We start from the raw sequence: 228,870 nt of genomic DNA on the forward strand, positions 1-228,870 counted from the left end.
AGCCAAGGCTTTGCCTGTTGGCTTTGCACAATCAGGAGCAAAACAAAAAATCCCAGAGCCCAGGAGTTACTGCAGCCACGGAGAAATGTTGCTTGCTTCCTTACGCTTTACCTGCAAATGCCAACGTCCTGGTGCAGGAGGGAAGTCATCACCTGGGCAAAGCAGCACAGCCACACGAGGAGCAAACCCCTCAGCAGCACCACAGCTTCATGACCTCCAGTTTTGGCTGCAGCATCCTGAGCAAGCAGGAACGAGACTTTTTGCCAGCACTGCTCCCTGTCCCACTGACCCTCAGGCACTTCTGCTGGGACCATCCACATTCTGCTTTCCACTGCAAAACCTAAAACCACAGATCCCTGCACAGGCAAGGCTGGGGCTCAGCAGCTCGGTGCCAGCTGGGGCTGGGTGCCAGCGATCCCTGGGACAGCAGCACAGCCCTGCAGTGCTCTCCCCCTCCATCAGCCCCCAAGACCAGAGCACAGAGCAGTGCACAGGAGCAGCACGGCTCCTTGCAAGCTGCTCGCCAGCTCTTGGCAGCACGCTCCTGCCTCGGGGTCCCCTCCGGGGCACGGAGGAGAGCAGCAGGGTCTCGGGGCCCTGTCCCCTTGTGCCATGCAGGCACTTGTCAGAGCTAGGCAATGGCGACACTGTTATTATACATGGCCTCACAGCCCATTCAAGGCACTGGAAGATGAATTATGTTTCATTTATATCAAAGAAGCAATCTCAGAGCCCATTTGTGATCAAATTTGCTGTCAGAGAAACTTTGCTTTATCTCATTACATCTGATATCTCTTGGCTTCTTGTCCTTGAGACTATTAAAGTTTAATGTCAAATTCGAGATGAAATGGAATCTTTGCTGTATCATCTCATCAGGGCCTGGTGCGCCCCGTCCATCCTCACGTTCCTGACAAGTCATTACAGCGGGGCAGCCGGGGGGGGGAAGCCTTCCTCCCCTGCCAGCACCACACTTCGGAAGCAGTCAGCATCGAGGGAGCAGCACCCAGATGGGCTCCGCCAGCCCCCCGTGGGGCACAGCCACCCCAAAGCATCCCTGAGCACCCTCACCCATGCAATGCCTTCTCCAGGGCGTGGGGTTCAGGGGCAGGAAGGGGAATTGTCAGGCACAAGTGGTTTTCTCTTCTGCTGGAAGGCAGCACGCTGCCGTGCCCAGTGCCAGGGACGCGGCACGCTGGGGACATCGGAGCTACGTGCCCAGGTAAGCCCGGTCCTGAAAACCATCAGCGAGCAGCTTGCACTTTGGTCCTTTAGGGACCGAGCTGGGCCACAGCACACGGAGGAATTTGAAATTCAGAGCAGGGCTGGCAAGCAGACCCCTTTGAGGTGAGACGCCCTTTCTGGATCATTTAGTCTTCGCACAATGTTTCCTGCAAAGACTAAGCATCTTTGATGATAGGCTTTAGTGGGCTCCCAGGAGGCTTTCCTGGAGCTAACTTGTGCAACCTCCTAAATATGTTGTGCAGAAGGGTCTGCTGGGTCTAGATTAAAGCGAGCCCTCCTTGACTGATCCATGAAAGCTTTCTAAGATGAACACGCAGTCATTTCCAGCTCTCCAGGAAAATAACTCGCATATGCTGCTGCTCCCACCTCCCCAAAGACAGACAATATTTTCTTCTACCACCACCAAGGGGGAGGAAAATAGCAGAGCACAAGGTTTGCAAACACAGCACTCACCCTGCCTGCAGAGGCCAAGCAGCAAAGGAGAAGTGAGCAGAAAGCAGCAGTTCCCCATCTCCCCCAGGCACAGGGGGGCAGGCACACGGGCACAGGGCAGAGTGCAGCCAGGGGGGAACACTCAAAAGAGCCGGTGCTTCCCTGGGAAAGCCATTTCTGAGGAGTTACCATCCATCACAGGAGAAAAAAGGAGAGAAAATGAACAGAAGCTTTCCAACCGTCACTAGCACAAGCCCTCTCATCTCAAAGCCCGGTGCCAAAAGGGGGAGAGGAGCACAAAGACGTAATGGGGTGAGTTCTCTAAATACCCTCTCGTTTTCAGGTGCCCAACCTTAGACTCTCTGGCTGGGATTTTCAAAGCAGCCGAGGGACGCGGAGGCACAATTCCTGCCTTATTGCAAAAGTCTCAAGGAGTTCAGTCTTTCCAGATTAACAAAGAGGAGGTGATGAGGTGACTTGATCAAAGCCTTTAAATACCTACACAGAGAACAAAAAAATTGATAGTAGAGGGCTCTTCAGTCTAACAACAAAGGTGTAAAAAACTCAGTTGCTGGAAGTGAAAGCCAGACAAATGCAGACCAGGCATCAGGTGCACGCTTTTACAGCAAGGGTAATTAAGCAGAGGAATTTAGTAAAAAGGGTTCTCAGCACCTGGAAACTGCAACTCCAATGGGGTGTTTTGGTGAGGAATCTCCCCTGCTAAACAAAAAGCCCCTGGGGAACTCCCCCATTCCCAGTATCACGGGATGCACAACTCCAGCAGCTGTGATTTACTGGAGAAGCGACCCCTTTTATATTAAGGGAAGCTGGCTATCTAGGTCCCACGTGTATATAAATCTGGATACCTCTGTCCACAGAGCTTCGAACTGTGATGGAGGCTTTGGTAAAAGCCGAGCTCCCTGGGGCAGACGGAGGGGCCACGTGGCTGGGGAGGTGACCCTGGTCTCAGGGCAATGAATTAGCCCAGGCAGCTGCCACGTGCCCCTCGCTTCCTCAGCCCGTGTGCAGTTCCTGCAAAGAGCAGTCTGTGTGACTTGCTGTCCTGGTGTCAAACCACTCTCTGCATATTCCCCCCGGTCAACCTCAGGCATTGCCTGCCTTAGAGAGGTCTGAGAGGGGAAGCCACTGCCGCCCTGCTTCAGCTTGCATCGTGCCAAGGCTGCATTTATCCAGAGCACTGCACGACGGTGGCGTTTGTCAATGTGTATTTAACCACAGAAACAGAAGTGAACGTACACCGAACTGCGCTCCTAAGCGAGGCTTCACCATTTAAAAAGCAGCTTGCAGGAAGAGCAAGCATAAGCCTATTTGCATCAGTAATTTAACACGGAGACAATAAGCGATCCAATCGATGGGAGGTAATTCCCTGAGGGGACTGTCACAGACACTGCTATGTACTATCCAGCTCCATATTTTCAGAGCCTGATCCTGTGAGATGTGACTCTGTGAGCTCCAGCCCTGCCCTGCCTGGACCCCGTCCCCGTGCCCCCTGCCAGCCAAGCCCAGCTCCCCTGGGATTTGGGGCAGGACCAGCACCCAGGGCCAAGGCTGCCAGGGATAAACACCAGGGATAAACACCAACGCCTTCCTTCTACACATCCAGCAGCTTTTCCAGCCTCGGCTAAACCTCCAGCATCAATAGCTGCTAAACACATCATCATCCACGCTTAAAAGAATAAACAGCAGCCTTCATTAGGGGACCCAGGCAGGGGCCAGGGCTTTTCTTTTCTGCTTTTCTGTTTTTAATGGGTTAGTTATGGCACTTTCAAAATGAATGAACTCCCAGCCCAAAACCCACAGTTCAATTGTCAGTTATTGCTGGCAGTTTATCAGCATTAGCTGATTAGACTCAGAATGATGGATTCCCCTGCCTAAGACTGGTGCAAGGCAGAGGAAAAACCTCCTTTCCCTCGGTTTTCTCTGTCACCCAGCAGTAATTGCTGCCTCTAATTCTCCCCAACTGCTTCCCCACCAGCCCCGCCACAGCAACCTCTACCAGAAGCAGCTTTTGTTTTCATCCTCCTGCAATCACAGAGAAATAATAATAATAAAATAAAATTCAAATGAGAAGGAAGCTCAGCCCCAGCAGAATTTAATTGATGATCATTACACTTCAGAATCTAAACTCTTTCAATTTCATTGTGTTTCACCGAGATGAATTATGAAATTACAGCTGGCCAATTATAGATCGTGCCTTTTGCTTTGTGTGCCTTTCAATTCCTTTCTCCCTTCCAAACGTCTGGCTCTTTCCTTTGAGTCAAGGATTGATATCAAAGGGGAAACGCTGCCCTTTATTATCCATGGAGCATCTTCCACCCATTGGAGGGTGGAAACAGAGGAGAAAAGCAGTGCTGGGGAGTTTAGCCTGTTTGTTCCCATGGTAATTGGGAATTGTGCTTCCCTACAGCATGGGCTGGGGCTCACCCTGCTCCCCAGCACCACCCCAGGCAAGGAGCAGTGCAAGGATACCTATGGCTGGAGACAAATTGGGGATGCTGCCCTGGGCTCTGCACCCAGAGCTTGTTTCAGAGCTGGACCAGCGGGTGCCTGGGTGCAGTCCCACGGGACACCTCGCTAACAGCCCTTGCAGAATCGAGGGCACCATCCAAGTGCAGCAACGTGGAGCTGCTGCTCCGTGCAGCCGGGTAAGGGAGAGCCTGTCCTCGGGGCAGGGAGCACAGCCTGCACAGACAGCAGGGCCCCTGCCCTCCTGGGGAGCTGGGGACACTCACTGGGGTCTGGGTGTCCCCGCTCACCTTACCCATGGTGGCTCTGCAGAAGTCACAGCTGGCTGGCACCAAGCAGGCTTGAAACCCATTTGGCACAGCGTAACAGACGTAAAGAGCATCACACCTGTAATCTCATTAAAGGAAGCTTTAAGGGAGCCTGTCCCTCAGGGCTCTAATAACAGTTTCACGCATTAAATTCCTTCTTGTTTTGTTTCATTTGCAGGGACAATTTTTACTATAAGTGGAGCTGTGCCTGCAAGGAAGGGGAGAGATTTAAAGACTCACATACTGCTAGGCACAGCCTTGCAAGCCTCTCCCAAACCCCATCCTTGTTCCAACTACTTCACTCCTTGACCCCACGCTGCTCCCAGCACACATTGACCAGCAGCAGGGTGCAGAGAAGTCCCAGCTTAGTGCTACCACTGCCCAGAAAGCCCGGTAGCACTCAGCACCCAATTTAAAAAATAAATTGTGGTGGACAACTGCTCCGCCACCTGAGCGGTCCAGCAGCCAGTGCACCACTGCAACTGAGCACCAAGGTACCTCCTTTACCTCCATGGGGATTTTATTACAGAGCTGGCTTGCTCCTTCATTTTTTTTTCCCTAGGGCTGAATGGGAAAATAAAGCCTTTTGCAAAATGTCACTTGAAGAAAAATACATGCCACCGCCACAGCCTTGCAAAATAAATAAATAAGTAAAAAGTGATAAATTTTGGCTGTCTTAAAAAGACAGGCCAGCATTGCTTATCAACCACGATTTGACCAGATAGCTGCTTCAGAAAACAGACACTGGTCTGCGTGTAATAAATGGAAGCAATAAAGCCAAAGTGCCTCCTCAGAGCTATAATTAAGAACCGCAGCGCCTCGGAGCGAGCGGAGCCAGCAGCCGCTCCCCAGGCAGAGGGGCTGCAGAGGGGGAGCCTCCTGGGCACCCCGCGGGTCTGTGGGTGCCTTTGGGGCCCTGCCCCACCTCACCACACACAAACCGACCCTCGAAGCCATTCCTGCCTGCCAGGGCTGCTGGTTCTGCCTCTTGGCAAGCTGCAGGAGCGAGCCCAAGGCTGATCGCCTCCCCGATCAACATCCCCGGAGCTGCTTTTTTCTTAAAGAGGTGTCTACTTAACACCATTTCCATCACAAGCGGCTGCTTTGCATTTCTTCTGGCTTTATTAAAACTGATTTTCTATTTGCACTATACAAGCTGATCTGATTACATTTCCATTTTTTCCCCCGAAAGAGAAGGGGCTCGCTCTCCAAAGACAAAATGGATACATCAGGGCTGGCTCCCCCCTCCTGCTGGAGGGCTCTTCTGCGAGGGGCCGGGGACGAGGGCCGACGCGCAGAGTTCGAGCTGCGAGATCTGCTCTGCAGCATCCCACATCTGTTTCCATGGGGACAGGCAGGCTGCGATTCGGCAGGCCTGATCCTGCTTTTGCTTGTATAAATATCAGTCAGAAGCCATCTCACCAGAGACGGCGGATTTGCCTTGCAGAGCAACAGGAACCAGAGAGCCCGGGAAATAAATGCCTGCAGCCAGCAGCCTGCTGGGGCCCTGCAAGACGCCACGGGATGCTGCCCAGTGTTTTTCCTCTTCCTCCTCAGGCCCAGAGGCCAGGGCTGGGTGATGCTGCTCCATGAGCTGCATGCCCACCCACCCGTCAGGCTGTCAGGGATGGCAGCAGGCACTCGGGTCTGGCATCAGAGGGCAAAAACGTCCCTAAATTAGGTGGTAATAGATGGGTCAGCATCTTGCCACTCAGCACAGCTCCCCGAGGTTTGGAAAGGCTGTCGAGCAGCACCATAAATCGCACAAAAGATAGGGACAAATGCATGGGTCCTTCCAGGCTGTTGGCGAGAGGACAAGCCAGGCTGCCCACACACAAGACCTCGCCCCTGTGATCTCCAAACCACCTGTACAGGGATTCCTCCATTAAGCAGCAATGAGAAGTTTTCATTTTGGTTAAAGACTTCTTAAGATTAGGAAACATCCATGAGTGTCCCTGCGTTCTACAAGGCTTCATAATTTGTCCCCATCTTCCTCTATCACCAACCTTCTGGGAAACCATCGCCAGGAAGACGCTTTAAAGTACCAACTTTATTAAGATTGATTCTGCCTGCCTCTGGTTTTGACAAGTCCAAAGCAAGCACATGGGGCCATGGGGAGATTTGGTAATAATTACCATCTTTAATTACTACTAAAACATCAATTGCTCTTGTTCAATTAGTACCACAGATTCAGGCATGGCAAATTTTGTAGCACAAAATAAGCTGAAAATTGATTTCTGAACACTTAATGCAGATTCGAAATTGCTAACCTGATAAGGGGGCAATAGCAGAACAAGCGCACCGTCAGAGAGGAATTTCGTGCTGATGTAATTGCTTTGGTGGAAGATTAATAACTTGTATACTTACATCTTGTACATCAAGTAGGAGTTACTCATTAGGGGGAACACAAAGAAGGGGAGAACATGTTAACAAGGACAGAGGCAATTAGACATGAAGCCACAGCAGAAACACTCGCAGCAGCCCATTGACTAGCGAGCAGGGCGGTGGTTTGGGGGAGGCAGGCAGGGGCTGCTGCCCAGCAGCCCAGCACCAGCATCCCCTCAGAGCAGCAGCACAAATTACGGGTGTCCCACCCCGTTCCCAGCCCCACTGAAGCAAGGACAGGGTGAGCTGAGACACCCCAACCACACCACTTATTTTCACCAAAACCAAGCAAATATTTACAGCAGAACCAAGCAAACATTTACAGCAGAACATTTAAGAACTTCACCCAAACACCAGCTTCCACAAGCAGCCAATATTTTCATCCAACTACAGCAATGAGGCACCTCCTCATACCCCAGCAACGCTCCAATCCAGCAGCTCATTTGCAGTCCCCAGGGAGGAGGAGGAGGAAAAGGGGAAGGGGTGCACAGACGAGGGGCCGGGTCTCTCGTCCTGCCACCCCCGAGCCACCGAGCACCTTGAGGGAGGCAGCTAATTGCCGCAGCAAGGGGCAGGAGCATTTGCATAATGCAGCGCAGAAGGGATGTTTAGCTCATGTATTTTTTAGAAGGTTTATCTTTAATTTTATTTAGCTTAAGAAGGGCATGTCACTCAAACTCTGCTGGTCATTTATAAAAACATTTCAATTGTGTCTGTGCGAGGCTGTCTTTAGGCCTAAGTGGCTCTCGCACCAGCGCCGAATACTAATAGGAACGCATCGAGAGGCGGGCGAGGGAGCCCGCTATTACACTGCTGGCCGGGAAGTTTTCTCCCTGCTATTCTCATGCGTGATTTTGTGCAGAGAAATCTCTACCTTTCTACGTTGCGAGTAGCAGCTTTCTTTTTTTAGCCTTCTGAGAAGCATTTTTGTTAGTGAAATATCAAGATTAAAGTATCGACTGCCTGTAGAAGTCCACGGGCAGCCGGTTTCTGAAGAAAGCTCTAAATGAAGGCTGCTTGCAGACTCTTTATGTAATTTGAAGATAGACTGCCTTTGTTTTTGTACAATGAGAAAGGGAATTAAATTAGCTTAACCCTCTGCTAGCCTGTCCTCAGCACGCCAAAAGCCCTGGCCTAGAGGTGGGGAAGAAGCTGCCCTTCCACAACCACCTTGCCCCCAGGGCCACCAGGGCCCCCTCACCAGGGTGCAACATCTCTGCCCCCTCATTCTTCCTTTAGCTACACACCCCCCCAGCAGCCCATTTTGGTGTGAGGACCTGGAGGATTGGCCAACATCTTCCCAAAGGCCGCCTGTGACTCAGCACCCAGCATCCCGCCCAACACCCCAAAGACAAGGCTTCCTCCGAACCTTTGTGACAAATGAAGGGCAAAGGACTGAAAAGACACAAAGGGGGGGGGTGCAGTTGCCTATTTGCGTGTCATGTTTTATCCTCTTTTTCATCTGCTCTTCCTTCCATCTTCCCTCCCACACTGCTTCACCTCCCACACCTACCAGGAACTTAAAAGGAGAAACTTTGCTAAAATGTTGAAAGCCAGAAATTCAATGCGTGCCTTTATCTGTGTCACAGGTGGCTACAGAGACCTTTTTTACATTGTCTTTGGTCCCACACAACACAACCCTTCTTTTTCCTTCCAGCACTCCCTGGAAACCTCTCGCGGAGCCCATCTGCCTGTTTTGCTGTGGGCTGGGGAGGTTTCTCAGCACCACGTTGCTCGCCCTCGTCCCAGCGACCAGCCAGGGCGCAGGGGTTGATGTGTGCCACTGAAGGGCTGCAGAGGATTCACAGGGAAAAGCTCTGCCAGGGGACAGGAGCACATCCCTCCAGGCAGCAGAGACACCAGCACAGCTCCCCACAGCTCAAACCACCAAGGCAGGCAGCAGCTGACTCACTGCCCTGGCACCTGAAGCCATTTAGAAGTGAGGATACAGCACAGAGTGCTTCACAACTTGGGACTCACAGACCCTTTGCAGCACGGAGAAAGGGAGCCCTCACATTTGGGCCCCTCGCTACAAGAAGGACATCGAGGTGCTTGAGCGGGTGCAGAGAAGGGCGACGAAGCTGGTGAGGGGCCTGGAGAACAAGTCCTACGAGGAGCGGCTGAGGGAGCTGGGCTTGTTCAGCCTGGAGAAGAGGAGGCTCAGGGGTGACCTTATCGCTCTCTATAGGTACCTCAAGGGAGGCTGTAGCGAGGTGGGGGTTGGCCTGTTCTCCCACGTGCCTGGTGACAGGACGAGGGGGAATGGGCTTAAGTTGAGCCAGGGGAGTTTTAGGTTAGATGTTAGGAAGAACTTCTTTACTGAAAGGGTTGTGAGGCACTGGAACAGGCTGCCCAGGGAAGTGGTGGAGTCACCATCCCTGGAAGTCTTCAAAAGACGTTTAGATGTAGAGCTTAGGGATATGGTTTAGTGGGGACTGTTAGTGTTAGGTCAGAGGTTGGACTCGATCTTGAGGTCTCTTCCAACCTAGAAATTCTGTGATTCTGTAAGAGCAGCTCTTCCTCGTGCCAGCAGCACGAGAAGGCCCCACCTGGCCTGAATCCTGCAGCCCAAGGGCTGGGGGAGGCAGCCTACCTCTATTTCAAGGCTCTCAATCTGCCCAATTATCCTTGCAGCTCCTGCTGAAGCCCTTGGTCGTTAATGAGCAGAACTCAGCTCAGGTGGGCAGCAGAGCCCAAGCTCACCTGAGAGCTTCTCGCCGCCGCTCGGCTCGCGACGAGCTGATTAAACTGGCACGCGGACCGCGATGAAGTTGGAGCGAGGGCTCCAAACTAATTAGCACATGCACAGCCACTCATTACTACCATTACTACGACATTATTAATTTCCCCACCTCTCATCTGCAGCTTTTCAGTCGCTTCATTTCAATCTGCTTTAGCATCGGGAGATGGGAATTAAACCCGAGCTAAATCCCTTCCCGTGCCCAGCTGCCTCGTCCCTGTGCCCTGCTGGCTCTGCCCTTCTCCATCCCGGGCTGGCTCAGATCTGACAGCCATTTCACCCCTAAAAGTCAGGGTTTTGTTAACAGCAGCAGCATCAGGCGCTCCTATCATCTGCACAGGAGCCAGCGAACGCAGGAGCGTGCGGAGGGCAGCAGCCACGCAGGGGAAGGAGATATCGTGGCTGAGATGTGTTTGTTGGGAGTCATTAGCTACTCCCTGCCATCAGTCCATTACCATAAACTTAAGCTTCCATATTCTTTCATTTTAAATGAATTTTCATATCGGATTTCCAAATGAGCTCTGCCTCCAGTCAGCTCCCATTTATCTAATAATGCTATGCAAATATTTTGTTATATTTCAATGAAATATGTCGAAAACTATTACCCAGTGCATTATCTTAGCATCAGCACGAGGGCTGCGGTCCCTGCTGCTGGCGGGCTGTCACTCTTCGTGTCCCAAGTGACAGGAGGACACTGACTGCCCCGTGGCTGGAAGGTGACCGAGGCAGGCACCAGCCCTGCCAGCGGTGCCAGGGATTTCTCAGAGGGGCCAACACTCCCTGCCTAAAATGCCTCTAAGTACATGCCAAGCCTGTTGATCCCTGGATCAGCACAAGGCAGAGCAGCAGCCCCGTGGCCACGTTAGAAGCAGGGAGAAACATCCTTGGGCAGGGAGGAGGCGGCACGGGAGCAGCTGGGAAGGGGAGATAGCTGATTTTACACGCTCGGAGCCTTCACACGGAGAGGCACCGTTTTCATCTCCAGCCCCTGCAGCTCTCCTTCCTCCCTCTCCACGTCTCATCCACCCTGTATTTTGGGGAAATGGTGCAGAACTGCAGGGACCGTGCCCCTCCGGCTGCCTGCCCCCAGGGGAGCTCTCCCTGCACCCCCGGGGCCACGCAGCGCCCATGCTCCTGTTGTCTCCCAGTCCCTTCAGGCTTGGTGCTTTGCCCTTTTCCCTTGCTCCCCACAAGAGCAGAGCCCTTGGTGGGCTCAGTGCCCGCAGGCAGCCTGCGAGGGCCGTGCTGGTTCATCGACCAGCCCTCCGCAGAGGCTGGGAGCACGTTTTACACATTAACCACCACGGCGAGCTGTAATTGCGTGGTGCTCCCTTTCTCTCCTCCCCAAGTAATGATTTCTGTCAGAGGGGCAGCTCCCCTGCACTCCCTGCTCTGCAGTCCGGGAGAGATGTGCCACTCTGCTGCAAGCCCGAGGCTGAGGCACCCGGATAAACAACCCGCCTTTGATTTCCAGCACACGCTGCTCTGGTACCCGTGCTACATCGCTCCGCTGCCCCTCCTCCCTCTCCTCAACTTGTTTTTGCCAAATGACACAAAGTGCCATCGCCCCCCCCCCACCCACCCACTCACACCCCCTCCTCCTGATCTGAGGGCTTGGCTTTATAGATTTTTTGTAAAAGTACTTTTATATTTTTAATTGGTATTCTGCAAGCTCGGAGCCTTCCCCAAGGAACCGGGATGTTTGTCTTCAAAAAGCCTTTTTAAAACATTTTTTTTTTTAAAGTACAAATTTTCCTGGCATGGATGAATGAGCTGCCATGTGCCCCATGCGACCTGCCCGCAGACGAGGCTGCTTCTCCAAGTTTAAAGAGAGAGTTTGAGCTGGGGAGGAGAGGCAGCGCAGCAACGCGCCACCTCCCAGCAGCAATTCCTCGGGCTCGTGCCCTCGCCTTCCTCGGGGAGGAAGAAGTGGCTGCACGCCAGCAGGGCTCGCCCGGGGTGGAAGAAGACAAGGTCCGGACCCGAGCCCCGCAGGAGGCAGGAAAGCAGCTGCAGCCTCCTCTGCCTGCGCTCTCCTGCACTCGTACCAAATTAAATAACCGAAACTCCCTTTTTATTTTCCATTTGACAGTAACGTATTGCAAATGCAGCCAGTTTTGACATCCTAATATTCAGACTTGTATCCCTTGGGATAAACACGTCATCTGTTATCTGAGCAAATGATTTGTACCGGGACAGTACAGAGCAGGAAAATGGAGCAGACGGGCAGGGAGGGGAGCAGCGCGTGCGCCGAGCCCAGCACCCACCTGCACCCACCAGCCCAGGAGGGCAGAGCAGCTCGCAGGGCTCTGCCTGCAGGCTGGGGAGAAAAGTGTCCTCACCCCAGCCAGGGATGGACGTCCCCCTGCCTGAAGCACGGGGTTAATCTGCTGTCATCTCCGGCACCGCAGGTCACATCATTGCCAGGGTGAATAGGGAAAATGCTGAGAGCGCGGTGAATAGGGCAAGAGCTGAGAGCTCGGCGGGGGACAGGAGCGGTGATTAGCAGGGCGATGGCATTGCTCTGGCTTTTGTCTTTTCTCCAGCTCCGCCTGGCTGCCTTTTCTTTGCCAGGGGACGTGCCCAGACCATTTCTGGGGCCCGTGCAGAGAGCCCGGAGAAGACGACTGCCTGCTGAGCACCAGCTTCGCCCGGCTTTTCAATGGGCAGCCCTTGCATTTCACCAAGCTCTTTTGTCCCTGCTACAGGACGAGGTACACAAGCAAAAAAAAATCACAAAAAGCCTGATCACTCCTTGTCAGCCCCGTGAACCGCTGAATAGCTCAATCACGGCCCCTCCATCGTCTCCCTTCCCGGGGAAGAGTGCGAGCCCTGCTCTGTGCCGCCTCGCAGCCACGTTGTGAGCCCGACCAGCCTGCGTGAGGCAATGGGGACAGGATGGGACGGCTCCTGCTCGCAGCTGGGGAGCTGGCTGCCTTGGCAGAGCAGCCACAAAGGCAGCTAATTAGCTTTGTACCATGCCCAGCAGCACCAGGCTTGCAAAGCCGCCCACGGACCCCCTTATGGAGCCCCAAACAACTTTGTTCCCGGTGCATTAGGCACTCATCCGCCCACTGCCGGGGCATCCCAAGGGCAGGAGAGGCAGCAGCCGCAGCAGGAGACGTGCCTGGCTGCCCCGTGGAGTCTCTCCCAAAAGCTCAGCACCAGGGCTGCCTTTGGATGCCAGCAGCGTGGTGACCCGATCAAGACGGCAACAAAGCATCTGTCGCCCGGCTAATTTTATTAGGAGAGATCGCAAACGGCTAATTTCCTTTTACTAATGAGTAAATTAGTTGAATCTCTGATCTGTTTTTAAGGCACTTATACTAATAAAACATGGAGCGACAGCTAAATTTGTTATGAAATGTTGTGACACGTGGTGGTGGAGGCGTGAGAAAAGCACCGGCAGGGGATGCGCAGCAGATGCGCAGGGCGCACATGGGCCACTTGTGGCCCCCCCCAAGGGCAGCCCAGGCTCACAGCCCCTGCTGGCCCCGGGCAGCAGTGCCAGAGCTTGGCCATGGACCCAGGCACATGGCGAGGAAGTGGCAAAGGAGGGATTTGTGTCCTTGAGAGCTTTGTGGTTGAAATGGCAGAAACAGAGAGCAGTGCAGCGCCCCAGCCTTGCTCTCCCGCATGGGCACCAGCCTCCCGGGCAGCCACACCGTGCTCTCATCCATTATTCAGCCCCTCCAGCTTCATAAAGACGTTCAGGCCAAAATGCCCTGGTTCTGTTTCCTTTCTTTCATCTTTAAGGACATGGAAGGAAGAGAGAAACCTCCTCACAGCCCAGCCAGGGCCGCCGGGGAGGGAGCTGCCCCCCGGCAGCAGCCGTCAAGCTTTGCTGGTGTAAACGGGATAATTATTCAGGGTGCTGGGAGGCCGTGTGCGACTTCCACGCTGCACCTATCTCCGTGAGTGTCAGGCAGAAGAGACAGAGCCGCCGTGCCCAGAAACCCTCCTGCGGAGGCATCAGGATGCAGCCGAGGTGCGGGGCGGCAGTGCAGGCAGCCCGCCCCTCCCGGCTCGCCCCCAGGCTTAGGCTGTATCAGAAAATCAATTGATTATGTTGCTATATCTGTCAGGAATAAAAGCGGGGCTTTGAAAAAAAAATCCTTTGAGCACGCAAGACAAAAACGCTGCTCATGGCTGAGTGCAGAGCAAATGTAGGCTTTATTTTTTATCTTCCCGAGCGCTGTTCTCCTGCACTTGCTCCGCAGAGGAAATTGATTGTTGGGTGTCACTTAATCAAAGGCAGAAGCTGATTCCTGACTATCCAGCCTTCCCGCTGAGCCCTAAGCCAGGTACCTGTGCAGTGCCCCCTGCCCAGCCGCCCTCGTGGCACTGCCCCCCTGCTCCTGCTCCACGTGCCGCAGCCAGCTGAACCTGCTTCTGCTGCAGGGGATTTCTGGGATTTTATCCTAGCCAGATCAAACAGCCTCTGTGGTCCCCATCTGAGGTTTCTCTGCTGCGTAGCACCCTCCTGTTGGACCTCGGCTGTGTCCCAGCCTGGCTGGTGGGTGGCAGAGGGGACTGCAGGCAGCAGAGACTCACCCTTTCCCTCTTGTCTGAACACGCCAGCAGAGCATCTCGCTGCTGTGCTCTCTTAATCTTCGTTTTGCTCCTCCTTTTTTTGACTGGGAGGGAGGAGATGGCTCTTCTCAGATGCTGTTAAGCCACCTCTCCCTGCCCAGCGAGGCTGTGGCGCTTGGAGCAGGGCTCTGCGCAGCCCCACAACATCCTCACATCCCATCCAGCGCCTTGTGGGTGCCCTTTGACCGGGACCAGCACACCAGGTGTGGGTTGGGGGCAGGCAAATTGTGCTCTGCTGGCTACTCATCTGGAGCCCAGCCCCAGGAACACAAGTTGGGGCGTCCCAGAGCCCCTCCAAGCCTCTGCCTGGCAGGGTCATGCAGCTCCCCTCATCCGTCTCAGTGCACGGTGGCCAGGAGAGGCAGAGCAAGAGAGATTTCTCTGCACATCCACAGCCAAGGCTGCTTTGGGGGACTGCCAGGCTGAACCCACAACCGTGGAGTTAATCCAAGCTGCAGCCTCGCCAGCCCCGCTCTGCTGCCCCTCACACCTCTCCCTCCCCAGGTCTGAGGATTTTAGAGGGGGGACATTCGCAGGCTGCTTGGAGGTTTTGTATTAAAATCTGTGAGGTAGGAAGAAAAGGGACCGGTGCCCATGAATATTCCGTAGGAGGAGATGGATTAGTGTCGGAGACGTATCTGAAGGGATTTGCAAGGGAATTATTTATGGTGGTAACAAGTAAGCACTCATTTAGCTTATATTATACATTATACAAACAAGGCGTCGAGCTCTGGAAGTTAAGGCAGTAATGCCACTCTAAATTAAATTCATCAGTGCCTTAATTAAGATCTATATTTAGTTCTTAATTAAGGGGAGTGGAGGTGGGGGTTAGATGTCTGTGGGGAGGGATGCTGCGTGGCAGCGAGGACGCAGAGCCCGCGCTTACTGCCCACACCAGGGACGTGTTGGGGATGTGCCAGCAGTGCCGTGGGCTCTCATTCGCCCCAGGAGCAGCCCCAGCCCTCCAAAAATAAACAGCACCACCGCACCAAAGCCATCAGATGGAAGGTGTGACCACTTGCTCCCTTCCTTTTGCAGGGATTAATGTTTGGGACAATTGAGCTGCCTTTCTGCGCGCTTCCACTCGGCCACAGGGACCACCAGTGGAAACTGCCCTGGTTCCTGCAGGCTGGGAGGGGAAAGAGAAGTTTGAGAGGAGAAAGTTAACTCGGCAACAATTGGGATATCAAAGCAGAGGCGCATGTGGCTTTCTTCTCCTGCCTCCCCTGTACCCGATTCATCAGCGGCTACTGCGAGCAGCTTTGATCCCAGAAATCAAACCCCAGTCTGATGGGTGACTTGAAGTTATGCTAATCCAAGTTGATCGAGCTGAGATAATTACACTTCATCCAGGTTTCCTGGGAGTTTTGAATAAATATTGATGCACAGCTGTCCCCCCACGCAGGTACGGCACCGAGCGCTTCGCCGGCTCTCCGTGCCCGCTCTGGCCAGGCCAGGCTTGGAGCTCTTGGCACCGAGCTGCTGGTTTGTGCCGGGCGTGTAGGGGGCTGGGGACCACCACTGAGGGGGCCTTCCCCACAAGGGGACCTCTAGGAAAGCAAGATTTCCTAGGAGGTTTCTCTAGCCAACACTTCACAGCCAATGACCAGCCCCAAAGGGAGTGCAGGATCGATCCCAAGCTCCATCTCCATCAGCAGGCCAGGGGCTGCCTGCACACACGCCCTCTCTTGCTCATCTGCCCTTCTTTTTCTCCAAAGCGGGACAGCACAGCGTCCTCTTGGAGGCCACCCACCTCCCTTCCCCACCATCGCCCTCTTCCTATGCAGGAGTCAGGAGCAACCACCCCAAAAACGCACCGACACCACCGGCTCTGCATTCCTCAGCTCATTGGGACCAGGCACCCCCACACCCCCAACCCCTGAAGCCCTGGGATGGGGCATCCCTTCTCAGAGCAGGAGCACTCAGCAGGGGCATGGGGAGCAGCCGGGGAGGCTCCAGCTGCCTGGGAGCTGCCTGCGAGCACAGCTCCGTGTCCTCCAGCAACAGCGCCAACGAGAGAGGCTTGTGACGGCTTTGCTCAAGCCCGTGGCTGTCACAGCACAAACCAGCCAAGCTCTGATGCCTCTTCCCTCCCCGAGTGACATTTAAATAAAATAAATAAGCACGAAGTTGTGTAAATAAATTCTGCAGAAGCAAAACACCGCATTTCCCACCCGGCTGACAACAGGCAGGCTCTGCTCCCACGCCTCCACGTACGCAGGCGCCGCCGAGCAGCTTGGCCGGGCCAGCCTTCCCCTTGCACTCCAGGACTGCAAAGCAGAGATGCTCGGGGAAGATTTGGTGTAGTGTGCTGGTCCCTCTGCGCCTGTCCTCCCTGGCTGCTGCAGGACATCTCCAGGAGGTTTTGCAGAGCCAGCCTGACCCAGGCTCCGTGGCAGGGGAGGACGGGTGGGGACGGGGCTCTCCGGTGTCACCTCCGGAGGCGGAGAGCCCAGCGCTGCGGGGAGCTGGAGTACAACGGGGGAGCCCCCAGGACGGGGCCATCTCCACCAACTTGGGGATGAAAGAGATGCAAGAAAACAAGCTAATCAAATTATACATTCCTGAGAACCATTTATAAGCTGTGTGCATTCTTTAATCTTAATTAGAAATCTTAGCAGCTCCTGCCGACTCTGTAATCAACGTTTAAACACGGCTGACCCCCATCGCGCTAACCTTGAGAGTCTTGAGCAGGTATTTGATGAGGGAGCTGGGGAGAGAGCCGGCTTCGCCGCGCTCATTGTAGCTGGGGAAGCCTGGGGGTACGGAGCCTGAGATCAGAGCAGAGCTACGGGGTAATGATGAGTGTTATGTCTGAGCTCTAATTAAACAGCATTTGCTGACAACTCCACGAGCCCCTAATAATCTCTCTCATTTGGCTCAATAACATCCGTATTTGCAAATAAACACCATTTCCTTGCGCTCCCTGCAAGGGCAGGTGGCGGGGATGTGGGGAGGTGACCCCCAGCACCGGAGCTCTGGGGCAGCGGGTGCAGAGCCGCCAGGCAGCAGCAGGTCTGCCTGCCTCACACACATCCCCTCCAGTTCTCACTTCCAGAAGCTGCTGGAACTGCAATTCCCCCTAAAAACCCCATCAGCTCTGAGCTGCGGGGCAGCCCCTGGCTCCCCATCACGTGCAGGGTCACCGGTAGGCACCGGCACGTCCTGGGGCTGCGCCAGCCTCCAGCAGCTGCTGCGCGCTGCCCTCCCGAGCACAGGCAATTCCCCGTTGGAAGCAAACAAATGCAGATGCAACCGAAAGGCCTGTGCTTATTGGGAAATCAATAGCTGGTCGGGCGCTCCCCGGTAAGTATGACATGTTGTATACAGGCCCTCTGCAAACACCATCATCTTCTACGTTATTAATGGGCAGCGCTCGCTGCCTCTTCATTAGTGCTGAATATAAACAGCAAATCGTTTACTTACTGCAGATTCCAGCTTGAGCTAAGCAAATTTAGACAGGGATAGTCAAACACCGGGTTTGTTGTCTGGCTAATTGTGCTCAGGGTGTAAAGTTTAGATGCAGCAAACCTGACAGCTGCTGAGGGTGCTGGGGCCGGCCGGGGCAGCGGCGCTGGGAGCCCAGCAGCAGCGTGGGACAGGCGAGGCAGGCTGCTGTGACTTGGCCGTGGGTTTTCCCCCTCCACCAGTCTCTCCTTATGCAGATCCTCAGCCTGAGCCCTGCTAACTCGGTGCTAGAGGGGAGCTTTGTTTTCTCCACCAAGCGCATTGATGAGAACACGAGCGCTTGTTTGGCAGCAGGAGAAGCGCCGGAGCCCAGCAGAGCCCCTGGGACATTGCCTGCGGTGTCAGGACTGCGGCTGCTATTAGGCTTGCGTCACTAGAGCAGGAATTAAAACAGCCCTGCCTCGTGCAATCAGATGAGCTTGGTGTTTTTATTATTGTTATTGCATTCTGGAACCTTTCCAGGGTTTGGTGCCCGGCCAGCCCCTCCCTACTGGGAGCTGTGCACCTCCCAGCCCGCAGCACATACCTGCAAGAGGCGTGTAAATGGAATTGTAAATAAACACAACGCTGCTGGGCTCATCCACACACCTACAGGGCTTTCTGCCTGTGCTTTTCCCCGAGGGGAAGGGGGCACGGGGGCTCGGCCAGGCTCTGTGCCCGGCGCACCGCACGCTCCCTGCCCCACGAGCGCAGGGCCCTGGCTGCTCTCCGCATTTTCAAATTTTCTTTGAAGCCTGGGAGTAAACAAAGCAGTGGTAATAAATAAGAGAACCACCATCCCAGGCGTTACTCATGTAATTTGCAGTTATTTAATAACCTCTTTGTGACTTTAAGCAATGCAGCCACAAATCCTTCCCTCCGAGGGAAAAACTACGGGGCATTGCATCCTGGGTACCGCCATGCATAACTGCTAATAAGCAATAAAGACAGAGTTTTAGCAATAATTAAAGCTACCAACGGAGGACTCCCACGTTCTCAGAGTTAATGACTGCAGCCGCTCGGCACAGAGCGTCGGAAGGGGAAGGAGCATCACAGTGCCCCCGCCGCCCGAAGCATCACCCAGCCCCTCCCAGCCGCCCACCTCCCGAACCGCCCCGTCCCCACCGAGGGGCTCTGCTTTTCTTTTATTAAGGGCCTTGAAAATAACCAGACATCACAGTTTTAATCTATTCTGTTGATTAAACCAGTTGCAGACTCATGGATTGATTAAGCCACGTCCCTTCCCTCCCAGCTGGCAGGGAGCGGGTGGCACCATCCCCGACCCCGCAGCGCGTCCCCAAACGCGGGTGCCCACAGGCAGCCCCCGCCACGCCATCCCTGCCACTCCTCCACATCAAGAAGGGAGGACTGGTTAGCATCCTTGCTTCTGGTCACAGCGAAAATAAATAAATAAGGGGGAGAAAAATCCCTGTGAACATGAGTAATGGGCCAGGAATGAGCAACCCGAGATAAAACTGAATAATAACATGTCAAAAACTACACGATGTGGGTTTTTATTCCCCAGCGGAGTTTCCTTCCTGCTAATCCATCACCGCAGAAGATGCAAGATTACTGCTTTCAGAAAAAAACTCCAGGAGATAAATGTGAGTAAATTAGGGTTTATTATATTATTTAGGATGATATAATTTCAAACATCCCATTATTAAATTATTTATACCCCTTGTGGTGGCTGTGCTGGGCAGCGACCCGCCCCACTAGCATCCCGCATGCCATGTGGCGGTGGCTGGGCTGGGGACCACGGTGGTGGCAGCTCCCCATGGGGCAAAGACATCACATCCCACTGCTGGGACACCCACGGGGTGGCTGCAAGGGGACGGGGGCTGCACCCTGGATGTCAGCATGGGCGGCAGCACCCCATGACGATCCACACACAGAGCGCATGAGCCCCGTCTCGTTCCCCTCCCCGCCACCACTGAACCAAGGTGTCGGGCACTTTTCTGTAAATTGCAGCAAAATTACAGTCACATCAATAATGAAAGGCTTGTCCTCCTGAGGGGACGCTGGCAGGAACCAGCCGTCCTGCTGAAAGACAAATGTACCCTGTATTTAAATCAAGCGGCACAGATGCTCACTGGTGTATGGCCTTTCTATTAGCGAGGAAGCAGAGCCTCGTGGATAGGTCAGGACTGTCAAAAAAACTGAAAAGAGACCACGAGTCCGAGACAAGCAAAGCAGGTAGGGAAAGGTGAACTTTGTCACGGCAGGGAAAAGAGGCTTCTGACAGAAATTTAGCGTGCTTAATGAGCAGCCGGGCTCCTCCGTGTCAGGCCTGACGTCTCTGTTTGCCAAACCAAGCGGCACCTGCCCGTCAGCAGCACGGTGCCGCCCGTCCCCTGCCCGACCCCGTGCCATGATCCTTGATCATCCTGCAGAACCGGGAGCCCTCGCAGCCAGCAGCCACGTGCAGAGCCCAGCCTGATGCTCCGGGCAGGGCTGAGCAGAGCCAGCAGAAGAAACCACCCTGGTGGGAGCCTTCGGGTTGATGCTCTCGGCACGGATGAGAGCTGCACGACTCTCTCTGCACCCTCAGCCTCGTCCCACCCCTTGCCCTCCGTGCCCCCCACCAGCACCGTGACCGCAGCCGGGGTCCCGGGGGGCAGCAGCGCCCGTCCCTCTCGTTAGCAATCCCGAGCGCCTCCGCGGGCGGCTAACTAGAACGGAGCTGACAGGGGAGGATTACCCGCTCCCAGGAAGCCGGCGTGATTGTGTTTACTCCGAAACCTGGGCCTATTTAGTTGTCGGTGTGCATCATTAATCTTCTTCTACAATCCCTTCCCCATCTGCTCCCACTTTTTAATGAACTGCCACTTGCCACACTCAATAAAATCAGCGCTTTGCAAGGATCGCGGCAAGAAGGGGGAAGCAAAAAGGGATGGAGGGAGGGAGGGGACGACGATAAAGATATGCACTTTGGTTTGGGAGGCTGCTGTCTTACCTACATGGGCAAATGAATCACAACATCGCTCCACGAGACACTTTTGGCTGTCTTGCCCCCAAGCAAGTTACTAATAACCACATCAGACCGAGCTGAACGCAAATCTTACAATGCAAAATGTCAGCCCAAGTTTGAGCCCAGCTACACTGTTTTACACAATTATTTTCAGTGCATGAATACTGCAGGCGGCACCAAGATTGTAGTTTTCCAGCTTGCTGGCAGCTCTGGGGATTCATCCGATATCAGGCTATTACCTTCTGATTACTTTACTTGGCAGTCAACCCATTCAGAGCTGGCAAATAAACAATAGGGAAGAGTGTGATGGGGAGCTTAGCTTTCAAATTACACTTTTCAATCATTTGTCACACCAAAGGTATAATGAGTGTTTAATACAAAACTCAAAAGACTGAAGGGCTGGGGTGGGGGATTGCTTTATTTCTGTGCAGAGAGCTTGGTTCAGGCGGAGCTCTGAAACTTCGGGAGCCTCCGTTTCTCCACGTCTCTCCTGCGAAGGACTTCGCTCCTGCTCGACCCTCAGCTGTGCCCTCCCTGCCACTGCCCACAGCGCTCGGGGATGGAGAGCAAGGGGCCAGGTGAGCACTCGAGGCTGAGCCCTCTTGGCTTAAAGACCCTGCAGAACAGGAGACCCTCATCTTGCCCACAAGCAGGGTGAGATTCCCTTATTTCTGCCCACTTTCATTAGCAGTCGGTGGTCACCAGCCCAGTGTCTCCAAACCTCGCTGCTCTCCCGGTGCTGCTTGCAGCCCCTCACTCTGTGCAAACACACCCTGCAGAAAAGCTTCTGTCCTGCGTGGTGGGGGCACAGCAGGGCCCCCCGTCAGGCCATGACCCCGTGCAGCACCGCCTGGCACAACGAGCCCCGCTTCACCCCCCGCCTCCCCACCTCCCTGCCCACACACCGCCTGCAGCTCCCTCCTCCACGCAGTTTAAGTTTTCACATGCTTCAGTTTGTTTTGTCTGCGAACCGTGCTGCTTTCTAGGCAGGAAGAGAGATGCAGAGCTTTCTTTTATTGTTTTCCTGCCTTCTCACCCTGAGACCTATCGCATTCCCTCGCTGCCATCTCTCTGAGGGCTGCCTGCAGCAAGCGCAGCGCTGCTGAGCGCTCGCTGGTGGTGCTGAGCTGCTCCTGGTGCTGTTCCATCGCTGCGTGGGCAGCCAGGTACCTGCATGCCACCCACCCAGGCTGCCCTGCCAGCCCACATCTGCCTGCAGGGCACCACAGGCTTAGGCAGAAAGTGCAACCACGCATCCTTCCTGGGGACTCGGTGCTGGAAACGCATCTACGGTGTTGTACATCACCTACAGCTGTCAAAAACTGCATCAGACCCAGAGAGAGGTGAGCATGGGCCATGCACAGACACGGTGATGTGGGTGCCAGGATGCTGTCTCCAACATGCCCCATGCATGGCACCTCCCAGCTCCCATCCCCATATATCACACGAGGGACACAGGCAGAGCCACGCACCCGCCGCAGCCCGTGCTCACTGCTGCATTCGCTGCCGGGATGCTGTGCAATCAGAATACCTCACGTTAATGGGGATCTAATGTATAAATCCATATGAGCTCCAGAGTCATTCAGTATTAATTAAACGCCGCCATTATATTACTTGGATTGCTGTGTGTTTATTGCTCCCTGCAATTAGCAGATGAAACCTGCGCTGCAGCTGCGCTTGCCTCCCCGCACCGAGCGCCCCGCGGAGGAGCCCACTGCTCTCGCCCAGGACAAAAGTTCCTGCTGCAGGACGGGGAAGTAAAGGCAGCTTTCAGAGGCAGGAGGAGGTGTCTCGGCCTCGGCTCGCTCCCCCGAGGTGTTTAAGTCCTGTCTCGTTACTCCGGTTCGCAGTCCCTCTGCCCACATGTCAGACGAGAGAGAAGAATAGAAATCGCTCCTTAAAGTTCACAACCCATCACTCCAGCTTTCAGAAATACAAGCAAAAATGGCAAAGCAGTAGGGGGAAAATCCATTTCTTTCGCGATGATCTTTCCCTTGAACATGTCCTGTTGATTTGCAGTCGGGGAGAGGAGAGCGTGTTTGTCTGAGATAGGGGAATCAGATCTGTCTAAACTCTTCCTTACTCCAAACTATCCCCTTCAAAAGAGCTTTAAAAAAATAGAAAAACCACGAGAGAAAAATCTCTCTTGTTTGAAGACCTCTATATTGTGAGCATGCCCCTTGGGAACCAGGGGATTTGGGGTTCTGCCCTTCTCCCATAGAGGCTGGGCACCACGAGCAGCCCCCGGAGCCAGCCGCGCTGCTGGGCCCCCCAGGGGTGCCACTGTCGGGCTCCCAAGGGTGCTCACACCGTGCTGGGGGCGGTGGGGATCTGGCACAGGGGATGATGCCCTGAGACCTGATCTCCAAAGGGACAAAAGGTGTCAGCAGGGCTGGCTGAGGGCGCACAGCCCCAAAACATACCGGGGGTCCCCGGGAAGGAACAGGGAGCGGGGCTGGGGGCGCAGGATGGTGCTGGCAGCGGGGCCGGGCAGTGCTGTGAGGTGCTGTGAGGTGCTGTATGGGGCTGTGAGATGCTGTTCAGGGCTGTATGGGGCTGTACAGGGCTGTGAGATGCCGTACGGGGCTGTATGGGGCTGTGCGGTGCGGTGCCGGTGCAGCAGTGCCACCTCCCGGCCGCGCCGTGGGGACAGCCCCGGGCTCGGCCACCGCCACCCGCACCCAGCGGGGGTCAGAGGGCGGCGGGTGAAATAAACAGGGGAAAAAAAAAGTTTAAAAAAAAATAAATTAAAAATAAAATTTAAAAAAATAAAATTAAAAAAATACAAGATAAAAATAAAATTAAAAAATAAAATTAAAAAAAAAAAAAGATAAAAAAGATTAAAAAATAAAAGATAAAAAATATTAAAACCAACAGCCACTCCGTGGCACAAAGGGGAAGGAACGGCAGCCTGTGAAGGTGTGCCGGGGTACCCCAGAAGTGGCTGCAGAGAGAGAAGCCGCAGAGCTGCAGGCTGCTCATATTTTCATACACCTGGGAAGCCCTCAGAGGTTTGCTCTGCTGTTCTGTCCTCCCCAGTCACCTTACAGGCTCTAACAAAAGGCCCCCATGGAAAAGATCAAAGTGTTAAATTTCCCTGCCATTATTTTGAGGTAACGTCCCTAAATCCTTGCTTTTAAGGGTTATGGCAGGGGCAGCTCAGGCAGGGCTCAGGAGCCTGTTCCTAGCAGGGACCTGGGAGCCCCACATCCATGACAGCCAGCGCGTAATAAACATTTTATATGTCATTTCCCTATGGGGACATTTGTCCCAGGGTGCTACTGATTGAAAATTTTGCCTGCCCTCTGGCTGCACACAACGGGCCATCCCCAAGAGACGAGGCCACAGGTTTTATCAGACAGCCCACAGCCAAGAGGGCCCTGAGAAAGGAAGCAAAAAGCAAAATGCAGAGATGGACAGGGCACATCAGGGGAGAACAAGCTCAGGAGAGGATGGGGAAGTGGTTCGGGTAATCTTGGACACTGTGAGCAAACAAGTGGCACGGGGAGCACAGCACCAGGATGGGCACGGGCACAGCACCGCCAGCGAGCCCCTTCCCCAAAAGTGCCCGTGCACAGGGTGCAGGAGAGCTGGGCAAAGGGCCCCAGAGCGGAGCCGAGAGCGTGTGGTTCTGCAGAGAACCAATTTAGTGAAGAGAGAACAGGAGGGTTAGGGAGATGAGATAAGGGAAGAAAAAAGAAGCAGTGCAGGAAAATAAAGAGAGGGAACCAGAGAGGAGACGTTGATGCAGGAGAGAAGAAAAAAGATCAGATATGAAATACGAGAGAGCAAGGATAAAAGCTGTAAAGAGGCTGCACCAGCACTCCAGCTACCACGACACAGGGAGAATTGTCTGTCTTGTTAAGCACTATATCTGTATTGATAAATCTTAACCATCATCACACTCTATTTCTCTAGAACAAGCAATTTCTGCAGTTCCTTCAAAACTTGGGCTTACTTTTTCCTCTTTTTATTTTTGTTTTGTTACTTTTCATCCGTCCCATCTTGCTCACTTTTTATTCTTCCCACTGTGTGCAAATCCCCTTGCATCCCACCCCGGCTGTCCCTACCTGCCGGTCGCCTCCAGATTCCCCACGGTGCCTGGGCTCGGTGCTGCTGTGCCATCCAGGGAGGCAAAACCTGTGCCCAAAGCCCTGAAAATGTGCTTGATGGGAGCTGGTTGCAGGTGGACCAGCCAGGAGAGGCAGAGCAGAACTCGCTACCACCCCCTGTCTTTTTGGAGGAGTTGAGATGGAGCTGGGGAGTGAGCCAGGCAGCGTTGGGAAAAGTAAGGGCAACCAGGGAGGATGTTAAATCTGCTGTGCCACACAGTGTTTATGTTAAATAAGTAAAATTAACAACAAATCCAGATTATTGCCTCTTGGGGCACAAGCAATGTGCTCTTTTACAGGGAAGCTCAGGTGGGGCCGCAGCTGCTGATCAGCCACTGGGGTGAGGCTGGGGAGGTACGGCTCCAGAAAATGGCAGAAATCGATTTGAACACAAAGCCTAAGTTTCTGTTACTTTGGAGAGAGGTTCATTTTCCTCCTTACTCACTGGAGCAGAGATATTTTAGAATTAGGTTTAAAAATAATTGGTGAGACACAGAAAATCTTGGAGTGCAGAGGGTGGCCTCGCCCATATACACTAAATCAGCCTGTGCAGAGAGGCAGCACTATTTCTTCCTTCATAACAAGTGATGGTGAGGCAGAACAAGAAGAAGACCACACCACAACCAGGTGACAATGCTGGGAAGGGGGTCCCGGTGCTCTGCCACCTCCAACCCTTCGCCCACGGCCTCTGCTGCAGCTTTGGGGACAGCTGCAGGTCCCCTGCAGGGCTCTGGAAGGAGCCCAGCCCAGGGAGCCCAGCTGCTTTCCAACCAACCCAACCACGCCACGCTTTGCAAGGGACAACTCGGTTAATGTAGGGCAGCAAACAGCCCACAATTAGCTCCCGATCTTAATTACACACATTACTGATGAGCTCATCAACTTAATCTAATTAGTCTGCAGAGCTCAATTGCCTGTCCCTTTTTCTTAAATAATGTGCTATGTAAGCCTATTATCCCTTTTGACAAAACCTGCTCACTTACACGATCTGTCAGCCGGGCTAACAGCCTGGCACGGCCAGCCCCACCTCGCACACCTGTGGCACGCCACCCACTGTCACCTCCGTGTCCCCACGGGCTGCTGTGCAGCAGCAAGAGCGTGCACAAGTTCAGGCACCCCTTAGCAAAGCCCCAGGGTGCTGGGGCTGACCCACACCCCCTGGGGGTCCCGCTCCCTGCAGAGGAGCCCTGCAGCACCGGAGCAGAAGGCAGAGAGGAGGCTGAAGGCTGAACATCCTCCCTAAAAGCCTTTCTAGATGAGTGCCAAGGAGCCAGCTAGGCGCCCAGCCCGGCCATGAGCACCCACGTGCCCATCATTCGGACCAAAACAAGGAACAAAGCCTCTCATCACCCACCCAACGCTGCTCAGCTGCTGGCTGACCCTGCACCTCCCTGCTCCTCCTCTCGGCTCCCGGAGGGGCACCTGGGCTGGTGACCGACCGTGGCCAGAGCTGGCACTGCTGCCCCAGGGGAGCGGGGCTGGCCGAGGGGCAGTGCTTGGGGGATGTACGGCTCTGGTCCTGCTTTGGGGCATGACAAGCATGTCTCTGACAAAAGCATTATGTTCATTGCTGATTTACTGCCTTTGCTTTCAGCTTGGCTGCGTTGTGTTCCTTCTCCTCCGGTGAAAGCAATAATCCCAGTGCTCACGACTGTTTAAACAGGAAACCTCTGATAGCGGCCGCAGCTTTGTCACCTTTGTTCTGGTCCATCAGTCAGGGCCTGCATGGTCCGGCAAGAAAAATATCAGGCTGAAACAATTTGTTTTTCTTCCCTTAACCCAAAACTGCCCTCTCCCGAAGCGGGGTGCGTGGATGGAGAACCTCAGGAGATGCCCGCAGGATGCAGCCCCCACCAGCACGTGCTGCCCTCGTCTTCCCCTGCCCTCTGCCTCTCTGCGCAAGAATCAATGAAATCCCCTAAAAGCTCATAACTCGGAGGTAATTATAAGAAGCATCAATTACCCAGCTATGTGGATTTCATGAATTCAATTAATTTGCATAGTGATCGATTCAGGCGGGTCTTCTCCAGGTCCCTGGAGAAAGTTAGGACATTGTTCTGCACGCTATTGATTTTACAATGTAAAACCAAAGCTCTCTCTCCTCTTATTCAGAGCTGCTCATTCAGCCATATTAACTTTCAGATCATTTATTTTTGTATGTCTTTCAACTCTGTTTGTTGCTATCACACAAATGCAGAGTATTACATTGTAGAGAATAATTGAATCAATACAGTCATGGTACTCTGGGTCTCCCAGACTCTCAGGAACGCGAGCTGGCAGGAGCCCGCGCGGAGGCTGAGAGGGTTTTTTTTTTAACCTTTCCCGTTATTAAAACGCTCGTCTGTCTACATATTAACTTTCTGCACTGTGTATTTGTTATTGTTTCGCCTGCATTGGAGAGGCTGGCGCTTTGCTGAATACATGGAGAGGTTCGGTGGCTCTGAGCATCCCGCAGCCTCGGCTGAGAGGCTGTTGTGCAGCAGCCTGCACATGCCTGAGGGAGTGGGGCCAAGGAGGGCAGCTGTCCTGCTGTCCTGCTGTCCTGCTGTCCCACTGTCCTTCCATCCCAGTGCCCAGCACCCATGGGGACATGCAGGAGCCAGTGGCACAGGCAGCACGACCGCCCCTTGCCTGGCCAGCCCTCCTTCCCCTCTCCATTCTTCTCTGCTGCGAACGGCCACACACACAAATAAGGGAATCAGAGAGAAAAAAACCCTTCAAGTGAAAAGCCACCAAATAAAAAAGGAATCCTCCTTCAGATTCAAATGGCTCTGAAAAGAGAGACAGTTTTTAATTTTGCTTCCCCTCCCATTGGGATATTAGACAGCTAAATAGCAGCATGCCTGTTTCCTTCAGATAACCGGTTCCCAATGAGCACCCTAATTGTCCCCGGACCCTCTCTGCCACTGTACAGAGCAGGTCATTTACTGCACAGCACATGCAGCTAAATACAAATCCATTTTCCAAGGGAAAATTCTATTCTTATCTGAGTTCTGCAAGAGGGTTGCAAGCGGCCCGTGTTAATTGAAGCTTTGATGTTTGTTGGAGGAGGCCTCTAATCAGCTCCACAAAGGGGCTGCCGCGCCTCGCCGCGGTGCACCTAGCCGCACGGGGAGCGCGGGGCTGCGCCGGGCTCGCCTCGCCCAGAAGGGCTTCGAGGAGAAGAAATACAGGCACAGATAAATCCTGCCTGGGCAGCGAGGGGTGAGGAGCTGAGACCCCCGAGCTCCCTGCAGGGACACAGGGCTGAGGGCCGGGGCCCCCTGCAGCGCCCAGCGCCCAGCCACGCACCCAGGGCACGCGGGCGCTTCGGAAGGGAGAAGCGTCTTTTCAGTGCTTTGGCAGGTCTTCTGCAATATCCTCCAGCAAATCAAGCATCCCCTTCTTGGGATGTTTTCAATCTGCTTTATGTTGATTTTAATTAAAGAATTTGAAACTGAACAAACAGTTCGTAGCAGGTGGCCATACAAGTGTGAAATAAGCAAACTGTTTTATCTGCCACAAACTCCACTAGTAAATTCCTTTAAATTAATCCCAGCCTTCGAAAGGCTGTTGATTCCGACTGAAATGCTGAGCAATTTGGACTCTGCCATTCTCTAAATATTTGCCTTCATTACAGCGTCAGGAGCAGGTGTGTCTGGCAGTCTGTGTGTGTGTGCCGACGCTGTTGCACCAACAGGTCTGCCTTCCCGTTTCCACGTGCCCAAGCCCTCTCCTGAGAGCAGGACGTCGGGCTTGCTGCTGGAAAACTTGCATGCGGGTGGGTGAGCAGCCCCTGGAGCCCCGCAGCACCCTGCCATGCCCACCACTGCTGGCAGAAAGCCACGAGTGCTTGGTGGCACACGGTGGCACCTCCTGCATGGTGTCGGAGCAGCCGGTGCCATGGTGAGGCTGGGACGCTCTGCAGAGCGCGGCGCTGCGGTAACCTTGACGGTACAAAGGCAGCACAGGCCCTTTATCGAGGTAACGGGCCCTGCATATTGATAGAGCCCTGGGGAAGGGAGAAGTGGAGCACAGATGCCCACAAGCTTTTCTTCTTGCAAGGCTGCGCCGGAGATAGGCTAGGAAAAGAATAAGAAGGGAAAAGAAACGCGTACGCACGCTCTTCATCTTGCAGTCCTGCCCTCTCTCAGAAATCTTATCGGCATCTCTAAGAGCTCGCGTTTTGCCACCTGGCAGTGCCACTCTTCCCTCTGCTGGAGGGGCAGAGGCACCCCTGGCTCGGGCAGCGCTTTGGGTGCTGTGCCCCTGTGTGATCACCAGTGCCCATGCAGTCCCCAGGCAGGTGGCAAATGGCCACGTTTCCTGGGGCTGCAGGTGCTGGTTCTGCCTGTGCTGCTGGCTCCCATCCCCACAGCAGAGCCCAGCACCACCCGTTGCTGCCAGCCATGCAGGAATGTGCTCGTTCCGTGGGGCAGCCACACGTGGGCACCTTGGTGCCCCTCAGATGGCAGCTATCGGCTGCCTGCCCGCTCCTTCCAGGAGGAGAGACAATTGTCCGTCGGCTCCTTTTATCCCACTAATGTTCAGAGCATGTTCAACATCAGATCCATCCTGTTTGCCCTCCCTAATGACCCAGATCTGGGAAATTAGAGCAGCACTCGTGGTCAGCATCCACTCGCGGGAGCCTGTGTTTGCCTGTGCTAGCCAAGCTTCTGAGATAATTACAAGATGTTCTGCTTTCCTGGGATTACAGTCAGTTTTTCTTCTCTTCCCCTCAATAAATATGGATGCACAGCTGCTGTTAAAAAGAATCAACAAAAATAAAAAGGGGCAGGCTCCAAACCCTGTGTGCTTCCCTTCAGTTATGCAGTCCCAGTGCTGCCTCTGCCCTAAATTCACACGGGTTGGGCTGGGGGAGGGCAGGTTGTTTGGTGCTTTTTTCCCCCAAATATCAGGCTTAGGTGGCTGCAAAACCAAAACAATGAGAGCAAATGTGTTGGGAAGGATACGGTATGCAATGGAAAATGATGCAGAGCTCCCCCTCCTGCCCCCTCATCCCAAAATGCGGCGTCAGACCCGCAGCAGGGCAGAGCCTGCGCAGCTGGGACCCTGCACCCCCAGCCTCTCAAGGACGTGTTTTGGAAGGATGCGTTCAGATCCCCAGGGCTAGCACCTTTCTGGTAGGAATCGCTGGAGTTTCCCACCCTAAGAGTTGCTTCTGGCCTTTAAAAGCCAGGATATGCTCTACTCCATATATATTAATCTCCTAATCACTAAATTAATTTCCATCTCAGTTACAGCACATTCAGTCTATTAGTAAATCATGTCAGAGCTGCTTAGCAACTTTTGTTATAAGACTCCTATTAGGCCGTGTCTCAAACCAGTGGAGATGGAGGAGCTGTAATCCTCACGGGATGAGCTTTGAAGCCACCACAGCATGGCCAGGCCCTGGGCACCAGCTGCCCCCAGGGGTACCCATCCTGTGCCCCGAGCATCGTGATGCTGCAGTGAGTATCCACACCCCAGGAGAACAAAGGAAAAAAAGGTTTTTGGCAAAGGGACAGACCCTGACCCTCAACACAGGGATGCAGGATCCTTGAGCTCCTTCAGCAGGCGTTTTATTCCCTGGGGCAGGGGAAGGCTCTGTGGTGCTGCTGAAGGAAGGAGCAGCTGGCTGTGGGTCCCCAAACTCCTGCCATCGCAGCACAGGGGGAAGGATCCCCGCTTACTGCAGCTGCCTGAGCCTGCTCGGGATGCTGGGCACAGGAGGAGCCTTCGCTCGCTGTCTCCTGGGGACCAGCCTTTGGCGAGAGCCACTTTGAGGCACACATCAGAGCACGGAGCACATTGCAGGGATGCTGCCGCTCCCTGTGCAGGGATGGTTGCCAGCTTGTGCTCGCAGGCACCCCTGAGCCTGGGCTGACCCCTGAGGATGGGGTGAGCAGGGCTAAACTGGGGCAAGGTGTGCGGTGTCGGTGCTGCCATCCCCATGGCGTCAGTGCGGCACGGCAGCGCGATGTTGCATCGCTCCCTCCCTCTGGTCCGGGCAGAGCTGTCCCCCGCTGGGCTTCATTTCAGAGTCCGGGGCTGTCATTACGGGGAGAAAAAAAAAAAAAATCATAACAGTTTGCTCACTCGCCTGTGCACCAATTTCCATCAGACCTCGCCGCTCCTCTCCCGGGGACGCTGCTCTGGAGCCGAGGAGCCCCTACAGACCTCTGTTTCCTGGCACAGGCAGACCCAGCACAGCATCGGGGCAGCCTCTGGCCGTGTGGCCACGCTCCCCCCATGCTCCCCAGCTGTGGCAGCGCTGTGCAAGCTCAATCAGCCCTGCAGAGTTCAGCCAGCACAGGCTGGGGGCTGCACAACGAGGAACCCCGGGCAAGGCCCAGCTGGCTGCAGCCCCGTTGGGCACAGCTGGGTACCCTACGTGCGCACCGAGGCTCTTCTGGCAAGGGCTCGCTGCAGGCAGCCTCGCCACCCAGCCCTCTTCCCCCCTCACCACGCCGCACGCTAGCTCCTCCGGCTCATTGCCGTGAAATTTAATTTGCAGCAATCAGCTGGAGGTGAGGCAGGCGCGGAATTAACTCGACGTGCTAATGTCGCATCCTGCCTGAGCCCCGCGGTTCGCAGCCAGCTGCGCCACAGCCCCCTGCCCGGCCCCCCAGCCCCCAGCACCCCTAAACTGTGCGAGTCTGAGCAGAGCGAGGGGAAGCACGAGAGCAAGGGCTCTCCCCCGCTGCCAAGCACACGTGCCCCGCAGTTAATTCAGCACTTGCCAGGGCCGTGCCGAGGAACGCAGGAGATTTCAGGACTCCGCCTGTCTCGTTCCACAAGCGCCGCAAAGGGTGAGTTATAGCGTTGCTGGATGCACACATATTCTGATAAGGAAGAATAATAACTTGTCAAAGATATATATGATATGTGTTTTCTTTCCAGACAGAATATATATTGGGATAATTCATCAACTTGCCTGGCACTGGCCAGAAGAGAGAGAGAAAAGAAGAATCCTAACAAAAAGAAGCCAGCGCGGAGAAACCCCTTTGCATCAGGCGCCTCCTCCCTGCTCATCCCTGCTCCCAGGCAGCCTGGCAAGGCCCCATGGCTGGATTTGGGGCTTGCTGTGTCCCCGTGCTGGGCTGGGGCAGGATGAAGCCGGGGACACCCACGTGCTGCCAGGCAGAGCCGTTTGCTGCAGGCAGGGTGGCCGAGCGGGCAGAGGTTTTAGCACCAAGCCACCGTGTTATCCAAATGGGCCTTCTGAGATAACAGCAGCTTTACCGCACCGAGCCCTAAATCCAGCTCAAATGCTAGCACTGAGCAAAGCAGCATTCCCTCCGGGTGGGGAATAAAGCAGGCTGCAGCTGAACCATCCCCTGCAGCGCCCACCCCACCGCCCGCCGGCACCCACCGCCAGGGCCAGCCCTCGCCCAGCCTCCCTTTCTGCCTCATTTCCTCACTGCAAACACTGCTGCCCCTCCGCCGTCCGCCCAGACAGGCTGTGACTTCCACGAACATATGCAGAAATATCTAGATCTGTCCGTCGGCAATTACCTGCTCCCCAAACTGGACACCTGCTAATTATTTCCAGTCAGCCAGATGGTGCAGTCATAAAGCGCTCGCCACAGCCGTACATGTGTGCGCCCACAAAAATGGCCGGATTTCCCTCCTGTGAGCCGAGGGATTACAAATAAAGCTCTTTGCCAATTAATTAGCAATTACTTTGTTTGAAAAATAAACATTCTGGTAAATAAAAGTCACAGCGAGGCAGGGCGGTGCTGAGAAGCAACAGCAGCATCCCCGGCGTGCGGCCGGCAGGACGGCCCCTGGGCAGGTTTCATGGCAAGGAGGAGCAACACACGAGCGATGGAGAGAATGGTTTGAGAAAAAGAGAACATATAAACGTGCCCTGACACTCTGCTTCATAACCAAGCAAGTAGAAGTGGTACCAGTGGGAAAACCGTGCTCCTCCCGTGTGTCCCCCCGCGGCTGCGCACGGGAGCTGCTGGCACAGCTCTCCCTGGTACGGGGACCTCAGGAAGCTGCAGAGCGGATTTACAGAATGATTTGTCAACTGACAAGCAAAAATATATTACCAATTTAGGGCCGTGATTTGCCTGCAACTTTTTAATCCTTGAGTTGTTGTTGAATAGATTAAAGTGTCTGCTTTGATCCAGGCTTTTAGACGGAAACATAAATATCACATCGCTCACGCTCCCCGCAGCCCGGCCAGCACTGTGGGCGTACCGAGGGGCAATGCGTGGCCCCAGCCCCCCAGGTCCCACCACCATGCAGCGAGGGCTTCTCCCACCTCCTGGTTTTAGCAGGCTGCTCATCACCCGCCTCTCTGGACAGCCACTTGCAGGACTACATTGGTGAGCAACTCGCATCCTGCAGCCCCAGCACGGCCTCTCCTGGTCCCTGCCTCTCTCCCCCGTGCTCAGCGGGAGGGCTGTGTCCTTCCTGCCCCACCATCAGAGCAAATCCCTCTGGTGCTGAGCCACCAAACAGCTCCAGGGGTGCCCACGGTGGTGGTTCCCCCCTCTGCTGCCCAGAGCTGCGCTGGGGACGCTGCACGGCTCCACCAGGGCTGGAGCAAAGGAGGAGGATTTTCCACTTTCAGGCTCTCCTCCACATCTCTGCCCTTTTGCTGGGAAAACAGCTTGCTCTGGATGCAGACGTCATGCTAGAAAGCCTCTTCCGAGGCTCACAGCAAGCGCCAGGCCCTGTTTTTATTTCTGTTGTGAGCCCCCAGGCCCGGGCAGAGGCGAACAGTGGGATAAAGGTCCTGAGCAGCACCAAAGTAACAGCAAAGCCCAATAAGATCGGGGGAAAGCAGCTCCCAGCAGCATGCAATTAGCTCTCAGACAATGCCCACAGAAATGTCACGGTAGCAGGGCGAGGCACGGAATTACCCTGACATTTTATTTAGTGGAAATTCGTGTGGACCTGCCAATGTTTTAATTACGGTATAAAAGCTGCTGGCTCCGGCGATGCCTCGGCAGGAGGTGCCACCTGCCAGGGGCCACTTTGGTTTGTGCCATACAGAGGGGAACGTGGCCGCACGTGGATGTCCCCGGCCTGGTGCTCAGGCACGGGACACGTCCTGGTGTGGGATTTGGGGACCGTGGCCACCACCACGCATGGCACGGCCAGCAGCCAGGCAGCATCCCCGCCACGGGACGTCCCCCACACACTTTTTGCAAACCCAGCAGTGATTGTGCTGCGGAGGCACAACCCGAGCATCTCTTCCTGAAACAATAAGCAGAGATCAATGTTCTGGGTAATTTTATGATGCAGAAATGCGGAGCATAATTCAATTTTCAGCAACAGAAACAAATGAATCTCTGTTTGCTCCCCTCTCATTTTTTTCCCCTCCTTCCAGCCCTCATTTGATACCGCTCCATGTGGCAACATCAAACAATCTTTGAATATTTTAGCTCCTGTAAAATATTTATATTATAATGCAAGGAAGGAAATTGGTTGCTTCCAAGCCATGTAAACATATGCCTTCGAACAGCTGGATTCCTGGCAGCGCTCGCGAGGCGAGGAAGCGGTTGTACGACTGTCACACTCGCAGGTACTTAAAAACAAAACCACGATGCCTCTGCCAGCTGAAAAGCCCTTCGAGCAGGCGAGCGGCACGATGGCAGCGAGCACGTGGCAGCCACTGGCGTTGGCACAGGGCGCACGAACCCAGAGGTTCCAGGGGTGAGACCACCTCCTTGGGAGCTGCGAACCTGCTCCCTGCAGGGCTGCTTGCTGCGGGTAAAGGGGGCAGCCCGTTCCCACCCATGGGGCATGGGGGTGCTGAATCTGGCCCCATGGCAGTGAGCTCCAGCTTCGTCTGCATGCAACGTGGTGGCAATGGTGCCGTGCATCTCCCCGCCGCAAGAAAACCTTCTGCAGCCTCACCACCTTCTGAGGTTACCAGCTGCAAGGTAACCTCCCCAAAACAACCCGGCTCTGTTCATCCCGCTCTCCTTAATCCTTTAATCAGCATTGCTAATTAATTATTAGTCTGCTCCAGCGCTAAGATCCTACTCAAAGCCCAGCGTCCCTGCCTGGCCAAGCGATCAGCCCGCTTCCTCCTCGTGCTCCCCCGGCAGTGCTGGGAATTGCAGCGGCACTCGAGGCCCCGTGTGGCCCCAATGAGCCCAGCCCCAGCTGCAGGAGAGGCCGTGCCATGTCGTGACATGTCGTGCCATGTCATGCCAGGGAGCACGAGGGCCTGCCCTGCGCCCATGGCAGGGGCCCTGCCTCCAGCCAACAGGAGATTAATTGAGGACTGCCATTAAAATGTCACCGAGAAAATTATTAAGTTAAGGTAAACCACTTCCACGCGTCAAAAGCAAAGGCAATCAGTCCCAGGCATGTCCCCCTAGGAAATTATGTGGAGTAATTAATCAAAAAGCTAATGAGAAATGTGTTTTCTTTCCCAGCCTAACACCACATCATATTCTTATTAGCCAAGGTTATTACAATAGTAATCATGCATGCTCTGAGTTCAAATTGGGTTTTTTTGCTCCACTGCCGCCAATTTAGAAAGCCATTAATGGAAAAGATAAACCCCGATACACAAACCAGCCCTTTGTGTTTATTCACCTGTCAGGTGATAATCGCCGCCCGCGACCCGCACCCCCCAGCACGTGTTTGCTGTCCCACAACCAGGGGCTGACCCCTGCCCGCTGCGCCGGCGCCGTCCGTGTGTAACCCAGGTGCTGTGCATGCATCACCCGGCCCAAACGGGGCGAGCACCTTCTGCACCACAAGCAGGGGGTGCAGTGGGGCCGGGTGGTGATGCACCCAGCTGCAGGGATGCTGCATCTGCAGTGCTAGCACCTGGCCAGCGCCGTGGGTTATGGCACAGCAGGGTTACGGCACGGCATGGTTACGGCACAGCCAGCTTGTGCCTCGGCACCGTCCCAGCCAGGCTCTCCCCAGGCATCTTGCAGCAGCCAGAAATGCAAAAAGGAGTTGTTTTCATGGTGCTGGTTCCGGCGCCGCCGCCAGCTCCCCCCTCCCCACGTCTCCCCGGCTCTGCTCCCCCAGCCGTTCTCCAGGGATGGAAATAAATGCTCCAACTTCAGCAGATTTTCGTGGCGCGCACAAAGAAACGGAAACGCTCTGCCTTTGTGGGGAGTTTGTGAGTGTTTAGTGCTGGGTGTATCTCGTCGGAGCCACTGGGTGCTCAGCACTTCAGCAAATCTGGCCTATTTATTTAGACGCCTTTAAGTGGGATCTTAGTTATTCTGTAAATCTGGCTGTAAGTGGGTAATTTGCTCTGTATTATGGGTTCCCCCTCCGCCCACCTCGGAGAACAACCATCTGCCAATCTTTCCAGACCTAAAGTGCACAGTCAGCAGCCCAGCAAAGGGAAAACATCTCTGCTTAATATTCAGCATTAAATAATTCAGCCCCCCTGCAGAGAGACCGGGGAGAAGAATGAGTCTGACAAAAAACATAAAGATTTCCTATGCCATGTTAAAAATGCATTGACCTGATTAGCTCGCTAAGAGATGCTGAGCCAGGGTGGATCAGAGCAGGGAAGCTCGCTCTCGGTGACAGGAGAAGCAGCAAGGACCTTTGCGGGGCAAATAAAACTCTGGTGTGATAGCCTCGTGTGCATTTTATAGAGAGCTTTTCCTTCTTTCTGTGCTGGTTTTGCTGCAAACAGGAGTTCCCTCGTCCAGGAGCCATCTCCCACCTTCCTCTCGCAGCTCCATTGCTGTCTTCCCTGGGCTTTGCCTTCCTCGTGGAGAAGAGACCTCCTTGCTTGGGCCATGCAGGCCAAAGGCAAGATGCCCTCTGGGTGCCCAGTGCTGTCCCAGGGCTGCTCCCCCAGCTCCAAGCTCCCTGCTTGGTGCCCATGGCCTTGGGGTGCTCCTGCCCCGCTCACCGCCCTGGCAGCCGGCACCATCCCTCCACGCTCCTTGGCAGCTGGGGCTCTGATGTGCAGCTTAACGAGAACTGACGAGCCGGAGACAAGTCTTCAGAAGCCCAAAGACAGGGCCCGGAGCAAGCCTGGAAGGGAGGAGCCGTCTCGACGTGCTGCCTTTGATTGCGCCGTGCTCGGCTTTGCCTCCGGCAGCGGGGCGAGGTGGCCTCAGCGGGGTTGGCACCCGCCTGGCTTGGCGAGGGCACCAGGGGGCTGCGAGGCAGGGCAGTGCTCTGCGGGGTGAGGCTGGCCCCAATGTGCCCAGAAACGCTGATACCAGCATCAAGGTGTGCTCATAAACCCCTGACCTACCAAGGGGGTGACCCCCGGGCACAGCGCCTGCTGGCAGCACGGCGAGCGCACGAGGAGCAAGGCAGAGGCAGGGGCACTGCTTGGCTGTGCCCAGCACAACGCAGCTGCAGCTCCAGAGGCAGCCAAGTGCCATGAATCCCCTCCCCATGGGGGGCTTCCCTCCCGCTGGAGCCCACCCCCCAACCTCCCCGCAGCACCCTGCTGGCCACCCCCCTCGGGACAGCCCCTGCTGGGCACCACCGAGCGCCCACCTCACCCCCAGTGCCCCCGTTCTGCCATGAGCCCTTCGACGAGAAATCTATTAGCTGGTAATTACGTGCAGCCTCGAACATTGTGGGTTTATTACAGCCATAAAGCACTCCACAATTAAGTCCTGGTGCAGGGCGTTTCCCACCAGAGGCACAGTGGGGTCGCAGCGCCACACCAGCTCGGACCCGAGGGCTGTGGATACGCTCACACGCACCGAGGATGCTGCTCGGGGCCAGATCCATCCAAAAAGCCCCTGGCAGGAGGAGAGGGACCAGCAGTGGCCCCCACGGGCCAGCCTCCTGCTCCTGCTGCCCCGTGGTGCTGGGCAGGATGAGCCCCGCTGGCGGCCGGAGGGCTGCGCGGCCGGGCTGCTTTGGCTGAGCAAGTTGCAATTTCTGAAGTTCCTCCCACATGAATATGGATGCACATCTGCCTCCGCTTAGGTGTAACAAATTGTCCGAGATTGTAGTAAATTGTCCCAAAATCGCGTCCACCGCTGACATCCCGGCTACCACGGGCGCGTACCGCTAGCAGCCCGGATCTGCCGGGAGCCGTTCCGCAGCCTGGAAAGAAGCAGCACTGCGGGCTTTGAATGTCTCATCAGCATCAGGCACCAACACCCTCCCGGGCCTCCTTCTCCAGGCTTTCCCCGGGCAGGCAGCCCTCCCTGCAGCCCCTCACCTCGCAGGGAGGCAGCGGGGCTTGGTGTCCCTGGGGAAACTGAGGCAACCCAAGCGGACCCGACCCCGAGCCCCGTTACTCGGTGCTTTGCTCTAACCGCCAGATAACGTGCCTTAAATGTGTTTATTTCCATCCAGGCTGCTTTTTAATTTGATTATTTATCTCCCGTTTAGCCTTTGACAGATCAAAGGCTCGGCAGAGGGGAAGCGGAGCCGGGCTGCGCATGAGAATGAGCCTCGATACATAATTAATTAACATAAAACAGTTTCATTAGGAGCCGGTGTTGCACGGCTGTTTGTCTTAAAAATTTAAACTGTGTAAAGAGAACGAGGGAAAACCCATCTCCGTGCCGGGCGTGTCCGTGTCCCAGCCCTGCCCAGTGACACCAGTGACACCAGTAAACACCAGCCCAGCTCCCCTGGGCAGCGCGACTGAGTTTGGGAACACGCGCCCCATCCTTGCTCCCCACCCCTCTGCCTTAATTGCGTGCGGTGTCGCCTCCCGTTGATTATTAATCTGTTTTTAATTCTATTAAGAGATGGCCAGGAGAAAGAGTATCAATTTTAGATTAACAAGGTTATTAGCACTTAATTATGTGAGGTGTCTTTGTAATTGAAAAGGAAAAGAGGAAGCGCCATAAATATCCCCAGCCTCTAAGCTCCTCGGGGTTTGCGGGTGGCTCCTTTTATTCACGAGGATATGGAACCATAAATATTAAATATCGTGTGAAAAAAATTAGGAGGAAGAGAGAGGATGCCCTCTGGATATTCCCGCGCTGAACGCTCTTGCATTTACAAATATTCATTAACTGGGATCTGCAAAGTTATTTCCACCAAGACTCGGAGAACGAGCAGGAGAGAGAGGTTATTTAAAAAAAGTAAGAGTCTAGAGTAAATATTATTAGTAATTTTTATCTCGGCATGTCCCTAATTATTCCATAATTAGGAAAAGCGCACATATGCATATACAATCACCTGTCAGGCTGGGTGGTTTTTCGCTCCCGGCCCCGCTGCCTGCCTGGGGAAGGGGGCACTGTGCAGCCCAAAGTGGGGGGCTTGGGGTGAACCCCCCCACGGTGCCCTCCCCTGCCCTTCCCCTGCACCCCAGGCACTGGAGGAGGCTGTGGAGCCACTTTTTTTTTTTTTTTTTTAATGGAAAAAAATTTCAATGACAAATCTTGGGCTCTTTTTAATTAAAAAATAATAGGAGATCTCAGCAGGAAGCGGTTACAATAACGTGTCATTTGCCTGAACCTGCTTTATTGAAGCTATTTAAAACCAAAAAAAAAAAAAAAAAAGAGAGCCTGGTGGCCAGGAGAAGCCCCATTTCCCTCCGTCAGACTCTCTGATGGATGCCTGCCCTGGGGCACGCACGGAGGCAGCAGTGGGGGTGCCCCGGCCTGGAGAGCTGCAGCAGGGCACCCAGGGCTCGTTAGCTGCGGAGGAGCTCGTTAGCTGCTCCCAGATGGCCCCAGCACCCTCCTCCCCCAGTCACCCACCCAAAACCCTGGTGGGGAGCAGGAGGAGAGCTCAGTGCCCCCATCCCACCTCCTGCTGGAGGCTGGAACCTGCTCAGCGGAGCCAGGCGAGGAATTTGGAGGCGAGGACGGGACACCAGGGCGGGCAGGGACTGGGAGCAGGAGCCCAGGGGGGGCACACGGCCTCTGGGAGCCCCACCAGCCTCTGGGTCCCCAGCAGGGTTTTTCCCTAAGCAATCCCCAGCAGCAGCAGCCGTGGAGGTGCAGGAGGACAGAGGCAGGGCTGTCCCAGGCTGTCCCACGCCACCCATCCCCTGCAACTGGGCAGGGGTCGTGGGGGGCAGCTGGTGTCACCCACCAGGAATTAAGCTCTTAATCTGAACTAAACGCATTACTGATGAGCTCATCAACAAAAATCTAATTATTATGTGTGAGGCCAAGCTTAATTGCTTGTCCTTGACATGAATAATGCACCACGTAAGCCTATTAGCCAGTGTAAGCCTATTATTATTATTATCGTGCTCACTGTCAAAAGTATAAAAGTAAAACAGTCGAACAGGGGGAAAAAATAATGTTATGCAATTAGCAGCAAAACGCCAGACAAATAAGCTCATTAATTCTTCGAGGGAGCAAGCTCCACCAGTAATTAGCAACTGCCCGTTTGGGGGCTGCTCAGGGGTGAAGCCTGCTCCTGCCACGGGACAGAGGGACGGGGAGGGCAGAGAAAGGAGCTGATGGGCAGGGGCTGGGGACACCCCCAGCAGCAGCACCCAGGGCCAGCAGGAGCAGGGGCACCCCAAAGGAGTGCAGATCCCTGGGGAAGTGGCAGAGAAGGGGCTTGAAGCCAGGAGCTGGGAGTTCAGTCCCTGTCCCAGCCACGCTCCCCCCTCACCTGAGCGCAGGCACCGGCCCTCGACCTCCCCCCAAACCCCGCTCGGCTCCTCAGCAGAGTTTGCTAATTAAATCCCGCTAATGAGAAAATCAGGATGCAGGAGCCGGCTGAACAACGCTGCCTCCTGCGCACACGCTCCTCGCAGACTTATCACTCGTCACAGGATGTTTACAATAATTTTTAATTTGTGCAATTATTAATCATTTTTCTATCTGCCTAATTTGCATAATAATTACTCTGCTTGGTGTTTGCCACGACTGTGAATGACAGTGTTTTAAATTAAATTAAGATTTTAATATTCATTTTTTTTTTGGTCAAAGCTAATCAAAGTTGCTGGTAGGTGCCAAGCCGGGCTGCTGCCCTTCCAGGAACGGGAACGAAGGCTCCTTCCATCTCCACCGCCCCTCTCATCCCCGAGGAGCCCGGAGCAATTTCCAATTTCTCTGCTGCCAAAAGCACTCAGGCAGAGCCAGGTCGGGGACAGGAGAGCTGTGTGAAAGCAGGACACGGCCCAGCAAGGCACAAAGCCTCTTGCAAAGGCAGAGCCCAGCCTAAGGAGCCAGGGGACCAGGGTCCGGCCCCACTCCATGCTCCAGGGAGCAGCTCCCCGTGCCCCAGGCTCCCTTCCCCGGGCTGGCAGCACCCTCTGCCGGCTAGCACGGCCTGGCCAGCCCCGGGAGGGGAGGCACAGCCCATCCTCACCCCTCTCCTGCCATCTCTCAGGGCGTGAAGACCTTCAGCTTTCCTCCTCTTGCTGCCGAAGCAAAAGGTGTGCACCACATCATCCTGCCAGCGCCACCGCTGCCTCTGGTCCTTCACATCCCGGTCTTCACCGAGCACTAAGCCAAGGGTTGATGTGACAGAAGCCTCCCAGGCCAGGTCCCTGCAGCTTTTCAGCAGCACAACTCGAGGCTTTTTCAGTCCGGTGGTGCTCCCAGGCTGCTCAGCAGCTGGGCAGAGGCGGCTCTCCTGTCCCTTCCCCAGCTGCAGGACCAGTTCAGGTCCCAGTTGTTATTAGTCCAGCTGCATCCACATCAGCCACCACAGCATTTGCCAATTTGCATCCAGGCAACGATAGAAAAGGATTCATTTTAATGGTTAAATTGCATCATCTGAGCTCTCCTATACCCTGTTACTTCACAGAGATCTATCTCAGCAAGAAAGTGCCTGGTAATAAAATTGTAATAGATGTATTACATAAATTCAGTACCGTAATGAGCTCTGCTCTAAGGTCCCCGTGGTAGTAATAAACACGTACTTCCATTTAAAATTTTAAAACTGAAGCCTTCGAAATAAGTTGCAGAAGTTTATGCTGTTTACAGGTGCAAAAAAAGCACTGTATTAGTACCAGCACTAAGCTGGCTCTGCCTTCCTGAACAGCAACTTATATTCCCTACTTTGGTGCTAGCTAGCCAGCTGCATGTGGGCTGCTGCTCCTCTGGAAGGAAGCAGCACGCTGCCACCCAGGCAGGGCGGACAAGAAAGTACAAGCATCTAAACACAGCAACAATTCTAAGGTGAATTCAGTAATACAATGTAAAGAAAAAAAAAAAAAAAAAAAGAAAGAACACAAGAAAAGACATCTCCAGAAGCACTGTTACGTGAGAGCAAAAATGAGTGTGTTAAAATTAACTCTGTTCTTCAAGGCCGCAGCTCCTCCTGGTTACAGGAATAAACCAGGACCTTGGTGGTGAAGGGAGAAGTACAAGCAGAACCTGTGCGTGACTGAAGAGCAGGTTTTCAATATGCTGCAGCAAGCAGCTCTGCAGCACTGAGCCATTACTGCTGCCTCACACTAGTGCCTCGCACTCCCAAACTACTTTCCTGCCTGACAGGGTACAGCGGGGCCTGCACAAGCCGAGCGTGCTTTTACATCGCCTTTGTGTCCACAAAAAATGAGCCCTGCTCGGGGCTGTTTCCCTCGGTTTAGCTATTACGGTAGAAACCACAACTCACTCCCACAGGATGGTGCCTCATTCTCCATTCCTCTCCCGACCCCAGTCGCTGGCTGTGAATAGAAGGCTGTGGTTTATGTGCTTGGAAGCAGGGATGGAGGGTACCTGTGCCCAACGAACGCAGCGAGGCTTTCCGACTGCCCCATAAATACCAGCAGGACTGTCAGCACAGCTACGGCCCAGTAAGTTCCCACTTTCAGCTGGATAGTTACCAACAGACTCAGAAAAAGGTGTTAGCAAAGTACAATTTGTTTGGCCGAGCAAGCCACGGGCTGTGATGGCAGCAGAGGAAATTACATGCAATCCTTTTACCAGAAGGCTGACAATTATTTACCCGCCTCGCCCTTGCCTCGGAAAAAAAACAGCACACAAAAATCGAGTAAAAAAAAAAAACAGAAAGCTGTTATTTACAAGTGTACATACAGATTTCAGGATGGCTAGAAACATAACTGGGAATGAAAAACAGGGAAGACAGTCTCAAGGCTCACACACTCCAGAGAAAACTTTGTCATTATCTTCTCACCCACAGCCCTCCTACTGCTCGCGAATCGCTGCAAAGAGCAATGCTGATGACTGGCCCCTGATCACTATTGAAGACAAGGCATCTCCATGGAAACTGCTGGCTGCAGTTAATACATGCTCTCTGGGATGTAAACAAGAACAACTGTATTTATTTCCAGAAGTGCTTTCTCGCAAGCAGGGATTGAGTGAAACACTCTGCCTGGCCTCCAGCTCCGAGCCCGACAACTCTGGTCACCAGAGAGGGGTTACGTTCCGCGCCGGAGTGAGCCCCCAGGCAGCAGCGTTAAGGAAGTGCCAAGCAGCACTGTCCAGAGAGACATCTGGGGGGGCTAATCCATGACCATTAGCTACTCCGAAGAAAATAATGGTCAGGGGAAAGAGTTTAAGCAGCCTCTGCATGTTTATTTCCACAAGAAATCGACCCCCGAGGAGCTGCTGGAGCTCCTGAAGATTTTGCCTTCAAGTATAACATTGCGTGTTGTTCCTTCTGCCTCTTCCAGGGTAGAGCCAGAGCAACAGACACACAGCAAGCAGCTTCCTGCCGCAGACCGACCCGCCTGGCACAACTCCAGCAGGACAAGGAGCAGCTCTGCTTTACTAATTTCACTGCAAGCCCATTGACTCCGTGAGCTAGAGGGCACAAGAGCTGCACAGAACTGAACACAAGCCCTCTGGGCTCGCTAGCCAGGACATGGGGGCAGATCTGACACGAGCCCAGAGGCAAATCAGCTCACAGTACTGGGTTTTAGGGCACAGATGCTCTCTGGAAGAACTCTGGAACAGACTGACCTACTGGATGAGGTTAACTCTCCAGCGACCAGGTTCTCAGCATAGTTTCACCATGAAAAACCCTGAGATTTAAGACACCTGAAGATCTGTAAACCACCTTCAGAGGGCAAAGCATTTGGCATAAAACAATTTAGCATAGTTTCTACAGCTTGTTAGACGAGAAATACACGGGCCAGGAGTCTGTGCCTGCAGCACCTCACGAGGGAGCGCCAGAGAGCAGCAGCAGGCAGCAGCCACTGCACCTCTCCAGCACACTCAGCCGCTGCAGCTCCCCGCACCAGTCCGCTCTGGCTGGCTGGAAATCCTCTCAGCAGCTCCTCTAAACGCAGCCTTGCCTCTTGGCGGACGGCCCGCTGGGACACGCTGAGGGCAGCGCTTGGTCCAGGCAGAAGGAGCCACTACTCACGGCCCCGGCAGCAGCAGGAGGTGGACCTCTAGTCCAGAGGTGCTGTTCTGCGTGGTTGTTTCTTCTGCCTACATGTCCTCAACGCTCCACTTGTACGCAAGCTCCTGAACCGCCTTCTTGTTGGCTATCCTGGCAAAACGCTGCTGCTCAAATCCGTTGGACCTACAAAGCGATACCAAGAGTGTGGGCTGCAGTACAGGAGATTTTGCTAAAGCAACAACGTTTTTTTTAAGAGACATCACAAGTTTTTCACTACTTCTGCTTTGCCGTCTCCAGCTGAGTTCCCACCTTGATCTGCGGTTAACAGCAGCTAGTGCCTTTGATGAGAGTTCAGCGACTACATCCTGAGGCTGAGGGGGGCTCTCTCTGCCTGCTGCCCCGTGTTCACGTTCCAGAAGCTATCTGAAACGTTGCTGTCAGCCAACAGATGCAGCACGGTGCCAACACACAGCACAGGATGTTCCCTGGTGCCTCATCAGAGCCACTACAGGCCTTGAAGGACCTGATCCGATCAGAGCCTTGCTCCTTTCTGTCCCAGGCAAGGATGTACTTAGCACCCATTCATAACTGTTGGCAATGTAAAGGTTGCATGTGCTAAATCTCATCCCCTGTAAGCTCTTTGAAGTAAAAGCTCTTTTAGTTTTACTGCTAATCTACGACATCAGTGTCTCAGGAACACATATATACCTGTCCACACCATCCCAGCGATGCCCCGGCCATATGTTGAATCTGTTGAGTGGAGGTGCTGGTCCGTTGTACCGAGGTTTTTCTGGAGACAGAAAGAACAATACAACCATTTACTACCACAGTGCAATCCTGTGATCACATCAACCTCAAAGCTACACAGACCTAACGCACAGACTGCCTCTCCTGCCTTCTGTGGAGCTCACAGTGGAAACTCGCAGCACTCCCTTAATCAAACTGAAGTATGCTGACTGCATAAGTCACTGGATACACTCTCTAAACTAACAAATAGCAGTAACAGTTACTAGTAACAAGCCACTAATAGCAAATATTGCTGTGTCACTAACTCCAGACAAGGACTAAGCTGCCATGAAGCAATGTTATGCTATTAATTAAACAGCAGCTGCATTTCTATGCTCCTTGGGCCTTAAAACCCACACCAGCGTAGCTTAATACCCATACCTTTCTTTTCTTTGTTCTCCTTGGCCTTCCTTTTTTTGATGAAGTCAGCCATGGGGTCTCCTTCTCTCTCTTGTTCTCGCAGCATTCGATCCAGATCCTGATCATCAATGTAACGGGCCAGTGGCTTCTGCATCTCCTTTATTGCATCTTCCACATTCTGCTGCTGTTGCCTCCCCTGTGCTAGCCTGAAAACAAACAGAAACAAAGCTTTATCCTGAAACCACAGAGTCCTTTACTGTGAGTTGCAGCACTGACCACAGTCCTGAACTTCCACTGTGTGCAGCATTCCCAAAGCACGTGCAGCAATGGACGGGATAATTCAAGGGGTTTCTAAGACATATTGGAGTACGTATGTATGTCCCAGGCTCAAACTCAAAACATTACTAACCTTCAGCCCCTGACCCTGTGAGAGGTAGCACTATAAGCGGTACCTTTGGTGGTACCAAAACCAGACAAAAAAGCAGGGAGTGGAGCTGTGATGCAAGACCCAACGACCACAGAAAGCCCCTTACCCTTTGCCCCATCTGGCGTATTGTTCATCTCTCTCGGCCTTGGCTTCATCTTTCTGCTTCTGCTCAAGTCGTTCCTGGGCAAGGTCCCTCTTGCGGCCTGACTTGTCTCGGAAGACGGTTTCAGTGTGCCGAGATTCCTCTGAAGGTGACAGATGCCCCAAGTCACTCATTTTGGAATACTTCACAGTCTCTAGACAATTCAGTGACTAACCGGAACTCATCTCTGCATATTTTCCTTTTACATGTTCTAGCCTCTGAAAGAGCTTACCTACGGGTAACAGGCAAATTAGCTGCTGCCCCACATAGCCACACTCACCCCACGAGCTCTTTGAACACTGGTTCACTTCTTCCAATTAGGACGTGAAGCTGGGGCAGACAGAGTAAAAGCCTCTCACCTCCCCGACTATTTCACTAGCATTGCTTTGAAATCACCATTTGAAGTGTTTTGTTTTGTTTTTTTCAGAGGCCCACTGGCCCTACCCACAGGAATCCATCAGCATGTCTAGATTCTGCTCCACAGGGTTGCTCTCCAACAACCAGCACTCAAGACAGGGCCTGACACAGCATTAAGAACCAGCAGAAAGCGGAGAAAAATAAAGCAAGCTGCTGCTCACCAGTGGCTTTAGACCCCTACCTTCCAGGCGCCTGTTACTTCTCTCACGCTTCTTGAGCTCTTGCTGCTCCCTCCGCAGCACATCAGCTGACACCAAGCCAGCTTTGACGCCCGACATCATCGTGTTTGCCTGGGAATCAAACAAGAATCACACTTGCTGCTGGCTGAGAGCTGCCCAGTAACCCAGAGGCATAATGAGGGGATGGCCCAAAATCAAGAGAAATACCAGAAAAGAATGCCAGGTTACAAAGCCACTCTGGGAGCAGCTGCCACAGCCCTCCAAAAAAAAAAACAGTGCACTGAGATAGAGTCCCCTTATGTCTCTCACACCTCATCTCATTGAGAGTTGACAGTCCAGCACAGCTGCACAGATGAGGTGCAGTCTGTAAGCCATTGGACTTCAAGTTTTCTATCAGAAGGAAGTGATCTAGAGCTCAGATGGAAAGACAAAACCCTCACCTTCTTGGGAGATCCCTTAGAGTCACGGTGGTGATGCGGCGAGAGGTCAGTGGGACTCCTCGAGCTCTGCTGATCCTTCCCAGTGGGCAGAGTCCTTCACAGAAGAGAGAAATCAGAGTCAGAAAACGTGCTTTGATTCTGTTGCAGAGGACTGTGCTTAGGGGAATCACTAGGCCTGACCTGCGATCCTTCCGCGGTGGGGAAAGGTCTGCATCAGAGGCGTTCCGGGCGGCCCTCCGGGGAGGTGGGGACTCAGAGTCATGCCTCGAGCACCTCTGAGGCGAGGGCACGTGCCTAGGCTTCCTCGTGTCTGGGGAAGCACCTGTAACACAGACACGTATGAGAACCACAGAACATTTGAAGGTGGTGATGCACGAGGTAACTCACTGAAAAAATCAATACCTTGAGAAGCGACAAGCTGCAGGGAAAGACAAACACATGGCATCAGCCTTTAAATTCTATTCCTTCTGAACGTGCATTGCTCAGAAACAAGGTTTAAGCTTTCCTTTCAGACAAGTTAAGCCTCACCCAGCTAACCTGTAGGTTAACTCTGCTCAAGCTAATAACTAGTAGGATTACAGGAACTAGTTTAACCAGAGGCAGCAAACTGCCCGCTACCATTCCTTGCTGACAGACTGCTAATCCCACACTGCTCACCCCCAGAACCATGCAAACACCCCCACAGACCAGGCAGCCAGCAACGACAGAACAACAACTCTTCCAGGCTCACCTTTTGTTCTACTCGGCTTTTTCTGACCAGGTGACCCAGACCTCTTTTGCCGACGTGGTGATGAATCTGGGTCAGAATCATCTCTCCTCCTCCGTGGAGGGGACAGATCTGGAGTAGCCTGCCGCTTCTGACGCGGCATCCCCCCCGACTGTGACTTCTCCGTTGTTTTGCAGCCCTTTTTTCCCATTGCTGAACTGACTCTCTTTGGAGAGACATCTGGGGAGTCATGGCGCTTCCGTCTCGGCGGGGAGAGATCTGGGGAGTCGTGGCGCTGTCGCCTGGGAGGAGAGAGATCTGGGGAGTCGTGGCGTTTCCGCCTTGGTGGAGAGAGATCTGGAGAGTCGTGGCGTTTCCGTCTCGGAGGTGATGAATCTGGAGAGTCGTGGCGCTTCCGTCTTGGTGGAGAAAGATCTGGGGAGTCGTGGCGCTGTCGCCTGGGAGGAGAGAGATCTGGGGAGTCGTGGCGCTGTCGCTTGGGAGCTGATGGGTCTGGAGAGTCGTGGCGCTTCCACCTCGGAGGAGAGAGATCCGGAGAGTCGTGGCGTTTCTGTCGTGGTGGGGAGAGATCTGGGGAGTCGTGGCGTTTCCGTCTCGGCGGAGAGAGATCCGGGGAGTCGTGGCGCTGCTGCCGGGGAGGTAAGAGGCTGGGGGAATTGTTTCTCTCTCGCCTGGGAGGGGACAGATCCGGGGAGTCGTGCCGCAGTTGCCTTGGTGGTGAGTTGTCTGGGGAGTCGTGGCGCTGCCGCCTAGGAGGAGGAGGGAAGTTTCAAATGAGAATTAGTTTGTTTTGCTTTGCTGTCTCCAGACTGGAAACAGAAACAAAAATGGAGCCTGTAAAGCTACCAGGAGGATAGAATAACAGCAACCAACATAACTCAGCCACAGGCTTATGAAAACAGATCCAAGAAACCTTCCAAGACGACTTAGATCACAGCAAACCTCTGTTAGCATCACTTTACGGTCTACAGGAACCCTCGGAACACTCAAACTACAAAACCCATTTGCCCATTTTGTGCCCTCCTACAATCACCTCCCCACGACAAAATGCCCCACTGGGTTGTCCCTGAGCCTGGGCTCTGATCACAGAACATCCCCCAGCTGCGTTCAGAAGAGGGGCACATTGCAACGCCGCCACCCTCACTGTGCTCCAGGTCTGCAGCCAGTCACCACCCAGATTTATCTGTTAACAAGGGATTGCAGGGTGGCTGCTTGCACATCTTGCAGGAACCTGAACAAGGCGCCAGCTGACAGCTTTTCTCCCCCATCCAGAGGGGATTCAGCAGTGGAAAAAGTATCCCCATGTGTGCTACTTTTTACGCTGCAGCAGACTTTGAAACTGCAGAATGAGACAGAGAATGACCAAAACAAATAAAAAAAAGGATTAACTAAGAAGAATTTGTGGCTGGAAATACAGACCTTGCAGTAGGTTTGGCAGGTACTGAGATATCTGAACTCTGCGAGTCTTCGTTCTGGTCTAAAGAAAAAACATCAGTAAGTTACTAGAGTAAGGCTCTCCACACTGTGATCTCTTTAGCACTGCAAGATTTTTTGTGAGATAGCACTATTTTTACCTCACTGTTTTATTGTTTAAGAACAGCAAAGCATTCAGGGAGCAGTGCCAGGAAGGCCTAGCCTCACCTCCTAAAAGCTTCCATTTCGCATTTGTTCGGAACTCCTCCATGAGCTTTACTTCACTGGGACGCTCATCGATGAACTCTGCCACCTAAGGATGAAACGCTAGAGTCAACAATGCAAGTTGTAAGAGGAAAAAGAAAAAAAGAACCAGAAATGGGCTTAAACTCTGCAAAAGAAGCAATTAGGTGTGACTGTGGGTAAGAAGCAGCGCATCAGCTGCCTTCCTGCAGGGCTGCTGAGAGGGTCGCAAGGCACTGGGATGGGCTGCCCAGGGGAGAGGTCGCCACCATCCCTGGGGCTCTTTAAAAGACGTTTAGGGGTAGAGCTCGGTGATATGGCCTAGGGGAGGGCTTGCTGTGTCCGCTCAGAGGCTGGACCAGGCACTCCTGGAGCTCTCTCCCAGTGCAGGCAATTCTGTTCCCTACAGAATTCGGAATTAAAGCCCTAGTTATGGAATTAAAGCCCTAATCCTGCTGTGCTCCCACCCCTGACGGCTCCGTGCCCCCCCGGGGCGCTCACCACGGGCAGGTCGCCCTCCTCCTCCTCCTCCTCGTCCTGCTGCTGCTGCTCCCCGCCGGCCAGGCTGCTCCAGCTCACGTCGTCATCCACGATCCGCATCCTGCGGGCGGGCCCGGGGCCTCCGTCAGCGGCTGCGGACCGGGCCCGGTCCCGGCTGTGAGGGATGGGGGGGGGGGAAGGGGAAGCACCGAGCCCGGTTCTGAGGCGTTGGGGGGGGGAGGAGGCCTCGGCCCCGCACTCACCCGGTCCTGGCGGCGCCCGGCGGCTTCTTCCTGCGGCGGCGGCGGGGCTGGGCGGCGGGGGGGCCGCTGAGGTAGCGCTGCAGGTACTGGGCCTTCGGCAGGCCCCGCGCCGCCATGGCCGGGCCGCAACCGGGGGGAAGGAGGAAGGACGGCGGCCGCCGAGGGACACGGCGCGGCGGAGGGGGCGTGGTTAACGAGCGAGGGGGCGTGGCTAGTGAATATGTGGGCGTGGCCACTGCGTGTGTTAAGTGCCGGTGAGTGGGCGTGGTTATTAGGAAGGAGGCGTGGTCTATGCGGAGTGGGCGTGATCACTGTTGTGTGTCTGTGGGTGGGCGTGGTCACTCTGGAAAGGGGGCGTGGTCACTCTGGAAAGGGGGCGTGGCCTCCCACCCCGCCACGAGGAGCCGAGCGCAGGGTGCTACCCGCAGGTGCTTTATTGGAACAAACCCCAAAAACAGCCGAATCTACCCCAAAATCACCCCCCCACCCACCCCAGCGTGGCACTGCCGGCACAGCCCCGGTGAGCAGCGAGTCCTGGTGCTGCGGGAGGGGGGCTGGGCCCCGCCGCTATCGGTCGGCGGCCGCCTCGTAGCCCTCGGTGCGCATGTCGTTGATGCCCAGCTCCTCGTTCTGCTCGAAGGTGCGCTCGTAGCGCTCCACCTGCAGCTCCGGATCCTCTTCCGGGGCGTACACGTTCTGCGGGGCAGAGAGAAGGCTCCTGAGCCTCCGTCCCCTCCTGCCAGGGGCTGAGGAGCTCCCCACCAGACAAACCCAGCCCCTGCGCCAAGCACCAGTTGCCCATCAGGCCCCAGACAAACCCAAATTCCAGAATTCCAAAATCCCCAGCCCCTAATCCCAAACACAGACACCACTGCCACCATCCCTCCCCCCAATTTACCAGCAGTCTTCCTTCCTTCGGAAGTGCCTTCCTTCCTTGGGTACTCCCCCTTGTTACACAAGCCCCCCCAAAAACCATAACAGCCAAAAAACAAGGGAAAAAAAAAATAATACTCCCAAGCCATTCAGAACACGTCAGGATGGTTGAGTGCACACCGCTGTACCTGAAGGTAGCTGTTGCCTGCTGGATCATCCATTATGAAGTGGGCCTTGGTCTTTCCCTCTATTATCTGCAGGAAGAGAGAACACCAATACGTTAAGGCACTTGTGGTGCCAACAGACCCACAGCACACATCTTTTCACTGAACATCTGCCTTAGTTAGCAGCAGCTGCTTGACAAACACGTGAGGGCACAGCAGCACAAGTGTGGGACAGCTCAAGGAGGTTCTGTGGCACTCACCCTGGAGTTCAGTTAAACACACCCCATTCACTGCAGTGACAAAGCCAAAACCACACCGCAGTTTGGGAGTTCAGGACACTTACCTCCTGCAGTCTGCCAACAAACTCCTGCAGCTTTTCTTTTTTGCTTGGAGTAGAGCTGTCACCAAGGGTGAAGGGGTTTCTCTCCACCTGGAAGAGCAGACCCAGCACTTATGCAGGGCAGGAGAAGCCCAGTCCCACAGTGCCCTCACCACACAAGAGGCCAAAAATTAATTCAGAGGGGTCTGAGCTCTGCTGGGTGGCGAGAAGGACCCTTCAGCACAAGCACAACCAACACGCCGTGCTGGGAAGGGAGGAAGAAGCACAAGAGGAGCAGTGCACTGCTCTGCAGAGGAATACAAACACTTCTGGCAGAGCTCCGCTAGACAGCAGCCCAGGCCCACTTACCAGGTCTTTGATGTCCTTCAGCAGCCCTTCCAACGTGGTGAATTTCCCTCCCAGTGCTCCCATTCCCAGCTCAAACTCCAGCTCTGGAATCTCCACGCTGCACGTCTCCGACTGTAACAGGGACCCCACGTGAGTCCTGACAGCCCAGCAGGCACCCTCTGCGGGAGGGGGCAGGTAGCCGAAGGCTCCTTACCTTTAGGATGTCTCTTGTCATGTCCGAAGGATCTGTAATCCGAAGGGTGATCCTGGTGCCCTGGGGTTCTATTGCTCCTCCAGACTTCACCTACAACACCCAGCAGTCAGCGGCCCCAACTTTTATACTGGTCAGGCCATAATTTATAAGGAAACCAGGCCATGATGCCCTCGGAGGGCCTGCTCTGGTATTTCCGAGCTCGCAGTGCAAAGGCAGACGCAGGGACAGCCCCATACACTTTGGGAACCCGGGCAGGTTTGGAGCTGGATGACCCCCTCCCTAAATGCAGCTCTTCAAGAAAGAACTCTCTCACACATAACCAAGGCAGTTCTACGCCCAGTGCAATGCACCTCATGCAACAGACTGAGAGCCCAGCCTCCCTGCCTGGCTTGCCCAAACTGCTGTGTTTTGAGCAGTGTGAAGCACAGGCAGGGAGTCTGAGAAGCATCCAGCCATGAAAGAATACAAGAACTCCCCCCAGCACACAAAAAGAAGAAAGAACAGGTCAGAGGTTTACCAGCTCACCTCATTTGTCCTGTGCCCACAGGAGTCACAGTTTGTGGCCATGATAATCACCTCCTTGAAGTGGGGGATTTCTGGAGCAGGCAGTCAAGGAAAATTCAACAATTCCATCTCAGAGTGGCCTGTGCCCTCTGCTAGCTATCATTTATTCATGCCTTATGGATGCAGCAGAACAGGCCCAGGGCAGCACACAAAGCCACCCTCACCCTGGCCTTTGCACAGCCCCCGGCAGACGCCACCAGCCTGACCCCAGGCTGTCACCCACAGGATACGCACCAGCTTCATGTTTGTGTTAGCTGGGGCATTGCACTCGGGGCAGTTGGTGTTGAACTGCAGTACCTAGATCAAAGGAAGGAAAAGGGCAGTCGGGGAGCATCAGCCAGCCCCACGCACCACAGTCACCTCGACACAGCCACCATCAGATTGCAAAGTCACCCACCTCGTTCCTCAGATCCTCTACAGAATCAGCTGGCTTCTCATCCAACTCCTCTCCCTGCAACAGGAGAGGCCAGAAACAGCATTAACTGCTACCTGCTCTTTAATTTGAGGTCTCACAGGCAGCAAGGGACAGATCAGTCCCGAGTGCGTGCCCAGGCCACGTGGCACATGCAGAAAGCTGCCACCAGACCACCAGCAGTGGGGAAGGCACTGCTGGGCAGGAAGGGAGCACAACGCCTCCACGTTACCTCAATCCCCAGCATGGCAGCCTGCTGGGGAGTCCTCTTGTAATGAGTGACCACGAGAGCTTCATCCTTCTGTGGCGCGTAGGGGTTCTCCACAAAGCTGTTCCCTGAAGGGTCGTCTATGATCTACAGCAGAAGAGCCAAAGGAAGCCTTAGGAAGCCAGCCCACGCTTCCACCAGAACAGGTCTGCCCTTCTGCACATACTTACAAACGTGAAAGGGGAATGTACTTCTTTCAGCTGCTTTAATTTACCAATGAACTCATCGATTTTACTTGCCACCTCTTTGTCTGTTGCCTGCGAAAAGGGAGACAAGTTTGAGACCGATGCTGGGGGCAACCCAGAGCTGAAGATAACGCTGTCAGCAGAACAAACCAGAGCCCGTAACACTGCAGATTAGACGGGCAGAGAGCCAGGAGGTAGGGGAGCAAAGTAAGTGTGTACCAAGTCTCTGAAGAGATTCCTCTGGCACAGCACCTTACCCTGCGGACAGGCTGGTCCTGCTCCAGGCCCATGACGGCTCTGTCGATGATGCCTTCGATGGTGGTCAGAACTTGAAGGGGAGAGAACAGAGGCGCAGGGGCAGCGCTCAGCGCACCCTGGTGCTGCTGCTGGCCCTGAGGGGGGCAGCGCGGGGGGGGGCAGGCCCCGTACCCACCTCCTTTCTGCGAGAAGGCAGGGATCTCGAAGTCCAGCTCGGGGATGCGCGCGGAGGCACAGTCAGTCTTCACCACCTCCCTGTTCATATCCTGCAGGGCACATCCCCATCACCACAACACCCCCCAAAAACACCTCCCTCACCCCCACCCTCACCCCGGGGGGGGGGTTTGGGACCCCTCCGCTCACCTGCCGGGACCCCACCGCCAGCGTGTAGCGCACCCCCCGCTCCTGGATGCTGCCCGCGGGCTGGATCTCGGCGTCGGCCCATCCGCAGGCGGTGCAGCTGAAGGAGCTGACGATCAGCTCCCTGAAGAACGGCACCCGCGTCAGCAGCAGCCGCGTCACGCCCTGCGGCGGGGCACGGTGAGGCGCGGGGCTGGCTCCGGGACCCGCCGCCCCCACCCCACACCACCACCACCACCGCCGCCGCCCCCCGCCGTGCTCTCACGTTGCGGTGGCACTTCATGCACAGAGACTCGATCTCCGCCGGCCGCTGCTCGCCGTCCTCGGCGCCCAGCGGGCGGAACAGGGCGGCCCCGCCGCTCCCGCTCCCGGTCTCGCTCCCGGTCCCGGCCTCCACCGCGCCCAGCGCCGACATCTTGTGGAGCGCCGCGGCCCCGCCGCACCGCGCAGGCGCGGCCCGCCGCCACGTGACGGCGGGGGCACGTGGGGAAGGGGTGGGAGGAACGGGGAGGTGGGCGGGGCGGCGCGCTGGGGGGTGAATGGGCGCGGCCGCGTGGCCACGCCCACCAGGTGTAGCCACGCCCCCCGTCGTGGCCCCATCAATGGCACCCCGGGCTCTCTGCCCCTCTTCTGCCCACTTTTCTGGCCCCCCCTTTTTTTTTTTTTTAATTTTTTTTTTATTATTATTATTATTTTATTTTTTTTGTGTCTCCCAGAGGCGTCCAGGGCCATAAATGAAGGCACGGCCGCTGGGCTCAGCTCCCTCCTGGCCCCGCAGAGCAGCCTGGAGGAGGAGGAGGAGGAGGAGGAAAGCACTGGAGGAAGGCTGTGGAGGAGGAAGAGGAAGGCAGAGGAGAAGGAGGAGGAGGAGGAAGGCAGTGGAGAAAGGCAGTGGAAGAGGAGGAGGACGAGGAGGAGGAAGGCAGAAGAGTAGGAAGAGGAAGGTAGTGGAGGAGGAGGAGGGGGAGGAGGAGGAAGGCAGAGGAGGAGGAGCAGGAAGGCAATGGAAAAAGAGGAGGAGAGGAGGAAGGCAGTGGAGGAGGACGAGGATGAGGAGGAGGAAGGCAGCGGTTAGCGGAGCAGCCCACAGGCCAGCTGCTCACAGCAGGACGTTGGGACTGGCTGCAGATCACCCAGCCATGGGTCCCCCTGGCGGTGCTGCCTGTGGGAGCTGCTGGTGGCTCACTGGGCCACGGGACACCCCACTGGGCTCACTGGGACAGGGGAATGGGAGAAGGGCACTGGCTGCAGCCACACCTGGGGACCACGACACCCCAGCCCCGGCAGGGTTCGCCCATTTCTTGTCCAGATTTTCACCCCGTGAAAAACACCTCCCTGTCCTCAGCCCGGGTCTTGTCCCCGTGGAGAGCGGCTGCTCCCAGAGGGGCAGGAGAGCCCCGCTGCCAGCCAGGCACGGGCTGCTCCGTGCAGCTCCCCCCGGCCGCTCAGCCGAGCTGCTGACTCCGGGCTTTGAGTGTTTGCTCTGGAGCAACCCAGCAAACAGGGGCAGGAGCAGACCTGCTGCAAGAGGCACCTCCGGGGCTGCCCCGCACCCGTCGGCGTCTCCATGCACCTCGGGCAAAGTCCAGCACGCGGGGTGAGGCCCTGGGGGACTCCTCTGCTGCCCACATCCCCCCTGCAACAAGAGGTCGCCCCCAGCACCCTGAGGTGCTCTGCTGGTGGAGCTGGGGGTGCTGATGAGACCCCACTGTGAGCCCCAGGGTGCCCCGGTCCTGCTGCAGCGGGGATGCTCGGCATCACACCTCCCTGTCCAAAGCCCCGGGGGGGCCCAGGTGCCACTGAGCCACCGTGGCACTGCGGCGCGGTGACACCCCAGGCTCAGCCCCATTGTGGGGGCAGCCAGCCCCATGTGGTGTGCTCACCTGGCTAAAAGGCTCCTGGCCCCCACGCAGCACCCACAGCCTGCCCTGGCCCCCTCCCAGCCACACCTCTGTCCCCAAACCCAGAGGGGAGGCCGAGCAGCACCCGGGGGTTTCGGGACAGCAGGGGAAGGACGGACACAGACATCGAGTGCATCACAAGGCGCCAGTTTATTTCCACCCCGTGGAGAAGCCCCAAATGCTACTGGAGGGGCGAGGGGGGGCTCACTCCTCTGCCTGCTCTGTGGTGCTGAGGAAGGTGGCCACCTTCTCCCGCACCTCCTTCTCCAGCAGGTCCAGGTGGTCCTCCACGCCCGCCGTGCCCGACTCCAGCTTCTGCCGCATCTCCTCCAGCCGCTGCACCAGCTGCTGCCCGAAGGCCTCTCCGACGGGGGCCGCCTGCCTCTGGAAAGCCTCCACCGTCTGCCCCACGCGCTCCTCCAGCTGCTGGGCCAGCGGGGCCAGCCGCTGCTGCAGCCCCTCGGCGTCGCTCTGCAGCGCCTGCTGCAGCTCCAGCGCCAGGGGGCTGAGCTGGGAGCGCAGCTCCTCCAGGTTGGTGGCCAGGCGGGCGCGCAGCTCCTCGGCCGCCCGCTCCATCTGCAGCGAGAGGCTCTCCAGCTGCCGGTTGAGGCCGTCCTGCACCTCCTGGGCGTAGGGGCTCAGCCCCTTGCGCAGCCCCTCCACGCTCTGCGCCACCTGCCCCTTCAGGTCGTCGGCCAGCGGCGTCAGCTGCCCCCGCAGGGTCTCCACGCTGCTGTCGATCTGCTGCTGCAGCCGCTGGGCGTAGGGGCTGAGGGAGGCCTGGATGCTGCCCGCGTTGTCCTGCAGCCGCTCCCGCAGCTCGGCGGCGTAGGGCTCCAGCGCCCGCCGCAGCTCCCCGGTGCCCCGGTCCACCTGCGAGCGCAGCTCCTCGGCGTAGGGGCTCAGCTTGGCCTGCAGCTCGCGGATGTTGGTGCCGATCTGCTGGTGCACCTCGTCGGCGTAGGGCGCCAGCTTGGCCTGCAGCTCGGCCAGCTCCCTGCGGATCTGCTCCTTCAGACGCTGCGAGTCCTGCGCCAGCCGCGCCTGCAGCTCCGTGGCGAAGGGCACCAGGCGCCGCTGCAGCTCCTCCGTGTACGAGTTCATGCTCTTCAGGTTGCCCTGCAGCAGGGTGCTGCGGAGAGCGGGTGGTCAGTGCCCAGCGCCCAGCACCCAGCACCCAGCACCCAGCGCCCTCCCCTGCCCCACAGCCCCCTGTGCTGCAGCAGCCCCTGCACTCACTTGATCTGCTTGGTGATCTCGGCTTGCTGCAGCTGGTCCACGGTCTCCTTGGCATTGCTGCCCAGCTCACTGAAGTACTTCCAGAGCACGGTGGCCACCTGGTCCGCGCTGACATCAGCCTGCGTCCCTGCAGGGACACGGACACGGGGTCAGCGCTGGCACCGCCGCGCTCAGAGACCCCCCGGCCATCACGCCAGGTCCCCTCCCCAAGGCACAGCCCCGTGCTCAGCCCCACAACCCCTCCATGGACCCTGCGATGCCTCACCCGCGATGGCGAGGAGCGCCAAGAAGAGGGCGGCCACCTTCGGAGACATCCTGAGCGGTGCAGGAGAGGCTCCCCTGTGCTGCTGCTTCCTGCAGGACCTGCCGAGCCGGGCAGTGCCGGCGGCTATTTATGCTCCCTGAGCAGCCTCATCGCTTCCACGCAGGCCTGCGCCACGGGCCCCGGGCTTGGACTTTAGCAAGGTCGCGACGTGGAAGGGCCTGACGTGTGCTGATAGCACCCGCGGCTCTGCCAGCCCTCTGCTTGGGTGCCAAAGGCCAGTGCTGCCAGGGCGTGCGGGCAAACCCAGCGAGGGGCTGGGGGCAGCACGGGGACACGGGGCTGAGACCCTCCTGGGACGGGGAGGCTGTGGGAGAGGGGGACAGCACGCCGGAGTGGAGGCTGGTGGAGATGTGTGGTGCTGGGGCACAGCACAGGGGTGGCAGGGGCAGGGAGCAGCCAGGCACTGGTGATGCTTGGGTCCAGAGAACCACGGCCAAGGCCCTGCGCTGCTCCCAGCCTCAGCACCTCAGGGTGCCCGGGGTTGGGGACGCAGCCTGGGCACTGCCAGCAGCCCCCCGGGGTCAGGGCCCCCTGAGCAGAGGCAGCCCTGCGTTGTCCCAGGCCGGGAGCGGGTGCCACTGGATGTCACCCTTGTGCCGTGCGAGCCCACGGCAGCCCCGGGCCTGTCCCCACGGCCACCCTCAGCCCGGCGTGGCTGCGCGCACACGTGTGTGCACACGCACATGCACAGCCCCCAGCCAGCCCCTGCAGCCTTGGCCCCCGGTGCTGGGGGATTTCTCAACTCCAAACGGGGGGGAGAAAAACCCATCCAGAGCAAACCTGGGAACGCGCCCCCTCCCCGCGGCCACTCCGCCGCTGACCTTTGCGCAAGCACCCTCGGAGGCGGCTGTTGGGGAGGGTATAAAGTGGGAGGCTGGGGCTGCCCCCACGGAGCAGAGCCCCGGCACAGCGCGCCCAGGTGAGTGGGGAAGCCCCCGACAAGCGTCAGGGCTGGGCCAGGAGCCAGGCACTGGGCAAAAGGGGTTGGGGATGGAGCCCCCGCCCGCCACCCCATGCCACGTGCTCTGCTCTCTCCCCAGCCATGAAGGTCTCAGTCCTGCTCCTGCTCGTCTGCGTGGCCGTCCTGGCGGTGGGAGCACGTAAGGGCGACGGGAGGAAGGGGTTGGAGGGAGCTCGGGGGACGCGGGGCGCAGGGGTGCGCACGCAGCGCTCCCACCGGGCTTGTGCTCGCAGGGGCCGACACTCCCGATGACACGGACACGGTGGTGAGGAAAGTGCAGGAGTACGTCAAGCAAGCCACCGACGTGGTCAAGTCGGTCTTCACCACGGTGCAGGAGTCAGAGGCAGCTCAGCAAGCCAGGTGGCCCCCACACCCCAAAACCAGCCGGGCACCCTGCCCCCTGCCCCCTGCCCACCGGTGCGCACCCGGTGCCGTGCTCTGCCCCTGGTGCCGTGCTCTGACCACGGTTCCCTTGCAGGAAATGGCTGTCGGACAACGCCGACGTGGTGAAGCAGCAGCTGGCCCGGCTGAAGGAGCAGCTCTCGGAGTTCTGGAAGCTGACGCCGGGCGTGTAGCCCCGCCGCGGGCTGGCGGGGGGCGGCCGGGTGCGGGTCCCCCACGGAGCGACGCGTGCCCTCCGTGGCGGTTCTTGTAATAAAGTGGAGCTGAAGCGAGGTGGATGGCTGTGCCGGGGGTCACTGGGGGCACGGGGTGGCGAGGAGGAGTGCGCAGTATGGGAGAGGAAGGGCATGGGCTGGGGGTGTGCATCTCTGCCACGGGCGAGCACCGCGCTGCACCAACACACACACACATGTCTGGGGTGCCGAGGAGATGCGGAGGCTGCAAGCTGGGGGGGGGTTCAGCCAACACCAGAGCAGCCCCCACCGTGCCTGCCCACCCTGGCAGATGCTTCTCTATGTGTTCGGTGTGACAGAGCCTGTGCTGGCCCAGCTCAGAGCCCTCGGAGCAGGGAGAGCCGTGGGGCTGCGGCAGGCACAGAGCTGGGGCTGTGCCCTGGGCAGAGTTGAGAGCAGCACCCAAGGGGCTCAGAGGTGTGCGGTGGCAGCAGGGAGAGCCCCGGGCACCCACCCTGCCACCTTCCTTCCCTGCTTTCCCCAGGCCCCCCCAGACCTCAGACCCTCTCCCTTTGCCAGAGGGATGCGGCTGAGCCCGGTGCCACTCGCTGCACCCACACATCCCCCCCCCGCAGGTTGCCCCCCTCCAGCATCCACTGCAAAGACTGAGTGAGCTCCAATAACTTAAGTCGTGTTTATTTGATAAAAGAGAGGCGAAGCTGAGACAGACTCCGGTTCGGGGAGGGAAGGGGGTGTGCGAGGAGTTGGTCTCCGGGGGGGGGCTCCCCAGGGCTGGCCTGGCCCGGGGCCCCCGGAGCCGGTCCCCTCGGCCACCCCGGGTGCCGGGCAGAGCGGGGGCACTGCGGGAGCGGGACGGGGGGACGGGGTCAGTCCCTGGTCACGCCAGCTCAGGCCACGGTCTTCTGGAGTTCGTCCAGGAGGGAGATGAAGCGGGTCTTGAGGTTCTCGGCGTAGGGGGTGAGGCGCTCCTTGAAGTCCTGCACCAGGGGGGTCATCTTCTCGCGCAAGTTGCTGAGCTGCTCCACCACCTTGGCCTGGTACTCGGCGGCCTGGGGGATGCCCTTCTCCCGGATCTCCTCCAGCTTCTGGCTCAGCTTCTGCCTCAGCTCGTCGCTGTAGGGGGCCAGGTTCTTGCGCAGCTCCTCCACGTGCCCACGCAGGCGGTCCCGCGCCTCCTCAGCCACCGGGGTCAGCTTCTGCTGCATCAGCTCCACCTTCTGCTTGGTGAGCTCCTTCAGCTCCTGGGCCACGGGTGCCAGGCGCTGGCGGTACTGCTCCAGCTCCTCCGTCCACTTGGCGGAGAACTGGTCCAGGAAGGGCCGGATCTTCTCCTTCACCTCCTCCAGGTCCTTGGTCAGCTCGGCGCGCAGGCTCTCGGTGTCCTTCAGCCACATCTCCCGCACCTCCTTGTAGTAGGGGGCCATGTCCTCCCGCAGCTTGGCGGCGGCGGCGCCCAGCGTGTCCAGGTTGTCGGCCAGCTTCAGGCTGGGGAGAGCACGGCGAGGTCAGGCACGGCGCCGGGCGCGGGGACACGGCCGCCAGGACCCCCCCACCGTCCCCTCTCCCCACTTACTCGAGCTGTTTGCCCACGGCAGAGGCCTCGAACTGGGCGATGGCATCCTTGCCGCTGGCCTTCACGGTCTCCAGGTAGACGTCCACCAGGTCCCTGAGGCGGTCCAGGGGCGCCTGGGGCTCATCGTGCTGCCAGAAGTAGCGGGCCTGGGTGCCTGCGGGGACGGGCAGCGTGCTCAGGACAGGCGGCCAGGAGATCTGGGCAGACCCAGCCCCGCTGCTGTGCCTGGGACCCGCTGAGCCCTCACCGCCCCAGGGGTGCTCCTGGGGCCACCAGCAGCTCGTGGCTGAGTTTTGGCTCAGAGCTGGGAAGCCGGGTGCTCCCCGCAGCACTTGCAGCAGGCTCGGCTGCCCCGTCCCCGTCCCCGTCCCCGCTGCCCCCCTTTGGACCTACCCGTCAGGAAGAGCAGGGCGAGGGTCACCACCACGACTTTCATCTTCGGGCAGAACCTGGGGGCAGAGCAAGGCGGCTGGGTGAGGGGAGCCCTCGGCAGAGCCAGCCCAGCACCCGAGCCCCCCGACCCAGCAGCAGACACCCTGAGGGTGCCCCCGCTGGGTATGGGACAGTCCCTTCGTGGCCCCCTCCTGCTGCGGGGCAGGACGCCGGCCCCATTCCCCAGCCGGGGGTCCTGGAGCAGCCCCGGAGCTGGGGGCAGCCCGTGTGAGCATCCCGTGCCGGGGCAGCGCGGGCTCTTACCGGCGCTCTCCTGGCTCCGCTCTGCTGCTGCTCGTCCCGTGTGAGCCCGCTGCTTCCCCGCGGCTGCTATTTATGCAGGAGGGGCTGCTCCCGCCGGAGATAAGCCAGCGCTGCAGCCCAAGAAATCACTCCCCGGCGCGGGCGATGTGGCGCGTGGAGTTCAAGGATCGTGCGCACAGCCCGGGCGCGGGCCAGCACGCCAAGGAGCGCCGGCTTGGCAGGGCCCCGAGCAAACAGGAGCTCCCCGCGGGACGCGGCTCGCCGGCCAAGGAGCCTGTTTACGCTCCGGGTGACCCAGATTCCTGCCCGCTGCTCCGGCCCCACCAGGGCCCCTCGGCAGCCCCCAGGGATTGGCCGGGAGCCCGGGGACGAGGTTTATACCCGCAGGGATCTGGCCTGCTGAACCCCAACCCCTCGCCCCGCTTCCTCCGCTGTTGTGGGCCCCTTCCCCTTCCTTCCCCGAGCCCCCCGCTGCTCACATCCCCCCGGTTCCCAGCATGGCCCCGTGCAGAGGGCCTGGAGCCGTGCCCAGGGGCTGCTGCGTGCCCGTGCCAGCATCACCGGGGCAAAGTGAGGCAAAGGCTGAGCCCCGAGCAAGCAGCCAGCCCGGGCACAGCACCCCGGCACAGCCACCCCAAAATTCCTCCTTGGTGCCCAGCTGCTCAGCAGCCAGAGCAACAGCTCCAAGGGAAGGAGCCCGGTGGGGCCTGGGCACGGAGCAGGGCACAGCCCCCAGACAGTGCTGAGGAGGAGCACCGGGCACCAGGAGGGGCTGCTCGATGCCACGGGGGAGCTGCCCACGGGGGAGCGATGCTCCCTGCTCTGGGGCAGCCCCAAACCCAGCCCAGTGGTTGGGCACCGCATCCCTGTCCCCATCCCCATCCCCTGTGGCGCCCTGGCAGCCCCACTGCCCCCTGCTCCCCTCCCCTGCCCACAGCTTCCCCTTGCCCCAGGGGAAGCCTGGTTTGGGAAGGAGGCTCCTGGCACCGTCTTTGACCCCCAGGGGGATGCAGCGGGGTGCAGCACGCGCAGGGGGCCAACGCCGCATCCTGGTGGAGCGCTCCCACCCTGTAGGGTCTGGGGGCAGCCTGGGGATCAGGACGGGCACCTCGGGGCACAACTGGGGGGCAAAGAAAGCAGCAGTGATGGCAGCACCACAACAAGCTGCTGGCCAGGAGCTGGCGAAGCCGAGGTGAACGGCACCCGAGGGAGGGAAGCGCTGCAGAGGGGGCCTGGCTGCCCGCGGGCGCTGGGGAAGCGCAGCCGGGGGGCTCTGGGCTCGGTGTGGGTTGGTGCTGCCGGCTCCAGCTCTGCTCCTGGAGCCCCCTCCCCGGGCAGGGCCCCGCAGCGAAGCCCCCGTGGCCGTCAGCGCGCAGGAATCATCCGCAGGATGAGTCAGCCGGGGCGCAGCGCCGCTCGGCGCCTTCGCAGGAGGCCCTATCGCTGCAGTGGGGGCAGGGAGATAAGCCAAGGATTTCAGGAAAACAGCTCCAACACCGGCTGCGGCTGCGCCTCCGCCATGCCCCGGCACCCCTACGGCCCCCGCGACCCCCACCAGGAGGGCGCAGGCGAGGCTGGGAGCGAGGCAGCCCCGAAATCCCGGGGGCACCGCACGGGGCCACGTGCGCCCCACGCCTGCCCCGAGCGTGGCCGCAGGAGGGGACAGCGGTGCCACCCCGCCAGCCTTCGCCCCCGGCGCCCCCAGAGCCCCCGGCCGTCCCCCGCCTCCACCCCCCGGCGTTGAGCAACAAGGCAAACAAGAGAGCGGGGGAAGATCATCATCATGGTTTTATTTGTCATGATCCCACTGTCCAACTAATCGACTAGTTGCAAGTGACCCACAAAAAAAATGGACTGAAGGTTTACCGAAACTTGGGTTGTTTTTTTTTTTTGTTGTTGGTTTTTTTTTTTTTTTTTAGTCCAACATAAATGAGGAAGAAAAATACTTCTGACATTTCCAAAAAACAGAAATAATAGCAAAGTATATTAATATACATTCAACATATACTGCGCGTATTGATTACTACAATACAAAGCAATGATAAAAAAAAAAAGTGTGATACTGCGAAATGGCACGGTTAAGCGAGTCCCTGCTTTTTTTTTTTGGATGCTTACTGTAGGGTGGCTGTCAACTCTCCCAGAAATACAGTGTCATGTAAACAAAAGGAAAACAAACCAAAGGTACAGAGCGAAAGGCTTTCAGTGTTTCCTGGCGTCTTCCCGCTGAAGCCCGGCGAGCCCTGCCCGGCTCCCTGCGCCCCCGGCCCGCTCAGGGCCCCCTTCACCAGCTGGGGAAATAAATGCAGCAGGGCAGCCACGGCCCCGAGCAGCTCGAGGGTGCCAGCAGCAACGCTGGCCGGGGAGATGCTGCTTGGCAGCAGCTGAGATTTTTCCTCCTTTCTGGTTTTCTGGGCCGCAGCTCCGTTTACAGCATTATTTTCCTGGGGACAGGGTGGGGAGGGGGTGGGAAGAGGCCTTGGTAGCAATAGCAAATTAACCTCTGCCACGCTGGTTTCACACTTCCTTCTGTGCAAATTCAGGAGGGCTGGGTCGATTTTTCCTTTTTTTTTTTTTTTTTTCTTTAAAAAAAAAAAAAGATTCCCAAAGTGTCAATAAGAGGAATTTCAGCTGTAGCTCGTGAAGTCCCGAAGGCAATGATGACACCAGGCGCTCCCCGAGCCCCGGGTTTGCTTCCTCTCAGTCAAGGAAAGGATGGAAAGGACAAAGAAGAGACCTACGCATGTCTGAACTGTATAAAGGAGAATACCACTTTCGCCACTGGCACGAGAGAGAAAACCAGTCACAATTACAAAGTCATTAAAAGAAATAAAATACTTTGAACAAAAGGTGCAAGTCACAATTCATATAGAACAGAATCTAGTTAAAAATTTCTCTCAAACAGAAATTCCTTTTGCCTTTTATTAATAACAATAATAATAAAACAACATTTACCAAAAAACAATTCCTACATGATCAGGAGGAAAAGCTAAGAAAACAAAGAAAAAAAAAAATCTGTCTTCCCTACATTAAGCCAGGAGGAAAAAAAACAAAACAAACAAAACAACAACAACAAAGTTGTATGCGGATTTGAAAAGAAAAGGTTAAAAAGGGGGAGGGTGGGGGAAGAAGCGATCCTTTCAGCACGATGACAAAATGAAGTAAGAACAAAAGCAGACGAAGATGAGACGAGAAGCGTATTGCACCAGGGGTAGGTGCGGGGCCCCCTCCTTCTGCCCCCGCTCCCAGGCTGGGGGCCCGCCGGGTCCCTCCCCAGTGCAAAGGATTCGGGAGGGAAGGGCAGCTCGGCCTCCTGGGGACGGCTCCGGGGCTGCGATGGCTCAAGCACAGCGCTGAGCTCAGCTTCCATCCCCGCCTGCTCCTGCCCCGTGCGCCGGGGGGCACCGGGAGGCACCGGGGGGCACCGGGGGGCACCGGGGGGCACTGGGGGGCAGCGGTCCCTCTGCTCCTGGACCCGAGCAGCCCCGCGGCCCTGCCCGGGCAGTAAAAGCCCTCCAAAACCAGACTCAGTGCTCAGGCTCCGTGAATCCTCCGCTGACGTGTAGGACTCGGGTTCTCCGGTTATTTCGGTGATAGCTGGAGTTACAGGCAAACATGGCAAAAAATTAAAGAAACCAAAGGAACAACACACTGGATGAACTGATTATGAGGAAAGGGGCCATGGTATTCCAGTTAGTCAGAAATACTACGGCAATTTGGCGCAATGCTGCTAGATACTGTTGGTTTAAAATGGACCTTTTTCATTTCAAAGCTGTACAGAAAACCTGCAACAGAGAGAGAAAGCAGAGAGGCGTTAGGGGATAGCACAGGATGGCAATCCTGCTCCCACAGCCCCTCGCCATGTTCACAGTGCAGCCCCACAGGCCATGCCCAGACAGAGCCGCTGCCAGGAAAACGTGGCACAAACGTGTGACAGCAAGGGCCTGCAGGAGGGCACCTTCCCTGACAGGCAGAGGGGACAGCAGACAGCCACAGAGCGCAGAAGCTCAGCGTTGTCTCTTCTCCAGCCTTGCACCAACAGCGGAGCAAAGGCACGGGGAAGGAGACACACGTGGCAGCCTGGCCAGCACGACTTTGGGGCTGCCACACAGGCGAGCCTGGGCATGAAGCTGGAGGGCGCAGATACTCACTCCCTCCTCGTTACACCCCTGCCTGCTCCATCCCGAAGGGCACCTCGGGGTGCTTGTAACTCAGTAGGACGTCCGTAATACATGTCGACGGGTAACAGGAGGTGTTTAGATGCTGGTTGCCATCACCTAGGTTGGGATGCTCTTGACCTTCCAAACCCTCTCCGCATTCTGTAAGACCAAAGACCAACATCAGGGCTTGCACTACGGCGTTACAGCCTCTGCAGGAAGCCCACCCAGATCGCTGCCCCCACGTCCTTACCCTCGCTCTCCCTGTCCCGCAGCTGCTGGCTGGCCATGAGCGACGACTGGCTGAGGACGGCATCAGACATCCGAGCAGAGCTGAGTGCTTTTCCTGCCATTAAGCTCATTCCAGGCAAGTTGTCTAACTGCACCTGCGGAGACACCAGTGCACGGGTCAAAGGGGGAGCAGACCCAGCCACCTGCTGCGCCCCCGGCTATCCCCTACGGGCTGCCCAGGGAGCTCCTGCAAGCTTTCAGTGATGGCTGCTGGGAAGAAGGAAAAGCAGACATCGGGGACAGCAGAGGTGTGGCTGATGCCACCTCAACACCTGGGAGCGGACGGGGTGATGGGGCTGAGCTCCTGCATGTGAGTAATGAGGGGAGAGCCCTTCTGCCTCGTAGCAGGAGGAAACCGTGGCAAGGAACACGCCAAGATGTGAATATGACTGTTCTCAGAGATTCAAAACATGGGAAGCTGAGCAGCTGCTCTTTGTTCCTGGTCAAGGTCTGGGCTGTAACAGCCAGGTCATTTAGCAGCTCTGCAGAACTGAAAGCTGGGCTTGGGGCTTCTGCAATCCTCTGCAGCCAGAGCCAAGCCTGGGGCAGCCCAAATGGCTTCACCAGGAACAGCTCGGAGGAAAAAGAAGAGGTGCCATACTAGAGCAGCCAGCTCTGGGCAAATCAGACGAGCACAGCAGTACTTCCCATGCTGGTCTCTGCTAAAACACTTTCAGTAGTAGCACACGGATGTGCTGACTGAGGCCTCTCAACAGCAATTCACTCTTAGCAGCCCCGCGGAGCAGGGGGCTGTCCTTCCTCTGTGAAGCTATCATGCCCACAATCCGCACAAATTGAGGGACCTCTGCGCTGCCTCTGGCTCTGCTGGGCTCAGGCCTCTTCGGACTTACGTAGGCGTCGTCGCTGTTCTGGATGGTGTGATGTCTCTGCAGGGTCCTGGGCCGCGGGTGCTCGCCGGCCGCGGGTCGCGCCGGGTAGCCCAGCCCGTTGTGGTCAGGCACCTGCATCGCTTGGCCGGGGGAGCTCCTGTCCATGCAGTTCCCTACGATAGACTCTTGAAAACCAGACAAGACAGAAAAAGGAGAGGTTACTGCAAGGAACTGGCAGCTCCCGGTGACACGTGACGCTGTGAGGCCGCGGGTCTGTGCCCTGACGGCACGAACAAACAGTGCTGCAGAGCAGTGTGCTGCCCGCCAGGTGGAAGGGATCGCTGGCTGCTCTCACACGTGGGGCAGCATCTCCCCGAGGTGGCAGGCAGGCAGGCAGGCCTCTCCCTCCGCCGCACAGCGTGCCCCAGCTGCCTCCCCCTTGGACCCGAGCACATCCTGCACCCTGCTCCGTGCGCTGCTCGTATTACACAAGAGAAGAGGGAGAAGGGTCTCCAACACAGGATGTTCTAGCAGGGCCCCTTGGCAATTGTATGCAACAGATCTGGCTGGAAGAGTTGCCAGGATACTAGCTTTTATCAGATGACTTCTCCCTGCCCTCCTACAATCTGGCTGTAGGAGTACAAGAGTGTTCTGCCTGGCAAAGTCCATCTGCACCGCAAGCTCTTATGACCGAGGGTAAAGGCTACATTCCTATCAAGCAAAACCTATCGTCATCAAGTACATGATGTTTTGAATAAAGTCCTGAGGTATGGAGGAGCCTATCGTTGGCTCTGATGCATGTAAACAGCTCCCTCTTGGTGAGGAGCCCTGCCGAGCACAAACATGCGGACGTGGCCGCGAGCACTGGGGAGCTGCCCTGAAGTGACACCCCGCAGGTAGGTTCCCAGAGAGTCACTGGGTTTTACGGGCCTTGCTCAGCAGGAAGCCATCCCTGCACGACAATTCCTGGCTGGGAGATGCGAGAAGTGCTCTCTCCACAGAGACTCGTCCCTAAAATTACCAAAATCCCAACCAGACTTGGTCACAGCCGTACTCTGCCACCCGGGCTCTCCGCGCTGCTCCCAGGCACTCGGCCACGCCAGCTCGCCCTCTCCAGCATCCTTCCCTTCCTGTCCCTTCCCTTCCCTGCACGCAGACACTCGGGGCTGCCAGCACCACGTCCGGCAGCCAGGGAGGGACGCAGCTGGCCTCCTCTCCTTTGCACAACCAGGGGGTTAAGCCTGGTTAACGCTCAGCCTTCCCGGAAAACACAAGAAGGAAAACATGAGGTAACACCGAGCTGGCAGAGCCGTGCCACCCACGCACCGCTCGGGCCGCTCTTCCAACTGTGGGAACGGCCGTGCAGGCAGGCAGGCGCCAGCAGCCCGCTGCTGCTCCTGCATCAACCACGCTGGGCCCGGCAGCGAGCCCTGGGGGGGCACTGGGGAAGGCCCCTCGGCCAGGCTCCGTGCCCAAACGGGGCCCCGACCCACGACAGCCCCACACCGGCGGTCCCCAGCGCAGCGGCACCTCTGGGGACACGGCCGCTCAGGCAGCAGAGGTGGGGAGCCCTAAATTCGGGCTCCTTTTCTCACCCCGCTGCCATTCCAGCAGCCTGAGCCCGCAGCCAGAAAGCCTTTTCTCCTCGCCCCCCAGCCAGGCGGGCTTTGTGTCCCCGCAGCATGTGACGCTGGCACCATGCAGGGCCACCGCCGCCAGCTGGGGGGAAGGCAGGGTTCCCACGGCAGGAGGCTCAGCAGGCCTGGCAGAGCTGCTCAGCCACAGTCGGGTCACATCCTGGGTGCAGATCGGGTTGAAGCTGCCCTCAGGATGTGACCAGGCACGATCCCAGCCACCACCTACAGCCGACGCGGGGGGCGAGCATCTCCCACCCGTCAGCACCCGTGCGCGGCACTCGGTAACCCCCGGCTGCAGCACACACCAGTGGGTGACACCGTTATGGGTGCTTACAGGGAGATTTATAGGATTTCGGTGTAGGTAAGTGTGCCCAGGCCGCTCGGATGCCCGCTCCGTTGGGAGCCGAAGCAGCACAGGCCGGATTCCAAGTGGGTTATGGGAGCCCGGAGGAAGGCGCTCCGCAAAGCTGCGTCTCCGAGCATGGTTTACTACACGAGCCCTCCAAACAGCCCCTGTCAGAAGTGCTTACACAACACTATTTGTAAACATTTACTTGCTTTTACTCATTTACAAAGTCTTGTAGTCTAAAGTCCTTTTCCCTTGTGTAACCCGTTTTAGCACCATCAGTACCGGGGCAGAGATTTAGCCCTGACTTCCCCAGCCCCTCTCGTTTCACACGTTGCAGTCCCACAACATCATGATGTAAACTCAAGACTGGGTCCAAAACACACCGCCGAGCTTCCACCCTCCGCTTAACCTGGGGCGATTCCTCCCTTCTGTGCTTCAAGCACCGCAGGGAAAGCGAGGTCTGAGAGAAAACACCCCGGTAACACGATGTGGGAAGGCTTCAGAAGAGCCGTGCGCCCCCCCAGGCTGAGGGCTTGGCATGCCCGCGCTGCCCTCGGCGCCGCTCTGTTCCAACCCAGTACTTTCCCAACAAACCCATGCTGTGTCCCCAAACAAAACGCTGCCTCCTGTGCCCAGGACACAGCTCCTCTGCAATAGGGCTCCCTGTGCCAAGGGCGAGCTGATGGCTTCAGACCAGCACAACTCAGTCCTGCAGTGAATGCCGATGCACCCCGCTCGGCCTGGAAAGCCTCCCTTCAAAGCCCTTTGAGCTAAGGGGCAGGATTTTGTTTTTCCTACAGAGAAGGCCTGCGATTGCAGCCCAGGTTTTCTCTTACAGCGCATCGCTGCCAATGCAGCCACCAAGGAGCAAGGGCACAGCTGCTTCCAACTAGGAGGAAAGGTCTCCACGCACAAACAGCAAGTTTAAGCTCCCTTTCCTCGGCACCATCCCCTCGAGCTCCAGCCTTGCTGCTTCCTGACGGCCCGGAGCAGTTGGTGCAAGGCACATCTAGCAGCAAGCCATTCATCACAGCTCTTGGGGAGCTTGTTTATGGAAGCTTGAGCAGTGCCTGGGCTCAGGGGTCTGCTCAGAAGGACTGCACCCCACTGCAGCTCCAGCTGTACCAGTAACCAGAAGGAACTGAACTTCTGGGCACTTGTTTACGCAGGGTGGGGAACATCACCACGAACACAGCAGTCAGCAGATCACAGCATCTCTTCGGAGACCTATCTCTTTGGTATCCTGAGACCTGGCCTTTATCTGCCTGCCAAAGTAGGTCAAATTCCAACGAGAAGAATCTGGTCGAGTTCCCTTCTTATTTAATGCTGTTTATTAGAGAGACTATGCCTGCAATCTACCGATGGCCACAGAAGCCAGAAAGAATCTAGGTAATTCTGTGCTATGCAAAATATGTCACGAAAGCCTTGCTGCACTGGGTAGGGATGGTGTTCTCTGGCAGAAACACCAGCAATACGCGGCCAACACGGAAAAGCATTTCATCCACACGAGCAGCACTCAGCCTTACCTCTGCTGGGCACCTTATTCCTACTGAATCCAGCAGCGGGCTGATGTCTGTATTGATGTGTCCCCAGCTCCTGCGCGTGATTAGCAGTTCCTAGCAAAGATTCTGGGTCCCCGTGCCCTCCTGCATTTACAAGCAGAGGGGTCTCGTGGCAACCTTTGGTCAATGTGTTTGAATTCTTACTGTCTGGAAAGCTGTCCCTGGCGCCCTCGCACGCGCAGTCCTCCTCCATGCTCTCGGAGTGGAACAGGGCTGGCTGGTGTACGTATCCGTGTGGCGGCACGGACGCAGGGACCTGCTGGATACATTCTTGCGCCCTGATTTTTAGGAGGTGCTGGGGGCTGTTCTGCGCGTGGTACGTGTCAGCACTCTGGTAAGGCAAAGACAAGGACTGACGCTCCGACAGGCTCTGTCCCATGCTGGTGCCCATGTTGCCAGCATCCCCTTGACTCATGTGCCTGAACAACTCTTGAAATTCTTGCTGCTGCTGCTGCTGCTGCTGCTGCTGCCGCCGCTTGATGAGCTGTGCAAATTCTGCCTGGGGCAGCCGCATGTCCGTGTGCCCCGTGAGCGAGTGCCGGGGAGAAAGCAGTCCCTGGAGGATGTGCGGTACCTGCTGGTGTCGGCTGTAGTCGGGAGGTGTCGGGGACAACAGTGCTTGCTGTAGTGCCGATGCGGTGTAGTGCTGCTGTTGCTGATGTGCATTTTGAGGGAAATTGGGATACTGGTCGAGCTGCGGGACTTTCAGAGCTTGCTGAGCCGGAGGAAACCCAACTCCTCCCGATGGGCTGTAGTTACTGGGGGAAACACGAGGCTGCTCCGGGAACAGGTGGGGGTGTAAGTGCACCTGGTCGTAGTTGGCAGGGGAATACCTGTTCACGTTCAGACTGCAAGGAAGACAACAGAACAAGTGACTGTACTGCGGCAGCTCCGGCTGAACGAGGCACACGGGGCTGTTTTCTGTGGTCCTGCCACGCACAGGGCCCCCTTGATCTGCTGCGCCCACGTGCTGCTCCCTGAGCCCCCACCCTGAAAAAGGAGCTGCTGCTGGTGGCAGGGAGCCAGCCTCATCCCCAGAACAAGCGCAGCACAGCCCGGAGCTGCTGCAGAACCCCCATCTCCACGTGATGCACGGCAGCTCTGCCTGGCACCCATCCCCACCACAGCTCCCCAAAGCTCGGGGAGCGGTGCCGGGCGCGCAGGGTGCCCGGTGGTGGCCTCACCTGTGCGACTCGGCGCTGTCGGCGCTGAGCTGCTTGGAGAGCTGCCTGTGGCCATAGGTGAGGGAGGCCATCAGGTTGGCACGGTGCTGCATCTGCATCTGGTTGGCGCTGGGGCTGATGGCCATGCCCCGCGCGTGGGAGGACATGCCCTGGCCGGCCACCGAGGCGCCTTGCAGGAGGTTGTTGCTGACCATGTCACCGGGCTCCTGCACTTGGATGGTGACCTGCTGAGGCTGCGACTGCTGCTGCAGGCCCAGGCACGTCAGCCCCATGGTTGGGGGGGGGGAACAGTTACCAGACTGCGGGAAGATTGTGTTGTGGGACGGCATCCCTTGGAACTGGGACTGGGAGGCTGCACCTGCGAGGAACAAAGACTCAGCACCTGCGGTGAGGCTCGGGAGAGAGGAGCTGCTGCTCTCTGGGGAATGCCGAGAGCCCCAGCATGGCTGCAGGTGGCGAGGGGAGAGCTGCTCCTCGCTCCTGTATCGCTGCACCAGGGGGCAAAAGTCAGGGCTAGAGGCCCTCGCACAGAAAGGGAAACAAAGCGGAGCTGACAGCGATTTGCATAAAGCCAGGAATATCAGCCCTGCCTCCCCACCCCCAGGAGCGATAAGTAAGGATCTCATGACAAGAAACGTATCAACACATTCCAGCTGGCAGATCCTTGCGAGCTCTCGATAACACCAGCCCCTTGCTGCCAGATGGAGAATCTTTTACATCATCAGCAAACCGCAAGGGCTGGAGCGCAGAGGGCCCGCAGCCCCCAGCACCCACACGCGCTGTTTTCCCCGGCGCTGCGCGAGGACCATACGCTTCTGCCAAGTGGCCCGCCCCGAGGCGTGCAGATGGCTCAGGAAACTGTCGGTGCTTACCGTGGGGCTGGAGCACGCTGCTGCTCACAGGAGGTGGGCTACTGTTTGGTTGCCTGAAGAGATGGTTATTAGGGTGGTTCGGGGGCGGGCTGGATGGCTGAATCCGTAACCTACGCAGGGAAACAAGTGCCTTTTCAGCATGCCTGCTCCTCATTAAGATGCCTTTTCAACTGGGAGAACTGACGCCAAATGCTACATCTCTGTTGTTTTAAATAAACACCATAAAGCCTGTGTTCGGGATCCCGAGCTCTCTGCAGCCTGCCTTCTATTTTGAAAGCCACCTAACTTGCCTAAGTCACAGAGGTAGCGAGCATAACCCAGTGGCTAGAACAAAAACCCCAGGGACAAGGACACTGCAAGCTCTCTTCCTGAGTCACTGCGGCCTGTGAGAAAGCTTTCCTTTCTCCTTCCCCAGAATCCTGCCTGCCTCATCCACAAGCCGGGTGATGCAGACAAGGACTGTTACCTAACTGATAGCCTGAAGAGGACTGAGAAGCGCAGAAGCAGCTCCGAGTAGAAAGCACGATAGAAATTGGCTCACTGAAGGGAATGTTTTCAAGCTGGTCAAAAGGCAGAGCTGTCAATCATTTGTTCAAAGCAGATCTGTGCCTTTGAATCACATTGCTCTACTTCCAGAGGTCCTTCAGACAGAATGCAGCAAGAAGGACCTAGCACATTCACCTGGGAACTGGCTCTGCCATGCTAATTTTACACGCTTCCAGCCTGGTCCTGGCCTCTAAGTGTGCTAGCTCACCCCTGGGCATGAGGTGGAGTAAATCCTATCCCCTGGAGCTTTACCAAAGCCATTTCTTTACCTCTGAAGCTGGTGAGTGAGCAGAGCCGGCTGGTTTTCACATTGAGCTTGCAAGGGTGGAGACGGCTGAGGTGGCCGGATACAGTCCTGAACCAGGCACCAGAAAACGAGAAGTGTTTGTGATCAATAACGGAGCAAGCAATACATTTAGGAAACGTAGACTGGTGGAGTAGGACACACCCATGTTCTCCAAACACTCCATCCCTGACTGCAGCTTTGGCTACCACAGCAGCTGAGTAAACATCGCTGCTGAACTCCTTCAGGCTTGCTTCTTACTCCAGCAAGCTGAGCCACCTACCCTCAATCCCACAGGGACCCGCTCCGTATTTATCTGCAGCCGTGCAGGAAGCCCAGCTAGGACATCAGAAGGGCTGCTCCAGGCTCTAGTACCTGAATCTGCTGATGAAGAATCTGATGGTGCTGCTCCTGCTGGTACAACATGTGCTGCTGCTGCGTCTTCTCCAGTGTCCTCTCATCCATGTGCCCCCCATACATCTTCTGAAGCTGCTCACACTCCTGCAACAAATGCAACAGAGCCTCCAAGTGACTTTTTGTGCATGGCAACAAGGCAGCGTGTTGTCTACCTATCTGAAAAATCCAGTAAAAACCTGATCCATTTGACAGAATCGGGTGTGTAATAACATGGCTAGCTCAAGCCTCAGATAACAGAGAAACTGCACACGAGATCAAACTGGCACCCTCAAAATGCAAGCACGTTCCCTCCAAAATGCAAGCATAAAGCTTTTATAATGATAACTTAAAGGTGAAAAGAGCATCTCATATTTCCACTGGGTTGCAAGGTGAAAGTCCTGTCCCAGTGCCAAATCCCACTGAAGCCATTGATAAGACACACACTGGCTGCAGAGGGAATACAATACAACGTACTCCAAGCTCAAGCAGTAGGAACTGCCCTTTGCCCAGACGTCCTGGAACAGCCCCAAAACTTTGCAGCCATAGGAAACGTGGGAGAGCAGCAGACACAATCTGGCAGTGCTGATGGGACCCCAAGGGCTGGCAGAACAGCCCACGTACGGGCACAGCACCTGCATTGCTTCCCCCCAGAAAGAATGGGGTGGAAGCCCCCAGGGCTCACAGGTTGCAGCAGACATTTGGGAGGAGAAAGCTCCTCAGCTGGAAGGCTGCTGCATGTCCACAGCCACCAGCTGTAAAGACTTCACCTTGAGCTTCCTGAAGTCTGAGACAACAAGAAACCCTCAGAGATGCTCTTTGGAGGTCCTCCACGCCCCTCTTTTACCTGCTGAAGCTGTTTGATGCTGCTGTTATTGCCCATCTTCTCCAGGTGGGCTTTGAAAGCCTGGATGCTGGCAGCACCGTCAGAGAAGCGCCGAACCGGGGAGAAGCGTTCAGTGGGGAGGTGCAGAGTATTGGAGTCCTTGTAAATAGAACTGAACACATGGGGAAGTGGGTTAGTGATGCCAGATTTAAAAAAAAAAAAACAAGCTCCGGTAGAGACATTTAATTTACACCAGCCACGCCAAGTTCTACCTGCCCACTCATCCAGAATAAATCATGTTTTAGATTAAGAAATAATGTGCTATCACCACCGTGAACGGGAAGCGGGATCACCGAGTGTCCTCAGAGCCTGGGCAGGTAAATGTGTCTTAAGGGTTGGACATGGTTCAACCACCAGCCAGATCGGAGCTGGGCAGCATCTCGTCTACCCAAATACATCCATCCCTCAGACAGATAAAGTTTAGAGAAGCTATTCAGCATCCTAAACGCATAAATTCACCTCTTCAGTAGTCACTTCTGGAGCTTCCCAGCTCATGAGGGCCCTGACTACCTCTCAGGGACTGCTGATGCTAGTGGACAACAGAAGAGGCCCGTGGAGAAGGGTTTCTCCTGCTCCCAGCCTGACGTGTCCCACAGCCTCCAAGGAGGAAGGGGGCTGGCATCCACGCTCAGAGGTGCACTGGATTCAGAAAGAGGGCAAGACCATAAAGCTCTGCACAGCGGGTGAAGTCTTCCTAAGGCATCAGCCCGGCTGTCCCTTCACTCGCAGAGTCTCCTGGTTGCTTGGCCCTGTGCAGTCAGCACGGGCACCTTGAAGGGCAGGCACAGCCAGCATCAAGGCAGCGGTGCCAAGAATCGACACACGCCTTCTCTTCACCGTGAGATTTCTTCTTCGCCATAAGAGGGAGCCAGAATAGGATTTTTTTCGGGAGCTCATTTATTCCACAGCTGGGGCTCCCCCTTATCAGAGTCGAGCACTAAGCTCCTGCCCTATCAAGGTGAAACTCGTATTATCATTAACAAGGCTAACTTCCCACACGTGTAAAAATGTGCCCTCTGACAAACAGAGGCGAGTTCCTCCGCCTGCCCTAATGGCTCCTGTGCAAATTCAACCTACAAAACTCATCCGTGTTCAGAGGCACGGGCTCTGACTGAAGCCCCTGGGTGAGGCCAGGGAGACGTGGCCCTTGCAGCACTCACACGTCCTGGCCCTAGACCCATCTGCCTGCAGGCTGCTGCGATCCGGGGGGTGCAACCGCAGCCGGGGCAGTGCTGTAGCTGCTGTGAGTGAGTCCTGGCTCTGGGCTGAAGCCTGTTCCAAGAGGAAGGAGGATTTCTCCTGGAGAGGCTTCCCTCGTCAGAAGGTGACCGATGCTGGAGCAGGGCCAGCACGCTGGGCTCAGCTCCTGTCACTTGGCCTGGCTGAGCAGGACGTGCTTCGCTTTCTATAGATGACACACGACTTTGTTCCAAGGACAGAGCTGTGCCACCGCCTTTTGATGCTATCCCATCCATTATCCTAATCCGTTTGATCTTTTGTTGTAGCAGGGGAAAGCAGAAGCTACAGATAAAAGTGACACCGGGGTTCCCAAACACGCACGGCCAAGGCAGATCAACGCTGCCCACTGTACTTCAACTCTGCTTCCAGATCCTAAGTCGTCATGACCAAAACTGGTGCTGTGTATAAAGAAGATGGCTTAAAATATGTTAAGGGCTAAAATAAGCCCCAGCAGCTGTTCAATAGCCAAGGTCTATTTCTGTGAGGACAGGACTGCTAATGGTTTCTGGGCTGGGTGTCTCAGCCACGGCTGGGGGAGTCGCTTTGGGCCGTGGTCGGATGAAGTTTCCGTGTTTCTCAGGTGAAACGGGAGGCAGGCCGAGGGCACGTTACGACACCGAGGGTGGAATGAACAGATGCCACCCTGTTCGTGATGCAACCAGCCTCAGGCCTCCGAAGCCAGGAGGCAGAGGTGATACCAACGTATTGACTGGGTAAGCGCGTTTCAGCAGTTTGTTAAAGCAAAACAAAAACCAGTTCCTGCAACGCGTGAGTGACCCAGCTTACCTTCACGGTTTGAAGCAATCCTTAAAGTAGGACACAGCATATTCTGCTTGTTTTGCAAGCTGCACTTCTCTTCCTATCAAGCTTTTCTGTGACCCTAGAAACCTTTCCCCCCACCTCCCGCTTTTTCCATCCCCCAGGCAGCTCTGGGGGAGTAACTCCAGTGCACGGAGGTGCTTATCTGGGTTGTCTGGAGTTCCAGCGTGGCACTGACACTGCCTCAGTCTGCTCAGAGTTCACCTGTCCCTGCTGATTACATCAGTGCTCAGCTCAGCAGGTATCTGGCTACAATAAAAAGCGCTTTGTCAAGCTTCCAGTGTGAGCTGGCTGAAGGATTTAGCGTGAGCACAAATCCAGCCTGGTAGGCAACTTGCTTTTTCGACAGGGAGACTAACGGGCAGCAAACTGCAGCTGGCACCGAGAGCTTCAGATGCGTGTTTTAAGCTCCCTCTGTGGCATTAGTGTCTCTGGTTTGCTGCTGTGCCAAGTATTCTGTGTCAAATTAACACCTCTCCACCAGGAACGACCCACCCAAACATTTTGAGTGCGTTAGGATACAATCTGCAGCAGCTCCCTCCCTTCCATTGTGATTTTTCTTCCCTCCCAAGCTTCTTTTCCCCCCATCATTCCCATCAGGGGTTACAGATCAGAAATAAAATGGCTCTCCAGGAGCTTTGCAAAGAGACTTTGCAGTCTAAACACACAACTCTGGTGCAGAACAGTGAGGTTTTTAAGCCCTGGCATGGATGATTTTTGGTGCAGTCCTACCCCTGCATCTGACTCCAAAATATTCCATGGAACATCTGCTACCTACGGCTAACTTGACACCTACCAATACGACAGAGAAAAGCTCTCCTCTACCATGAATAGTTCACTCCCATCCCCTTCAGCGATGGCAGCCCTCCTGGCAAGTCATCTCCAGCCACAAACACGGGGCTGGAGGGGCAGAGCCAGCTGATTCCTGCCCCGGCACTGCCCGCATCCAGGGCACGGAGCCCGTGCCAGTGCAGAACTGCAACGTCCCCAGGGTGCTCAGACACCTGCCCTGGGGCCTGCTCCTTGTGCTTCTTCCTCCTCCTCGCCCCTCCCTGCCAAGCAGGACGTCCTCAGAGCTCCGTTCCCGGTGCCATCTGAGCAGGTTTCCTGGCGCAAAGCTGCCCGAACGGCCGGTGCCATTACTCACCGGTGCTGATCGGGTACCAGGTGTGGAGCCCAAGCCCGGGGTCGGAAGGACTGCTGTCCTAGCTGCCTCTGCAAGTCTGGAGGGATTTCAGCTGTAGGGTTGGTCATTGCCAGAGTGTGCCTTTTTGACCTATTTGCCAAGTATCTGCAACAAGCAGGAGCACATTTTATAAGAGACTGATGTGATGATACTCCAAAAACAGGGAGTGTTAGATAATCCGGAGTAAACGTGAAGGAAGAGCGCTTGCTGCAGTGCTCGGGACCGGCTGGGGGCTGCGTGATGCCCGGGGAGAAGCACGTTGTGGACACGCTGCCCGTGCCTGTGGGATCACCAGGCCTGCAGGGCTCGGGGGACACCTGCAGCTTCAGCTGCTCGTGTGCTAACGCCAGCCTCGGAGGGAGAGAGCAGCCGCTCGCCCTTCCCAGCAGGAAAAGGGGAATGCTCGAGGGGAACGCTGGTTATTCCTTTGGGAATACCAAAATGACCAGCTGCTGCCAGCGTGGATTCACTCCGCTCCAGCAGGCCTGCCTACTGAGCCTCAGGGAAGTCTGTTCATGGAGCCAAGAGACTAAACCAGGAGAAACCTCGCAAGACACGGCCGGAGAAGGGGCGCAGAGCAGAGCAGCCGCTCAGCACCCCCTTGCAGGCCGCCCTTTGCACTTCAGCCCTGACCCGTCACACCCTGCGCCCGGCGCTCCAGCCGAGGCCAGCTCAGCACAGCTCGGGAAGGGCACGTAAGGGACACCCCAGCGGGGATTAAGGGTGAGCAGAGGCTGCCTCAGGAGCATGACAAAGTGCAGGGCTGAGCGGGGCCTGGTGCCCAGCCCGGTCGCAGGGCGCCATCTAGGCCCTGCTCCGCTCCCCGTGGAGCAGGAATCGCCCGGCGATGAGCAGGGGAAGAGCAGCGAGGGAAGCTGAGCAGCGACAGTTCCTTCTCCAGGCCACAGCCCGCGGTGAAAACCCTGGGCTTGCCTCTTGGCACCAGAGCCTGGAATCAGCAGGGTAAGCTGAGGTGCCCCCTGCTCTGGAAGGATCACCCTGCAGCTCCTCTCCAGCCCCTCTAGGAGCGGGGAGCACGCAGAGCAAATCCCACAGCCCCCGCTTCGGTGAGGGTGTGAGGAACGCTGCGCAGCCCTGACAGCCTGCCTGAGCTCGTGGGGACCGGTGGCAACGATGCTCGGAGAGCTGGGGGCACGGGGCCAGGAAAGATAAGGGGTGAAGCACCCACGCAGGGTGCCCTGGCTTCTGCCGAGCGCCTGGGCAGCACGCTGCCCGCTCAAGGCCAGGCGGGACGGGATCAACGCCCGCTTCTGAACCCAGCTACTCCTGCTGCTGAGCCAGGAGCAACGCGGCAGCTGCGCTAACTGTGGCAAAGATCGCTGGGCCGGTGACACGCGGGATACCAAGAGGGGATCCTCGCCGGTTTGCAACCCTGCTGAGCTTCCTTGCAGCCGCACCTTCACCTTGCAAAGCAGAGAAGAACAGAAAGCATAGAGGTTGACTCCTCCAAAAGCAGCCTCTGCCAGCTACTGCCGCCACGGAAGCAGAAGGCAGCAAGTTAACAGGAGGAGGAGCGCTTAGCGTCGTGGTAACTTGCCAAAGTCTGTGCCATTAGCTGTTTAAGAATCATTTGATGCAGGCAGGGAAAGTTTCCCAAAGAGCTTTACAGTTGTGGTTTGCTAAGATCATTTTATTTCAGACCTCCAGGGAACAATCCAATCATGAGCTCTAACAGTGTTTCGGGTGGAAGAAAGTTTCCCAAAGCTCAAAGGAGATGTGGCTGTTCCCTGGAGCAGAGAAAAGAATACACGCTGCTTTCAAGGTCAGATTAAGAAGGGCAAAAATTGTTCGCTGGTGGCTGCACACAGAGTGTTCAGAGCGCTGTTCTGAGAAGCTAAATATTTGCATCCCTCCCCGATGTTATTGCTATTTACCCTTCTCCCCTGATGACTAGTTACGGGTTGCAACATAAGGGGGTGGAGAGCGAGTTAACACACAACCTGGATGGGGCTTTTGCTGGGCCATCTGGTGGAAGAACGTGTGGTCTGAGAGGACTACGGACAGCACTGCTGAGAACAGCAGAGTGACCTGTGGGTCTCAGGAGACTGCCCTTCCGTGGGATCTGAACACCTCAGCGCCTCGCACCCTATAAAATGTGGGTTCTGATAGTTTTCCAACTGAGCTAAGTTCTGAAACAAGACTGAAACCTGAGGTCTTAGAATAGGAGATGAGAAAATCTGGCCAGGTAAGATGTCCAGGTGCCACCCTGCCAAGAATCAGGCTCATTTATCTGATCTGAACATTCAAGACTGAACAGAACTGTCTACTGTGTGAGATGTTGTCAGTGGAGATAAAAGTTGCAATTTTTAGGTGGCACATCTGTGTACAGCTGCCAGCACAGAGAATCTTTGTTCCCGAGCCCTGCTGGGGAGGACAGTGCCCAGTTAGGGTGCAGAGCTGAAGGGTAACCGACCCCAGGCTGCACTATCCAGAGGTGCGTGCCCTTCACCTGCTCAGCTCTACGACTTGGCCTTATTTCTGTCCTCATGTTGCCGGGGGCAAGTCGATGAACAGCAGCTCATGAGGCTGGAAAACACTGAGAGTGAGCACAGAGATGAGGATGGCAAGGAACTAGAGTATAAGGCTATGCAGAAAATACAAGATGTGCTCTGCTGCAGGGCTGCGGCAATTCCAAGGCGGGCTGGGAAGCACGTTCTCTCCCATGGACCAGCCTTGACTTCCTTCTGAGCTCTGGCAGGCAAAAGGAGTATCAGCACACATTCTGCACAATCCGTCACTGCACACACCCACTGTTCAAATCCCCGTGCTCTGAAGCACTGAAATGACAAGAGCTGGTAAAGGCTCTGGGATATGAGCTCTACCCACCCCAGAGCTTCTCTGCCTGCAACCAACCCCTCATCTGAATCCTTCTCCCAGGCATAGCCCCTGAAAAAATGTTGTCTTACTTGAGGTGACGGCCTGTACAAACTTGGGGAAATCCAGAAAACTTGTCAAGGTTGAGGTAAGAAACAGCAGCACTCCACAACCAAACCCAACACATAGTGCACCAGCTGGTTAGGACAGAAGGAACTACACAAAAGCTACTGAGAAAATGTTAGCAAGGACATGGTTAGTGTTTTCATGGATGGAGAGAGTACAAGCACATTCTACCCACTTCCCAGTATGTGTCTGGAGCAGACAAGGAATAGAAGTTTCCAGCCTGATGTCTAATAATCCTTCTCTTATTGGAGCAGACTGTTTTAAGGCCTACAGCTAAAATTAGAAGCCCAGAGGTACCTACATTTCCAGCAAGCTCACTTTGTTTAAGGCATCAGAGTTGGATGTTTACTGCACGTCTTGATACAAAAGCTGCATTTACACCCAAGGCCACAGATGAGCCCTTCCTACCTCCATCACTCAGCAGGGAGGGGTGAATCACTTAGCACTCATTTTGCAGGTTAGTGTGGATTGCATGCTGGTGCACACTAAGCAGAGGAATTTAGCAGTTTCAGAGTTTCTAGAGAACATACTGCTTAAATAGCTCACAGAATTTCAGGGGAAATCCAGTTTTGTAAGCACCTAGTAGCATCAGAGGAGTAATTGCCTACAGTAATCAACACCCACAAGAACAAGAGAAGTGTTAAGCCTTTGCTGTAATCAACGCTGTTGCCTGTAATGAGGTTGCTCGTGTTTTAATTCAGCAGCACAACACCACAGGGCGAGCCTCTCCGAGGGTAATAAGGGCAAATGTTAGCAGACTGGGGGTTACCTCTGCACAGCTTCCTGATCTGGCTCCCCGTCGGAGCTCTCCTCGTCCACAGGAGTGACAGCTGGGACAGCCTGCGGAGAGAAGAGAAGCCACGGGCTCCAGAAGGCAGCCAGCGTGCTGCCATCCGCACAGCAGCCACCCGACCTTCCCCAACTGGCTTTTGGAGAACGATGTGCCAGCTCCTCGGCAGCACCAAGGGCACTCGGCCAGCAGCCCCTTCCCACCTTCCTTTCCCCACACATCACTGCCTGAGCAAGGCTGCTGCTTCTGGTGCTACCCGGAAAATTCATTGATCTGCACGCAACAAGGAAGACAGATTGTGCACTAACACCCAAGACTGACATTTTCATTTTCTATCAGCAAAAGAGCAGAAAAACAACTGGAGAAAGAAGTTCGCAAATCCTCCATCAATTCCAACGAGCAAAATCACCCCAGCTCCTGGCTGCAGGACACCACAGAAACTCTCCTATGCGGGGACAGAGCACCCCACTGATTTCCAAGGGAGCCAAAGGGAGCACTGCCACGGCTGTGCTTCCATAGAGTGCCACAGCCCGAGCTACTGCTTGCTCTGCTGTGACCCGGAGGCTGTTATCTCTGCCTCCAGGAGAAGGCATTTTTAAACACGCCACCAGTTCTGCTCTTTCCTGTGGCTACTTACTGGCGTCATAGTGACAAGTGGAGATGGCCCTCGAGGCCGTTTCAGCAGTTGCTGTGCGTGCAGCTGGATGTTAGCTCCGCCATCTGATGCTCTCCGCCCCAGAGGGCCCATGCCGTTCAGCAGCTGCAGGGTGGGGGGCTGCAGCAGGGACTGCTCCTGGGAAGCACACACAGCGCAGTTAGCAACCCACCACCAGGTGTTTCCAGAACCCTGGCTTAAGGCCAAGGACTGGGATGTTAGCACGAGAGGAGAAAAGTCTTCTGGGCTTCAGGAGAAAGGAGAAATCGTCACCAGCATCTCCAAGCTGAAGTGGGGCCGCGAGAAGCGGTGTCAGTGGAGAAGCAGGGGGTAACTCCCTGCTTCCCAGCACTCTTCTTTATTACCATACAGGCTGCCACCTGCAGCTCCAAAGCCAGGGAGCAGCCCCATCTCTCTCCAGCCCATTCAATTTCACATTCCTGTCTCGTTTCGTTCCTAGTTTAAGTAACTGACTAGAACCATACCTCAAGCAGCAGCAAGAGTGCAATTCGTGAAGCTTACGGAGTCCAAGGAATTGGCAGATAGAGTGAGAAAGCAAGGGTGAGCACAAATCACAACCAGACTGAGCTGGTGCACAGACTGCAGGAGGGAGCACACGCAGGGGGCAGTACCTTGTACTCCAGCTGACCCGTGGGCTGCAGGTTCTGCCTGGGCAGCACGTTGTGCATGAAGTTCACGTTCGGGGTCACCTGCAGGAACGGAGCCTGCGGAGTGACACGAGGGAAGCCAGGCAGGAGTTTCTGCAGATCTTCCATGACTTCCGTCCTGTGCAATCACATTCACAGACAGGTGACTTAGCAATGATGCAAAGGGAACACCCATGGGCTCAGCGTGCTGAGCTTCCCCTCACAAAAAAAGCTTTTTACTTCACTGGAAAGTGGTCACAGAAAGTGACCAGGCCACTTCTCAGTTTTCATTTATCCTTTTTTTTTTTCTCCCCCCTCCAGGTTGAGCTTTTTCCAGCACTTGCTCTTTGTATTAACCTTGAAAGCACTTATCACAAAGACTTCAGCTAGGACGTGACAGCAGTGCAGCTTAGGTGAAAAAATGGCTTGCACAACAGTCAACACAGCTAAAAGCTTACACAGAGCTAATCAGCAAGAAGGGAAGAATCTCATCCTCAGCTCAAATGCTAACCAAGTTGTTCAATGGGACTAGGACATTTTTAATGTTTCATGCACTCAAAAAGACGCTATTGCTGAAGAGACACCTTGAATTTCTTTCCCCATCTATCAAAAACTGAGTTTGCAGGAATAACTCCAAACCTCTCACAGCAGGAGCAGAGAACCAAAGGTTTGATACCAGCTGCCAGACAGATCCATGCGTTCATCACCACCTGGTCTGGCTAGAGTGAAGCTGAGGTCTGGGACCCAAGGGCATATTGTGAAGCGTGTCTCTCAGCCTGGTAACTGGAGACCATTGCCAACCTAGGAGGTATCAACTCTTCTAATGCAACAGAGCCTAAAAGATCCCTGAAGGCAGTAACCTCTGATCTGCCAGCGTAACACACAAACAAATCTGTGACTTCTCAGAAGGACCCAAGTCACATTCTAGGAATAAACCCTTACTACAGGGGCACTCACTGTTAATAAGAGATCACGGAAACCTATAAATATATAGCCCCAAAGTCTGGCTAAGAAAGGGTTTACAAGTAGGAAGAATGCCTTAAATCCTCCATCCAGGAGGTAGAGGCCAGTACTAACCGTGGGTCAGCTACTCCAACCGTGTGCCTTCTCATCGAGAGGTACCGGACCAGAGCTTCAGGTGATGGCTCTTCGCCTTCATCGCTGTCCAAGTTCATTGTCCCGTCAGTCTGGGCAGAAAAAATATTGGAGATGTTGAAACATAACGTGAAGGTCAATCAATCAAAAGGCTTCAGTGCAAGCCTGGGAAAAGAACTTGCAGGGGTCACCAAGGGGAGCACCTCACCTCCACGATTTGGTTTTCAGGGTTGATGAGCTGGACTTGTGGCACGTTGATGCTCATGGTATTGCCTGCCTGCTCTGTCTGCTGGGCAGAGGGATCAAGATCAGAAGTCATGAAGCTAGCATCTCTTACAGCCCCTTTACAAACACCACTAGATTAACACCAAAGAACAGACCTAACCACTTGGGAACAGGGAGATTAAGGCACCCTGAGAATACAAAAAGATCTCAGACAAGGAAGATTTTGAGACTTGTCAGAACGAGGATGCTTACAAGGAAGTTCAAGTTCAGCAGGTAAGGTTTAGACAACTGGCCTAGGCCTGGAAGAACGTTATACAAGCAGGACCTACCTGGATGTTAGCAGAGGTGGGGAAGGTCATGGTCCGTGGTATACTTGGAGACGGCGCGATGCGCAGGTTCTTGTGTCTCTTCAGACGGTCGCACAGCAAGCTGTAGATTGCACTGTAGTGATCGTAAGCATCAGCTCTTAAGGACTAAAAGAAAAGGAGAAAGGGGTCAGTCACTTTCTGCCAAGCACTAAAATAAGCTACATGCTGCGCTGAAGTTGCTCAGTTACCAGACGTGGTAAACAACACAGACATTTGCTCTCCGACCAGAAGAGGCAGCACAGAACTACCAGCTGTGGTGTTACCTGAACTGTGCGCTCCTTGTCCAGCCCCATTTCTGCCATCGCCAGCAGCACATCCTCGTTCAGCGGCTCCATCTGCCTCTCAGTCTTCAGGTGCTGACACTCTGCTATCAGCTGCAAGAGCACAGACGCAGCCCTCAGTGCTTACGCTCCCAAAGGCACAGGGATGAGTCATAATGCTCCACAGCACCGATTCACCAGGCTCCGGCTGCGAGCTGGCGTGAGCTCTGAAGGCTGACGGCACAGTAATTCAAAGGGGGGAGAAAATATAACAGCACACAGAGCTGAAGGCTGATGTGGAAAGCAAGGCAAGGGGGACACAAAGTAGAAAGGCGGCACGCCGGCACTTGGAACGAGGGTTCCCAAGCAGCTGAAGCCAACTCTGTGGCACTACTTGCCCAGAGCCTGTTTGCAGTGCTACGTGCACTGAGCAAACCCCATTCCAGCTCACTTCAGCTTCTCACCCTGTCAAACTCTGCATCAGCCTCTCCAAGCTTCATCCACTTGTGTTTGCAGATCTGCTCCATTGAGAGCCGCTTACTTGGGTCCAAGACCAGCATGTGGCGGATCAGATGTTCACATTCTGCAAGAGAACAGAGCTGTGAGTAACTCACAGCGAGGGGCACAACTTCCGCAGGCGACAGCCTTGTGCTGCTAGGGCAAAAGGAAAAAAAAGGCCAAGTTTGTCTTTCAAAAGCACAAGCTTTTCTGCAGGAAGTCATACACAACACAAATACTGCTTCTCCTCCCGCACTTCACGCCCGTGCCTGCTGCAGACATTTGATGCTACCTGCAGGAAACTGCTGGGCCAAGGACCATGGCCCCTTACAGACAGAACCAAAGGCTGAAGCTCAAAGCTAATGGGGCTCCATTTGACACTGAATACCCACAGCCCTCTGGCTAAGCACTGCTCTAAATCAGGTGGCACAGGAGTGAAAGCCTCTCTCAAGATGCTTCAACAGCTGCTGCCAGCCAACACAGGAGCATCTCCCCTTCTCAAGCTCCCAAGGGCAACAGTGGCACTGGCTGCCAGCACTACCACAGCTCCTAGGGGTGAGCACATCCTCAGTCAAGGAACATTTTCAGTGGCTGTACGGTCTTCCAAAACCAATCTGAAACTCCCTTTGGAGAAAAGCTTTCCTGCCAATACAGCTGTAAATCAGTATGCCCCTCTCACACTTCCAAAATCTCAGGCAGGATTTCCCCAGGCTAGGGAGGAGGCTGGCCAGGCCACGGTGCCCTTGTGCTGTTTGCCAGCGCCCCTAGGTGGCACGCTGTCACCCTGTCCCTGCCCGCCTTGCTGGCATGGCCAGGGGACCCAACTGGCTCTTTGGGGTTGGAGAACAAAGCAGAGCAGCCACGGCTCAGGCTGCCAGCACGGTGCTCCTAGGGCTTACTGCAGGCACGCCTCTCCCAGAACCGTGTGGGGCACCACCACTCGAGCCAAGCTGGGAGCACCAAGTGTGATGAGAGGTTCAGCTTGGAGCCAGAAAAGCGGGCCTTTAACCCCCATTGAATTTTCCACTCAAAGGTACCATAAAATATGAGCTGCTCTTAAGCAAAGCTGGTTTTACCCGAGAATTAATCACACTTTTCACAAACAAGATTTATTACTTAAGTAATCCAGAACGCTTTTGCACAAACAGTACGTGGACATTCACTTGCGGTGGGGCTATTGCTGGAAATTAATGTGCCATAATGCTGTAAAAAGCCTCTTGTCTACAGCAGATCGAGTGAAAGCCTCCATATTCCTACATCACCAGTCCATTTTTAGCTTTCACATTTCCCAGAATTTAGTAAGTGTATCTTTGCTAACATTTTGCTATAGTTTGCAATTATGTATACAAGAAAGCCGATTATTTTTAGGTAAGAATATTTGGGTTTCTAAATTCTAGATTCAGAACTCATTTTAGCTCCTGTTACAAACTGCTCTCCAGCAGATAAGGCTCCTGGCATACCACTCCCCCCACACACAAATCAAACGGTTTATTGAAATTTAAGTGTTTCAAGGGGTCTGTGGGCAGAGATGTGCCCAGAGCCCTGCTCGGCGCTGCTGGCAGGCTGTGCAGTGTGTGTGCCTCACCTGTGGACATGAAAAATGGAATGCGAAACTTCCCGCTCAGCACCCTGGCGCGCAGATTCTGCAGCGTGCTCCCGTCGAAGGGCAGAGCGCCGCAGACCAGCACGTACAGCACCACGCCGAGACTCTGCAGCCAAAACCAAGGTCACGTCAGCAACGGAGGGAGAGACCGAGAGAGGTTGTGGTTAACAGCGGTTAACGTTGTTTAAATAAAACAGAAAACAAGAAGGAGCAAATCCTTGGAAAGGACCTCGTGGCATCTCAGTCCCAGGCCAGCCTCATTTCTCCTTCAAGCTTAATTCAGACTTTCTTCCAAGCCTCAGAAGCCAATGGCTAAACCAGCTGGCAGCCCAAACCTGCCCAAGGTGGCCCCGCACCACCACGGCGCCTGCGTGCCCGGATCCACGCAGCGTCAGCAGGCTGAGCACCGCTGTGGTGGCAAGAATCAAAGCCAAAGAGAGCAAAACCAAAATCAAAGTAAAAGAGAAAGAGGCTCGCTGCATACCCAAATGTCAACCTTGGGCCCATCGTACTCCTTTCCTTCAAAGAGCTCTGGAGCGGCATAGGGAGGGCTCCCACACCAGGTTTTAAGCAGCTGGCCAGGTGTGAAGATGTTGCTGAATCCAAAATCTGAAAGAATAATGAGAACTGGTTAGTGGCGTGTGATCCACCTCAGCTGTCACCAACAAATGGTACTGAAATAATTTGCTGTGCCTGGTGAAGTCGCACACAATTCCACAAGGGGTAGCTGATATTCAGACCCCAGAAGGATAGGAGTGCACAAGAGGCACCTGGAACAGCATGCAAATTTCTTTCCTCCACACGGAGAGGATGGACAACCACATATCAACAGCTGCTCCTCCACTTCACACAACAACTCGCCCCATTTAAACAACCTGCTGCAAAATACCCCAGCTCGGGCCTGCTCCACACCCTCTAACTACACTACTTGGCTTATGAGAACACAGATCTGACGCTTGTCCTCCACGTTTCAGACACGTGATTTCTGTGCTGGAGTCAATAAATAGCAATCCGACCAGCCAGGGTCGCTCTAAGTCGGGTGAAGGGTTTGGAATGAGGTTTCCAACTTATATTCGAGGGACCACACACAATCTTTGTGTTAATTTCCAACCTTCAGCTCTCTGATGACAAGTTTCACAACTTCAGTAGAAGCAGGGCAGCTGCCAGCAAAGACAGAACGCACAGAAAGAGGAAAAAGCACGTGCCATTTTTTAAATTTATTTTCCAGAAATACGTGAACCGAAATCTTCAGTTGTGGTAGGCATCTCTACAAAGCCAGTCAAATCCTTCACCCACAGCAAAGAATAAATCCTGAAGGAGAAGTTAAAAGAAAGGTCTTAACTTCGTGGGCAGTCAACCATCAGCTTACGTGGGCACTAATGGCATTCCCTGCTAATTAACCTGCCGCCCCTGGATACAGCTGAGACCTGCACTGGAAAGAGGAAAGGAACAGATGTCTGGATGTAAGAGAAGTGAGCTTTTGCTTATAAAATAAAAGGATTTTGACTCATTTGAACAACAGCAAACCCAGAGAGAGAGAGAGAGGGTTCCAGGTCCCATGACAGGGTGTCCTTGGGAGCAGTTCCTATCAGGAGCAAACGGCTTTGCCTATTTTTCTGCTAGACTTGTGCCAGCAGGAAGGTGAGTGACACTGATGCACGTGGACAGGGACCCCCAGCCACAAAGGCATTGTTCACAGCAGCCAGAAATACTCAGTTTGCAAATTCAAACCCATTAAACCAAAAAACTTCATGGCAAAAATACTGTGGCTACAGAAAGTAAAACTTTTAGGACAAGCTTCATTATAATTTTAACTCCTTCTCTGTCATCAACTGCAGTACATCTGGGGGAACGGGAGCTGCCCCTGCCTACCTGCCACTGGAGCACGAGATCCCAAAGCTCTCCAGGAGAATTCGACTGAAAATGCAGATTTTAACACATGCATGCAAATGGCAAAAATTATTTGACATGCAAAACACAAGTTTTTTCCCCTTATTTCGTGAAAGAAATATACATTCATCTCAAACGTCCATCTTAGCTTTATCTGCCTATTTCTCCTTGCAGTCTGTCCGTGCTTCAGGAGCCGAGGAGCTCAGCACGCATCCTGCAGCCACCAGCGAAGGTTTGGTTCCCTAGACCACGTAAAACTGCAAGTTTGACCTGGAAGATTTGCAGTTACCCTGCTGAAAGGGAACCGGGCGTCAGCTTTAGGACAGAACCCCCCAACCCTCGGCAGCAGTGCCCGGAGCTTCCCCCCAGCTCCCGAGCCAGCAAACCCAGCTGGCTTCCCACCAAGCCCCCGAGCAGCCACTCCTGTGCACAACCTCTGCTGCCTCGCAGGATTTCCGTGACCTGATTTTGGGGGACTGTGCTCTTCTCCTTCAAAGAGCTGCAGCACTCAGCCAAGCACCTCGGCGCAGCTCGCCCAGCCGTGTGCGCTGCCTTTTGGGAACCACCTGCATCGCTGAAGCAGCAAACACAGCACGTTGCCTTCCCAAGCCCGTGGCTGTACAGAAATGGGAAGGGGTCTGGCAGGTCTGCAGCTCGTTGGAGCTGCCCGCATGCTGCCCAGGGATGGGACGGGATGGGCAGGGACTCGGTGTTTTGCTGCTCTGGAATTTAGAGATGGGAACTGCACAGATGCAAGCTTGAAAAGCTCCCCTTGCCCACCAAGTCTACGGGGGGATTTGAAACTCCAAAGCAACAGAAAAGAAAACAAACAACACAAACACACAAAAATAAAGCAAAAAAAAAAAACAAAAAACAAAAAACCAAACAACCCATGGTTGAAATACATTTTCTTAAATACTATGACAACTCATCCCAAGGAAGGCCATGTAAATTCACCAGGGAGCAACCAGGTCCCATCCCACAAACAGATGCAAAGGGAAAGGGGAGTTTTTGAAGGACAAACTAAAACCGTGATGCCACCATATAGGGAAAATACCTCAAAACCCTCTGTCTGCACTACAAAAAAGTGGGTCCAGTCAGCCAGTCCCTCATTCTTCGCTAGAGCAGAGCTTCAGGGAGCAGACATGAGACTGAGCAACGGGGACTTCTACCCTCCGAAGGCGAAGGAGCGAGCAGGCTCTTGCAAATGAATGCAAAGCAATGCATAGATGGGATTCCTGCCTGAAATCATATCCCAGGAAGGCCTGCGTGTGTAGCAATAATCCCAGCTCCTGGCTGAACCCTCGGACTGGGAGCACGAGTGAGCACAGTGCCAGCAGCCACTGAGTCAGGCTGCGAGAAGGTACGTGGGGAAAAGGCATCCGGGGGAAAAATGGGGGCAGGGGAGCAGCACTCACACCTGACTGCTCAGGGGAAAATGGTATGGTTATGGTCAACAGAAAAAGCACGCTTGTAGTTAGCACCAAGTGGAAATAGCAGCGCTAATCCACTTCTAATTGCAAGTGTTAATTACTGAACTCACAGCAAGTAATGCAAAGCTGCAGCTGCAGGTCAGGAAGACCGACAGAAGAGCTAGAAGGTCTGCGCTGGTGGCGAGCTGAAAGGTAAAACTCCAGCAGCTGCTGGAATTGTGTGGATTGCTCAAGATTTTACACCTCCGTATCAGAACCACATGGCCCGGGTCCCACAGCTGTGCTCTGGGTGTTGGAGGTGACACGCTGGCTCCCTGCAGGCTCCCTGCATTCCTGCTACTCGACAGCAAAGAAGCGACCAGGATTTGCCAGACGGAGCCTTCAGAAGGCAGGCTCGGGGCTCAGCTGATGGAAGCTAGGGACGTACTGAGAGCGTTAGGGAGGAGGTTGGAGTGAGGCAGTGCAACAGGCTCGGCAGCGAAGGTTCTGCTGCTCCTTCGCCCTGTCTGACAGGGCTTGGTGCACGCCTGCAGTGCTTATCCTGGGAGGTCCAGAGTGAAAGCCATCAGTTGCTATTGCTTCTTTTTTTTTTTTTTGTTCTCCTGAAACAATGGCAGAACTGGTGTCAAGTTGTAATTGATGAGTTATAGGGACCCAACTTAATACTCGGAAAATCCTATACCATAAATCAGCTTTTCCAGGCTACTTTTCAAATCACTGCTACAGCCTCCTGCCAAGCAAAACACCACCATCTCCAGGGTGGGAAATACCTTCTGGAGACTGTGCTGGGAACAGCCTTGGAAGGAAAATAGTTTCCACCTCCCCTAGATAAAGCCTCCACAAGCTGCAGACATTCGGTGAGCTTGTCAGCGTGCTCGTGGGGACGTTTCTTTAAGAAACCCAGCTGCACCCCGGTTTCTTCCTGGGTTAGTTTTCAAGTTTTTCTTCTCTCCGCTTTGCTGGGACCCCTCCCCTCCACACACACAGCTTCGATTGTACCCCTCGAACATGTGATGGCCTCACATTGTCAGTGCATCTGCCTGCACAGAACAGACACCAGCAAGTGCTGCCCAAAAAGTCTTCCAGTGCAACCTCTCTGGTAGGAGCCCTGCCTCTGCCTGCCCAGCACAGTGGCTCCCAGCAGGCAATATCCAACGTAGGAAATGAGTCTTGCTGCCTGGCAAAACCAAGCCATTTTCTGCACGCTGTCAGTGTGTTTCTCTTCAGTGACTGTACACAGCACAGCCCTGGGAAGTGCTCTCTCAGGCTGTCAGCCGGCCAAGGAAGGAACTCGCAGTGCAAGGCAGCACAGATTTTGCTTAAAACATAGGGAACATCATAAAACCACTCCAGTACTTAACAGCGACGTGCCTCTTGCTCAGCTTCTGCTCCCAGAACAGCAAAGCACAGGTTAGCGACTTGCACTGAAACAAAGCAGGACGGGGCTATCAAGTGGGCACAGGAAGGTTCATAGAAATCCTTCGCTCCTTTCCCTTCCCTCCCATTCTTTCCTCACGAAGCGAGGATGAAAATAAACACAAAATAAGGTAATAAAGGAAAATCATGAGAGATATTACTGTGTGTGTGCTCCATACCACGATTTAAGTTTCCATAAGCTAAAATCTGAGGTTCAAAAAGGAAGATGAGGAACCTCCTGATAGATATAAACAAGACTTTTCAGGAAAATAAATACGTGCATCTTGGGATATGAGCTCCTAAAGAGTTTAAGTGAACGCGTCGGTATTAACATTGCTCTCAGACTGAAGAGTTGTGCAGCAAGTTAGTCTCAGGCACTTTTTTGATTCCCGTTACAAACCCTTGTAAAAGCTGACAAGCTCTCCGGGGAAGGCTGTTAAGACGGGGAGGAGATAAAGTGCTTTCCAAAAAACTCTGCTATGCATTAGGCTCTAGCAGAATTAAATGGTAGGTATTGGCTGTTCCAGAGCAAAAGCCCATGAAATGAGGTGGCCAGGGCAGTATTAAATCCTCTTGTTTCAATCAGTTAGTGCATAATCCAACAAAGCTAAATCAAGTCTGGGTACACCACAGAGCTCAGCAGCCCAGGCTCGTTCCTCATGTACAAGAGGAACACAGACAGGTGGAGGTGGTCGGTCAGCAAAACACTGGGAACAGACTGAAAGGGCCTGTTTTTTGTTTTTTTTTTTTACTAACTTCAGCCTCTGCCCCTGCGATGAATAGAACACCGAAAGCACTGGGGCTCTTCTCTTGCCCTGGCAGAGTGAGACAGTGCAATTATTCCAAGACTGCTTTTCCTCCTTCACTTCTATCCCCAAAACTGTCGTCTGTAGTTTTCCCTTCTCTTTCTCTCACCTGGTCTGACCCGCTTCGAAGAAATCCTGAAGTGGCAGCAGGACTCAGAACAAGGCTCATTTCTTTGCTATGTGCCTTGCCCGTGACGCAGTGTATCGGGACCCTGCAATATCTATAGCTGCATATTTGCCTACGAAGCCAAACCAGTGCTGTTTTTTTTTTTTTTTCCCTTGATTTTATTTTGCACTACTTGAAGGGAGATATAAATCTCCTGGCTACAACCTGCCAGTTTCAGCTCTGGGCAGCAGGCCACACCGAAATCCAAAGCTTCCTTTAGCTGCACTGCGTTTCCTCCTTTCTGAATACCTGGAAGCAGCCAATGCCTACATTTATTAACTTCTGAAAGCAGCTGCCTTCCTCCCACACCGCTAGCCTTAGCTCACCTGCTATTTTGATGTTAAGGTTAGCATCCAGAAGGAGGTTTTCTGCCTTGAGATCTCTGTGAACGATATTACGACAGTGGCAGAAGTTGACAGCGGCCACGATTTGTTTGAACTTTCTCCGGGCTTCCTTCTCCGCCATGCGTCCGTGGGCCACCAGGTGATCTGCGGGGGACAGAGCGAAGGACAGCGGTTAGTCACACCCCGCGGGGGGCACCAAGGGCAAAACCCAGCCTAAATACCCCTCGCACACACAGGCTCCCATTATTTCGCTGCAGTTCAGTCCCCAGGCAGCTTTAGGAACTTTTTAACATTTTATTTCTGCAATGCAACACAGAAAAGTGTCTCAAAATATCTGCAAGTATGCCCAGTTTCTGGGTATTTCCTACTGTTTCGGTGCAAAAATGTATTTGTAATAGTCGACAGGCTTTAGGATAAAACTGGAGCTTACTTCTGTAAGGAAATCTGAGTGCTCTGAAGTATTCTGCTTTCACTCCAAGGCAGGGCCTGTGGCCAGAGAGGCTTCCTTTGGAAGCTACCATTGCAAACAGGGACAGAAAGAGCCTCAGCTGACCCAGAGATCACGCAGGGAGGTATCCAACAGCAAGCAGACTTCAATCAATGCACTTACAACATGAAAGCAGCAGGCTTGCAACAGCCACTCATCATCTGCCCGGTCAGTTAGGTAACCAGGGAGGAGCCAGGCAGTAAAACAAGGCAGAGAAAGGAAGCGAAAACACCTCGAGCCTCATCACAAGAGGCAAGCAAACACTACCAGAAGTGTAAAAGCCGAAGGAATTGGCAGTTAGTTAGGAAAAAATTATTGCCCTTCCTTAATATCTCTCTACCCTGTAAGCAAATCTGGGTAAGACTGTTATGGTGTGATAGAAGATATGCTCTGCACAGTGGTTGTGAGTTCATGAAGTTGAAGTCAAGGCTACAAAAGGAACAGGAGAAACCCGTGAAGTGCTCTGGAGCCCGCAGCAACCACACGCCCCGGCCCCACGTGGGACCAGGAGCTGGAGAAACTTGGGAAGAGCTTCCCCAAGCCAGGCCACAGCCACTGACCCAGGGCAACGATGCTCGCGGAGCAAACTGAAGACAGAACGCAAGGAATGGATGCCCAGCATTATCTCCTGCCCTCCGCAAGGGAGCATTACTCCTCAGAGAGGTCACTGCTGACCTCAGACACCTTCCAGCCAGGGACAGGCTGGAGGGAGCTGTTTCACCCCACAAACTCCATTTAAACTGGAGGGCTCGATGAAGATACCTGCTCTTGAAAAGAATACAAATAAATCACTTCTGAAGGTTTCTCATCGGGTGGCTGTATTCTTCCCAGCCACCCGTTAATTAAAATACCTGCGACATAATTGACTTGCAGTAAATACTAATTACTGAGACATGAAAGCAGGTCTGCCTGCTTCTGACTGAACAGCAACCTGCTCCTCCACGTCTCACCACGCAGTTGTGCAACACAGCAAGGGTGTTTGGCAAAAACTTGCCAATTACCTTTTGTTCACTGGATCAACTTACTCCACGAGCAAATCTGAACCAGGCTGGGGAAGGGCGCCCAACACCAATTCCAGTGTAGCCCTTAGTAAATTCTGCTATTACTAGCAAGTGAATTATCTCATCCCGTCCCGAATTATCTCATCCCGTCCTGAATCATCTCACCCAGTCCCACTGCGTTTCACTGAGCCCTTCCCAGGGCCATCCACCTCTCCCTCAGAAGGGCCCGCTCCAACACGAGCATCGCTGCTGGTGAGCAGAGAGCAGCTCCTGCACGAGCCGAGGTCATTCACGTTTTGAATGCTCTTGAATCTGGGAACGCAGCCTGCGGACGCAGCAAGCACTCTTAAACCAAGTGCAAAGTTCCAATCTCTCAACGTTTCTGAAAACATTTAGAGAGTTCCTCCTGCAGGCAAGAAATCAAATCCGGCTCCTGCAGCAGGCACGTTTCCACGAGGCTCTCAGAAGCTTCTTTTACCCAGCCCAGGCTCAAATACACACTGAAAACACTCCAGAAGCACAGAAGGACACAAACTGGGTCACTCGGACACACCGCACAGCCCAGAAAGGGATGGGGCCGCTGGGTCCCACGGCCTTCAGGCACACGCTCGGGCAGAAAATGCTGCTTCCCCTTCTGGTGGTGGTGCTCAGGCTGCAAAAAAACTTCCAGGTTAGTCGTGAAATTGCACATTTCTCGAGGAGATGGGGAGCGAAGGCCCATCCCCGCGCCCCGCACGTAGGCGCAGCGCTTGGAGCAGGCTGACATTTCTGCACGAGCTCCAGAGGAAGGATAGGAACAATGAAGCTACAGAATGCTCCACATACCACCCAGGGCAACTGTATGCCAAAATTAACTGTTGCGAGCTTAGTCTGCAGAAACCTCTCCTGCAGAGAGGCTCCAGCGATGGCCCAGCTGGGCTGCCAGCACGCCGACCCCCAGCACGCCGCCTCCAGAAGTGCAGATTCTTGCTGCTGGGTCCTGTGCGCACCAAATGCTTCTGCCATCCTGCTCTTCTGGATCTGAGAGTGCACCGAGTTGCTCCTCGGAGTGCTTTCCATAGAATAAGCAACAAATTATTTCATTTCACATCCCTAAAAACCAGCGGTTGTTCTCCTGGCTCACATGAAGAGCCTGATACTACCCTGCATTAAAAGAAAAGTTAAAGGTGATGGTGCAGAAAGCATGCTTTTGGACTAAGAGACAGGGCTGGGACACAAATTCCACTTCCAACCCCTAGACAGACTCCCTGCGCTTTTAGTTGCTTACTGTCTGGAAAGCAAACGCCGCCTAGGCTTTGTGTCTCCTGTGGGGTGGATTAGGTCGAATTTGCAGAGTAATTGGTGACCTTGCCATCTCAGAAGCAGTCCGACCTTCCCACAACGGCGCTGTTTTGTTTGGTGTCTGCCCAGGTCACAAAAAAGCTTCTGCCAAGCTGTCGGGAGGACACAGGGAGGCAGATGCAGCCTCCCCTTTCCAGCGCCCACCAAGCCCTGCGCCCTTCTGCTGAGCAGCCACACAGCCCTGCTTTGGTCTGCAAGTTATTTGGGACTGCAGATTATTTACAGTATTCGTAGTAAGCAGCTAAAAACTAAACACACTTTCAGGCTGTTGTTTGACCTCCACTAAGAAGGACACTCGAGAGATGTGGCACAAAGAGCATCCTCTGTTTAGGAGGAGACATTTATTTGTTCGTGGTGCCAAATCCCCAGCCCGGCCACACGCAAAACATGCACAGGGACAGAAATAACAGTTTACATTTTGCTGCTTAAGTCCCTGGCGAAAACAAGTCTTCTCCCTGATCCCCGTGCCCTGCGATGCAAGCAGTGAGTTACGAAAACATTTCCAGTACCAGATGAATCAAAGCCACGGCGCAGCCTGGCCACCGAAGGAGCCACCAGCCATGCCATGGCCTTCCTCCTACTGGAAATTCAGCTGGAGAACACGTGAAGCTCTCTCAGGTGCTCAACGAGGAAACCTGCAAAGCTCAGACCGACGAGGGACCCGAAACGCAAGCAGCCAGCCCCAGCAGCCAGTTAGAGGCACTGCCGTCCCTTCAGCTACAAATTCCATCCCGTGCTACTGCCTAGGTGACATTTACAGCTGCGAGGGACAGCTTAAGCCTTCCACAGGCTCTTAAAGCCTCAAAGGGAAATAACTTAGCTTTGCCTCAAAGAAACGTGCAGCTCCCAGCGCTGTAATGGTGCAATTCGGGTTAGACGAGGCGCTCAGCCCTACAGCCAGCGTGCAACACGCACAAAGCCGTGGCCAGCGCGCCCCTCACGCACAGCACGCCCCTCCTGCAGCTCAGCACCCGTGCAGACATTGAAAGACAACCAAGAAAGAGATGAACAACTGAGCACAAGCACGTTTAATACAGAGGACCACCCCGTGGCCAGAAATAGCAGTAGATAACACAAGGAAAATCAAAGTTTTTTCTCATGTGCCCTTGCCCCGGTGCAAGTTTTGGATGCTCCAGGAGGGTGCGGGGGACGTTGTTTGGGTTTGTTGGCCACACAGGGAGGAGCTGAGCTTGGGCGCTCTTCAGGCTGTGCACACAGTGCCTCTCCAAGCCTGCCTGAGATGCTGACCGGAGTTAAAAGTCACTGTACCATGGAGTAAAACCCTCTCCCTCACCAAAAGGCACCACTTGGCCCTGCACTGGTGACTGCTCTGCACGCCCGCCCAGCGATTCCCAGCCAGCCTCCCAGACAAGGCCCAGGTACTGAGGAGAAGAAACACAAGCAAAACGTTATCCTCAGCAAGCAGCAAGCCCCAGCATCCATCCAGCAGGCAACACCAGAGCAGAGCACGAGCGGGTCCGAGGCCAGCCCGCAGCACGATCTCTGCCGACACCACGAGGACGCGAGGTCCTTCTGTGCTGGGGGTGCCAGCAACAGCAAGGAAACATTTCCAAAATGGGTTGCTGCTTCCTCCCAGCAAATTGCTTCCTCTGCTAGAACAAAGTATTAATGGCTACTCAGGAAACCCTGATTACAAAAAGCTGAAACTTGGTTTTTCCTCTCGCTGCTCTGAGGGCTCGCCAGGCCTCGCGCAGCACCCGAAATGCAAAAAGCACCCGGGGAGGGCACAGCCTCCCGGCCACGGACCTGAAAAACATCACAGCTATGGAGTAACTGGCAGTGTGTGAGCTACCTGCTCCCTGCTCTGAGCGAGGATAAGATGCTGGGCAGTAAAATGGAAATTAGCCATTCTAATGAGCTGAATTTACTACGGCATAAAAGATTTCAGAAAGCAATTAGATTTTCACTTCAAATCATGTAGAGGGCTATTTTTGTAACCAAGAGAACTCATTCCAAGTTTGTATATGAGCTTGCACATAGTTCTGGATTTATAAAAAGATGAATTGTCTCTGCCAAATTCAACAAAAGAGGGAGAAAAAGTAAAAAGGAATTCATGCTTTTCTGCAGCGATCCGCACACAAGTGAAGTCTCATAACCACCAGCAGTGTCTAATAAACATTCAAATGACTTTACTGCAATTATGGCTTGCTGCACAACATAAGATGAGTTTCACAAGCCCTCGGAATTGCTCAGCATCCAGCACCAAGATTAATGGTTGAGTAAACAACTGGAAAACTCAGCTGGATTAAGTCAGTTTTGTTGTTTTAACCAGGCAATCCACAATTCCCAAGCATCGGCCACTGCTCGCTTCTTCCTTCAGCTGGCCCCTTCCCGAAGCAGCAGCTGAGCAGCACGGGCGATGCTGAGAAGGAAGCACAACGACCATCTCCAAAGGTACCCTTAGCCTCGTGCAGTGGTGCTGCACAGACTCTGCTTTTCCTTTAAGGACTAGCTTCTGTGGTCAGAAAGCTCAGCCAAAACCTCGTTAGCAGACAATGGAGTTTAAAATGGATGTGACCAATATATGCTAAGATAACATCAGATTGACAAAAGGAAAATACACGGGTTTGAGAATGAAATACTACAGAACTGCAGGACGGCCTTTTTTTTGAAAGCGAACGCACGCCAGCATTCGAGCTGTAGCCGAGAAGTTTCAGAGGACTTGCTGTGAAGCAAAGCGCTCAGCATCACGTTTTCTAAAATTTAATCCCAAAGTCAGCACAAAAGAGGAGCAGCACCAACTGTCAATGAAACCCGAAGAAGAAACGGAGGTTATGGGAGTTATTTTTCCATCAGGTATCATTTATTTCTTTACCCCTCTTGTCAATGGAAAGTTCTCAGCCTGAAGGGCATCTCTCAACTGAAACAAGAGAGCGTGGCAGCTATTTTCAGTTTACTGTAGGTAACCAAGTACATTATCTGATTGAAGAATGCAATAAATGTACTTACCAAATATTTCCCCTCCGCTAGCGTACTCCGTCACTAGATAAATCATCCTCTCCGTCTCCATAACCTGGACACAAGGACAGAAAAGTGACAGATAAGGAGACTGCTCCTTTTTGCGTGAGGCAAACTAATGGAATTTTTTTATTCTTCCTTCCAGACGGGCAGGGAGAACAGGGAGGAGGAGGGAGCGAAGGGCTCGGAGGAGACCTGGGGAGGGCACTGGGGGCAGAGCCAAGCTGGAGAGAAACTGGAGAGAGCCAAGGGCTGAGCTTCAAAAGGGACCACCTAAGTGATGAGCCCCACAGCCCTGCCACGTCCCAAGGAGAGGAGGAGAGGCACCGGGCAGACAGAGGAACAGAGAAGGGCAGCAGGGCCCAGCTCAGGGCTCGAGGGCATCCAGTAGCTGGTGAGCGCAGCCCTGCCAGCACTCGGGGCACCTGCAGCCCAGAAGGACCCCAGGGGTCCAAAACGATCCCTATCAGCACCTGGAACTGGGAAAAAAAGCACACTGCAGGGCACTATGTGCTAGACAAAAAGCAGCTCATAATGCCCATCGTCAGCCACTGGGCCCCACGTTCCAAGGGTGGCTCCGAGGGCTGCTCTGTGAGCGGATTACAAGATCTGCCTGCGGGCAAGCACATGCTGGCAGCGTTTTTCGAAGCTCTGTGTTGTTTATTTAACGAGCTTCACAGCTTTGTCAGGGGGAAAACATCACATTGCTTCACTACCAGGGCCTTGAGCCTCCGGTACGGGGCACAACAGGTGAATGCTGTTTGCACAAGCAGGAAAACATTGGGGTTTGTTTGGGCTTTTGTCAGGGCGCGTTTCAAAGACAAGTGAAAGTTTGCCTTTTAGCTGGGACGGGCAATTATCTCAACAGAGAGACAAGCAGAATCTCTTATGACCATTATTTCCTTTTTCTCCTTTTTCACTTACACTTTTCAAGTGCTGTAAGTTCAAGGAAACATGGTTCTTAAACTCGGATTCCTGATGAAAAACTGGGACAGGCTTTGAATTCCCAACTCCAGGTTTCAGGAGTTTTTATTTAAAAAACAAAGTGCCACAGAAAGTACCCTTAAAGAGCACCCAAATGAAATCTGATGCACAGCAGGGACTCTCTTCTCAACTTAGCAAAGCCAAGCCACTTCTGTCACTTGTTCGGTATCATATCAAAAGCTTTAGATAGAACAAAAGAGATTGCAATGTTGTTATTTGTTATTTTTTGAAAAAAAAAGCACAAAGGAAGCAGTTTGCAAAGAAGCATTCCCTAAGTACCTTAAAATGTCGGAATTCTGGAGTAGGCATCTCACTTTTGGCTGTTTGGCCAGAACAGGTAAACATTAACCTCTCCCACGTCAACTCCACTTTAACTCTTTGGAGTCAAAATACCTCCTGTAACTGTGCTTACGTCTATCAAGCCCAGATCAGGAGCAGCCTGGTCTTGAACCAACAAGAGCTGATTCTAGGAAATGGCAGCTTCTATTGTGGGTTATTTAACTTCTCCCTTCACATGCACACGTCAGGATCACATTGCAGAAGGAAATAACCCCAGCATCTTTCCCCCTGAATTTCCAGTTTTCACATTCCAGCTCCGTGCCTGTGAGCCCTCTGGCAGCTGTGTTGCTGCGTTGAGCGGGGTGGCAGTCCTGCAGGCACCAGGCAGGGCCCTGGGAAGGAGCCTTTGTCCCACAGCTTCCAGAAAGGGGATGGTAAACAGAGGGAAACTGGTAGAGCTCTCGATCACCCGTTGGTTGTCAGTCACTGTGTGAGCCCTTGAATCAGGAAGGTTCAGGGAGGGAATCTTTCATCAGCAGCTTCCAAAGCAGCATTTAGCGTTTCACCAAGGTGTTGGTCTCCTCTATTTCTTTGCCCCCATCACTCTGCTCGCCTCTGGCTCGTTGCAGCTTCCTTGCTGCTCTATTTGCCCACGCAATCAGAGGGGCACCACCAAAAACGTGCGTAAGGAGCACCATGCGTGGATTCTGCGGATGTTGTTTGCAGAGTGAAAGCGCCAAACAAGTGAAAAGTCTGCAAACAACTTCAAAAAAATCAGCAACAGCAGCGGCACCATTGCTGTTGATCACCTTCCAAGAGAGCCCAGAACAGCCCAGCAAGTCCTCAGAACCAGAGGGCAGCTGCGCAGGGAGCGAGGGCAAGGGAGCAGCACGCTTTCGGTCGGGCAGGCGGATGGACTCCCTCTGTCCCTTAAATCGAGCAGGGGAGCCCACATCCGGTTTCAACTGGGAAACTGGAAAGCACACAATAGCCATAAACAAATGGCAGGGGGCCAGCCCACAGCGGAAGTGTGATCTCTCAAAAGAGAGAAGGATTAGCCACGCTTTTTGCCTGCCCCCCTCCAATCGAAGCACTTTGAGACCTTGAAAACAAAGGACTTGAGGGCTGGAGGGGCAGTTCTACAGAACAGTGCTGCATGGAGCACAGCTGCAGGGTGCAGGGATGGAAAAGCCACCAGAAAGCTCCTACCTGATATAACCTGATGATATGTGGGTGGCAAAGCATCTTCATGATCTGAACCTCTCTGAAGATCTTCTTCAGATTCTCTTCATCCAGCTGCGTCTTATCAATTATCTTGATAGCAACCTAGCAGAAAGGAAAAAGAGAACCAGGTTATTTACCCAGTCACTTATTTAGAAAAGCATTCTTAAAAACAAATAGTGCATGTAAGAGCCGCCTGTGCTAAGCTCTGACCAGGGCATGTAGTCCGTGCCCCAGAGAGCCTGGGATCTCCGAGCAGCCTACCCAGTCCAGACAGCCTGCCATAAATTGGGCAGGAAGAAGCTTTGTTTCCTAATTGTCAGCGTGTTTTCTCTGCAGTGGGCACCTCATTAAGGCAGCAGTGCTGCAGCAGGCTGCGGGACATTTAAGCTGTTGCCCATTACCGCAGCACAGCCTGCTCAGAGGCACCCAATGCCGTGCTGAAAAGCAAATTATTTCTAAACTCGTGGATATATTGCAAGCAAGTCCAAGCATTTGTTCAGTTTATTCGAGTCTCCTCGATCGTGCCAGCTCAGCCTTGCCACAGCCATGTTAACTTACCACTGAAGCCGTGCCCCAGCAGCCTGAGAGCTGCAATTCCTCGGCATGGGGAAGGGGCACGGAGCAGCTGGGAGCTTGCCAGCGAGCCTCACAGCGCAGGAACAGCTTCCAGTGGCTGAGGTTTGGAGGCAAGTGGAACTGGGAACCAGACCTCGCAACCCCAGGAGCCCCTCGAGCAAAGGGCAGAAGGAATCTGCCCAAAGCTGTGGAGGTGGGGACGGGAGGCACCGAAGGCTGGGAAGGGGCAAAGGCAGCAGAGCGCAGCCTCTGGCACCAGCCACGCCGTGCCTCGCTGTGACAGGGCTGAGAAACAGCAGCACGGCAAGCATCGAGCAATCCTATTTATTTGCACAATGTTAAAGCAGAAGTGCTCTCTAACACTACGCTGAGATCAGTTAAACAAGCCTAAGTGCTTCCAGTCGGCTGCTCTCCTGGACGTCCCAGCCCCGGCCAATTCCTCCCTCGCCTCGGCTGGAGGCTCCCCGCTGCTCACGGGCACCCCGGGGCCCTAGAAATAAGTGAGGGGTCGCCCAAGAGCAGAGGAATCTCTTCCAGGAGGCCTGGCGGAGGGGCGAGGAGAGGCAGCTCCAGCCCGTGGGACATCCCCGGCAGGAGGCTGCTCCCAGCGGCAGGGGAAGCCCTGGGAGCCAACTGGTGCTGCAGAGCCTGGGCCGCCGCGGGCAGGCTGCTCTCAGCAAACATTTGCACTGCTGCTTCTCAAAGCACGTGTCAGCCTTGGATGAAATCCCTTCCTCCCCACCAGCCGACGTCAGTGCAAGACGGGAGCCGTGGCACGCCGGCCTCGCTCCAGCTCCGTGGGCTGCGTTAGCAGCCAGCAGCAAGCTTCCTCGTTGGGAGGCCGGGCTTCACCTGGGAGAAGAGCCACTCCTCCACCTTCCCCTGCTTGCTTTCCCGAAGTGATTTACACAGCTCCTGTCAAGGAAGGCTGCAGGATCATGCAAAGGCCTGGGGAAGGGCATGCAAAGCAGCGCTGCGGGGAGGAACGCTGCCGAGGCACAGCCCCGAGCTCAGAGCCCGGCTGCAGAGAGGCCTGGCTCTAATGGCTCTAACACACACAGACGGCGGCTGGGGATGGGGAACAGGGCTTGGGCCAGGGGCACGCCGTGCACGAGGTGTGCCTGGAGCACGTGCTCAGTGCTGGGAAGGAGGGGAGGCTGCCAAACCCCAGCCGGTGCCCGACGGGCGGTGCAGCGCGCGCTGCTGCTCCCTGCGCAGGGACGGAGAGGAGATCCAGGAGCTTCCAGCCTTGATTCCAGCAGCAGGAACGTCCCCGTCTGCAGGCACTGACACACGCACAGGCTGTGACACCGGGCCAGCCTGCAGGAGCGGCACCACACGCGCCTGGAGCCTGCCCAGAGCCCCAGGAACAGCCCTGCCCTTTGGCAGCACCACGGGCGCTGGTGGCAGGGGAAAGCCCGGGCACCAAGGGATGAGCTCGGGGGCCCAGGAGCGCAGCACCAAGGCCCTGCAGCCCCGGGATGATGGCAGGGGCCGGGTGAAGGAGCCCCACGCACATCCTCGGGCCAGCTGGTGTCAGCCCTGCAGGCAGCCAGCAGAGCCTGGGATGTTTCTGTGCCACAAAGCCCAAGAGCAAAGCCAAAGGGCGCTCAGAGAGGCAGGGCACTGCGGGGAGGGGGAAATCCGTTCCCTTAAAGGTCCTGAAGAACCTGAATCACGTGAAAATTAAATGTTTTATAACATTTTTTTTGCCAGGAGGGTAACTGCCCTGCACGCAAGCAGAAGGCAGCAGGATCCCGGAGAGGCGCTAGGTGCCGGTGGCCGTTTCTTCCCCTTGAAACGCTCGGAGCAGGGGAATAATTCGGCCTCGAAGTCACGGAGTGTGCTCACCCCAGCACGGACAGAAGCTGTACGGCGGCCAGCTCTGGCATTAGGAGGAGCTGGCAGGAGCAGGGTGAGAGCCAAGACCCAAGGTGAGACGGCGAAGCCGGCCCCCACGGCACAGCCCTGCCGAGGCGGCGTTCAAGGACAAGGCTCACGCCACGGCTGGAAAGCTGCAGGGAGTCGCAGGGCTCGGAAAGCACTCGCTGCACGCTCCTCACCAAGCACTTCCCCCGTCCAAGCGGGCTTTCGTAAAGCTTAAAGCAGTAATGTGAAAAGAAACAAAAGTGAGAGCTTCCTCAAAGAGCGAAGCCAAGATGTCTGCCCAGAGACGTGAGTCATTCTCAGGCACAAATATTTAGCTGAAAATCCTCAGGTCCGGAGCGCTCCCAAGCTCCTTACTCATTTCCCCGCTGCGTATTTGCTCGAAGGGAATCTCATTCCCCAGCCTCGTTGTGTGACTCGAGTTGACACTTCTGGCCAGGCTCAAGGAATGCGGAGCATTCGACGGAACGTAACGCTGTCAGTGAGTCCAGGCAAAGCAGAAGAACCGAATTTCTCTGCTTTTCTCCCCAAAAACGCAGGGCGCAGAGATGCGTGCTGCCATCCTGCACAGCAGCCTGCCACGCGTGGCACCTGGTGTGGGTGCTGTCTTCAGCCTCCACCCCCACGAGGCACAAAACGCCCGAGTCCATGGCACAGGAACACAGGCACCAGCCCAAAGATGCCCCCTGACAAAGGCTCCGACTTCGGGATCAAATGGGCGGCCCTCGAGCAAACCCAAATCCAGCCTCAGGAGCCGTAAGGAGAGCGCTGGCGGTTCTGGAGGAGGTCTTTGGAGATGAGCTCCTTCAGTTCAGGTGCCTCCAGCGACGGAGAGAATGTAAAAGGTAAAAGTCTCCTGAAGGAGCCCGGGGAAACCACCTCGCGCTCCGGTTTCAGGAAATTCAGAGCTTCCTCACGAGGGTGGAAGTAGGAAATCCCCTCGGAGCGCCCCGCGGCAGGCAGAGCGCGGGGAGTTTCAGTGCTGGGGGCTCACCGGAGCAGCTCCCGTGGGTTTGTTGCAGAGGTTCTGGAGCGCCTTTTTTCCAGGGGGAAGGAGTGGCTTCAAGGCTTTCCAAAACAGACCGAGTCGGTTTCTCCATTTCTGCGTCTCCCAGCTGGCTCGTGTTCCCGCTCCCTTGAAAGATGATTCAGGATTTCACCACGAGAAGCCTGCCTTCGGCGCTCCGCTCGCTCCAGCCAGCCTGGCTTCGTGAAAACCCGGCTGTGGGGACACAGCCGCAGTGAATCCTGCTCTGAGCGAGGGCTTTCCTGCTGCTGGGAAAACAAACCCCGTCTGAACGCACCCTACAAGGAAGAGCTCTCCTTGCAGGGGAGGCCAGTGGGATCCCGGCTGGCAGCACGTGAAGGTTTTTGTGCTCTCACGGAGCACCCAGAAACAACCCCGAGTGCACTGCCTCACCCCGGCAAGCACCACGTGGAGTAGAGAGGGGAGAGAGCAAGACTAAACATCATTAAAGAAAGTACAAGTTAGGCTGCAATTAAAAGTGAAAGAAAACCATAATCTAATTTCTTAGACAATGAAGAACTATAAAAAAACAGCCTGAAAAAATTAACTATTCTTTTATCAAAAGTTAATGAAGCTTACAGGCAGCAGGACCTACGCCAAGTCTGGAGCATACATGCTGCTACCAATTAACAGAATGTTCCCTCCATTTCTAAACATTTCATTTTTTTTTTCTTCTTGGATCCAATTAAAACTTACGCTCGTAGTTTGAAGAAAAGTTAAGTTCCTAACGACAGCAGTTTGTAAAAAGGAGGTGAATGCTTCGAGGTGACTGCAAGCCCGCGGGGAGGTCTCGCCCGTCGGAGCCTGAAGGCTCGGCCTGGCCAGCCCGTTCCCAGCCTTCTCCTTTCCTGGTGCACTCGTGCTGGACACTGCTCGGTGTTTTTGGATTCCCAAGCTGTGCTAGGTGTGTGCATGCCAGGTAAAAGCCTGGTGAAAAGCCGTGGGAGTTTCAATCAGCAGGGACACGACGGCGGGCAGCTCAGAACAGGAGAGGCGCTGGAGCTCTGGGAGCCCCAAAGCACACGTTGGTATCACCAACATCACCTGCACGGCTCCCTGCTTCCCACGGGAACTCAGGAGGGACAGAAACTGCATCTCAAACCCAAACTGCAAGCTGCTTCACTGCACCCCAAAACGCTCACAGACGTTCACTCCTGGGTGTCCCCCATGAGCTCCAGCAACCTCTTCTGCTCCAAGCACCTGTCGTTCTCCGCATCCCAGCAAAAAGTTAGCCTTAAACAGACTTGAGAAGTTGGGAGGACGAAAAGTGACACACAAGACTCCAAACCTGGGCCCTGTTCTGGGTGACTTCATCACGCCGAGAGCCCAGGGCAGCCCAGAGGCCTGCTGCTGCTCCTCTGACACAGCCCAGGCCAACGGCACGCGCCTGGTGCGCGGGGAGCGAGCAGGGCACAGCGAGTGTCAGCGTCTGAACAGATGCCCAAGTCCTGGCACAGGAAATAATGCCTGCTCGGAGGAACGCACATTCATACAGACATCCTGTTTATTAGCAAAGTGTGGCTAATGTTCATACACACTTCCTTGAATCAATCCTGTCCTGCCAGCAGGGAAGATAAATTCGGGCTGGCGCTGGAGGACACAGCAGCAGCGGCAGGCCAGGCGGGGTGCCCCAGCACACAGCCAGCAGGAGGAAGAGCTGGGGCAGGCTGCGAGCCCACGGCAGCACCTCCCCAGGTGGCACGAGTCCTCTGCTGCAGTCAGAGTACGACAGAAACGCAATTGAAGAGGCCCAGTGCTGCGTGGAGCACCTACTGGGAACGAACACAACTTACTGGAGAGTGTAAGAGGGAAAACTGATAGGAAATAGTGGTCTGTGTGCACTGGAAGGAAGCCCTGAAAGAAGAGGACATTTCCTTGTTCTTCAGTGTGGTGACCAAAGGAAAAAGGTCGAGGCTGCAGCTGGACCTAACTCACCTTGCCTGCATCGGGGACTGTTCCAGAGAGAAACCACCTCTTCTAGCTCAGTTCAGTTGTTTCTATGCTGGCCTAAGTTAAAACTCAGGAAAAACCACGCGCTCATTGCATACGGTGACCTTGTGATCAATCTAACCAGTAACAGTTATAAAAGAATATTTATGCTGCTAATTGTTCCCATAAGTCAGCAATCGATCACCTCTGGGTAACGAGCCAACAGATGGCACTGACAAATTGACTGCGTTGAAAAAAAAAATATAAAGCTTTTTTTTTTTTTTTTTTTTTTAGGAAAAACATTTCCTAGAATTGTTCAGAGGAGTCCTGTTCCAAATTCCTCCTGGAAAGCCCTCAGACGTTCCCTAGATGTGCTGGGGAACGTGCACCGCCCACGTGGCTTGGTTCCTCTCTCACAGCCGGCCCTTCGTGGCACAGCGCACAGCAGGCAAAGCTGCCACCGAGCTGGGGCTGTGGGCTACCAAACGGGCTCGCAGGAGGTGCAAGAAAAGCCTGGGTGCTGCGGGACAGCAGCAGGCTCAGCAGGGCAGGCAGCCCAGGGCACGGCTCTTGCTGTGATGCCCAACTCCTGGTGCCAGCCCACAGCACCTCCCCAGGGCACTGCTGGCCTCCGAGGAGCTCTGCAGACCCAGTAAGGCAGCAGGCACACACACAGAGCAAAAGGCATGCTGGCTGCCTGTAAAAACCCTTCACCCTTCACGTGGATGCAAAGCTGTGTCCAACAGAAGAACTCCGGGCTACCGCAGGTGATGTCCCAGGTGAGGAGCAGGCTGTCAGCACAAGTCTGCTTCTACGGGGTCACTCGAAGCGATCTCTGGATATGCAAATAGGTCATTTGGGGCATTTTAGTCATAAGAAAGCATCCAAAAAAAAAAGAAAGATGCACTTCTAACTGCCAGTCTATGCAGCTTGACCCTAGCATGCTTGTGACCAAAGCACCAGAAGTTTCTCTTGACAGGCTCAGAGGCAAGAGGCGCCCACAGCTCGCAGTTAGCACCCAGCAGAACCGACCTCGTGGCGATGCTGCAGATAAAACGAGGCCATTTTGCAGCAAAACCGGTGGCTTTTGGAGGTGGCATAAACACAAACACTGGCAACTGAAAGCAGGAAGCTGTGGACCGAAATGCGCACCGAGAAGTTGCATTTGCTCAGGAAGGAAGCTATCACCTTGTCCACATCCCTCGTCAGCATCAATGCCGCCAGTTGTCTGCACAAGGTGAAGAAAACACCGACGGTGTTCTGCAAAAAGCCACCGTGCCCAAAGCCCCCAGGTCTGCTGTGCCCTTAATGCCCTGCTTGTGCGAACGCTGCGCTCTGCTGTGACCTCTCCGTGTCCCGGGGGAGCAGGGCCGGGATGCCAATGCCCAGCACAAAACCAACATTCACGCCGACAGCTCGGTCCGGGAGCTGGGGACAGAACTGGGGACACCAGTAAGAAGAACGACTCGTCTCAGCACACGCAGATGTTCTGCAAACCCCAAGTGCTGCAGTTCTAAGCCCTGCAGCCTGTAACAGCAACCTTTCCAGATTTTTTCCCCCCTCCAAGTCCTGGGCAGATGCTCGGTGTCCTGTCCCCAAACACCACTGCCCTCTCTTCCTCAGCTGCAGGAGAGGGCCACGCTTGGTTGGCACTCCTTGGTACAGGAGAGGAAAATCCCCAGCTCCAAGGCTCACCTGGCGCCTGTGCCAGCGATCTGTGTTTGGCTCGGAAGCCCTTGGAGCTGCTCTGGTGCTTAACAGATGGCAGGCAGAACTTCGCCCAGGCAAAGCCAGGAATTAGAGCTGGTACGGGAAATTTCTTTTTTCTCCGAGCTGAGGAAGAAAACAAACCCTCCACCCACCACCGCCAGCCCACACCCAAGGCCGGTATTACTACACGTGGGCACGTCCACGCGTCCAGCCGCAGGTGGCGGGCCTGGAAAACTCAAAACGCCTGCTTCCAGGGCTTAGCTCTGCTGCCTCGCTGCTCTAGAGAGGCAGAATACCCAAGAACCAGCATTAAAGCTTAGGCACGAGGAACCAGGGCTCAGGTAAGAGCTACGTGAAGGTCACAGTGCAGAACGCAGCCAGGCAGGTGATGGGCTTGCTGGAGAGGGGAAGGGGCCCTGAGCCACGCACAGCGCCAGGGCTCAGCCCTGACAGTCTGTAGAGCCACCTCTGCGGCTTCCACGCAAATTAAAAGCAATCTTGGCACTTCGTGCACAGCCTGCACTTGTTAATTAGAACCAGTTTTTGCCTGAGCTTGGTTAAGCCAGCGCAGAACCTGATGGAGGTATGCTCCAACTGATTTCAACCGGTTAACCTGTCGGACGCAGGGTGCAAAGGCAGATCCTGGTCAAGCAAGCACGCCCGAGTCCGTGGGCAAGGCTCAGATCCTCTCACTGTGACACGCAGACAGGAACAGGAAGGCCGTGCCCACCTTCCCGACAGGTTATCCCTGACTCCAGGGCCCCATTTCGGGCCGGTTCCTTACCCTTCCTTCTCCCCCTGAGTACCCAGGCAGCTTGGAGAAGAGAAGGAGGTCTGGGAAAGGCCTGGGAAAAATCAGATGACAACACAGGATGTTCTTGTCTTTATCTGCTGCGTTTCCCACACATGTAGAGAAGTGCACATCGCTCTGCACGTAGGAGGGGAAACAAAAAGCAGCCTGCATGCGCTCAGCTCTGCACCTCAGCAGCGACGGAAAAAGCTGAGCATCTGAGGGGGAGAGCAGCAAGGACGTCACGGGGACACGGATCCTGCGGGAGGCCAGGTTGCCTGGAGACAGAGCGGGCAGGAATCGGAGGAAAAGCCAGCGCCAGGGAGAAAGTTGAAACGCCTTTCACAAGCAGAGCTCAGCCCCAGCACACAGCCACAACAGGACCGGCAGCGTCCTTCAGCACCGCAGCCACCCGGAGCTGCTCTGAGGACTGTTTGTGACTGAAGGGCTCCTAATTCTGCCATTTGTATCGAACAAAGGTTTTAGCGACCTCAAACGTACATGATATTCCCCTTATTTCACACCCTGAAACACCCTGACGAAGCGTGGGTGCTGCACTACAGCTGGGCACCAGCCAGGTCTGTTCCAAAACTGCTCCAGGTGAGACCCGGCGCATTGGTGCTGGCCTCGGAGGGCTCCTCCAGGCCTCCCAGAGCTGTGCCGTTGGCCAAGGCAGCAGAGGGGAGGGAGGAGGCTCCGGTGAGCTCATTTACAGCATCCAAGCAGTGCCACTCGCACCCCCGGCAGGCTGTACAGCACCTTTCTGGCAACATCCAAAGGAGCTCGCTGCTAGGAGCTGGCACCTCGGGACTCGCAGGAATTCCCCCCGAAGGAGCCAGCCTGGCACCGTGCTGAGGCCAAGCACCGGCTCGCAGCGCGTGCTGGCACAGCCTCCTTGCCTTCATTTGCCCCTGCCTCAGAATCTCCCTGAAAACCCCGGGGAAGGAGCAGGAAAACAAAACCCGTAGGCAGCAGCGTGCCGCATCACCTAGGACTAAAGCCATGACCTTTTGCTTCTGGACCAGCCCCTTCCAGCAGCCAGGGTCAAGACCTGCTTGCAAGATCCCCGTAATCACCGTGTTTCTTGCCTGCAGCCAGCAGAGCTGGAGGAAACCAGAGGCCTGTTACTCGCTGACGCTACGTTAGAGCACCGCTAGGCTCTCCGAGTTGCTTAGCAGCACAGTTTTGGAAATGTAGTCGCATGCAGGAAGAAATCTGTCACAGCAGGCTCCGCATCAAGCACGCCGTACGGCACCGGCCACCGCTCCGCCTGCTGCGTCACCGAGCTGTGCCGGCTGCTCGCGGAGCAGGACGCGGCCACCTGCCCTGCTTTTTGGGAAAGAGCTGCCCCAAACGTCCACGGGGAGCCTCCACCTCCAGGATTTTAGGGACCAAGAGGGTGTTGGAGCAAGCAGGTTTTAAAAGTTACTGAGAATTACCCTGGGTCACCATTTTGCTCTGACTCGGTGACGACCTGAAGGCACAAATGAGAAGGCAAAATGGCAAATTTCAGGTAAAAGGCTGAAAATGAGCCTCGGAGCTGAATGCAGGTGAATTGGGTTATTGGAAAGCAAAAGCTCAAAAGTAAAGAGCTCTTGGATGGTGTGCGTGGAGTGCAACGTTAAGAACCATGATGCAGATTTGGGTTTGGATGCTTTTCAGCAGCACGTATAACGCCAAGCTCTCCACTCAGCTCCACAGATCTCCAGCGAGAGGACAGCCCCAGCCCAGCTCGGAGGGGATCACACACCGAGCAGGGAGCCCCGCTGTGCAGCCACGAGTCTCCAACACCCAGCGAGTAGCTGGCTGCTTGTCCCTGCCAAGGGCAATGTGCACTCACCACCAGGTCCCCGTGCAACACCAGGGGCTCTGCTCCCTGCGTGCCACGAGCTGCAGCCAGGGCAAACAACCAGCACCGTACCGGGGCGCGCAGCAGGGCATCATGCAGGCTCTCGAGTCGCTTCCTCAGGCTCCCTAAGGGTTAAGGCGGAGGACTGCTGGAAGATATTAAGCGCTGATGTCTTGGCTTCCCTTCTGCAAACAGCAACAGCCTCCCGAGGAATCTGTCACTCCGCAGAACCACCATCCCTCAGCCTCGGCCCCGCCGCAGCCCGACGGCCGTGCACACCTCCGGGGAGGTGCCCGGGCACTGCCACACCGTGTGGTACCCCAGAGCTGCACCACGGGCACCGATACTCGCAGGGTAATAGCTCCCAGCTGGCTGAGCTGCAGGAGCACGGGGCGTCATGCTGGGATCACAAAGCTACCAGAGAAATCCTAAAGAGGCAGGCGAGGTGGCACAGGAGGCCGGACAGTGGTTCAGTCCCGATGCCTTTGGGAACACGGCATTCTGGGCTCAGACATCGTGCTCGGGGGTTTCCCCAAGCCATGTTAGGTCTTTTTTTTTTTTAAATAGCAAAGTGAATCTACCTGGGATTTCAGAACAAACCAAGAGCAACAGCTAAGGCTACAACGTGTGCTGGCAGAAAAGGGAATTACAACACGACGCTCCATCTTCACGACTGCCAGCCAGGAACAACTTGTGCAAAATGACTTCTGGGCACCTCTCACGAGGTCCCAGCTAGCTCTGCTCCCTGTAACCCGCCTTGTGCTCCGTGCCGAGGCACCCTGCAGCTCACTTCTCACATGGACACCGCGCCAGGGCCAGGGCGAGCCGCTGGTCCGAGCAGCTGCCAGCTTGTCCCAGGCAGCACAAACAAAGGCTGCTGAGCAAGCAGAAACCCTGCGGCACCAGCCCTGAGAACAGCCCGGCCCGATGCACAAGCACACTGCAGCCGTCAGCTATCAGCAAGCCACGGCTCTGCACCTGACCCTCGGCAGGTAAATACTGGAGAGGCACCGGGCGCCACGCGGCAGCGCGCCCGCGACCCAGAGCCTGGCTCCAAACCCCGCCGGGCTCCTCCGTACCCAGGTACGGGGCTCTGCAGGCTGGGTGAGAGATGCTGTGTGCAAATCAACACCTCTCCCTCATCCAGCACACCCAACGTCCCACTAAAGGTGATATCATTGCGTTTCTTTGTGATTAAAGGCATCAGGTGTACACGTGCTCCTGGAGCAGGAGGGGACCGAGGCTTGGATGGGAAAGCGCAGGGCACAGCAAAGCACACGCCGGGTCTGGGTGATGCATTCAGAAATTTTTAGAGGCTGCACTTGCAGCAGCAGCCGTTATAAGCCTGCCGTGATCAGATGGCAGTTTCTATGGGAACAAATAAGCAGTGGCCCTGTCACAAGGTGTCTTGTGAACTGCACTGTCTTACGGCTGAGCACCACACCTGCCATCTACCCTGTGCATCTGGAGAGCCCAGGCCCAGGACGGTGTTTGAAGTGCTGCGGGCAGTGCACGTGTCTGATGAAATCCCACTGCCCTGCGAGGCTCTGTGCCCGCCCTCGGGATCAGCCTGCTCTCAGCCAGCCCAGTCAGGATCTGCTTCAATCCAAGCAGCTTCTCCTTCCCATATCAGTGCCCGTTCTGGGAGCAGCCCTCTCCTAGCCACGAGGTGCAGGCAGTGGTTAGAGGCAATCAGGACGGGTGACCCCGAAGGGCTAACAGCAGCTCACTGCGTGCCTGCAAAACCTGGCTGCTTGGCTGGGCACTGGAAGAAGCGATCAACCCGTGGGGCACGGTGTTATCCTGCAGATGTCAAGGTTTGTAACTTCCACAAGGAAACAGTAGAAAGCGATTTTCTTCTCAAAACCACTGCCTCTATTTACTATCTCTGCTCCTCAATTTAATTACAAATCCCTCGGTTCAGGGAGTGCTGAAATTATTGGTAAACAGGATCTGTTCCAGGCTCCCCCGGGCCTGAAAACAGCGGTGGCCGACCCGCTGCACCCCAGCCGCTCACACAGCACGTTTCCAAGCGCGGCGAGCAAAGGTTCCGCGGCATCACCACCCCTCACTCCGCAACTGTTATGAAACGAAGTGGAAATTTTTAGGAAGAGAAGCCAAAAGTGAAACTAAGGAATGCAGCCTTCAAGACGTTAACCCTCGACGACCAAGAAAAATAAACGCAGGCACCCGACAGCCCCTTCCTCGCCCTCACGGGGAGCCAGCACCTGCCCGGCTGTGACCGGTGCCGTGCCTGCAGCCTGCCCGTGCCGCAGCCCCTCGGGCAGCAGGGAGCACCCAGGGCCGCCTCGGTTCACCCTGTGCTGCCAGGGCAGTGGCTCCAGCAGGGGACAAGCCCACAGCTTGCTCTCCCAAACCTTTGGGGTTATTTCCCCTGCCAGCTCTGGTGATGCCCGAAGACAGCGCCTGCTTCTTGGAGCTTTCGGGACCTTGCCTCTGCCCTGGAAGTTTCAAGGACATTTTTCGGTGGGAACACGGAGATTAGCTGAAAAGTTCAGTTTGTTTAACCAGCGAGCTTGACAAAAGCTCCTTTCACAGCCACAGCTGCACAGACCACCTTTATAGAGTTACCTTCCACTTGGTCTGGAGCTGAGTTACGGCCCAGAGAAGCGATTTCCAACAATAGTATCTGATTCCCTTATCACTACAAGTGGCTTAAACCCACAGATAAGGCGCCGAGGAGCTGAACACATACTTCAAAGCCAAAACCTGGCACGGCAATGGCCTCCTGGGGAAGCAGGGCACAGAAAGGTCTGTGCAGGAGGGCGGCCAGGCTGCAGCCCCCAGCAGCGAGAGGAGGCTGTGGAAGCTCAGGGGACTCCTCCCTGCCGGTGCCAGGCGGCAGAGGGAAGCATCTCCCTGGCACGGCGCTGCCACAGGCCCAGCTTCCTCGAGGACCTGTGTTGATATTTGCTCTTGAAGTAGAAAAGACCAAATTTTTTTTGGTCTTGAATGTCGTGGACTTATCGCACACCTCGCTCCGTCCCAGCAAGCCAGCAGCTCCGGCTGGAGAAGTGCGAGAGGCCTGCAGCAGCGAGGGACTTCGGCCCCCAGCGCCGCCACCCTCCCTGGCATGGCAAATAACCAGCGTGACACCCAACCTCGGGAAGCTAAAAGAAGGGCCAAGAGAGTATTTTTAGAGCAGGGAGACACTGCTATTTTGAAAGCAGGCTGCGGAGCCGGAACCGCTCGCTGGAGCTGCTGCCTCGCCGCTGTAAATCCCGCTCCGAGGGAGTGAGGCAGCAGCCACTACACGAGCGTGGGCATTGCACAACTGGGCTTCCACAAGCACTCGGTGTGAAGAATAATGTTCTTAAAAGATTTAATTTCTAGGGAATGTTTAAATACTGCAGAGTAAACACTGAGTCAGAGACAGGCACTAAATACAGGTAAATGCAGCAGGGGCACGTGGAAGCAAAGCCGCAGCCTGGAATTTGCTCAATGCCTCTCCTTGTGCACGCGAAACGCAGGGCCCTGCGGAGGACAAAGCCCCTTTCATACTCGCAGAAACTGCAAGAAAACAAAAAGCAAACAAATAAAGCCAATCTACAGATCCATTCGGGGGTCTTAAAACAAGCCTGCGATACACAGCTTCACGGCTGAATCTGCAGCAGTTGAGCTTCTCCTGCGGCAGGACGGGCAGGGGGAAGGCATCCCAGCTCTGGGCATCGTGGAGCACAACAGCAGCACGGCAGGCAAGGCGGGCTGACAATCCCTGTGCGTGTCTAACAAGTGTCTGGGCATCTTCGGGGAGGTGAGCCGGTGTTTCTGCAAAGCAGGCAGCGCTCCCTTCCACGTGTGATATTCCAGCAATGGGGCAGTTTTCCCCTTTCACGTTATTTCCTGTTGCTTACACACCATTAACAGCTCCAACTGGAATCACGGCATCAGCACTTCTGCCTTCGTACCTGTCCTTCTGAGCATCCCCTCAGGCAATAGGAGATGGACCCTAAATAGGACCCCAAAAGGCTCTGGCAATACAACCTGCAGAGCCTTGCTCCTTCCCCAGCCTGCCCCGTGCAGCTTTGTGCTGCTCCCCTGCTCCCGCTCCTCGGGGGGCTCCCCATCACTTCCACCAGGAAATCAAGCGTGGGGCTTGATCGTTTTATTACAGGCAAGGTTTGCTTCTCTCTCATCGTGTTCAGCTCAGCATTCGGAAGAAAAACCATCAACCTCTTCCAGTCAAATATTTGTAAGTCATCGACCCCTTGCTGGAACGCACAGGACCCACGCAGGCAGGGTGACTGTGTGTGCTCCCAGAGCTCAGAGGCAGACGTTTCCCACAAATTCCCAACACATCACACAGACAATGCTCATTTGCTGTTATCGAAGTGGCCTTCCTGAAGGGCAGTGCTAGGAAATCACCCTCGGTGTGACAACGCTGGCGCTAACCAGCAGCGCCAAACTTCACCCTGCAGAACAACCCCTGCAGGTGATGGCATTTCACACTCACACACCTCAACTGCCATTTCAAACCAAACTTTAACCATGACAAGGCACGAAGGACAGCTAGAAGCTTGTATAACCTCCAGCTCCACAGCCAAAGGCAGCTCGTTCAGCAGGGCCATGGTGCCGGGTCCCCTACCTGCAGCCCCCGAGCAAAGCGCAGGCAGCTCGGGGCCGGGGGGGCTGCGCCTCAGCAGCAGGGGAAGGGGGCTGCAGGAGGCTCTCTGCGAACTTGGCAGCCCATGTGGGAACTGATACAGCCAGGGTGGGCAAGCTGGAGCCGGGAGAACAGTTTTGGCTCCTAAACTGGAAGCCTGAAAAATTGGAAGTGGCACTCCATTTGTTTAAATTACCTTCTGAAACCATGCTCCATATGTGGGAATAAACAGGCGCTCTGGTAGCCCTAAACACAACCAGGAGTAAATTGGTCCAAGATGCACATCTGCATTCACCCAAGATTAGACAGACAGGCTGCCAAGTCAGGATTTGATTTTCCTTATAAGATTTTTCTGAAGGAACTGAGAATGGCAGCACGGCAGAGGCCTATATATGGAGCAGATCCCCATGACCACGACCTCGCTCCAGCAGAGATCCCAGCCCGTCCTGCTGCCTCGTGCAAGCAGCGACCACCGCACGGAGCACAGCCTGCACGGCCCTCTCACAAGGGACTCCAACAGCCTGTGATGCTGCGGAGGCCAAGAGAAAAATGAAATTTCTCCCCGAGCAGCCAGCAGGAAGAGCTGTTTTGGGGGTTCAGCCTCACATTTACACATCGTGCCGAGGGCCAGAGAAAGGCAGCAAACGGCTTTTGCACTGCAGCTGTGAGGCAACAAAGTCTCCTGCAACCCTCCTGCTACATGCCACCCCCCAAAAGATGTCCAGCCCTTCGCAGGACCCCAAGCAGGGGTCACTGCTATTGCTCTGGCGGGGCAGGGGTACAGAGGAGATGTCCCAGCCACAGCCAGAAGATGTCTGCAGGTAAAATCTGTCCTAAGGGCAATTTCAGACAGCACAGCACACTGAGCGAAGGGGGTTTGGGGCATACAAGCTCTTTTTTATTGCCCAAATGATGCTAGCTATAAATTGAGCCTGGAGGGCAGCTACACAGATGCTGGGACAGGGCCAGGATGAGGCAGAGCCCTCCAACAACAAGCAGCTAGCTTTCCTTTGCACAAACTGGGGGAGCTGCAGGCAGCTGACTGAGCTGGAGCTTGCCGACATCTTCGGTGGATAACGGCTCTTCCTATCTAGGTCAGTGCTGCTCGGGTCCCACATCCATCACTCTGACACTTAAAGCAGTTTTTCCGTGTTCCTGCACAAGAGCAAAGCAGAAGCAGATTAGGAGCACAGACACGAGCTTTGCAGTGGTTCTTTCACAAGCATCGCCAGGGTCCTGGCTCGTGGGCACGACCCCTGTCCTGGAGCGAGCCTCCTGCACCTGTATCAGGACCGGGCTTTGCACACCCTGCCTGGCCCTCCAGCCCTGCTGCTTGAGAGCACTTGTCCCACTTGTACTGTACTCGGAGGGGATTTAAGCTCGGAGCTCATACTGTACGGGTATCGAATGGCACGGCCAGTAAAACAAGCTGCTTGCTTTCTAAACCTGGAGTATCACAAGACCACTACAGAAATGTCAAGAGCAGCCGACTGCTGCTGCCCGGGACGCGAGCACCGAGCAGCGTGGGCAGCACTCGGGGTGTGTGTGCAGGGCCAGGCGCTGCCGGGCTCTCAGGTAACCCTCTGTTAAAGCCAAGAGGGATCCACAGCCCTAAGAGGAATGGCTCCCAGCACCAGCACCCTCCACGCAGCTGCAGGGAGCAGTGCAGAGGCGCCGTGCAGCTCCTGCTGAGCGCACACTGAACCCAATGCACAGGAACCTGACAAGAGCCACCCCAGCTCAGAGGCTATCACGTTCTGGATCCTTATGTAAGGCACCCTGACGTCAACGCGGGTCCCCTGACACACGGAGGGTGCAAGATGAGCGAGCCTGCAGGAATTGCAGATCCCATTTCCCATCTCCTCTGTTCTTTCATTTGTACGGTTTGCGATGACCTTGCTCTCCGGGGACAGCCGTTACTAGAAGCAGATAAATGAGATTTCTATTAACTTAAACTGTACCAGCAAGAAAATAAAGCCCCTGTCCGGTGAGGCTGAGCACCGTTTTCTCTCTTTAAACACAGAGGAGCAAAGGCTTATTGGCCAACTGCAGGGCTGGCAACGCTTCGGGAGAGAAAGTGAGGGAAGCTGAGGAACCATCTTCAGCCACGTTCCCCTGAATTCCTATAAAACAGGTACAAAACCAGACGGAGGTTTCTATTCCAGTAGCTATCGAGAATGCTTTAAACGCAACAGCTGCCCCTGGGGAAAGGAGAACTTTTCCCTGGTTGTGAAATGTGGCAGAGTCTGCGAGAGTACCTACCAGTGGCATCTGAGAGAGCTGCAGGGGCCGCGGGCAGGACGTGCACCTCCTCGAGGAACCACGAGCCCACAGAGGGAAGCTCATTCCCATCAGCGGGGCTCTGCAAAAACGCGTTCCTTACAAGCCAAGGCTTCGAGGATCTGGGAACGGGAAGGGGAACGTGGTGCCAAACAGCCACGGGGCTCGGAGGCCGGAGCACACCGAACCTGAGCACGGAGCAGCCGGCTGCACTGCCCCGGCACACACCGGGAGCTGCAAGGGGAGAGCTGCTGGGCCAGCAGGACCAAAGGCTTGGCAAGGCTCCGGGCTTAAAAATCACATTAGGAAGAGTTAAAGGAAGGGATTTGCACCCCACCGCAGGTGAGTACAGCTCTGGGATTAGCATCAGGAGCAATGTGGCCCAGCAGCCCTGCCGCACACACAACGCCTGGCGCAGACTGGGAAGCTCCAAATGGCCGAGGGGCACGGGATATTTGAACACCGCCTTGCTGAAGTTGTTTTCCAGCTGATGGTTCGGGATCAGCTCATCCACAGAGCACAGAAAAAACAGGAGCAAGGCACAGCCTGGAGTTATCCTCCTGTGGCCCCCCTGGGATACCCCAGTCACGTTCCCACCGCTGGTGCAGGGGCTCCAGCACCAGCAGCTTTAGGACAGAGCTCTGGCACAGCCCACGAAAGGCCGAAGAGCTGAGGGAAAAGCTGCAGAAGGAAAACCAAGAGGAGCGTGGTGATGGCAGAGCACCTGATGGGCTTAAACCAAACATCACTGCTCCTCACCCCGGTCTCTCTGGCCACCCTTCTCTCCCCCAGCCTTCCGGGACTGGAGAACCCTTGGGAAGCCGGCTAGCTGAGAGTAAACAGCTCTGCTTGGTCCCTCTGGGGAAGAAAGAAAAAACATTTCCAACGTCACTTAAATGGAATGTGAGGGAACCGAGCGGACAAAGGGGGCAGCGCCACACGCCGACCTGCCCGCCCGCCCCGCTGCGCTGGGGAAATGGCACAGCTCAGCCACAAAGTACGGGGTTGTGCTCAAGGGCCCGCTTGCTCCGAGGGTCTGAAGAGAGATTTTGGTTGGTAGAAAACTTATGTTAATGAAATGAATCACTTGACAGGAATGTAGAGTCATCCCGATGAAATGGGAAACGTGGGGATTAAAGCGCTCGATCGACGCATCCAGCACCAAGGTTAGGGGAACGTTCCTCCCTGCATTACTCATCCCTGCCTCGGCTGCACAGCAGCACAGAGGTGTGGGGACAGGAGGATGAAGGCACCCAGCGCTCCATCAGCCACGGCACAAACACCAGGGGACAGTCACAGAGAGCACGAGGCCAGACCCAAACCACCCCGAGGGTCGGCGCAGGGCAGGCACCGCGCAGGGGCTGGGACCTGGGGCTGGATTTGGGCTCCGTCCCATCCTTCCTGCACCCACGGCCACGCACATCCCGGCGCTGAACTCGCACGTGTCTTCACACCAAGGAACTCCCCGTCTCAGAGGCGCAGTGCTTGCTGGAGCCCTGCAGCTCTCGATCCAAGGAGCAGAAACGAAGCGATGCAGGCCAGGCGGCAGCTCCCGAGCTCTGCGTTGCGCTCAGGCCTTGCCGGGCTGCTGCAGCACACTCAGGAAGAGCAGACACGCAGCGATGTTTATTCAGCGGCTGTTTAAGTAAATTACTAATTAACAAAGGGGCTTATGTAAAGGGGGTTACGTAAAGACTTTTTAAGTTACCCATTCCAGCTGGATTTTATGGGCCGACAACGTTTTATGCTCTCCGAAGTCCCAGCACACGAGCAGATCGCTGCCTCGGAGCCGGCTCTGCAGGGAGCCAGGCGGCGAGCTCACCCAAACAGGAGGCACGCTGGAGTCTCTCCCACGCCACACACCCTCCTAAAACCCCTCCTGGCCTGCGTTCATGCCCGCTGCAAAGTAACGCAACAAAGAGCAGATGGATAGATCCGAAGATATTCTGATTCACTACCGAACGCCAGCAGACACGGTGCTGTAATTAGCCTCGAGCGCAGGCACAAAATTTGTTTCTGAAAAGCCTTAGAGCCGACGGATTTGGTTATATAAAGCTCAGACCCTTCGCTTGTTGCATGAGCTGATGGCTTCTAGTGAAGCAGCAGTGCCTCCAGAGAAGGTGCACCTCACCAAAACGCCTGCTGGTGTCCACCACCGTGAGCACTGCCCTGCCACGAAGCCCCAGCAGGAGCTCAGCCTCGACCCCGCGGGGTCCCGCTGTGCGCCCCGACCAGCCCAGGAGCTCTCCGCGTTGCCCCGTGCTCCGCAGCCCCTGCAGGTTGCTGCTGAACGCTCTCTATCTTTTATCTAAGCAAAGTGCTGCAGGACCAGGCTTGTTTGGTGCACCACCACCCTCCCAGCTTCTGTTCCCGACGGCCAGCAGTCGGTTTCGTGCCCCTCTCCGGGGAGCAAGCGGCTTTTCTGTTTCCACCTTTCCCAACCCCGTGCCTGAGAAGTCAGGAGGCGCCGTGTGCGCGAGCCGAGCATCGCCTGCTTGGTTCCTTTCTAGTAAATAGACAACAGGGTTCCCCCCACCCCCAAGATAATGACAAACCTCTTGTGGTTTAAGGTTTACTGGAAACCCTGCTTCCTACCCTGCTCGTTTTTCATACTCTCTCTCTCATTAAGCAATTTGAATACTGAAGTGGAGTCAGAAGTGAAAAGAAGTTTCTTAATCCCGAGATCTCCACACAACTGCTCCTTTGTCGGCTCGCGGCTCCCGACAGCTCCCTGCAGAAGCCCGGGCAGTTATCTAACCCCCGGTTATCTTTACAGCACTCATCTGAAGGGGATCAAACTAACAGCCCGCACTTGCCAAGGCCTGGCAGAGCTCCTGTGGCTGTGGACACTGGCAGTGGGGTGTGTTAACGCACCCAGCTACTGGAACCCGGCTGCTTGCGGGCCCCTGTGAAGATCCCAGGTCCCCTTCCTAAAAACGCCGGGCAGAAGAGATGGCAGCAAAATGCAGTTATCTCCCCCAGCCCGCCCAAATTACTGCTCAGCAGCTCCTGGGCTGCTCACGGGGCCGTGCTGTAGCCGTGCTGCATGCAGCAGTTCTCAACACCAAATACATAAACAGTCCCTGCAGCACAGATGGAAACCGATGCCTATCCCCTCCCAGGGGAGTTCCCTCATCACCAGGCTGCAGAATCATGTTCCCTCTTGCTCTCCGCCTTTGATGATACCAATCTTACGTTCCTTCCTACACAGCACCCCCGTCCCGACATGAGCAGAGCATCCCCTCCCTCCTTAGCCCGTGGGGAGCCGTTCGGGCGCTCTCAGGAGATGGAGTCCTGGCTGCCCCAAGGAGGCTCGTCCCTGCTCCCCACCTGAGCAGGGTTTCCCACCTCCCTTCCACTCGCCTCTGCTGACCTGGGGGCAGCCAGCGTCCTGCACACAGACCCCACGAGCACACCCATCTGCCCCTGCACCGATCTGCTCTTCCCCTGAGCAGGGAGCTGAGGAAGGGGCTGTCCAAGAGCAGCAGGAGTTCAGCTTTTCCCCTGGTAGGCAAGCCACACAACTGCATTCTGCTTAGAGACCTGGGAAAGGAAAGTATTAAAAGGCAGCTTTAATCCTCTTTTTGCCAATAAACAAATGAGAAAGAACAGGTTTATTGAGAAGCGCCGTCCTCTTTGTGAAGCTTTAAGATTTAAGCCAAAACGTGTGCAGTAGGATGAAGCTTTGTGTGCCTGCAGCACCATCACTTAAAGCTCTCTGCAGCACCAACACCTCACCCCCAACTGCAGATCTGCATGGAACAGGCGGAGAGGTTCTGCTCCTGCTGCTGCCTCCCGAAGCTCTCTGTGCTTCCACCGGGTGTTTTTGGAGATCACAGACAGGCTGCAAAGCTTCAGCTCTTGGCCCTGCTGTCCCAGCACAGGTCAAGGCTCAGAAACACCACGAGTTCGTCTTACTTCAATCAAGGAGAGGAACCTCGAGGAACCACTGTTCAGACTGAATTCCCAGCTACGTTTTCACCGTTTCATCTCCTTTCCCCAGGCGAGGTGATTTACAAGGTGTCCCAGCAGCAGAGGTGCAGGTGAGATGGGGCTGCGTGAAGCCAACAGCGGGTGAAGCACGGCTCCTTCCCCGCACGTGGCCCCGCTGGCACCTCGCCGCAGGAAGAGCCCATTGCCAGCCAGCTGCAGGAGGCTTCATCTGCACGACCTGAACATCCCTGCTCAAAAAGGGGACTGCAGGGCCCTTCGGGTTCCTAACCCTTCTGGGATGGCTTTGCTGGCAGAGCCGATTCCCCGGCTTTGTTGCTGGGCTCATAACATTTGGTCAAGTCAGCTCCTGCAGATCAATCGCTGGCAGTGACAGCTCTTCTCCTATCTGCAAAGCAAGTTTCTAACCCTGAGCAGCTCCACAAACTCCAGGAGCCTGTTAGAGCGGCTGACAAAATTTGGGAGCATTCAGGTCTCCGTGAAGTTTGGGGAAAGGCAGCGGCCCCCAGGCTACCCCCGTGAGGACATGATCTGCAGGCTGGCCTCCAGCATCCTTCACCTGGCAGGAGGAGGGACGTCTCCAGCACATTGCCTTCCACCTCCTTTACCAGGGAGGAAACGAAGGTAACACAGAATGCAATAAAAGCAGAGGGGTTTAGGAGCTTTCTGAACCACACACAAGCTTTCCCTCCCCACGTTTTTCAAGCCGATGGCTCCACTATATGTGAAAAAACGTAATATATTAGAGAGCAGAGGAGCCTAACTGAAAAGAAATCATTCCCTGGCCTTGGAAGTCATCCTTGCTGAGCTGCCCTGCAGTTCTCCTCGCCTGTCTGTAAGGCTGGAGCCCCCCCCTCACGCTGAGCTCACCTCAGAGCACACTCAGCACACAAAATTTTGCTACTTTTAACACCTGTGCTTGACACCAAATCTCTGCAAAACGCAACCACTGCTGCTCGAGTGCTTTGAAGCAGAAGCAAGTCGGACACCACACGGGGAATCTTGACTCCTTCAAAGGAAGATCAAAAAATGAGGCAGTGCCTAAGGGCAGGCCAGCTTTGAGCCCCTGAGTAAGTTGTGGCGGTGTGGAAATCATTCAGGGTTAGTGCTTCTGCCACCAAAGGAGGGGAGGAAGGACAGAGGTGACTGAGAGGGAAACCAGTACCTGCTGAATGAAGCTCACTGGAGAAGCACCGTAACACCTCCACGCAGTTATCAGATCTCTCTGGCTGGTGGTTTTAGAAGACAAAGCCCATTGCAAAGCAGCGCAGGGAACTGCCCCTGTCCGGCAGCCTCCTCCACAGCTGCTCCCACAGGACACGCTGCCACGGCTGCTGCCCCGTCCTTCGTGCTGCCTGCTGCAAAGACCCTTGGCTGTTGTTCTTCCTGAAGTGAGGTCCTGGCCTCTGCCCCTTGTGCAATGCCTCCTGCGATCCACCAGCAGCCCCAGACCCCAGGAACCTCCCGAGGTGCGGAGGCAGGCAGGCAGGCAGGCAGGCAGGCAGGCTGACTCCACGGGCACCGGCGAGCATCCATCACCGAGGGAGTGACTCAAGGGCTGCCTTGTGCCCACGCCAACAGCCCGGCCCGCCCTTACATCAGGCAGCTTCTCAGAAGTTACTCAAAAGCTGGCAGCTGGCTGCCTCCTAGAAAACCAACCGCTGACGTCTGAAGCCATCCTGGTGGTTGCAAGTGCTCACATTAACACCAGGAGACCTGTGGAGGAAGCTCTGCGCTGCTCCCAAATTCTGCTCCGTGAGGCAGCAGCGAGCGCCTCGCTGCAGATCCCCGTGGCCAGCACCAAGCCTCCACCGGGAGCAGCCAGGACCTCGGCAGGAGCTGGTTTCGGGGCAGGCTGCAGCTCTCCTTCGGGCCTCCCGGCAGCTGTGTGATCTTCCACCAGAACCTGACCCCGGGTTCTTGCGAGGGCCGGGAGGGAGCCGCGGAGGCACGTGGCTTGGGTGCCCGGCCCCGTGCCGCGTCTGCTGCCACAGGGAGCGCCGACAGCCAGCAGCAAACGCAGGAGCCCAAGGACAGAGGGGCCCGAAACAAACACAACCCTTACCCAAAGCCAAAGCAGCGCCCTGCACCGCCTTCTGTCCCCGGGGAGCTGCTGGCTGGGTAACGACACCCAGAAGGGGCGCTCAGCACCGCAGCGGGCGGTGGACGGCCTCTCCACCAGGGCACGGTGGGGACACGGGTGAGAGGCCACAGCTCAACCATGGAAGGAGGCAGAGCAGAGCTGGAGCACCAGAGCAGAGCTGGGGCACCGCTGCTTCTCCCCCAGGGGCTGCGGGGGGCTCCCAGGCCCTGCTCGCAGCCCCGGGCAGCGCCAGCCGCGTGTTTCCCAGCGCCGCGCACGGCGTTTCTGGAGCGCGTTCAAGTCGCTGTGGTTGACAGCTGCCTCCGACTCCGTATCAGGTGACTCACTGAAGTCACACATCATAAATTGTTCCTGCTCGAGCTAGGAATTAGCACTGCAGGTTTTTAAAGGAGGCTGAAGACAAAGCCAGGTATGAGCGCTGCTAACAGCACATCTTGCGCAGCCGCCCGTACCCCGCTCTGCACACAGCCAGCTGCAGCCAAAGGAGCCGAACAAACACGTTGGGAGCTAATTCGAGATCTCAAAACACCTTTAGCATGAAAAGACTCTTAACAAAAAAGAAAAAGCCATCTTAATTACTCTTTTAATTGGGAGATGATCTTCCTTCTCTAATAAACTGCGCATTCAGGCCCAGTTTTGCCACCACCAGCTCGGATCCCAGCTGAGCCTCGCGCTGACGGGCAGGGAGCACACTCAGCCACCTCGGGCTGTCCAGAGAGCAGCTGCTGGTTCGGTACCCAGGAAGGAAAGTACATCCCCCTGGCCCAAACCACATTCCCCCAGCCTGATCACCAGGACCAACACGCCGGGCGTCGAAGTTTCAAGACCTCCATGTGGCAGAACAAAAGCGCTCGGCTGTTTACCTCGGCGGTACGCAGCTCGCTTTCACACAGCCTGCCTGGGTGCCTGTGCTGAGCGCCTCTTGTTTGGACAAGCACGTTTGCTTGGGTGACTATTTGAATTCTGACTCACTCAAACAAGCCGGGGCACCCTACCGTACAAAACCCCAAACTGCTGACTTAGGGTTTGCGATGCAAATGCGCCAGGAAGCCGCGCTTCCCTGCCGAGCGCCGGGCCCTCCGCGGTGCAGCAGGAGCCACTGCGGGCAGGCAGAGCCGGGCGGCTCCTCCAAACAGCTGCTGCGAGGGCTCCTCCAGCGAGGTGTGCGTCTCTGGGATGGCTCCGTGGCGTTTCAGGCAAGGAAAGGATGGTACCTGCGGCGAGACAGCTCGGGGCACCTCAGTGCTGCGGGACTCAGAAAGGGAAGGAGAAGCAGAGCAGTGAAACACCGAGCCTCAGCTGAAAGGCTGCTTCAGCTGCTCGCCTTAAGGATGAATTCAACATGAAGCAAGCAGGAATGAGCAAGTTTTACGCAGTATTCTGGCCCTCGTTGCATTTCTAAAGCTGTTCCCTTTGTTCCTCTCTCCAATACCTGTGCTCTGCACACCTGACACCGGACCGAAGCTCCTTTGGTCACCCCCCACAGGGCAGCCCCGTGGGACGTGCGCCCACATCAGCCCGGTTCCCACCCTGTGGTGCCGTGCAGCGGGCCCTGCTTCCACCCCACGATATCTATGAGGGAGCCGCGGCCCCGAGGAGCCCCGTGGTGGGTGCTGCATCGCTTCTGCCGCTGCCCTGGCCAGAGCAGGGCCTGTAACTGAACACCTCCAACCTTTTCATTCCCTGCTCGGTGCCAGGGGCAGCCTCCCAACAGCTGCACCGTGCGCAGCTCCGAGCCCGCTGCCCTGCTGGGGGACTGCTCCTCACGGTCTCGCTGGTGCCACGCAGCCCCTGAGCTCAGCCGTGAGCCTGAACCACGGGAACGCAGAGATCTCCCCTCCCCTCCCCTCCACACACCTTTCCAAAAGGGAAGAGTGAACAAATTCACGGCGTGCCATCAGAAAGGATTTGGTGCCGCTGCAGCCCCGTGGGCTGCTCACGAGTCCCAGAATCAAACAGCGAAGCCGTGCACCGGCCTGCAGAGCAGCCCTCCAACTGCACTCTGTTATTTAGGAACAATTATCGAGCAAAGGTAAACAATCTGAATGACTGTTTGGAGTTCATAAAACATTCCAGTTCGCTGCAGCCATTAAAAAGCGAGCCAGATGCTTCGCTGAAGCGTGACCCAGATGAGCAGAGCTCCCTCCTAATCCCTAATGCCAACCCCTGGCTCTCACTGCCACCTCCCCACCACCCAGGGCAGCTTCTCTGCCCCAGGAACTGAGGCTGCAAGTGCCGGGGCTGCTGCTCCTGGCTGCGTTGGAGGCCGGCGTGCCCGAGAGAAGAGGTGGCACAGCCCCACGCCCCCCGTACAGCTCCTGACCCATCGCAGCTCACACACAGAGGGCCAACCTCTGCACCCAACCATCCCCACGGCCAATATGATAGCAACACGGCTCCAGCTCTGCCTGCTGCAGCAACCCGGGACCTGCAGCCCCACAGCGACAGCGGGGAGCGGAGACGAAGGCCCACACAGCTCGCAAATGACTCAAATGGCAGGAGCGCCGGCTGAGTGGGAAAATACCCACAGTCAGCCTGCGCTCGCCTTTTTACTGTGTAATCCCAGGCCCGACTTGGCTGAAAAAATATTAATATTGTGTTCTGACTAAGCAAAGCTTTCCCCATATAACTCAGCCGCTGTGGGAAGCGCACATCCCCTGCACCTCTGCCAGGGCAGCGGGCACCGACCGCCCACACGGCAGCGAGCCCCACGGCCGGCAGCACCGAGGTTTCCTTCTCCTGCAGCAGCCCCGAGCTCGGCAGGAAGGGAAGCTTCCTTTTAACCTGACGCTCCCCTGAGCAGCTCAGGTGACGCCAGGTATTAAACCCCCTGTGCCCAGCGTGGATCAGGATGGTTCCTGGTGGTTTCCGATGAGATCCTGCTCGGAAACACCCCGCTGCTGCGCAGCCCGTAAGCATCACGCTGCGAGGGGCAGGAACGCAGCCGGGCTTCGTGCTGCAGGAGCACCCTGCTGCAGGTCCTGGGGGGATGTGGCACGTGAGGGTGAGCACAGGGGGCTGCAGCCCTGCAGGACGCCCCGGGTAGGATCTGCCGCCCGCGCTCCAGGCCAGCCGCTGACCTTGGCAGAGCCACTCGGAGATTACAGCTCAAGGATTTCCTACAAGCGTTTCTGGAGAGAGCAGAGCAAGTACAAAGAGTGGTGCTCCTTATCTGCAGCTCCCGACGGTGCTGCTGAGCTCACACAGACACGTCTGAAGCCCAGAGATGTGGCTGGGCACTCGCAGCGAGCGGCTGAAGGCGAACGCTTTTCTCTAGCGCTAATTATTCCCCTGCACAGCTCAGTATGGGCAAGGGGAGGGATCAGAGCCTCCTGATCCCGAGGTCAGCACTGCCAGCTAAGGGAAAGCAGGGACAGACGCCTCGGGAGGAACTCACCCTGCTGCTGAGAGGCTTTGCCCACCCAGGTTCCTCACGTGCCATACAACAGGACCCAGAGAAGACCCCAAAGACAACCCTAGTGGCCCCCAAATTCCTGCTCCCCCTCACAAGCCATCACTTTGCCTGGCCAGGGCCACCCCAAACACAGCTCCAAGCAGCACCACGCCGAACAGCCTGGCTCCTTTCATCCCACAGGTGGCAACCGGCTACAAGCGAGGATCCCCAGCGCAGCCCAGCACGTTACCTGCTCGGGCTCACACGGCTACACACAGCCCATCAGCTGATTCCTGCAAAGTCCATTAAAAAGCCTTAGATGTCGTTAAACGCCACAATTAGCTTGTAGGGGAAGCCTTAGCAGCTCCAACTCACCTGCCCATGGCGAGAGAGAAGCCCCTGGGCTCGAGCGAGACACCCGGAAAGGGAGCAGATGCGTGCACCTCACGGCTGCCTCTGCTCCTGCATCCTCTGCACAGCAAGGACACGCCGGAAAGGAGGTGGCCAACGTGAGCACGAGCTGGGAGGGAAGGAAGAGCCTGAAGGAAATGTGCCTTTTTGCAGAGATCCACGCACGCTTTCTCAGCCCTGAAAGCATTTCACCGGGTCCATTCCATCAAGCCTGCTTCACATGGCACCAACCATATTTTAGAAGTTCTTGGAAGGAGCCACGAAGCATCCATCTGTTTGCTGAAAGGCAGCAGACATTCACGGCCTCCAAAGCCAGATTTTATTTGCAATACTTTAATCTGCTGCCTGAGCCCCGCGCTCTCCTTTATCCCCATCAGCGTCGCGCCGGGCGCTTTCCCCCGGCACCGACAGCCCTCCTGCGCCTCCGGCCCAGCCCCGCAGTCACACTACGGAGGCTCCTTTTCTTCTAAGTGATCTTGAAGCCCGGGTAATTAATGCGCTGTAATTGCATCAGGTCGTTTAAGAAATCGAAGGCAGAGCTGCTGAGTGCTAACAGCACGACACCGGCACGCGCTCCATCGAAGGGGCGCAGACACAAACCTTGCACTCACACCTCCGGGCTGCTGGGGTGGGAGTTGCTGCGTGTGGGTTCGTGTGCCCGGGCTATTTGGGAACTGGGCTGAAACCAGCCCCAGGATTCCCTTTTTCTGGAGCCCCTTTGATGGCCGTTGAGCAGAGGGCGAGGCTCAGCCTCAGCTGCAGGGACTTGGGGTCAGGGCTCCTAGGAAAGAGCCCCGCAAGGAGCAGCACAGCTCCCACGGGAAGCAGGAGCCACGCAGCAATCCCTTGGGCCAGGCAGAATTTCACCTCAAAACCTTCCCCTGTGCTGTGGGGGCAGCCCCACAGCAACGTCCCAGCACTGCAGCCGCTGCCTGTCCGTGCCAGGACCCAGCACCAAGCAGCCTGCCCTCCCCGCAGCGTGCTGCTGTGCCCCCGTTTCCTTCCAACAGGATTCCCCCTCCCAACCCAAAGGCTCTCCACACCCTCATCCAGCCCCCACGGAGCCTTCGCAGGGCATCCGCAGGATGGTGGGGGTTCCGCAGGCCCGTTCCCCTGCAGGATTTGCTGCTGCTCCTTGGGAGGAGCCCTGCTCTCCAGCCTTCAGCTCTGGGTAACCACACGTGATTCCCTACAGCAGGGAAGCCGCCTGAATGAAACGTGTGATGCCGCTTCTTCGGCTCGCAGCTGATAGTTGATGCCTCCGTGGGGCTCAATAAATAGTGCCCCTTATCCCCACTGCAGCAGCTCCGCCTAGCCTCGGCCCAGCTCCACGTGTCCCGGTGCCTTCCTCCACGAACTCAGAGCAAGATTTTGGCCGTGAACCCCAGCTCCCAACAGGAGCCTCAGGAAGCACAGCCGGCCTCCCGCGGCAGCACCCTCTGCCAGTCGCAGCAGAGAGGCCTCCGATTCCCCAGGGAGGGCTCAGCTCCTTACACCAGCAAAAGAAATCAGCTTAATTTCAGCTCCAGCAGCTGGTGCTGGCCGTGCAGAAGGGCCGTGGTGTCGGTGTGACCCCGTGCAGCAGCTGCAGGTAGCTCCTGACACACGAGGCCACGGCGCAGAACCAGCCCAAATGGTTCCAGCTTTGCCCATGACCCGGCTGCTGCTTAAATCTCCCAGAAACTTAAAAATACGTTAAAAAAAAAACACAGCTTAAAGTTAAAAACAAGTTGGGTTAAAACAAACACTTAAAAACCAAAGCAGGGCAGCAGCTCCTGAAGACTGCAGCGCAACACCACGGAGAGGGGTCGGGAGGCACCTGCTCCCCCCGTTAACACGCGTCCAGCAGCTCTTGTGCAGAGCGGGGCACAGAGCTGCGATTCCAGGTCTTAGAACCCAAATCAGCAGGGTTTCTGGTGAAACGTCAGAAGGGACAAAGGGGCAGAAGCAGGGAGATGCAGCGGGATACCTGCGGGTGGATGGATCCCCGTCAGGGAGCCGTACAGGGCACAGGGCTCCAGCTTCGCATGGCCAAGGACTGGATGGAGATCTCCAGCTCGGTTCCCACCCGAACTGCCAACCTTCCCTTTCTATTTCCTTACTTCCAGCAGGGCCAGTCACGCACACAGGCCTCCTGCCCTCTAGGACGAGGAGCGTTCCCTCTCGGCAGTGTCCCCAGCGCTGCTGACCCACCTGCAGCTGGGCTGCAATGCCCTGTGTCAGCACGACGTGCCCCAGCAGCAGCGCCAGGCGCGCCCGGCACACGCTCTCCTCCTCCTCTCTGTAAATAAACGCAGCCCTTCAGCCTCCGAGCGGCACGGGGAGCCCAGGCCTTTGATACTGGGACAGCCACCGCAGCACTCTGCCTTCTTTTTTGAAGGGTAAGAGGGAAGCGAAGCCAAGCTGTTATCTGCAGATGTCACATCAAAGTCCGCTCGCCCTGCTGAATGTCCATCGGAAAGGAAAACAGGCCCCAGACCCCACCAGGAGAACACCTTTGCCATTAACGAGCAGCAACGAACCCAAGCCATTAATTGTTATCTCCACCATAACCTAAAAAGCCAGGGTAGGGCCTTTTTAAAATCAACACGGCCACTGGTGCTGGGATTCCTTGCAGGGCAGAGCAGCACGGGCAGCGAGCAGGGGCCGTGCTGAGCCCAGCTCTCCTCCGGGGCAATGTGCCACGGGGCCAGCTCTGTGGGGATCTGGGGGTTTGGTGCCTGGGTCGTCCACGCTGCAGAGCACACCCCTGGCAGGAGCTGCCAGCACACTCAGTCGTGCCCCAGCTGTGTGTAACGCCCAGAGGGCTCCCCCAGCTCGCCCATGGGAGCACTGCCCAGCGTCTGTGCTCTCCTCTAAGCCGTTTCCACTAAGCCGGACTGGTTAAGGTATTGCCAGGATGAAAGCAAAGCTGCCAGTGGCCGTTTCAAGACCATTTCCCACACAGATCTGCCCTTTCCAAGGTGTTTTACACCTGTACCTGCCCCCTAACCTCACAAGCCCAGATCCTGAAGCAAATGGGCTCAGCGATGGCAGGCAGCGAGGACACCTCCAGCCCCACCGCCTGCAGCCCCTCCAGAGCAGGCAGTGCCGAGCTGCTGCCCACAGCCACGTCCTTCCCACCCAGCACAATCCCGGTTTCAGCCCTCCCATCGCTCACACACAGCGCGTTGAGCTCACTCCAGGCCTGTCAACCTTGAGGACGGCTCCCAGAGAGAATTCAGTGTGCGTCCTGCGGGCAAACCAACCATCCGAAGGCAGAAACGAGGCTCTGCTTCGGCATTTTGCAAACCTTGGGCTGACACCATCCAAGCCGTGGCTGTGGAAGAGGCTGCAAGCAGGGACGGCCCGGGGGTGAAGGGCCGAGCCGGGGTCCATAGGAGCAGGGATCCAGCGAGCATCCAGGCTGCTGCCAGCCCCGTTCCTGCGGGGTCAGCCCGGCTCCGTGACGAGAACCCAGCAGGGCTGGGAGCAGGGGGCGCGGGGAGGCCCAGCAGCCGGTGGGGGGGGGCCCAGCGACAAAACCTGCCTCAGGACAGCCACAAACAGCCCTTTTTGGGCACAAATGCGACGAATTCACCCCATTCCCGGGCACGGGGGGGGGGGGCACAGCCGGGCCCTGAGCCCCCCGAGGCGGTCCCCGGCCCCTCAGCCCTCGCCCCTCGCCCCGTGTCCGCGCCCAGGCCCTGTCAGGGCCCTGTCAGCCCCCCCCCGGGGCCGGGCCTCACCTTGGCGCGGGTCACCAGGTGCGTGGCCAGCTTGACGACGGCGAAGTTGCCCTTGCCGATGGTGCGCTCGATCTCGTAATAACCGATGCGGGCGGGCCCCGGGGGCCGGGGGGGCGGCGGGGGCCGGGGGCAGGCGCGGGGCCGGGGGCGGGGGGGGCCCCCCCGGGGCGCCGCTCGCCGCCGCCGCCGCTGCAGCCGCCGCCGCCGCCATCTTGTCGCGAGGAGCGCGCCCCCTCCCCCCCCCGCGGGGCTGCGGCACCGCGTGAGCTCAGCGGGGGGGGGTGGAGGCGGGGGGGGGCGGCTGCCATGGCAACCCCGCGGGGCGGGGCGGGGCGCGGTGACGGCAGCGCGCGGAGGGGCGGGGCGAGGAGGGAGGAGGAGGAAGGTGATTGGGTGAGGGGCGGGGCACCACGGGGAAAGGGGCGGGGTTTGAAGGAAGGGGCGGGGCCTCGCGGGGAGGGGCGGGGCCGGGTGCCCAGCGCGCCCCCGCGCGGCGTCGGGAGCGCGCGGCGCGGGTTTGGGGGGGTCGGGGGGGCCCAGAACCCCCGCGCGGCCCCGGTTGGGCCCGGAAGGGCTCGGTTGGAGCACGGAGCCCCCTCAGGCGGCGCTGGGCGCGTTGCGGGCCCTGCTGTGAGGCGCGGCCGGCCCCCAGCGGGGCCCTTCCCACAACCGCGCGGCCCCCGCGGCTCCGCGCCCGCGCTGACAGGGCCGCAGGAAGCAGCGCGGTGACGTCACCGCCGCCCCGCTGACGTCACGCCGCCGCCCCGCTTCCCTTCCCTCCCCCCCCTCCTTTAAGAAGAGCGGGGCGGGACTTCCGGCAGCGCGCCCGGAAGCGGCCCCGCCGGGGTTGGTTGCCAGGCGGAAGCGGAAGCGGCGGCGGCGCAGGCGCGGAGCGGGCCCGGGCCGAGGCAGGAGGGAGGCGCCCGGCCATGGAGTCGCGGGGCGAGCCGTGAGTGCGGGGCGGCGCCGCGCCGGGACCGGGATCGGGACCGGCCCCTGCCCTCCACGCCCCTCCCGGCCCCAAATCTCCCTGCCCCGGGGGGCGCCGCCCCGGCCTTGTCGCGCCGCTGGGTGCCGGTGGCCGGGCCCCGCCTCGCCCCGCGGCCTGGCGCTGCGCCCGCCGCCGCCTCGTGCGGGCCGGGCTGGGCTGGGCGGCCCCGAATCACCGCGATTTGACCCCAAAATCTCCCCGGTTTGTCCTCGGGGGCAGTTCTCGGCCGCGAGGTGGCACCGGGGGCTCCCGTCACAGCCCTGCAGGCGGCCCTGCCCGCAGCCCGGCCTTGTCATTTAGAAATTAACCCGTTAAACGGGCACAGGCTGTCCGTTAAGCGGGCACACACCGCCCGGTACACGTCTAATGGGCCCTGGGTGTTTTGGTTTTGTTTTACTTTATTTAATTTCCCCGGGCCCAGCCCTGAGTGCCGCCCGCCTGCCCTCTTCTCTCCGCAGGAACCGGATGAGCCACGGGGACTCCAACCCAGCGGCCGTCCCGCACGCCGCCGAGGACATCCAGGGGGACGACCGGTGGATGTCGCAGGTACAGGAGCTGCCCGGGGAGGGGCCGGGGACACGCGGGCTGTGCTGTGACCTGCCTGTAGGGGTGAATCCAGGCAATTAGCAGCGTTGACCTGAGTGCCATGGTGTGAAATAGCATTTAAAAAGCCCTGCTTCACCCATTAACAGAGAGAAATTCCTGACCCGTTTGTTAAACAAAGCACAAAACAAGGCTCTGTGCCTGCAAAGCGCTGCTTTGCTCCACCCGTGTCTTCACAAAGCAGGCACCGAGCTGAGAAGAGCAGAGCCGCAGCGTCTGCACCCCCAGCCTCTTGCTGCAGCGCTTCCTCCTGCAGCCAGGGCGGCATAGCCGGAGGCTGCTCCCTGTGGCTGCGTGTGGGCAGTGCCCAGAGCTGGCAAAATGCTGCTCTCGGAGCCAAGAGCTCGTCCCTGTTGGGGTTGGTGCAGCTGGGAGGGGTGCTCATGGGTTAACATGGGAAAGAACTGTGCGGGAGGCAGGCAGGGGGAGCTGCTCCGGCCCTTCCTGCCCCATGAGCTGAGTGTGAGCTGACACGGTGCTGCTTTCTCCTGACAGCACAACAGATTTGTCTCGGACTGCAAAGACAAGGAACCCGACGTGCTCTTCGTGGGTGACTCCATGGTGCAGTTGCTGCAGCAGTATGAGGTACTGGTTACAAATAAAGGTGGTTGGGGCTGCACGGATTGGAAATCCTAATCCAGCAGCGTGTAATCATGCGTGGTCCTGATAACTCTTTCTGTTCCGTTCTGACTTTACCGCTGTCCCTTCTGTTGCTCTGCCCCGTTTCCTTCCCTCCCCAACGCCCGTACAAAGTCTCCCTGGTTTATCTGGGGCCGTTTGCAGTCCTGCTCTGGAGCAATTAATGACGGCCTCCCCTTGGCCACGCAGACACAGCCCTTCGCTCCTTCCGTGGACCTCCAGTTCCAAACTCCCGAGGGTGAAATCTCTATAGGTGTGTCCTGGCCGGGGCACGTTTAACCCTCAGCGTGCTGTGTGCATGAACCCAATTTTCTGGTGCCAAAGGGAAGGCGTTAGAGATGCCCTGAGAAGGGAATTTTGTTGAAGGCACTGGCTAGGTTTTCTGTGTTTCCTTAATCCCTAAAACTAGGGTAGGGGAGCAAAGGGAGAGATTTGCTGCTCCGCGGTGGCCGTAGCTGAGTTACTTTGTTTGAGAGCTGCTTCCCAGTGCGCTCCAGGTTTTTTTAGTTCTGTTAGCTGGCAATAGAAGGGATTTCTTCAGCTCCTAGACACCTTCAGGAGTCTTGTCATTAACTGAGGTAGGGACACTGCGGTCTGCAGCAGCTCAGCGCTCTGTTCCTGACACCAAGTAGCTGTTGGAGAGAACTTCCCCTTCCTTTGTGCCAGGACTGAGTGAACACCAGCCATTCCACCTCTTGCAGACCTTGGAGCAAAGCCCTGTCCCGTGCTTAAATGCCCTTTCTGGAAGTGAGTTTTGGGGTGTCTCCCTGCTCCTTCCAGTGTCACTGACAGCATCGCGTGTCCGTGCAGTGTCTCTGTCACCATCAGGCTGCTCCTCTGAAATAGGAAACTGCTCTCTGCTTGCAGATCTGGCGAGAGCTCTTCTCACCGCTCCACGCACTGAATTTTGGGATCGGTGGGGACACCACCGGCCACGTTCTATGGAGGCTGAAGAACGGTGAGCTGGAGAACATTAAACCGAAGGTACGACCGGGGCGCCGGGCGGGCAGCCGTGTGCTGACTCAGAGGAGACGTCAGCGGTGCTCAGCCCAGGGAGCTGTTAACTCCTGAGAGACCTTTTTGTTTGAACAACTGCCAGCACGAAGCACGCACAAGGTGCTGAAATGTGTTTGGCTAAACCAGAAGTGTTTGGGAACAGGGCCGTGCTCTCTCACACACGGGTTTCTCTGCTGAGTGTGCAAATAGCAGAGGAATCTTTAGGAGACATGGGCTCACGGCCCCAGCACAGCTGGCGATCAGGCCTGTTATTTATTATTGCTAGGTGCAGGCTGGATTGCAGCGTGTCTCAGGCCTGAGTGCTCTCAGCCTCTAGGTGGGGATGGTGAAATCTTTGACAGAAAGCCAGCAAAGATGTTCAGAACACGGAGCGAGGAACAGCTTCCCACCCTGCACCTGAGCTGGACTCCTTTACTGAAGGCACTGAGCAGCCCACCACGGTGCTGTGGTGCAAGGCAGTGCCGCAGCGTGTGCTCCACTAGGAAGGCAGCGCCACTCATTTCTGTTATTTATCAGCATTTAATCTTTCCTTAAAGAAGCTGAGCTGCACGATCGTCTCTATCCTGAAGGAGCGCATGCTGTGTGAATGTTATCTCCTTTTCGACCAGTGCAGGCTCCTGCAGTGTGTTGGCTCTGTGGGATGGGGTGGACTCAGTCATCTCCTAGGCTGAACAGAAAACTTGCAGTAATCTCGGTTCCTCTGAACAGAGGCTTGTGAGATTCTGTTCAAAAGTCAGCATAACTGACAGCTGAAGACCTCTTGCGATGTGGGTTTATACTTAAACATTCTTAACTGAGCTTGCTGGTCGCAGCTGATGTTTACATAGGGTTATCAGGGTCAGCAAGAGTCTTAGAACTTGTTCTGAAAAGGTTGCAAACATTTCTTCTCCTCGCAGGTCATTGTTGTTTGGGTTGGAACAAATAATCACGAAAACACAGCCGAAGAAGTCGCAGGCGGAATCGAGGCCATCGTGCGCCTGATAAATACCCAGCAGCCACAGGCCAAAGTTATTGTGCTGGTATGTCTCGTGGAGAGCTGCGAAAACAAAGCGCTGTGAGGAGGCCCTGTGTTCTCTGCGCTGTGTCTGGGTGATACTGGGAGGGGTGGTGGTGGGGGAGGGCGCTCGCTGCATTTATCTTCTGCTTTGTCCGTGCCTCCCCTGCCTCGCCTGGCTCTGCAGAAGCTCAGCTCCACCAGAGGTGGGTGTGATCGTTGCCACTAGCAGCGTTGCTGCCCCGCTTAGTGATGTTGTCGAAGAAGTCCTGTAAGGGATAGAAGTGCCCAGATCAGAGCTGGGATTTGGAAGTCTTGGTTTGCCTCCTTGTTTTAACAGGTCGGCTGGGGGCTGTCCCACTGAGAAGCTTAGCAGAGGCGTTCAGTGCACCGCTGAAAGCTTTTGGAGAGAGCACAAGCTGATAGCTTTAAAAAAAAAGCAAGAAAAGCAAGTGCCCTGCCAGTTGTGCTTATAGCTCATCGGCAGTTGCATTTAAAATTGGATCTGAATGGGCTGATTGAAGGAACGAGATCCCTCTGTCACAGACATCCTAAACCCTGAAAGGATGCTTGAATCGACGGGGGGGGGGAGGGAAATCATTACTGTGTGAAAGCTCCTCACTGCCTCTCTCTCGTCTCAGGGCCTGCTACCTCGTGGAGAGAAGCCAAACCCTCTGCGGCAGAAGAATGCCAAGGTGAACCACCTGCTAAAAGCCTCCCTCCCCAAACTGCCCAACGTGCAGCTGCTGGATGTAGACGCCGGCTTCGTGCACTCGGATGGCACCATCTCCTACCACGACATGTTTGATTTCCTGCACCTGACGGGAGGGGGCTACGCCAAGATCTGCAAACCCCTCCACGAACTGATCATGCAGCTACTGGAGGAGACCCCCGAGGAGAAACGAGCTGCTCTGGCCTGATCAGCTGACGTCAGTGTTCACATCCTCCAGCCCATCAGATCAGTTCTGTCACTGGCACTACAGAATCCTTCTTTCTTAAAGCACTTTCCATTGTAGAATGTTACGGATGCTCGTACCTAGTGTTTTGAGGGGGAAGGCTGATGTTTAACTGGTCTTGTACATGTGAGGGCCGGCTTGGTTGGTTTTATTGCAGGAGGAGATTAGCTGAAGAAGAGTTTTACTTTTAAACCATTCCTCATTTAAAATGAGAACAGGACTGTCACTCTGTGCCCCTCCCACGTATTGTTGCTCTGTGGTTGTCCTAGAACCTTTTAGCCTGTCTCTGACAGCCCGTGCACAGCTCCTGGCTCACTGTTCCTGGCTGTAGGGGTTGTGCTCTGTGTATTAGCCTGGGAACGAGAATTGCCTTCCACTTGCTAATAACAGAACAGATGCATTTTTCAGTCTCAGTCCCACCTTTTAATAATATTTCTGTTCTTTCCTTTTTTCCTTTTTTTTTTTTTTTTTTCCCACTGGGGGGTTAGGCGACGCGTGTCGCTTTCCCACCCCTTATTTCTGAAGCAGCATGAAACTGGAATTGAGAAGTGTAACGAGACAAACTGTTAGCTGAACGCGTGTCACGCTCCCAGGTGCTTGTGCTCGTGCTTGCTTCACCATGCCAGGGCACGCTTCATTCCGTGCAGCTTCCCTGTGGGCAGCATCGTTCAGGTGCTGCTGGCTGTCCTGTTCTCTGCTCCTGTCCGTGTATGGTGTCGCTGCCTTTTAACAGTTGTTCAGTGTAGGATTTTTAATTATCCGGTTAATATCACACAAGGTAGTTACGTCCTCGCTCCTATAGAACTGACATTTCATTCCTTTGAGTTGCCTGTGCTACAGGGCTCTCTACAGTGCTGTTCATCATTCTTTTCTTTTTTTTTTTTTTTTTAAGTATGACTGTTACATCCTTTTTTTTTTTTTTTTTTTTTCTAAGGAAAACCCGTATGAATAACCCCTTTTTGCAAGGCCTAAATCAGTCTGAAGCTTTACAGATTCCAAGGTGTATATTTCTTTATTGCTTCTGTTTTACTTGTATAAACATTTTATTCAAGCAACTACAGCCTCTTACAGTAAAAAAGCGAAGCCAGGGTGTAGCCTCTTCCTGCCCTGGACGCGGCTCACCTCCAGGCAAGGGAGCCAGTGCAGCGAGCGCCCTCTTCCAGGGGCTGCAAGTAGGTGGGACTTTTTTTGTTGTTGTTATGAGAGCTGGTTATAGTCTACTAGTGGTGGTATGAAAACAGCCTTTCATCTACAAGTGAAAGCTTCTCTTTTTCAAAAAGAAACCGTTTTGGACCCTAAACGCAGAGCCCTAGGCGAATAGCTAAATATACTCGCAAATAAAGTAATTTTAACTCAAGTCTGTTCTTCCTCAGCTTACCTGCTGGAGCTGGAGCGTGGCAGCACCGTGCAGACATCAGAGATCCGTGCTGTGGTGGCTGCCAGCGCAGATCCCCGCTCCTCTCGGGGCGTGAGAGGGACCTGCAGCCACACACGCTCCTCCCGGCAGGTAAATGGGAGAGGAACCGACGGCTTTTTAGCGGGCGCTCCATGCTGTGTGCTTACTGAGGGGTGTTTAGGTGTCCAGGTTGCTTGCTGTGCCCTGCTGCAATGAAAGTACATAGGTACTGTATATAGTCTGTTGGCCCTTTTTTATAATAAAGGGTGCTGGTGTTTAATGCAGTCTATAATCTAGCATTAAGGAATACTTTTATGTCCCCACTACATTCCCCTCTTCCTGTAGATTTGATCATAGCAGGATTTCTGCCTGGATTGCATGCATAGTGTGTGTTTTGTTTCCAGTATATGTGATCTACACACAGATGAAGGAAGGATGAAGCTTTCCAATTCCCCGAAATAAAAGTAAAAAGTGTTGGAGTGCCGTAGTAGAAGGAGGATGATTGTCTCACCCCCATGGGCCAGGCCAGGAACGTGCTGCTCCCCAGGCCCCGCTCAGCCTATGCACTCTGTAGCCCTGCTGCCTTGCAGAGCAGGCTTTAAGATAAAGGTGTTCACGCTTCTGATTAGATGCTTGCTGGAGAAGCTGGTGTAGGAAAAAAGTGTGAAATCCAGCCTTGAAAATCCCTCGCAGTGGAGGATTCTTGGGGAAAAGATTTATTGACCCCCCCTCCACACACACACCCCTAGGGAGACGGGCCAAAGCGCCCTGCTCCCTGCGAGCTTTCCAGCTTTCTAGGCTTTTATAGAAAGGCAGTGTGATAGTTTAATCTATGCATCCCTGCTTCCCTCCGTGCTGTCCCTGCAGCTGGTTAAAGAGACGCTGCCCAGGAATGTGTCCTTCCAATAAAAAGTTAACTCCTCAGCTGCGGCCGTGTCCGGCGGTGAGTCAGCCGCTCTTGGCAGGGCGCTGGGTGGAATGAGAGAGGTTGGGCAGGTTCGTGGCTCCTCTGCAACGTGACTGAGGACAGCTCTGCTTAGGCTTGGCTTGCTCAGGTGCCACGCTCTGTGCTTGTTTCGGTGTTCGCAGCTCTCCTCCTCGGCTGCCTTAACCCTCGCTGATGGGTGCTGATGCTGCACGAGGAGAGGAAGGACAGCTTTTTTTTTTTGTTGTTTTTTTCCTAGGAGACTTTAGCTGTGCTTGGGGCTGTCTAGTAAGAAACTGTCCCGCACAAAATTGAGACGTTTTGTGTGAGGGCAAGGAGGGATTCTGCCTCCTCACTGAGCAAATACTAAAAAAAAAAACGAGTGCCTCGCCAAAGGACGCATAGAAAAGCTTCAGTTGCAGCTTTGGGTGACCGATGTCCCTTGGGATCGGGGCTGGGCTGGGCTGCCCCAGCCCGGCCAGCATGAATTATTTCATTGTTAATGGTTGGCTGTGGAAGAACCGGCCCTTTGGGGCTCTTTCCTTTTGTAAACAATCCAGTTGCATTTTTCAGTTCTGTGCTGAAGCCTGGTGTCTTGTCTGTACAGTGGCCTGCGAGCACTGCCAGTTCCCTATTTATTGCAGCCAAGAGAAAAGATGTGAAAGGACGGAAAAGAGTGCCTGGGGACTTGTTGGGGAGGAGGGGGTGACACTCCAGGCACATGGTGGGGACCTCCCCACCTGCTCGGGGGCGCTGCTCTGTGTCTGCTCACTGACTTGAACCTTCCCGGGTGGGAATTGTGATTCTGCTTTGGCAAAAAAAAAAAAAAAAAAAAAAAAAAAACATCAACTGGTAGAACTCACTCTGTCTAGTGCATATTTCAATATAAATGTAAATGTTTCACCCCAACGTGTTGCAGTGTGTGTGTGTGCGCCTGCGTCTCCCGCTCCCTGTTGGCTGCCTCCTGTGTCCCGTTGCTGCTGCTGGGCCGTGGACCGGCTGTGGGGTGCTGCAGGGTCGGGGGGAGCTTCCACAGGGGAGCCTCTCACGGGTAAACCCGCAGCCTTCCCTCCCGTGGGTATTTGGAGTCGTGCTCGTCTGGATCCTCGCTTCTCATTCAGTATCCATTCTTACTGCTAGTCTGGTTTCTGTTTGTTTGTTCGTTTTCCTCTCTTTTCACCACCGTTTCCAAGCGATGCAGAGTTCGGGTTCTGTACCCAAAGCTCTGAATGATGTTTGCAGGTGCAGGTAACTGCCTGGACAGCATCTCTCAGCTGGCTGCTGATGGCTCTGATTCACTCCTAAGCCCTGAGATGAATGGGGAACGCTCAGCACTCCGGCATCGACCTCCGAGGCGTGCCAGCAGAGGCAGGATTTGGCCAGGAGTCGGGCGTGAGCTGCGGCTCTGCTCCTGGCTCTGCCCCGGCCTCACACCCATGGGGAGCGGGGAGCCCCTCACCTGGGGGAGCAGCGAGCACCACAATGCCCCGGGTGGGGGCAGATCCGGGGCAGGAGGCTGGGGGCTCCAGCCCAGGAGAGGGGGAGCTGGGGGGGGATATGGGAACAGGGTGTTTAGGAACAGGGGATCTTTGGGATCAGGATATTTAAAAGGGGAGGTGTTGAGGAACAGGGGCTGCTTAGGAACAGGACATCTACGAAGAAACAGGATATCTACGAAGAGGGGACATTGAGGAACAGGACGGTGAAGATCGGGGACATTTAGGATCAGGGCGCATTGAGGATCAGGGGATTTTTAGGATCAGGGCGCATTTAGGAGCAGGACGCTTAGGACCGGGATATTTCGGCCCGGACTGTCCGGGAGCAGCCCCGTAAAGCCCCGGGGGTGGTGGGGTTGCCCCGGGGCTGCCCCTCGCCGTGTCCGTGCGCCGGTCCCGGGGCTCCGCTCCCCCTCCACGGTGGCTCCGGGGCCGCCCCCGGTCGGCGCCGCCCGCGCGTCACTTCCCCGCCCGGCCCTGACGTCACCGCCGGGACGTGTTTACCGCCGGGCGGCGGCACCGGCACCGGGGACACGGGACCCGCACCGGGACCGGGCATCGGCACCGGGACCCGCACCGGCACCGGGCATCACCACCGGGAACCGGGCACCGGGATCCGCACCGGCACCGGGATCTGCACCGGGATCCACACCGGGATCCGCACCGGCACCGGGAACCGGGATCCGCACCGGGAACCGGGCACCAAGCACCGGGCACCGGCCCCGGCAGCGCCTGCCCCCCCCCGCGCCATGGCTCCGTGCTCCCCGCTGCGCCCCGGCTGACCCCGCCGTGCCCCCCGGCTGACCCCGTCCCGTCCCGGTGCCCCCCCGGTGCCCCCGCGGCGGGGCCGGGGATGCTGGCGGGATGCCGCCCGCCGTGCTGGCCTGGGCGCTGCTGCTGGGGGTGCTCGCCCCGCTGCCAGCCCTGCCCCAGCCCCAGCCCCAGCCCCAGCAGCGCCGGCGGGTGCAGGAGAAGGAGGCCACCTTCGACAGGACCTACTCGGACTGGGTGGACGCCGACCTGCTCAACATCTACGCCTTCAACCACACCGTGCTGCGCAACAGGGTGAGCGGGGCGCCGGGCACGGGGGGGGCACGGTGGCCTTTTGGGGGAGCGGGGCCCCTTTTGGCGGCAAGTTCCCGTTTTTGGGGTGTTCCCTTCCCTGGGCTGTGTTCCCCTTGTTGGGGTGCGTTCCCATTTTTGGGGTGTTCCCCTTGTTGCGATGTGTTCCCCTTCTTGGTTTGCGCTCCCCTTGTTGGGCTGTGTCCCCCCTTTTGGGCTGCATCCCCCCTTTTGGGCTGTGTTTCTATTTTTGGGCTGTGTTCCTGTTTTTGGGCTGCATCCCCCCTTTTGGGCCATGTTCCTATTTTTGGGCTATGTTCCTGTTTTTGGGCTGTGCTCCCCCTTTCGGGCCACGTTCCCCATTTGGGCACCCCGGGTTCACCCCGAGGCAGTGCCCCACCACTCCCAGGAGCCCCCAGCCGCAGCGTGGCCGTGCAGACCCCGTCACCCAGCCCCGGGTGGTGGCAGAGCCCGGTCCCCACGTCCCACACCCCCCCATCAGCACGGGGCCAACGTGTCTGCGAGCAAAGTCCACCCAGCGGGGCGCCGCTGCCCGGCCACAGCGTCGCCTCCACGCTGTCCCCGCAGACAGAGGGAGTCCGGGTGTCGGTGAACGTCCTGTCCGACCACAAGGACCTGCCCGTGCTCTTCGTGGTGAGGCAGAAGGAGGCGGTGGTCTCGTTCCAGGTGCCGCTCATCCTACGGGGCCTGTGAGTGTCGGGGGGGGCTTGGGAGCCCCGGGTGGGGGTCCCCTGATGGCACGGGGTGGGCAGGGGTCGGTGTCATGGCACGGGGGGGTCTGCCTGCCCCAGGTACCAGAGGAAGTACGCGTACCAGGAGGTGAGCCGCACGCTGTGCCAGCCGCAGAGCAAGGCGGAGGTGGAGACCCAGCACTTCTACGTGGACGTCTCCACGCTGTCCCTCAACGCCTCCTACCAGCTGCGCGTCACCCGCGTGGAGAACTTCGTGCTGCGGTGAGGGGCACGGCCCCGGCCCCCTGCCCGCTCCCTCCCCATGCAGCTGCTGCCCCAGCCGGCCCTCATCCCTCCTTCCCCGCTCTCCCCAGGACCAATGAAGCCTTCAGCTTCAACGCCACGGCGTCGCAGCCGCAGGTGAGGGGCCGGGCTGGCCGGGCAGAGGGTCCGCACCGCGGGGAGCGGCACGGGTGGCGACGTGCCCCTCTCCCCCCAGTACTTCAAGTACGAGTTCCCCGAGGGAGTGGACTCGGTGATCGTGAAGGTGACCTCGGCCATGGCTTTCCCCTGCTCCGTCATCTCCATCCAGGACATCCTGGTAGGTTTGGGCTCCGGGGACTCCCCCCGGGGGGCTCGGCGGGGCTGACGGCCCCTCGCACCCCGCAGTGCCCCGTCTACGACCTGGACAACAACGTGGCCTTCATCGGCATGTACCAGACCATGACCAAGAAGGCGGCCATCACCGTGCAGGTGGGCGCGGGGCCGGGGTCACTGGGCATGGGGACAGGCCCCGGCCGTGGGGCTCAGCCCCACAGGGACCCACACGCCCCCCCCCGGCGCTGCTGACCCTCGTCTCTCTCGCCGTGGCAGAAGAAGGATTTCCCCAGCAACAGCTTCTACGTGGTGGTGGTGGTGAAGACGGAGGACGAGGCGTGCGGGGGGGCTCTGCCCTACTACCCCCTGTCCAAACACACCTCCCCAGGTGGGTGCCCGGCGGGGGGAGCCTTGCTGCTGCGGGGTCTGGTGCTGGGCACGGGGCTGACCCCCGCCCCGCAGAGCTGAGGGCTGCCCGTGCCTCCTGCAGATGAGCCCGTGGATCAGCACAACCGGCAGAAGATGCTGGAGGTGATGGTGTCCCCTGCCATAACCTGTAAGCCTGGGTGGGAGCCTGCTCCGGGCGCCGATAAGGGCTGGGAGCTGCGGGGTGCTGAGGGGGACCCCGGGACAGGTCCCCGGGGCCACCGCTCGCCCTGAGCCTCGTCCCGGCTCTGTGCGCAGCGGAGGCGTACGTGAGCAGCATGCTCTTCTGCCTGGGCATCTTCCTCTCCTTCTACGTCCTCACGCTGCTCATCGCCTGCTGGGAGAGCTGCCGGTGAGCCCCCAACCCTTGTGGCCCCCCCGTCCCCTCCCCGTGCCCCTGTCCCTGCCCCACGGCGTGGTGCCACCCGTGGGCACCCTGCGGTGCTGCTCACGGCCGCTCCCTTTGGCAGGCAGCAGAAGAGGAAGGGGCTCCTGGCAGCCATGGACTCGCCCAGCCTGGACACAGGTATTTGGGGTGGCAGCGAGGGGATGGATGTCCCTGGGGCTGTTGGTTTTTTCTGCCTTTCAAGTGAGGCCACAGAGCAGGGATGGGAACGTCCTGGGGTTTGGCTTCTTCTCCTCTCTGGGGCTGACGCAGCTGAGCTGGGGCTGGGGCACCTGACTGAGTCTCTTTCTCTTTCTCCATGACTTTCTGGCGACTCCCAGCATCTTTACTGGGTAGGTGCCAGCGTTTGCTCTGTCCGTGGCTGCGAGCTGCTGCCCGTGCCGTGCCCCCAGCTGCAGGCAGAGGCGCAGGGCACTGCCCCGCTCCGATCGGCCGCACGGCCCCGTGCTGGGGGTGCTGCCGGTGGCTGCCCCCCGCTGATGGGGCTGTGCGTCCCCTCCTGTCCCCTAGGGCACTCCCGCAGCATCCCCGAGTCCTTCCTGGGGCACGTCCCCTACGACACCTATGGTTACGGCTCCTTCGGTGAGTGCCGCCTGCTGCCCCTCACCTCCCCACCCGCGGGGCCCTGTGGCCGTGCCGCACACCCACCCTGTCCCTCCCCGCAGAGAACGGCTCCTCCGGCAGCACCGAGGCCGCCTCGGGCAGCTTGGGCTCTGCAGAGGTCTCCTACGGATACGTGGGTGAGTCCTGCGCCGTGCCACACCACGGAGCCCACGTGCCAGGGCTGCCCCGAGGGCACCGACCGCTGGCAGCTCAGCTCTGCCTGTCTCCATCCCCTGGCAGCCCCTGTCCCTCCCTGCCAGCCCGAGGTTGGGGTCTCGGGGTGGGCACCGCCGGCTGGCGCCGTGCCGGGAGCCTCCGCAGGTGCCAGTGCTGCGCTGGGTCCCCCCCGTCCTGCCCCGGTAACTCTCGCTTTCCTTTGAAGGGCAGGAGCAGTTCAAGCGGCGCATCCCCTCGGCCCCGATGAGGCAGCTGTGCATTGCTATGGGTAGATGTTGGTGCCAAGCAGGGGCGGTCCAATCGAGCCAATCTGCCCTGCCCCGAGCTTTGCCCCGGGTGCAGCCCCCGCCGTGCCCGCAGCCGCTCTGCCCCAGCCCCCCCGGTGTGGCCAAATCCTGGGGCAGGCCCGGGCTGAGCTAGAGAGGGGGGCGCGGGTGTAATTGGGGGTGATTGGTGTCGGCGAGGAGGGCTTGGCCCCGCGGGGTGCCCCCATCACCGCTCACCCCCCGGCTCTGGCGCAGGGGAGCGGTCGCTGGAGAACGTGGCCGGGCGGCCCCGCCTGGACTCGCTGAGCTCGGTGGAGGAGGACGACTACGACACGCTGGCCGACATCGACTACGACAAGAACGTCATCCGCACCAAGGTGCGTCCCCGTCGGGGCTCTGTGGGGCCGTGCCGGGGCGCCCAGCCCTGCCCCACGCCCTGCCCCGCTCAGACCCTGCCTCTCCTTGCAGCAATACCTCTGCGTGGCCGACCTGGCCCGCAAGGACAAGCGGGTGCTGCGGAAGAAATACCAGATCTACTTCTGGTGAGGAGAGGGTAGCGTGGGGGGGATCGGGACGGTGACCCCATGGTGTCCCCAATGGGCACCCCGGTGACACCGCTGTGCCCCCCCAGGAACATCGCCACCATCGCCGTCTTCTACGCCCTCCCGGTCATCCAGCTGGTCATCACCTACCAGACGGTGAGCGGGGTCGGGGTGCCCAGCCCGGGGAGCTGTCCCAAACCGTTCTCCATCCCCAATGGGAACGTCCCCGTGTCCCCGGGGTGTCCCCCCGTGTCCTCTCCCTGCCACCTCCTGCTCTCACTGTGCTGTGCCTGCAGGTGGTGAACGTGACGGGCAACCAGGACATCTGCTACTACAACTTTCTGTGCGCCCACCCGCTGGGGAACCTCAGGTCGGGGCGGCGGGCGTGGGGCAGGGCCATGGGGGGTGGGCAGAGGAGGGGGTCCCGGGGTGCTGAGGGGCTGACCCGCTTCCCGCAGCGCCTTCAACAACATCCTCAGCAACCTGGGCTACGTCCTGCTGGGGCTGCTCTTCCTGCTCATCATCCTGCAGAGGGAGATCAACTACAACCGGGCGCTCATGCGCAACGACACGCACGCCCTGGTAGGGGACACGCGGCCGCGGGGCTCTGCTCCCGGGGGCGTCTCGGCGTCCCTGAGCACCCCTTCCCCTCCCCTCTGCCCCCCCCAGGAGTGCGGCATCCCCAAGCACTTCGGGCTCTTCTACGCCATGGGCACGGCCCTGATGATGGAGGGGCTGCTCAGCGCCTGCTACCACGTCTGCCCCAACTACACCAACTTCCAGTTCGGTGAGTGCCGCCCCGGCACCGTGCCTGGGGGCTGCCCCCACGCAGCCCCGCTGACCGCTGCCGTCCCGCAGACACCTCCTTCATGTACATGATCGCCGGGCTCTGCATGCTGAAGCTGTACCAGAAGCGGCACCCCGACATCAACGCCAGCGCCTACAGCGCCTACGCCTGCCTGGCCGTCGTCATCTTCTTCTCCGTCGTCGGCGTCGTGAGTGCAGGAGCACGGTGGGACCGGGCACGGCTCGGGGTGGCCGCTCGCCAGCCCTCTGCCTGCTCCTCTCTCTTCCCACAGGTGTTTGGCAAGGGGAACATGGCCTTCTGGATCGTCTTCTCCGTCATCCACATTGTGGCCACCCTGCTGCTCAGCACCCAGCTCTACTACATGGGGCGCTGGAAGCTCGGTGAGGGTTTACCTGGGGCTGGCAGGGCTGGGACGGGCAGGGGGCAGCTCCGGGACCCCCAGCTCTACCTCCAGGACCCCCAGCTCTACCTCCCCTGTCCCCACAGACTCGGGCATCCTGCGCAGGATCCTGCACGTGCTGTACACAGACTGCGTCCGGCAGTGCAGCGGGCCCATGTACGTGGTGAGTGACGGGAGGGGAAGGGACATCGCTGCCCGCGAGCTTGCTGACCACCGGCCTGGGGCTGTGCTGAGACCTGGCACACCGCAGACACCCCCCCAGCCTGGCCGGGTGCCCCCCAGGCCCTCTCCTCACCCCGTCCCGTCTCCCTTGGCAGGACCGAATGGTGCTCTTGGTCATGGGGAACATCATCAACTGGTCGCTGTAAGTGCAGAGCCGTGCACCCACACTGCTTCCTCCACACCCGGGCCCCCCCATCCCTGCTGCTGCCCCTGCCCTGCTCCCCCCCCCCCGGCCCCGGGCCAGCCCCCGGGGCTGAGGACACCCAGCTCGTGGCAGCTGTGGGCTGAGCACGGCCCCTGCACCCGCGGCACCGCAGCCAACCCCTGCACCGCCCCATCCCCTGGGGGAGCTGCCAGCAGGTCCCGGGGGACAGCAGGGCACGGGGGGGGGGACACCGCAGGCTGAGCTGACCCCGCTGCCTGTCCCTGCCTCCCCAGCGCTGCCTACGGCCTCATTGTCCACCCCAATGACTTTGCTTCCTACCTGCTGGCCATCGGCATCTGCAACCTGCTCCTCTACTTCGCCTTCTACATCATCATGAAGGTGCGAGCGGAGCCCTTGCGGGGAGGGCACAAGGGGTGGGCGTTTTGGGGGTGCTCGGCCAGAGGCTGCCCGCCCGGGCTGCCGGGTGCCCCCTGCGTGGTGACCCCGGCCTCTCCTCCAGCTCCGCAGCGGCGAGCGCATCAAGCTCATCCCCCTGCTCTGCATTATCGGCACCTCCGTGGTCTGGGGCTTCGCCCTCTTCTTCTTCTTCCAGGGGCTCAGCACCTGGCAGGTAGGTGGCTGGGTGGCTGGGGGGCAGGGGGTGGCAGTGGGGTGGGCAGGGTGACAGCTCGCCCCGTCCCGCACAGAAAACCCCAGCCGAGTCCCGGGAGCACAACCGCGACTGCATCCTGCTCGACTTCTTCGACGACCACGACATCTGGCACTTCCTCTCCTCCATCGCCATGTTCGGCTCCTTCCTGGTAGGTGCTGCCCTCCCCGCAGCCACGGGACCCCGGGGGGCTCAGCCGGGGGGGGCCCCAGCTCCCCGCCCTGCCCACGGCCCCTCCGCTGCCCTCTCCGCAGGTGCTGCTGACGCTGGACGATGACTTGGACTGCGTCCAGCGGGACAAGATCTACGTCTTCTAGGGGCCCGGCAGCAGAGGGGCTGCTGCTCCACGGTGCCGCCCCCCGGGGCTGTGCCAAAATCCCGGCTGGAGCCCCCCCACCCCGGGGGAGGGATGCCCGTGCTGGGGGTCCCGCCAGCCTCTCCGTCCCCTCCTCGCCGTGCCTCCTCCTCACTGTGCGGGTGCCTGAGGCCAACCCCCCCGGCCTGCCCAGCACGTGTCTTAGCCGAAAATGGGGCTGGGGACCCCCGCTGGCAGCCCGGCCCTTCTCTTGCACCGGGGGGGCTGCGTGGCTGCGTGGCGTCCCCCGTGGCGCCCGTCCGTGGTGACAAGTGACACTGGACAAGGTGCTGCTGCTGCTGGGACGCGCGGCCCCACACGCACACGGGTGCGGGACCTTCAGTGCCTAATGCCAGTTTTGGGGCGCGGAGCGTGGCGGCCCTGCCCCTGCACCCCAATGCCGGGGTCAGCCCCCGGGGGGGCCGCGTCCCGCCGAGCCCCTCGCCCGGCCGGATTTCTCCTCCCGTCCGCTGCTCCTGCGGCCGTGCCGGGGAGCGGCTCCCATTAAAGTGTCTGCACTTTACCCGTGCCTGCCTCCTCCTGCGGGGCCGGGGCTGGGGGCTCCTGGCACATCCAGCACCCCGGGGGGGTTTGGAGGGGCCGCTGGGTGTCAGCCGCGTGCTGCTGCTCCCCCAGCCTCCCCCTCGGGAAGCTGAGAGGCCCCCCAGGGCTGTGGGGCTGCTGCTGTGCCCCAGGGGCTGGGAGCTGCGGGGTTTGGGGTGCGGAGAGGTTTGGGGTGCAGGCAGCGTGCCCGTGGATGTAGGGGAGCTTTGGGGAGGCTGCGGGTCCTGGGCTGTGCCCCCGCGCTGAGCCCCTGGGGTCCCGTGGCCATGGGGACAATTCTGGAGCTGTGGCCGTGTCCTGCTGCAGCTCCTGGCACTGCAGGGGGGGCCGGGGAGGGCTGGGGACGGAGCTGGGGGTGTGCCAGGGCCCTGGGGCTGGGGGTCCCTGGGGCTGGGGGTCCCTGTGCCATCCCCACCTGGCTCCAGGGCTGCCCGGCCGCATCCTGCCCTCCTCGACGGGGGCAGAGCAATTCTTGGGGACACTCCTGAGCCCTGGCCGGGTGCCCGCAGGATGCCCACGGCCTCTCCGGGCTGTGCAGGCCAGCCCTGGCTCGCTCTGCTCCCCAGCAGCCCCCCGGCACGCACCGCGACCACCTCGTGGCCTCGTCCCGGCCGCTCGGGTCCCCCCCGTGCCCCCAGCCCCGCAGAGCCCCGCGGGGTGAGCGCAGGGGAAAGCCAGCCATGAAGTCAGGGCAGAAAAACCTCGGCGAGCGCCTGCCTATAAAAGGACTTACTCCATCAGAGCCCGGGGCCCCGCTTCCTCCCTGCCCCAAAACTGCCGGGGCTGAGGCACGCGGGGAATGCTCCGGCACGGGCCCTTAGTCACCGCTTTTCGGAGTCTTTTCCCCAAATATGGTGCCTGGGCCGGAGTCTGGGTGCGCCCCGCGAGGGAGGGATGGGGGGCTGGCCGCGGGCTGGCTGACATCACTGCCCCGGCACCGGCCTTTTAGCTCGGCGTCGGCCTCCCCGGTGTGCAGAGCGCCCGCTCCCGCGCACAGCATCGCCCCGCGCCTCCCTCAGCAGCCGCTCGTGAGTCCTGCTGCGGGGGGGTGGCGGGCACGGGGGGTGCCCCCTGGGGACGCCGACCCCTGGGACGTTGGGGTGCTGCTCCCCGGGATCCAAGGGATGGGGTCGCGCTCCCCGCGTTGGGATTCTGCTGGCGGGGATGGGGCTGCTGCTGTCTGTGCTGGGATGCTGCTCCCCGGCATGGGGTCCTGCTCCCCGGGATGGGGTCCTGCTCCCCGCACGGGGATTCTGCTCTCCGGGATTGGGCTGCTGCTCTCTGGATTGAGGTGCTGCTCTGCGGGATGGGGTGCTGCTCCCCAGGATGGCATCATGCTCCCTGAATGGGGGTGCTGCTCCCCGGATTCGGGTCCCTCTCCCCCTGGGGGGACGGAGGCAGTTCCACGGGCTGAGGACCCTGCCCCGGGTGCGCTGCTGCTCCCGGTCCTCAGCACCGGGTTGCCACCGGGGCTCCGCGGCTCCCGGGAGCAGAGCTTTGGTGGGCGCCGGCTGTGCCCAGCCCTGGGGCACTCAGGGAGCACTCGGGGAGCAGCCCCAGCCCCCAGTTCCTGCGGGAAGGGGGTGAAGGTGGGAGGTGGGCACGGGCTCACGGTCAGTGCCCCGTGAGCTGTGCCAGCTGAGCGGTGCTGCCTGCGGCATCGGGGACGTGCCCGGGACTGGGCACAGCCCGTGGGGGGCTCCTGCACTGACACTGCAGGAACCCCGGGGCTGGGGGCTCCCTGCATCGCTGCCAGCAGCCAGGCTCGGCATTTCCCTGCTGCCTCCCAGGCTCCGTGCTGCTGGAACTGGGCTGCATCTGCCCGGTGCGAGGGGCGAGCTGCTGGTCGGGGAGCTCAGGGGCCTCCACGGCTCAGCCCCGGCACTCGGCTGGCTCCAACCCAGCCAGGAGCTGTGCGGGGAGGAGAGAGGCTGCCTCGGCGGGGGGCTTGGCTGCCAGCTCCCCACCCGCTGGCACCCTTCCTGGCATCCTCCGGCGCTGCCCGCCCTGGCCACCGCCGTGCCTGCCCGCACCATGTCCTTACAAGGGCACGGGCACGGCTCCGCGGGGTGGCCTCCTGGCACTGGCACGGGGACACGGAGAGCTGTGGCCACCCCATGGCACCCCGCGGTGCCCCAGGCACCCAGCCCTGCTGCCTGGACCCTGCTGCTCTCCAGCCGTGCTGATTCCTTCCTGGACACCTTCAGCCATGGCACGGCCACCGGCTGCCCGAAGCCAGGGATGTGGGCACCCTCGGGGCCTGCCGGTGGCTGAGCGGGCAGGGATGGGGACGAGGCAGCTCTGCTGCACGCCCTGAGCTGGAGAGCGGGGATGAGGCAGCTCCGGGATGGGAACCGTCTGTCTGGGTGTGCTGCAAGGATCATGGTTGAGTGCTCGGCTCTGGATGTGCCATTGGGCATCGAACAGCCCCTGCTTGGCACGGGGAGAGCCGGGAGGTGGATGCTGCGGGCAAGGGGGAGCAGTGCCCCCGCAGCCTCACGCGCCCCGTCCTGCCCCAGGTCTCCCACCCGCCGCAGTCATGGCCAACAAGGGCCCGGCGTACGGCATGAGCAGGGACGTCCAGTCCAAGATCGAGAAGAAGTACGACGACGAGCTGGAGGACCGCCTGGTGGAGTGGATCGTGGCGCAGTGCGGGGCCAGCGTGGGCCGCCCCGACCGGGGCCGCCTGGGCTTCCAGGTCTGGCTGAAGAACGGCATCGTGAGTGCGGGGCCGGGCGGGCGGCGGCGGGGCCGTGCGGGGAGCTCGGCCTCCCTCAGCCCCCCGCTGCCCGCAGGTGCTCAGCCGGCTGGTGAACAGCCTCTACCCCGACGGCTCCAAGCCCGTCAAGATCCCCGACAGCCCCCCCACCATGGTGTTCAAGCAGATGGAGCAGATCGCCCAGTTCCTCAAGGCGGCCGAGGACTACGGCGTGGTGAAGACAGACATCTTCCAGACCGTCGACCTCTTTGAAGGTGTGCTGGGCGGGGGGCTGCGGGCGGGGGGCTTCACGGGGGGCTGGCAGCGCCGTGCCGGCGCTCACACCACTGTCCTTGGGCAGCCAAGGACATGGCGGCGGTGCAGAGGACGCTGATGGCCCTGGGGAGCCTGGCGGTGACCAAGAACGACGGGAACTACCACGGGGACCCCAACTGGTTCATGAAGTAAGTGCGGGACCCTCGCGCCCCTGCCCCCTGCCCGCCAGCTCCCCGCAGAGCCGGCGGGGCTGGCACCGTCCCCTTCCCGCTGCCCTGGGGGGTTTGGTCCCTTCTTGGGTGCCCCAGGGAGCAGGGGGCTGGGGCTGCGGCCCTGGGGAGGGGAATGGGGGGAATTCCAGCACCGGGGCGAGGATCCAAGGATCCGGCAGCCGGGGGGGCAGCGGGTGCCGCATGGCCTCTCCCTCCGCCCCGCAGGAAGGCGCAGGAGCACAAGCGGGAGTTCACCGAGAGCCAGCTGAAGGAGGGCAAGAACGTCATCGGCTTACAGATGGGGAGCAACAAGGGCGCATCACAGGCGGGGATGAGCTACGGCCGGCCCCGGCAGATCATCAGCTAGGCAGCCCCCCGCCTCCCCCAGCCCCAGCCAGGACCTCCGTCTGCGCTCCCTCCAGCCCCGCGTGCCGCAGCTGCCGGGGCGCCGGCGACTCCAGCCGCCCCCCACCGATTGGTATTTATTGGAAACCAAAAGCCAGCCAGCCCAAAACACCCCTCCGGCGCCACGACCGGCACCGAGCCGCAGCCCAGCCGTGCCCCGCCGCGCTCGCTCTGGCTCCCGCTCCCGGGCGGCCTCTCCTCTCCTCTCCTCCTCCTCCTCCTCATCTCCGGCCTCGCACGCTCCCCGCTTCACTCCTGCGAGCCCCGCCGCCAGCTGGCCCCGTCCCCCCCTGCGCCCAGCCGCGCTCGCGGGCACCCACGGGTGCCCCGTGGCCCTCCCCGGGGAGGGCGCGCGCCCCAGCACCTGGAGCCACCCCGCCCGCCCGCCACCCCGCGCCAGCCCAGCGCCACTCTGGCAGAGATCCTCGCGAATGGGGAGAAAAGAAAATTGGCCTCGGTTTTGTACTTCGTTTTTGTCAAAATTAAAAGGTTCTTCAGCCAGCGCCGCGTGCACAGCTTTCCTCCCACCCCGTCCCGCGGGTGTGCCAGGAGAGCCGAAGCCCCGGAGACGTGGATGGTGCAGAGAGGGGGGGCTCAGCCCTCCCCACCCCAAGCCGCTGCCCTTCTTCCTTCCAACCCCTTGGCCCTGGCCAGGAGCAGCCCTGGCCCCCAGCAGAGCCTCCCCCTGCCCTGGGCGCTCGGGGACTCGGGTTCCCAAAGGGAGCAAGTGCTGGGAGGGCAGAGGAGTGAGGGATCGGGGAGAGGAGGGTTTTTAGAAGACTTTATTTGGAAAGCTACACAAAAGGACTCTGCCGTTTAAAAAACAACCCCCCAACTTTAAAAAAATAAACCAGCGAACCCAAAGACACGTGAACAAACCAGCCCGGCTCGCAGGCGAGCCGCTGCCAGAGCAACTCGGTCCTCCCTCCCCAGCCCCAGCCAGGCTCTGCGCGCGGTGTCCCCACGCAGGGACACCCCCAGCCCTCCCTGCAGCATACGGGGTGTGGGGGGCAGCCCCCAGCACCCTGCGGGGGGCACTGAGGCCCTGCAGCCTCCGGGCAGGATGCTGGAGGGAGCCCCGCTGCCTTCTGCCCCCCTCCCAAGCGTGCGCCTGCTCGTGGGCTTGCCGGAGGGGACGGGGTGGCGGGGTCAGAGCACGGGGGGCAGGGAGCAAGCTCCTCTGGGAACGGGCTTAAGGCTTGCTTTGTTTTCCAGAGCAAGGGAAAGGAAAGCTCCCCTGCCACTGCCAGCGGACTTTCTCCTTGCTTGAGCCACTTCCAGCACCCCTTTTCGCAGGACACGGCGGCAGTGGTCCCCGGGGGCTCGGGAAGGCTCTGCTGCCCACGCTCAGGAAGGACGTACCGAGGGGGGGGATGCAGCCCAAGCCCCCAGCCCCAGCTAGCATGCCTGGTGCTCCCTGCCCTCCGACAGCAGCTCGGCTGCTGCCTCCCGGCCGAGGTACCCTGCTGCGGCGGGGGCTGCCTCGTGGCAGCCGGCAGCTCTGCTGCTGGGGGCAGCTTTGGGGTGGGTGGGGGTCCAGGACCCCTCCTCGCCCCCGTCCTCCTGGGCGGGCTGCAGCTGCTCGCCCTCCGCCTCGCCCTCCTCGGCTTCCTTCTCCCTGTAGAGCGGCACGGCCTCCATCTCCAGGCCGTTCTCCAGGGCTCTGTGCTTGCCCCCGTGCGGGTACCACCTGCAGGCGGTGGAGCTGCTGCAGCTCAGGTCAAAGCCCACGTTGTTCCTGGTCAGGCACACCTCCAGCATGTAGTAGAAAGTCCAGAACACAGCAAAGCAGCCCAACAGCAGGAGGGTCTGTGGAGGAGGAAGCCCCCTGAGAACCAGAGCTTCAACTCCCCCCAGCCCTGCCCCGTCACCCAGCGCCTCCCAGGGGACGGGACACGGTGCCAGTAGGATCAGGGCCGCAGGTTTCCCCTTCCCCGTGACTCCTGCAGAGGATGGGTGTCCCTGCTTCGTGCACCCCGTGCCTCTCCCCAGCCCCAGCAGGCTCACCTTGAGCGTGTTGGCCGTGACGGTGTAGTGCTGCTCCTCGGGGATCTCCAGCCCCGGAGGGCAGGGCAGGGAGAAGTTGCTGTCCAGGTACTGCCCGCTCATGGCTTCTTCCAGCAGCCTGCAGGACAGGGGCACCAGTGAGGGTGCCGCAGGGAGGATCCCAAATGCCCGTGAAGGCTCTGGGGTGCCTTCCACGCCACTGGGGGTTGCCAGCTCTGCAGTGGAGCTGTTTTGTGCAGCCCGAGGTCCCCCTCTGCCACCTGTTCCTCCCCCTGCCATCACCTCGCCGTGACAGCTCCCTTCAGAGGCCTCTGTAACGTCCCTGAGCCCGCCAGCTCCTGCTCCCCACCAACATGGGGCTGTGTCCTCCTACCTCTGCCGCTCCTTCATCTCCGCTGGGGACCAGGAGGAGCCGTACAAGGTCAGCTGCCACTGCTTCAAGGTCCCGGGCCTCAGGCTCTCATCTCCTGGAGAAGAAACAGGTCTCAGCAGCGGGGAACTCCTCCACCTGGCACAGCCCAGGCGCTGGGCTGGCAGCTCCCCAGGGCACGGGGCTAGCGGGGCACACGCAGCAGCTCCGGGAGGGGATGCTCCCACCTCCGCTGGGGCTCCCAGCTCCCAGCCCCAGCCTGGCCTCGCTGCCAGCACCCCCAGCAGCAGGACCCACCGGTGTCCCTGATGACCAGTCTGTAGGTGCCCTGCGCCTCCTCGCCCCAGCACCGCACCGTGGAGAAGGTCCAGTCAGCGAAGCCGTTGGGGTCCCTGCAGAGGGGGGAGGAAGAAGCCGTGAGCTGCGAGGCCGGGCACGTGCCTGGCCCTGCCCTGCAGTCCCTGCCCCCCCCCGGTGCTCACGAGTCCATGCTCCTGGTGGTTCCTATCAGGGACATCATGCCGCTGGGGCAGAAGAGCCTGATCTCCAGGTTGCCGCGGCGGGGGTGTGTGATGGTGACGGTGACTGCCACGTGCTCCAGGGTTCGCATGCCGGAGAGCTGCAGGTCGGCGCTGCTGACTGGGACAGAGGAGCCAGGGTTGGCCCGGGATGGTGGCTGCTGCCAGCCGGCCCTGGGGTGCTGCTGTGCTGCTTAACAGGGCACAAATTGCTGCCCCCGTGTGTGTGTGTGTGTGCTGCTGGAGCCAAGCAGCAGGAGCCGGGGCAGTCGCACCCCGCACAGCTCAGCAGCCCACCCGGAGTGCTTTGGCCACTGCAGGGAAACAATTCCTCGTCCCTCACCAAACCATCACACACGGCGTTTGCGCAAGTGTTCGGCAACCCCAGAGGCTGCCCCGAACCGCAGCGACACGGGGGCTGGGTTTGGGGAGAGGTCTGGGATGAGAAACCTGGTGGCCAGACCTGATGTTCCAGCCCCAAACCATTCGCAGCTCCGCAGAGGCTCAGCCCCAGGGCTGCTGATTATAGCAGGGGAAACCCTGGCACGCTGCGGGCCCCTCCTGGCAGCCCCGGCCATGCAGCGGGTGGGTGCAGGTGGGTGCAGGTGGGTGCAGGTGGGTGCTCCCCCACCCCAGGACCAGGCAGCCCCTTCCTGGTGCTTCCCAGAGCCTCAGGGGGAAGGGATAGCTCTGGGCCAGGTACCTGGGGGACAGCAGTGCCCCCGGCGGCACATTGCTCTGCACATACTTCTCCAAACTGCCTTTTTCGCCTCTTCCCAGGGCTGCTTTGCTGCCCAGCTGCCAGCTGCCAGCTCCATTTAGGGCAAAAGGAGCCGCCTGCCCCCAGCCCTTGCTTTAGGGCTGTCACCCTCTGTCCCCCGGGGTCCCGCAGTGCTGGTACCTGCCCGGCAGCCAGGTGGCTGTGCTCTGCAGGGCAGGACAGAGGGAAAGCTGTGGGCAGCGCCCGCCCAGCACCTCCCAGCAAGGAGGGAAGGGCACAGGACCATCTGTGGGGCGGTGATGGCACGCTGAGCTCCAAACTCCTCCCAGGGGGACCCCTGTGCCCGGGTGCTGCCGAGCCCCTGACCCCTGACAGGGGTGTGGAAGCCCCAGGATGGGACAGGAGCTCCCCGGGCCCTGCTGCGGGGTGGGGAGGGTGCGGGGCCGGGCTGCCCCCGATCCCGGCTCTCCTTCCCACTGGTAGCAGCCCGAGCATCGCCTTGTTTATGTGGACAGCGGCCGGCCAAGTCGGGAGCTGCAGATTACCTAACATGGACAAAGCCCGAGGAACAGCCCTGGCTGCTGCCCAGCCGGGCCCTGCGCGAGGCTCGCTCTGGCTCCTCCGAGGCTTAGCGAGGGGGCGCAGACCCAGGGCAGATCCCCCGGGGAAGGAGAGCAGGAAAAGCCCGGGCAGCCTGGCCCTGAACCCCTCGTGGTGTGCCCTGCCAGGCCGTGTGCTGGCTCTCTCTCTCACCGTTCCACGTGGCCTCCAGCTCCTGCGGCAGCAGCGGGATGCTCCTGCCCTCCTTCAGGGCAGGGCTCACGTACGAGGCGAGGTAGGGAACGGACTCCCAGATCTGCCAGGGGAGAGGCACGAGGAATTAGCACGAGGTCATATGCTCCCTGCACGCCCACCTCCCCATCTCCCACCGCCCCTGCAAGCCTCCTGCCAGTAACGCCTCCCACGTGTGCACGTGGGCTGCAGCGAGCACCACGGGGCTGCTGAGGGTTGCCCACGTGGCTAAGAGTGGAAGGAAACTGCCTGGAGGTGCTGGTGGAGACTCAGGACTCTCCGAAACCAGCAGCTGTGGTTTTGTCTCTGCCGCCACCTGAGCGGCTTTGAGCAGTTTTTTGAGGCTGTTGTGCTGCAGCACAGAGGGGCAGGACCAAGGGGGAAGAGCAAGCAGCCCGAAAATCCCCACGAAAAAAGGGGAATCGCTGGCAACCAGCAGCACCCCTGCACACAGCACGGTGCTTGGTGTGTGGGTGAGCACCAGGAGCCAGGGGGAGTGCTCTGGTCTGCAGGCAGCTGGTGGCACTGGGGGCAGGAGGTGGGGATGTCCCCGCTGGCTCTGGCCATGCCACAGCACATCCCTGCAGGCCAGGATGCTGCCAGCTGCATCCTCAGGGCACCATCCCCTCCCCGCAGCCTGGTGCACGGTGAGGAAGGTGCTGGGGCTGCTGACAAACCTCCCCAGGCTATGAATCAGAGCTGTTGTCTCCCACAAGCAAAAAGGCTCTCGCCCATGGCTATATATAGTTGTGAGAGAGCAGCAGCTCGGGGGCAGGTTTCAGCCTCATTACTTCATACCCAAAGCAGCCTCGTAGTGAGGGCCGCAGGGGGACAGCCCAAGTGCTGGCCTGGAGTGCTGGAGTCACCCCACGGTGCTGCCAGGAGGGGACCTGTCCCTGTCACTGCTGTGGGGCTGCCCTGGGAGCCCGTGGAGCACGCACGGGGCAGGGATGGGATTACCTTGGCAGCGTTCACCAGCCTCCAGGCGTTGAGCAAGCCGAAGCCGTGCTGATGGCTGTGGCTGAAGCCAGCCTGGTTGGTGTCCCACTTGGCGTGACGATCCTCGTACTGCAAGGAAATGCAGGGCACTCCTTACCTTGGGGGACACCCACGGCCCCGCAAACCCAGAGAAGGAACCGGGCCCGAGGGGAAGGTGGCTCAGAAACCTCCTGCAGCAGCAGGGAGGCAAACCCGCATGGCCTTATTAGAAAGAAACAGGTTGACCTTTGTTTGAAACAAGGCCCAGGACAAACAGGCTTCCCGGCTCCTCGGAAAGGAAATCAAGCAGCACAAAAGGGCACAGATGCCTCCACTCTGAAACATCCCAGCTGCTCCCTTCCCCGTGCCACCCGGGCCACAGCCTGTGGGACGGCAGAAGCCTCGGGGAGAAGGAACCTGGTCTTTTAAATCAACAAGATTCGGGCCAGGATGGATCTGGGTCCCATCACTTATCAGGTTGTCATGCTCTGGCAGTGCTTGCCTGCAGTTGTGGAAAACGCTGCCCTGTGCCAGAGTGAGTTTTCTTTTACAAACAGCATTAACTGGACACAGGTTCCTGCTCCCCAGGGGGGGCAGAAGCAGCCCTGTCCCCGGCCGAATCAGCCCCGATCGGTTCCCACTCGACCCTTCTGTCCTGAGCTCCACTGGGCCAGCAGGAGCCGGGCAGCAGGCAGGGCTGAGCAAAAGCAGGGGCTGTGTTTGCTGCTGAGCTCTCTGTTGTGTCTGCTTCCAAGAGCTCAACTCTCTGGAGAAAACAAGGGAAGGCTGGGGCAGGGCAGAGCTCCTCTCCTCGCCTTCAGGCACGGCCGGGCTCACGTGCACTCCCCAGGTCTGCAGGCAGGCACGGCGAGCCCGTGGCAGACCTGCACAGAGGCAGACAGAGGCATTCCTGGAGCAAATTCCCCATTTGTTATCCTGACAGCGGAAAATGCCTCTGCCGCATTCCTGGGAGGAACGAGGGGCGAGGGGAGCACGCAGTCCGCTCGCTGGCAGCCAGACAACGGAGAGATTTACGGAGGGGCAGGCAGACACACACAGAGCCGTGCAGCAGGAGGGAGGGCTCACCTTGGTGGCTGTGAAGACAATGATGTGCTGGACGTCCCGCCAGGTGAGGCACGGCCGCACCTGCAGCATCAGCGCGATCATCCCGGCGGCGAGAGGAGCCGCAGCCGACGTCCCCGTGTGACCCTCCGTGCACCCCGTGCCCTTCTGCAGGTCCCAGTCCGTCGTCACCTTCGGGGACAGAGACAGAGAGAGGCCTCCTGTCAGGCCACGCTTTGCCCTGGGTTAGGAACGGGGCAGCCCACGCTCAGCCTGCAAATGTGGGGGCACAGCAGAGGGGCACTGCGAGGGGAGCACTGCCCCCAAATTGTGCCAGAGGGGGTGTTGTGGGGCTCCCCACAGCTAAGATGTGAGCAGTGTGAGCACCACGCAGGAAGAGGGCCAGCAGCTGCCCTCCTGGCAGGGAACAGGGCAGATGGTGGAGAGCCCGGGGGTGAGTGCCCGGGGGCGCGAGGCGGAGGCAAGGCTCCTCCTGTCCTCCTGCTCCCCCAGCAGCGGGCAGGATGGTGCACAAGCTGGCAGGTTTTCCTGACAGCCCCGCAGTGCTGATGTATTGCTCATGCATTACCAGCGCTCCTGTAATTGCTCCTGCTCTACCACAAGTCTGGAGAGGAGGAAAAGATCCCCCCAGGGCTGGCTGGAAACATGACGAGGAGGCTCGGGAAACGGGGAGTGGGAGGGGAGAAAGCAGAGTCAGCACTTGGCCTCACGAGGACCAGGCTTCCCCCACCGCCCCCTCCTCCACTGCCGGGGGTCCCAGATTATTATTTTGGTGACTGCAGATCTGCAGATTATTATTTTGGTGGAAACCTTCTCCACCTTGGGCTGCCTTCGCAGGGCTGGGAGGACTGTCCTGGGGCAGAGAGGAGCTGCCCCAGCCCCTGCTCACTGATGCCCCGGTGGGCACCAGCACCAGCAGTGCACCCCCCTGCCCTCCCAGGCAGCCAGGGCTGTGTTTGAGCACTGCCTGCCTCAGGTGAGGAGCCTCAGAGGAGGCGAGTGTCCACCTCCCCCTGCTCGCAGCAGGAGACTCCCTGCCCTGCCAGGAGCTGTGGTTTCTGTTGCCCATTTGATGCCGTACCGTTCTGTCAGCTGCTAACCCCCTCAGCTTGTGCTCGGACGCTGCACGTCCGACAGAGAACACCCTGGGCAGCACAAACTTTCAGTAGGAAATGCAGCTTGTGCCAGAAGCTGTATTAAATTCTTCCCGTTAAGGAAACCATACAACGTTTACAGTCTGGTAAAAGAAAAAAGCCCAGCAGATGGCTGCAGAGAAGTTAACTCTGCCGTCCCTAAAGCACAGCTACCGGCAGGCGCTTCGGAGCAGGAGACCATCGTCCAGACAGGGGGGTGTAAGTTGGAACATGAAAGGGGTTCATAAGGGATCGATCACATTAGTGTGAAGAAAAAGGATGATGCCCTGGCATAAACCGTTCCGAGGCCACGCACAGGCTCTCATTCTGGCGCCCTGCTGGAACAGCAGCTCCCACGTTACTGCAGCGTGCAAAATGAAAGCACATCTGAGACCTCCAGGGCTAGCTCCCCGGCAGCAGGCAGTGGGAAGCTGGACATGAAACCAAAGTGCTGTAACTCCTAACGTGAGCACAGCATCTCCTGACGGGGGCACAGCCCTTTCTTGGCTGCTGCCGCCTCGTTTCCTAGTGTCAAGTTTCCAAACCAGCTTGGGATGACTGAAGGGATTTCTGAAACACAGAATTAGCTCCGTTCTGGGTTTCGCTTGCCTGGCTGCACGAGCTGAGCCATTGCTGCGGGCAGGCTGTGCCGTGCTCTAGCTTGGGACTGCCTTTTGCTGTGAGGAGCTTGTTTCTGTCCCGGGCTCTCCCTGTTCCCCTGGTTCACACCGCATGCAGGGCAGCCTGTCTGACAGCTCTGCCTTCGGCGCCTCTCCGAGCAGGCACGGAGCCACAGCCACAATTCCCTGCTCACGAGACCATCCCTCGTCTGTCCTGCCTGGGAATGGGACACCCCACAGTGGCTCTGCAGTCCCTGAAGGAACCAGGGTGAGGGCAGAACCCAGCCACAGGGGCTGAGAGCCGGCCAAGCACACCGCCACCGAGGGAGGAGCACCCAGGGTCAGGCCTGGGGCTGGTGGAAACAGGCTCGGCTGCTTGGCTCGGGGAAAAAAAGGACATTTTGTTGACAAGGAGTCAGTTTTTGGCAAAAAAAGGAAAAGCTGATAAAAATATTCAGGAAAAAATCAGCTGGGAGAGGCCCACGTGCCAGAAGAGGGAAGAGCTGTGGCCAAGTAGTTTAAAGAGCCCGATGCTGCTCCTGGCCCTCCGTGGGGTGATGGGGCTGACCTGGGGGGAGCCCCCACAGAGCCCCCCTGCCCTTCAGAGTCCACGGTGGCACAGGAGCCTCGCTCCAGCCCCATCCTTGCTGTGTTTTAGGGGCACACCCGGATGGGATTGTCTCCTGCTGGCTGTCAGCAGGGGAGCTCCCCAGACACCACTCCCAGGGACGCAGCGCAGAGGAATTTCTTGGGGTCACCCAAGTGGCCCCTGTCCCACAAGATGTCTCTGTGCAGTTCCCAGCAGCAGGGCAGGGAGATCGGGGCGTGCAATCCCCGTCCCTTTCAGCCTGACATCCTGCCTGCACTCAGAGGCAGATCTCACAGATAGGACCTGCATTTGGAGCCAGGCACACGGCGTGCCCAGGAACAGCCCTGCTGGGCGAGCTGCGGGTCACCTCAGCTGGGAACAGCCAGAAATGGGAACCTCCCTCTCAGAGCACTGTGTAGGACCAGACAAAAAGTGTGTTCATTCCCTGCCTCACAGACAAGCCCACTACAAGCCTAAGGCCGCTGTGTGGCACTCAGCAGACACAGAGCCTTGTCCTTCATCTGCCCCGGGCTGTTAGAGCCCTGCAGCCAGGCGGGGCGGGCAGGGCAGAGGGGGGACGTGGTACTCACGATGCTCCTCATCATCTTGTCCCCACCGCTGAAGGTGACGGCTAGCATGGAGGCACACTCCTCGGCGTAGAAGGGCATGGAGCCCATCTCGTCCACTGCGCCTGGGGAAGAGGAAGAGCAAAGGCAGTGAGCACACGGAGCCAGCCCCATTTACCTGCAGAAACTGCACGGTGACGAGCCCCTGGGGACCTGTCCTGCTACCTGCACCTTTTCCACAGGCTCCCCTTCTGCTGCCACGGTCTCTACCTGAGGGTTGGGCTCTCCCCTTCCCAAGGCAGCGGTGTGTGAGCCCTGCAGTCCTCATCCCAGCACAGCTCTGCGAGCACAGCTGACCCTTGGTAAGGTTTTTGGTGCGCTGGGGTTGCTTTCAGTGCAAACACTGCCCGCAGAGACACAGCCCTGACACGGCCCGCTGCTGCGAGCAGGGAGACCAGACCCAAGGCTGTATTTTTCATGGCCGGAAGATCTACAGGAAAGGCAGCCACAAAAAACAACCCTTCACCGGCCTTAATATTAAACAGATTTTCTACCCCCCACGTAGCTTCTGTCCCCAAGAAAATGGATTAGATGCTTCTGCTCTATCACACCTAACGGGAATGCTGTATCCCAGGCCATTCCCTGAACGCAGCAGCGTGTCTGTCACAGCCTCAGCGATGCTGCCCGAACAGAGGCAGTGATTTCTTTGGGCTCCTCTTGCTCTGTAGCTCAAAAGACAACTCCAGCCTTGGGGGCGGCAGCCCAGCACCTCTGCACAATGCCACGTTCCTTCCCAGAGGAGAGTTTCCTACATATTCCCACTACCCAGCCAGCCCCCAGCCGGGCAGGTTCCGCACTTTTGAGATGATTTCAGTGCTCCACACTGGGAAGGAGCAGGACAGAAGGCCAGGCACTCACCTATCGTGACGGTGTAGATGGAGTTGGCATAGCCGTCGTAGTTGCAGTTGTCGCTGTGCTGCCCCCCGTTGCCGCTGGCCACCACGAAAATGCTCCCAAAGCCCCTGCGACCTGCAATCACACCATGCTGCAGGGCGGCCTGCGGGGGAGAAAGGGACACGGGTGGGACAGGAACAGAGCCTCTCCCCTCCCCTGGCTCCCCCCGGCACCCGCTGAGGGTCTGTGCTGGGAGGCGCGGGCTGCCCCAAAGCGCGCTGCTCCCCAGGCACAGGACGTGCTGCAGAGCCCTGTCCTGGCATCTCCAGCCAGCAAGCAGAAAGCACACTCAGAAATTTCAACAAGCAGCCCTGCCAAGGGCTCGGGGTGACAGCGGGGGCAGCCGCAGCCCCTCCGGGCTGTGTTCCACCCTGCCAGCGGAGTCAGGGAGCTGCTACGGCCCTGAGCAGACGCTGGGATTCCTGAGCGAGCCTAACAAAGGGAGAGATGGGGCCAACATCGGGGCTGGGGAACTGCTCATCTAGAGCTTACTACAATTTTTAGCGGATTCTGCGTTAAAAATAAAAAGAGGAAAAGGGAAAACAACCTTCCAGGCAATCACAGCACAAAGACCGAGCAGATTTTGAACTCCAGCAGAAACGCAGCATGCCCAGCCCTCCCAGCTCCCTGGGTTCACTCTGGGACTGGCTTTCCTGCAGCACCGATGCTTTCCTGCTGACACAGGCTGCCTACGCGTGGCTGCTGCCCCTCTGCAAGGCCTCAGCCCTGACAGGCACCGGGGCTTTGCCTTTACTGAGAAGCACAATGACATCAGCCCCGCTCGGGAAGCCCATTTCCAGGCTGACACCTCGCAGAGATGCCATTCCTGCCCAGAGCAAGGACACGTGTCTGATGGGCAAGTGAGAAAGCATCCCTGCTGGAAACCAGCCCTCCTCCTCTGCCCACCTTCGGGGGGTGCAGGCACATTGTGCACTGGCCAGGAAAGCCAGTTCCAGAGTGAAGGGGCTCTCTGCTGCTGCAAAGCTTTGCTTGTGCTCTGTGTCCCAGAGCTTCTTCGAGCTGTTTCTGCATTCAGGAAGGGAACGAACTGCAGGGCTGGAAAGCATTTGTCATCTTGAACTGATACCCCAGTTGTCAGCATGGCTCTGTGCAGCACAGAGCAGCTATCTCATGGTTAGCAAAGCACAGCAGGAGGCTGCCAAGCAAAAGAGAAATTCAGCAGAACTGCATCCCGTGAGCAATGTGGAGCCAGTTGTGGGGCTCCCTCCTGTGAGTCCCCCACTTGGGCAGCAAGAGCCACGCACAGGCAGGCTGGGTGTCCTCTGCGGGTGATTGTTAGCACGGGGCATGCTTGGTCTCCTGAGCAGAGCGTCCCTTGGGTTGCCAAAGGCCTCAGAACAATACCACAGGTTGCGAAAGAGCACGTTCTGCAACCAGCCTCCCCTTGGGAAGCTCATCTAATAGTGCCTGAACACTGCCCTCCCGCAGCAACGTCACCTCTCCCCGCCACGCCGCGAGGTGCAACACCTCCGCTGGCAGCACACAGAGGCAGCAACTCCCCTCCCGGCCTGCTCGGGCAGGCGAGGAACCACGAGTGCTGGAGGGCCAGGCCAGGGGCAGCCGGTGCTGCTGGAGCTGCTCTGTACCTTGCCCAGCTGATGGGGGCCATCCACAGTTTTCCCGTCGTCGTCTGGACCCCAGCTGCAAAGAGAGACAGCGCGCTGTGACACGAGTCACGGGCAGCAGCAAACCCCCGGGGAGGCCTGCCCTTGGAATGAGCAAGGAGGTGTTGCAATAATGCCCAGAGAAGCTTACAAAGGCGTTACTCCCAGCAGCAGCTACAAAGAGCACCCCACCTGGCTGCAGCCCCTCGAGGTCCAGCAGCACAGAGACCCCGAGAAACCCAAGCGCAGGGTGAAGGCAGGCACGGAGCCAGCCCTCACAGCCCTGCCCAGGGGCAGCAGGCGGCTGCTCGGTGCCTTGAAGCACGGAGCTGCCAGCTCGCAGCACGGCTCCGAAAGGTGGCAACTGGTTCTGGTGCCTCCTGACTAACTGGAGGAGCTGGTGGGGGCAGTCAGCCACCAGCCGTGGCAGAGCAGGGCGTGCAGCCCTTTGCTGGGGAGGGGCGCGGGCTGGCTCACCTGCAGCTGTAGATGTCGTTGATCTGATAATGCTTGTTGAAGGCGATGGCCTCCATGCTGTCGGTGAGGGGCCCGTCCAGCACTCGGATGCCTGCAGACAGAGGACAATGGACGTGGCTGAAGCGGATCAAAGCAAGCTGTGCAAACAGCGTGCATGAATTCCTCGGCGGGTTCACAGGACGGACACTCGCGCTCCCAGCCTGACTGGACCAGCTCTGGAGCTTCAGGCAGAGAGCAGGCTGCAGGGGCAGATTTAACTCAGGCTCTGGGGTTGCAGACACATCCTCACGCTCAGATCCACATCCTCTGCCAGGCACGGCTGTTCTGCTAAGTTCTCCAGTCCCATGGCCAGAACCAAGCTGGTGAGGGGGCACAGGACACCTGAACACCTGAACACTGGGCTCACGTCCGTGTGCTCCCAAGTCCCCAAGCTCAGAGCACTGCTGCCCAGGGGCTTTTTGACATCCCGCCCTCAGTTATGGTGCTGCTCTTCACAGCTGGTCCCTGCCTGGAGTGATTGCTTCCCCGGCCAGGTCACCAAACGGCCAGGCATCGCTCCGGGCTGGGTGGCACGCCTGCTGCTGAGGAAAGGGCTCAAGAGATGAGGACACCCCAACTGCTGCGCTCAGACCAGGAGGGCAACCCCACCTGGGGGCTACAGAAGTACAAACGAAGGCTCGATGCCGAGTTTTCCATGACCCAAACCCTTAATAATTACAGTTTTGCATCACAGTTTCGGCTGGCAAAGAGCGTTACGAACGGAAAGCAGGCACACGGCTCAGTGAGGCCTATTTATAAACAGCACAGCCGCCCACCCATCCCAGCTCTCGCCTGGCACACCGCAAGGCTTTTCCCTGCCGCATCCGAGCCTTGCCCCGTGCAGGAGCTGCGCTGCTGGGGCTCATTTCCCCGTCCCAGAGCTCACGGCTGCCGTGCTGCGTCGCCCTGCAGGGCCAGGCACACGTTTGCAGAGCCGGAGCTCAAAGAAATTCCATGTCCTGCCTCAACAGCCTGGGCTAAACCCTCCCTGCTCCTGCATTCCCGGTGCTGCGGTTAAACCGTGAGCTCATCTCCCCTCCTGCCAGCCCAGCATCGCCTGCAGCCTCCATCCGCAGCCTCCCTGGGGGGCTGGAGCTCAGGGACCCGGCTGGCTGCTCAGCAAGCGCCCCACAAGGAGAGCAGCGGGCAGGGCAGGGCTGTGGGGCTGCCCTCGGTGCCCTGGGGGACCCCATGGCCCCAGCACCCTCCTGGCACCCCGGGGCCCACCCTGCGCCCCGGCCCGGCCGTGTCCCGGGGCTGTGCCCATCGCAGGGGCCGTGGCACCACCTGCCGGGTGCGGGGAGAATCACGTCTGCAGCGCTGTGCCTGCCCTGCCAAGGACACGTCCTGCCAGGCAGACAGCTCACCTCCCTCTGCAAGGCAGAGTCAGAGCTCCAGAGGCAGCCCAGGCCACGGCAGCACGTCCCGGGGCTTTGCCAGAGGGCACTGCAGGGCCCTTGGCACCCTGCATCGCCCTCTGCACAAGGCTGGAGCGAGACCACGGGCCTGGGGAGCACGGGGAATCGGGAAACGTTTGTGTCCCGGGTGCCTCCGGGCAGCCTGCAGCTCTGCACCACAGCGGGCACATGTTTGCACCGCTGCACAGTGCTTGGCTTCAGGTGTGGAGGGGATGCTGCAAGCCCTAGGGGCAGGCAGGCGGCGCTAGGAGGATTTGGGGAGCCCCCCAGCACACACCCATCCTGCTCCGTCACTCGCAGGAGCTGAGGCAGATGCAGGTCCCTCCCTCGCAGAGACAAACCAGTCTGGGCAAGGCGCTGGCACCCTCCCAGGACCGGCGGGGAGGAGAGCAGCGAGGCGTCAGCCCCGCACGTCGGGGTGCTGTCGTGTGCACGTACCTGCGATGCGGCTCCCGTAGGCAACCCCCACCGTGCAGAAGCTGTTGTTGGGCACGGCGGCGATCTCCCCCGCGCAGCGGGTGCCGTGGTGGTTGCCGTTCTCCTCGTCGGGGTGAGGCATAGGGTCGGGGTCGTTGGAGTTCAAGTCATAGCTGCCCTCCGGGCTCTGGAAGCAGAGCCACAGGCACAGCTCAGGGACCTGCTCTTCTCTCTTCTGGAAAAGCAGAACTCAAGGGTGCTCTGTGAGGCCCGAAATGTGACCTGGAGGTCCCAGGAACGTAGAGATTGCTGCTACACGGGGCTGCAGCTCAAGAGTACTACCTAGTGCTGTGGGAAAGGGACTGACAGAGGCAGCTTTAGCAGCTGCTGTGGGTCAGGCAGAAGCCAGCTCCCACATCTAAGCAGCCACCTACCAGGGGAGCACAGGAATACAAGCACTGGTAACCCTGCAGCTCAGGTGCAAAGCCCCTGGCCAAGCCTGGGACAACATCACGGGCCAGGCCCTGCTGAGCTGTGGCACGCTAGAGGCCTGGGTGAGCCACGTCCCTGCGCCCAGCCGCCTGCTGCCCATCTGTCCCTCGCCCCATCCCTCAGCGGAGCTGGCACTCACGTAATTTGGCTGTATGTCCTTGATGGTGTGCTCCACACCGTCGTCCACCACCACCACCGTCACGCCGCGCCCCGTCACGTTCCGCTCCCACACGCCGGTGACGTTGATGTCCTTCCCGGGGCTCTTGCGGTTGTTCTAAGCACCAGAAAGGACAGTGAGAGCAGAGCACCGGCAGGGCAGCGGGTCTGCCCCACGGACAGGGGCTCCGGGACCTTTCCAGTGCTCTGGCTACGAAGCACGGGGCCAGGGCAAGGCTGGGAGTGCCGGTCACTAAAGGTTCGCTCAGGACACTGAGCAGGGTGCTGGCAGCACGGGGCCAGCACTGGGCAGGATGCTGCCTCCTGTTATCACGGTGAGCAGGAGGAGGGCAGGGCGAGCTCTCAGCCCGCTTCCTCCCTGCTGCAAGGAGAGATAGTCGCTGCTTCGCCCGCCACATGGCTCGCTTGTAACCACACAAAGGGCCCGAGATCACCGGCGGGCCCGGAGCAGGAAAACCACTCACCAGATGCCACTGCTGGGGGTATTTGGGATCATTAAAGTGCAGGCTGCGCTTGGAGCGCTTCAGAAGCTTCTGTTCCGAGTGCCACCGCACGCTGTCGTGCTGTGCAAACAAAGTGTCCACCGATCTCCTTATTGCTTCGTGGCCGGGCGCCGTGGGGCCGTGGGGCCGGTAGGCGAGGAGGTAATGGCCCTTGAGCTCCCCGATGCGGCCCATGTTCACCAGCCCCGCGGTCCGGGCCAGCTCCTCCGCCCGCTGCTCCAGTTCCTCCTCGGGCACGTCCAGGCTGACAGCCCAGGCCAGCTCGCCGTGTCCCCGCGGCGTGGCCCGGCCGTCAGCGCCGAGCTGGGTGCCGGGGGCGAGTCCGTGCGACAGCACCAGGGGGATGCAGGCTGCGCTCAGCCAAAGGCACGTGTGGACGCGGCGCGGGGCCTCCATCCCGGACCTCCATCGCGGCGCCCTCCGCTCCCGCTGCGGCATCAGACAGGCAGGCTGCGGGGGGAGACACGAACACACTCAGGGGCTCCACAAACCGCCCCCCGGGACAGCGGCACCCCCGCGCCCAGGAGGGTCCCCCCGAGCCCCGGCTGCCCCCGGGGAGCACCCGCAGCCCCCCCCCACCCTCCAGGGCCCCGCCTGCCCCGCACGGGAAGCACCGGCCCCGGCCCCCCGCCGCCTCCCCAGGGGGGCTCCGAGCCCCCTGCCCGCCCCCGCGTCCCCCCCGCCCTCCTCCCGGCTCCCTCCCAGGCCCGGGGGGGGCAAAGTCCGCGGCGGCCGGGGCCGGGCGGGAGCCCCGCGGGGCTGGGAGCTTGGGGTCGGGGACCCCCCCCCCCCCGCACCCCTCAGCCCCCTGCACGCCCCGGCCGGGCCCCGCTCACCGGGCATGGGCCGGCGGCGGCCGCCGGTGCCGCTCCGCTGCCGGTGCCGGTGCCGGTGCCGCTGCCAGCCCCGCCCGGCCTCCGCTCCGCCAGAGGGCGGCCGCCGCTCCCCGGGGCCGGCGGCGGAAGGGGAGGCCCGGGCCGGGCGGAGCCGAGCCCCGGCCCCCGGCCCCCCGGCTCCCAGCCCCAGCCATGGCCCTGGAGCGGCCGCAGGACGAGGGCCCCGCCGCCGCCCCGCGGCTCAGCGAGCCCGGCCCCGCCAGGTGGGCACCGAGGGGCCGGGTGGTGCCCGGTGGTGCCCGGTGCCTGCTCCGAGCAGGTGCCCGGTGCCGGTTTGCTCCGAGCGGTGCCCGGTGCTGGTTTATTCCGCGCGGTGAGCGCTGTGTGTTTGCCCCGAGCAGCCCCGGCAGCCGCGGCGAGGCAGCGGCCGGAGGAGACGCGGAGCCCGCGGCCACCCCCGGCGAGGCCCCGGCGCCGTCGGGAGGCGAGGACGAGGAGGAGGAGGAGGAGGAGGAGGACGAGGAGAAAGAGGAGGAGGAGGAGGAGAGGGGGGAGGAAGGCCCGGGCCCCGGCGGCGGCCCCCTTCCCCCCTCGGCCGGCGGAGGGGCGGCGGAGGAGCCCGAGCCCGAGGCGGCCCCCGCGAAGCCGTCGCAGCACATCGCGGTGCAGGTGGGGGCCGGGGGCACAGCGGGGGCCCTGCCCCTGCCCCCCGGGGCCGGCCGGGCCGCTGACGGGCTCCGTGTGCCTCCGCAGACCGACTTCAGGACGGCCGATGCGGGCGCCGGCACGGAGCAGGACATCGAGAAGAACCTGGTGGGTGCCCCTCTTGGCGCTGGGGGCTCGGCCCGGCTGGTTTTGCTGAGCACGGGTGACAAAAAGGCTCCCGCGGTGCTCACGCCGTCGGCAAAAGTGACCCGAATTCGGAGCCGCCGCAGAGCGGTGGTGGCGGGGACAGCGTGTGTGGTACCTGGCAGCTCTGGTGTGTCCTATAGCTGATACGTGAGCATGAGCGATCATCCCTAGCTAGTATCTGGCCAAGAAAGATCATCCCGGCAATTCGGCAGGTGCCTGATTGAATTTTGGGCTCTCTCTGGCTGCTCAGCAAGCGAAACGCCACTGGTTTGTTTCTTTCTAAATACCTTGTGTATGGAACAAAAGCATTCCCACCCAAGCCGTGGATTTTTGTTATTTTGCGTACCAAATCATCCCAGAGAGTTGGGAAAATTTTAAAAATGCTCGCAGGACGTCCCACAGGTAAATTTTGTAGCACCGTGCTGGTGAAGGAAGTGGCTGGAGGCAGGGTTGCTCCTGGCGCTGGGCATCCTGATGCGGCTCCCCTGCCCTTCCCACAGGATGTTTTTTCTCGTTTAAATACCAGCCTCGGCCTTCTTGAGCTGCCCTCTTTTGCAGAGGAGATGCAGTGGCAGCTGCAGCTCCAGGCAGTGCCCCCGTTCATCTTCTCTGACCTACAGAGTCTGAGCCTTGAAAGCAGGAGTCGATAACGTGGCTCTTGGTACAAACCTTGGCATCCAGTGGGCTTCCACACCCTGCTGAGCTTTCCTGCTTGCAGCCGTGCCGTCTCTGGTGTGAGGGAAGGGGAAGGTTCTCCCTGAATGTCTGCTCTCCCCTGCAGGACAAAATGATGTCTGAGAGGGCTTTGCTGAAGGAACGTTACCAGGAGGTGCTGGACAAACAGAGGCAAGTGGAGAACCAGCTACAGGTACAGCTTAAGCAGCTCCAGCAGCGGAGGGAGGAGGAGATGAAGAACCACCAGGTATTTAGCAAAATCTTTCTGTGTAACCTGCCCCTTAGCCCTGCATGATGAAGGTGGGCTGATTTGGCCTCGTGCGCCCACGCAAGCACATTTTGTAGCATTAAGGATAGGTCCCTGCCCAATCTGAGTGCTGAGCCTGAGCAGTTCAGAAGTAAGTTACGATGCAGCATCTCGTGCGTATGGCTGTTCCTGCTGGTGATCTTGCAACATCTCTTCAACAAGCACACGAGCTTTTCCCCACGAGAGCTGGTGGGAAGGGTGGTGTGAAGTGAGGAGAACTAACTCCATAGCATTTTTGGGGTCTCTGTAGTCACTGCTCACAGATCCCTAGCTTAATGAGATTCGCAACTAGCTCTGCGGTGGCTCAGGTTAGGATAAAGGAACCGTCAGTGGTCTATCGCCTAGAAATAGAGCAGGGAGCAGGAGTGCCCCAGAGTTCTTCTAAGGAGACAGGAGAACGTGTGGTTCAGACTTTCTGTCTGTCTCCCCTGTTTCCTCATGATAACTTCTATGAATCATGTCTGGATCTGCTAAAAAGAAAGATTCTGATGATGCATGTAATCTCATAATCTCTCTTCAATTTGGCTAAGATATTAATGGATTTAAAAACAAAGAAAAACATTACTTGGGAGTTCTGCTCTTCATTGGTGCGATGCTTGTGTTGCCCTAGGAGATTTTGAAAGCAATTCAGGATGTTACAATCAAGCGAGAAGAGACAAAGAAGAAGATGGAGAAAGAAAAGAAAGAATTCCTGCAGAAAGAGCAGGACCTGAAAGCAGAAATTGAGAAACTCTGCGAGAAAGGCAGAAGGTATTAGTATGAAAAAAACAAATAATTTTTTTTAGGAAGAAAATAGTAAGTTAGCTTTGATGTATATCTGATCAAATAAAAGAGGATCACTTGAAACTTGTTGGAAGCAGTGAGTGTTTTGCTGAGTATGTCAGGATGGGCCTGTGCAGTTCTGAGTGGATTCAACTATGGCAGAGCAGCTTTTGTGTACAGCCAATCTCAAAATGAAATTCCGGGCAGCAGGTTAGATACCTGTTAGATGTTTGTATGGACAGAACTTGGCAAAAATAACAACAGTTCTGCTGCGTTCTGCTGCATCTTTGTGAGTCCACAGCCTTTCAGCAGGGGGCAGGGCTGTTCAGTGACAGTGTCAGGGTTAGGGTCTTGTTGTTTTCTGTTGTACGTTTCTTGGTTTCTTGTGAGTTTCCTGCTTAAGCAGCCTACCTGTACCTAATGGTTTGAAAGATTGGGCTGCAGTCAGACCTTGCTGTGAGGCAGGCAGCGTGCTCTGTGCAAAGAGTCTGGCTGGTTTCAGAGGGGTTCTAAAGCAGGCAGCGCAATTTGTTTGCAGAGAGCTTAAGGTTCCTTTGGATGGTGAATTTGTGCTTTTATAGAGCCATTCTGACACGTCTTCAAGGTCTGGATTTTTTTAATTTTAATTTTTGAGGGCTCAGTGATGTTTATGGATAAGCTGTTTCAGTAAGGGCTCTGAGTACTCTGCCTGTTTCCCCTGAGTGAACTGTTGCAAAGTACACGTCGGGGCGGCACAGCTCTGTGCTGGGCTCAGATTAAGCGCTACAGTCGTTGTGTAGTGTCATAATACAGCAACGTTTTTGCTCGTGAGGATGTTAGCGATTGAACTATTCAATAGTGTTTAAAAGCAGTCTTCAGAGCGTGCTGTTGCGTTGGGCACACAGCTGTGCAAATACGTTGTTCAAACTTGAGAGCTGCAGCGTTAGGGGCTGTGCGATAACACCGCTGCGGTGGATGGCTCCATCTGTCCTTTTTTTCTTGTGCAGGTTGCTGAAAGAACAGGAGGAGAAGGAAAACAAGATTGCTTCTCTGATTGCAGAGCAGTCTGATGAAAAGTAAGGCGCTTAGCTGTTTGCAGATTAACAGCATTGAACGCTTCTACTTCGTTGTTTTGGCTTGGAGTGGATCTTGTGCTCCTGGTGGCACAGGCTGCAGAGGGGGTCTGACAGTGCTGTCCACTTGGGTGCCCTGCAGGTTTTATCTCCCCTTTCAGCAGGCTGGTGCTCGCGGTCTCTGGATCAAATTCTCTTTGCTCCTGGTCACAGGAAGGCTCCTGGATACTTGTTACATAAAGATCCCATAAGATTAGAATTCATGCGTAGTGGATTGACTCAGCGTGTACCTGCTACCTCTGACTGAATTTCAGCTTCCCAGAAATTGGGGGAACCTATTCCTCCGTGCTGTTCCCTGCAGCTGCCTAACTGCTCTAAACTCTGGAACACCTCTGGTATTTTAGCAGTCCACAGAGATGTTCCAGATCCGGGCACAGGTGGAAAGGGCCACCTTTGTACTTCTACAGGAGCAGAATGACTTAATTGCACAGTGGTTGTCTGCGTGCTCTGGAACAGCTCACTCTTGGGACTGTGACTCATGCAGCCTTGGGAAATGTGACTGGTGTCATGGTCTGGAAGCTGTCAGTATCCCACAGTTCCACCCCATCAAGAGCTACGAGGATCAATTGGCTCTGTGGGAGTTTGTCAGCTCTCCTGTTTAAGTCATTCCAGTGCTGAAGCAGATTTGTTCTGTCTCTATTTACAGGCAGCTGTGGGAGATGGAGCTAGATAAGCTGAAGAACCAGCACAATGAAATCAACAGGAACATTCTTGAGGAGACAGAGCGGGCCTGGAAAGCAGAGGTTAGTGGATGACTTCTTACCTGCAAAGCAGTTGAAGAGGGTCTTCCTGAGGTTCTAGATCACAGACTGATTGATGACCGGTTGTGTGAAATTAGGAGCAGTTAAGGATGAGGCTCTTCACGGGGCTGGAGAAGGGGTAAGCAAATGTCAGTGCAGTAAACGTTAGTTGGGACTGTTGCTAGATCCTGTCCCTGGAGAGCCGAAAGGAGCTGCTGGTGCTGAAGCTAGAAGAAGCAGAAAAAGAAGCAGAGCTACACCTCACCTACCTCAAGTAAGTTCCTGTCTCAGAAGTGATCAGAACATTGAAATTACCTTATCTCCTCTTCTGCTTATACTGGGGATTTGACTGAAATAGTTCAGGGTTTCCTGTGGCTTTCTTTATCAACCTAATGTGATTCAGTAGTGTCACGAAATGGGTTGGTGGGGCCATGCTTATTTACTCCCTGTCGTTGTTCATCTGCTGAACATCTGCTGTGCTCTAGACCAAGTGCTGGCGGCGCTGGGTTGTCTGTGGGGTTGATGTCTCTGTCCCCCAGATCCGTCCCTGCCCTCGGGTAGCACTGTGTGCTCTCCTCTTGTGGGGTTCCTCGCCTGGGTTTGAGCTCTCCTTCCTGCCCAGAGGAGGGGAGCCCTGCTGGGGAAGGCAGGAAGGCTGGAGGAGTTTGTTGCTTTCACTTTGCTGCAAGTGAGAGCACGTTTGCAAGAGGGAAGGTTAAATTGTTCTTGCAGGTCTGCGCCACCAACGCTGGAGACCATGAGGCCAAAGCAGGAGTGGGAGATGAGGCTGAACAGGATACGAATGACAAAGGAAAGTGTCAGAGTAAGTTGCTATCAGGCAGCTCCTGGCCTACAAATGTGTGGTTCACATCAGTGCTGCTTCGCGTGCTTAATTTCAACTCTCTCTGAGAGGAGACTGAGACCCAGCACAGAGCTGTGTGCCCAAACGTGTGGCACAGTCAGCGTGTCTGTGAGCAGCTGCAGAGATCTGCCTGCCTCTTGGGGCTTGTGCGTGTGGACAGGCCACGTGGTTACTCTTTTTCTCCTTCCAGGTCCTTTTTCATTCTCTTTTGTTCTGTGAATCCAAATGACCTGCTTCGGGCCTGTGACCGTTGTGGTGCTGAGAACGCTTTGCTCAGGCAGCTGTGGCAGGGGAATTTGCCTGCTGTAGGCATTCAGTGCCCAGAGCTTCCCGAGGCAGAGGCTTTGATAAATGCGTCTGTTTTCTTTTCTCTCTGCTAGGACCAGTTCAATGACCACATTCAGATGGTGAGAAACGGAACCAAGCTGAGCAGCCTCCCACAGATCCCAACCCCAACGCTGCCGCCTCCGCCCTCAGAAGTGAGTGCCTCTCCAGCCTGACAAACACCAGCTTTGATCGCTGCGGCCTTTCTGCCAGGCTCTGGGGACAGCCTGTCCGTCAGCCTGTGACTGGCACTGCCTGTGCTGTGTGCACTGGGGGGGACTGTGGGATTACATTTATGGGAGCCCTGTGCTTGTCCCTTGAGGCGGCTCTGTCTGGGCTTACCTGGAGAGAAGGGGAAGGCTCTGCACAGCTCCCTCTTGTCACGAGGGGTGCAGTGGCTGCTGCCTGGGGCTCAGCCTGGCTCCCGTCTGGGTCGGGAGGGAGGCACTCAGCTCTGCTCTCAGGCGGGCTTATTCTAACCAGCCTTCTCTTCCCCCATCCCCGTTTTTCTTTCTCAGACAGATTTCATGCTGACGGCATTCCAGCCCAGCCCATCCCTCACCCCCAGGCTCCCGTTCCCCATAGGACCAGTCCCCGTCCCCATGGTCATGCCGAGCGCCGATCCTCGGGCGCTCTCCTTCCCTCTCCTGAGCCCCGCCATCTCCAGGCCCAACCAGCCTTCCCCTCCGCTGCCTGCTTCCCAAGGAAGGAACAGCCCCGTCGTGGCATCGCTCATCGGCACCCACAGCCCCCACATGACTCCTGCTGCCTCCATCCCTCCTCCGCCGGGCCTGGGAGGAGTGAAGGTCACTCCAGAGTTCCCCAGGCCGCAGCCGGCGGACAAGCTGGAGAAGCTTTTGGAGAAGTTGCTGGCTCGGTTTCCGCAGTGCAACAAGTACGTGCCCCCTCCTGGAGGATGGAGGCGTGTGTGGGAGATGTCAGCTGGGGCGGGGGGCAGCGTGGTGCCGTGCCACAGCCTTCCCCCGGCACGGGGCTGGCTGGCTCGCGGTGTCCTCAGCCCGTTGGTGGGGGGCAGCTCTCAGCAGGCTGCTGTTCTGCAGGGCCCAGCTCACCAACATCCTGCAGCAGATCAAGACGGCTCGGAGGACCATGGCAGGGCTGACCATGGAGGAGCTCAACCAGCTGGTGGCCGCCAAGCTGGCGGAGCAGCAGGAGCGGGCAGCGGCCGGCGCTCAGGTGGGAGAGCTGGGGGGGTGCTGGGGGGCTGCAGGGAAGGGGAGCCAGGGTGGCAGCGAGAAGTTTGCTGTTCCCTTCTTGTGCCTTGGCTCCCCGCAGGCTGAGCTGCACGGGGCTCACTGCTGGAACCACGCAGAGCTCAGGCTCGGGCTGCGTGCTGCAGGTTGTCCTGGGGGTTCCCCTCTCTGCTGACTGTGGCGTTGGCTCTAGGGGGAGTTTTGCCCTGTGTCAACGTGGGGTGGCTCAGCCTCAGCCGTCCTTTCCTTCTGCACTGTTGGTAACGCCTCGTTTGCCTCCCCACAGCCTCTCAGTCGAATCAGGGCCCCCATGTTTTCTGCTCCGCTGCCTCAGATCAGCACACCCATGTTCCTGCCCCCAGCCCAGGTGGCTTACCCTGGGACAGCATCACATGTAAGATTGTTGTTGTTGTTGTTTTGCCTTCCTAGAGCACCTCACCATCCCCAGGGAAGGCTACCTGGGGAGGGAGCCCCTCTGAGGAGTGCCCAAAGGGACGAGCCAGCAGGGTTGGGACCTCTCTCTCCTCATGTAGCTGCTCTTGCTGGTGGGGTGGAAGGGACGGGTTCACAGCTGGGGGTCTGCGTGCCCTGCGTGGGGGAGGAGGGAATGGCTGCAGGACTGGTAGGCAGGGGGAGGAATCGGGCAAACTGTGGCCTCTGGCACAAGCCAAGTAGCTGGGACGCGTCCTGTGGGACCTGAGGTGTGCTGTGTGACTGCTGTGACTGCTCCGTGTTCCCTCGCTGTCCCCCCAGAGCCCCGCTGCCTGTAAGCTGTGTCTCATGTGCCAGAAGCTCGTGCAGCCCGGTGACCTTCACCCCATGGCCTGCTCGCATGTGCTGCACAAGGAGGTGAGTGTGCTTCCCTGCTGCGTGCGTGTCGTTCTGTTCCCTGTGATGGTTCCCAGCAGATCGTGGTGGGCTGCTGGGTTGGAAGGGGCTCCCTTGTCGCAGTGACCTTTCCACGGGGGCTGTTTCTAAGGAGCAAAGCAAACCCTCCCTTCAAATGAGCGCCCCTTGCCAGCACCGCTCTGGAAAAGCAATGCCACGCTCCGCTCACAGCGCCTCTGAGTTGTGCCAGTGGCTCCTGACTCATTCTCTCTCTTGCAGTGCATCAAATTCTGGGCGCAAACCAACACAAATGACACTTGCCCCTTTTGTCCAAGTCTCAAATGACGGCTACTCGAACAAAGTGGTCCCGCAGGAGGAGTTGCTGTGAATAGACAGGATCAGTTCTAAGATTTCTACAGTTCTATATTTATACGACCATGTATACACATGTACATTTTTATTATATAGGTAATGTGTGTATAGAAAGTCTGTATACATACAAATTCATAAATAAAGTGTGTATATTATGCAGTGAGCTGGTGCTGCTCCTCATTTCTTTGTTTGTAGCCTGACTGGCTTCCTTTCTAACGTGTGTTAAAGCCAAACTTCCTCGCTGGGGCTTCAGGGGCTGCTGTAACTCCCTCTCCCCGCTGGCTGTGTGTATTCCTCCCCGGGGGCAGTGCTCCCCCCAGCTCCACGCTTCCCACAACCGTTCCCTTGGCAGGACGTCTCCCATCACCCCCCCCACGCCACGTCCAGCTGGGGCTGCTTGTGCTCGGAACAGTTCCCCTCTGAGCAACAAACAGGTTCTAGGAGCAAAGTATTTTTGTCTTTTTTTTTTTTTTAATGTAATAATTTACTGTGTTAACATTCATTGTTCTTACACAGACGATAGGTTACAGAGTACTGGAGTCTACAGCGGCAGCCTGCGGTAGCCATCCCCATCCCTCCTCCCGCTGGGCAGAGTCCTGCACACGCTTTCACCTGGTGCTTCCTGGTGTAACTCCGGGTCCTGGGGAAGGAGCACTGGGGCGTGAACAAATTTGGCTGTGCTGCAGCTCAGGATAACCAACCAGTTGCAGATTCTACTTTTCCCTTTCCTGGCCTTTCTCCTAAAACACGGGCTGGGGCACCAACCCTTTCTCCATGGATTTCGGTGGGCTCACGAGGTGCTCAGCACCACTTAAAATCTTGCACTTACTCTGTAGTGTTTTCTTTTCCTTTTTTTGCAGTCTGTAGCACAAATTCAGCTCTGCTAGAAGCAGCTTTGCCTCAGGGCTGGTCAGTGCAAGCACTGCCAGGGTACCTACGGCCTGCCTGAATTTGGCCACAGCCTGAATCTCTCTAGGCGTGCACACACACGCTTGTCAGCATGTTTTAAGGCAGTGGGCCACAACAGAGTCTCTGGGCTCCTGGGGAGGGTCCTGGGCAGGCACAGGGGTGTGGAGGTGTGTGTGCACTCTGCAATTGCATAACTTTGCCCTCGCGCTGGAGATGAATTGCTGCATGAGCAGAGTTCGGGAGCACAGCACGGGAACTGGGGGCTGTTCCCAGACCCAGCAAAGGGGGATGGTTTAGGGCTGCGTGTAATGGGCTGTGGGGGCAGTTCCCAGGGTTAGGGCTGGGTTGCCTCTTCTGTGGTCTCCTACCCTGTGTTTTCTCCTGCCTTGCTCACGGGCTCCCTCCCTGCTTTTTTGAAGAAATTTAAGCAAAGGATTTCGTTAACAAGCTTGATCCCTGGTGATTACTGTAGGCTTGTAATGCTCCAGCCCTTGTCCCCGGCTGAACTCGGGGCTCAGCTCTGCCCAGGCCCCAGCACCACAGGTAGCTCTGACTTTCGCTTGTGGCTGAGCGTTGCCTGTTCAGTGAGTGAATCTCGCTGCTAAAAACAAAGCACTTGCACGGCCGAGGCTGAGAAGGGAGGAAAGTGAGCGCTATCAGCTGCTCTGGGGAAGGGAGGAGGGGGCTGCAGGGGGGCCGTGACAGAGGAAGAAAGGGAGGGTTGTTCTTTCACTCCGTAAAGCCCTCCCTTTGCTGTATGAACAAGATGAGGGCAGAACTGCCCTCTCAAGTCCTCTCAAGAGGACTGCCAAGCGTCCTCTCAGCTCGAGAACCACCACACCGATCCAGCTGTGCCCTCCTGCACCCCTCCGTCCTTACCCCCAGATCACTTACACACAAAACTCCCTCTGAACCCAACTCCAGGTCGCCTACGAGCCGTGAAGTGCTTCCATCCAAGCGTGCCGCTGCCCAGCAAGCCCCGGGCTTGGGTGGTGGCCAAGGCCCTAGGTTGTGCAGAGGGCTAGAAGTATTTAAAAACAACAAAACAGGACCAAATCCCCTACCGGTGGGTTTGGAACAGTGGCTTTCGGCGCTAGAATTAAAAATATAGCTATATGTAAATATTGTACAGGTGAGAAGCGACCGCTACTGGTGCCCCTGTGTGCAGCAGGCACCTGCTATATACACGCCGTGGTTCCGCGCAGCTGTACTACCAGTGACTTGCAGTGTAAAAAAAAAAAAAAAAAAAGAAAAACAAACCAAACAACCCCCTAAAATAATAAATACAACCACGTCTTTAAAAAACAATAACCGCTGCAGTCCCCAGAGCCACCTCCCGTTGCCCAAAGCTGCCGGGGGGGCTCGTGCCTCGAGAGCAGGAGCCCGGGTCCGAGCGTGGCTGGTGCCAGGGCGCGAGCGCAGCAGCACGGGGCCGCCGCGGGTCCGGCCGGCTGGTGAGGCGAGGCAAGGCAGCAGCTGCAGGCGGGGGCCACCGAGCCCGGCCCCGGCCCCCCTATGGCTTTCAAACAGGCGAGTGGGCTTGGGGAAGGGGCCGGCGCCGGGCTGCAGCGCTCGGCTCCCTCCCGGCACTCGGTTTCTGCTTGTTCCAGGCTGTGCAGCGCGAGGGGAAAGCTCCTTCCTTCGTTCCCCGTGCAGTCCGAGGGCTGCGAAGCGCAGGGAGGAGAGCCCCGCGGCCCGCAGCAGAGGCTGTTGTCCCCAGGCCCGGAGGGCAGCAGCCACCAGCTTCTACGTGGCAAATGCTGTCGGTGCTGGAATGGAGGTGAGGCAGGTCCCAGAGGGTGGGAGGGCGGCTGTTCCCGTCCTGGAGGCAGCCAGGGCAGGGGGAGCAGAGCCTGGGGCCGGCAGCAGGGGGAGGACAGGGCGGGAAGGCAGGGCAATGCCACGGGAAATGTCAGAGCCAGCGGGGTACAGGAGAGCAGGATGGGAGCAGCCGCTAGGAGAGCGCCCTGCCTGCCTCCCTGCATCCCCGGGCAGCTCCAGGCTGGCACCGGGGGCGAGTTCCCAAAAGCCCGGGGCTGGGAGGGAGGCTCTGGAGATGCACTCGCTGGAGTCCAGCTCACAGGCGTCCCGGGGAGGGGAGCTGCGTGGGGAAGGCACAGCCACAGCGCACATGCACACGCGCACACATCACTACACCGAGGGCCCAGGCCAGCAGCTTCCCTGCGGAGCAGGCTGAGGAGGGCAGGGACACGGGCTGGGGAAGGGGACAGGCATCAGCTGGACTCTACCACACTTGGCAGGCCTGGGCAGGACAGCGAGGGAGAGCCCAGCTCAGCCTTGTACCGGAGCAGAGAGCTGGACCCGGCCCTACCGGGGGCTGCAGGCTGACAGGGTCGCTGTGCTGTCACCCCCCAACTCCCACCCTGGTTCTGCAGGTCCCAGATAAAAGCAGCTGCAGCCTGGGGCTCCCCTGGCTGCCCTGGCACATGCTGCTTCCCCACAGGCTGCAAGCACACGCTGAACACGTGCTCGTGGCCGGCTACAGGTCAGCAAGGGGTGGCTGGTGTCAGGAACCAGGGCAGAGCCCTGGAGCACAGAGGGGGATCCTAACAAAGGGATCAGATCTCCACCTGCTCCCCAGTCTGTCCTGCTCCCCAAATGCTGCCCTAGCTGATGGTGACCCAGGGACACAAGGGCCTCACCTCGAGGCTGGCCTGCTCCTGGCACTGGGTCACTCCTGGCCCGCTAGACCCAAAGGGCACAGCGTCCCCTGGGGCCAGGAGGGCTTCGGCTGACTGTCTGAGCTCCCCACGCTGCTGTCCTGCCTCTGTTCTCCAGCCTTCAAAAAAGGACCTACCCCTCCTCACCCCGCTACCTCACCTGCGGGCCCCGGGCCTGCCCCCAAGCTCCGGTGTCACTTCAGCAAGGATATGTCGTCGGCAAAGTCGTCGTGGTCCCGCCGCAGGCAGTGGAAGCAGCGCCACTGAAAGACCATGAGGCAGAGAGGCAGCATGAACAGGGCGCAGATGGCTGCCATGACGTAGGCGATGGTCATCAAGGTGGACTCGTCCGTCTGCGGGATGTTGTAGCCGCAGTCCTCCATGTTGGAGTGCAGGTAGGGCCCCTCCACTGCGGCCGTCCGGAACTCGTCGTGCACTGCGGGCAGAAGGCAGGGCTCTGCTCAGTGTGGGACTGCTGCACGTTCACACCCCTTCCCCCTAGCTCCCCTCTTCCCTCGTTCCCCTCTCCCTGCTTCCCCCCCTCACCGTGGCAGGCGCTGACAGCGAAGCCGATGCGCTTGCGGGCGCGGTCGAAGACCACGTAGAAGCCCTCCATGATGACAGCGCCCATGACGGTGCCGGTGGAGGACTGAGAGATGGCGAACTTGTAGCAGTCGTCCTGAGAGGTGGCCACATCCTCCACCGGCCGCAGGTATTGCTGCACCAAGGGAAGCTCTCAGCTCCGGCCCCGGGACGCAGGGGCAGGGCAGGGGCCGTGCCCACCCCGCACAGCCCGGCGCGGCGCTCACCTGGGGCAGGATGGTGATGCGGAAGGACTGGTTGGTGGCCTCCCCCATCAGGTAGAGGGACAGGACGGGGAAGATGTGCCAGGGCGTGGTGCCGACCTGCCAGCAAACCAGCTGCTCCCCCAGCCAGAAGCCGTCTGGGAATTTCTCCGTCTGCAGGAGGGGAAGAGGAGGTGAGGGGGAAAAAAGCTGAGATGCTGGGGCTGGTGACGGGGGCTGGTGATGGGCAGCCACCCCACCCGCAGCACCACACCAGGGCTGGGGCTGATTTCGGGGGCCACACTGACCGAGGAAGCTGTTTTGATGGATTTCACCGCAGCCTCAAACACCTTCTTCGGCAGCCGGAGGTTGGTGGTCCCGCTGTCCACGATGCTCTTGTCGTAGTTGTACTGGGGGCAGCACGAGGAAGAGTGAGCCAGACCCAACGCCCCAGCACAGCTCCTCTCCTCCCTCCCAGCACCCGACTGCTCTGCCTACCCCTGCACAGCTACCGAGGCTGGGCCAGGGCCAAGCTCTGCTTTCCGTGGCTCGAAGCCCAGGCTCTGGTCTCAAGCAGCCTGCTGCCCTCAGCCTCCTTCAGCAAGGAGCCACTGAACCACCGGCACCCCCAGCATTCACTGCCCCGGGTGACTCGAGCCATAACCGAAGGACAAACGCCTCCAGCAGCAGCCACACAAGCAGGGAGGTTCCCCCGTGCCCGTCACCTCTTTGCAGTCCATGTTCAGGTCCTGCCCGTTGACCTCCAGCCTGACGATGATCACCTCGTAGTACCACTCCTTGCGGATGGGCGTGTACCAGATGTCGCCCACATACAGCGAGCGGTCGATGCCGCCGATGATCTGCGGTGGGGACAGAAAGGTGCTGCCACCACGGGTCACCACCTCCAGCCAGGGCACGTCCCACCCGGCCAGCCCTGCCCTCGGGGACAGCTGCCAGGCCGGCTCCTCGCTGCACACCACTCACCATGCTGCCCCCCACCGCCGCCAGGGCCTCCGTCTCGTTGAGCGAGAAGCCCGCCCCGCAGAGCTGGAGGGAGAAGATGTTGGGCACCTGGGTCTGCTTCACCAGGGAGTCAAAGAAGGGCTCCAGGCTGTCGTCGGGCTGGCGGGAGGAGAAAAGCAGAGGGAGAGCGGGGATGCGTCAGTGCTGCCCCTTCTGCAGGGGCTCTGCATGCCTGGGGGAGGACACCCAGGAGCTGTCCTCTCGTTGGGACCCCAGGAATCGCATCTCTGCACGCTGCTGAGCAGAGCTGGGCCCACGGCGGTGCCGGCAGCCCGTCCCAGGGGCAGCAGGGCCCCGGCGTGCCCAGCACTCACCCGGGCGATCTCGGCGTAGGCCAGCCCCAGGATCCCTTCCCAGTTGGAGCCGTTGATGAAGAATTTGTCCGACTCGGTGATGGCGGCGATGTTGGCTCTGACGGTGACGTTGGGGCCGTGGGGGATGGTGACCAGGTCCGTGCCCAGCTCCCCTTCCCACTTGCCCTGCGTGTAGGGCACGTAGACACCCTTCCGCAGGTCGCGGTAGGTGCTGGACCTGCAACGGTGGCAGAGAGCCAGAGTGAAAGCAGGGCAGGGGAGCTGTGGATGGCTGGGCAGCCACCTGGCAAGATGTGAGGCCACCAGCGGGGCTGGGTCACGGGCACAGGGAGCGGTGGCTGTGCTGTTCTCCCCCAGCCCCTGTCCCCGCAGCATACTCACAGCTGCCGCTGGTAGTATCTCCGGAGGAAGGGGTGAGGCGCAGCTCCCACGGCGAAGTTACTGCTCCCGGTGTCCACCAGGATGTTCAGCTGGAGAAGGAAGAGAGACGGGGAGCTCGGCACCGCCGCGGGACACAGGCTGCACCCAGCACCAAGCGATGCCCTCCCCTCCCCATCCCCACCCCATGGGGCTGCCGTGCCCTGTGCCCCTCACCTGGGCAGCGAGCCTGGCTCTGCCCTCCTGCCCAGGGCATGTTCTGCTCGCCCCTGGCCACCAGGAACAGCAGGGCTCTGTGCCTGCCCCCCGGGGGGCTGTGGGGGCAGTGCTGGGACAGGCTGAGGCCGTGCTGAAGGACGGCTCGGAGCAGTTGTGCAAGAGAGGGCTGGGTGCTGGAGCAGGAGCCGGTGGCAGCAGGTGCTGCACAGAGCAAACAGCGCCGGGCTCTGCGCAAACACCCTGAGCAACCCTGGCCTTGGACCCTGCAACCGGCACCGGGTACCCCCAGCTGGAGGGGGCAGCAGCAAAACGGGGTCCCCGGGCTCCCCCTGCCAGGAGAAGCAGTTTGCTCACCAAGCTGGGGGAAGGGGTGCTCGTCCACAAGCCGCTGCAGATCGCTAATCAGCCCTCCATATGCTGAGCTCTGCTCCCGCTTCATTTCTGCCCTGGATTAGCAGCTCCCAGGCAGGCTTGGCAGGCGTCCCGCGGGGCCACGATCCCTGCCTGCGGCCCCCCTGCCCCACCGGGGGCACTGCTGGAGGGCACCGGGGAGCCCAAGGGCCCGGCCCCAGGGGTTTGGTTCCCCAGCACAATCCCAGCCTTGGCCCTCAAGCTGTGGGGTCGGAGGGGAGAGGGAGGAGGGCAACGTGCTTGTGCTCACAGCACTGCTGCTGGGCTGCGGCCAGCAGAGTTGGTTCAGTGAAGCACAGACAACAGCACCCTGCACGCAGCAAGCCCTGCCACGGCACAGCACCTCCAGCAGCCGTCCTGCACCCCGTGCTGCCCATGGACCCGCTCCAAGCCAGGCAGGCGTTTTGTCTGGGGGAACAGCAGCCCCAGGGAGGGCTCCGAGCATCAACGTCACCCCTCTGGTGTCAGGTGAGCAGCCAGAGCAGCTCCCCGACCTTCCCCAGGCACCCTGTCACCCCGCGGGTGGCTCTGTCTGAGCTTCCATTAGCCACCTGCTCCACGCCTCGCTCCTGCTCAGCTCCAGGGCACGCGGGGAGACGTTTCCCTGGAGAGACACCTGAGCTGACGCTGCAGGGAGAGAGTTTTGCTCTGGAGACTTCACCTTGCCAAGAACAAGGAAGGTGTGGGGAAGCTGAGGGCACCTGCGCCCCCCCAGGACCCTCCCCAGGCTCTGCCACGTGCAGCTTTCTGTGCCTGGATGTGACAGCCCCTGTGGGTGCCTCGGCAGCAGCATTTGTGGGGTCGTGGGGGGACAAGGCAGGCAGCTGTGGCTCCGAGCCTCTGCCATCTGTCCTGGAGCTGGCGCGGGTTGCTCTGCTCCCCCCTCCTCCTGGCGCAGGGCTGCATCAGCCGGCGCTGGTGGCACGGGCACGAGCGTGGAGAGCACCCAACGCACCCAGGGACGGGGTCAGTGAGCAATGCGTTGTGGAGAGAGGCCCTGCAGCCAACATTACAGCACGACAGGACAAAGGAGCTGCCTCGGCAGCAGCAGGATGGTGGAAAGGAAAGGCAAGGAGGGAGGTGGGCTGCACGTGGGCCTTTCAAGAGGACGCACGCATCCTCCTGGGTAAACACACAGCGTGCTCCCCGGTTTCCTGCCTATGCACAAACCTTCCCTTTCATCTGAATCTCTTAATTCCATTAAAACGCCTGGAGGGATTTTGCTCCAGCACGCACGTGCGCACACCCCACAGCCACGTCTGGAAGGAGGCCAAGGCGGGGAGATGCTGCCCAAACGGGTGGCTGTGTCAGAAATCCACCAGTGCCTGGAAACAGGTGGTTCTCGCTGAAATTATTTGGCAGCTGCGACACATGGCAGGATCCGGGCAAGAGCTCCAGTAGGGCTGGATGATGAAATCACGTTTAAAACTAGATTTCAGGAATAATCTCCTTCCTCCCTAAACGTACCCTGCCAGAGCAGAAAAACACATCCTAAAGAGCCACGGACGGCACGAAAACGCCTCGAGGGACCTGATCTCTGTGGGTGCTGTCCTGTGAGCGCTGTACGAGCCCCTCCAGCCGGGGGAAACTCTGCTCCTTCTGCTGCTTTTCCCCTTCTGTTCCCAGCAGACACGCACAGGGAGCTCCCCCCCAGCGCAAAAACGTGCAGGGCACCCGAGGAAGGAGGCAGAGCCCCGAGAGGTGCAGGCAGCGGGGCTGAACCAGCTGCTGTTTCCGAGCCTCCGTGGGCACGGGGAGCTCTGGCAGAGCCATCCTGTGCCGTGGGTGGCAGGAGCAGGGGAGCTGGCCATGTACTTGAGGAAATTTGCCCCTCTCCAGGCGTTTCACCGGCACCCTGGGGGGTGACCTCGCTGCTGACGGCGGTGGGAGTGGGTGTCCAGCTGCAAAATCCCAGGATTTTACCCAAAACGGAGCGGAGGAGCTGGTTCCTCCAGCTGTGGGGCCGGCACACGATGCTCAGCGCCCCTCCGGACCCCTGTACACCCCGCAAACGGTGCGGGCAGGGCCGGGCCGGGCAGGGCGGCCCCCAGCACACGAAGGACGCTGAGAAACGAGCCCGGGGCTGACGGAGCCGGGGCTGAGCCCTGCGGGACCCCATCCCGGGGGGGAGCCGAGCCCTGCTGGGGGCCTTTAGGGGGCGGCTGGGCCCTTACCTTCTGCGGGGGGCTGCCCACCGTCATCTCCACGTAGTAGCCCTGGCCGGATTTGCCCCGCAGGTTGTCGATCATCTCCACGAAGCTCCCCCTCCGCTCGGCCGCCGCCGCCGCCGCCGCCTCGTCCTCGGGGGCCCGGCGAGCCCGGGGGCCGGGCGGCGGGGCCGAGCCCCCCCTGAGCGGCAGGCGGATGCGCGGCGGGGCCGGGCCGGCGGGCAGGGCGGCGGCGCCGAGGCACAGCAGCAGGCAGGGCCAGGCGGGAGCCATGGCGGCGCCCCCCCCCCGCCTCACAACCGCCTCAGCGGGCCCCGCGCCTCGGCCGGGCGGCCGCGCCGGGGCGGGCAGGCGGCGCGGGGCCGAGCAGGGCGCCGGGCATGGCGGAGCGACGCTCCCCGCCCCTGCGCCCGCCCGCCCAGCTCCGGACGCCGTCGCCCCGCCCGCCGGCGGCCGGCGGAGGAGTTCCGGGCGCGGAGCGGAGCCGCCCGGCACGGCCCCGGGGAGCGCGGCCTGCGCCGGGCCTGCGCCGGGCCTAGGCCGGGCCGCGGGGCCCCGGGCCCGGCGCCGCGTCGCCATGGCAACGCGCCGCGGCACCCCGCTTCGGCACGGACTACGGCTCCCGGCAGGCCCCGCGCGCGGCCCCCGCCCCACCCGCGCTCCTCTCGGCCAATGGGACGCCGGGCGGCGCCCCGCGGGGACCAATGGCGCTCGGGAGGGGGCGGGACGTGCGGTTGCCAGGGGCAACGCGACCCGGATGCGGTTGCAGTCAGGGCCCGGGCGGCGGCGGGGCCCGGGACCGGCCCCGGTAACCACGGCAACCACGGGAACCCGGCCCGGTAACGTTGGTGACCCCGGCCCCGGTAACCGGGTGCCGGCAGCCCCGGTAACCCGGCCCGGTAACCCCGGCCGCAGCCGGCCCCGGGGCTGCGGGCGGCGTGAGGGGGCCGCGGGGCCCTGAGGGGCCGGTAACGGGGGGCAGGGGACGGGGGCAGGGAGCTCAGCCCCGCTGTCCTCCCTCCCTCCCTCCCTGGGAGGACCCCAGGTGCCCTGGGGGTTGGTGCTGCCGGGAGCCCCTTCCCCCCGGCCTCAGAACGGGTGCAGGAGCTTGGAGGGATCGGTGCTGGCCCTGCCCTGCTCCCCGTGTCCGAGCAGCGCACAGCCAGCCGGCGGGCTCCATCCCCACTGCCGAATGAAGAGATAAAAAGCCAGAAGTAAGTGCAAGCGGCCTTTACCTTTTGTAGGAGAGGCGTGGAAACACGCTGACAAGCAGCGTAGCATCGTGCCCTGCTTGGTGCTGTTAATTAGCTTCTAGGCTGTGGGTTGTTCCCCGCTGCTTCAGCCGTGCCCCCTGCCTTTCCCAAACCCCGCCAGTTCCAGCTGCCTGCCCCGTGTTCCCCCCATCTGCATCCGTGCTTGGCACCCCCAGCTCACCCCGTTCCCCTTCACGGCCCCAGCACTGAGTTTCTTCTGGGGCTTTGCCGCTGTGTGACGAGGAAGCGTTGTTTCTGCCTGACTGCAGTTGTCTGTTGTGATTTTGGGGTTGTTTCCTTCCTGCCGCCAGGTGCAGGGAGCCATGGCAGGAGCTATGGTACGCATCGGAGACCAGCTCATCCTGGAAGAAGATTACGACGAGACGTACATCCCCAGCGAGCAAGGTAGCAGATGCTCGGCCTCCTGGGAGCTGCAGGAGGGGACTCAAGCTTGCCAAACCATTTCTAGGCCTATTAAAGAAATGGGAGCCGGGGAGAGCATGAGCCAAAAGGGCAGGAAGAAATGGAATTTCATGTAGAGTTGAGAAATGAGCTTTTTGGTTGGCAGGGATATTTGACAGCTGAGGAAGTTGGCTTTGTTGTGTACTGCCTGGTGTAGTCTAGCTCCACAGATTCCCGTTCTGTTTCCTAGAAATCCAGGATTTTGCAAGGGACATCGGGATCGACCCTGAGAAGGAGCCGGAGCTGATGTGGCTGGCCAAGGAAGGCATTGTGGCCCCGTTACCGCCCGAGTGGAAGCCCTGGTGAGAGCTCTCTGTCAGGAGCTGCTTTGTAAGGTTGCTGGCCTCTCCTGGCCTCCCTGCTGAGCGCTGCCTGTTGGGGTGTCAGAGCAGGGCGCCAGGTGGGAAGTGAGGATAACACAGGCACTTCCTGGGGACGGGGGAGCTCAGTTCTTCCTGGGGCGGTGGAAGAAGAAGAAAGAGGGTTTGAGAAGTTGGATAAGGACATGAGCAGTCTCCAGGAGAGCTGCTTCCCACACCGATGCCTCTGGGTTCTTGGAGACGTTGTGCTCCTGTTCACTGAGTGCAGGGTGGTCACGTTGCCCTGTAGGAGTATTTTTAGAGCCTTCAGAAACCCTTGAATGAAGCCATGTCCTTGTGCAGAGCACAGAGCTGCTGCTTGCACGCACAGAGCTGCTGTGCTGGTCCTTCATGTTCTCACGCTGTGTTTGCTGTGCAGCCAGGATATCACTGGTGATATCTACTACTTCAACTTTGCTAACGGCCAGTCCACGTGGGACCACCCCTGCGATGACCACTACAGAGAACTTGTCGCTCAGGAGCGAAAGAAGCTGCTGGCACGCGGCGGTTTGAAAAAGAAAGAGAAGAAGAAGAAAGACAAGAAAGAAAAGAAAGACAAGAAGGAAAAGCAGGCACTGAAGCGACCCGCTGTAAGTAGGCCCTGCTGCCTGCAGTGGCTCTGGGGAGCAGCAGGAAGGCTGGCTGAGGATGAGTGGCTGTGAATTAGGGGGTGATGCTGTGCTGCTGCTGCTTTGGAACGGGAACAGCGATTGCTTGCTTGCTGGGTCACGCACACACAGAAAACTTGGGAAGTTTTGGTTTAGGCGGGCACATCCTAGTGGCTGTGCCACAGCCCCATAATGTTATTGCTGAGAAGCAAGTGGGCCAAGGTGGCTGGCACCATTTGTAGCAGATATTGACTGTTCCTAAGGAAATTTAGACAAATAACCGAATATCCTGGTAATGCTAAGGTAGAGACTTTCCAGCTTAAAAGCATTAAAAACATTTTTCGTGTTAGACTTTGAACCTGAGCTTGGCTCTTGTTCATGACGTTCTGTCTTTTGGACAGGGAACAATTATTATCCTGCAATTGTGTGTGTGAGTGGAGGGAGGGGAGCTGGAAAACACTTGAAGTGCTGGAAGATTTATTTCTTTGAAGAAGACAATAAAAGGTGCCCTTGCAGTGTCCATGCACACGCTGCTGTGATACCCGGGCACTGAACACACGTTTAGATGTGTGAGGCTCTCCTGCTCTGCTTATGGCAGCTGCGGACATAGCCAAATGCACTTTAGGTCCCAAGTGATGGCAATTCCTTCCTGCCTTCTGTTAGCCAGTCACAAGGTAAATATTAGTGGGGGAAGAGAGTGTTATTACTAAAGGCAGAGACCCAGAAAACCTCAGACCTTCGATTTGAGTATTTTCTATTATATGCAGACAGATTACTCTAAGTGCTCCAAAATTTGCACACCAATTTGTATATAAACCACTGCTAATATAGCTGTACTTTAAGTAAGGGTTATATAGATACACTTACATGTAAAGTTTTAGTTGTTATTTGCTAATATTTATCTACTTAGGAAATGCAGCCAGGGATTCTTCCTTCGACACCCTTTTGTCAGATACCCTGTGCCATTCTGTCCCCTGGGCAGGAGAGCCCCGAGCCAGAACCCGATAGCCAGATTAGAAATGAAGGCCTCTTTGACAAAGGCAAAGGGAGAGCATCGTGCGTAACGGATTTGTGGAGGCAGTTTGCAGACGTGTGGCCAAACAACCTGCACCCTATCCTGGTATCAGAGTTCAGCAGGCCGTACCACACCTTAACTGATGCGGTGAACATTTTAGAGAACGGCCCACCTTTTGGCAGCTTTGATGTAGACATCCACCAGGAGCAAGGTATACCTTTGGCAGTACAAGAAAATCTTTGTTCCAGTTCTCCTGACTCACAGTCTGACAATGTAGAGGTGAGGCCAACAGTGCAACCTTTGCATGTGTTAAAGAAATCCTATTCGCAAGACTTTGAGAATGTTAAAACTCCACCAGAATCCCCTGAAGACAAAATCCTGCTCTTTGATGAAAAGCTGAAGGGAAAGCAGAAGATTAAAGACATGATGGATGACTGTGTCCATAAAGCTGATCATCCTTTCTCAGCTGGAGAGGATACAGGAACTGGTGGGGATGTGAGAAGAAGTCCAAGCTTATTGCAAGCCAGAGAAGAAAGATTTTACTGCAGGAACCCTGAAATGACTCCTTTTGATGCCAGTGCCACAGATGACTGGGGTTTGCAGGAGACAGTTGATGCTCCACACGCTCAAGAAGAGCTAAGCTCCCACAGCGAAGTATCTCAGAGCAGAAGTAAGAGAAGAGTTCAAGGTGGGGAGGCTTTGGCTCAAGCTAGCAGCCTCTGTAAGAGCAATGAGAGCAGCAGTGGACCTGAGAGAGAGGGCTCAAAGCAAGTGGAGCTGACGAAACTAGAAGTAGATACAAAAGGAGACAGCGTGAATGGGGTGCTAGAGAGCCTACCCATGGCCCCTGAAGAGATCGTGAGAACACAACACTGCTTCCAAGGAACAGATGCAAAGGGAGGAACTGATGTGGATCTGCATTCTGCAGTAGATCCTACATCAAAACATGTTTTTTCATCTGCCAGTGATGGCTCTAACGATGACGAAAGAGGTGGTGTGATGTCAGAGTGTGATAGCAGTGATTTGGACAGTTCTCAGAATGATAATGCACCCCAGATGCTGGGAGCGAGCCATCAATTCTCCTCCCTACATAATGAGTCTGAGAGACCAAAGGACGTGTACTCTATCACAGAAGAGGCTGTGCTGCCTCCTCCCGTCCTGGGATCGTCCCCGTCTCAGATATTAAGTGCTGCTGAGAAGTCAGAGAGAGAGGGTAGCTCCAGGGACGTGAAACTGTGCCACACGTTGCAGGAAAGTGAAGAAGGTGCCAGCCCAGAACCTGAACGTGTTAGTTTTTTGGTGGATTCATGTGGGAAATGCACTGCCCAGGAGGCTAACAGTGCTGGAGTGCAAACAGAAGTGAAGGAAGAACATGGCAGGACAGGTCAAGCTCCCAGAGCACAGGGAGATAAGGTCCCAGAAGAATTGCAGGTTCCCCCTGAGAATCTCCGTCAGAGGGCTGACTGCCAGGGGAGCACCAGTCTCTGCCAGCACGTGGAAGTGGAGACGACCCAAACCAGCCAAACTGCTGAGAATTGCAGCAAAATAGAGGTTGGTGAAGGAGCAGGGAGGAACGAGGTAGGACTAAATCCTTTGTGCTGGCACTTCTGTTGTAAACATTTCTGGAGAGCTGAGAGGGAAATATTGATTTGTAGCTAACTTTCAGGAGCAAAGGGTGAAAGCAGACTGCTGGAAGTTATATAAGGAAACGTGACATTTGTTAGAGTGCTTGTCCTAAAGCTCAAGGGCTAGGATGAAAAATCCTTTGCTCACAGTCCTCCTTGCATGGCAAACACTGTACAATTTACATCCTGAATTAATTGTGTATTAGGACAGGTGCCTTCTGCACTAAAAAGGAGGTGATGGGCAGAAATCAAATGGGATTGCAATATTGAACACAAAATCATCTTTAATCATGGCACTAAGACCCTTTGTTGGAAGCACAACATAAACTCAATCTTTTTCTTGTAAATCCCACAATCTAAATTGAGAGTGAAATAAGTTATTTTTAGCCTAATTTTGCTCACTGAATCTCGAGGCCCAGAGTGAGTGAGTTGGTTAAGGCAATACAGAAGCTGTAAATCAAAGCCAGGTCTCCCACGTACACATCCAGTATTTTGACAAATGGTCTCTGTTCCCTCTTAAATGAGAAAAACAGGAAAAAGTTTCAATGAATTAACTTTCCTTAAAGAGAAGGATTATTCCCAGTGGTTACAGGCGATTGATTTGCAGGCAGGTGCAGTGGAACTGAGCACAATGTAGTCCTTGGACCACTGGTGCCGTGGTCTTACGACCCCAAGATGGCTAAAGGTGTGATGGACCATCTATAAACATAACTTTCTCCTTCTGTGAATACCAAGGACCCCCAAAAAGCTATTAGGAGCGGTGCTGCCAGTGTCAGAGAGCTGTGCCTACTGTGTGCTCTCTCAGCACATGCTCTCAGGTGCTCTCTCAGCACTTACTGGTGCTGTACACTAATGCCATGGGATATGTTCTGCACCGAGCCTCCTCGTCACTGGAAGAATGCTCCAGGTTGTTTTGTCTTTGTCAAGAAGTAATTGCTTCAAGTTAATAAAACTTACCAAATCTCTTGTTCTGAAAACAACCCCCGCCCAAACCAACAAACAACCACCACCACCAAACCCCCTGAAACAAACAAAACCCCAAAACCTCAAAACAACAACTAAAAACCCCAACTGTAGAAGGTCACTGTGTAGTGGTAATGAACTGCTTTGCCCTCCTATTGCAGGTACCCATCTGTGCCTCCACCAAATTGCTAGCTTAGGTTTCTAATTAACAGTACGTGCTAGTGCTCAGTTAGCTGATAGTAACTCTGCCTATAAATACAGATGAACTGCAGATTATCCTCCAAGTTTTAATTAGCCCAGTGGAAGTGAGTTTATCTTTGCTGAAGGACAGCTAACTTCTACTGCTCTACACACATAGTTAATGGCCATCTGGTAGGAAATAATTAGTTACGCCCAGAATATGTAATTTGTTCTGTTACCATTGATGTGGCAGTGACTTGGTGGAAGAGAGATCGGTATACATTCATCTCTCTCCCCATCCCTCAGCGTGCAAGTGAATTAACTCTGTTTTCTGTCTGTAATTTCATATTAACACAGAGTACAGGAACTGTGATTTATGAATAAGCATGTGCTCTGCTGAAGGAACAGCACTTGGCTGTACTGGCGAGCTACAGAGAAAATCCTAGCGTAGCCTTCCTTCTAGTTTAACCTGCACAGTGTATCAAAGGCGAGACTTCTTGGGTGGGGAATTCCACAAAGTAAAACAGAACGGTCCCGCTTCTCGGTGAAGATAGCTCGAAATGTCAAGCTTGCATTGTTCAGAGGTGAGGATGCTGGGTGGCTCCCGGGGCTCTTGCTGTGCTTTGAAAGGTAAAGATGTATTCAGGAGGTTCTTACTGATGTGCTGCCACAGAACTGCTTTCTACTTTCAGCAGTGGTGGAAAAAGTGCACTTCCACTGGTGTGAGGTAAGGAAACAGCCCAGGTTTCTGTCTGGAGATGGTAATTGCAGCGTGCGGGGTGGAGGGAACTTTCTGCTGTCTGGGGCTTCTCCTTCACAGTGCACAGTAGCAAGGCAAAGCAGGAAGGGAAGCTGCCGAGGTTGCCTAGGATGGTGTGAGGTATCAGCCTCTCCCAGAGGGTGCTGTGTTTGGTTGCGTGCAGGTGTGGGAGTTACTGTGGCTGTTGTTGTTCTCTTGCTTCCATTTTGGGGTAATGTCTGCTTCTTTTCCGGATGGCCGGGCTGCTGTAAGGTGAATCACAGCGTTCAGGTGGGTCTGTGGAGGACAAAACATACGAGTCAATCAAGCTGCTATTCCCCACGCATGGCATGTGCTGCTGGTTGTTTGGTGTTAGCTCGAGGGCAGTTCCTTGGGGCATAGGTTGGGTGTTAGCAGACAGTGTTTGCGCAGGGGAGTGCCCTTGTTCTGAAACGAGTGCCAACTGCGAGCCCACGCTCTCCTCTCGCACCCTCTAGTCTTCAGGATCCCCGCTAGCACCTGTGCAGGCTCCATTGGGGAACCTCGCTCCGCTGCGTGGCCCCGTGGCTTCTCCAGCTGGCATCCTTCGTGGTTCACTGAACTCGGACGTGGGAAGCTCTGTGGACTCCAGTCTTGCAGCCAGAGGAGAAACTCGGGTAAGATTCTGTCTTTGGAAATATGCCCAGAAAAGCAGGCTCCGCAAGAGGTCATGGGCTTGGCAATACATAGAGGTTTAAAAGGCAGTATTTGTGACCTCTCCTCGGTTTTGAAATACTTCTGACTGTTTTAAAAAACAAACAAAACCTTCCCCAACTTGCACCATATTGCTTGTTTTTCTGCTAATTCTAGGGAGCCCAGTGCCAATTTTTGTATGGTTAGCAGCTTTAAAGAAAGGACATTTTCAGTTACTGTTGAAATGCTGTTAAGTTCATTTTAGGTGATCTTTAATTTCTATCCAAATGAAGCATGGCATACAGTACAGATGATGTCATCTAAAAAAATAAAATTTCCACTCTCCTATCTAATGAGAAAGGAATTGAAAGAACATTTTCTGGTTAAAAATAAGACTTACAATCACATTGATTGTTTATAGAATGTGCTCTTCAGGATAATAAATCGAGAATGCTTTATGTAGTAATTTTTTAATTTCAAGGATAAATCAAATAATATACTTGCAAAACATTATCCAAACGAACATCTTCACTGAAGGTTTCTTTTGCTGACTTAAGTCTTGATTGTCACTGGCGAGTGCAAACATTTTATTTCATTGTGTTCACTCTGTGTAACTACCTGTATGCCACTTTCTACCTTCAACAAAGCGATCCAAACAAAACATCTGCTACAGTTGGTCTTGACTGAATCACTGTTTGGAGGCACAGGAAGGTTTCGCATATGTTCTCTGGGAGACTCTTTTTTTGTAACAGGAAGGAGCAACCTCCTAAAGAATGTCACCTCCTAGCTGGCTGTGGCTCTGAAAAATAAGGGTAGCACTGTAATCCTGAGCAAGTTCTCAGAATTCAAAAACTTCTTGCCATCGGCAGCTTTCTAAGTCCAGTGGGTTTCAGTGGGCTTGTATCTCCCCTGTTACTTTGCCTGTCCCCTGACTTCCCTTTCTTTTTGACTTCACAGCCTGCAGAGCCCTGTAAGCCCAGTGGCCAGACCACGAAGTTGCTGGGACTGGTCTGTGAAGAGAAGAGCTCTCTGAACACAGTACCTTTAGAAAACGAGAGAAAAGAAGAGGAAGAAAGCGAGAATGAGGTAGTTTGTGTATTGATTCTTAATACGTGTCAGTAACTGTAGTGCATGAAGCCTCACAGCATGAAAGACTGTGATGCTACCCCCAGTAAGAGCTGACTGACCGTGCTCATTCAGTTTAACTTTAGGCCTTAATTTGCACTGCACTTCCTGTGTGTGTCACTTGGTTGCCAAAAAGCATCTTATCTTTTTTCTCCTCGTGCTCTCTATAAATCAACATCTGCCACAATGCATTTCTAAGATTAATTGACCATAGGCTTATTGCTGTCGTGTGTTGCCGTGGCTCTGCTCCCTTATTTCCACTAATTGTGAACCCTCAGGTTCCTTCGGTGTGGCCTATGGGATTGCAGAGATCAGAACTCACTTTCAACCATTTCCTTTCTTTGAATACATTTAGAGTCTCCGTGGGACAACAAGACTGTTCAAAAACCTGCACATGGATGTCAGTGCCTTGGGAGGCAGCTTTGAATCTGAGGTAAGAAAGGCAATGTGAAACAGGCATGTAAAACTGCCCAGGAGCTATGACAGTGCACTGCCCACGCATGGGCTGCAGGAAAGGTGCCCAGTGAATCTAATTCACAAGAATTAACAGCCTGGAGAAGCCAGAAATAGGCTGTAGAGGGGCATGGTGTGGGTATCAGAAGGCAGACTTGTGCTTGAAGGAGAATGCTTCCAGTCTGAGAGATGGCATTTGAGTTGGCTGCACGTTTGCACCAGGAGGAGTTTTAATTATTTCTGAATGAAGAAAGAGAGAAACTTCAAGCCACATAGGTGTGATGGGCAAGACGGAAATCAGCTCTTCCAAGGAAGGGCAGAAAGGAGAGGGTCTCGAATCTGAGTGGCACCACTCTGCCTGTTGTGGGAGGAAGGATTGATGAGGAAGAGGCATGATTTGTTTCCTCATCGCTTTTTTCAGTTGGTGTAGAAGGAAGGCTCATCCTCTGCTGAAATTGCAGTGGTCTCATTTAGAGAGAGAGGAGATGGGAATTTAGTCTGGAAACACCATCCTCGCATTCTCATCCAATTCCACAAGAATCTCTTAGGTTCTTCATTGTGGACTGGATATGGCCTCTTTTTTTTTTTTTTGTGGTAATGTGAAACCCGTTTTCTATTTTGCATGCTGATAAATTCCATTGCTCAGGCTCAGAGCATCAGCAATGAGTTCAGTACATGTGTTGCCTTGTGCAGACATCTTGCTTTCCCTGCGGGTGTGCATTCTTTGCCAGCACTTTCTTAGCAGTGATCAGGCTTAAGATGACAAAGGGACAATGTGAAGTGCGTTGCAAGCAGCTCTAGTGATTCAGCCTGTTTGTGCTGACATTAATCCTCTCTTACCACTTTGAAAATTCTGTTTCAGTATCTGAAAGGCAAATTAATTTCTCTTAAAACATTTTCGGTATTTCCCTCACCCTTTTCACAGTATACAGAAAAATCAAGCTGTAAAATACTTTGGAGAACCCATTGAACAGCACTGGGCAAGAACTGCAAAGGTTTCTGTTAAAGTGGATGTAAAAAAAGGCTCAACTCTCTCATCTCCAAACAACAAGATGCCTGTTGGAGCCCAATTTGTCACTGAAATGTTAATGTGTCCAGGAGCAAAGAGCTGTCCTGGCATTTCAGTGACGTGGTGGGGCTTCAGGAATCTATTATAAAATGGCAATTGCTGCCCAGCAGCCAGGCTCTGTCTCAAAAGCTAGTAAATCAGATTGGTGATACCTCAGTCCTGATAAAATATTAGTGCCCCAGTGAAAAAATATCATTCACTTGTAGCTCCATGAGATGGCAGTAGAAAAACACTCTTACGAGAGAGCCCTCAGCCTGCATCCCAAACCATTCTCCAGCGTCTTTTCAAAATGGAGAGAAGGAAGGAATTCATAAAACAAGCCCTACAGAAAGTGAATCTAAGAAGTAATGGGATGAAAAAAGCTGATTTTGTGTAGTCTGTGGATCAGTGCTGAACATCCATATTCAAAAGAGATATGTGAGGGTTTAATGACTTACTGAGATGCAAGGATGGTGGGTAAAAGTAGAGGCTGCACCAAATATGGCACAACTGTGTGGAAGAGAGGAAGCACAGACGGACAGAAATGCTACCACTTTAAGTGGCCTCTTGTGGAGCAAGGAGTAATTTAGCTGGGGAAAAAAACACTGAAAATAAAACCCAAGACAGATGCTGGAGAACTTGAGGAGTGCGGTTTGTATGTAACGGCTCGCATGTCCTTTTAGAAAGAGGGCCTCCTCTACGGCTTGGTTTGCTTGGCTGTTCATGGGGTTAGTTCTCACCTGAACCCAGCTTTCATGCCTCCTGATTTCTGGTGATGGAATAGTTGCTGCAGATGTGCAAGAGTGCTATTAAAATGTGAAAGAACTCTGGGAATTGCTGAAAGGGGCAAGCAGAGGAAAAGACCTGGAAGCATCTCACTATGGGTGCCTGGAGAGAGGGTCCAGTGACAGCAGAAGTGATCGGCAAACTGCAGAGCTTGCAGCTTGGGAAGCTGTGGTACTCTGCCTTCTGTACAGGTCAATCTCTGGGTAAACAGTTGGAGTCAAGGGGGTCCTTTATGTGGTGGGGAATTAACATGCAAAGCTCTCTTACCAGATGGAAACGTGTGAAAGAGAGCAGTCTCTGTAAGTAAACACTGCACAATACAGCATGCATCTCGCTGCAGAGATGTATGTGCAGGAGGCAGCATTGCTGGCTCCAAGGCAATTAAGACATCCATAAGGCATCAGTGCAGCGACGACTAGTTAAGGGGGAGGAATGGCTGGTGTGTTCACAGCCTTGCTCTCTCCTGTCCTGGGGAAGCCTGGTGAAGAACTGCTGTAGTAAGTCAGCAGTTCTCACTCCTGGGAAGTAGAGCAAGCCTTGATCTGGGAAGAGTCTGGTGCAGTCTGAACAGCAAGTCCACTGAGCGGGCCAGCAGTAAAGCAGCACCTTTGTGCAGGCTGCTGATGAGAGTGTGATGTGTGGGAATCCGAGGCTGTGAGCCCCCGAGCACAGGCTGCAAAGCTCTTCAGCTGGAGAGGTTTCCACTCTCTGGGTGCACTCAGTAATGAACAAGCAGGGTGCTGGCTTCTCGGAGCTGGATGACCCTAGCAGTGCAGAAAGGTGGGGTGTGAATATGTGCTAGCAGGTGTTACCCCACCCATTAGGAGACCAGCAAAGCGGAGGAGGAGGACTTTGGCAGCCGCTTAGCTGATGTCCCTGAAGCTCGCCTCCAGCACCAGAGGAGTCCCGCAGAGGAAGCTGGCAGTCTGAGAGAGGTGACGAGTGGCTCTCTGGCATCACGGGCCCGCTTGCATGATGTCATTGAGCTTTGCATGCCGTAGGCAGCTTCCAGTGTTGTGGTGTGGATCTCATAGCTGCTTGGCTTGTTTCTTTTGCTGGTTAAAGTATGGTATGTATGGAGAGGGGTGCAAACAGAAAGAACAAATGCTTCCCGGATGAGGTCTGCCAGAGCTATCCCGCTCTGTACTTCTCTGCCTGAGAACATCCCAAAAGCAGGAAGCACGTTCGGCTTTCAAAGGAATTCTGTATGCACTATGAGCATTTGTCTTTTTTTCCCCTCTTTAGAGATAGAAAGATGAAGGTTTTTGTTGTAATCTCTCATGTTCAAGCTGTTACACAGGATGACTGTGCCGCTTTGGATTTTCCTGAGATGAGTAGGATTCAGTTTTGGTGTCTGCTGTTTGTACTGGTTGTTTGTCTCTGAATTGGATGCCTTTCTAAAAGCCAGTCCCCAAGTGTTTTTTTGTTTTCCTCCACTTATGCTGATCACTTGAAGTCTGGAAGCAATATATTTGATAGGGAGAAATTTCATATTTTTTAGTGTCACTCTGCTACAGGTAAAATGTGTTACAGCTTGTGAAAAGATCAGCTAAAGCCAATTATAGCCTGGCTGACTCTTCCTAGCTCTGAAATCCATAGAAAATCCACCATCTATTTTTTGACACGAGGAAAACCTCCCTCCCCTTCCACCTGTGTATCTGATTCTCCAGAAGGGGGAACTGTGTGAGTTGCACTAGTGATCATTAAGGCGTAATGCTAACAAAAGTCTTGTCTGCATCTGTCCTTAAAATAGGGTTCTGCCAGCTAAAGAGATTACTCTGGGATATTCTAGTGACTGAGGTATATTTGCCTGGAGAGAAATCTCTTTGTGCACATGGTATTAATGGACACATCAGGATGTTGTCCCATGTACCCCTCAAAGGGAAATACCCGTTTCCTGCTTTTAAGCCTAAGAATGCTGGCTGGTCTCATCTGGCATGTCTTTTCTTGGGCGTTGTCAGGTGTCCTGGGAGAAGGCTTTCATAAAAACTCTAAGCCAAGCTATCCAGAGGGGAGCCCAATCAGTGACTGGTTCTTCCAGACATGCTCATCCCCAGATAAAACGAAGCATAGCAAAGATGGGCCGACAGGAGGATCACTACAGAGATGGCAGCTGCATACAAATTTGGCTGCGTTGTGGACCAAAGGTGTTATCAAGGCCTTTGGAGAGCTTCCTGTGGCTGGCTAGTGATTCAGTGGTGTTTGTGAACCTTCCCTAACCAGGCACTGTGCTGGAAACAGGCCGTAAGTTTTCATTTATTACTTGGCAAATTGCAGGTGAGTCTCTGAACTGTAGTTTTTTTGGATAGTATCCAGTGATTTGATTTCTCTGTCCTCCCCTCGGGTTTGATTGATGATTCTCTCAGCCCTGAGAAGGTCTCACAGACAAATGACATGTCCAAGACATCCCCTCGGTTTGCCGCAGCTCCGTGTTTAAAACTGACAGCATTCCAGTTGCACTTTGATAAAAATACATCGTTAAAATATGCAGTCTGTGTATGGTACACGCTGTACACAGGATGCAGCTAATGTTTGACAAGACACCACAGCATTAATAAAACAGCGAGAAAATAGGAAGTGCTAGCAGTTTTGTTTGCATACTGATGAGGGAACCTTTTCCTGCTTCCTCCTGGCTATCACGCTTTTTGTTGTCAGTTCTGTGGGCCTCCCCACTGCTGGCAGAGGCAGCCAAACCTTTGGGTGACTAAGCTCTTACTTGGGATTGTTTTTTCCAGGGCCAGTGGCTTCTGCCATTTCTTAGTCTAGAACAGTAGCTGGTCCTGGTCTTGTTCTGAGCTCAGAGTGGCAGCTTAAATCAGGGCCTGTCCGTAAGTTTGTGCCTCTGGAAGGTGGGGTGGCTGCATCCTGCCTACCCTTTTCTAGTTATTTCAGGCAGAAGTGAAACATCTGGTGATTCTCCTGCAAGCTTCCATCTCTCGCTGAACAGACTCAGTGTAAAAGCATGGATGAGCCCATTGCAGAGCATTTAAGGTGCTCCCATGGACTGATCCCTGCAACAGGCACTGCTGGCGCTGAGTCCCCGTGAATACAAAAACAACAGAGTAAAAAAAATAATAGGGTCAACCCCAGGAAAAGAGTGGGTTTATCTTACCCTTCCTTTCCTTTGAGATGGACTGTATGACAGTAAGTCAAATTGGTCTTGTTGAAGTCACCCAAAGCTTTGTGATTTTTTTGTTTGTTGTTGTAGTAGAACCCATACTATTTTCACCCCAGCTTTTTCCCAGAGAAGGGGTTAGAGAATGTTGTAGCTGTAATTGTGTTTGACTTGCTGCCTAGAAGGAGTCTTTAAAATCAAGACATGCTGAAGAAGGGCACGAGTCTTCCTTGGATGCCGATGATGCATGCCCTGCAACGCCGGTTAAAGTCCTTTCCGGAGATGCTGACAGCAGCCTTTCTGGCCAGAACAAAGAGGATTCTGATGGGAAACTCACTGGGAATGAACCACCAGCCGAGAAAGATGCTGAGGTGGAAGGTGATGTCTCGGCAGCTGATGAGCTGCCACGGTCTCTGGAGGAAAGGAGAGCACCAGGGACAGATGTGCCCGGCAGTCCTGTGCAACCCAGAGCTGCACCTCCAGCTGCTGAAGCTGCTGAGGCAGATCAGCTGGCAAGCCTGGCTGTCACCGTTGACACCGTGTCTGTTGATGAAAATATAGTAAATGAAATGAGGGAAGAAGCAGCTGATCTGAAAACAGACAGCAGGCTGGATGCTGGCAAAGTAAGAGACCTGCCTGCGCGGATTGGGCTTGGTGTGGAATCTGCTGTGGCTGTTCCCGTTGCTTTGTAAGGCCTCGATTCAGGGAAGCACTTGGAACACTCACTCATCTTCTGTTAAGTCAGCATAAGTGCTTCCCTAATCAGCAGCCTGTTCCTGGGGGGGCACGAGTGCTCTGAATTCCCAGATCGGCAACTTTAGTACTGAGCTAGGAAATATTCTTCTGTGCATACACAAAGTGCTGTCCAAAGCAACTGACAGGCAAAAATCCTGGACGGGGCTGTGTGTTTCAAGTCTTAGAGGAGAAATAAGTCTCAGCTTTCAGTGCTGCCATCTGTACTAAGCAAGCAGGTTTTATAATGAAGTTCACACCAAGCCCAGCTGTCCGTGCTGCTTTGTTTCTCTCCTTCTGTTGTTTCTCTCAGCTTATGTAGAGACAGGGCGAACGTGTAAAGCGAGCTGCCAGTTGTGGTGTGTACAGCTCCACGGGAGGATGCTGAGAGGGAAGCGTGAGGTCAGTGTGGGGAAGGACTGCAGGACTGCACCTGGGGGCTGGCTCCAGAGCCGCAGCTCGAGCCTGGAGCCTTCCTTCCAGCCCGTGCGCTGCTTCTGGGATGCTGCCTGGGAGGGGAATGGGCAGGCAGCTGGCTGCAGCGGGCTGCAGTGAGGTGCTGTGTGTGCAGGCTCCGGCAGGAGGTGGGCTGCTCTGCATCACGAGCTGCAGGTGCGGAAACGGCCTGGACCCCGTGGCTGGGGGCTCAGGTGCACACCTTCCAGGTTTGCTCAGTGCCGTGCAGAGGTGTTAACGCGAGACCTGATAGATGATGTCTCTCCAACACAGTTTTCCTCCAGCTAATTTTGATGACTTATCTCGTTCCATTGGTGTGTAATGTCTAAGAAATGATAAGCTGTAAAACTGAGCCTAAAAAAAACACGCTCTGTCCTGAAGAGCTTAAAGCTGAAATCTCTGCTTTTATAAGCACCATCTGCATGCTGCCTTTACGTTTCTGGGTGGTTGTGCTGAAGTCAGCAGCACGGCTTGGGTGCTAATGGTGAACAGCTCCGTATTGTTTCACGATGCCTGGGAACACAGGAGTCCTCAGTGCACGGGGCACAGCACAGCAAGGTGTTGGACTAATGAAGTCACTGAAGAAGCTTGCTGCTGTTCTGTGCTTCACAGGCTTACTTGGTGGAATGGGGAGATCTCAGAGCTGGGGAGATTCTCGTAGAAGGATCAGGACCATAAGCCTTTTATCAGGGATATTTGAAGAGCACTTTTTGCCCTCCCCAGTCCCATCCTCTGCACCTGTCCTCCCTCCCCAGTCCTTTCTCTGTGGTGTTTCGTGATTGTCTTGTGGGTCACACCCTTGGTCTTTCCTAAGACGTTTTGTCACCTCAGACACATGATGTTTTTCTTCCCTGTGGCGTGCAGAGACCAGATTTGTTTTCCGAGTGTCATTTGTCTTCTTTTAGTTGGGAATGCCTAAATGGAGCAGCAGAGCTAACACCTGCAGGCCATAATGCATGTCTCCTTTCAGCTTTCAAAGGCATCCGAGACCAGTGAATGTGTGGAGGACTTGCAGGCTTCCAACCGCTCAGACCACGAGCTGATTCAGCATATGGTGAGTCGCCAAAAGTCCCTCGTCCCTTGGGCATGGGCTCTGCATTCCCTGGGAACGTGCAGCCAGTGTGAGATCACGGCCATCTCCTGCTCTCACTGCCCTGACTCCCTGCTAGGCAGTGACATTACAGCTGTGGCACAGGCCACCAATGTCATCCTTTGTGTAGCTTTGGTATTTGGGGGGGGTTCTTGAGATACTGAACCACAGTTGTGCTTAGCTAATTCCTGAGCAAGCACAGGCTTTACCAGATGAATGACTTGAGCAAGAACTGCCCGTGCTCAGACAGCAGTGTTGGCAGGACCAGCTCTCACTCTCAAACCTCCTCTTACTCCATGGCTATGCTTCCCAGGGAGAAGCCAGCCCCAGGTCAGGCACTCAGAAGTATTCACAGGTCTGCTCTGTGAGGTCCTGACGTGGGCATTCTCGTGGTGGGGAGGCTGTGGCACTTCCACGGCCAGGTGTGATGGCAGGCTTCTACCTGGTGGGAGCAGAGATTGCAGAGAAGTGCAGGTTCGTTCTGCGGGTGAGGTAATATCCCTGCAAAAGTAGGTCACTCATAGCTGGGACTCCACTCAGATAATTGCAGAATGGAAAATAATAAGCAATATAAAATCATGCTGTAAGGTACTAACCAGCTTTTGCTATTGGAAGTGTGGATGGCTGGGGGACCTGGCTTCCGAGTGTCCCAGAGGGAGACCGTGCAGGAGGGTAGCCCTGAGGTGGGGGTGCAGTGCCCATCAGCATCTCTTTGTCTCTACAGGAAGCTGCCGCTGCCATCTGCCACTGGGAGCAGAGGCAGCATGGCCAGAAAATGGCTGAGAATATCATTATTTACCAGTGTTTGAGCACGCCTGTGCTGGCAAGTGGCTGCTGCATCAAATGATGCCTTCTCTAGTGCTTGCTTGTGGGCATGTGCACACACACACAGTGTCTGCAGCCTGGTGCACGGACCCACAGTTTCAGGAGAGCTATATGAGTGACCAGCCTGTGGGCAACTTGCAGGAGCTGGCTTTTAGGGGAAAAAAAATAATCAGAAAATCTGCAACAATATCAGAAATTGGGTCGGGGGCCGAGGGGGGAGATCTGCAGCTGGCTGTAGACGTGCTGCGTGTCACCCTGCCTGCTGTGACCTGTGGCATGAGGAGTGCATGGGGTGGCGTGGCAGAGCTCGCTGCCCTGCAGCAATTCCAGGATGTCCTTGTGTGGAATTGCAGCCCCCTGGCATCACAAGGAGAATTTCCTCCGGGGCCATCAGTGAAAAGAGCCTCGCTGCAGCTCGGTGCCACTGCCCCACCTGTCATCCCTGCAGCTCTGGGTAAACCATGGTGTCTGCCTGTGCCTGTGAAGCAGAAAACCCAGCTTGCTGCTGGTCAAGCCCCTACCAGAACCATCTGACTGCAGGACAGATATGATCTGTTCTTGGATGCAGGCCTGAGTCTTGCTGTAGCCATCTCCTGTGTCCTGTAAACCCTTGGAATTGTACTAGCACTAGATATTTGAACTGACTTGCTATCAGTGGAGTGATGAGCATGCATTCCAAACTGTGTTTGGATTTTATTCTAATCTTTCAGGAGCTCTGGCGAAACCAGTGCATGCTTGTCAGACACTGATCCTTTTCTTTCTCCTTTAGGACTTGGCTTTCCAGAGTCGGTTTTCGGAGCAGGTATTGGATGTGGGTGTTCTGTCTCCTGTTTTAGACAGCCCCGTGTGCAAGGTAAGTGCTTTACATGTGCTGAGGGACCAATCTCTGAACAAGAGGTTAAAATACTGCTTTGTGGTGTACTAAGCACAGGATGAAGCTATCTGCACAAGGTTTTGAGGCAAACAGGAGAGAGATGTTAAGCACCCTGCCTTTGGGGCAGGGATTGGAGCAGCAGTTCTGGTGCACTCCTTTATCTGCAGAGAAGCAGGTAGCTGCAGTCCTTCCCGTGAGGGGAGCTGTACAATGCCCATACTCTGAGTAGAGGTGATTTGCGTGGTGCGTGTGTGCAGGCTCACAGATGTGTCCTTTCCCTGCCCCCAGTACAAGTGCAGACAATGGCTTTCCCAGAGAGTGATGGGAAGCAGAGTCTATTTTACTCTTTTTCTTTCTTTTTTTTTTTTTTTTTTTTTTGGTCCTTTTCATTCTCTTAAGCAAATGAAGAGGACTCGTGTAGCAGAACACCATATAAAATGAAGAAAAGGGGGTTGCCTCCCCGTGACAGGTTTTGTTATAGGGAAGCCCGTTGCTGAGCATTTGCTTGTCTTGCCTGCTTTCATGTAGCTGCGAAATCGGCTCCGTTCAGGGAGTCTGTGGCATATGGAGGAGCGTACATACGCCTGCACGTGTCTGCTTCCTACATCACATCGGCCCCATATGTAGCTATGTTAGGGCAGTGCTGACTGGAGAAGATTACTGTGCCTCTTGAGGTTTTATCTTGTCTTCTCAGCATGTTGCTGAGTTGTCTTCTGCAGCCCCACATTCCTGTTGAGCCATCCCAGCTACCCCTCTCCTGCACCATCCTCTCAGCTCATCAGCACGCTGGCTGGAAGAGCGTGCTGCACGGGGAGGCAGAGGGTCAGGCTCCAGCTGGGGTTTACTCAGCCTTGCTCTGATTGTAAGTGAGTTGATCAGCTGCACTGGAGGAGACCTTGAGTGGCAAACTCACCACCTGTCCAGCAGAGAGGAGCAATCCAGTTTGTTAGGTTGTCTGGAGAATACACCTGTCCTCTTGTGCCTAATAATGAGCATAATCAGATGTGAAGGGAAAACAAAACATATGCCTGCTGTGTTCTCCCCCTCTCCCTCTTGCTACAGCACAGTCCTCGTGCATACAAATGTCTTGTTGGAGCAGGCACATTTTGAGTTTATTACAGCCTTGTCTTGAGGAGAGAGAGGTAGGTCTGAAATGGTGCCCCCTGCAGAACTGCAGCTGCTCTTTTCTGTTGAAAGACAGAGGCTATTTTGAAATGAGACTGGATTGTTGCAGTGTGTTTACTGTCATGCAATGAGCTTGCCTCGCTTTAAATATATTGGCAAAATACTGTCTTTCCGAAAAAAAAAAAAGAAGACTGCCTCTGTGACACTACACGTGCGCAGCATTGGAAGCTTTTGGTTAGCGTGTTTTGGCAGGAGCTGTGGTAGATTGCAGAGGCAGTGTGGGCTGCTGCCTGCAAGACTTGCCTTCTCTGCTGGCAGTGGGGAGGTTGATCCTTTCACCCTTCACTTAGCAGGCATTTGAAGTGTTGGCATCCTGCTTTGCTGGCATCGTTGCTGCGAGAGCGGTGAGGAGCTGGAAGCAGGCATGGGATCTGAGCTGTTGTGTGCTGGAGACCGTGGAAATCCTCCTGTCGAGGCCCCTTGGGGGCTATGCTCTGCAGAGAGAAGACAGCCTATTATCTGTCATCCTGCTTTCATGTGTCCAGGAGCCTGGCTTTGTATTGCGAGCGTGTGAGATTTTTCCTGTGGGACTCAGCCTGGTGTTTGAGCAGGACAGAAAACCAAGCTGCGAGCAGTATTTGGTGCTTCCTCTGGGACTGCTGGGGATCCTGAGGCAACAAGAGGGGCAAGGCTCCAGCAATTTCACAGACAGGGCTTAAAATCCAGCCCTTGTTCCCTGCAGGCAGGCGCTCCATTCACCTTCTCAATATGTCTGGATGTATCTGCAGCCTGTGGTTTGTGGAGGGACTGCCCCTGGGAAGGCATGTTGGGCAGGAGTGTCACGGTGGCCCCAGGCTTGAGCTCAGCAGCATTACCCTGTAACTGCTTACCTTTATTCCCCAAAAGATCTCGTTCTTCATTTGCTTGGCTCCTCTCCTTTCCCAGGCGGCACAGCCTGGTTTGAGCCAGGAGATGTTTGTGGGGCTCCTCAGCTCTCAGGAGCGAAGTCATTATTGAGGCTGGGGTGGCAGGGAGCTGCCTGGGAGAGCTCTGCCCGGGCTGATGTGATGGAAGGTGACAGCACTTGCAGGGAATCCTTCTGCTGTTTGCTCTGCTGAACATTTGCATAAATTACTGCTGTTTTAATTGCTTTTTTGGCCCTGCTCCACACTACATTCCTGCATGGCAAGGGAAGAGCTCACCTGCTATTTCTGTGGTCCCCAGGAGCTTATGAGTGGGCTACTCCTCTCTGGACAAGAGACCTCATATCCAGAAGCCTCAGCAGGCAGGATGAGCTGTTAATCCTTTCTCATGTGGGAGTGAGAGCTTGGAGAGGGAAGCTGCTCCCTCTCCCCAGGTGAATTACACAACGCGTGTTTGTGTGGCCCTGCGGGAGGGACAGAGGTGCCTGGTAGCTGGCAGGTGGGAAAAGGAGCAGCTGACTATGGAAACAGCGAGTACTTGAATATAGAAGTGTTTCCTATTTCATAAGTAAGCCATCTGAAGTCACTCTGAGCGTGTTACCAAGGGAGCTGGCTTTGTCTACAGCACCCAGATGGATTCCTGCTGGATGGCGTAGTCAGAAGTCTGTAGGTAGCTGTGGCTGCATGAAGCACGCTGCCCATCATCATCTGCTTGAGAACCAGGATGCAAGGCAGCATCAAGTCCTGCTGTGATTCTGGTCACAATCAATATATCAATGTTAGTGTTACCTGGATATGTTCAGATGACCTTCAGGGCTGGGGGGAAATAACCCAAGCTTGTCCTAGGAGTGCTGGGTCCTGGCAGAGAGCTCATCCTCTGTACTGCATAAAGCAAACCTGAGCCCACAGTCTAACACCACAGCCTGGAGAGCAGAGCTCCCAAATGTCCCTGGGCTGATGGATCTTCCTCCAAGGTGCCCCTGCGATATCTCGAGGCTTTGGTTGCATTGCAGGAGAGGAAGCTAACACGTTCAGCTGGGCATTCTGGAGTGCCCTGCCATGCAGTCTGGTCCGTGGGCTTGGTGCTGGTGTGGTGGACCAGGGTGGCACCGCTTTTCAGCGGAGCCTCTGTGAGGTCCTGAGAGGCTTTGATGGCAAAGGAGCCGGCAAACTCCACACTGTTTGCTTTTACCTGCAGGCCCAGGAGCTGGGAGAAGAAGAAAAAGATCAAAGCAAAGCCAGTATAGAAGAAGAGCAAAGCAAAAGAACGAAAGCTGCTGAGAGGTATGGTACCACCAGTCAGAGCTAGAAAGGAAGCACAGACAGCTTTAGCTGCAGATGATTTTCCTGTCTTGTCTGCCTCTGCTGTGCTGTAGTCACTGTAAGCTGTGCAGGAGCTCCCTGTAGGACATCCCGAGACCCTGCAGCTTCTCACAGGATTTCTTCCATTCAGTCTTTCTCCCACCACCTCTTTAGTATTGCCTCAACAGATTTCAGCTTCGTTTCAGCTTCTGGTTGGGAAGGCAGCAAAACTGCCTGCCCTCCACTTCCTTGTGACCGCCCCCAGCCGTGGAGCTGGCCTCTCCATTCCCCTTCCAGCTATCTGTCTCTGCTCCAAGGCTGGGAAAATCAGTCTCTTGCCAAGATGTGCTGACTTTGTTCTCATTGTGTTGTGCCTTCTGTTGTGCCTTACCCACAGGGGACTCGGGCACTAGCCATTGCCTGCGAACAGACCTTCGGGTCCTGAGGCAGGGCCCAGTCTCAGCCAGAGCTGGCAGCCCAGCACAACCAGCACCGTGCTGGGCAGAGCCATAGCTGGAGGCTCCCGGGGCCTGGCTCCTGCTGCTGACGGCAGGGCAGTGCAGCTCCAGTGTGACCAGTTCTGTTCAACTTCCTTCCACAGGGGTGGTGTAGGGGAAGTAGCTGTTTAGCCAGGTGTAAGTGGGAAGCTGGTTTATTATCCCGCTGTGTGGACATGTCTGGAATGCAATGGCTGTTACCCCGAGAGCAGTGCAGGATTTCCAGACCCTCAGTTACTGTGAGAACTGCAGGCTGTCTAGGGGAGCTATTTTCCTCCTGCTTGTGGAGACTTGTTTAAAACAATTGGAATATTGTACTGAGCAGTAAGCTCCACGGTCTCCTGAGCTCCCACTCTGCCTTTGAGAGCTGTAGCATGTGGCATTTAGAGATGAGTTGTGCCCAAGCTCTTAGCTTCCACGCAGAGCTCTACAGCACTCTGGGGCACTGGGAACCAAGAAGCTGTTGCCTGTGCCAGGAAAACTTGTGAACACAAGAAGTTGCAGCCCATCTTAATGACTGGCTGCGTGCACTTGGGATTCACAACTTTGTGCTTGGAGGAGCTGTTCACATGAAGGTCCCTGAAAATGTGTTCTGCCCCCAGGAACTGTCTCCTTATCACTTGGTACCTGCTTCCCAGCTACGTGTCCTCTTGCTCTGCCTGCAAAGCTACTTTGTGCTTGCCTAGTCTCTCTTCTCTGTGCTTCCAAGGTGAAGTAGAACTGTAGATGTAGACATGCCTGCCAATATTTCCATCTCCAATTTAGACAACAATGTGGGTATTACTAGTAGGGCTGATGTATCTTGGGGAAATCCTGTAAAGACTTGCAAAGAGAGGGAGGTAATCCAGCAACGAGATTCAGTATTTTGAGGTTGACAGATGCATGAAATCCTCAGCTGCCTGTTACTTTGGCAGGGCCTGAGGTGGTGTGAATGGTTTGGAGCTCGGGAGCTTTGTTGGGGTTTTGGCAGCCCTATATTGGACAATGGAGTCCCCGTGGCAGGCATGAGCTGGAGCTGCTGACTGCCCATCTAAGTCAGCCGCACGTCCCATCTTCCTTCTGTCTTTGTGTACCTGGAGCAGCCACCAGAATCTAATCTGTGCTAATCTGATATTCTGTTACCTTTTTTGTGCTGCAAAGTGAGAGGGATCAGAGTGGTTGTGAAACATCAGGACAGAAGTGTGTTGCTTTAGAAAACCCCAAACAAGAAGAGGCAGTGGCCCCGGAGCTGGCGGAGGGATCGCTGGATAGCCTAAACAATCTGGAAGAGCTTGCTGCCCCACAGAAAGAGTAAGGGCTTCGTTTAAGTTCGTTTAAGTCTCTGGTGTTGTAAGCATAACAGCTTTTGTCCTCCCCTCCCCGACCCCATTACTGCTTGAAGTTACGGTGTGATGTTAGCACGCTAGGAGATGTGGCTGGGTGGGCACAACAAAGCTTGAGAACATCTCCCCGTGCAAATCCCAGCAGCTGTTCTGTGGTGAGAGTGCCAAGGTAACAGTCTGTGCTGCGAGGGTGAGAACGGCAGCTCAGCCCTCGGGGCCTGGGGTGTAGGGCTCTGGTTCGGAGAAGGATCTGTGTGCTTTCCTCTTGGAAAAGCCTCCTTACCAGTGCTGCTAGCAAGGCTCAGCACTCACACACCTGGATAAAGATTTTCCTGAATTCTCTTGCTGAGAACGACTGAGGTCTCAGTGTGTTTGTTGGGGGGTAACCACTTCACTTTTAGAGTCACTGGGATCACTGGTTTGAGGTAAAGAAGTCAGAGCACACGATGGCAGAGCTTGGCTTCCCTGCAAAACCCAGTGGTCTCTCATGGTACTAAACTGGTGGTGGTTGCTGGTCTGTACCTGCAGTTCCACTGCAACAGGGGTGAACAGGCTGACTTTGCTCTCTGTGTCGAATGACAGATCAGCAGCTGTAATTGGGAAAAAAATAGGCAATGGATCTGTCACGACAAAGTGCTGGAGTAGCAATCCTCGGTGTGAGGACAAGCGCAGCACCTCCCTTTTTATTAGGGTTTGTGTGTGTAAATGTGTGTGTGTTGGTTGGATGGCTTTTAAAACAAAAATTAGAGCAAAAGCAAGAGAGAGAAAGGTAGAAATGCCCAAGTTGCTCCACAGAGCAGCCTGATAAATGGTACCTCCTGTAGGCATCTGTGCAGTTGGCCCACAGCATGTGGTGTTACGGGGGAATGCTGGTGAAGCAGGATTTCTCCAGGACCCTACTACCTTTTCCTCTCTCTCGTTCTTTTGCTAATGGCTACACGAGTAACCTTTTTGCTCTGACTCAAGGTTATATTACTAGAGCTATTATTTCCCCGATTCCTGGCAAGACAGAAGTCTCTCTGCCTTATGCTAGCAGTCTCAGAGCATGACGAAACCTTGCTGCTTCAGTTTCCACTAGCAAAGAATAAAAATGTTGTCCTTAGACTACTCTTCATTTGTCCTTCTTCCCCTTCAGCCTCTTTCACAGACCTTATAATTTTGCAGTTCTATGTCTGAGAAAAAAAAATAAAACACACACACAAAAGAAAACCCACCTTAATTATAAACAGATTGGTTCTGAATTTTTGGAGAGCTTAGGGCTTTCTGTTGCCTAGGGCTGGCAAACTCCCAGCACACTTTAGATTGCAATTGCAGAAAAATACCTGGTCCATCAGAAGTGTATTGCCAGTCCCTGGGTTAGGAACCAGCACTGATTGCATCTGCTTTTATGCCTGGCAGTCAGATCCAGGTTTTCTTAGCTGCTAGGTCCTTCACGAGGTGAGGCTGTAGTGTGCCAGAAGACGAGTTGTTCAGGACCTAAGTGCTGTTAGGGCTAGGGTTAGTAATTTCTCAGTCCGAGTTTCTCTGGGAGGCAATGAGAGTGTCAACCAGGCTGCCTAGGACACCCCAAGCTGTTATCTGAGCTAACATGCTACTCGAAGCTCGGAGCCTGGGCCATGTATCCCTCAACAGCCTTGTGAAAAATGCTTTCCTGGATCTGCAGCTGAAAAAGTTCAGGGTGTAAGGCCCGTGCGTTTGGCTGGCAGGCAGGTGAATGGATTTGTTCTCCGGGAATGTTGCAGGGGATGCTGCCAGGAGGAGCTCTGTAGCAAGGTTGTCTTCTGCCTCTGTGTCCTCCACCTGCCTCCTCTGCTGTTCCTCACCTCCTGTGAGCTACACAGCGAGTGTTCCCCAGCAGCCTGCAAGTGGCTGCAGTCTGGGGGAGCTTCTGCACATCCTTTCCTTTCATAGACTGGCAGGCTTGTGGAGTGGGTGGCTTTGAGATTTTTGGTTTGGAGGTGATACTGTGTGGGGGAATGTTGCTGTTCCCTTCGCGTTACTCAGTTCTCTCACCCTTTTGCCAAAGGAACTTTCTTTTTTTGGTAGGCAACCTGAAAAGGAAATAAAACAAGAGCAGTCCCTGAGCCAGCCTAGTGAAGAATCCCTGGAGGGAATAGCCAAGGAGCTGGAGAAGGAGATTGAACAAGAGAAAATGCACTTACTGCAAGCAAAGGAGGAGAAAATTCAGCAATTCCAGGAGGAGATGCGGCAGCAGGAAGAAGAAGAAGCTCAGAAGCTTCATCAGCAAAAAGAAAAATCCCTCAGGTACTCTTCTTTTGTCCTGTTTCTCCTGAGCCTTTCCCAGCTGCGATTCATTATTGGTGGCAGCAGGTTTGTGCAGTGTTAGAGGCCACCACCTTGAAACGGGTGCTACTTTGCAGAGTTGTGGGTGAAAGAGGCAAGAAAAGGGCTCTCAGGGTGGGAAGGAGCACGGGACGCTGTCCTAGCCCAGACAATCCTGCAGGGAGGATCTGCACATCTTGAAACGAGCAGTGCTCTGCTGTCAGTGCTGTAAATGCTCCAAGCAGCCATGCAGAGGACGCAGTCTGCCTGAGGAAATCTCTGCAGTACAGATGAGAGCATCCTCCTCATGTCCTGCACGAAGAGCTATCATCTGGTACACGTGCAGCTTTCATGTAGCTGTGAACCTGTCTCTTATGGTTAACCTGGGAAAAGTTTCCAGTTCAGCACTAGGAGCTTTACCACCTGGCAGACTTTCAAATTCTGGGCTAAACGGTAGTAATAGGACTGGAAATTGGAGCATTAGAGAAGATGAGGTTACCCTAGAGGAACTATTTGAAACTCTGGTACTGTATGCTTTAAAGAGGGACTTCCAAACAAGACTTTAAGGAATAGGGCATGAATTTCTGTGTAAAACCCAGCCAACCCCTGAAGTTCTAATAGCAATCCAGGGAGCAGAACAGCAACGGGAGTGGCGTCCTCTGTTTGGGAGATTCTTCTCTCAGGACTTGTACTAGAATTGCTAGGGCCACCCCAAATAAGTTGCTAGCAGCACACAGTGAGGCAGAAAAGGTACCTTGGTGGGAACTGTTGTGGGAACATTGTCTTGGGTGCAAGGGGCAGCACAGAAATTGCACCTGGAGAGAGAGATGTCTAAAGCAGCGGGAAAAGAAGGTGCTGTGTGCAAGTATGAAGCTTACAGATGTGCTTCCAGTTACCTTGGCTGGGAGTCAGGCTTTACTTAATAGCAGTTGATTTCACTTACTGAAAAAAGTGCCACCCGTGGCGGTACAGTACACTTTAAAAATAAACCACAGAAGCTTGATGCTCAGGGGCTGTGTCTCCTGTGCCAGCAGCCAGATCAGGAAGGTATGGAAGAGAATTAACTGGCTAGAGCCTTGGGGACGCGTCGCTCAGGAGGCACAGGTAGTGGGAGCTGATCTGTAGGCCCTGGGGAGGCAGTTGGAAGATACTAGAGCTTCCTGAACTTTGTTGTTGTTGTTGCTCATTTCTCAGGACTCTGAAAGAGGATTTGGCAAAGGCTTCTGAGGAAGAAGAGTTGCGTGTGAGAAAAGAAGAAACTGAGAGACTCTCAAAGCTGCGAGCCAAAATCGCCTCAGAGACAGAGGCAGAGGAGGAGAAGATAAGGTGAAAAGTTGATACACTTGTGAATCAAAGCGTGCTTTGATTCTCCATTTCTTCTGGATTTTGCATGTCCTGTGCTGTAGCAGTGTATTTTCTTAGCCCTGGTTCCTAAATGGAGCACAGTGTTAAAAGTACCAAATTCCGACCTGCTTCTCTCTCTTTTTGTTGGAAACCTGTCAGGGCAGAGCAAGAGTTCATGCTGCAAAAATTGAGAGAAGAGTGGGAATCACTGCAGGTAGCAGAGAAGAAGAGCCTGGAGAGGAAGAAGCAGCTTGTTTTGGAGAAAATGAAGCTGGAAATGGAGGAAGCTCAACAGCAAGAGACGGTCAGGCTGGAACAAGAGAAGGAACAATTTCTGAGGGAACTTAAGGAGAGATTAGAAACAGAAAAGAGAAAGGTGAGACTTGTTTGTTACCAGGTAGGGTCAGACCCGTGCTGTTTATGCTGACCTGGCTTGCATTGCAACGCTAAAATTAAATAAGAATAAATAACTCCTTCGTGTGCTTTAATAATGACTCAGTTAAAACACAAAGGAAAGATGTTTGGCATGCTGTTGGAGGTATGATTGGGCTGAGGAGGAGTCCTCCCCCCTTTTTATTACAATGGTGATTAAGTAATGATTATTTAAGTGGCCACATTGCACCTGCAGAAGAGAGGAAGAACACTGTGCCTTTGCCAAGTTAAAGCAAACTGTTTCCTCAGGCTAGGATACCTCTTTGGCTGCTGCTTCAGTCCTCCAGAAAGCTTGGGGTTCTTGAACGGAGGCAGTTTGTAATTCTTCCAGCATAGCACAGCGTGACTGAGATCCACTGAGGTCTTCTAGGAGGGAAAGCACATACAGAGTAAAAGCACCTTGTATGTAACTTGGTTTGACTGTTGTGCTTTTTTGATGCTTATGGATAGACGTTAATTGCAACAACATCTTGCACAGCATGTCCCTACAAACAGAGGTTTTCCAGCAGATTGTTTTGCTCGTGTTCCTGTAGGCAACAGAGGAGCTGGAGAAACAGTTTGCAGCTGAACTCCAGCAGCTGAAATCTGCAGCGGAAGAGAAGCATCAAAAGGTAAAAGATAGTGTCCCTAGAATGTAAATTGTTGTTTTTTTTTCTTCCCACAGTGTCTCCAAATGTGGCCAGGGCGGGTGGCACTAGTTTTTTCCACTTCCTAAACATGGTTCTGGTCTGGCTCAGCATTTGGACATGCTCCAAGTAGGGGGTGGTGAGACTGTATACACCAGTTCTTGCCATGCTGTTTGCTCTTTGTGGGGTGGCACTACATGGATCTTGTCAGAAGGGTGACAAGTCTCTGTGGGTGGTTTTCATGGCAGGTCATTTCTAGCTTACAAACCCAGGCAGCGGAGGTGCAGAGGAGTAAGGAGACTTGGCTGCATGAAGACTTGCAGAGAGCAGAGCAGAAAATGCAGCAAAAAGCGTATCAAGTAATGGCATATGAACGTGAGGCAAGTATTTCTCTTGGGTGCTGACAATTTTTCTCTCCTTAGAGGTTTGAGATGCTGAGTCCCCTGCCCGAGGGTGGCTGGTGCAGCAGGGGAAGGGGCACTCCTGCACCACCTCATCTCAGCGGGGTGATTGCTTCCTACTGTGCAGGCCATGGCCTGATCCCACTTGCAAGCACCCTGAACTTCAGTCATTGTGTTCATGTGGGAAGCTGCTCTCCTGGGGAGCCACTGCAGTGCAGTGCAGTGCTTCAGGGAAACCTCTCTGTGTCATCATTGCAGCTCAGTGAGCTTATGAGAGAGAAACGCCAGGGAGTGGAAAAAGACCATGAGAGGAAAATGGAGAGGATGAAAGAGGAGCACCAGGAGGTCCTGGCAAGGATTCAGGATCAGTATGAAGAGGAGGTACTGCTGGGGGAGAGCAGTGAGCGGGGAGGTCACTGTAATGGCTCAGTTGGACTCTACCTGGGCTGGCACTGCTGCTTGCCAGGCCTGCTTATCTCAACCATCCAAAAAAACTGGGGGAACTAGAAAAAAAACTGTTGCCACTATGTCAAGTGAATTTAGGACAGGTTGTGAGGTTAACCTGTCAAAACGTTCTGTGCAGCCACGCACACTTCGACTTCTGCCTAGAAGGGCCAGTTCTCTTAACAACACTGCGCCTATAAGCAAGAGGTTTTAATTTTGCTTACATTGGTACTTGCTAAGGATCTGTTGTGTGGTGGCTTTCCAGAGGATGTGTGTCCTGTGTGGTCGTGGTGGCTCACTGGAGAACCTCGTGTTTCACTCAGCCACTTTTCTTGTTCGTATTCTGCAACAAACAGGAGAGAAAGCAAAGAGCAGAACTGTTGGAAGGCCTGAGAAGTGAGATGGCACGCCTTCGACAGCTTCATGAAGTGGAGGTGAAAGCTCTGCAGGCAGAGCTGGATGAACGGCTGACCCTACTGCAGAACAGGCACAGGGAGAAGGTGAGGAGGCTGCCTAGCAGTTTGTGGCTTGGCTGGGGTACTGTGACACCTCAGTGCATCAGCCTCTACAGCCAAGGGTGGCACAAGAGGCAGGTCACAATTTCCCATTATTTTTTTTCCCCCTGTTCCCTCTGGTGGCAGAGCTCTGCCTGGTGAGTGAGGAACTTGTGTCGTTCTCTCTTTAAGTTGACATCTCTGTGCAGGAAAGAAAGCTACAGGATTCAGAAAATGAGCTTGAAATACGTGCAAAGAATGTCAAAGCGAGATCAGCGCAGCTTCTGAGCCAGGTGAGTCAGCTGTGTTGGACCTGCGGACGTTTCCTAGCCTGAACTGCTCCTCTGGCTGCTTCCTCATGGGTGACTTCTGAGGAGTGATCAGCCAGGGCTTTAGCTACCATCCAAATTACAGGTTCAAACTTCTGTCGTGAGTCAGAGCAGGGCTAAGCATTCTTAACAGTACAGCCTCATGGCTAGGGGGATTTGTGGTGAGAGTCAGTGCTTTGGGTGTACTCTCCTGCCTTGGGAGGCAGTATGTGGCTGCTGAGCATCAGCAGTCTCCTCTACTGCCATCCCCATGCTCTGACACTTGTGCTGTCTACCATATCTAGGAGGAATCTCTGAGGAAGAAAAGGCAGCAGCTGCTGGATGAAGACAGACGGACTGAGCTAGAAAGAGATGTATGTCTTTGCTCTGGAGAGGAGCTGTGCTGCTTTTATTCTGGGGAGGGTAGAACGGGCACGCTAGAACCATGGCTTTGTAAAAGCAAGCTATGTTGCTCCTTAATTGTGAGTCTGCAGATCCCTCCCTGCCACCTTGCCTCAGCCTGGAGTGCTGTCCTGCTGGGAGTTTGATTAGCTTGCAGCTATTTCTCAAAAAGAGAAGACAGCCTTGCTCCCCTAGGAGGGCACGTGGTCTGTGCGTCTGTAGCTCTGGGATCTCCTGTGAACTGTGCGGATAGCAAAAGGCTCTTGCACACTCTGCGCTTTCACTCGTTGTCAGGGAAGTCTGAGGGATTTTCTGTTTGCTCCTAGGAAGCTGCTTTAGCTTCTCAACTCCGCCTAGAGGAGAATCGGAAGGAGCACACCAACCTTCTTGAGTCCATCCGGCAACTGCGCAAGTCTCTTGAAGAGCTCCAAGACCAGAAGTCTGAGCTGGAGGCCCAGGTGGATTTGTTGCAGACCCGAAGCCAAAGGCTGCAGAAACGTATCAGGTGTGTGTGTGTGTGAGAAATTTCCTTTAGTGTACAAATTCTACCCGATACCAGTGTTGTCTGGAGGTGCTGCGTGAACAGTTCAGCTGTGTTTAGCAGCCAGGGGCAGTAGAAGCTTGTCTTACTGGGTATTCAGCTCGACAGCCACCACTGTCTGATGTACCCCGGCCCTGGATCTAGTAGTCAGTGTCTGCCAGCTGCCAGAGTGTGAAGTCTCTTATTTGTGTCTGTTCCTGCGTGGGGGAAGCTGTACGAGACACAGCTGCTGTAAGCTGCTATGAGTCCTTGTCATCAGTGTGTTTGTGTTCCCGCTTGTCTTACACATCTGGTCTTTTCCTTCGTGGAAACTGGAGGTTGCTCTGGACACTTGCAGGTAGATTACTGGCTAGATGGACCCGCAGTCTAACCAGCTGCTGCCGTTGTTACCTTTTCATGTGACAGTGAGCTTGAGGGAGCTGTCAGGAGCAAGCAGGAGATTTTGAAAGAACTGGAGGCAGAAGAAAGCGTGGAGTCTCCAAGAAGGAAAGCTGAGCTCCATGTTGAAGACCTGAGAGAAACTGTTCAAGCTGTGAGTAAAGCTGGCTGCAGAGCCATTTGCCTTTGGAGACTTGAAGCTGTAACGCCTGGAAAATCCCAACTTTGGTTCTTTCTGCCTGAATTCATTTGAGATGCAATGATGCATTTTTCTTTACCGTGAGAGATCAGTGTTTTGTTTGTTGCTTTTTGTTGCTTTCTGTATATTAGGGGAAAGGAGTGTGGGATGGATACCTGAGTGTCCTTGGAGTCAAAAGCAGGACTTGAGTCAGGGACAGAAATGTCTTTATTCCTTATTTTAAAATATCACGTAAAGGGTATCTCCAGAACTGATCTTGGATCAGGGTGGTAGCATGGTGGTTTCATCCAGAATTTTTGCCCTTAATTTGATTCTAAGGGGAGCCCTAGGATTCTGTTTTCTCGTACATGTTTATTAGCTTTTGAAATGTTTCAACTCCTCAGCAATCATCCAAAGAGCCTGCTTCCCCACCTTCTCAAAGCCATGAGGACAGCAACTTGCAGTTTGATCAGTGAGTATCTGCATACCAGCTACTTCAGAAAATGGGTTTGTTTTTTTCTTTCATTGGCTTTCACAAGCAAATGTTTTTGCTTCAGCTTACGTGCTTTACGCAGACGATCTATTTCTGGGGAGGGAGCTGCATGAGGCTTGCCAGATGGAGCAGACAGCACAGGAAGCCAGGAGCATACCTGTCTCTTTCTTGTAGTGTCAGAAGCTACATCTCTGCCGAAGGGATCTCCATAAGGAACGCCAAGGAATTCCTGGTGCGCCAGACCCGCTCCATGAGGAAGAGGCACACGGCGCTGAAAGCTGCCAGGCAGCGGTGGCACCAGGATATGCAGGAAGCGCAGGAGGTGGTGCAGGATCGTGACAGCTCCCAGCTCCTGGAGGGAGTGCGCAAGAACCTGGAAGAGGTGAGTCACTGGGGGCTGGCAGGTATCCATCCCAGCACTACGTACGAGTTTGCAGCTGTAGCTCTGCAGTGCTTTAACTATTGCATGAAAAGGGATTCCAGAGTACTTGTCAGTTCTGCTGATATACCAACTAAAGACAGGGAAAAAATAATTTCCTTTGCTGACGGAGCACTCCTACCTGCAGACTATAGCTGCAAAGCTGTTGACCCTGCTGGATGCAGCATTAGGAAGTGAAACCTCCTTTTCCTTGGGGTGAACTTGCCTGAGGCATGTGCTCTCCTCTCTGTATACTCCTTTCCCTATGCTCTGGAAGACTTGGAAGCAGTTTTATTCCAGCAGCATGATTTCCTGTGCTGAGCAGAAGCGAGACAGTGAAACTCATCGTGACAACTAAAGCAGATTTTCCTCCTTGGCTTGGCTGTTTGATCCCCTGCAGGAAGCAAAGCAGCTGGACAAGATGAAGTCAGTTATGCGGAAAGGACAGGTGCTGCTGAAGAAGAAGGAAGAGAAACTAAGCCAGCTGGAGTCATCGCTGTTGGAGGAGGTAAGCACCAGCATCCTGCTTGGACCTGCCCAGCTGCACTCCCACAGTTCCCAGAGCTCTTGACCTCCTCCCCTGTGCTGGAGTCTCTGTAGAGCTTTTGGTACAATTGGGGGCTATTTAGCTGGTGGCAGACAACTGGTGTTTGCACGGGAAGCTGGATTATTAGAAACACGTTCTTTGAGAGCAGAAATGAGTGTCTGAGAACTGCAGGAGAGAATAGGCTGGTCACAGAGCCGAAGAGAATGACAAACCTGGTTAGGCTATAATTCACATGATTCACTAGGTCTGCAGTCAACTGAACAAACGTAGGCTGAGGCTTGGGATGGTGAGTTTCTGGCTGATGGCAGCTTGCCAGGCAAGCATCAGGGATCAAGTTGGTTGGAGAAAACCTGCTGAATGAGCCTTTGATCTTCTTAGGCCAGAAACAAATGGATGCTAACACCAATATGCTGAAGTGTCCTGTAATATAAACTGAACTCTTGCATTAGAATTGTTATATATTTTATTAGCTGTTTGTGTCTTGCGCAAGGTGGCAAATATTTCCCTCTGCCGATGACATCTGGACTCACTAAGTGGATGACTGCAGAGTAGATACAGAAAGCAACCTGAAAAATCTGCATCATTTCTGCTTAGAGAAAACAAGGGCAGGTCACCTCATGCGAGCTAGGATCTAGTCTGCTTTCCTGTTCAATGCAAGCCTTAGAATCCGTCCAGCTGTGCCTGTGACCATGTAGCCTTAGGGCAGCATGAAATGTGAGCGCACCTTGCTTCAGATGGTCAAGCACTTGTTGGTGCAAAGAGAGAACCCAGCCATGCAAGAATTATAAGGCCTATTTATTGCACAAAACACTTTGACTTCTGCCTAGAAGGGCCAGTTCACACAACTGTTAAATTTGGCCTCCAGTGCACGCACAGCTTCTTCCAGAGACCAGGTGGTCTTTTTTCTTCTAGATTTTGCTGTTGGAGACCGAGGATGAATATCTCTACCTTCACGTGGTCTGTGCCTGACTGTGCAGTCCAGCCTGTGTAGATGAGCTGTAGGCAGTATTCCAATGGCTTTGCTGTTCAGGGACAGAACAACAGGTTTTATTTGTAATGTTTTCCTTCTTCTGATCAGCTTTCAGATGAAGATACACTGAAGAGTACTGCGTGCAAGAAGATGGTGACTTTTGATGTCAGCAACTCTGAGGACACAAACAGCATGTCCAGTGCAAGCTTAGGTCAGCCTAAATGTAAGTGCCTGACTGGTTTGGTACGCTGTACCTAATGTATAATGCTTTAAACAGTGTCTGCCTTGCCCTCTTGTCTCTCTGATGTATCTGATGCTTTTCTCACTTGTGCTCATTCGAGAATAAAGAGACTGATCAAACTCAGTGAAACACTGCAGAAAGTGAGCCTCCTGCCAGGCAGGCAGCATCTCCCTCACCTTCCCACTGATCCCTTTATTCTTTCTGTCTTCTGCTAGTTGACTTGAGAACGGATCTACAGGTTGGCCCGCAGCTGGACAAGATCCAATACCTGACGGACTCTCTGCAGCTCATCACCAGAGAACTGAATGGGGTCCTCGGCGTTTTGAGCTCTCTGAACAACCACCGGTCTCCACTCTTCACTTCGACGCAGGTGCCCTCCAATGGTGTCCCTCTTTCTACCTATGCATCCTTGGCAGGACTTCAGGCAGGTGGCTCCTTGGTGCCCCCCGCTGGGGTGTCTCTGGTGGACCAGTGGGTCCGGAGCACTGGGCTGAGCTCCAGTCGCTCTGTCACAGCCGGGCAGACAGTGGACAGCATCCTGGCAGAAAAGTGGCACAAGTACTTCCCAGGTAGGTCTTGCAATATTAATCCATCTACATGTTTGCTTACAACTTTTGATTTCAGTGCTGCAAATTCTAATCAGCTCATTGTGCCAGTGCTGATAAGGCCAGATCAAAGTCAGACCTGCTACACTAGAAGCGTCCTGTGGACTGGGGATAGGTTCACCATCTCAGTTTCCTTAACACCACTGTGCTCTTGGCTGGTGGCTCAGCTTGTAGGGATAGTGTGTCTGTAACACAAGAAAGCACATGCACCCAGACTTAAAGACTGTTGATTCGAATCAGGGGGACCTGTTTTTAATATCTATTTTCCAGGTGGGTTCCCATCACTCAGTGGAAGTTCCGGTACTCTGGACAACAAGCTGGGATACGTACCTGCAGAGTAAGGGTCTTTTTCCTCGAGTGTTCTTGTTTCATTGTGCTGCATTTATTTCTCTGGAATAATTTATGGATCAGATGTGATTTTGTTCTTACCTACTCGCTATATGATATAAGCTGGCTGTTAGGCAGATAAGTTAGGTAGTGTTAGCAATTCACTGCCACATGCTCAGCACTGCCTTGTAACAGCAGCTTTCCTGCAGAAGCCAGAGTTGTGCTGCTAACCTTAGTTAAAGGAGGAGGATCCAAGAGTGCCAGCCATGGGTCAAGTGGAAGTCATGCTGGCTTTGCTGTGACAGGTGATCCTGGAGGCTACCACCTGAACCTTTCAGATGCTACACAGACCAAAGTGGGTGGCCGCTGCAGGTCTTCTCCATAATGTGTTTGGGCAGAAGATTTGGAGCCAACAAGAAGCTACTTCTTGCTTACTGTGGCTCTTTTTGTAGAGGTTCTTCACTTTTTCTCAACTCTAGGATTGTGTCTGTCTAGGCATCTTTCCCATTTCCACCGTCTTTCTCTCTCTGACAACAGCGAGCAAATTCGCCAGTTCCAGCACTCCCAGTTCCAGAGCCGTGAGTCAGACAAGATGAGTATTCAAGGAATGATTGAGACCAACAAGAAATGGCTAGAAGACTTCAAGAGGGATTCAAAGGTGTATCCTTTGCCTGAGTTTGGTCTCTAATTGCACTCCAGCTTCCTGCAGCAGGTAGGAGGCAACAGCAGGAGGTGAGTGAATCAGGAGCTCTAAAGCATTGAACAGCAATTTCAAAGCCTTAGCCTCTATTTTAGTGTCCAGTTCTGCAAAAGAATGTTGTTTAGTAGTTGCAGCACGAGTGACCTGTTTTTTCCATCTTCGAGCTGTACCTGACGGAGAGTCTGTCTCCCCCTGTCCCCAGTTGTTCTGTGATACACAGCAGCTGGAGCTGGTAACGTGAGAATTTAAAAAATAAATAATAAAACGAAGTGCAGAATGGAGGAGGAGGCAGGGCATGGTGCTGGTGCTGGTGGGACGATCCCAGCCAGCATCAGTGGGTTTGCTGCAGGCAGCCTGCAATGAGGGAGCCATGAGGCAGCTCCGTGTGTGGTGCAGCACCTTGGAGAGGTGGCGGTGCCTGAGCTGAGGCTCGCCAGGAGTCGCATGGGCCTGACATGTGGGGTGGCCACGTGGCCGTGCAGGGAGGCTCCAGGCTCAGCCTGTCTAGCTCAGTTTTCGGAGGCATCCAGCTGCGTATGGTGGGATCAAACGAGCGGAACCTCGCAGTGCTGTTATTGGGAGTGTTTCCAGGTTTGTGTTGTAACAGCATTACGCTGGGGCTGCAAGTATCTCCTTTGCAGTGTACACTGATATTAGCAGCAAATCCCTCAGGGCCTCTGATAGCGCACGCTGTCCTGAGCACAGTGCTCCTTTGAATTCCATAATCCCTCTTTAATTCCATTTGACTTGGATGCAGCAGGCTAAAGACAGCACGTGTGCGTGGGGCTGGTTCCTGCCCCTCAGTACCTGTCCTGCCTCCTGGCTCATGCATGCTAATCCCTCGTGTAAGCCACGCTTTTCCTTCACCCAGCTGCCAGACCTCTCTTCCCAGGTACACAGAAGCCTCATGCCAGCAGCCCCAGCCTACTTCAGCTAGGACTGGATGAAAACAGACAAATAAAAGTGTACCATTACTGAAAGGTGGGACTTGGTGTTTTCAGGACCTGGAGAGGTGGTAGCTGGGGCCTGCGTCGTCCCCCTAACAATTTGTTGGGGTTTGGTCATACCCAGCCAACGCTGTTCTTTGCGCTCTGCCCTTGAAATAAAGTCTCTTTACAAGAGAGTGGAGGAAGGAGGAAGTGAACTTCCCAGGTGGATTCTTCTAATCCTGTAATGTGTCCAAATATACTTTATAGACTGTTTAATCCAGTGGTGAAATATCAGGGCTTCAATAAATCAACAGTTCTCTCATTAGTATTCTAGCAATCATGAAGCAGAGCTGTGAATCATGGAGGACTTTGAGTAACTGGTCAAGGGGGAGGAGGCGGATCTGTCTGAGACTTTGCTGGAGGAAATGTGTCAGGAAATGAGCCCACGCTGATGCCCCACACATGCTTAATTGCAGGTGAGCCAAGTCATCTGGCTTTTGTGGCAAGTGCACAAGGAGGGGAGAATGAACAGCAAAATGGGTAGAGTCTGGGGATATAACTGGGAACAGTAGCTTGTAACTCTCTGCAAAATGTTCCTGTCTTGTGGGGCGGAAGCAATAGGAACAAAACCGAGGATGGCTTTCATGGCAGATTTTCTAGAAAAGAGCTCCCTGCTTCCTCCTTTTTCTGCCAGGCTGGCCAGAACTGCACAGCATGGCTGTGCTGTGGGAGCTCGTCTCATGTATTACAAATGTGCTGATGGCAACGCAGAGCAGGGATGGCAAGAGAGCACGGAGCGGTTCCTGCTGGTGCAGGCGCTGTTAGGGCTCTCAGCCTGGTGTGAATGTTCAGAGGAGACAAAGCCCCACCTGCGGCCTTCCGTACCCTGGGGAGAGGGATCCAGAGCTCAGCAGCTGGGGTCTGCTCCCACGCAGTAGGGCTGTGCAGGCAAAGCTGAGCCTTGGCGCCCAGCCTGGGACCTGGAGCAGCTCTGCTGGGCTGTGGGGAGAGCAGACTCCTGACGCCATGGCTGGGAGCAAGGCTGAGGGGTTGGGATGCGTTGCTCTCAGATAGGAGGAGGTGGCACACCGCTCTGCTCAGCGGGTGCACGTACCTGTGGTGCTGGGGGGGCTTGGTGCTGAGCACCCTGCTGGAACGCAGAGCTGCGAGGGGGCAGGTGGTGCTGCTCGAGCCGGTGGGGAGAAGTCAGACTCGGCTTTCATACTGCTAAGTGGGAAAAGTGGTATTTGGTTGTTTTGTCAGCCTTTCCTCCAAGCTGACTTTAAATATTTAATGCTTTAAAAAACGCTGTACCATTTGCCATTTTGTCTGATGAGGAAGTCTGCATTTCAAGGGATCCCATCTGTGAGAAATCATCTTCAAAGTCGTTCTCTCTAGAGACAGCTGATGCAGGGAGGATGGTAAAGTTGCTGTTCTTCACCCTTCAGTGCTGTTTGTGTTTCTCAGTGTGGCTAATGATGCGCAGCAAAGTGAGGCAGAACTCCCCCTCCTGCTTTGCTTCCTGGTTGTTGTATACTGGCACAACGTTGGAACAGTTCATGCTGTGAGTGTGGCAGGGCAATGTTTACATGCAAATAGAAATATATTTTTGATGAACATTTTAAAACTCGAGAAGAATGTCTGTGTTTCCTTTTTTTTCTTTTTCTTTTTTTGTTGGACTCTAAAGTTTTCTGAATTCTTCCTCCCACCTTTGTCTGGGGACCTTCTGGCCAGGCTCCCGTTTGTGGGTCTGACCAGAGGCTTCAGGCCTCCTCATGGATCCTCTAACCCCCTGCTTGCTAACAAAGCAGGGGTGGTCCTCGTGCAGGCCCCATCACACCGATGTCCTTGCTGAAGGAATCCCAGCCAGCTCATACTGGCCCTGGACGAATGAGACCTCAGGTGACAACAGGGAACGGCAGCTGGCCAGGGGAATCCCTCCTCCCTAGGAAGGGATGGATCAAAACGCAGATTTCCTGTCTGCTGTGGGGTTTACACCAATCCCCGTCTGCAGGGATGCTGCTTTTAGTTTCCCAGCTCTCAGAAGAACTCCTGGCAGTAGCTCCAGTTGGTTTTGCCACAACCCCACCGTGCTGGCTTCCTGCAGCACGGGCAGGCTGTCAGCCTGCTGGACACTGTCCGCAAAGCCACGTAGCTGAGCCCAGCCTGTGTCCCGAGCAGCGTGGATGAGTGTGGAGAAATGCCTGCTTCCTTAGCAATAATATGTTCTGAAATACGTTTATCTTTCCTGTTGAAACTTGTGATAGCTGTATCTGGTTTTGTAAGCAAATTAAATCAACGTGAGTCTGTTTTGTATGATGGTGACATTTGTAGCTTTATTTTTTCCTTGTCGAGCTGTGCTGTCGTAGCCCTCGATAGCCAGCTGGTACTTACCTTTCACATCTTCCCCTCACTTGTCTCCAGGCTGCTTCATGTTTTGTCTTGTCAAGGTCATTTCTGGCAATTTTTCAAGACCACTTCAGCTCGCTGTAGCTTTATTACCATTATTCTATTAAGTGTCTGGCCACGGTAGCAAATGCAGAGGCAGATAGAAAGCTAAAAACAAAACTACAAAAGCAATTCTTCATGGGGCTTTCAGCCAGCAGGACGGCTTTTCATGGGCTCGTATCCTGCCCTTTTCATACAGCAGTCATCCAGCCCCGTTACGATGGTTATCTCCCTCCTGAGCTTCGTGTCAAGGCTGCAAGGCGGGCGCTGTGCCGGAGGGGACCAAGGCCAGCTCAGCTGGGGCTGGAGGACAGCGGGCAGAGGGGGCTCTGCCCACTTTTCTCTCCCCATCGCTTATTCCTTCCCCTGCTTCTCTCCTTCCAGCAGCCCCGGCACCCCCCTACCCAGCCCTTCCAGCTGTGCACGTTTGCTCTTTTGGGGCTTTATTTGCAATGGTCTGGTTAAAGGCTCAGCTCGCCTGGGCTCAGCACTGCAGTGACGGCTGCCTCCGTGCCCTGCCTGGGGCCTCTCCCGTGCTGAGAGTAGCAGCGTGAGGACCTGCTGGCCGTGCAGAAATCGAGCCCAGCCTTTAGGTTTCTCCAGGTGCTTTAGGTTTCTCCAGGTGCTTTAGGTTTCTCCAGGAGCGGCTGCGTCTCTTGGTCTCCCACCCCGCTCCTGAAGCAGTGACTGTGCAGAGAGCACAGGACGGCCCTGAGAAACCCCAAATCCCACCTGAAATAGAGATGCCTTCTGGGTGCGGGAGGGTTTGCTGTGATCCTGCTGAGAAGCAGGCCAAGCAGCGGAGGTTTGCTGTGTGCCGTGGCTCTGAGGTGTGGGGGCTGTGTTCGGGTGGGGGTGTACCGGCCTGCAGGTACCTGGGGAAGAAGAGGATTTGCTTTTCCTGGAATGCCAGCACCGTACATGCTGGAGAAATTCAGTGATTAGAAGAGCAAAAGGACAGCGGGTGATTACTCTGCCGGGATGAACACGAGCCCTAAGCTCATTAAGGGGCTTGGAGCCTGCCTGCTGCAGAAGGGGACGTTTCAGTCGCCGGCTGCTCAGCCCGCTGTGCGTCCCTCCTGGAGCTCGGCCCTCCCAGGACGGTGGGAACCCCTCGGAGCCCCTCGGAGCCCCCAGCCATGCTGGCGTCCCTGATGACAGCGCTGTTTTTTGTGGTGAGAGCATTTGGCCAGGTGAGTGCGGGCTGGCCAGGCAGCAGGTAGGATTTGGTGCTTTCAGTCTTATTTCTAGGGGTGTGTTACTCTGTGGGCAGCGCAGAATCCAGGCTCAGCTACTCCTGTGAGCCGCGGCTCCCTGCAGCACGGCTGGGGCTGTGCCACGAGCTGTGATCCCGGTGATGTGTACCCAGGAGCAGCTCTTGCTGGTGTTTAACTGCAGCCCGTGGAGCTGCCCATCAGCTTCTCCCCTGTCTGCTGCAAACCCTTTCTCCATGCAGCTCGGGACCAGCCTGTTCCGCGAGGAGCCCCTGCCCTACCTGGTGTACCAGCCCCTGCCCTGGCAGATCCAGTGCGTGACGCAGAGCCGCCGCACCAGCCGGGACAGCGAGGTGAGTGCTGCCTGCCTCGTCTCCTCTCCTCGGGCGGTCGGGACAGAGGGCTCGTCTGCTGGCCATCCCAGAGCTTGGTTAAAGAGATCCTGCCAGCAGTTGTCGCAAATCTGGTTTTTGATACAAAGCTCTTCGCTGATTCTCCTTGGAGGACTTCTTACAAATGCAAATTAATTAATCAGAGCTCTGTAATGCTCTTTAAGGGAACAACAGTAAGTATTTTCAAGGTTCCCAAGGGGAATGGGTAGCAGAAAGCTCTGTGGAGCTCGCCCTGTCCCTCGTAGCTGGCCTGGCAGGGGCTGCTCCCTGCCTCTGCCTGGAGATGGAGCTGACTGTGTTTCTGTCCTCTACCTTTGCAGAAAGGCAGGAGCTCTCGCCATAACAGCATCTACTCGATTTCTGGAGAGAAAGGTGAGTGTGGGGCAGGCGGGGAGGCAGGCACGGCTAAGCAGAGGGGGAAACTGGGTGAGACTGGGGGTCATGGCACAACAGGCACTGCAGTACCTAGGCCCTTTTTCCAGAAGATCCGTCCCCGTGACATTATTAGGGGGTATTTGGGAAGTCAGCTTTGTGTGAGGGAAGTCACCCCCTTTCCCCCTGCCCCCTTTATTTATTTTTTTCCTTCCCTTCCCTTCCCATGGCTGCACCTCTGGCTTGCTGGCAGGCTGTACTTTCAGCCAGTTCCCCTCCCCGAGGACACCCCCAGGAGGGTGCAGGAGCACTTCTTGGCCCGGCAAAACCACCCTGAGCTCGTCCCTTTCCCTCCTCTCTGCTCTTCTTCCTAAGCCTGACAGCTCTGCTGAAGTCAAGTGCTCGGCAAATAGGCTTTGTCCCCTTCTATTCTCAGAGTGACTCGGCCACTAATCGGATAAGGGCCGCGACGCCTGGCACCGGGCTGGGCAGGGTGCTGCGGGCAGGGTGCTGCGGGCAGGGTGCTGAGCAGCTGGAGACCTCGTGGGGCTCTCTCCTTCGCAATTAACCAGCAGCCCTGAGGGACCTGCCCGCTGCTCCGGGGGTTTTTGCTGCCCCACGAGGAGGGGAAGGTCCCCGGGGCTTTCTGGGCTGGGCGCTGGGGTCTTATTGATGGGCCCTGCCAGTGCTGAGCCCTGCTGAGCTCCTTCACAGGGCATTTCTCACGGAGCTGTCAGCAGCCCGCACAGCTGGGGGCTTGTTTCTGGAAACAGAGAGCAGTAAATGCCCCCAGTGGCTCCCCAGCTTCTGGCATTTGATTTTTGCAGCGGGCAGGATTTACGGCTGACAATGCGCCTTGTTAAGCCGGGCAGGAGGGAGCTGATTCCCAGTGTGGACTTTTTTTTATGTATCTTTTTACTTTGCAATTTCTTTTAGGATGTGAATAAAAATGGGTTCAGGTGACATTGGTGAGTTTATACAGCAGCATCTGGCATCAGGATTCCTGATCGCTGCTCGGGGGGTGCTTAGCGGTGACACACTTGGTTAAAAGAGCACTGCTGAGTGGCTTTGATTCAGTTCCTGTTGAATTTCACAATACTTCCCTAATGCCACATTAAGCATGGAGTGGGGAGGGCTCCCATTTATCAGCGTGAGAGCTTTATTGCCGTACAGTGCCGGGCTTTTTTTCTAATCTTATTTGTGCGTGTGAAAGTAAGTGAGTATCATACGTGGTGATTAAACGTGGGGAAGCTGAGGTCTTCGGGGAGTAAAGCTGTGTAAATAGAGGGCTTAGTGCTGCCAGGGAGGCTGGGCTTCGCTTCCCTGCTCCATCTCCCTCTGCTCTCCGGGAGCTGGCGGAGTCGTGGCTTCGTGCTGCCTCTGGAAGCCGGGGCCGGGCCCTGTTGGTGGGAGCAGGAGGTGTTCGGGGCCACCAGCACCGCCTGAGCTCGCCCTGACGCTCGGTTCTCACCCCAGGCAACGTCACCCCTGACGCCAGCAGCGAGGGCAGGTTCTTCAGCGACCCTTCAGAGAAGGCGGCCGTCACCATCCAGACCCACTTCAGGAGGTACCAGCAGCAGAAGCAGGAGAAGAAGTAGCTGCCTTGCCCACGCCCTGCACCGTCCCTCCTCTTGTCTGTTGAGTTCCCCAGCCAGATTTGTGACTGTGAACCCGCTAGGTAGCTCTTGGTGCGTGCACAGCTGTAGGTGCTCTGCTGTTGGCTGCGGGTCGGTGGGGTCCTGCTGGCTCCTTCCTTCCCCAAATAGCACTGCCCCATAGCCAGGGACCAGCAGCTCTGGCACTTGCAGGCCTTTCCCTGGTGGCAGGCCCTGGGGCTGCCCAGCTGAGAGCTGTTGTGCCCAACCAGCTGCCCAGCTGGGGCTCGTTGTGCTCACAACAGCTCCACTTTGCAGCTGGAGCCGGGGTTGGAACATCATCTTTCTTCCCTGACACAACACGGTGCCTACGAGCTGGCTGGGAGCGGGGTGCCACCAGGTAAGGGTGTGCCACGTGCTGGGTGTGAGCTGATTTTTGCTTTTCTCGGGCAGCACTGGGTGTCCTGGCTTTGGAATGAGAGGGAGACTGTTTTTTTTAGCAGCTATTTTTGAGTACCGGCTTCCATAGTGTGCAGAGCTCTCGAGAAAGAGGCGAAAATAAAAACAGAGATAGGAGGAGCAGGACTGGGCCACCGGGGATTGTTTGGGGGGTTGGTGAGGACACCGAGTGAGCTGTGGCACACACAGGAGGTGCTCAGAGGGTAGGGTTGGCTGCTCGTCTCCTGCTGAAGGCAAGGTTTGGCGAGCACAGCTCGAAGCAGCTCTGTTCCCCAGCTCCTGGCTCAGTGCTGTGCCCAGCTTTGGCACGTCCCAGGGGATTGCAAAGCGCAGCGGGTTCACGGGGAGCAGGGGGCGTGCTGGGGGGGTCGTGCTGGGCACCTGCAGGGAGTTTGGGTTCTGGTAATGAGCAACACAAAGCCACGGTCTGTAACTGCTGGGGAAGGTGAAGCGGAGAATTTTTGTGAAGATGTAGAGGAAAATCTGTGCTAGCCGATTACAATAAAGACATGTTAATCTGTTGTTCTTTTTATCTTGCTAATCCACTTACTCTCACAGCTGAGAGCACACTTGCCTTTTCTTGCCTCTTCTATTTAAAGTCTGGGCTTGGCGTTGCAGAGGTGCTGCTTGGTTGCCTCGCTGTAACGCGGCTTTGGGATGGGGGGAAGGCTTGGCTCCATGTGAAGTCTGCACCAGGAGAGGGGTTGGAAGTTGAACGTGCACTTGAACTACTCTTGCAGCCTTAGAAATGTGCTGGTTTGCTTGTCAGCACTTCCCCCTGATGGTGGGGAGAGCCAGGAGGGGCAGGGCTGTCAGACGGGTGTTTTTTGGGAACCTACAGACGAAGGAAAGGCCGAGTCACCGCTGAGTGCTCGCTGCACGTCTGCTAGCCTCTGGCTCCCTGGTATTGCCCCTGATGACACCTTGCAGCAAGCCAAATAAACTCTTTGAGGTCCTAAGAGACCGTGTCAGAGCCGCATAACATGATCTGCAGCATTAAATTGCCCTGCTCACATTGTGTGTACGAACGCTGGCCAAAATCCATGCCCT

The 228,870-nt window shown here is 56.4% G+C and overlaps 13 protein-coding genes across 29 annotated transcripts; 6 read left to right on the forward strand and 7 right to left on the reverse strand.

Annotated features, from left to right (window-relative positions):
• Nucleotides 1–42,539: 42,539 nt before the first annotated feature.
• Nucleotides 42,540–49,864, reverse strand: BUD13 (BUD13 homolog). 4 transcript variants are annotated; one of them, XM_032202017.1, is made up of 13 exons: nt 49,738–49,864; nt 49,496–49,595; nt 48,980–49,064; nt 48,758–48,815; nt 47,815–48,087; nt 47,342–47,775; nt 46,792–46,933; nt 46,612–46,705; nt 46,174–46,282; nt 45,540–45,678; nt 45,028–45,212; nt 44,569–44,650; nt 42,540–44,043 (listed from the first exon to the last, which is right to left on the reverse strand). In XM_032202017.1, exons 1-13 carry the CDS (start codon nt 49,851–49,853, stop codon nt 43,950–43,952), a joined length of 1,911 nt encoding a protein of 636 aa, XP_032057908.1. In that variant the 5' UTR covers nt 49,854–49,864; the 3' UTR covers nt 42,540–43,949. The 4 variants fall into 4 exon arrangements, with proteins under 4 accessions (XP_032057908.1, XP_032057910.1, XP_032057907.1 ...); XM_032202019.1 differs by lacking the exon at nt 47,815–48,087; XM_032202016.1 differs by having other exon boundaries at nt 47,342–48,087.
• Nucleotides 49,865–50,156: 292 nt separating this feature from the next.
• Nucleotides 50,157–54,146, reverse strand: ZPR1 (ZPR1 zinc finger). The gene is made up of 14 exons (XM_032201826.1): nt 53,968–54,146; nt 53,706–53,867; nt 53,518–53,608; nt 53,342–53,412; nt 53,070–53,156; nt 52,864–52,986; nt 52,617–52,670; nt 52,450–52,516; nt 52,181–52,251; nt 51,656–51,745; nt 51,463–51,573; nt 51,118–51,204; nt 50,799–50,864; nt 50,157–50,433 (listed from the first exon to the last, which is right to left on the reverse strand). Exons 1-14 carry the CDS (start codon nt 54,115–54,117, stop codon nt 50,305–50,307), a joined length of 1,359 nt encoding a protein of 452 aa, XP_032057717.1. The 5' UTR covers nt 54,118–54,146; the 3' UTR covers nt 50,157–50,304.
• A 1,661-nt stretch (nt 54,147–55,807) lies between these two features.
• APOA4 (apolipoprotein A4) lies at nt 55,808–57,156 on the reverse strand. Its single transcript, XM_032201739.1, has 3 exons — nt 57,108–57,156; nt 56,843–56,969; nt 55,808–56,735 (listed from the first exon to the last, which is right to left on the reverse strand). Exons 1-3 carry the CDS (start codon nt 57,154–57,156, stop codon nt 55,808–55,810), a joined length of 1,104 nt encoding a protein of 367 aa, XP_032057630.1.
• Nucleotides 57,157–57,236: 80 nt separating this feature from the next.
• On the forward strand, nt 57,237–58,739 carry APOC3 (apolipoprotein C3). Its single transcript, XM_032201740.1, has 5 exons — nt 57,237–57,307; nt 57,941–58,086; nt 58,208–58,267; nt 58,362–58,488; nt 58,607–58,739. The coding sequence occupies exons 1-5, from the start codon at nt 57,237–57,239 to the stop codon at nt 58,701–58,703; spliced, it is 501 nt and encodes a 166-aa protein (XP_032057631.1). The 3' UTR covers nt 58,704–58,739.
• A 634-nt stretch (nt 58,740–59,373) lies between these two features.
• Nucleotides 59,374–61,143, reverse strand: APOA1 (apolipoprotein A1). The gene is made up of 4 exons (XM_032201806.1): nt 60,994–61,143; nt 60,691–60,746; nt 60,298–60,451; nt 59,374–60,209 (listed from the first exon to the last, which is right to left on the reverse strand). Exons 2-4 carry the CDS (start codon nt 60,731–60,733, stop codon nt 59,612–59,614), a joined length of 795 nt encoding a protein of 264 aa, XP_032057697.1. The 5' UTR covers nt 60,734–60,746; nt 60,994–61,143; the 3' UTR covers nt 59,374–59,611.
• Nucleotides 61,144–64,417: 3,274 nt separating this feature from the next.
• On the reverse strand, nt 64,418–131,022 carry SIK3 (SIK family kinase 3). Of its 4 annotated transcripts, none has more exons than XM_032201954.1 (25): nt 130,937–131,022; nt 100,662–100,778; nt 98,181–98,244; nt 92,364–92,525; nt 86,811–86,935; nt 86,309–86,432; nt 84,690–84,808; nt 84,229–84,339; nt 83,927–84,070; nt 83,581–83,661; nt 83,355–83,464; nt 82,263–82,416; nt 81,613–81,768; nt 80,955–81,025; nt 77,186–77,329; nt 73,942–74,092; nt 73,077–73,202; nt 72,688–72,773; nt 71,873–71,982; nt 71,001–71,358; nt 69,781–70,664; nt 66,290–66,453; nt 65,401–65,533; nt 65,142–65,309; nt 64,418–64,775 (listed from the first exon to the last, which is right to left on the reverse strand). In XM_032201954.1, the coding sequence occupies exons 2-24, from the start codon at nt 100,701–100,703 to the stop codon at nt 65,152–65,154; spliced, it is 3,777 nt and encodes a 1,258-aa protein (XP_032057845.1). In that variant the 5' UTR covers nt 100,704–100,778; nt 130,937–131,022; the 3' UTR covers nt 64,418–64,775; nt 65,142–65,151. The 4 variants fall into 4 exon arrangements, with proteins under 4 accessions (XP_032057845.1, XP_032057846.1, XP_032057847.1 ...); XM_032201955.1 differs by having other exon boundaries at nt 83,581–83,658; nt 130,937–131,021; XM_032201956.1 differs by lacking the exon at nt 77,186–77,329 and having other exon boundaries at nt 83,581–83,658; nt 130,937–131,020.
• A 783-nt stretch (nt 131,023–131,805) lies between these two features.
• Nucleotides 131,806–136,594, forward strand: PAFAH1B2 (platelet activating factor acetylhydrolase 1b catalytic subunit 2). The gene is made up of 6 exons (XM_032201793.1): nt 131,806–131,885; nt 132,386–132,473; nt 133,026–133,115; nt 134,037–134,153; nt 135,083–135,205; nt 135,822–136,594. Exons 1-6 carry the CDS (start codon nt 131,866–131,868, stop codon nt 136,098–136,100), a joined length of 717 nt encoding a protein of 238 aa, XP_032057684.1. The 5' UTR covers nt 131,806–131,865; the 3' UTR covers nt 136,101–136,594.
• Nucleotides 136,595–140,754: 4,160 nt separating this feature from the next.
• SIDT2 (SID1 transmembrane family member 2) lies at nt 140,755–147,840 on the forward strand. 5 transcript variants are annotated; one of them, XM_032202011.1, is made up of 28 exons: nt 140,755–141,018; nt 141,604–141,725; nt 141,828–141,989; nt 142,082–142,127; nt 142,207–142,308; nt 142,377–142,460; nt 142,581–142,692; nt 142,795–142,860; nt 142,989–143,082; nt 143,201–143,256; nt 143,457–143,468; nt 143,647–143,718; nt 143,802–143,876; nt 144,122–144,184; nt 144,438–144,559; nt 144,651–144,724; nt 144,814–144,880; nt 145,021–145,094; nt 145,183–145,306; nt 145,394–145,511; nt 145,583–145,719; nt 145,804–145,912; nt 146,019–146,095; nt 146,250–146,296; nt 146,593–146,698; nt 146,820–146,930; nt 147,007–147,120; nt 147,224–147,840. In XM_032202011.1, the coding sequence occupies exons 1-28, from the start codon at nt 140,818–140,820 to the stop codon at nt 147,284–147,286; spliced, it is 2,610 nt and encodes an 869-aa protein (XP_032057902.1). In that variant the 5' UTR covers nt 140,755–140,817; the 3' UTR covers nt 147,287–147,840. The 5 variants fall into 5 exon arrangements, with proteins under 5 accessions (XP_032057902.1, XP_032057904.1, XP_032057903.1 ...); XM_032202013.1 differs by lacking the exon at nt 144,122–144,184; XM_032202012.1 differs by lacking the exon at nt 143,457–143,468.
• A 1,021-nt stretch (nt 147,841–148,861) lies between these two features.
• TAGLN (transgelin) lies at nt 148,862–151,982 on the forward strand. The gene is made up of 5 exons (XM_032201881.1): nt 148,862–148,916; nt 150,408–150,607; nt 150,684–150,861; nt 150,948–151,050; nt 151,300–151,982. Exons 2-5 carry the CDS (start codon nt 150,428–150,430, stop codon nt 151,439–151,441), a joined length of 603 nt encoding a protein of 200 aa, XP_032057772.1. The 5' UTR covers nt 148,862–148,916; nt 150,408–150,427; the 3' UTR covers nt 151,442–151,982.
• A 263-nt stretch (nt 151,983–152,245) lies between these two features.
• On the reverse strand, nt 152,246–167,396 carry PCSK7 (proprotein convertase subtilisin/kexin type 7). Its single transcript, XM_032201781.1, has 15 exons — nt 166,920–167,396; nt 166,418–166,552; nt 165,808–165,973; nt 163,913–164,003; nt 163,418–163,472; nt 161,775–161,913; nt 160,881–160,981; nt 157,952–158,119; nt 156,848–156,955; nt 155,849–155,951; nt 154,339–154,495; nt 154,154–154,248; nt 153,860–153,953; nt 153,487–153,604; nt 152,246–153,288 (listed from the first exon to the last, which is right to left on the reverse strand). The coding sequence occupies exons 1-15, from the start codon at nt 167,394–167,396 to the stop codon at nt 152,878–152,880; spliced, it is 2,418 nt and encodes an 805-aa protein (XP_032057672.1). The 3' UTR covers nt 152,246–152,877.
• A 590-nt stretch (nt 167,397–167,986) lies between these two features.
• RNF214 (ring finger protein 214) lies at nt 167,987–176,005 on the forward strand. The gene is made up of 15 exons (XM_032201741.1): nt 167,987–168,057; nt 168,343–168,463; nt 168,548–168,607; nt 169,428–169,568; nt 170,239–170,378; nt 171,377–171,445; nt 172,149–172,245; nt 172,428–172,516; nt 172,975–173,065; nt 173,485–173,583; nt 173,947–174,323; nt 174,490–174,625; nt 174,929–175,036; nt 175,396–175,491; nt 175,750–176,005. The coding sequence occupies exons 1-15, from the start codon at nt 167,987–167,989 to the stop codon at nt 175,813–175,815; spliced, it is 1,761 nt and encodes a 586-aa protein (XP_032057632.1). The 3' UTR covers nt 175,816–176,005.
• Nucleotides 176,006–176,301: 296 nt separating this feature from the next.
• Nucleotides 176,302–185,003, reverse strand: BACE1 (beta-secretase 1). Of its 2 annotated transcripts, XM_032201782.1 has the most exons (10): nt 184,737–185,003; nt 181,936–182,024; nt 181,555–181,771; nt 181,202–181,339; nt 180,943–181,077; nt 180,526–180,627; nt 180,242–180,391; nt 179,979–180,150; nt 179,645–179,868; nt 176,302–176,519 (listed from the first exon to the last, which is right to left on the reverse strand). In XM_032201782.1, exons 1-10 carry the CDS (start codon nt 185,001–185,003, stop codon nt 176,451–176,453), a joined length of 1,563 nt encoding a protein of 520 aa, XP_032057673.1. In that variant the 3' UTR covers nt 176,302–176,450. The 2 variants fall into 2 exon arrangements, with proteins under 2 accessions (XP_032057673.1, XP_032057674.1); XM_032201783.1 differs by lacking the exon at nt 176,302–176,519 and having other exon boundaries at nt 178,024–179,868.
• A 768-nt stretch (nt 185,004–185,771) lies between these two features.
• On the forward strand, nt 185,772–223,647 carry CEP164 (centrosomal protein 164). 6 transcript variants are annotated; one of them, XR_004254142.1, is made up of 33 exons: nt 185,772–185,944; nt 186,295–186,388; nt 186,636–186,747; nt 187,184–187,394; nt 192,432–192,590; nt 193,564–193,692; nt 194,087–194,164; nt 196,843–196,953; nt 199,316–199,756; nt 201,292–201,375; nt 203,006–203,089; nt 206,357–206,442; nt 208,098–208,247; nt 210,326–210,544; nt 211,757–211,888; nt 212,066–212,282; nt 212,872–212,949; nt 213,213–213,344; nt 213,624–213,746; nt 214,166–214,309; nt 214,513–214,596; nt 214,917–214,985; nt 215,340–215,518; nt 215,960–216,086; nt 216,515–216,582; nt 216,778–216,985; nt 217,422–217,529; nt 218,647–218,761; nt 218,995–219,348; nt 219,655–219,721; nt 220,249–220,371; nt 221,290–222,904; nt 223,152–223,647. XR_004254142.1 is itself a non-coding variant. In XM_032201973.1 (32 exons), the coding sequence occupies exons 2-32, from the start codon at nt 186,307–186,309 to the stop codon at nt 221,387–221,389; spliced, it is 4,374 nt and encodes a 1,457-aa protein (XP_032057864.1). In that variant the 5' UTR covers nt 185,772–185,944; nt 186,295–186,306; the 3' UTR covers nt 221,390–222,970. The 6 variants fall into 6 exon arrangements, 5 of the variants coding, with proteins under 5 accessions (XP_032057864.1, XP_032057865.1, XP_032057866.1 ...); XM_032201973.1 differs by lacking the exon at nt 223,152–223,647 and having other exon boundaries at nt 221,290–222,970; XM_032201974.1 differs by lacking the exons at nt 186,295–186,388; nt 223,152–223,647 and having other exon boundaries at nt 221,290–222,970.
• Nucleotides 223,648–228,870: the final 5,223 nt, after the last annotated feature.

Source organism: Aythya fuligula, chromosome 22 (assembly GCF_009819795.1).
Source record: "Aythya fuligula isolate bAytFul2 chromosome 22, bAytFul2.pri, whole genome shotgun sequence".
Lineage (NCBI taxonomy): Eukaryota > Metazoa > Chordata > Aves > Anseriformes > Anatidae > Aythya > Aythya fuligula.

What these genes read in the sequence shown, in the direction of transcription:
- BUD13 (XM_032202016.1), bottom strand. Translation starts at nt 49,853, where the DNA reads ATGGCGGCGCGGGGCCTGCCGAAGGCCCAGTACCTGCAGCGCTACCTC. An exon ending in CCGGGCGCCGCCAGGACCGG is followed by an intron (nt 49,596 to 49,737) that starts GTGAGTGCGGGG and finishes GCCCGCCCGCAG; the next exon opens with GATGCGGATCGTGGATGACG. An exon ending in GGAGAACAAAGAAAAGAAAG is followed by an intron (nt 44,651 to 45,027) that starts GTATGGGTATTA and finishes TTCTGTCTCCAG; the next exon opens with AAAAACCTCGGTACAACGGA.
- ZPR1 (XM_032201826.1), bottom strand. Translation starts at nt 54,117, where the DNA reads ATGTCGGCGCTGGGCGCGGTGGAGGCCGGGACCGGGAGCGAGACCGGG. An exon ending in GTGGGCACAGGACAAATGAG is followed by an intron (nt 51,746 to 52,180) that starts GTGAGCTGGTAA and finishes TGGGTGTTGTAG; the next exon opens with GTGAAGTCTGGAGGAGCAAT. An exon ending in TGACAAGAGACATCCTAAAG is followed by an intron (nt 51,574 to 51,655) that starts GTAAGGAGCCTT and finishes TCCCTGTTACAG; the next exon opens with TCGGAGACGTGCAGCGTGGA.
- APOA4 (XM_032201739.1), bottom strand. Translation starts at nt 57,156, where the DNA reads ATGTCTCCGAAGGTGGCCGCCCTCTTCTTGGCGCTCCTCGCCATCGCG. An exon ending in GGCGCTCCTCGCCATCGCGG is followed by an intron (nt 56,970 to 57,107) that starts GTGAGGCATCGC and finishes GTGTCCCTGCAG; the next exon opens with GGACGCAGGCTGATGTCAGC. An exon ending in GAGATCACCAAGCAGATCAA is followed by an intron (nt 56,736 to 56,842) that starts GTGAGTGCAGGG and finishes CGCTCTCCGCAG; the next exon opens with CACCCTGCTGCAGGGCAACC.
- APOC3 (XM_032201740.1), top strand. Translation starts at nt 57,237, where the DNA reads ATGCTCCCTGAGCAGCCTCATCGCTTCCACGCAGGCCTGCGCCACGGG. An exon ending in CGGGCTTGGACTTTAGCAAG is followed by an intron (nt 57,308 to 57,940) that starts GTCGCGACGTGG and finishes AAACCCATCCAG; the next exon opens with AGCAAACCTGGGAACGCGCC. An exon ending in GAGGCAGCTCAGCAAGCCAG is followed by an intron (nt 58,489 to 58,606) that starts GTGGCCCCCACA and finishes GTTCCCTTGCAG; the next exon opens with GAAATGGCTGTCGGACAACG.
- APOA1 (XM_032201806.1), bottom strand. Translation starts at nt 60,733, where the DNA reads ATGAAAGTCGTGGTGGTGACCCTCGCCCTGCTCTTCCTGACGG. An exon ending in CGCCCTGCTCTTCCTGACGG is followed by an intron (nt 60,452 to 60,690) that starts GTAGGTCCAAAG and finishes CCGTCCCCGCAG; the next exon opens with GCACCCAGGCCCGCTACTTC. An exon ending in GCCGTGGGCAAACAGCTCGA is followed by an intron (nt 60,210 to 60,297) that starts GTAAGTGGGGAG and finishes TGCTCTCCCCAG; the next exon opens with CCTGAAGCTGGCCGACAACC.
- SIK3 (XM_032201954.1), bottom strand. Translation starts at nt 100,703, where the DNA reads ATGAAGATGCTTTGCCACCCACATATCATCAGGTTATATCAG. An exon ending in TCCATTTTTCATGTCCACAG is followed by an intron (nt 84,809 to 86,308) that starts GTGAGGCACACA and finishes GTTCTCTTGCAG; the next exon opens with AATGTGAACATCTGATCCGC. An exon ending in GAATAAGGTGCCCAGCAGAG is followed by an intron (nt 66,454 to 69,780) that starts GTAAGGCTGAGT and finishes CTGGTTTTCAAG; the next exon opens with AGTCTATCGTAGGGAACTGC.
- PAFAH1B2 (XM_032201793.1), top strand. Translation starts at nt 131,866, where the DNA reads ATGGAGTCGCGGGGCGAGCC. An exon ending in ACGACCGGTGGATGTCGCAG is followed by an intron (nt 132,474 to 133,025) that starts GTACAGGAGCTG and finishes TTCTCCTGACAG; the next exon opens with CACAACAGATTTGTCTCGGA. An exon ending in AGGCCAAAGTTATTGTGCTG is followed by an intron (nt 135,206 to 135,821) that starts GTATGTCTCGTG and finishes CTCTCGTCTCAG; the next exon opens with GGCCTGCTACCTCGTGGAGA.
- SIDT2 (XM_032202011.1), top strand. Translation starts at nt 140,818, where the DNA reads ATGCCGCCCGCCGTGCTGGCCTGGGCGCTGCTGCTGGGGGTGCTCGCC. An exon ending in CCACGGCGTCGCAGCCGCAG is followed by an intron (nt 142,128 to 142,206) that starts GTGAGGGGCCGG and finishes CTCTCCCCCCAG; the next exon opens with TACTTCAAGTACGAGTTCCC. An exon ending in CATGGGGCGCTGGAAGCTCG is followed by an intron (nt 145,913 to 146,018) that starts GTGAGGGTTTAC and finishes CTGTCCCCACAG; the next exon opens with ACTCGGGCATCCTGCGCAGG.
- TAGLN (XM_032201881.1), top strand. Translation starts at nt 150,428, where the DNA reads ATGGCCAACAAGGGCCCGGCGTACGGCATGAGCAGGGACGTCCAGTCC. An exon ending in GACCGTCGACCTCTTTGAAG is followed by an intron (nt 150,862 to 150,947) that starts GTGTGCTGGGCG and finishes GTCCTTGGGCAG; the next exon opens with CCAAGGACATGGCGGCGGTG. An exon ending in GACCCCAACTGGTTCATGAA is followed by an intron (nt 151,051 to 151,299) that starts GTAAGTGCGGGA and finishes TCCGCCCCGCAG; the next exon opens with GAAGGCGCAGGAGCACAAGC.
- PCSK7 (XM_032201781.1), bottom strand. Translation starts at nt 167,396, where the DNA reads ATGCCGCAGCGGGAGCGGAGGGCGCCGCGATGGAGGTCCGGGATGGAG. An exon ending in AGGACATACAGCCAAATTAC is followed by an intron (nt 165,974 to 166,417) that starts GTGAGTGCCAGC and finishes CTCTGCTTCCAG; the next exon opens with AGCCCGGAGGGCAGCTATGA. An exon ending in GCTGGAGGCCACGTGGAACG is followed by an intron (nt 154,496 to 155,848) that starts GTGAGAGAGAGA and finishes CCTCTGTCCCAG; the next exon opens with TCAGCAGCGCCGACCTGCAG.
- RNF214 (XM_032201741.1), top strand. Translation starts at nt 167,987, where the DNA reads ATGGCCCTGGAGCGGCCGCAGGACGAGGGCCCCGCCGCCGCCCCGCGG. An exon ending in CTACACCTCACCTACCTCAA is followed by an intron (nt 172,517 to 172,974) that starts GTAAGTTCCTGT and finishes TTGTTCTTGCAG; the next exon opens with GTCTGCGCCACCAACGCTGG. An exon ending in TGCCGCCTCCGCCCTCAGAA is followed by an intron (nt 173,584 to 173,946) that starts GTGAGTGCCTCT and finishes TTTCTTTCTCAG; the next exon opens with ACAGATTTCATGCTGACGGC.
- BACE1 (XM_032201782.1), bottom strand. Translation starts at nt 185,003, where the DNA reads ATGGCTCCCGCCTGGCCCTGCCTGCTGCTGTGCCTCGGCGCCGCCGCC. An exon ending in CGGCGGTGGGGGGCAGCATG is followed by an intron (nt 181,078 to 181,201) that starts GTGAGTGGTGTG and finishes TCCCCACCGCAG; the next exon opens with ATCATCGGCGGCATCGACCG. An exon ending in ACGACGACTTTGCCGACGAC is followed by an intron (nt 176,520 to 179,644) that starts ATATCCTTGCTG and finishes GAGCTGCAGCAC; the next exon opens with AGCCAAATTTGTTCACGCCC.
- CEP164 (XM_032201973.1), top strand. Translation starts at nt 186,307, where the DNA reads ATGGCAGGAGCTATGGTACGCATCGGAGACCAGCTCATCCTGGAAGAA. An exon ending in TAGACAGCCCCGTGTGCAAG is followed by an intron (nt 203,090 to 206,356) that starts GTAAGTGCTTTA and finishes TTTTACCTGCAG; the next exon opens with GCCCAGGAGCTGGGAGAAGA. An exon ending in AGAACGAAAGCTGCTGAGAG is followed by an intron (nt 206,443 to 208,097) that starts GTATGGTACCAC and finishes TGTGCTGCAAAG; the next exon opens with TGAGAGGGATCAGAGTGGTT.